General features: G+C 40.8%; 18 protein-coding genes across 24 annotated transcripts; 11 read left to right on the top strand and 7 right to left on the bottom strand.

Moving 5' to 3' along the window:
* Positions 1-47,347: 47,347 nt before the first annotated feature.
* rgs18 (regulator of G protein signaling 18) lies at positions 47,348-52,667 on the top strand. The gene is made up of 5 exons (XM_073492093.1): positions 47,348-47,675; positions 48,185-48,289; positions 48,490-48,551; positions 49,160-49,326; positions 50,620-52,667. The coding sequence occupies exons 1-5, from the start codon at positions 47,554-47,556 to the stop codon at positions 50,872-50,874; spliced, it is 711 nt and encodes a 236-aa protein (XP_073348194.1). The 5' UTR covers positions 47,348-47,553; the 3' UTR covers positions 50,875-52,667.
* A 6,707-nt stretch (positions 52,668-59,374) lies between these two features.
* Positions 59,375-60,989, top strand: LOC141017194 (regulator of G-protein signaling 21-like). The gene is made up of 4 exons (XM_073491843.1): positions 59,375-59,407; positions 59,622-59,706; positions 59,793-59,959; positions 60,813-60,989. Exons 1-4 carry the CDS (start codon positions 59,375-59,377, stop codon positions 60,987-60,989), a joined length of 462 nt encoding a protein of 153 aa, XP_073347944.1.
* Positions 60,990-67,390: 6,401 nt separating this feature from the next.
* Positions 67,391-69,134, top strand: rgs13a (regulator of G protein signaling 13a). The gene is made up of 5 exons (XM_073492036.1): positions 67,391-67,544; positions 67,672-67,725; positions 67,820-67,881; positions 67,971-68,137; positions 68,226-69,134. Exons 1-5 carry the CDS (start codon positions 67,462-67,464, stop codon positions 68,409-68,411), a joined length of 552 nt encoding a protein of 183 aa, XP_073348137.1. The 5' UTR covers positions 67,391-67,461; the 3' UTR covers positions 68,412-69,134.
* Positions 69,135-81,541: 12,407 nt separating this feature from the next.
* On the top strand, positions 81,542-89,821 carry ro60 (Ro60, Y RNA binding protein). Of its 2 annotated transcripts, none has more exons than XM_073490829.1 (9): positions 81,542-81,628; positions 82,607-83,204; positions 84,432-84,652; positions 84,988-85,134; positions 85,244-85,381; positions 85,467-85,583; positions 85,959-86,075; positions 86,709-86,855; positions 87,755-89,821. In XM_073490829.1, exons 2-9 carry the CDS (start codon positions 82,625-82,627, stop codon positions 87,905-87,907), a joined length of 1,620 nt encoding a protein of 539 aa, XP_073346930.1. In that variant the 5' UTR covers positions 81,542-81,628; positions 82,607-82,624; the 3' UTR covers positions 87,908-89,821. The 2 variants fall into 2 exon arrangements, with proteins under 2 accessions (XP_073346930.1, XP_073346931.1); XM_073490830.1 differs by lacking the exon at positions 81,542-81,628 and adding an exon at positions 81,831-81,899.
* A 333-nt stretch (positions 89,822-90,154) lies between these two features.
* On the top strand, positions 90,155-118,265 carry cdc73 (cell division cycle 73, Paf1/RNA polymerase II complex component, homolog (S. cerevisiae)). The gene is made up of 17 exons (XM_073490831.1): positions 90,155-90,309; positions 91,024-91,129; positions 91,666-91,735; positions 91,970-92,032; positions 92,274-92,326; positions 93,797-93,885; positions 94,290-94,503; positions 96,289-96,387; positions 96,691-96,769; positions 97,027-97,091; positions 109,235-109,292; positions 112,480-112,515; positions 112,669-112,756; positions 115,242-115,403; positions 116,150-116,250; positions 117,175-117,316; positions 117,437-118,265. Exons 1-17 carry the CDS (start codon positions 90,179-90,181, stop codon positions 117,471-117,473), a joined length of 1,593 nt encoding a protein of 530 aa, XP_073346932.1. The 5' UTR covers positions 90,155-90,178; the 3' UTR covers positions 117,474-118,265.
* LOC141016414 (beta-1,3-galactosyltransferase 2-like) lies at positions 102,089-103,351 on the bottom strand. Its single transcript, XM_073490772.1, has one exon. It carries the CDS (start codon positions 103,349-103,351, stop codon positions 102,089-102,091), a length of 1,263 nt encoding a protein of 420 aa, XP_073346873.1.
* A 7,864-nt stretch (positions 118,266-126,129) lies between the features above and the next one.
* LOC141017188 (complement factor H-like) lies at positions 126,130-133,337 on the top strand. 2 transcript variants are annotated; one of them, XM_073491835.1, is made up of 11 exons: positions 126,130-126,243; positions 126,327-126,518; positions 127,451-127,630; positions 127,788-127,979; positions 129,554-129,676; positions 130,477-130,548; positions 130,724-130,780; positions 131,124-131,285; positions 131,379-131,534; positions 132,850-132,866; positions 133,014-133,337. In XM_073491835.1, the coding sequence occupies exons 1-11, from the start codon at positions 126,186-126,188 to the stop codon at positions 133,026-133,028; spliced, it is 1,224 nt and encodes a 407-aa protein (XP_073347936.1). In that variant the 5' UTR covers positions 126,130-126,185; the 3' UTR covers positions 133,029-133,337. The 2 variants fall into 2 exon arrangements, with proteins under 2 accessions (XP_073347936.1, XP_073347935.1); XM_073491834.1 differs by lacking the exon at positions 132,850-132,866.
* Positions 133,338-135,427: 2,090 nt separating this feature from the next.
* Positions 135,428-153,341, top strand: LOC141017186 (complement factor H-like). 3 transcript variants are annotated; one of them, XM_073491832.1, is made up of 12 exons: positions 135,428-135,535; positions 135,631-135,822; positions 136,168-136,347; positions 136,505-136,696; positions 138,053-138,157; positions 150,673-150,864; positions 150,966-151,052; positions 151,185-151,241; positions 151,519-151,680; positions 151,767-151,931; positions 152,542-152,567; positions 153,076-153,341. In XM_073491832.1, the coding sequence occupies exons 1-12, from the start codon at positions 135,478-135,480 to the stop codon at positions 153,106-153,108; spliced, it is 1,449 nt and encodes a 482-aa protein (XP_073347933.1). In that variant the 5' UTR covers positions 135,428-135,477; the 3' UTR covers positions 153,109-153,341. The 3 variants fall into 3 exon arrangements, with proteins under 3 accessions (XP_073347933.1, XP_073347932.1, XP_073347934.1); XM_073491831.1 differs by lacking the exon at positions 150,673-150,864 and adding an exon at positions 143,203-143,394; XM_073491833.1 differs by lacking the exons at positions 150,673-150,864; positions 150,966-151,052; positions 151,185-151,241; ... (2 more) ...; positions 152,542-152,567; positions 153,076-153,341 and adding exons at positions 138,398-138,454; positions 138,960-139,121; positions 139,220-139,375; positions 140,861-141,184.
* On the bottom strand, positions 153,075-163,376 carry zbtb41 (zinc finger and BTB domain containing 41). 2 transcript variants are annotated; one of them, XM_073491830.1, is made up of 11 exons: positions 163,322-163,376; positions 161,273-162,517; positions 159,063-159,270; positions 157,730-157,799; positions 157,382-157,529; positions 157,003-157,132; positions 156,795-156,890; positions 156,590-156,696; positions 156,310-156,415; positions 156,080-156,168; positions 153,075-155,581 (listed from the first exon to the last, which is right to left on the bottom strand). In XM_073491830.1, exons 2-11 carry the CDS (start codon positions 162,483-162,485, stop codon positions 154,944-154,946), a joined length of 2,805 nt encoding a protein of 934 aa, XP_073347931.1. In that variant the 5' UTR covers positions 162,486-162,517; positions 163,322-163,376; the 3' UTR covers positions 153,075-154,943. The 2 variants fall into 2 exon arrangements, with proteins under 2 accessions (XP_073347931.1, XP_073347930.1); XM_073491829.1 differs by lacking the exon at positions 163,322-163,376 and adding an exon at positions 163,067-163,284.
* A 2,501-nt stretch (positions 163,377-165,877) lies between these two features.
* On the top strand, positions 165,878-174,787 carry LOC141017240 (protein crumbs homolog 1-like). Its single transcript, XM_073491891.1, has 8 exons — positions 165,878-165,926; positions 166,605-167,570; positions 169,663-170,213; positions 170,348-170,513; positions 171,762-172,680; positions 173,020-173,061; positions 173,176-173,298; positions 174,369-174,787. The coding sequence occupies exons 1-8, from the start codon at positions 165,878-165,880 to the stop codon at positions 174,619-174,621; spliced, it is 3,069 nt and encodes a 1,022-aa protein (XP_073347992.1). The 3' UTR covers positions 174,622-174,787.
* A 1,609-nt stretch (positions 174,788-176,396) lies between these two features.
* On the bottom strand, positions 176,397-182,512 carry LOC141017390 (sentrin-specific protease 5-like). Its single transcript, XM_073492091.1, has 10 exons — positions 182,324-182,512; positions 180,308-181,352; positions 180,118-180,223; positions 179,497-179,644; positions 179,328-179,375; positions 178,807-178,884; positions 178,115-178,252; positions 177,917-178,000; positions 177,178-177,228; positions 176,397-177,067 (listed from the first exon to the last, which is right to left on the bottom strand). The coding sequence occupies exons 2-10, from the start codon at positions 181,035-181,037 to the stop codon at positions 176,951-176,953; spliced, it is 1,500 nt and encodes a 499-aa protein (XP_073348192.1). The 5' UTR covers positions 181,038-181,352; positions 182,324-182,512; the 3' UTR covers positions 176,397-176,950.
* A 2,443-nt stretch (positions 182,513-184,955) lies between these two features.
* On the top strand, positions 184,956-187,567 carry LOC141017319 (alpha-2-HS-glycoprotein-like). The gene is made up of 7 exons (XM_073491987.1): positions 184,956-185,247; positions 185,665-185,775; positions 185,917-185,998; positions 186,099-186,253; positions 186,361-186,456; positions 186,688-186,759; positions 186,869-187,567. Exons 1-7 carry the CDS (start codon positions 185,050-185,052, stop codon positions 187,322-187,324), a joined length of 1,170 nt encoding a protein of 389 aa, XP_073348088.1. The 5' UTR covers positions 184,956-185,049; the 3' UTR covers positions 187,325-187,567.
* A 926-nt stretch (positions 187,568-188,493) lies between these two features.
* On the bottom strand, positions 188,494-194,428 carry LOC141016262 (uncharacterized). The gene is made up of 7 exons (XM_073490523.1): positions 194,086-194,428; positions 193,492-193,674; positions 193,288-193,409; positions 193,045-193,204; positions 192,396-192,511; positions 188,650-192,310; positions 188,494-188,584 (listed from the first exon to the last, which is right to left on the bottom strand). Exons 1-7 carry the CDS (start codon positions 194,357-194,359, stop codon positions 188,535-188,537), a joined length of 4,566 nt encoding a protein of 1,521 aa, XP_073346624.1. The 5' UTR covers positions 194,360-194,428; the 3' UTR covers positions 188,494-188,534.
* A 1,551-nt stretch (positions 194,429-195,979) lies between these two features.
* LOC141016633 (profilin-2-like) lies at positions 195,980-202,003 on the bottom strand. Of its 2 annotated transcripts, none has more exons than XM_073491112.1 (3): positions 201,675-201,997; positions 199,965-200,157; positions 195,980-197,743 (listed from the first exon to the last, which is right to left on the bottom strand). In XM_073491112.1, the coding sequence occupies exons 1-3, from the start codon at positions 201,801-201,803 to the stop codon at positions 197,646-197,648; spliced, it is 420 nt and encodes a 139-aa protein (XP_073347213.1). In that variant the 5' UTR covers positions 201,804-201,997; the 3' UTR covers positions 195,980-197,645. The 2 variants fall into 2 exon arrangements, with proteins under 2 accessions (XP_073347213.1, XP_073347214.1); XM_073491113.1 differs by lacking the exon at positions 195,980-197,743 and adding an exon at positions 197,750-198,067 and having other exon boundaries at positions 201,675-202,003.
* A 5,900-nt stretch (positions 202,004-207,903) lies between these two features.
* LOC141016492 (TSC22 domain family protein 2-like) lies at positions 207,904-236,778 on the top strand. The gene is made up of 3 exons (XM_073490878.1): positions 207,904-210,359; positions 233,415-233,466; positions 234,173-236,778. The coding sequence occupies exons 1-3, from the start codon at positions 208,576-208,578 to the stop codon at positions 234,530-234,532; spliced, it is 2,196 nt and encodes a 731-aa protein (XP_073346979.1). The 5' UTR covers positions 207,904-208,575; the 3' UTR covers positions 234,533-236,778.
* A 1,274-nt stretch (positions 236,779-238,052) lies between these two features.
* On the bottom strand, positions 238,053-243,389 carry LOC141016491 (UAP56-interacting factor-like). The gene is made up of 9 exons (XM_073490876.1): positions 243,235-243,389; positions 242,925-243,068; positions 242,659-242,822; positions 240,810-240,958; positions 240,428-240,500; positions 239,279-239,334; positions 239,027-239,101; positions 238,740-238,866; positions 238,053-238,636 (listed from the first exon to the last, which is right to left on the bottom strand). Exons 1-9 carry the CDS (start codon positions 243,305-243,307, stop codon positions 238,535-238,537), a joined length of 963 nt encoding a protein of 320 aa, XP_073346977.1. The 5' UTR covers positions 243,308-243,389; the 3' UTR covers positions 238,053-238,534.
* Positions 243,390-243,559: 170 nt separating this feature from the next.
* On the top strand, positions 243,560-250,334 carry cpdp (CPD photolyase). The gene is made up of 10 exons (XM_073490875.1): positions 243,560-243,672; positions 243,824-244,170; positions 244,266-244,414; positions 245,261-245,443; positions 246,222-246,380; positions 246,985-247,183; positions 248,921-249,073; positions 249,245-249,366; positions 249,458-249,617; positions 249,718-250,334. Exons 1-10 carry the CDS (start codon positions 243,653-243,655, stop codon positions 249,864-249,866), a joined length of 1,641 nt encoding a protein of 546 aa, XP_073346976.1. The 5' UTR covers positions 243,560-243,652; the 3' UTR covers positions 249,867-250,334.
* Positions 250,335-262,957: 12,623 nt separating this feature from the next.
* Positions 262,958-265,517, bottom strand: LOC141017002 (neuromedin-U receptor 1-like). Its single transcript, XM_073491623.1, has 3 exons — positions 264,830-265,517; positions 263,495-263,728; positions 262,958-263,268 (listed from the first exon to the last, which is right to left on the bottom strand). Exons 1-3 carry the CDS (start codon positions 265,515-265,517, stop codon positions 262,958-262,960), a joined length of 1,233 nt encoding a protein of 410 aa, XP_073347724.1.
* Positions 265,518-286,077: the final 20,560 nt, after the last annotated feature.

Here is a 286,077-nt window from a genome sequence, read left to right as displayed (position 1 = left end):
ACTTTTTTTGCTTTCTTACTGAGAGTTAGATGAGAAGATATCATGTCAGTGTATTAAATATGAAGCCACCACCAGCAGCTAGTAGTGTAGCTTTGCATCAAGACTCCCCCGCAGATCTGGTTCTGTCCAAAGATCCGCCGACCAGCACCGCAACCTATTTTTACACTTTTGTTTCCGTACGGATTAAACCAACGAGATGTAACATGTTAATTAGTTGTGGAGGTGCATGTAGGTGGGTTTTGTTATCTCTGGACAGAACCAGGCTAGCTATTTCCTCCTTCCAGTCTCCCCCCAATCTTTATGCTAAACTCAGCGACGAGTCTCCTGGCAGAATAATTAGCTTACACACATGAGAGTGGTATTGATCTTCTCATTTAACACTTGGCAGGAAAGCAAATAAGCATGTTTTCCAAAATGTCAAACTATTTTTAAAAAAAGTATTAATCTGTTTCAAGGAAAGTTTTGCTATGAAAGCAATGCAGGGGGCGTGAAAAGAGACAATCTTTAATTATTGGACTCATAATAACACATAATTACACCCAAAATCCAATTAAAACTGAGACTGACATCAGAACAAGTCAAGACCCACACCTCAACAGGCTGCTGTTTGTAAGACTCAACTCATGGACACTGAGAAAAAGCTGCGTTCACTCTCATTACATTCCTCTCACTGCGTTGGGGAAACGGTCTTACTAAAAATCTTCAGGCTGCAGAGTCACATTTCACCAATTCACTTAAAATATGGATTGGGAAGTTTTATTACTGTGCATGCAAATAGGTTTCCTGATATATATATTTTTTTGCCCTAACCTGATTTCTCTGAATAACATGATTTCATGTGTGCATGTAAATGAAGTCATTAACTGCGGAGTTCGTCTGCATTTCTAAGACGCCTGTTGTCGATTGTTGTTGTTTTCAAGCGACCGCAGTTTAATTAAAAATTAGCCACACGATAATCAGAAAAATGTTTTTCAGGTCTTTATCATATGTTTTGTCATTGTTGTCAAAAAGGAGACTAGACAAGACGTTTCCGCTCCTTCACTCGCACATGCATGAACACACACACATGAGAGCAAAACATTGGATTTAATGACCATCTGCTACGCCATTTCATGGGGATATAAAAAGTGGCAGGACCCTTCATACATATAAACATGCCCTCATCAGGTATTCCTCCGCTGCAGTGTTATGTGTTAACTTTCCGGACCCTGAGGTAAATTCCACCTTTCTTGTCTCTGTTAGTGGGTTCGCCCATATAATGTTAATTTAGTTACTGCGCTGACATGAACTCCAGCGCTGCGGTGATTTGTCACAGGGTGGAGAGCCAAATCTCAACTTCTCTGATGCAACCCTCCCATATGTCGAGTCGGTCCGCTCACCAAGTTCTCCTTCTTTTGACCCACTTTTCCCAGTAGTTATTTGATGTCTTTTGAATAATGACATTGAAGTGATGGATGCAGCCATCAGTCACACGCTAACATTCAAGTAGGCCACTGCCCACATAAACCCTGCATTCATCAAATGGCCTCGTGTTGCTATTTTATGCCAAACACAGATTGAAAAAATTGGAGTCCGACGGACATCACAACTTGCACATAGTGAGAGGAAATGTGTGTGCATTGGGAGAATTGTGATTGCGCGATCTATCACTTATTGGTGGTCAGGTTTAAGCGAGGTAAAGGACAGCCGCTTTCTGCAAGCCGTGGGTCGTCGAACTGGAGGTGCACCGCTGACTTGATCAGTGCTGAAGGAGCTGTGATGGATGGGGGTGGACAGAAAAACAAGGTCTCGTGCCGTGTCTTCTCAATGACACTCCACTGTGTTACAGCATGTGGTCATGTTGACACGGCGGCAGGTAAAACCACTCACAAAATGACAAACGATGCTGTGAAGTTGAAGGGCAAAACTGTCATTATTCACGGTGTTAATTTAACAGTTTGACACTGATATCCATCAGCTTCTCATGCAGTTACAATCTGTGACACGGATTACAATATTACATTTTACTTTCAGTTACTAAAACAAGGTTAAAGCATCTACAGGGAACCTTCAATTTGTGGTGATTTTTGGGGCCAAAAGATTCGACCTTTGGGTACCTGTGGGCGGCTGTGGCTCAGGGGTAGAGCCAGCGTGTTGTAATCGGAAATCGTTATCGGTGTCCTTGGGCAAGATACTGAACCCCAAAACTGCTCCTGATGTGCTGGTCAGCACCTTGCATGGCAGCCACCGCCATCAGTGTATGTATGTATGAATTACTGTAAGTTGCTTTGGACAAAAGTGTCTGCTAAATGTCCTAAATGTAAATGTAAATGATTAAAAAATCTTGATCTGTGCGTTTGTTCAGGAGGTAAGTGAAAGTTAAATCAGTTAATCACTTTTTTAAACACAGCTGTTTGCTGGATGCACGATGATGGAGTAATACATCTGTTTGTGGCTATGTAAGATTAAAAGGGCATTGTGTAGTTTTGGAGAAGAAATTCAGACTCAGAATTTCAATATTTACACTATTAAAGGTGCAAAATGGCCAACTGTTGAATTCACTCTCCAAAGGGGGAGTGAATAACTGTGCTAACTAGCTAAGGGCAGCTACATTTAGCAGCAGTTAGCGGTTACTCTGGTGAAACGCAGCTCCCTAATTGTTTTGAACAACTAAAGATGTTACTTTAGCACCATGGCAAATAGGAACGCGACAGACCAGACTTTCCTCGTTCCCGGGTTGTCCATTATTGATGTTTTGTCACAAAGTGAAACTTCGAATTATGTATTTAGAAACTAGTCAGTAAAGTATTTAATTTGAAGCTGCCCTGTGTAGTTTTGGAGAATCAGAAGAGAAAGATCTTCATCGACTGATTTTCTTATGCTTAAACAAACTAACTAAATAAACTCTTTTGTTTTCATGACTGAATAAACAAACTGACAACACAGTTTCATACTGTTTTACTTTGTTTATATGTGGCGGACCCTGCCACCTTTCTAGCTTCAAACAGTGTTCTGGGACCTTATTTTCCTCTGAGAACAGCTTGTTTATTCAGTTATGGAAGAAAAAAACATTTCTGAGTTTGTATTATTACCTCATTAATATTGTAAATATTAAAATTCTGATTTTGAATATCTTCTCCAAATCTACACCGTGCCCCTTTAAATATATACAATGTAATAATGATGCGTTGCTTCATTTCCCAGAGCCATAATACAGTTGTGAAAAGCAGCATTTCCCCGTGTTTCAGAACATTAAAGTCAGCGCCAGCTTTGGAGATGTTTTATGTGATAGACAGATGGGCAAAAGACCCTCCAGTGTAAGTTCAGGATTAACAAGCATGTTGGATTTACACCTGCTGAACCTGTTTTCAAGCAATTATGCAAACATAACATGATGGATTGCAGCAGTAAAAACCTCTTGGTCCCTCCTGCTTTCTTCCTGTCTGAGTCGTGTTTGTTAAAAACAGTTAAATCACAGCTACAACAGGCTGTTTGATTTATGATTTATACAGCTGCTCTGCCTGTATGCAGACGAGTTATGGGCCTGTTAAAAGTGTTGTCTGTCTAAGCTTAAGGATGAAGGCTGAACCTTAATGCCTTTGTTCATCGACTCCTTGCCGCTGACAGACCCCTTAACACCTGACACGTTATGGGTGATCTGGTTACGTGACTCAACTGAATTCATACTGTGAGCAGAAGTGCACCCATGTTTTTATGTTTGCTGATGTTTTAAGTTCTCTTTTGTTCTCATTTTTGTTTTATATTTGTACGTTCTGTAATCTGCTCTGTACACCTTACTTTTGAAAAAGTGCTTCTTCTGATAAAACACACAGGATTTTAAAGAAACAGTGCACCATTTTGGGAAGTGCACTTATTCATTCTCTTGCCTGGAGTTAGATGAGAACGTTGCACTGTCATGTTTGTAAACTGAGTATTATCCTACAACCAGCATTGCATTAAAACTGGGAACAGGAGTTAAACAGCAAGCCTGGCTCTGTCCAGAAGTAAAAAAAAACAATCCACCTACCAGCACCAGGAGTCTTGTTACGACTGTGACGTTGCCAAGGAAACAAGCAAAGACTCCTCAAAGTTAGTGCACCTGAGGAAGAAATAGTCCTGCACACACTAACACCCCCCTCATACAACCACAACACATCTGTTTTTCATACTCTGCCTTTCATATGTAATAAACAAACAAGGCATAATGTGTTAATTAGTGTGTTTACAGCAGTGGGTTCTTACTTTCATTACTTCTATTACTTTAGGACAGAGCCAGCCAAGTTGTTTCCACTGGCTGCATACATGGGAATCTGCAGCCTGTATAGATGACCTAACTCTCTATGTGAGGGCCAAAACTAAAACTTAATGGATGACAATGGATAACAAACAGGCACCTATTTCATTGTTTTGTTAAGATGCAAAATGTGGAAGCAAATTAGAAAAAAAATATGTTTTTCATTTTCTGAGTCTAATCTAAATTAAGATAATCCTACATGCCATGAAAATCTTTCTAAATTCCTTCCTTTTTTTTTTTACTTGCCTGTCAGGGCTTCTGTATCACTGCAGTTAATTTCCCTTAATTGACTGACTTTTGCACAAATTGTCACTCACTGTGCTCAGATTCTGAAAAATAATAAAAATGCAGGGATCCTACATATTTGAAGAACATTTTTACCTCGTAACAAAATAAAACAGCATAAACAGCTATTTGTATTATGTATATATTTTAGTGTTTTTTTTACTGGCTAGAAACATCTGGCAGGCCAAACTTAGGCTGGCTTTGGCCCGCGTCATGGTAAAAATATGAATTTAAATAATAAGTGAAAACACTTGTGCTAATCAAAGATGCTTAATAAGGTGTTATTGAGAACATTCAGCCACTAAATGTGGCATTCCTTCTCCCCACCTTCACTGCCTTCACGTCACAACATCGCTGTTGATCGAGTCATCTGTGCCCTCAAGTGGCGTTATACTCTTAAATCACAATGTTGTTAGAAGCTGGATCGAACTGTCAGAATTCTTACACAGAGATAAAATGATAATAATAATAATAATAATAATAATAATAATAATGATACGATTTAATTCATGAAAAAACTAAATTTTAAATTGATTTATTCATAATCATAATACAGTTTTTAAGGAAAAGAGATACTTTTATTCTGCACCTTTCTACAAGCTCTGTTCCTGTTCCTTATGTTTTTTTTATTTGCCTCTCAGGGCAGATCCCTTAATTGACTGACTTTAGCACAGATTCAAATCAAACTTTAAGGGCCCTTATTTGGGCAGCCTTGGCCTAAATCATTGTAAAAAAAAAAAAAAAGAAGTAAATTTAAATAATATTATAATATGCACTGAAAACACTTATGAATGCAAAGCAATGCATTGTCAAGTTTTCAGTTGGGTCACTGCTCCCAACTACCAGTGTTGGTCATGGTGGCTGACCTTATCTTGCATTATCCAGAAGCATTGTTTCTATATACATTTTTTTATTTTTTTTTATTTTTTGGCCTTTATATTGATAGAACAGCTCAGGATACGACAGGAAGCAGGATGAGAGAGAGGGGGAGTGACATGCAGCGGGAGCCCCAGGCTGGGACTCGAACCCTAGGCCGCAGCAGTGAGGACAAAGCCTCTGTACATGGGATGCCTGTTCTACCAACTGAGCTAAACGGCGCCCCTTCTATATACATTTAATGCAACAGTACTTTTGACGACACCGTTGTTGTCACCGTCACGAAATATTCTTGAGAAATGTTCCTGTATATTGTTCCCTGGCCTGAAACAGAGAAATGAAACATCCACCCTCGGCTGGCTTTAGCTACAAATGTACTGTAACAATATGGGAGTGATATCAATCATCTCGTGCAACTCTCTGCAAAAAAGTGAATAGGGGTCATTCATTTTACACAAAATGTCAAAAGATTCCTCTAAATTGTGTAGATTCACCCTTTCTGTATGGTTGTCTCTAATTTGAAAATTGCAGTGACACTTAAATGTGCAATATGTAAGAATTGTGCTCAAAAACATTTGAAAAATTACGAAATTCTGAAGAGAATTTGAAGAAACAACAGTTTTTTATTTTTAACAGTTACACATTACGACGCATGTATTGTGTTATAGAGATAACTACTCAGGTGGGAATGCTAGCAGTGTAAACACTGACACCAAGTGCACCAAACCCCCAATCTGAACCACTAGCTGCACAGCTAACTGAGCTAACCTACTAATGGTAGCTACAGTTAGCAGCAGTTCATTCTGGTGAAATGCTGCCCCCTATTTGTTTTGAGTATGAATTTAACATTTAACATATATTGCATCTTTAATACATTTACTTTTTACTTTAATTTTTTTGACATATATTGATTATTAAACATAACAAATCAGACACATTCTCTATGATTTAATTAATTCAATAATTGTATTTGAAGTTTATTAAACAGTTAAAAACCATTTAAGATTCTGTCAGCAGGTGTACAATAACAAAACTGTCATCAGTTACTCAAAATTCACAACATTTGGCATTTCAAATAAAGAGGAAACGTTTTAGTTGTTGTTTTCAGTCGGTAATGGTTTGCTTAGTTGTCTGTAGAAAGGGTGCTCGGTTTCCTCATGTTTCGCTTCTGTTTGTCACTTTGATACAAACCTGTCATCACAGAACAATTTGGGCAAATAGGAAAATCTGATTATGATCAGAACACATGATCCAATTCTCTGTTGTAGCTCAATTTGTAGTTTTGGCAGATAAAACAGACGTTCCTTCAAAATCAGAAATATGTCATTTCTTAGATAATTTGAAAAGATTTATTACCAAGTGATTTATTTTTCCTCCAATACAGCTAAGACAAGTGAAAACAATGCACTGACAGATTTTGACTGATTCCTGGGACAGATGATACGGTCACGGTTGGTTAAAGACAGAACGGTGTCATCCAGGCAAGCATTTTTAATGAGAGACAAACCAGGAATGTTTGAGAGTGACTGAATACCGCCTGTCTGCTGATGTGTAGCATAAAGGTTCTTGTAACATCTGTGTTAGTCTGTGCATGTGTGTGTGTGTGTGTGGAGGTGATGGTGATGATGTGGCCTGGAGTCTTAATTTACAATTAAACCTGCGGAGGCCATTTCAATTTTAGAACCCCTGTGCCTGCAGATGGCCAAAAAATAATCCAAATATGAAATAAAATAAATATCAGTGGGTTATTTTGTCATTTTCACCCGCTGGTTTTCTCTGTTCCAGGGAAAATGTGGCATCTACGGGAGACACAGTTGCTGACGATTTGACAAGTGTGACATTTACAAATAAATCTCTGGGGGCTGTGAGAAAGCACAGACACATTTTCCTTCCTGACAAACTTTGATGAAAGCCAAGAAGACACAATTGATCTCCTCCCGCTGCGTGCATGTCTTGGCATTGGTGTCGGCATCTGTTTTTTGTGTCATCTTCCGTCTTGTCACTTTGTGTGTCGTGTAATGCTCACCTTCAGGCTCGTGGACTGATCTGAGTCCATGTAAACCCTTAACATGCAGTTTGCCAAAGCAGCTGAGAACAAGGTCCTGATTGATTGTGCTCTTTCCAGACCGCGTTCCCCCAGATGGACCCGTCTCTGTTAGAACAGGAGCTTTCTCGTCATTTTTTCTATTTATTGTAATCACAGGGATTCGATGCAGCACTGCTTTCAATAGGCGTGTTTTTGTACATGTAATACATGCTCAAAATCATATATTTTTTAAATCTATTTTAAAGGTGCGCTGCGTAGTTTTGGGGAAGAAATTGTAATCAGAAGAGGAAGATCTTCATTGACTGATTTTTTTTATGCCTTAACAAACTAAATAAACAAACTCTCTTTGTTTTCATGACTGAATAAACTGAGTAAACAAACTGACCTTAAAGGACTTCATACTGTTTTATTTTGTTTTATTTTGTTTATATGTGGCAGACCCTGCCACCTTTCTATCTACACACAGTGTTCTGGGGACCTTATTTTCCTCTGAGGGCTTGTTTATTCAGTTCTGGAAAAAATAAGTAATTCTGAGTTTGTATTATTACCTCATTAATATTTTAAATATTAAAAGTCTGACTTTAAAATTTCTTCTCCAAATCTACATCGTGCCCCTTTAATATAAATGTGTGCACACATCACAGTGTGCTATTACCACCGAGAGCAGTTATTTCCTACGAAAGAAAATTAGTGACTTCCTTGCAAAATGAATGCAATAAACCCAGTGGGTTATCAATAATAGAAGGATGAAACAACATTCACACTGAGTATCATTGGGAAGCCAATCTCATGAAAAAATGAAACAATTTCAGTGGCAAAGGAGCTCAGGAGCCCTGTAGGACTTGTTTCCTGAGGATATACAGACTGTCCTTTAAAAACACACACGCTGCTGTGCCTTCCATGCTTTTATCCTGTAATTTCTCCAGAATACTTTTCTTTTCACATGTGGAATCATGTCTTTTCTTGGCTGAGTTCACCGTTAAAATGTCAACATTGGAGAACTTAAAATAGCTGGGAAATTATCAGCAATGCATCGCATTCATCAATTCAAGGGCTGAAAATGTGAAAGAAGTGAAGGGGTCGGAATACTTTCTGAGTGCACTGTATATTAGGAAATGCAAAGGGGCAATTTAATCCTCGACCCCCTGTGGGCACAGTTCACAGAGAGCGTTTGAGGCCTCGCTGACGTGCTGTGATTATGCACCATGAAGTCAAACAGCCCTCAAGCCAGTCTAACCTGCAGCAGCACTCACGGTGATCAGGAAATGTAAAAAATGTCATTTAACATGCAGAACAGAAGCAGAACATTTCATGAATCCCAAACATGGATTCATTACAGATTTGTACTTTATTTAGACGGACCTCCTCCCCAACAATCTGTCACTGAAGACAGCAACTGTACCACCATCTTCCTCGCAGCGGGGACTGCGGAGAAGGATGCAGTCATGTGACCATGTCCCCTTGCCCACTGCCATCTGGAGACACTGTCAAATACAGACTGACTTCAGTGATTAGAGTTTGATCTGTGGCCAAACAGCCATATTATAATTTTTTTCTATTCTACCGCATGGGTTGGCCATGATGTTCGTCCGGATGTTCAGAGTTCATGTAGAGGAGCAACCTTGACCCGATCTGCCAGGTCCACAGTCCGCATGAGCTCAACACTGTCACCTTTCCTGACTTGCTGTCAACACACAGTACAAAATAAGGCAGAACAGGAAACAGTGAAATATTCCAGGTGGCCTTGTATTTGTTAAATTATTGTGCTTTTGTTAGTTATTTCGACCTTAATGCCAAAAGCGTGCTGACGTAAGCTACAGCTAATCATCGCTTACTCACTAAAGTCTCCAGAGAGTGGTGTAATTATGAGACACAAATACAAACCAGGCAAAAGCAAAGTAAATGCAGCCGAAAACAGGGGTTGGACACATAGCCCATTTACACTTAGTCACTTCATACATTTTGGCACATTCAGGAAAAAGGGTACAAGCATCCAAGAAGCACTCCAGAAGGATCGGGAGGTGTTGTCTGTCATTATGGCCAGATGTGAGAGGTGTAAAGGCATCCATCTCTTCAAGTCACATTAACAATCATTACTCCACGCAAGTGCAACTACGTCACAAAGCAGCTCCTGGAAATAATCACTGACAGGCTCTGTCCATTGTGATACAGGCACTTGGTTACAGCTTGTTTGTTTTCCCCTGATTGCAGACAACAGAGACACATACTATGTGGATATGTGTAAACAGAAGTTTATGAAATCACATCTGGATCGTATCCAGATACAGTATGAGACACAATATGTAAGATTTGGTCACCAGTCAAATTCATATTCCAAACAAATAGGGGGCAGCATGTCACCAGAGTAACAACTAGAGCTGCTGTTAACTGTAGCTACCATTAGCTATTCATCTAAGCTAGCTGTGCAGCCAGTCATCCTATTATTAACTACAGGGGAGGGTTTTTTTTTTTTTTTACTATTTCAATCACATCTAGCTGGTTAGCATGCTAACTGTAGTAGATACACAATACATAGATGTCTTTAACATCAAAAGAGTCATTTCATCACATTCTGTTGATCAGTTTAGTTTTGTTTTAACTTTTAATGGTTTAAACTGCAATTCTTAATTCTTAGTTCTTAACATATTGCACCTTAGAAATGACAAGTGTAAATGTGGCCTCAGATATTTTGGGTTACATAATAGCTTACAGCCTGCGAACACAGTCTAAATTTTTCGAACAGGGTACAAATAAAATACTAACCTGAGACTAGGCTGTCATTACAGATTGTTTTATATTACTGCACACCTCCACACACCCCCGTCTTACACTATAAGTTGCTTTGTGCTTTGTCTTCATGCCAGTGTGGTTATCGCTTCAAATGAATGGCCACCATCTCAACTGGAATTCCTCATGCATGCTGTAAAAAGACTTAATAAAATGTACATGTCAGTTGTTGAATTGATGCACAGCTTGCCACACTTTTTCTTATTCTGTATGCTGTCCAATGAATTCACACTGGACATGAGCAGCGGCCTCTTGCTTGTTTTACCCTTCTATCCACCTTCGTCCCTTTGATGCTCTTTATACTGCTTGACCTGACTTCCTCCTTTGCTACTATAATAATAACTATGGCCACTAGAGGTCGCCACCTGTGAAGAAACGTCAATATGTGTCGTAATAAGCTGCTTGCACTTTCGACCTTTACGGTGGTTTTTCAGTTAAGTAAGGGCTGTCTTTAACATCAGGAGTGTCAGATGACTTCTAATTGGATCCCAGAACTACATTACTGTTCCCTAGGAATTTGAAGGTGTTGACTTAGCTCAGAATACAGCTAGTCTGGTAACAATGTAACAAAATCCAGTAACCAACATCACAGAACCTCACTGATTATCTCATTTGGTGAATCTGTACAACACACAAAGTGAAAAAAACGACAATTTCTTTCTCGTATCTACTTATTGTATCTCTGCTGGTTGCCTATAAACTCAATGTGAGATAAGCTAACTAGCTGCTGCTTTGCTCCTGCTTCATGTTTCTTTTATATATTTACTTTCTCCAAGGATAATATAGCTGCCTTGTTCTACAGCAGGAGTAATGGACATTACACTGACGATAAAAGTCTCCCTCTTTCCTTGCATTCACGCCACAAAAACGCTGATGTTCAAATCATCTGCCCGCCCAGGTGGTTTCCAGTTTGTTACACTAGCTAATGCTGCTAATGCTAGCTTCCTAACATGAGCTAATGTTAATGTTTCTAACGCTAGCTAGGTAACGTTAGGGCAGTACAGTATGCTGAGTTTCTTACACACAGATAAAAAAAAAATCAAAATTTTCAAAATTATGAATTACGAATCAAAATATTGTTTTAAAGCATTTTCACAGTTTTTTAACAGTCAAATAGCTGTTAGGTAAAGTTTATTTAACTGTTAATTTAGTACTTATTAATGAGGGTTATCGGAAAATTAAACTCAATAAATGTCTGTTGGTTTGAACAATATTTGGCTGCACCACACGTAACGACTGACTCACCAGCGGATCTGGAGATTTAAAATGGTTGGATGTGCAATATGTATTGAATTGGCAACCTTGAATTCATACTCCACTACAACAAATAGGGGCAGCATATCACCAGAGTGTGGGTGTTAACAGCGCTAGCACAGGCACTTTGCACCCCTGGGAGAAAGAGGCTTTCAGCCCCGGGGCTAGCTGGTTAGCATGCTAACGTCAGCCAAATTGGTAAATTTGCAATTTCTCTGCAACACAAGACATCATTGCCATAACATCAGAGCTGTTGTTTCTTTACAATCTGATAGTACATTTTTGAATTCAACTAAAATTCTTACATATTGCACCTTTAAGTAACTTTATTTCAACATGAACACAGGAACGAAACACAGGCAATGAAAGTCTACTCTTGTCTGCAGGCACATAAGGATCTACTATATCTTAAAGTATCCCGGTGTGGCACTGTTGTTGCGTAACATATTCAACATGTGGTGTGCCAGAAGCTCGGATAACCACAGCTACAGTGATGACAAATGAGAAATGATTGTTTACGTTCTCGCAGATTTGATACAGAAAGACGCCAATAAAGTCTAAAGCAGACTGTCGGCATTATATCATTCCAGCTGTGTCTGCACCATTTTAAAACAGCATGCCGCTGAAGTAAACATAATCAACGCAGCTCCAGTCTGCAGGAGTTAACAAGGATAAGAATTACAGCTCAGGTGTTCTGCCTATGAGAGCGCAGTTGGAGATAATGAGGATATAGAAGCAGTGTGGATAACAGAGAGGAAACCAACACGTACTGTAGGTATCATTAATCTTCCAGCAGGGAAATGAAAACATATACAACAAAGCAGAAAGTGGCATCTACTCATCTGAGTCTCTTAGAACTATTGACAGAACAAACATCTATAAATAGAGAAAGGTTAAGGTTTAGGAGCACTTAGTTCAGTCTCTCTCTCTGTCTCTCTCTCTGCCTTCAGACCTGCATTCAGCCCCGAGGCTCAGATGTTTGAGTCTGAATCAGGGCAAATTATGATAAGCCTTGGGCTAATTTTGTACATGCAGATTTTTCCTCTTTCATTGTGGTTTTATACTGTGGGTTTTATAGAACGAGAGAAATTGTGTTCTGTAGATAGGAGGATTTAAATTCCTCTCAATAGTTTTTCATTTTTACTATCAGGCAGGACTTAATTTTAGGTGGCCATCTGCACGGCACTAATTAGTCCTCCATTTATCTTGTTGAAGGAAGACACCAATTAAGTCATCTTGGGTCAAAATGATATTTCTGTGCAATCCTATGCTTGTGAATATGTCATTTAGGTCCTTCAAGTAAACAGCGGAAAAGCTGTTTACCCAAACAACAACATTGTTGAGAACATCTATCTACAGAAAAGCCTTCTGTACTTGATTTCCCAAGGCATGGTTCCCCCTGTTCTAGGGCTGCATCAAGCCATTTGATTATAGCTTATCTATCCTGCACAACATAGCAAAAATCAAATTGGATTGGGTTGGCTTTTATTGTTTGCTCACAGTCCACCTGCTACACAAACAAACTACAGTATGATTTGGCACAGACACATGATCCCTTTCCCAGTTGATTGAGTGAACATCTGAGTCCTTGTATTCGAGCAGCTCCAACTTTAGGAATATTTTAACTAGATAAGCCTTAGTGCTCGCGGAAGTTTTATCTTTGATCTGAAATAATAAAAAAATACTGAGCTTATTCTGCCTCACAGTATTCCTGCTTCCTCTTTGTATTGAGATTTACATCACATACAATAACTGAAAGAGCTCAACACATTGCAACTTAGGAGGACACATCCAAATAGAAGAAACACAAGCAAATAAAAGAAACACCTTCACCACTTTGACGACACAAACACAGCAGCGAGTGCACTGTGAATGAGCAAATACTCTGTAAATGCAGGAACTCTGCAATCTTGTGCACAAAACAACAAGAATTCCAAGTTCAGTCTGGAAATTGATCTTGACAAAGCAATCACAACTCAACGTCCACCTATCAGATGTTTCCAGAGCTTTCAACCATATCACTTGGTCTTCATCAGTGTTTGGAGTTGGTGTAGATGTCATAGGGACCTGCTCAGTGTGATGTTGCCAGATTTGTTTGATGTCGTTCTCAGATCGTTATCCAGCCCAATGATTGCTCAAAATATGCCCAAAATATTATCTATAACAATAAACAATACAAATAAATTAATAAACAATAGCTAATAGTTTAAATATTTGCAAGTGCACTAGAATGCAGACAGGAGGCAACATTACAATGCACCTGTAAAACTATTTTCCATTTCTGCTTTAAAAGTACGACCAAAAAAAGAAAAAGGAACAGCTCAGATTACAAAAATCAGGCTCCGACTGACCATCGGGAGCACCGGGACAATTCTCAGCGGTCTGGCAATATGAAACCTGGAGTGTAAACCCAGAGTTGAAATTGTGAATGAAATGTGCGGTGGTGGACTCAGGATGTTTGAGGGGCAAGGGCAAAATAAACTAAAAGGGTACCAGCTGTATGGGGTGGGGCACCAACGCGCAAAAAGGGCGCTGGAAGGGCACCCTAGAGGGCACCTTATCATGTGTTATTTAACATAGGGGCATCCAAGAGGGTACTTTCACAGCATTTTTTTTCAAATAGAACTGAGTCCAGCAGTGGAAACGTGCAAATCAAAGAGTAAACAACACAGGGCCGTTACAGTTCCCTGATTTCTGTAAATCACAGATATGTTGGAATTTCTTTATGTTGAAGCTTTCCGTTTTTTTAGGTTGAATTTTCAATTTTACATTGTGACAATGTTGTCCTTACGCTCTGGTTAGGGTTAGGAAAAGATCATGTTTTGACTTCAAATACCTGTAAGGTCTCCTTAAAAATATCCAGCGGTGTGACGTTTACAAATGTTGAAACACACTCATGAACTGCAGTCAATAGCTTGGTAGCCTTGTCGTCTAGCCTTATTCTACCCCGATCTCCTCCAGTCAGCACATCTATTCTGAAAGTGTTATGGCTGGTACAGATTTGAGCATATCAGTGGTTTGCAGGACTGTTAACTACCAACATTTTATCCTGGTGACTGGGCTGACAGCATACGGTCTGATGTTAATGGAGCGAGTGCAGAGATTGGCCTAGAATGATGTTAGATTCCCGGCCTGAATTATTATCCCCGTCCAGGCCTGACAGAAATGACAAGTTTAATGTCACTTGGTAAACTGTAACAAGCCTTGACGGTATGCCAAATGACAGTGTAACCCCCCCATATACACAAACATGAAAAGGGAGAGAGAGCGGGACAAAGAGAGGGAAGTAGGCTACACGCAACCCAATACTGTCAAAAAAAAGAGCAAACAAACAAAACACTGAATGTTACTTCGAGTTTAAAGTTTCGTTGTCTTTTAAAGTTCGTTCCATTTATATGGTGCAAAGTACATTATGGCATTCTCACAGTCAAATCAATAATTACAGTCCTGGGATTGGCTGTGATGAAGAGCAATTTAAATGTGAGAAGATGTGAATAGACCTAGGCAGCTTTATTAGGAGACACCTACAAACAGCATGATCTTATTTATATGATATTATAAAGACTATCCCCCCAGTGTTAGCCTTCAGGAGAACAAATACTTTATCGAAATGTGCACAATAAAGATGAGAAATGTGAACAGTCTTTGGTGATTAGATCCTGTTGTGATGTCATTGTACTTGAAGGAGGTAGTGAAGCTGTGCATAAATAACACCCCCTGACGGAGTCCAGACATTGGTGGTGGAAGGGATGAGATACCTGGACACCCAAAGTGACGAGACTGCAGGTGAATGGGGTGGAGGAGGGTCGCAACGATTCGCACTAAAATGACTGTAAGTCTGGGAGAGAAGAGAAAAGATTTACAGTCTGACAACAGTGATGTGATAATGAGAGTGAGAGAAATGTTAATTACGGGTAACATTAATATAGTATTTCTGATTGATCTCACGCTAAGATTCATTAGTGTTGTAACTCAACTTACAGCATTTCTACATATTGTTTTCCTATTTGCAGTGTTTCCTCCACTTGGCGGCAGCAGAACAAGCTGTAAATCAGCAAATAGGCTGTTGCCAGTTTCCTACTTACACATCTAGCAGATACAAAGCAACATAAGCACTCATTTAGAAGCAGGTTTTAGGCCACTTGGAAAATGTCAAACTGGCAACAGACAACTTTTTTGCTTTAACATTCAACATTCACACCATCCACACAGGTTGTTTCCCTATAAGCCTCGTTCTCACTATGCAAGTCATTCTGCCACAGTCTTCTTGGAAATATGCATTGTTTTCCCCGGTCACTATCCCTGGTTAACAGTGGAACAACTGGAATAACTGCGGAAAGTCTACACTGCAAAAGAAAAAGAACCCCGCTGATGGAGGAGAGCATCGGTGTCACATTTTGTTCCCTCGCGGATATGTTACCCCTTACCACCGGGATCTGTGAAGGTTCTTTCTACAAGAACAAATTCTTACAGATTCTTACGTTTGTTTTTTGCTTTGGACCTTAGCCAGGCTGCTGTGCCATGTTTCTAACGCTGTCTTTGCGATAGCAGCACCAACAATAGTACCACAGGAAAACGCTGGGAATTAATTAGGTTAATTAGGTTGTCTTTTTTTCGTTATTTTTTCTAAATGCAATGTTTTGGGTTTCTGTACTTTTAACTCTTTTTTTTAAAGAATATTAACCTCATAAAAAAATAATGAGAGATGTAATGGACAGGGTTTTATCAAACTGCTATTTTCCACCCATAGTTCCTGCAGTCAGGTTGAATAATATAATAATATGTGTATGTCAAAGTGGTCACTCACTGGCTTTTACTTGTTGCTTGTGTTTGCGGTGCATTGAACTCTTTTGGCTGCCGTTCATAATGTTTTCCGATTGATGAATAATTGTGTCTAATTAATATCCTAACACTGCCATCACACTGTCAACCTGGGTGCCACATTACCCCCGGAGACCCCTCTCCAGCTCACCATGCATTATATTTTCCCAAGCCAGCTCCCTTAAACAGATGAGATGTTTGTTCCCGTGAACCCGCCAGGAGCCGACCACCGCTCAGTGCTGCAGCAAGCAGGGAAAATAATGACATGTCATCTGATAATGGCTGCATTGCGGACGAACTAGCCCTTTTAATGGATTTATAATTAATGCTTGTGTGTTGGCCGATGCCACTGATGGCTGCGGAGAGGCAGGATAATGTTCTGGAACTACAAAGTCATTTTAGATCAGTGTGGATCAAGCCGAGGCCACAGAATCGGAGATAAGAGGTACATTTTTATTCCACGAGAGGTGCTGGGCTGGCAGCGGCAGCCCGGAGAGCTTTCTGTCCCTCTTCTCTTTCCCCTTCATCTCTCAGCCCTCTCAGTCTGGGCATTAGAGGCCAATGACTCTCCAGGCTACTCAATACTTACCACTTGACAGACTGAGGGTCATAATTGTTCATGTTTTTGGAGTCGGTGATTCATACCTGGATGACACAGGCACATAATTGGTCTGAGTGGCTGAGTGAACATTTTTCATTCAATAAACCTCCATATCTGGATTTGTTTCAAGCCGAGTCGGATAAAGGTTTGCGGTCTGAGGTTGAATTCTGGGCTTTCCCCCTCAAAAAGGGTCTTTTTTAATGAGCGGAGATGAAAAAGGCGCAGGCAGTGAAAGAGAGGTTTTTTGTGGCCATCTGCCGTCTCGTGGAACAGTATACTGTACAAAGACGGACTCGAGAGGCCGGCTGATTCTTTGATACTGTGAAGAGTTCTTTCAACTGCTGTTGAGCATATTTTAATCAAGGTTAACAAAAACAGTGGTTCCCAAAGCAGGCTCCGCTGCACCCGGTGGTGCCTTGAGGACCACGCGTGCCACAAGAATTATCTAATCATTGTTAGTCATTTAGTGTGCATTTTAAAAGCATTTCACCACATTAAAAACCTGAAACACTGAGGTTAAGTGGTATTTAACAGTAACTTGAAAAGCCTTTTCGGAAAGCCAGTAATCATGTTTTCCATTTTATGCGCATTTGGAAGAATATCATATTAGAAACTTTATGGAAACTGCAAAATTTGAAAATACTTATTCAAATTCGCAAAAAAGTTTGTGCGCTCGCTTGTGGTAGTTTTTGTCTCTTGAGAATCAGATTCAATGTGCAAAATGTTTGATGGAAACAGATCTGCCGAATAAACTCTGACGTAGCGAACATTCATCTGACATGACTGATCAGCTGTTTCCACTGTCTGCCCTCATAATCATTGCATTTCTTCGTCATCTCCAGACAGCAGGCAACATGGCCGATGCTAGCTGACATGCCTAAATCTCCCTAAACTCCACACTCTCTGCCTTTTTTATCCATACAGAAGACCAAAGCAATAAATACCAGAATCACCTCTAGAACCCTAGCGCCCCCTGTTACACAACACACCATAAAAGGGCATGCTAATCATGTAGCAACATAGTCATGCAGCATACCCACTTAACTGGAAGAAGCTCTGTTAAAAGCACATCATAACCTTTTTTATCTAAACAAAACAAAATTCATACACCGAGCAGTGCATGCTCACAAAACTGGGCGCCAGAGATCATAGTATTTCATGCTAACAATACAAACGATATGTCGTATGAAAGCTGAGACTTGGAGTCAAGGCCACAAACAGTTGTATTTAGATGGAATGAATACCCATAGTGAAATGCAAGAAAAGTTAAATATGTTTTATTGGCTGTAACAAGAGAAATATAAAATGGCACATTTGGAGATTCTGCCTCAACATGTCTCTGCTGAAATCTCTCCAGCTTTGCTCTGCTGCATTTTATTAACATCAATCCTGACAGAAGGGATGTTCAGATGTTGTGCTGTGGTTGTCTACAGGTTTTGGGCTGTGACTGCGTCATCCCAAGGAGATTTTCACTCTAAAATTGCAAAAGTTTATTGGGTGGAACTTAAATATTTTATATATGCTGTGGTCCAACTTCATTTTACTCTGATCCAGTGAGATCTACACTGATGCTTACAGCTCTGCAGAAATCTCTATTTACCTTTATTATGACGCCAAGATTTTTCATTTAGACCATGAAGTTGCAGAGATGTACTCATTTTGGGCGAGTAATTTCACAGTTTTTTTTTTTTTCTTTTCTTTTTTTCTTGAATCCAGTAAATGCTGAAAAAGTTTAGGAACCAATGAACTCGAGAGTGCATACTGCTGCAAGTTTAGGATTTTTTAGTAAATATCTGAACCTATAATTGGAAGGTCCAAAATGTCATGTGAATCTAATGTTTACCAGATTCACACTGACTTTTGGCCATTTAAATGTATTATTCTGCCGTAGGTTCATCTGTATGTGAGATTATGTACATGGCTTTTTTCTATGCGTGTAGGCGTTTTGTATAAATGTAAACAGTGTTTTAGGTTGCTGAAAACTGCCCTTTGAAAAACTCCTTTGGGTGGAGATGTTCAGAAACTCCTCTGGACGGGCAGTAACGATGATGCAGACACCCACTTTTATCAGGCATGGAGTGAATGTTGTATTGTTTATATTTAGGAAAACACATCGATCATATAATGATGGAAAAGAAGGCAAAAATGGCTGCTTACATGTTTCCCCGCCTTATCATAGTGTTTTCTGTGTTTTGACAAAAAAGCCAGAATTCTGAAAAAAAATTAAATAACATTTCAGTGGCCCTGAAATACATGTTTTGACAGAAAATTACTTCTGATACTTAAGCACATTTAATTTCAGACTTTTTCTCAAGTGCTCTTACTTTCACTCCAACACTATTCGTATGATTGAGTTTCAAATTTAGCTAAGACATTTTTTAGCACAATATCTTTATTTTTTACTCAAGTATGACTATTATGTACTTTTTTACAATGCTGGTGTTACAATATATAGTAATCAACTATAATTTTGTGTGTGCATGTGTGTTAGACTTCTTCCAGTCACACGCTCTCACTTTTTGTCACGGCACACAGACCCCATCTTCCCACAGCCCCGAATCTCAAACATCTCCATCTTTTCCACATAAACTTTATTTCCAGAGCTTCTGGATGCTGTGCCCTGCTTTGATGCACAACAGCAAGCTCACCCTTTTTATGACTGAAGGAGTGACAGATGTGCAAATGTTTCCCTCTCTCATCTGTCTGAGGCACGTTAGTCTGAAATGAGGAGCTCCAGTGTCGATGCCGGTCAGTGAAACTCTGAGAATACTTAAGACACATTCACAGCCTTTTATCCTGTGTTGTTGAAACAATAATGTCAGCAGAGACCCTCCTCCTCCCCTCGCCTGAACATCTGAGAGAATATGTGGACTTCATCTACATGACTTGCCACATTTCAGCATATGAGATAGAAGGTTGCATCACTTAACTTCCTCAAAACAGCTCAAAGGCTTCATCATTTGACGGGTGAGAGCGCTGCCATGGAGCACAGCAGTGACACGAGCCTGTTATATGAAATAGGATTTTTCGGCAGTGATGGGATGTGTCGTTGATGATCAGCGCTCTGGGTGGAGGGCTGGGAGAGCGTAACTCCTTCACTTGCCCTGCCCACATATGCCCATCCAGTCTGAGGTTTTGAACAGACAACCTCTGAGTCTCGGTGCAGCTCCTCTCACCTTTAGGCAGCCGTCAGTCATCTCCTGCATGTTTTCTATTCACGGAATCGCATTACAGCCCTGATGCATTCACGATGCTCCCCGTGGAGATCCTTTCTAGGACGCATACTCCTTCCAAGATCAAAAAGACTACAGCAACAATTTGGCCCTATAGCAAGCATAGAAAACACTTTTCAACTTTTCCCTTATGACGAACAAAGGACAAAAACAAGCAGGGCGTTATTCCAAATTTAGCCCTTCAAAGATTTTTCACAAGGCGAGTGTGCGTCTCTTTCATCTGCAGTTTTTATATTGGCTGTTATTTGAACATCTTTTATTCAAAGTGGATGACAACGAACACATTACATGTGCAATTGTAGTCTTTTTAGAGGCATAATGATGTGTCTATAACCTTCAAATGAAGGACAATAAGATCTCTGACTAAACATTCAACCCTACTCCTTTTCTATATTCTTTAAAATCCCTGAGCAGCGAGTTTAAACCTCAGGTGGGATCAGACAAAAAGCCCACATGTTTGATGTGCACCAAAATCCACAGGTTCATTTCTTTTTTTAAGTTGGTTAGTTAGGTTAATTTAGATTTAGCTATACTTGTGATTTTATTTTGATTAATTTAATACTAGCTTATTCCCCTTCAGGGGACAGTAGACGGGTTCCTTTTAATAACCTGTCTTTTTGCACAAATGCCATACAGTGCAATCTGATACCTGTAGCTATATCATGACATTAACATGTATGTCTAGGCCTAATTTTGTTGTATTTAGATGGAATGAATACCTATAATGTATTTTCATATAAAGTAAACAATGGATCAAATTATTAATCACCAAAATCTGCAGCTCCCGTCAGTTTTATGGAGGATTTTAGTGTAATCTAGGTTGTCAGATTTACACAAAGGGGACCCAAATGCAGAGATGGAGGCATTTTTAACAGCAGACTTGCAACAAAAACTGAACTTTAATGAAAGCTGATGGTCCAAAATCCAAAATCCAAAATAGAAAATAGTAGCAACAAAAGGCAGGGCAAAATGCAGAAAACAAAACAGGAGAAATCCAAGAGCAAAGGCAAAACAGAGTACAAACCAGAAATAACGAGGAATCGGGAGCCAAAAGCAGGAAACACACAACGAGAAGATGGCACACGGATACGCAGGAACACAAGATGGAAACACAAGGGCAAGGGTGAGGGGGCAACACTGACTTTAATACACAGGGGGTGATTAACTAATGAGACACAGGCGTACACAGAAAAAGGGTGGGAAAACAGTCAAAGGGAGGAAGCGGAAAGAGAAACATGACACATGAGGATATAGAGTACAAAACAAAACAGGAAATAACCAACGAAAAAACTCAAAAACATGTCATTGTATGTACGACCCACAATCCTGCTGTTAGGGTTAACTGTCCCAGCTCTCATCATCTTTAAGGTGGAAAGGTTAGATAACGTCCCTTTAAAGGTGGACGATACGGCAACATTGCGCTCACAGCGTGTTTGCTCAAGTGGCCAATGTAATTGCAGTTTAAACTCATCTATGGGTTTGCTTTGTCTGTTTGTGAGAGAAACTTTCTGATGAATTTAAACTTCATTTGAGAAAAATGCCAGTGAGGAAGTTGACTTTAATGAAAAGTCAGTTTTTAGAAACTTAACCCATTAGAGCTCATTGTAATTCAAAAAAATGTTTTGTGGCAACTCCAGTGATACGTAGTATAATAGACCTATACTGTAATTAATCAAACTATTTTTAGCTGCTGTGCAACACATCATAAATTCTCTCTGTCGTATAATGACAGGCCTTGTATTAGAAAGCTCAATTAATAATTTTCTGATTGATGGAATATTTCTTCGGTCCAATAAATCTCTGCATAAATAGAGCTGCAATTACAGATTTGACCTTTAAGGAACATCAAAACATTATTGGATGTCCTATTTTCACTTAAGAGTTTGACAATAATCCCACTTTCATCCTTTTTTATGCATAAGTTTTTGAGGTTTATCTCTAATTACTCTAAAGTTGCACCCATAACATTACATACACTGTATATGCACAACACCCACCCATCTGTTTCTGTTATTTTCTTTATTTCAGCCCTTTTGTAATGTCTTCCTATCAAAACATCGCACAGTTTTCACATGAATAAAATAAAAATTACTTTAGAGATGCTCAGAGCACAAACACATCTCTCAGTAGGGAAGCCCACGCACAGTAAGTTTTAATATGGAAACTTTATATCTGCTGTTGTTTCGACTGAGAGGCTGATTCTAAATAAGTTAACTTACAGAGGATCAGTCTCTCCTTGTTGTCTACCTCCGCTTGTCTGTGAGTGGAATCTAAAGCAGCCGTGTGCGACGGAAGACGGGGCGACTCTGGGAAACAGTGGGAAAAGATTTATAACAGTTTGTTGAAAGTTTAACTAGATATCTAGGTTGTTTTAATTTGGATAAGCATGTGGTCAAAAACTGACAAGCTCTAAGTACGGCCTCTCAGTGCAGGGTGAAAAGTTAATTGTTAAATCAGTCTGACCGAGTCTGACGGCCCAGTAAACATTATTGCCTGCATGCAAAATGTGTGTTGTTTATCAGCTGTCAGAGAGTCCCGGCTGTAAAAAACACATCACATTCTGATTTAGGTTTCAAGCTGATCTATCGATCTCCCTCCCTTCTTCTGTCAGTGAGTGATATGGCTGCATTTTTAAGATCTCTGCAAGTGATCTATTCCTCCTTCAGATAGCAAACACCTGAATTACTTATTCATTACTCAAGTGCTTGACTGACACGCAGTTTGAAGCTCTGACTAATTCACTTTGCCAAAAAATCTATTGGGCACAAACTGACATTTTCAGGATGAGTGGTCTCTGCAAGTCTTTTGAATTGAGTAGAATGAATATTTGAGGCTGAATGTTTTTCCTGCCTGTTAATTAGTTCTTATAACAGGAATGTGGGAAAGCAGGGGTGTCCTCTATCACACCCAGAGTTAATCCCCCTGAATATAAGGAGGGAGGTACCTCGTCAGGTCCCTCGTGGGCTCACATGAATACCAAAGATGGACTTTTTTTGAAGTGATGAAGAATGCCTCACCTATCTAATTTCCTGTTTTTTGTGATAGCGGTTTTCTCCATTGAAAGTAAATTACGTCAGTTGATGAGCCCCCACCTTCGGCTCCCTCCACACACACAGACAAAGAAACAAAGAGAAAAGAAAGAAACTGGCCGAGTGATGCACAAGTCATCAATTCATAAGCGCTCAGTGACGCATTTTATGTCCTGTGTTGGCTAGACTCTGAGCTCCACATTTGGTAAACCACCCAGAGTGTTGTTCTTTTACCCTTGACTTAAAACAGAGAAGATTGTGTCCTGAAGACAAATGAGGCTGACTGCTGGCACAGAATGAAAGGTATCGTTTAATCTTGGCTTCGGATACAATCTAAGTGGGTTAATTAGGGCAAAACACCACTCCTTCCACCACAGGGAAGATGTTGATGTTGATACATCTCAACAAGGGCACAATCTGAGAAGCATGGTTTTGGGGGATGATTTGCACAGGCTCGATGCTTTTCAAGTGCGGAATGTCATCTAGAAAAACAGAAAGCAGAGGCAGATCTGTGTTCCACCAGCTGCAGACATGTGGCCTGACAAATTCAACGTCCAGCTTTGCTTTGCATGACACTGAACAGTAGCAGATAGTCAGTATCACCTCTTCAACTTCCTGGACGGAAATATACATTTGTCACAGATTTTACTTTTAGGACTTGGACTCACCAAAGTTATTTGAATTCATCCCAAGGGGGAAATGAATGCGTGTACCAAATTTCATGGCAACCCGTCCATGAGTTAATGAGATGTACCACAACTTTATTTCACCATAAATATTGTAATATTGTAGAAGTCAGCGAGAGAAAATGTTAGATCCAAGTTACAGTTTAATTTCTTTTGTAATTTTTCCTTCACTGTTAAGTAAAATCGTGTCTGTTATTTAATTTTCTTTAGCTACTCGTGGCTTGATGCCTCGCCCAGCATCAATAAGGCTGAAACAGAGGGATCCTGACGGTCAACAGTAAACAGACTCATTGTTCAAGTCTTCAGTTTACAGCTCACGACTCGTATGGCTTAGGTAAATGGGAGAAAACTACAGCACCTAAACAAAGAAACCCCCATGAATACAGTCAGAACATGCATTTATTAAAGTCTGTATGTACGTTACTCATGTTACAGTAACCTTTGTCTTCGTGAACACACTGTGCACACACATAATGCAAATATAGCTGAATGTGTTTTATGTGGGTGTAAAAAGCAAAATCTGCCAGTTGTCCTTTAGCCTCTAATGTGTACTGTATGCTATGAATCACCAGGTAGAGAGTTACAAAGCACAGCACAACAACATACACACTCTGAGATGAACACTTTTAAAGACATATTATAAAAGAGATACTTTTTTAATTCAACATAATAAACACTGAAAACATTTTTTTAACAATTTATTTTAATAGTTCTTTGACATCATATTACGTACATAAATAGTGTTGGTGTAGAAAAATATATAGGCTGCAGAAAAAAGACAACAGACAAGACATATATATATTTTCACATTCACCCGATATCCAGTAAAATGTTAACAGTGTGTTCACTTTATTAAGTACAATATATCAGAAGAACATCTTTCTAAATAAATGTCCCCCCGGAGTCATGAAGTTATGTTTTCCATACAGTTCAGATACTTTAGTCTCTGGGTCCATTTGCCCAGGGTTTATCAGAAATTAACAAGCAAAAACTCCCTGGCAACACCTGAGGGTTCGACTCAATAAAAAAATCATTTTAATCCTATAAGGTTCTTATGCAATGCAGATGTTGTTCACTACGCCGTTAAATACAACGAACCTACGATACGACTTACCCCTCGATCCCCCCGGGCACGTCTCTGTTACCTGGTGTGTGTGACGCTGTTTTGTTTTGTCCTCCATGAAACTTCACATCCCATTGGGAGCCTTTCAGAAGTGGAGCGTCATGCCTGCCTGATGTTGATGTTGTGGAAAAACCTTTTAATATTAATAAAATAACAAAATACGGAGAGAAGTCTTCATGTCCGTGATTCCTTATTTAAAAAACAAAGAATGTGCACCACAGTCTGCAGAGTACCAGAGAACATAACAAAATGCAGTATTATTCATACACTTAGTTTTTTGGCTCATCCTTCCTTCTTAAGTATTTTCCACCAATGGGGTCTTTTCTCCCGCTTTAGACACCTGTCAGTTTACCTCATATGATTCATAACTGACCAATAAAGATATGAGGACTGTGTTTGAATCCCTGTGGGACACACGTGTACCGGTAAGACTATCCTCGGTAATTAAAAGCTATCAATTTTCTGCTCTCAGGACCAAAAGTAATACTGACAAACACAGAGCGCAAACCTATAGGAGAAAACCAACTGGCTTCAGGAGGCACACTGGAGAGCAAGGTATGCAGGTTAGGGACCTCATCTTGGTAATCTTGTATAGACAGTCTATATTTACTCTTATCTGCTTTTAACACAGGCAGAATAAGAGTACTGCTAATAGGATAAGGCTCAGGCACCAAGACACCTGCCTCCAAGAGACCCTCTATTTTTTTATTTTCATTTATTTATTTTTTCCCCCTCCTCTGCTTCTGGTTTTAAATGGGACTGTGGTCACCAAGGGGGTCTACAGCCAGGTTTAAGTTTAAATCCTACTGGTGGCAACATTCAAACTGCATTCTGGGGCTCGTGGAAGCCAGACAACCTGCAGTGTGCCCCGCCCTTCTGCTGATATCATGATCGTAAGTTATGATCTGTGCTAACCCATACACTTTTATTTTCGGTGGGGACGTAATCAAGAGTTTTGCCTTCCAATACCATTGGACCTAAATGTTTGGTAACTTGCAACATGAAGGTGTGTAGGTGTGTGTGTGTATGTGTGTGTATGTATGTGTATGTGTGGAACTATAATCTTGCTATCTCAATGGTTGTATGCTATTCATCATAGGTCTTATTATAAGATGACAAAATTTGCTTTAAGCTCCCAGAGAGCTGACAACAACATTCTCACTTAAAAACACAACTCCCTTCTATGCTGGCCTTCTATTCCCCTTACTCTTTAATTATGAATCGGCCGATTCTGATGCTTTGGTTAATTTAAGAGGAATTAAAGTATAAAGGGACAACTTAAATGTGAATTGGGGCTCTTTCTCTCTCTTTTTTTATCCTTCAGTCTGGACAGAAGAGGGTTCTCAACAGAGCTGACATTCACCCTAACAACCTCACTTTATTTGTTTTGCAGGAAGTGTTAACGGAGACTATCTCTAATGCTTAGTGTCGCCCTGATGCAGAGCCAACAGGGCCCCCGGGTTGGCCAACACCCGAAAAACCAGGAAACAGACAGACGCCCTCCCGCAGGTTCCTTCAACTATAGCCCTTGCCATCTCAGATGTTGCGGTATCTGCAATTTCCCTTTCATAATATTGAAACCACCCGTTCAGATCAACATCTGTCAGCTTACAGCTGTCCGTAACACTGGTACCTCACTTTATTTATTTATTTTTCATACACAAGCACCAGTCTAATATCAGCTCTTTTCCTCTCTCCCCACACACACCCCACTCTCACAAATGCAGGACAAGAGACTTCTGTTCTCCTCTTTGATAGTTCTTTAAGTCAGAGAGCTTATTTTAGGGGTCTTACCAGTGTCTACTAGATCGTAGCAGCTCAAAACACATGGGGACAGATAATAAGCAAGGCGCGTACCTTTTTTTTAGGTGGCCACCTTTTTTGTCCTCACCAGAGAGAGCCTCCCCATCTGCAAACACTGGGCCCGGGCAAAACGCCATCCTTTGTTGCTCTTTCTGATCTTGTTTGTGACGCCAATTCATGTCATGGAATAACTTTTTAATAATAATAAATTAAAAATTACAGAGAGAAGTCTTCTTGTCCTTGATTCTTTATTTAACAAACAAAGAATGTGCACCACAGTCTATAGAGTATCAAACCAGAGAACATAACAAAAGCAGTATTATTCATAGTATTCATAATATTTTTACAGTTATTATTTATACACTTTTTTTTGACACTTTTCTTTTGGCTTATCCTTCCTTCTTAAGTGTTTTCCACCAATGGGGTCTTTTCTCCTGCTTTAGCCACCTGTTAATTTACTACCCTATCACTGACATTTGGCATAAACAAGGCATTTTTATCAATACTTCAGTTCAATGACTCCGTGTATGTGCTTAACAAGAAGTGGACACATAAAATATCTGCCAGGGTCACTCTGCCCTGTTACACGAGGACAGACTGACTGTTGTAAGGCCTTGCTCAATGTCTGAAGCCGTGTGAGGACATTTAATGAGAGTGCTGTGTGCATAAAATTAAATATGTGTATGTGGTTTTATCAGTACATAACAACATAACAAAAATAATAGAAATATGCATGTAATATAATGTGACCTGCGATCGATATGGCTAAAAAAATATAGATTATACACAACATTGACTTGCTCAGATTGTATTCATTTCATCGTTTCTCCTTGATATTTGGGCCTCTGCTGTGGTTGAGTAGACTATGTAGTAAGATTGGTTTGTTCAAGTCGGGACAGGGTGTTTTATTTTGAAAATTGACCGGATCCACTTGCCGGTCTGCTGTCTGCTCTGTGTGGATTAAGGCCGTCGTGCAGCCGTTGGGAGCTCAAGCATTCAGGACTTTAAGCAGTGACGGTTGAGGGGACAGCTACGGCGTTCGAGATAAAAAACAAAAAATCTCCACACTGCACTTGCACAATTGTATCTCGACGCTTCCTGACATTTTAGCCCAACAGTCTACTACAGGAGAATGCTTGGTTTGCCGCACCCAGGAGTTTTATCAGAAAGTGTTTGAAGGTAGTTATAGATGTAGCTGTTGCATGAAATGTTGCTCTGGGAACAGGTTGCCACTTCCATGGCAACCTGTTGGAATGTTTGGCGGACGCCGTAGTTGTCCTCCCTCAGCCAGAAAGCTAACATTATGCTTGTAAGAATTTGATGGAATAAAAAGACTGGCTAGCCCGTCAGCCGTGTCATTGTCGCCAAATCAATATCAAGATGTTCACGCACAAACAATAGACCATGTGTATTGAAGACACAATCCCAAAAACCGAAAGCTCTCATCTCGTTTTAACCTGAGACTCACACAGCCCTAGCAGCACCTGCGCTGCAGGTGTAGCCAGTTACAGATACATTCTGCTGCATGATGTGTCATTTTCAACACAACCAATGCGTAGGCTGCCCTTTGACTTGTATTCTGTGTCTTTTATTTTGAAAATTTTAAATAAATCTGGAAATAAGTGAAGAAAAAACTTTTGGACACTAAAGCCATGCTAGTAACCTTTAGAGGAACAGCGGCTGCTGCAGCCACAAAAAGGCCATTTCTGTATGCGAAATGCTAATATGTGAATGATGTATACATAGTTTAAAGGAAGCACAAGTTGAGGAGAGTCTGTGAACTGACTTACTAATGTTAGTTACATAGCAGTATCTCTGAGTCTGGCTAACATTAGCTAATGTTAGCTACTGGTCATACCAAAAGGCTGGAAAAGAAATATCACTGAGCTTATGGTTTTGTATTGCATTTCATTGCCCATGAACAGTGTTGGGCAAGTTACTTTCAAAATGCATTACATATTACTAGTTACCTTTCATTTTAAGTAATACATTACGTTACAAAATTACTGTCTGCATAGAGTAATATATTACTTATTACACTAATTTTAGTTACTTTCAACAAAATGCCCCAAATAACCTTTATAGAACAATTTTATAGCCGAGATCTTTAAACGGCCTTTACATGGCCTTGGACACGGGGATGAGCAGGCAGACAAAGGATCAAAGTCTGATATATTATGAGATAGGAATAATTATTTTTAATTATAGGCTTAGTCATTTGAAACACAATAGACCTTTACCTTCTATAATGTAGCCTATAATGACATGACAAGACAAAAATCTCTTTTTCCATGCCTTTTGATTATAGTCTACAGAACAAGGACTGCATGGGCATATGTGATTCAAGAGTGCAAATTAAAGTGTAGTCGGAAGATTAGGCTTCATAATCAGGCTCATTTCAGTCACACAGAGACTGAACAAAGAACTTATAGGCTCGGCTATATTAAACACGCATAGCCTATATTAATATGGTCACGCGCGGTGTGGATGGGTTCTTAATAAAACAACAATAAACGCTTCACTGACCAGTCACAAGACTAGCACGTACAGTCCGGTTACCTAACCCACCAATGGCAGTGTGAGCCACTGAACGATCATGGAAATTAATGGCACCACGAAATTATTTCAATTTGATAATCAATCAGTGAATTACACCTGATTAAGCTACGTTTCCTCTCTTTCTGTGTGTATTCTTATGTTTTGTATCTCAGCCCTTCTGATTAGTAATTGTGTGGTCCCCTGCTGAAGGCCGACAGCCATGCTGGCACAGCAGCTCAATGAAAAGTGCTTCACTTAAGGCCACTTTATTTTCAATACGAGTTGTCAACAAACATGATAGTCTTATTCATGCACTTTCCAAACTCATGTTCTCAGCTGGTCCTATTCATCCACCTCCTCCGATTTATACTGTAAGCCTCACTCTCTCACTCTCCTCAAGGATACTGTAGCTGCTGTAGCAACCTATAAACTGACCAATGCCAACCAGACTCAGCTCTGCTGCAGCCATGAAATATGTTTCTTTTTTAAATATGTAAACTAAGATTTTTTTCTCCTGTTCTCCGGTTTCCGAGCACCCATGTGTACATTTAAAACTGAGCGTTTGGGGAAACCTCAATTGGCGAATGCCCATTGTTGCTTTCTGTAAGGAGCAACTCTTCATTGTCGGTAAACAAGGTAAATATGTGTCAATGACCTCAGTAAATTAATAATTAGCTACAACTGTTTAAGTTTTTAAGTCACTAGTGCCAATTGGAAAAAAGTTCACTGCAATGCTCAGAATGTTTTTCTCCTGTATTTGACGTATCATGTTGACTTTATCACCACCTACTGGCCTGGCATGCAAGTTTCAGCATTTGCAATCGTTTTTGTGTTCTCGTGAGTACGGAGATATTTTGTACAAGTGTGAAGGTGAAAATATCTGCTTTGAAAAATATCCATATTAGTGTGTACAAGGCCTTAGAGATGGTGGGTAGAATTGTACACATACAAGAAGATGGTTTTCCTTTCATGGCAAAAATAAACAGATTTGTCATTATCTGAACTTTGTTTAACCTCACTTTAATTTTGCATTCAGCACTTGGTCTATTTTTAGATTTTTGCCAGACTGCAAGAAGACGTAATTTGCATGAACCATCAAAACAAAACAGAGCAGATCTTCTCTGTATCTAACATGGCTTACTGTAAACGACAGGGATGCAAACTCTGTCTTGTCATGTTTATGAAAATGTCTGATTAAAATAATTAGTATCAGGCCGGTGACCATTTGATGCAAATTTGATTCGTAATGTATTAATATTGGACAAGGCTCCTGAAATGTATGCATGGTAGCCATGGTAATTTACCCAGTTTGTGATGAAATATCACCAGTTATTACAAGTGATGACATTTTTTCAGTATGCACACACTGACATGCACACACAGGGTCAGCATGATATGATGAGTAGTTGAATCCATTAATATGAACCCAGCCCACTGGCATTTTATTTTCTTTTACATAATATTGTTTACAGTAAAGTATTGTGTGCAGGTCGATGTGTGATGGTGTAACGGTGAGAATCTCACTGTAAACAAGCCACATTTTGCTCCATGTTTATTCAGGTCTATAAAACTGCCTTGTCCACATTCATGGTAATCAGCCAGGATCGGCCTGCACTTTGATGGCTGGTGATTCTAATGATGTTCTAAGCCATCACAGGTCACTAACAGAGCGCATTAAGTTGTTTCTTTATTCATTAGAAACACTTTAATGAGACCCAAATGACTTGTATTAACAAGAGCACAAAGTATTCAGAATAACTAATAAAATCCCTGGCAATGCTGAAAGCTGCAGTGTAAACATTACGGGGCACTCAAAAACATAATTATGTTCGCTGTTATTAGCTAGTGCATGGAGCATGGAGATTCCTGAAACAATCTGAGGTGTCTACAGGTTAACAAAATCAATATAAACACTATAAGGACTCACGTAGCTTTGTTCAAACCATATGTCAAAGAAAAGCCACCCCAAAATGTAAGTTTCATTTAATTCTTAACATTTCAGTTTTGATTTGTTACTTTGAATTAGATCAGGGGAGGTGGAACGTATTAATGGTATTATGTTTTTATGAACCCTTTTGCTACAGTGAGCAACTGACCATTCACTAAGCACCACCCCTCTTAATTAGTATTGCTACATCTGCAGTTTACATGAATAAAGTCAGCACATTTTCATTTTTCATTTTTTCCATTCAGTTTTGAATGAATGAGTCCTTCATTTCAGGCGGCAGACAAAAGCGCCTTCTCGTTGCAGATTTTATTGTCTATAGCGATCTGCTGTAATTAAGTTAAGCAGATGTAAACAGATATCAGCATCTCTCGGCAAGAGGAAAGATTTTCGTGAAGCGTTCTGGTTCCCAATTGTAGTAAATAATTAGCTTCAACTGTTTATGTTTTTAAAGCAACACTAGGTAGTTTTTCAACCTTAAAATAATGTTTCTAAACTCAGTTAAGTGGTAGAAAAAACGGTTAATAGGATGAATGGTTACGTCTCTGCAGCCTGAGGGGGGTCACGCCGGCAGAAACCACACTGTGTAACTTCCCAGAGCGGGTAGGAACCTATCTGACGTAAAGGCGTCTAGTGTGACCTGCTTTACGGCATACGTCACACGTTTATTCATCGGTGGATTTAGCCAGCAGCTAAAAAGTTGAAGATTCCTTAGTTCATGCAGATAATCAACGTAATTGTTGAACAGTGTTGTCGGGAGGTAACGTTAGGCTATTGTTGTTATCGGTAACGTTAGCATGCTACTTACTGTTGTCGTACCGAGTTGGTTGTAGTTATTACACCAAACACAACGTCAACTTGCGATTGTATTTAGTAACGCCCAAAAACATAGTTATATTTTCAGACGTTACTAAACACATTCACGCCCAAGCGTCGTGTTTTGGAAGTAACTTAGTCGGTGCAATCACTATAACCAACTCGGTATGAGAATAATTCTAGCATGCTAATGTGCTGTGTAGCCTATATGCTAACAAACTACCAACTGTTGTCTCTGAATCTAGCTTGTTGTTGGCATTCGATTGAGGTTTTTTCAGATGATTTCATGATTCGCCGGCTCCATCAACAAATTCACGTGTATTCATTTTCCCCAGGGATGCTCATACAGCGACAGTATTTACGACACTGGTAACAGATAATTGCGCTTCTCAACCAGCTGGGGGTAGTAATGAGTCAAAACTACCTGGTGTTGCTTTAAGTCATTAGCGCCAATTGGAAAAAAGTTCACTGCAGTTTTCAGAATGTTTTTCTCTTGTATTTGATGTACCATGTAGACTTTATTGCCACCTACTGGCCCAGCATGCAAGTTTCAGCATTTGTAATTGTTTTTGAGTGTGTACGGAGATATTTTGTAAAACGAAGATCGTTTGGACAAGATTTCTTTTTAAAGGGAAGGGGAAAATATCTGCTTTATCCATATTAGTGTGTACAAGGCCTGAGAGATGGTGGGTAGAATTGTACACACACAAGAAGATGGTTTTCCTTTCATGGCAAAAATAAACAGATTTGTCATTATCTGAACTTCGTTTAACCTCACTTTAATTTTGCATTCAGCACTTGGTCTATTTTTAGATTTTTGCCAGACTGCAAGAAGACGTAATTTGCATGAACCATCAAAACAAAACAGAGCAGATCTTCTCTGTATCTAACATGGCTTACTGTAAACGACAGGGATGCAAACTCTGTCTTGTCATGTTTATGAAAATGTCTGATTAAAATAATTAGTATCAGGTCGGTGACCATTTGATGCAAATTTGATTTGTAATGTATCAATATTGTACAAGGCTGCTGAAATCTACGCATGGTAGCCATGGTAATTTTGTTATTACGAGTAATGACATTTTTTCAGTATGCACACACTGACATGCACACACAGGGTCAGCATGATATGATGAGGAGTTGAATCCATTAATATGAACCCAGCCCACTGGCTAGTTATTTTCTTTTACATTATATTGTTTAATCACAGTAAAGTATTGTGTGCAGGTTGATGTGTGCTGTTGTAACGCTTGTAGTGGCGTAATATTGAACACTTTTGAGCAGGCTTTGGTTGCATGCTGGTAAACAGTCCATGTCAAGAGCAAACTAGGCAGATTGCCACGGGCGAAATTACAATCTTGGAACTCATTGACTTTCACCTGTTAGAAATAGATCCACGTTCATCTGCAGATATATTAAGAGTCATCACTCAACTCCAACGTCATTCTTGTGTCTCAATCATTGGCTGCTGCCCTCAGAGGCTAAATTGTCTTCAGACGATAGCTGATGTGCCCGAGATTGAGCTAGATTGATCTTAAACTTCGTTAGTTGGTTGAAAAGTCTGTTTCCAGCTGACTTTCTGATGTTTCTCACTGCCTCATTTTAAAATGACCACCCTATAGCAGGGGTCTTAAATACAAACCTGATGGCCACAATATGGAGGGGTTTTTTTCAGCTGATAGAGATAACTGATATACCTGCTTCTTATTGCCATTACCAATGAAATAACTGATAATTTCACATTTTTCAATTTTAATAAGTAGTTCATAACTTGTGGTTTGTGCACACCTGATACTAAGAAAGGCTAATATGTAAAGATGATTAAATCTTTCATAGCTCTAATAAGATTTGCGTTAGAACTTGATTGCAAATTGCAATCGCCTTCTTCTGAAACCGTTTTGGAAACATCCTCACTTATGACTTCATGGTCGACTCCCCAGTCTACACTGCATGGCTCTACCCAGGTACAGCAGTTTGATGTCAAGAGCACGAAGCATGCTGTCCTGTCCTTCTTCTTCTTTTCTGTGTTTGTTGATAGATATAAGGAGACTGTAATAGTGATTGCTGATGATTTACATTTCGTGCATCTCTACTATGAACATCATCTTGTGCTAAAAAAAGGCTAAACCTAAATGCCCCGGGCAAAAAGACAGCAACCTCCCGAGCTGATGGAGGACATTGTAATATAATAATAATAATATAAATCAGAATTGTTCTTGTATTGCAGTGAAGCGCTAGTTAGTCTCATATTTTAAGAACGATAAGGCCATGTTTGGCTTGCTTTGCACACACACTTTGTATTTCTACACTGTATGTTTTCAATTTTTAATAACTAGAGAAAAGCTTTGTAGAATGAAGACTAACCACTGTGTTTGACTAATGTTACGCTACTTCAGCTAATGTTGCTGGAATGTAAATTTTCTTCCAAATTCAATATAAATCAGGACAGACCAGCTAATGTTAGCCTAAATTCTAAGAGCATCCCAGCAGCTTTCACACAGGGGGAAATGCTCCACAGTGGACATGCTAGATGTTAGTCAGAGTCGGAGCGTGGGGCAAGAGCCACCGCTCAGCTGATGTGGACCTGTTTACAGATGGGAGGAGAGCTCAGAGATTACTTTTTTAACTCTTTAGACAGCTGATTTATCTTCACTCCTGTTGATCAACCTGACTGCAGCAGTGATCCACAGAGGCGACATACACTGTAATGTTGAGTGGAGCTGGTGGGGAAATGTACTTCACTTCATGAACGTAACGTAACAGAGAGGAGAGTGGGAAACAGGAGGGAGAGCCAGAGTCTCTGGTTAGTGTTGATTTCACTGACAGCTGTCCCGAATGAAACAACACAGACACACACACCCTCAGTGTGTGCCGTTGCTCGCTAACACTAGCTCATGGCTACATTTACATTTACATTTAGGGCATTTAGCAGACGCTTTTGTCCAAAGCGACTTACAAAGTATATTTGTCACAAGAAAGAAACCACAACATATCACCGTCGATAAAGTAGAAAAGAAAAAATAGAAACAATCTTCAAGCCCTCATCTGAGCAAAGTAGCTGCTAGCATTCAGTAAAGTAAACTGGCTGTTTGGGGCAGATAAACGTGCATGAGTGACGCAAATAAACACAAATGTTCCTGCCGTCAAACTCACTTCACTGTTTATGTATACACCATTAAACAACCACCACTGCTGATGAAAATGCATCGGATGTGACTCAGGCACAAATGTTCACAGACGAGGTAATCTTTTAAAGTATAATTCATGTTACCTTTGGTCTAGTTTGCTGAGTTTACTGTCCCGGAAGTAGCGCCATTCGAACACATGAAAAGCACTGTTACCACGAGTAAACTTTAAGTAATCTCTCTGGGTTTGAACACTGTTGGAAACATTATTTGGGATAATGTAAGTACATAATAAAATATATAAGACATTTTAAAGGTGCACTATATAGTTTGGGGGAAAGAAACAATGAAAAAATGAAACAAACTAAATAAACAAACTGTCTTTGTTTTTTTATGACAAAATAAACTGAATAAACAAACTGACGACACAATTTCATACTGTTTGACTTTGTTTATATGTGGCGGACCCTGCCACCTTTCTAGCTTCAAACAGTGTTCTGGGGACCTTATTTACCTCTGAAAACAGCTTGTTTATTCAGTTCCGGAAATAATAGATATTTCTGAGTTTGTCATTTAAATTCTGAGGTAAAATTTCCTTCTGCAAAATTACGCAGTAATGCAGAATTTCCTCATATATAATCTTTAATTATTAAAAAAAAAAATAGAACAGTAAAAGATTAGATCTAACATAACATTTGCAGACTGTATTCCTGGCTACAGCATCGAGACTCTGGATAAAATGTCTATTCCTTAAGGTTTCATCGATGTGCTTCACCTCTGACTGAGACGTTCCTCGTGTCAGGACAAAACACCCTGCTCAGAACCAAAAGCAGCGTCGTCCACAGTTGTCCCCTGTAGGAGTCTCCAGTTTGACCGATGGATAGTTTTATCTGTGACCTGGTTTCTTGGCATATTAATCATGCTCCCATCCTCGCACGCTCCCAGGCAGAGGGATTTCACAGATAACAGTCTGTTTATAGTACATTGATAATTGGCGCAATGTGTTTCACAGACCATCAGACAAATAATTCATTCTAATTAGACTTGCCTCATACAAAGTGAGAGCAAAGGAACTGAACTCTTAGAGATTGTGGGGCTATTGGAGACGGGATGAGAGACAGAGAGAGGGGGAGGGAGGGAGGGAGGGAGGGAGGATGGGAGGGCAACCTCAGTGATGAGTCATGAAACATTCAAACCGAGAGGAAGGAGAGAAAGCAGGTGGCACGGTGGCAGTATTTCATGATTTACCATAAATAGTCTAAATGAAAATATGAGAATATAGCCTCTGTAATTAGAGATACAATGGCATCAATGTGGCTCAGTCTCTCCTACATGGTGTATAAAGACTGGGAGGGCTTTCTGCAGAGCGATATTGTTCAATTAGGACTTGTATTGATTTACTACGGACACAACAGCGCGATGGGAATTTTATTTAGATCAGAACACAGACACTCTGCAGAGCTGTTACCATCTTAAAGGTGCACTGTGTAGTTTTGGGGGAAGACATTTTAATCAGAAGAGAAAGATCTTCATTGACTGTTTTTTTTTTATGCCTAAACAAACAAAATAAACAAACTGACCTTAAAGGACAACACAGTTTCATACTGTTTTGTTTTGTTTATGTGGCGGACCCTGCCACCTCTCTAGCTTCAAACAGTGTTCTGGGACCTTATTTTCCTCTGACAACAGCTTGTTTATTCACTTATGGAAAACATAAATATCTCTGAGTTTGTATTATTACCTCATTGGTATTGTAGAGTCTGAATCTCTTCTCCAGAACTACACAGTGCCCCTTTAAAAACAAGCAAACTGTTCAAATCACTGACAGGAAAAACATTCATGTAAAATATTGATGGGATTTTTTATTTTTATTCATTAGTTTATATTTAAGAGTTCCAGAGGTGACTTTTGAGTGAGGGCGTCGCATTGAGCAGGGTTACTGACCTTAACACTGGAGGACTCGGCGAGAAACTCTCGTACCAAAATGTCCTTGAGGTTGACACTGAATCCCCACCAGCTTCAGGACTACTGGCCTGTAGCTGACTCCGGCCTCTAACCTCTCTGTAGAGGGGAGTAAATGAATCTTTAAAAATCTCCCTGCATTCAGGCATGATACACTATCTGCTGCTCCCCTGGCTGCGCGGGTGAGATAGCAGCACCGGTCAAACAGATTCAGTGGGAGGCAGGAGCACCCAGAATTATGCAGCGTGTGAGGGATTAGTATTCATAAAAAAAAAAAAAAAAAGGCAAAAGTTTTTCTATTCGGAGAGGTTAAATTGACACACATTAGTATTCATACCTAAAATAATAATGAAGGAAAATACAGCCAAATAATCATGAAGTCCATTTCGAGCTCTAATCCGTTCACTTTACCGTTAAAGTGATTCTTTTGGAAGGATGGCAGCAGATGAGTATGTTAATTTTACATTTAAAAAAAAACAAATATCACACTGATATAGAATAGGACAGCAGAGGATTTTGCAAACTGCTGGTCCTGCAGAACGGCTCCTCACATTCGAACTCAATCTGTGTCACAGCATGAGTCTGTTTCTCTCATAGTCCGGCAGTCAAACGTGTATTACATTTCTTACTTTGGAGCCGCGCCGGGGTCCAATGTGAAATATCAAGTGTGTGTCTGCAAAGTTTTAACAGTCCAGCGGCGTCCAGGCGTTCTCACACATCTGTCACGGCTGAAGCAGAGCGACTTCCTCCACGTCCAACCTGGGGAGCATGGCCATTCGTCGCTTTCCTCTCCGGCCCTAATCAGCGACGCAAATGCTTTCAGCTAATTGATTAAAATGTATTTTACAGCGATGTCATTAGCATCCTTATCATTTTTGGCAGCTGCAGCAGCTTTGTGTCTCCCTACATAAATGCTTGGTGTCATAATAGCAACGTACTCCTGACTCTGAACTATAATTAAAGACAATACATGCTGTTTACGTGCATTGACAGAAAATATCTACCGTGAGGTCATCCTGTTTTCTCATCTATCAATAGAAAAAGCTTGATCTGATTACAAAGACAGGCTTGCAGATGCAGCCTCTCCTCAGGAGTAAATGTTTATTGATCAAGAAAGACTTGGGCATGTAAATTCTGATTTGTATGTGTGTGTTGTCTGGGGCAGAGTGGCTCCAGAGTAGAATCCATCACTATTGGCATGTGGACCTGATTACTGGAGAGACTCTGAAAGTCTCATAGACCTATGATAAAGAACTCTGTCCAGGCCCCTTTACAACCACATCACTCAGGGTGTCCGCACAAAGGAACAGTGCATTGCATTGCATTGCAAAGAAAAAAGAAAAAACACTCGGCGCGGGCCTCATCTTGGCACAATCGCCTTAACTCGGCTCTATCCCAGCAGATATTCCCCTGTCTGGACCACAGGAACACATTTAAACTCCTCAGAAAGCAATGCGACGGAATATTTTAAGGAAGAAAAATAAACTTGATATGGATAAGAACCTACATTCAAAATCGCATTAAAACATAACTGTCTTGAAAAATGTGGAACTGTAAGCGAGAAACAGATGTAATATTCATGGGGAGGCAGAGTGCTGGAATCTGACTTGCATTTGATTCTCATTTGAAATGGAAGTAAGATTCAGTAGCAGAGCCAATTTGTTCATGAGAGTAGGCGGGGTGGTCCATTTTGATTTGAAACACCATACTGGCAAAAGAGGAAAAATAAAACGTGAAAAAAATGATCTTTCCAGCAGCGGGTATGGTAATCAGGATGGAGTTAGCATTTTGCTACTGCAGGCAGAAAAGACTGGCTCACGGAGGAAGAATAGACAGAGCATCTAACTGTTAACAGACACAGAAATACATCATCCTGCTCGGAGACTCCATCCAATCTTTCAAAAAAAATATGTTCATGTTGCACGGCTGCAATACATATCCATGAAAAATGGATTACTCAGAAGAACGTCCAACTTGGTTTTACAAGTGTTTTGATGATGTTCATGTTTTGGCTGAATCATGATTCCTCAGCGTGTCATGAGGTGGCGGCATTGAGCCTATTCAGCCTGTCAAAGCATCTAATACAAGGCTGAGACTGCATGTAAACAAATACCTGCTGGGTTCATTGGTGTTGGTGTTTGTTTATTAGAAATAGATAGCCACTGATCATATTGCCACATATTAGTGTTCAAATTAGAGGAGCAGGAGCAAACACCTCTTAAGTGCCTTTTTGGATGCCCCTTTGGTCCTCTAGGGTGCCCCTCCAGTCAAATGGTTAATAGACCCCTGTGTGTTTTATTATATAGGCAGAGTAGTTATAATCAGATAATAAGATTTTTTAATCTTAACCAGGGTTTGTATCTGTTTCACTATAAATATACTGAGACTTTCTGCGCACTGCATCTGGTGCCCTTTTTATTTTTTTCGCCCCTGCCCCTGTGATTGCTTGTTTCTTCTGACCAATTCTCCAAAACCTTCTTTTCAAATTCACATAATACATGTTTCCCAAACTTTTTGGCTGGTGACTTATTAAAATAAAGCAGTATATACTTGCGATCCCTTGTTGCAGGTGTAAGTTACTAATTTTGACCTCTGAACTACTCATATTGTCTCGTTTTAATACATTTTCGAGCTCCAAAGACATAAATTATTCAACATTTCCCGAGAAAGGTGGATATTGAAATGAGAATTTAAATTATCTTAAACCTCTTCTTCTTCAACTCAACTGTCTGTAAATTAATCTCGAACAAATTATCATTAACTCACAGGCAATTTACTGTAAGTGGATATCTTTCCGGCACTACCATGAAATAAGCTGATGCCGTAATTCCCACCTTGTCGCTTCAAACAAATTCTTAAAAATATTATACTATTATTATTGAGAAATACCACAGAGCAAGTTCTTTAGTCTGATGTTGTCGTCGCTTCAGCACAACAGAGTCAACACATCCTGAATATGTGTCGATGAGTCATTTCCCATATCACAGTCATTTCGCATTAAAGTAGAGCAAACATTTTCATGTGCTTTCCTGTGCATTCCCCATTCACTTCATGCTGTGAGCTGACAATTTGCACTGAAATGCAAACGCGCCTTTCATCTGCGGAGGGAGCACCTGTGTGACTCACCGACGGGGAAATGATGTCACCCCTTTTGCAGCCATGTTGCTGTGTACAGTCTCGGCTGTCTGCTTCTCAAACACATCAGCTAAAAGAGGAGCTCATTTCCTGGAAGCTCACTACCTTCTTGTAAAGTCTAATGAGGGAGATCCCACGGCTAGATCGCAGAGCTGTGAACCATACAAACCTGTGAGAACCATTTGAACGCAGTGTCATCAACAGATTTAATCTTTCGTGCTGTATTAATTTTAAATTAGAAATGATCAAAACACTACTAATGCTATCACATAATGTGAGCACAAAGGTGTCTTTTTATTTATTACTTTGAAAACAAAATCATTTTTTGGAGGCATCCAGCTTGTGAGATTGGAATTAAAGATCCTGGGCATGGAGAAAAATACCATTATCTTAAATAATATTTATCTCATGTGGATCCTCGTCTTTGTATCTGCTTTCTCTCTGGATGTTCTTGCTGCTCTGCATCACGTCCCTTCTCAGCACTTTTGTGTCCCCACTATAAAAACACATTGATTTGTATAAGCAGTACACTGGCTGAGCCCATTATGGAGCTGTGATGGAGTAAACATTCAACATCCAGCTGGGTTGCTTGACTTGCCACCCATCATTACACAGACTAAGACTAGACAGAGTCAGCAGATAGTCCGCTCCTGGAGATATATGATTATTGACATTGATATTAAGCAGAAAAATAACATTTACAAGAGGTTATATCCTCAGTGGTTTTCCATCTACAGTTACTGTAAACGGCTGAGTAAACAATACTGTCTTCAGCCTTTACATAAGGTGCCATCTTCTTTTGTCACAGTTCTTGTCTTAAACTTTATTTATAGGCTTTTCAGTACTTATACACACACAGATATTAAAGGTGCAGTATGTAAGAATTGGCCATATGTCAAACTCATACTTTCATATAAGAAATATTGGGCAGCTTATCACCAGACTCACCAGATTCAGCAGATCACTTAACAGCTGCTAACTGTAGCTGCTCTTAGGTAGTTAGCTAGTAAAGTTGGCTGTTTGGACTGGGAGCTTGGGGACCAGGGGAGCGTTAATGTTAACACCACAGGCACAGGAGCTTTGGACCAGGACAAGGCTAGCTGGTTAGCATGCTAACTTCAGTAGATACCTCTGCAACACAATACACAGACATCATAATGTCAAAACTGCTGTTTATTTACATTCAAATTCAACTAATTTGTCAACATTTCTTACTAAAACTCTGATCATTTTGTTGGTCAGCAAATTAGCTAATTTATTAGATATGTCTGATAAAATGTTTTAATCCAGGCTGTTTAAAGCAACATTATGTCACTTTTTTACTTTAAAATACAGCTCCAAAGTAATGTTAATGGTACAGTATCTTGTTATATGGTGAATGGTGTCTCTGTCTCATCAACATACAACTTTTCAACACATAACATTGTTGAGATGTAATGGGGATTTTTTCGTAGTTAGCGCCTACATTACGTCTGACAAACTGTTACAGACCTGGGATTTGTATTACGACAGTGGTGTTGCACTCAGAAACTGTAGGGGGCACCAAATAACAAAAAATGCCAATTTCTACATTATGTTGCTTTAAGCAGAGGGAATTTTCGAGAATCAAACTGAGAACCTGCTTCTAAGATGAAAAGGTGCATTATTCTCTTCCTGCACTTCTTGTATATATATTTCTTCTTTAATAATGAAAACTAATTTAAAACAAGCAAGGAGAAAATTAAAAAGAAAATGCGTTTTTAGGTCAGACATAGGGAATGTAAAAGTCCTGCCCCTTGGCACTTCACAAAATCTGGCCCCTCTAAAAAAAGCTAGCTAAAAAATAGCTTGAAGGCTGTGCTGACATCAACGTGCTCACTGGGAAGTCCCAAAATAGTAAACATACATGAGAAGGATTCCAGGATATGACCACAAAATGTAAAAGTCCCCATTTTTTGTAAGTGTATGAAATTATATAATTGAAGTTACTTCACATTACAACATCTCCATAATGCTCTCCACACGTGGGTTGCTAATGGAGCCGCCGTAAGCTTCAAATAAGGCCCATGTGAATGAATCTCACTTATGTGTCCACGTAATTGGGTTCATGTTGAGGCCAGATGGGGCCCATTTATACCCAATGGGTTACAAATAGTATTTAGCTTTTTGTTTTGCGCTCACTTCACAAGTTATCCAACAGCCGGGTAGGAGTCATTAGCCCACGACACAGTCAGCACAACTGCAAGCCCGAAGCTGAAAGGCACCACAACTGGGTATTGGACTTGAGCTGCTTCGGTGGTGAGCAAATGTTCTTTTGCAAAACACAGACAACCACCATGATGTCTGTAAGCTGGTAGAGTGGAGAAGAAATCAATATTGAACTACATCTCAGGTGGCAGTGGTGGAGAATTGCAAAACAAAGTTGATTTACAATGCACATTTCCACATCAGTTGACTGCACGCCAACTCATGTTCAGCCCACATGGCAACCAAGAGAAAAATCTCACTAATCGTATTTCTATAAGAGCCCCTCATTAGTGACGCATATGGGCAGACGCACATGGCGAATTGCAGAGTGTGGAGTCAATATCCAGATTTGAATGAGTTCCATATGTGTTGCCAAAATGGGATTCAAATGTCAGCCTTCATCAACACGTGTGGCTCGAATGGACACGTTGATGACGTGTAATTCTTTGACAGGACATCAGTGTCACTCTGGATCTCATCACAGCTCAGTCAGTCAGCAGAAGGAGAGTGGATTATTACGTGAATGAAGGATTTGTACAGTGCTGATATTATGGTGCAGGCTCTGGCCTCGTCACTCCCTGAAAGGAAACAGCCGCAAGGATTGGGGAGTGATTATAATAACTTATCCTTTACGGGAAACAGGTGGACGCAGGCAATGAGTGTAGCAGTCATCTCGAGTTGACGGCTTGTACCAGCTTACAGGCTTTGCTTCGTTTGTAGGTGGAAGTGGAAGTTTGATCTGTTATGATTAGAGTTAGGAAACTAAAAGCCTTGATTTCAGTTCTAGGATGGCCCAGGAAACAAACTCTCTCCTCCATCATGAAAGTCAGATGTGATGCGCGCCCATCTTTGAACTGCTCACACATACCGATTGTCTGACGCTGATCTGAGGCTTTTTGTCGGTGATGTCTAAAATAAAACTCTCTGCAAGTGGAAGATCAGGGCCAAAGTTATGTAGTGTGACCTTAGCTGAAGCAGACACTGTTTCCTGCATCGGCATTCAGCACTGACACTGGCTGTAAACAAAAGTCCTCTACAGGAACATAATTCTTGGGATTTATCCAAATACCTAAACCAGGAGTGCCCAGACTTTCTCCCTTCGAGTGCCAAAACTGAAACTTTACGCCAGGGTCTGGGCCGAATGCAAACACTTATTGTATAGCATTTTTAATATGCAAAATGGTACTAGGATCCCAACAGACTCCCCACTCTGCCCACCGTTATCAGACTGTGAAAATGAAAAATTAAGGAGATTTATTTCTTACAAAAATAAAACAGCATAAACAGTTATATCATATTTATTTAAAGGTGCAATATGTGAGAATTTGCCACCTGTCGAATTCATAATAAGAACTAATAGGGGGCAGCATTTCACCAGAGTTAGCGCTTAATGCTGCTAACAGTAGCTACCATCAGCTAATTAGCTCTGGTAGCAATGGAGCTAGTGGTCCAGAGTGTGAGCATGGAGCACCAGGGAAGTGAAGGAACTTACACTTCTAGCAAGGGAGGTTTGGACCACGACAGGCCAGGGCTAGCTGGTTAGCATGCTAACTTGAGTAGAAACCTTTTCAACATGATACTTTACATTCTGTTGATAATTTTAGTTTCTTACATATTGCACCTTTAAATATATATTAACAAACTCAGCCTGTTCGGTCCAATCACTGCACTTCCGCACATCTGAAATCAAGCTTGTGAATTTCAACTGGTGAATTTCCAAGCTGACATACATTGCCTCGGATAAAACTTTTAAAAAAAGAAAAAGATTTATGAGTGAATCAGTGGATGACACAATTTTGATATCAAAAATGTGAAAGAAGCTTATAATAATTCTTAGCTTTATGTCATTAAATAGCATATCTAATGTGGCAGATGATGAAACAAAATATAAGAAGTTCTTCAGTCGTCCGTAGTGGTTTGACGCGCCGTACCCTCTCGGGAAAGATCAAGGCCTTATCGATGCCTGGCTTCTCTGCTGAGACCTACATTTCTTTCTCTTCATCACATTTGAGCGTGATAAAGTGTCCCATTTTCAGATGAAAGAAATCCCACTGGGGCATATTTTCATTCGGATGCAGGAACACAAGTGGAGTACTGCAAATTATGTACGTTTTCAAAAAAAAATTCAAACCTTAACTTTGTTTCAATGTTTGTTGTAGGTTTCTTTGTGGGTTTTCAGTGTGTGTATGCGTGTGGTATATCTCACTGTTTCTATTAAGTCTGTAGTATTTTTTCATTGCAATGTTTTCAGTGACAAAATGTGCAGACGTGCGGGGCAGACTAGACCTACAGGAACAGATGTTTTCAGACAGGAAGTAACAACAACCCTCCTTCCCCCTTCACCCGTGTCAGCACTTTGCAGTTTCAAGCCCATCACTTCCCCTTTCACCAAGCGACATGCAAAGCACACTCATAAAGATATATTTGTACAGATGTACAACTCTGTTTGGTGACGCCATGACACAGGAACAAAATGAGGACGGTCGAGCGACGCTGGCTGCACATATGACATTAACGACATCAACCAGAGATCATGTGATTTCATTGAAGTCTGACTGTTCTGTGCAGATGATATTCATGGCTTAGTTCAGTGGCACTTTAAATTGCTTTTGCACAAGCCTCTTCTGTGTCTTTGCATTGCGAACTAACCACGAGACCTCGTGCTGGTGAAATAGATTCATAATTAAAACTGTAAATGGGAATATTATATCAAAATGGCCACATAACACAATCCTAATCGTTGGTTTCCAGCTGGCAGGAGGACCTTCTTGGCTCTGTGTGTGTATTGATTTTGTTGTTCGCCTCATCTGGTGTGTTGACAAGAGGCAAATACATACAGAGAAGCTAAATGACTGCTATTTAATTTGGTTTCAGTGATTCAGCAGTTTACCTGAGGGGAGAGGATACTGCAGCTTCAGTTCATCGGCCCACTGGGCTGAAGTTGCATGCGAGCATCTGCAGTATAGAACTTGTCTCTTTTAATCAATGGGTGTTTTTCCTAACGTGAAGAGAGAGAAAGGCCTCAGTTCAGCCCGAAATTACACAACTGTATGAAAAGTAATGACAGTTTTCACCTTGCTGTATTTGTTTGGCTTTGACCGCCACGTCGATAGCTTTAGCTAGCTGCTAGTTAGCAACCCCAGAAACTTATTTTGTTCCCTAATTTTCCTCTTCTCCTATCCTCTTGTGTATATAGTTTATGAATTGGACTCAAACTTTGAGACATGCGCCAACATTTTCACTCACATTGAAATATTTTCGAGCCTTGAGGATACGGCTACACCTGGGCCCATTCGCGTCTCTTTGCATCCACTCATGTCGTTCAAGCCAATCGGCAGAATAAATGTTAAAATGTTTCTTTATGTTGCAAATTTACATTTCTAAAGGTTCCATTTTTCTCTTCCTGTTTTCTAACAATGCTGTGCTTATAGTCTAGGTTTAGGCACAAAAACCACTTGGTTAGGGTTAGGAGAACATCACGGTTTGGCTTAAAGTACATGTTTTGGTTGCCAAAAACGCATTTGGGAATGTCCTGAGGTTCTTCCTCCTTTTCAACACCTGGTGCCCACATCTACCACAATGCAACTTAGGCACTGCCTGACATCACTGGGGACAATTTATCAGAATACATAAGCTTCCTCTGGAACCACGAAAGGCTTTATACTTTCTATATGTTTTCACATACACAACAGTAGTACTCCCCAAGACCTATAAACACACTTTAATGTGTAAAATTGGTGTCTTTAAATTACTGACTGTCTTCCAATCCATTTTGCGGTGTCACAATATCACGCTCGTACTTTACGTACACATCTTAAATAGATAAAACTCTGTTCATCATTCAAGGTCAAACATCTGATTGACATAAAAATAAGCAAAACACAACATTTGTTTTTTTGTCATCAGAACTAAAGAAGTCTAGGGTCTCTACTGGTATCCCTAAAGACAGTCCCAGTCTCTCTCTAACAGAGACATCACATTTGTCTCCATCTGCCCCAGAATGCACCTGTTCCCTGTTGCTTTCCAACATGTCACAGTGAGTTTGTCTTTCTCCATTAAGGCTCTGATGTTCTGGAAAGAGCGAAGCCCAGTCTCTGCACGGACACATTTTTATTATTCATTACATTTCATTCTTTCCATCTCTCCAGTGTCTGGCCTCGCTGGTGGTGCAAGTGGAATCACAGAATAAAATCTCACTTATAATGCCCTCACACTGGAAGAAGCCATTTACTGTATGAGCCTGCTTGATATGATTCACAGTGTCGACCATTCAATCGCAACGCAGCGATGCGACACCCCAGAATTTACCTAAACTCAAAATTCAACTGCCAGAACAACTGTGACAGAGCGCTGTAATTAAAGGGGCGCTGTTTTCATTTTTAATATCTACAATATTAATGAGGTAATAATACAAACTCGGAAATATGTTGTTGTTTTTCCATAGCTGAGTAAACAAGCTGTTCTCAGAGGAAAGTAAGGTCCCAGAACCCTGTTTGAAGCTAGAAAGGTGGCAGAGTCCGCCACATAGTCCGCCTGAGGGTCCGCCTGTGTTGTCCTTTAAGGTCAGTTTGTTTATTTGTTTATTTAGTTTGTTTAGGCATAAAAAATCAGTCAGTGAAGATCTTTCTCTTCTGATTAAATTATCCACAAAACTACATAGTGCACCTTTAAGACAAGATATTACCACAAGCACACCAAAACAAACCATAAAAAAACAATCAGTGAATGAGCAGCTTTCTTTTTCAAATTTCTAAGTAAACACTTGGCAGGATGTTGAACCCAGGGGGGTTTCTGTATCACAAATGGAGGTGCTGTTAGCAGTAAGTGGTTGCACGGTTACAGGAAGTAGAACAAAAGGTATGGGAAATGAAAAGCGAAAAGCGGGTTTATAAAAGGCGAGGCGGTTCATCGAGTGATGGGTTAAAAAACTTCTCAGACTCTGCTATTTACGGCCTGCCGCCTCGCACGCCTGATAGAGACAGAACAGCATGGAGACGCTTCTCTTTCTATTTCCTCAATTCAACTACATGGCCCCGAAGGAGGAAGCATATTTCAAAATGCTCGGTCCACAAGACTTGCAGGCACCAAAGATGAAGGACGACAGTAGCAGGTTGGTGTGAAAACCTCAGTTATATTCGTCTTCTTTTTTTTAGGAATGAGTAATTTCATATTGAGATTTAGTAAATGTTGCAGCTAATGTCAGAAATCAGAGTAGTGCAACTTTTATCACGAGGAAAGAGATGAAGCAACATATGTGTAGAAAGGTTTTTATTTGACTGAAGGGCAGCGTGGCACCATTATAATAGAGATGTGATGTTTCAATGCATTACCTTATCTGAGCGTAATTCAAGGCCACCGCAGCTGACTGTGAGGCTGTTCGACTTTTAAAAACCCAGCTGTCCTCCATGATGAGTCTCTGTTGCCTTTTTGTTAGAACACGTCTGCATATGTGACTTCTACCACAAAAGCGTTGTGTAATTTATAGTGTTTCATGTAAGCCACTTAAGAAATGTGTCTGCGAGGAGTAACGGTGACAAGTTGCTGATTTGGGGAACAGTTTCACAGTTGCGCTCACAGACAGTTTGTGGAACTTGATGTACTTTCTCCTCTGTTTTGCAGGCAGAAAGACAAGGAGAGGAAGAGCCGACTAAGCCTTTTTCTCACCAAGTCAGGCTCTCATGAAAACGTCAGTCCCCATAAAAAGACAAATACGACACCCAGCAAGTGAGGCAAAATCCATTAATTTCATACAGAGGCAATGCTGTTTTTGACAAGCATTATTCATTATTAACCTCAGTTTCCAGCACCCTCCATGACTCATTGCGCACTTGTAGAAACAGACGTCTCATGAGAATCCAAAACCTTTTTTTTTTTGCAGCATCATTAGGGAAGCCCTGACCGCATCTCTGATTTTTTTTCTGCAGCATCTCACCGGAGGCAGCTTTGCAATGGAGTGACTCCTTTGAAGAACTGTTGAAGAGCTCGGGTCAGTTCAAAGCCCCCAAAATGTCTGGAGCATGTGTCAAATCGCCATCCAAAACGGTTCCTTCTGCTGTCAAACAATTTTGCTCCATTTCAATTGTAAACCGTTAAGGAGTGCTACAGGCAATAAATAGTTAATGAGGAGAGCAGTGAGAGTTTCACTACATCTTTTAATGTTTGTTAGCACAGATAGTAATACAGAAACTGTGCAACTTCCTCATAGTCGCGGAAGTTGCACTTTAGTTCCACAGTGAAACACTGTAAACCACTGTGTGTGCTCAGTTGGGAATGGTTAATATAGTCAGTGCCCTATAGTAAGATAATAATATTGTAAATAGTAAGTATATTAAGTATATATGTTGTAAGTATATTTAAGCTATGAAAGGTTTATATATATAATTTAATTGTTTGTACAGTGGGGTCATTTTAATGACTTTGGGACGAGGATTTAATGGAAAGTCTATGTGCCTCCTCTGCACACCCTGCTACAATCAAATGCGAGCTCTATTTACCCAACAGGCTCAGAATATACACATTTTCAGCTGTCCCTCTCTTTATTGTGTCACTCTAGTCACTAAAAGTGTGTCTCTGTCTCTGTTTCCTCACAATCAGATGGGGTGGAAACCTTCTCTCAGTTCCTCAGGACAGAGTTCAGTGAGGAAAACATCGAGTTCTGGTTGGCCTGTGAGGAATACAAGACCATCGATTCTGACACGAAGCTGCTGTCCAAAGCCAAATATATTTATACAGTTTTTATTGAATCGGACGCCCCTAAAGAGGTATGGCATGGCATGTTTATTTATCATTAACTGCATGGATGTAATGTTGTTACTGTAGCATAAAGGCTGGTTTAGCATTTTCTTTGGCTTATTTGGGAGGTTTCAAATATTTATGTCATCATAATAAAAATATCAGTGGACAGAGTCTCAAGCACTACATAGTCATGAGCCTGCAGCAGGTTGACCTTTGTAAGCAACGGTTACAAGCAGCAGCTCACTGAGGTCAGGCATCTAGTGCATGCACTGCTGCAAAGCAGGTCGGGTTATTTCTGTGGGAGACAGCAGCGGTTTCAAAGGTTTCCATTCCCTTAGCGAGGATGATGCGACCACCATCTGATATGCTTTCAGGCCCTGCAGCAGATCTGACCGTTAGAGAGTTTGCCGTCTGGTTTGAGGTTTTTGACACTCTGCAGAACTGGAGAGAGCAGCACCCACACACTTTCAGTATTAGATGAGTGTATGTGTACAAATGAAAGATTTTGGAGCAGGCATCAGTGAGCTGAAGACGTACCAAGTGATTTCCAGGGAGGTCAGAATGTAAACGAGTGTCACTTTAATATGAACAGTGCACACATACTGTGAATATTCTGAGAGCTTTGGTCGCGGTCATGATTTTTCTTTCTTTTTTTTTTCTTTCTTATCTTTTGTGATGTAGCACAAAGCAAGCGAGAGTCGCAACAGTAACAACACTGTGTGGAAAGACAGACATTAAGTGCTCACAATGAAAACAACAAAACGAGACAAATAAACAAACAAATGGTATTTTGGGACATTGTATGTTGGGGGTGTTAAAGAGCAAAAAAAGGGACATGGACATGATTGGAATGGGCAAAAGGGGAAAAGGAGGGAGGGAAAAAAATCAAATGATAATAAAAAATCCCTCTCCACACTCCCCAAAAGAGAAAATATCTTGTTACAATGTGAAATGTTTGTAAAAATGACATTTTCTTGTAATAACATGATACATTTGTATTTCATAATAATGTTAAAACTCCTTGGTATAACAACAAACCTTGGATAATATTCATGATCATGATAATATGTTTCTTTCTCTGGCATTGCAGAAAAACACTTCTGTATCCTATGACTATAATTGCCGTAATTAGTATGTTGAGACAAAAAACTCAAAACTGAATCCGACAACCGAGTCCATTAATTATTGTGTTGTTATAAACATTCAGATCAAGACACAAAGTGTGCCTCATTATACATGGCATTCCTTTAGTCTAGCTTTACTGTATTTACTTAATACTATATGAGTTATTCATTATGTCCTAATTTCCTTTCATTCAGGTCAACATTGACTACAGCACCAAGATGGCCATCCAGAAGACCATAGCACAGCCCACAAAGAGCTGTTTTGAAGCAGCCCAGATGAAAGTCTACAGCCTGATGAAAAAGGACTCCTACACCAGGTTCCTCCAGTCTGACATTTATCTGCGTCTCACCAGGAGGAAAGGCCCGGGGGCCACCATGTTTCGCAGAAGGTCACGCTCCTGTGTGTTCAACGACAGAGGCGAGGCCACAAATGAACCTTCGGCCTGGTAACACGTGGTAACATTGCAGGCGTAGCGGCTCAATCTGTGAAACAGATTAATATATAGGAGATAATCCCTGATTTGCAGCACAGTTGTTGGAACACACCGTGTGTTGCGGAGGCTTATTATCCACAGGTTTGCTTCTGCAGAGTGTTATTTTCTTATAACCACAAGGGTTACAGTGGATTATCTCACCTACATATAGCAGCTGGCCGGTGATTAAAGTAAAAATTTAAAAGAACGGTTCAACATTTTGGGAATTATGCTTTGTCACTACCTGATCCAAGCAGCACATGCTCTAGCATGTCCGCTATCTTGGACATCAAGGTATGGCAACACCACGAGGATAAATAAGATGTAGGAACTCTGCATTAAAAAAGACAAAACCTTTATTTAATATTTTGTTGAGTTGTGTACTAACATTATACCAGTTTCTTCCTCCTTGGTTGCCAGTCTCTTGTTCAGCTAGACTGACGGGAAATCGGCGAACGCAGCTAAACATTAATAAAACTTTAAAACTTTACCTCGTCTGTGAACATTTGGACCTGAGACACACTGTTTATCTGCCTTAACAGCTAGATTACTTTACTGTACACTAGCCGCAAGCTAACGTTAGCAAGCAACACTGAGGGTGTGTGTGTCAGTGTGTTTAAGTTCAGGTCAACCCTCAGTCAATTCAGCACTCACCAGAGACTCCAGTTCTCCCCATCTCCTCTGTTAATAATTAACAAATCACCTGCTGGTTACGGGCGGTTCATGTGGCAGACTATTTCCTGGTTGCCTGACAGTGTCACGTGACAACAATGGTTGATTGAAGTCCAGCCTGCAATTTCCCCTTTTTTCCAGTCTTAATGCTAAGCAAAGCTAGCTGGCTGCTGGTGGTGGTTTTATATCTACCATACAAACATGAGAGTGGCATCATTCTTCTTACCTCAAAGGCAAATCAGCGTATTTCCCAAGATGTTGAAATATTCCTTTAAGAAACATACTACACAGCGGGATAACAGCTGACACCATTAGCCTTTAAGCAGTAGGAATATTTAAAAAGGTTACGAGGCTACTATGTCAGAGGCATGTGGTTATTTGAAAATAATGCACACTTTTCCGGCCAAACAGAATTGAGTATTCTCTGCGCCCACCAGATTATTCTGCAGCCCTTGTCTTCTCTCTCTCAGAGGCACTGCGCTGCCTGCGGTTTGATGGTTTTTATACTTTCCCAAATCTCAAAACTTGAGTGACAACAGGATGGTCGGGGACAGACTCTCAGCCGAAGTGCCTCCACGCTGCTGACAGTATTCAGCCAGCCGTACAGGCTTCCACACTGAGGCCTCTCTCCTGACTGCAGACACATTACGCTTCAACTGCTTTGTCTTCCGATCCAGCAATAGCACCTTATACAACATAAATACTGTTGATATGGCGAACAAGCTAATTTGACCGTATCTCATTAAAATGGATTCATGATTTCATCCCTCCTATTGTCCAACCCCCTCAAGACTAATGTGCATCCACGGTGTCTGCAGAGCACCGAAACTTTTTAATGAGGGATATATATCTCTCATTTCTGTTATTGATTAATTCTATCCTGTTTTCCACACACAGACAATGCATATATCTTATATGAATACTAATATTATCTAATATTATATTAATTATGATTGCTGTTTTTCAGTTTGCTACCATCTCACATAATTTATGTATTACTATGATCATTACTGTTGCCTTGCTGTTGTAAAATATACAGTGTGTACTTTAATATGTGGAGTAACTCAAATAAACACTTTCTTACAAAAGCAGTTATAATGAGGCTTTTTGTGTCATTAATTAGTTTGAATGACCTCATCTAAATGTGACAAATGGAGCCGTTATGTTTGCATATTACACTAGTGGGGGAAATTGTGATGGTGTGTAGCTCCCTCGTCCAAATCACTGAAAAATTAATAGACCTTATCAAATCCCACCAACCCCAGCACAGAATTATTCATGTTACTGTATATGTATTCACAAGCTATACTTCTTACAAAGACAAATACAAATACATATTAATTTGGAAGTGTCAGCGATCCCGCTGAGTTCACCCCCAAACTCTTGTGTATATATGCAGAAAAAAATAATACCAGTACATATATGTGCACAGCATAAAGCTGGATACACAAATGTGCCCACAGAGCCAGTTTAGCTCATTAACACAGATGTCAGGGCTTCTAGTAGCCTTCAGAGGGATCAAGTCCGTCTCAGCCCAAGTTACTGCCATTTCAGAAAAACCTGCGTGGAATATCTCACAGTTCACATTAATTATGCATCCATCTAGACGGCAGCGGCATGCGTGTGCTGCAGTTTCCTGCTGTCTTCTCACACAAATCGTCTGGGAAGGGAGGGAAAATGTAATGATGTGTTAACAAAGGTAGGAGCTCAGCTGGCCTGCCAAATTCATCACAGCTTAAGATTAGTTGGCCGCTAAGAATTCGCTGGCAGATTTCTTCTTTCTTTCCCATTGGTATTTAAATTTGTGACTCAGTCGGCGCTAAAAGCCTCTGAAATCATCCACAAGTTAAAGATGTATTGTAGGAGCTCCAAGGGGGAAACAAAAGAGTAGGAAAGCAGTTTGCCTGGAGATATGAGGCTTGTAATACAAGATGAATACCAGTCTAAGAGGAGTTTAAAACAAAAAGATTTATCGTAAGGTGTCTAACAGTAGAGTTTTAAGCAGATTTCCTCAAACAAATGGGACTCTTTTTAAAAGATTCCTCAATCCAAGTCAAAGTCTGTCAGTAGTTTTGCACCGATGGGCTCTGTTACAAACTTTTACACCACACGTTCCCATTTTAAGAACCAGTTGTCCCGTCTCAGAAGCTTTTATCTTACGCTACGTGAGGAAAATTTAGAAGTAGTTTCGCTGACTCCCAGGCTCAGATATTGAATTTTGAAATTTTCCCCTTACAAATATTTTTGCACCTGATGTTGTTGGCCTGCAATATTGACAGACCTAAATAAATTTCAGTGCAACTTCAAACCAAAGGCTGCGTTCAGTCTGAAAGCCTCAAGGTGAGACTTTGTACACAACAGTCTTTATGTGGGGGAAAAAGAGGTTGAATTCCTGACGGGCGACCTCCCTCAATACACCGATGAATAGGCACCAGGTTGCCGGAGGGAGTTCTGTAAGGGGCTCTATTTAATAATTTGCAGCAATTTACATGCATCGATCCCTTTTTTTATTGGCCATATGTGAGCAGATTGTAACATGAACATGAACTTTCATTTCTCTCAGATGTCGATACAAGCCTGTGGATGATTTGTTTAAGATGCTATAGGTAAGAATTTTAGTTGAAAAAAGTAAAAACAGATTAACTAAAATTATCAACAGAATGTGAATGATTAACAATTTTGACATGATGATGTCTATGTGTCGCAGGGGAATTTGCTGAAGTTAGCAGGTTAGCCAGCTAGCCCTGGTCCTTCCTGGTCCATAGCTGCCATGCTAGAGTTTTGAAAACTAACACGCCCCTGGAACCGAGTTCCATTCTGAACCGCTAGCTGCACGGCTAAGTAAGCTAACTAGCTAAAGGCAGCTACAGTTTGCAGCAGTTAGCAGTTACTCTGGTGATATGCTGCCCCTTATTTATTTGGCAAATTCTTAAATATTGCACCTTTAAGTTGCTTAATGCTGCCGGACGGTGGATTCTTTGTGAGGGAGTCCGAGGTTGTTCAGATTTTCCATGACAGTCCAAAGCTTAAGACTTTATGCACGTTCTCGAGTGCCTCGTGTCAGTGCCTTTCTCCGTTCCGCTAACAGAGAGCTAACAGTAAATAATGTTAGTTTAGAAATGGAGTCTGCTAAGCTCCACAGAGCCCCTTATTCAATACAATACAATCTCTGCAGGCTGAAGGCTAAAAAAAAAAAAAAAGAAAAAAGAAAAACATTTTTTTAACTATTTCCCTCCAAGAAAGTTTGTGAATAGATTATACAAAATTCTGAAGACTTCTGAAACTCAGAAACTGGTTCTTATTGTCAAGGTCAAGTCAATGCCTGGACTAGAGTTTTTCTATCCTTGTTTATTTGGTTTGATTTATTATTTAATGGTCATCAGATATTGGACAAAATTTACAGCTGAAAGGGTGAAAAGTAAGTAAACAAAGAAATGAAGGTCACTGCACAATCCCTGCTGCTCGCTGTTTCCATGATACAACTCGAGAGAAAGAGATTAAACACTTTCTAATTAAATCACAGGTGTGCTTGCTGAATCACTTGAAATCTAATTTAAATAGGTTTTCAGGTTACATCTGCGACCTGCACCAGCTCTCACCCTGCTGTCCGGGTTCTTTGCAGCTTCAGTAGAAGGGTCAATATAAAACAAGCCGGACCAACAGTGAAAAAAAATACACAAATTCAATGCTGTCAGTTACAGAGAGAGCTGGACACATGATACAATTGTAAAGTATATACAGGAGGCCTTAAGAGGACGAGAGTGCCACCCTCTGTATGGTGGGAAAAACTGCAACTTGGTATGAAAAACACGGTTGAAACGCATGCTGTATCACAAGTGAGACGCAGTAGATTGTGAGTATGAAAACAAGTCAGTGCTCGTGGCTCAAGGTTGTTCAGAGTCCCTTTTGTCCTTGGATGCTAACACTGACCGTCTAGAATAACTTGAATCACAACAGCACGAAACATCTTGGATACTCAAAGGCAACAATCCTGAGCATTCGGTTTGTCCTCATCTCTCTCCTGCTGGTGCCTTTTTTGAAAAACAAATTCTTAGTGCGTCTGCACACATGCAAATAGGAGCAGCCTGGGTGTTTTCCATCACCTGCTGTGATTTGCATTCTTGGTTTGTTTTGGCCCATCATGTCTCCACCTGTGGTCAGGAAGGTCAGGACAGGTTTAAATGCATTGGACATACTTATGTTTATATGTATTTATTAAGATTCACTGTATGACGTGACCTGTATACACTAAACCCAATGGGCTTATGATCACAAGAATGAGTAATGCTTGTCTCAAATCATCTCAATCAAACATCTTTTGATGGAAGTTGAAAATTACAGTCCTATGAAATTGTGTCCAGGCATTCACGGCCCCCAGAGGTTGAACCACAGCCACTTACACCCAAGAGGTTTGCATTGATCCTATTCAACGAAATTTCCCGACAACTAGTTGATGGAATGCTGTGAAAGTTCACCCAAATATAAAAATTCAGCCATCATCCTCATGCTGATGGAAAGTCAGGTGAAGTTTTAATAGTCTACAAAACATTTCTGAAGTTTCACAGCAAAACAGTGTTGGAGCATTCTCCTAAACAACTGAAGTAGATGGGGACTGAAAGAAAACATAAAATGGCTCCATACAGCTTGTCTGACCTACAGTAATCAAAGTCTCCAGAAGCCTCAAGATCCTATAATGACTTGAAAAGACATTATTTACCTCTTGTAAGCCAGAATCTTCACTGTAGCTGCTAAACTAAAGGCGTTAGTAGCGGTATTATGATTTTAAAATAAGGAATGATGTACTAGTGTGAAACAATGCACATGTGCACACATGACAACACTTCTTACACAACATCACACTGTACTTAGTACTTTATTTATATATGTTTGTTATTGAGGTAATCCAAAAGTAACACAAGGTATTCAAGTGACATTACTTTATAATTGTGATACTTGGATTATGTTACTGACTACACTTTAAAGGCCAGTATTGGATATAAAGTTTACTCACTGATCATTTTAGTTTTTGCTTTTACTGTAACTACTGATTTAAAATGTGTTTATGCACCGTACAGACATAAATTCTATTTATGTGCACATGTTTTATTTATAGTATTAGCCTATTTTGTTATGCATACATTACATTTAGTTTAAAAAAAGAAAAGGGTTAGAGGCTGCCTGGTGAGACAGACGCCTGTAGCAAGAGGAGCAGGGCAGTCGATCCAGTGTGGGAGCCGAGCTGTCCCTTGACGGCGCTGAAAACAGAGGGCGGCAGGATCAAAGTGAAGACCAAGGAAGCAGACGATTATTTTTGAGTTGTCAACATCACTAATGCTAAAGATTATGAATAGAATGTGAATATAAGTGTATATGCAGTGTGAGTATAATTATTATAATATTTTTTGAGAATCCTGCTGTCTCTGGTCTGTTATCAAAGATTTAATTATGAACTTAAGGTAATACTCAGTACCTGATTATTAGGTAATGTGAGACTAGGCAGTAACTACTCAGTCATGAGTGTCATTTTATATGAAGGTACACAAAAAGAAAAACGTAACCAATGATTAAGTAATGAGTAATTAATGAGTTGTTATTAGGTAACTACTCAGTATGATGGCTTCACCTTACTTGATGCTACACAAAAAGTAAGTAATGATTAAGTAATTAGTAACTAATGAGTCTATATTGGGAACTACGCACTATGATGTTTTATCTTACTTGAAGCTACACAAATAGTAGATGCGCAATCCGTAAAGTGCCCAAGCATGTTTAACCCCCAAAGTCCAGTTTGTTTGACTGTGAGCACTCCGGACCGTGCTCAAGCACAGAACACTTTCTTGGCCCTGGCACAGTTGGAAGAAGCGTGCTTCGGCATGGTATGGTTGCTCATGCACGAGCACAAGCACGGGTGCGCAACGTGGACATTATTACACCACCTTGCATAATCAAGAAATCCAGGAATGTGAGAGGGCCTATGACCAAAACGACACAGAATAAGCCACAAAAACGTCAGTGAAGTAATGTTCTCTGTGTTGTTCTCCATTGCGCTTCGACCGCGCTACAATGTGATGAGGTATGTACAAGGAGTAACAGTGCTCAGGTCCAGTTGCAGCCGGAGCAACGTGAGTGCAGGCCAGCAGGGGAGGAGGGGCAACCGTGGTTCGGCATGGTACGGAGCAACTGGGCCAAGTGTGACTGCACTCTAAGTAATGATTAAGTAATTAGTAGCTAATGAGGTATATTGGGTAACTACTCAGTATGATGTTCCACTTTACTTGAAGCTACACAAAAAGTTACTAATGATTAACCAGTTAGTAGCTAATGAGGTATATTGGGGAACTACTCAGTATAATGTTTTACTTTACTTGAAGGTACACTAAAAGAGTAACTAATGATAATGATTATGAATGAAAAAGTCGCCACTAGTTCAGCAGCTGGTTGACAGTCAAACAAGACCAGCTAATGAAGAAAGTGGTCAGCATGTCAATTCACAGTTTTATTTATGAACTCCTCATTACTTAATGATTCATCAATGCAGTATCTCCCCGTCTGTTCTTCAGTAACTTATCATTATCTACTATATAGTCACACATCACAGTTATTCATTCACAATTACTCATTAAGGATTCATTAACTATTAAGTCCTGATTCATTCATTCATTGCACCTTATTGTCAAGTGTTACCCACTTGTAAATAGCGTTTACTGTATGCCGGCATCCAAGACAATTCCAACTGAAACAGCTCAGACTTTTCCGAAAGGTCCATTTCATCCCACTAATTATACAGTGTCTAAACATCAAACAAACATGGGCACCTCATTTCATCAAAACATTTGCTGGATGTGGTGTCATATAGTAAGTGTACAGTATTTGTTAACCCTCAGCTTACTTCATGGTCACACAGCCTATTGAGTTGGCTGGTATAATGAAAAGAGTACAGCCTCACAGAGCAGCAGAGCATCAGGTTGTCATTTTATAAGATGTTTACTTTACCAGAGGTTGAAAGATCCAAATCACAACCTTTTTGTTTCAAGAGCCAGTGATCACCTACATCATTTGAACATGTTGTATGAGGCATATTAATAAATCAGTGCTTGTTTATTCTTTTTGTCATCTTGATGTATGAAGAACACTGCAGGTATGCAAATGGTAGGATGACAAACCCTTTTTTACTTCATAGTGAATTTGTTTAAGGCTATTTGTTTATGGTCAGGATCTCTCCCGGAGCTTCCTGACCATCGCTCAATGGTCAAATCTTATACTGAATTTGACCACTACCACAATAGCCATGATGTCACCACAATATAATAATAATACATGATTACAACCATAAAGAAACTACACTGTAGTTCTTACTTAGTGGTGAAAAAGTGAGGCCTTCAACGGTCTCAAATTTATTGGCGAAGGTAATCTTAATTAGTTTATTTAATCCTGAACTATCTCCCATATTGTCACACTCATGTTAATGATAATCACTGCTTTGGAGGGAGGTGCGGTCAGCTTAAATCACAGCCCAGTTCGTTTCTCCTCAAGGTGCGACAGACATGGAAGGATGCCCCGTCTCTCCCAACGACAACACTTTGCATACAGATTTCCATATATTCCATTCATGTTGGGTGGGGGTCATTTAGATTTGTTCAGTCACTTGACTTTATTTCCAAACAATCGCAACCCCCTCTTCAGTCTGGCAGGATCTTATCTCTGTCTCCCTTCGTAGAGGACGAGGAGATGGCGATAAAGTGAGTCACTGAATATTTGTTTATTGGGCCTTTACCATTTTCAGCAGGCAACATCTTACAGCAGCCATGTGGAAAATACCAAGGAGGTTTTCACTGACTGTAAGTCTCACCATGCGTTGTGCCTTTGTTTCTGAAGGGGATTGTAGTGATGGGAGGTTGCTTTCAAGTGCTCAATGCGTTAAATTGAATGTTTACAAGTCATCTTAAAACATATTGCATACTATGAATGGTTGATAATTTGGCAGTGAGTGCGGTTTGCAGGTGGAGTTCACAGATAACTGGGCTAGTGATAGATCTTGATGCTCTTTTCAAGGGTAGATTGTGTTGCTTCCCCAAGGATCCACTGGAGGATGTTGAGACCTGGAGCGAGTCTGTGGACAAGGTCCTCAGTTGTAAAGGTGAGAGTCTCTTCTGATCCTACATACACTAGTTGACTGTATATATATTGTGCACTAACCCACTTACTGTCCTCTGTGATTTCCAGCCGGACAGATAGCTTTCCGGGAGTTCCTGAAGTCCGAGTACAGTGAGGAGAACATACTGTTTTGGCTTGCCTGTGAGGAGTACAAAAAAATCAAGACGGTCCCAGAGATGATCTCCTCTGCCAACAGGATCTACTCAGAGTTTGTCCAAACAGAAGCGCCCAAACAGGTAAAAAAACCAAACAAAAAAAAACCCGATTACACCATATAATAGATATCATTCATAAATTGTTCATTTTTTTCACTCTTAACAAACAACAAAGTGTTTTATAAACAATTTATCAAGCAACTGTAAAGGTTTATAAAGTTCCAATCAATATTTATAGATGAAGATGAACCATTTACAAAGTAATATAAACAATAGATGTGACTTAACAATTAACAATTGCTTAATAAAAGGTTTATTTATTAGTATTTCATTCATGTTAACAATGAAATAACTATCAACTAAAGTTAATTTAACTATGAATATACCATTTATTAGTTTTGGAAGAAGTTCAAACTCAGAATTTTCAATATTTAAAATATTGATGAGATAATAATACAAACTCAGAAATATCATTTTTTCCATAAGTGAATGAACAAGCTGTTCTCAGAGGAAAATAAGGTCCCAGAACACTGTTTGAAGCTAGAAAGGTGGCAGGGTCCGCCACATATAAACATAGTAAAACATAATGAAACTGTGTTGTCCTTTAAGGTCAGTTTGTTTATTCAGTTTATTCAGTCATGTAAGTGAACACAGTTTGTTTTGGCTTTCTCCTCTGATTGAAATTTCTTCCCCAAAACTACATAGTGCATCTCTAATGATGGTTATTATAAAGATTACAGCACTTTTATTGTAATCTGAATATAGAGGGCCTATAGAGATGAGGTGGCTGCTGTATAACTGTGTAGTTTTGCATTCTATAGTGGTAAAACTCCTGAACTTTATGTTAAGCGCAATTCCTCCCCAGAAAATTACAGTGAATTATGATGAAAAGAGCTGCCGTAAAACGCCCCTGGGCAATATTGTTTGATTCCAGATCAACATAGATTGTGGTACCAGAGAAAACATAACAAAGAACATCTCCCAGCCGACCCTGACTTCATTTGATACAGCACAGAAGCTCATCTACAGTCTGATGGCCAGGGATTGCTACCCGCGCTTCCTAAAATCTGACATCTATCAGGGTCTCCTGAGGAGAACTGATTCAAGGTGACTGTTTTAAAACTGGCAGCCTCTCACGAAAATCTTCTCTCCCGACTCTGATCTACTGTAGCGCTCTTTGATTTCAGTGTGGATAACGGGTTTCATACCATACAATTCAGATTCTTAAGTGTAGCAGAAATAGCTTTTTCTCAACCTGTGTGATCCAGTAGACGGGCTTGTATTATACTTCATCTCTTTAATTATGTTAAGATAAAAAAAAGAGGTCTTTAAAGAGATTGTGCACATAATTCATTTATGATTATCTATTCTCCCTTCTCAATCCCATGAAGTTAATAATAAAAAGGATTTATTCTATTGTAAAGTATTATCAACACTTTATCTAATTGATTATGCAAATATACATCCTAAGTCTCTGAGAAATTCAACTTTCACATGCAAATAAAAATGTGACTGTATTGTTAAAACATCTGTCTCAGTTTTGTGTTCTATCAACTGTTTCTTCATCCATTTATGTTGTAGTTTTTTGACAAAAACTAAAGACTGTGGGTTGAATTGCATTTGGGTGTGGTCCTTTTGAATGCAATGCAAATCAGCTTTTTTGCTGTCAGACTGTAACATGGCGAGTGGTCAAAAGATACACCAGATGGCAACAGAGGCCTTCAAGGGACACCATTCAGTAAACAAGAAGACACGACTAACCCAGCAAGAAGAAATGCCTCACACTTCCTCTGACTTTCGTGTGGTGTATTTCTCCAACGTCTCAGCTGCAGTTGGAAGAAGTTGGCGCGTTAAATACAATGTGGAGAGGAAGTGACTTAATCAACTCCGTCTGAAATGCCAGACTCAGGGTGGTGGTGTACTTTCGGTGGCAACTCTGATGGTTGCATGTTGCCAAGTTGATTGAACATGACAACTGAGGGGATTCAAACCCCAACTTTGAATCTTGTGTAATGGAAAAATCTCTAACAATGCACATTGTGTAGGTATTTTGCTTGTCATTTCTGGTAAGAACATGGTGAATTTTACTATCTTATATAATCGTCTATGTAAAAAGTATGCAAATACAGAAGGGCACAGGGTTCCTATGCAACCAGCTTCTAGGTCAGATGATAGCATGTAGGATTTAAATTAATCATGAAAGCTATGTTGTTCTCCTTTTGCACGTACAACCTGAACATGATTGTTGTCTGATGTGTTTTTTTTGGGAGTTTGGAAAATGGAAGTAGGCATAGTTTAGTTTCTTCATGTCACTGCTGGGCGTCAGATGAACATTTTGTTCTGTGTGTGTTGGTGGCATTGAATGCACGTGGGGATTTATTTTGAGGAGCGCTGTATAACACTCGGCGCTGTGCAGACAGCTCACCACAACTTCCTCTAGTTTAGACTCTGGTAACTCAGGTCACAGTCACCTCTTAGTGGGAGAAGGACTAAGTTCGTAAGGTACTGTAAAAACATAAATAAATAAATAAATAAATAAAAACTATGATTAACCACATGTTGAACCTGCACTCGCTGTTATTGCACGTTGCCGCATTGCAACGTGTATTCAATCTTAAGTGCAGTCGGTATTGCTTACAAGAAACGAGGGCGGCATTAGAAACGAAAGGAATTGAAAGAAAAAGTTATAATCCTCAGAGTGTCAACAGTTGATGGAGGAAATCCACAGACGGGTGTTTCCACCGATAAAGAAAATGTTGAGATAACAGTATATGTCACCACAGCAAGGTATCAGCAGCTGCCTTCTCACACCAAACGTTTCCTGTCAAGAAAACAAACATCAGCAGAGGCAGTGTGACAAAACAGTACAAACCTCTGCTTCAAAACCAACTCATTGAGTTGACTGTAATACTATGTGTGACTACATTTGTCAGGCCTGCAGCTTGTTAACCAAACAATATCCGGTATATAATTACAGTAATGAAAATCATTTTTACTGGAAACTTGCTTGAGATATTACAGGCATTCATCACTGTGAATGCTATGTGCAGTGGTGGACTTAACCCAACCATATTACTTGCTAGCATATTAGCCTGTCAGACTGTTAGCATAAGTGACTTGTAAGACCACTTGTCCAACCTTGGCCTGTTAACATGTAAGCCTGTTGTTAGCCTGTAAGCATTTTGTTAGCCTTTTAGCATGTCAGCATGTGTTGTTGTAAAACTACTATATTTCATTGCTAAATTACTGCATGGTGCTGAACCCTAATTACAGTATTTCCATGTAATGTACCATTTCAATCAGTTGATGGTCGCTTCAGAATTCCGCTTAAATTCAAATTCACAGCAGCTTAATGTAATATTCCAAATAATTACCCGTCATGCACTACAAAAGCATAATTACAGTAGTTTACTGTGATAATTTACTATGAAAACCTGCTGTTTGTTAACAGTGTATTATTTTCATACCAGAAGTTTTACTTGTAATTATATACTTGCAATAACAAAAGCAAAACAGTGCAATGCAATGGCTGCAAGGTCAATCAAATGAATAAGGATCAAGTCTGGAAACCCCCATTCTCTCAAAATTGTGTTTTTTGTCACTTCTATTTTATGTTTGAGCTTCACTGTGTAGAATGTCTGTGTAAAGTTTAACACTAGGAGGCTGTGTTCAAATTAATTTGCTAAAGGGGAGAAGTTTATCTGCATGCAACTGAAACTGGGTTTCACAGATGTCTCAGGATTCATCTCCACAGGTGAGTTTTTAGCTCTAAGGATGGCAGTGTCAGTCTGTCTTTGGACACTATTTTAGTTCAGACTGAAATCTTGATTTCGCTGCCATTTCATGATCATTCACTTAAAGTGCTAGTCTCATTCCAGAGTCGGGGATACTGATAGTTAAGGCTTCATCGCCTTTGCCCCTCAGTATGGAGCCAGACAGTAAAACCTTCAAATTGGTCAGAAGATTTGCAGGTAACTGGTGAAGAAATGCAAGAGTTGGAATAATTTTAATGCACCTTAAAAACCTTAACAACTGTCTGGCAAGGGAGAATTACAGTAAATGAATCCACATGAGAGAAGGGAGGAAAGCATATGTGAAAGTTTCCTGATAATTTGCAGGGATGAACACTCTTGTTTGAATTTCAACTTTTCACGAGCTGAAAGAAGGTTTACCAACTCCAGATATGGACATGACTGAGTAACAAATTTAAGGTTGTTGACAGAAATATGGCACTTCAAGCATTCTGCATCACACAAGAGGACCAAGGAATTTATAAGAGAGGGAAGGGACATCAGATTTAGCATTGGTGCGCACATTTGGAAGCAAACACTCATTTTCCTATTCCCTGCTGTGTGTTCTTTCAGAGTCTTCCAGAACTGGCACCAAACTCTGGCACCGCTACTAAATTCAATGATGTAATGTCCCTTCCTTATAGGTCCTTGAAGACATCCAAGAACTTGCACAAGCTTTTGAATATTCGGTAAAGAAATTGGTGTCCATTTCTAACTGCCACACCGTTTTTCTGAAACTACCACCTGAGGGTGCCAGTGTCGGAAATGTTCGAAATTCCCCTCATAGCGTAAACTGGCAATAGAGGCTATTTTTTTTAATTTTTTTTGCTTTCACGTATCATTATGAAGTAAAAGTTGATTGTGCAATGTAATAGCTATAGAAGTGAGACACCATCAATGTTTAGATTGGTTCCTCTAACCCTCTCTTTCTCCATGCAATTATGTCCGCTGGGCACAAAATCTCCCAGGAGAATGAGGGTGACCCAGTCAGGCTGGCAGCCTGGCACCATTTCCATCTGCTTTCGCGTCTCCATTATAGACTGAATGAATGAATACACTCATGTTGTGTCCTGTGCTGTTGGTAGGTGCTACTCTGAGGAAACAGAAACAATATGATTTGTGACAGCCGCCAACAACGATACCAATTAGAAAAACAAGGGGGAGGAGGTTGTCTGTTTCCACTTCCACAATTAATCATACATATATGCATCGCCCATATTTAAGGGTAAATGGCATCGTGAAGCAAGCGTAAGATGTGATCAGGTCCACATACAATGTAGCAACACAAAGAATTCTGAAGGATTCCCTGGAGCAGCTTTGGGATGGATATTTTTTGTACCAACAAGATTGTGAAAGCAGATAAGTAAGGACAGCTCGGCTACTGTGTGCTGTAAAACCTGACTGAATGTTTTTGTCATTATAAACTGAATGTGACCTGCAGCATTTCCTTCGAAAAAGTTCTGATCAACGTCATATTGCTTACACCATTAGCACTTACAGTAACTATAGAGCAGAGAGGGAAAGTAGAGGAAACACACCGATGAACCTAATGAAGCAAAAGTCGGATATTGTTCTCTTTCAAAAACTCAAGAGGAATGTCCAGATGACAAAACTTTGGTTTTGTCACAACTTCCTGTTGACGTTGAAACAGGAAGTGACTAAAACAGTCAAATAAAACAATCTTATTATCTCTCTAAGGGCAGTGACTGTGAGGACAAGGGGGATCTTCAGTGACACAGCTGAGGAAGAACTGACAGTGTTAGCGGTTTTACTCAGTTATGTTGAATTGATTAGTTGTACATCCTTTAATCTCTGTTAAAAGATTTCTTGATAACAACAAAAAGATTTCTTGATATCACATCTGTGCTTTAAGCCACAGATTTTTGGGGGGGATTTTTTTTTTTTTTTTTTTTTTTAAGATGGTATCATACTTTCTGTGTCCACAAGCTTCAATGCTGTCTACAATGGAAAAACTTAGCTGGCATAATTTTACACCTAGTAACCACAGTGTCCCTGCTTTGGCTCTGGTGGGAGACTTTAGTTTCATGTCATCCCCCTCTCTGTTTCCCCGTGTATTTCCTGTCGCGACACCACTGTCAACGATCAAATAACGGCAAGAAGCTACTAAAATGGAAAGAAAGACATTATTAAAGTTATGTAACAAGTCATTAGCAGAAAGAGGAGCTTTAAACTGACCCAGAGCAATCTGAACTTGTGTTGTGGTCGTGTTGTCTGAGGCTATGTTTCTGTCGGAAGCAAAACAAGACACAAGAGAGGCCAGAAATACAAGCGTCTGAGAAGTGCATGCTCGTTGTCCTCATATGACAACACCAAGTCAAGAGTGTGTCACCACAGAGTGGGTGAGATCACAGACAAGTCAAAGGAAACAATTATGTTTAGAAACCCAGATGCCATTACTGTAGCAATAAATTGAAAAATTAAAAATAAAATTAAAAATACTGTACAGCAACAATTTGTCATTTCTACACGGGCTCAGGTTCGCACCTACATCAGTAGAAAACAAAAATATATGTTTTATTCATAAATAAAGAAATATCTTGTATCATGCTTAACATTTAACACAAATAGTTAATATATCTAGTGAACTAAAGTGAACCAAGTGACTCAGTCAAAAAGAACAGTTCAACATTTTGATGTTGCATTTGAATGCGTTCTCTCACTTGGCTAATGCTTAACTATCAGGACACTAACAAATAGTGAGGTTAGCTAGGAAGTGGTTGAATGCTATATTAGTTGTTCTCTAATGGAAGTAATTAATAATTACTATTAACTAAAAAAGCTCGACTTCCCGGGTATGAAAATATCTGGTTCTTCCCACAAGAGCCCTCCACCAACTGAGCCGGCTAACTTCCTGTTCAGCACCCAGCTAACTTTAATCTTGCAGCTCTTCTAGACTCCCAAAATATTATTGGACCGAATGGCTCAGATTATACAGTGAAACAAGTCATTTTGCAGAGGTTTGTGATGCTAAAAAAACACAATGTAAGCTCACGGGAAAAAGTCTTTTTGGGGGTGCAGTGCATCAAGTGACGATGTAATGACAGGGTTTGGCCACTACGATAACTGGCTTCAAAGCCTGGCACTTGGTTTATAGCAGGCCAAGTAAGGCTGTAACCCCCTGAATGTTGAATTGAGTGAGGATGCATTTTGTTGCTTAGCCTAAAGTAACACAGTCTCATTTCAAAGAAAACATGATATCATGAGAGGAACAGATGCTATTGTCAGGATACTACTGCTTCCTTACTGCAAGCGCTTATGAAAAGTCTTTAAAAACTACAGAATACTATCTGATACAAGTGCTCCGTAAAGCTTAACAGGGTATTTTTACCTGTTTAAATTGAATTGCACTGAGTGAATGATGAAACAGCCTCAACATTTAGTTAATAACATGTTTACAAAGGCATAAAAACTGTGGCAGTGGTTCTCAGACAGACTGGAACATGGACTAAATCATTTGCCTATCTGCTGTAGAATGTTCCACTGGCCCATTTGCATCCCTACACTTTGAACCAAACAATTAACGATGCACCTCTCAGCACAGTACACAAAGACAGCTATGGTGGCAGTGCGCGCGTGTTTTGCGTCAAACCCAACTTCCTCTTTTTCTGTGGTTAGTTGAGAATGATGTTGTGACGCTGCTCACCAACCTCGTTCACGGCTTCTGCTGTACATATATAGGCTGACGCTGAGCGGGTTCATCAGACAGACACAGTGGCAGATCTCCCAAGAGCAACACAACACGGAGTCACACATTTACACAGCATTGTTGCCATGCCAAGTCTGGTCACATCACCGCCGAGAGAGCTACAGCAACTCAACATGGACACTGACAACAAGAAGAGGGGGAAAGAAAGGTGAATATTTTATTATGACGGATGTGCTGGATCCACTTTTTTGTGTTATGCTGATCAACCTTTTAGTATAAGACGAACATGTCGGTGAAATAAGCCTCATTGGGTTGTGTTTTGTTTGGTTGACCAGGGAAGGAAACCTGAAGTGTCAGCTTAGGTCGTCTCAAGCCCCTAACACCGACGGGTAAGTGAAGAAAACCTCTCTGCCGGAAACCAAACTGCTCAACTGTTGACATGCTCATTGCATATGTGAGTGACACCGCACGCCTCTTTTGCAGACTTTGTTTCGAGGAGATGTCCCAGTGGTCCCAATCGCTGGAGAGGCTTCTAACATCCAAATGTAAGTTAATTATTCCCACAGTCGAGTTTCATAGTCGGTATTCATACTCGACGTTGGCTAACTGCTGTTGATTTCTCCTATCTGTTCAGACGGCATGAAGATCTTCCAGGCCTTCTTGAAGTCAGAGTTCAGCGACGAAAACATTGAGTTTTGGCTGGTGTGTGAGGACTATAAGAAGATCAAGTCTTCTTTCAGGATGTCAGCCAGGGCCAAAAAAATCTTCAAACGCTACATTCAAGCAGAGGCTGCAAGAGAGGTATGTGCAGAGGTCTCTTAATGCAGACAGATACTGCCATGAGTTTAGCATTTCTGTCCGTGCTCATTTTTCTCTCCTCTGCTTCCAGATCAACATCGATCACAAGACCAGAGACTTGATCAGGCGCAACATTAAGACGCCCACCACGGTGTGCTTCGATGATGCCCAGAGGATCGTCTACAGCCTGATGGAGAAGGACTCTTACCCACGTTTCCTCAGGTCCGACATCTATCAGGCTCTACTTGATTCCACGTCAGAATCAGTGAAGATGTAAAGAAACTAGATGCCAGAGACTTCATGTTTGTAGACGTTGGACTGGGAAGCTGAGCCCAATGCTGTACTACCTGAGAGAAGCTGTGTTGCCTGTTTGCTCATCCTGGGACCACAGGTGGCAATTCCTTAATGCTACAAGTAACCAAAAACATTTCCTGGAGTTGGAGAAGATGTGCTTTACGGTTGGCCATGGCCACATTGGACTGTGTACTAGAGAAGAAGGCAGCTCAGTTGTAAAAAAGCTGAAGAGGGTTTGCTAAAAACCAGCTGGTATATTGTAAAAGGATACGGGTCAAGGCCAAGAATGGCTACAGTAGTACATGAGTCAATGCTGTAATAGCTGCTAAAGCAAAAGACTTTCCAGGGATGCTACGTTTGTGCTGTGAAAATGCTGGGGACTTTCTGTTAGAGACAGCAGGAAGTGTATGTGGTGCAAACAACAGCTTCCACTCAGCACGGGCTGATCGCTATATCTGCGCGCTGGGTTATTGTTATCTCACTAAAGCAGTAGAAAAGTAGATGCTCTCCAGCTGTGGATTTTCATGCGCAGCATTTTGCATTTAAAAGTTACTGACACAGTGGAATAACTGATGTGTTACAACTATCATAATCTGTTATAAGCTATACTGTACGTTGAAATGCATCCTACAGCTGAAAATGCAAGTGAAAATGTATATTTAGATGGATCTGTACATATTTAATAAAATATTATATTTGCATGATATCTCTATCTCTAAACTAATTATTTTAACTGTAAAGTAAGATGTGTTGTTAGATAGACGGAAAGTCAGAAGCGAAGTCAGGTTCCTATCAGTCATTCAATACACATCAACTTGAGAATCCTGACTTAGTCACCAATTCATTCATTCATTCATTTGTTCATTCCTCATTCATTCACATATTTACTCACAGTTACAGTGTTTACTGGCTTGTGGTTATGGTGAGTTTAGAAGTGTCTACAGCAGCACAGTTCAGCATGAATACGTAGTCATGCTCTTGAAATAATGAACAGTGTACAGTGACTCACATTTCTGAAGCTATGTGTCCTTGTTATGTTTATACATTCCAAATTTTACTTAAGGGGGCACTGAGTAGTTTTGGAGAAGAAATTCAAACTCAGACGTTTAATATTTACAATATTCAACATAAGGTCCCAGAACCCTGTTTGAAGCTAGAAAGGTGGCAGGGTCCGCCACATATAAACAAAGTAAAACAGTATGAAATTGTGTTGTCCTTTAAGGTCAATTTTTTTTTTTTTATTTAGATTAACAAATTCAGTCAATGAAGATTTTTCTCTTCAGTTTACAATTTCTTCCCCAAAACTACATAGTGCACCTTTAAAGAAATAATTTCTTCTCAAATAATTTGGGGAAAAATGCTTCTTAGTTTTCTTGCTGAGAATTAGATGAGAACATTATCGCTCTCCTATCTGTACATTGAGTATGAAGTCAGTTTAGTTTAGCATAAATGCTGGAAACAGCTAGCCTATTTGTGTCCAGAGGTGACAAAATCCATTTACCAGCACTTCTAAAGCTGACAAATTAACACGTTATATATCATTTGCTGAAAGCATACACAAATAGGATATGTTTGAACAGAGACAGGCTGGCTGCTTCCCTTTGTTTCCAGTGTATGTGCTAAACTGAGCTAAGCTAACCAGTCGCTGGTCATACCATATGTGGTATATCAAAGTGGGGTACAAATTGTCTCATCTAACTCTCAGAAAGAGTGAAATGAATGCGTGTATTTCATTGAAGCAACAGTATGAGGTGTTAACATAGAGTGACACATTCAGTCCATTCATGTTCCATTCAGTCATGTTGAAAGATTCAAGATATCTTGTACATCGTTTTAAGCACATTTCAATTCAGCCCTGCATATTTGATGTCTTTGGCAACTTTGTGGTTACCACTAGAATTTAAAATAAGAAGGAGAAACCAGTCCGTGGGTTTAAACTGTGTCTGGCTGCCCAGCATGAGGTTTTAATGGAGATCAGCGAGGTTTTTAAGGGTTAACAACTGGCACCGCAGTGAGACCTACACTAATAACACTCCCACCTACGCAGCATCTGTTCTTACATCAGCCTTCATGTGTCATCGGCCTTTCATGCTTTTGAATGTGTTTCGAGCCCTTCCCACCATTCATTCAGCCCTCGGTTTTTACAATCTTTCAATTATCAGTGTAGCAATCAGACATCACCCTCAAAAACTGTTCTCAACCAGGCAAAGGGGTTTAAAACTGAAAGTACATGCATATCACAGAAAAACCCCAAAGAGGAAGTTTTTCTGTGGGAACCCATCAGGTATCAGTCTGTTAAAGGTTACAGAAATTGGGGAGAAGTGTTAAGATCCAACAGCTCAACCACATCCTCTTTTAATCTCACTCCTGTGTCCTTGTGTTTGCACAAGCACACACAGACACACACAGGCAGATTCACTTACATATGTCAAAATGCCTCTGAAAGTCTTCTGTACTTTTGGACAATAATAGAAAATAAATTGTCAGTATAAAGGAACCACAGTAAGTTCAGCTTCTTATTTCTCACACAGGTCGTTAGATGTTTCTTTACTCAGATGCTGCTGAGGTGTTAAAACTGACGTTTGTGGCAACTGCCTGTCTGGTCATCATTTCCTTATTTGCACATCTCTGTTTATTAGTTACACAATGATCCAGCGACTGATTAGTCATATGACTATGAGACACTGTAAGACCAACACAAATTGAGGTCACATCTGAGAGACAGGATGTTCAAGTTGTCACGCAATCCATGACACATATACGATCCATTGATGTAAAAGACAGCTAGCCACTGCATAAACCTCTCAGTCATTCAGACATTCACACACTGAAATTCACCTCTGAAAGCCATAGGTTTAGCCATGATGTGTGTCACAAGACAGAAGTCATCCTTTTGGAACTACATGGTTCTGCATACAGGAGGTCACTGGATTACTGTGTGATGCTGCTCGACCAGTTTAACAAAGGAGGCTTTGTTTCAGGTCTATTTCAGTGGCTGTTAAAAAAAAATTTCCAATGTGGAATTTTTTGCCAGATAAAAATCTATTTCAGTCAAACATGAGGTTTAAAAAAAAAATCTGTCAGTGATATAACCAATTACATCACAATGAGATCATCAACGGATTGATTGTTAGCATTTAGACAAATTACAGCACTTACCAAACACAACAACAGTTGGGTAGTGTTGTAAAAAGTACCCAAAGTCATACTTATATAAAAGTGAAGATATGGTGCTAAGATATGACTTTGGTAAAAGTGAAAGTCAACCAGCTGAATGTCAAAAATATTGAAGTATCTCATATTAAATGTATATATATAACAAACTGGCAACCTCTTGAGGGGTCAGATGAATTCTCTTTGAGTATCTCAAAACTGTACTTATAGTACTTGAGTAAAAGTACTAAGTTAGATTCCATCCCTGACATACTGTAGGGTTTGAATCAGCAAAGCTCACAGTAGAGGTTGTGCCATTGTGAACTGTACTTCACTGCAGTGCTTCCAGCTAAATGCTAACACCAGCATGCTAATATGCTCACAATGGCTGTGCTAAATGATGTTTATTATGTCTACTATACTCACCATCTTAATTTAGCATGTTAGCATGCATTAGGAACATTTGCCAATTAACAATAAACACAAAGTACCACTGAGGCTGATGGGAGTGCCATTAGTTTTGCAGATATTTGATGTTAAACCAAGTATTGATGGTGGCACTAAATGAGAAAAGGTCAGGAAATCCTGAAAGTTATTACAATTCATCCTGACAGCGACAAGAATATCAGCACAAAACAATACAGGGGGAATGAATGTCTGTTACAATTTTCAGAACAACCCATACATAAGCTGTCAAGATATTTACAGTTTTTCTTGATTGCTTTGACCTGCTTAAAGAAACTGGGATCCACTCGGTTTCCATCATCACTGTCTCAGCAGAGCACAAGACACCTCTTGCAAATGTGTTAACCCTTTCTCATTGGATTGACACATTTTCCCCACCCTTTTGCAGAACAGTTAACACAGATGTCATTCAAGCAGTCCAAACTCCATTGTTTTAGCTATGGTAACCAAACAGAAACCATCTGTTCCTAACTATTAGAAACTACCTACATAAGTATGAAATCACTGAAGCACCTGTTTGACACTCCTTCCCACAAATCTTCAATTAGCAATCAGTCTGCAGGCCTTAAAAGGTGCAGAGTCTGTGTTGTTCTTTGCCAACATGGATGGAAGAGGTCTAAGGCAGATGAGAGTGAGTATCAATAGTGGCTATTTCTTATACTTTACTGTAATAGATTTTATTTTTATTTTCTTAATTTCTTATACTCTAATAGATTTTATTTTGGTTCACATGTATTTTGTGTAATATTTACAGTATTTCAGTTTTCAGCCACAGTTTGAAAAAAAGAATCAATGGAATCAATAAAATTTGCATCAAAGCATTTCTGATTCTGGATCCAATTCTTTGCAAGAAGGCAAATTTGACAACAAATGGCACTGGCATGAAAGCTATGACAGTAATAGGCTACAATGACAAGCAATGGTGCACTGATTCGCACTGAGTGCTGTCTTTTGTATTTTGTTGTCCACTGTGTAATGGTTGATTGGAAGAGCTCATACACTTGTTTGCAAGTTGTGTTGTTTGAAGGCAAAATTTGCTTTTGTTGCATATTTTAAATGTTTTGGCGCGGTTAGAGCCTTTTGCAAACAAAATTTGTCATTTTGACCATGAGTGCCACTGTTTTGGCCTGTGTGTTAACTGTTTTGAAAATGTGGAGTTTGAGTTGACTGCTGAATCAAAGCAATCAAGAAAAACTGTAAAAGCCAAAATTGTCAATGTGCAGTAAATCACTAAAGATGATCACTAAAGTTAGTTGGAAATTGGGTCTGGACCGAAGTGGTGGACCAACCGTCATTGCCATCCGTCGAGTCATGCTGCAAACATGGCCAAAAACCAAGAGTGCACTGTCCATATTTTAATTTGCAGTTTAAGCTGAAAGCAGGACTGACTATATACCACATGCCAGCATTCAAATGTCAAACCTCATCTGTGAATACAAGGTTAGTAACAGGTATTTTTCTCACTGCCTCTACCCACATGGCAAAATTTAGTATCAGGGTTAGGGTTAGGGCTTAAATCTATCAAATCTATTCTAGCCCACCCGACCTGCAGGTATTCAGACTGTGAGTGGAAGCTAGAGCACACAGGGGAAAACCCCGTTGACATGTAAGCAATCATTTAAACATGTTAAACCCAATGATGCAACCACCTTTTAACCACTTAGCCACTACACTGGCCTGATGTGAAATGCAGACGGAAAGTTATACAACTTTTTTCAACCTTGGTTTTGGTTGCCAGAGCTGTAAAAACTGATCTAAAGTATACCCGAATGACTACAGCCATGTAAATCTAGGCTCTATATTTAGATCCACAGTATAATAGGGGTTGTATAACTTCTTAACACAGTTTTATATGCTGCAAGATTTGACTGAATAATTTGTGCGAGTCACCTAGACGCTAAAAGCTTGAAATGATGATGACAATGATCAAAGATGACGATGACCCACTCTGATGAGTTTTAGTCATACATCAGAAAGTAACAGGTGCGTTGCATATTCTTGTTCTCTGTGACCTGAATTAGTGTGATCACACTGGCTTTTTATGTAGGTAATGGTGTGACGCTCATGCAAAAGCAGACCTAGATATTCTGTTTTGCTTCCCTGCTTGTGTTTACACTACTTCCTCAGCAGTGACCTTAATAATGAATCATGTGACCTACAAAGTCGTATCAACTCATATAATAGCAATGCTTTTAATTCATGCTGAATAGATTAATTCACGTTTTAGAGTAAGGTGAAGTTTATGAAGGGTTCTGTTGTGTGAGGCAGAAAAGAGGAGAGGAGTGCACTGCAGTAATGTAACTGAATGGGGATGAACTGCATGCATAACATTCTGTAATGGTCTCATTCTTGATTTGCTGATTTTGCACAAATCGTAATTATGAGATGAGCTGGCATCTCTTCAAGATATAATATATAGTGTCTATGCTTTCAAACAATGTTTATGGATTTTCATCAGTAATGGTGGTTGTTTGACAAAAGACCACAGCTCCCATGATCCCACACTTTTGTGTTGTTTTGTTTGAGAGCCCCCTGGCAGCAGAAATTACATACAATGCATATTTATTTATTTATTTGCATAACCAAGTATGTTTTGTGCCTATACCTAACCAAACCTTGACCGTAATGTAGCATAGCATAGCATAGCATAACCTAACGTAACCTAACGCAACACAACGCAATGTTTTGATTGGGCTTCCATAGGACTCAAAAATCACATTTCTGCTTCACAAAATGTTTTGTGCCCTGGCATGCCACCACCATCGCCTCTGCCTCCTGTCATGAAAGTCAGCTCATATACATTGATATTTGAACTTGACACATATTGTAAAAATGTTGTTATGGTACACGTAATTTATGAACTTGTCTGTGGATTGCAGAAATCTCAAACCTAAAGAAATTTCAATATGGCAACCGGGCTGAATTTGTTCTAATGGCCACTGCTGTTAATCTAAAGGATTAAAGTTACTAACGACTATTACAGCTAAAGGAGGGTCTACTGTGTGCATGGTTTTATTGTTAATGCTGCAGGATCAGTTATACTGCTTAAGATAAAGGCATACTCAAAGAGCATGGGGTTAATTGTGTCAACTTGCACTTTTTCTAGCATTCAAGCTTCAGGTTATAAAAACTTTACAGCTGACTTTTGGATGGCTGTGAAGCCACTCTCACTGCTACTTCCTTTTCCACAGAGTGAAACCTTTTCCTATAAGTCACACGCAAATTCTTCAAGTTCAAGTTTCAGTGGTAAGTTCAAGTTCAGTCTCGTCCAGACCGGTTTTGTTTGGTTTGTGTGATAACATCTCACTCACAATGGTGTTGTGTTCAACAGCTCACATACCAGTCATTGCAAAGCCCACGTTCATATGCTGATTGTGTTTTATTTTTAACTCTCAGAGTCTATTAAAAGAACAGTCGTACCGCAAGTACATTTTGATCATACTAAAGATGTCCCAGAAAAAAGACAGATGAGCCTTAATATGTTCTGATAAAGAGCAGAAAAAGGACAATACAATAATTCCTTTCAGATTCTAACACTGAGCTGTGACTATCGTTACCTAACAGTTCAAATTGCAGTTTTTCAGTTTTCTTCACTTGTGACCAAAACATTTTCAGCCCTGTTAGTCGTGTGGCTGTACGGATGGAAATCTTGTCTTTGGTTGGTTGCTACCATTCAATTTTGTATAGACATTTATTGTTCTGAGACAATGTAGCTAATGACAGTGTTGGTCCCCTTACCTTTCAAACAATATATCACATGCCCTGACGCATACATGCGGTGTCCTTTTTATTTTATTTTTTTGAGTCCACCACTGACCACATCTGATGTTACCTCAAAACAGCACTGCGCCAAAATTAGTTGCTGGCTGTAGACTTTTAGCATTGCCAAAGGAATCAAAAAAAGATTTGTGTGTCCTCCTTCTCCATACCCATCTCCTCCACCTTTGCATCCTTCAACACATGTAGTACTTAACACATCAGATAAATACATTTAAGAAGCTCAATCTAACAAGAAGCCATTTATAAGCCATATGTGAGCAGATTGTAGCAGATAGCAGATAGCCACAGTAGCTAACAGTAGTTTAGAAATGGAGTCCGCTAAAGTAAACGACCAGCTTCCAGCACAACACAGAAGTTCCACAGAGCACCTTTGAATAAGGAGGAAAGAAGAGAAACAGGTTGATTTAGCTCCTTCTAATCTGCATATTTGCACCCATCATATCTTTTCTCCCTAAACTAGGCTATTTATAACTGGGAAATCTTAATTATAAGATCTCAATATGCAGAATATTCTCAGTTTATAATGTCTGTTTTTCTGGTCTTATTCCATCTGAACTCTAAATTAACTGAATTTCTAGTTGTACGAGTGTCCGTCTTCATTTTGTGACCTTGTGGTGCTGATGGTCTCGGCCAATGTTTGCTTATCTGCTAAAGTGCTGCTACTCTTTAAATTCTAAAGAGGCACTTATCTGAGCGGGGAGAAAGTAACCGAAGTGATTTATTTGAGAGTAATTGCTCTTGCCCCAAAGAGAGTGTGCACTGAAATATAATATCCATAATTAAGCCTATTCAGACCTCTGTTAATGCTATCAACAGCTCAAATCTCTGTTTGTTTTACTTTATGCAAACAAATGTAAGCAATATTTTACTTGCAATTATACTGTATGTTTAAACACACTGTACCTGTCTTTAAATGGTCAAACTTTACAGATTGGGCCTTTGAACCTTACCAAATACCAATTATACTAGAGTTACTTCAGCTGATATTGAATTGTCCCTTCTAGAAAACAGCTTTCACCATATCAGCTTCCAACGTCCAAGTGACAATAATATCACCTTCAAAATGACAGTTTCAAATACACAAATTTGTATATTTTAAAGGGGCACTATGTAGTTTTGGAGAAGAGATTCAAGCTCAGAGTTTTAAAATTGTACATTATTAATGAAGTAGTTACACACTCAGAAATATTTATTTTTTCCATAACTGAATAAACAAACTGTTCTCAGAGGAAAATAAGGTCCCAGAACACTGTTTGAATCTAGAAAGGTGGCAGGGTCCGCCACATATAAACAAAGTACAACAGTATGACACTGTGTTGTCCTTTAAGGTCAGTTTGTTTATTCAGTTTATTCAGTCATGAAAACAAAGAGTAAAGATCAGTCACTAAAGATCTTTCTCTTCTGATTCAAATTTCTACATAGTGTGCCTTTAAACACACTTACTGGTTAAATATGATTTTATACATAGGCATGTGGCATTTTTGTTTTTTCTAAAATACTGTTAATTTCTTGTGTCATCATGAAATAAACAGCATTTTCAGAAAAAAAACAACAAAGAACTAACAGTGGTAGTGGAGGAGTGTAGTGGAGTGAAGACACACAGACGGAACAGCAACCAAAAAGCCAAACTGCCAAAAGAAACTTGTGACTTGTTGACCTGTGACTAAGAATAGCACAGACTTGAATGGTGAGTTGAATAACGAAGAGGCTGGATGACGTTCAAAAGCTAACGTAATGCACTTAACTGAGGAGAATGTGATGGGTGTTGTGATAAATTAAGGAAGAGCACAAGGTTTGACGCACTTTGAGCATTCATGTGGCTTCTTCTCATTATGTAACAATCAGTCTGTATGTCAACAGAGGTTAAAGATAGCAAGACACAAGGGAGGGAACAAAAGTGCTGAGACCCTCAAGCTCAGGGAGAAACGTGGTGTCTTGACATCACAGACGGATTCCACTCCGGCTTTGACCCTCATTGGTAAAAGGAGGCAGTCAGGATCCAGTGGTGAGGCCGCGAGGTTGGAAACCTGGCGGGAAATCTATGATAGAATTTTCAGGGGCTTCAGAGCGTCGTGCTTACAGAGAGATATTGTGGAATTATATATAATTCACAAAGGAGGTAGTGTAACTCAAGATCAACAATGAATGGGCTCTCGAATACATCTTTGGGCCTCCAGGACACAAAGAGAATGTAAGTACAGTATGTCTCGTTCACAATGCAATGTTTAACACAACTGGGACGGTCAGACTTTCTTAATATATCTACTGTTAACTTCTCTTGTAGACATAACGCATGGAAGTCCCGAATACATAAGTTTATCCAGAGTCCATTACCATGGAAGAAAATCAGCAGGTGTTCTTTTTATTTAATCATGCTGCGTATTAATATTGTGCTGTCTAATGTTTTATTTAAAACATTAACAAATCTTCCTTTTCCTTCGTCCGCAGACAGGAAACAAATGAAGCAAGCCTACTGGGAGAATCTCTGGAGGCACTCCTTTCCCAGAAACGTAATTTCCCTCCTGCTTCAAGCAATGCAAAACTAATATCATGGTTGGTGCCTGTTGTCTTTATAATGAAGTTATGTTTGCTTGTGTGAAAGGTGGACGATTAGCATTTCGAGAATTTCTGAAATCAGAGTTCTGCGAGGAAAATCTGGACTTCTGGCTTGCCTGTGAACACTTCAAATCCTTTGACCGTCAAGAGGAGCTGACACGGAAAGCAGCAAGTATTTATGAGGAGTTCATCGAGGCTGACTCTCCTAAACAGGTAAAAAGAAACTCTGTTGTGCAGCAAAATGTGCTCAAACCCAAATATAAGGTTAGCATGAGGAAATCATAGTTTGCACATCAGTATTCTGTATGTGTTTATTGCAGAAGTGACAATGAGTGCATTTGTTTTTTGTTTGTTTTTTGGAGAAAAAGGTTTCAATTAGTTACTGACTTGAATCATTTAAGGGGCACTATGTAGTTTTGGAGAAGGAATTCAAACTCTTTTTTTAATATGTACAATAATAATAAGGTAATAAGACAAACTCAGAAATATTTATTTTTTCCATAACTGAATAAACAAGCTGTTCTCAGAGGAAAATAAGGTCCCCAGAACACTGTTTGAAGCTAGAAAGGTGGCAGGGTCTGCCACATATAAACAAAGTACAACAGTGTGAAATTGTGTTGTCCTTTAAGGTCAGTTTGTTTATTCAGTCATAAAAACAAAGAGAGTTTGTTTATTTGGTTTTAGGCATAGTCAGTGAAGATCTTTCTCTTCCGATTACAATGCATTCTCCAAAACTGCATATTGCACCTTTAAAACAGCAGCCAGCGTTTTAAATAGTAATGTTCTGATTGTGGCAATGATGCATGTGGCGGCACATACTGTGTCTACAATAAATGTCTAAACTGGAACAGTGGTGTTCAGTTATTTTACCTGTGTATTGCTTAACATGTCTCTGCAGGTTAACATAGATTTCTACACAAGAGAGATCATCAGCCAGAGTCTCCAGCAACCGAGTCCATCATGTTTTGTTGTTGCACAGAGGAAAATCTACAGCCTGATGGAGAACGGCTCCTTCCCACGCTTCATTCAGTCAGAGCAATACAAAGTCCTTTTTGATGCAACTTCTAAGCCGAGAGGCCCTGGGAAGCACAGAAAGGCCTTGAAGATAAAGAGCACTGGAGATCTAATACAGCATGATTCAAAACCAATCATTCTGCAGAGTGAGCTCTGTCTTTGCACGAGGACTGACATTGTGCATGTGGATGCTGCAAAGTGTTGCACAGACTGAGACGCTGATGTTGACAGACACGGTGGAGGCACTTCCCCTTTCTTCAAAATGTCAACAACATAATGTCTGACAAGACTTAAAGTTGTCCCAGTTTAATGGACATAACATACTGTAGGAGGTGCCATCTGGCGCACAGTGAACACTGGATATCAACGAAAGTAAAACTTGAACTTTTGGCTCAGACAGCCAGTCTATCAAATGAAATGTAAATGACTGCAGGATTGTTGAACTTGAACAATATTTATAAAAATGTAAATGATTGTGACATGTATTTATCATATGAAGTATGATTTGTGGTAAATTCATACAAATAGTTTGAACTGTTGCAAGAACTCGTTAACCAAACAGCAAAACTATTTATGTCACCATGTGTGTTATAAAAATGCATCCTGTGTACAGTTGATATGCTACTGGCACCTAGTGGTGACTGAGAAGACCTACAACCACAATTACATTTTGAGCTACTGGATCGGTCGCAATAGGTGATAAAGAGTTGTGTGCAATAATGAGAAAAATACCTTTTGTGACAATAATAATGATATTTATTATAACCTGTATCATTTTATTTGTGAAGGCTTGGTGATTATTTTTGAAAACCCTGATCGCTCTCTGCTTGTTATCGCACCCACCAGAAAAACACAAACAATAACCAGCAGGAATGTTGAATACGGAGTCTGTTGTAGATCATTTAGCCTCTCCAGCTCCCTCAAATAAACAAGTCAGTTCGTCATTTTAAAGAGGGGGTCCTCCTGGGTCGCAGTCTGTTTGGAATCCCATGGCTGAAATCAGCTCCAGCTTCTAAAAGGGGCACCATATTGTTTTGGAGAAGAAAGTTAAACTCAGATTTTTAATATTTACAATATTAATGAGGAAATAATACAAACTGAGAAATATAGATTTTTTCCAAAACTGAGTAAACAAGCTGCTCTCAGAGGAAAATAAGGTCCCCAGAACACTGTTTGAAGCTAGGAAGGTGGCAGGGTCCGCCACATATAGACAAAGCACTTTTGAATGAAGGACTTTTAGCCAGCTTGTTTCACTTTGGTATTTTTATACTGTGAGAGTATTACCTTTAATAGTGTAATGATGTTTTTACTGTGCACAGAAATCAGCCTTATGATCGAATTAAGCTGTCAGATGTAAAAACAATGTTTTATGACTTTGTATCCCAGGTGTAAAGCCAAATTAAGATAACCTGTGGCCATCAGTGGAGCTGATGCAGCGGACTGTGAGCCATAGTTTCCCCAGTAGATACACCTCCACTGTGGCTGTCGAAGTTGCAGTGTCTCTGTGCCAGGGCAGCCCGCCTGTCCGCTCTAACAAATGAGCGCAGAGTTTCTTTGAGTCTAGGGTCAGGGTGTACATTTTGGGTGCTAGGCAGTTTCAGGTGAACTCATGAAAGCCACTGGTGTTCAGATTCAGATTCAGACAACAAACGCTGCCAAGTCATCATCAGTGTGTGTATATTAAGTCTGTTTCTTTCTGCCGCAGTCAGAGGAGTTACTTTTATAAGCATGCAGATATGCAAATCACACTGTCCTGGCTCCTCAGGTGATCAGACCCATCCTCTGGCCAGAACAGTGTCAGAAGGTTGAAACTGAAAAACAGTGACACTGAAAAATACTGACACCCTTAAAACCCTGTCACTGAAAAAACAGACATGAAGGGGGAAAACAATCAAAAGATTGTAATTGGAAAAACACGTCAAAGTCCCCCAAAATATCAAAATAAAATGAAATGATTTTTAATGTCTGTGTTTTATTTTTCAGTGTAATTTGTTTCAGTGCCAATACAACTTTTTTAAATACAAATGTTTCAGTGTGGATGTCTCCTCTGTTCGTTCAGCTTTCGTTTTCAGTGCCACAGTTCACTGTCACTGTTCTGGCTCCATGGGCACTCCATATCCCAGCACCCATTGCGGCCCCGCCCCTCGTTATCTCACTGACGGTCAGAGGGGAGGCCTCTTTCCATCTAGCTAGCTGACATCAAAAACTTGACCACTGTGCACATATATTGTGGTAAGTTCATGTAGCCTTATATGTCATGACATTATTGACCGAAATGACTCGCAAACACTGTATGTTTGCAGGTAAGCCAATTCAGTTTAGTCCAGGTTAGCGGAGCTAGGGATGTAGCCAGCTGCCCATCCCAGGCGAGCTGCATCAAGCCGCCTAGTTAACTTAGCTGTCCGGTGTCCGGCGAGGAAAAAAGCTCAGATTTGCGACTTTATAGTTAGTGTTCAGATGAGAGCAGAGGGCGAACACTTTAATAGAGCTGTAGCTGAGACACGTAAGTAGTAGGTTGGGTATTTTTTGTTAAATGACTAACCAGGTTCATATTTACCATCAATATGTTAAACTCGACTAAGCCAGTTGGCTAACGTTAACTAACTTCGCCTTGTCCAGACTGCCCTCCTTTGCTAGCTTAACTAAGTTACCGGTAGCAAACCTGAACTGGTAACGTTAGCTCACTAAAGCATAGCTAGCTAGTTAGCAGTTAGGGTTTTCTACTATCCCTGTGTGTAGCTCAGTGGGGCTCGTATCTGTCTCAGGTGTATCATCATGTCCTGTAATCGGCTTTAAGTTATTTCTGTCGGCGCACTGATGCATTGAGTTAAATAGTAATGTTGCCAGCGAAGTCAACGTTATGTTGTGTCTATGGAGGCTCTCTGTTTGGATATTAGTCTCGACAGCACTTCAGTGGAGCTCAAACGCATGGCATTTTGTTAGGGCTTTGCCAAGTTGCATAATGAGCCATCTCCCATGCTGCCCGGTCCTATCCCACACCAGCATCCTGAATATCCTGAATGGGAAATTAACTCCACCATAATCGCTTTAAATCTCTGCTGTGGTTGGTACATTTATCCACTTGTTGTTTTGATTGGTGTGAGTTTGATCTGATGTGTGGCAAAGTTGTTAAGGTACATTTCAAATATCAACCAATGGCTGTGAATATTAATGTTACTAAAAATTCCCTTGTACCACTTTCTGTTTCAGGCCTTCTCCAGTGTTACAATGGAGCCATCGGGAAGTACTACCATATCTTCATCGAGCAACCACACCCTGAACTCAACAGGTGATGGTTGGGAAGTCAGCGACAAGGCCAGGCTGTGTCGCTTCCTCTGCTATGGCTCAGAGGGAGATATCTACACCGCCAGAGAGGAGGGTCAAGTCAGCATGGAGAGCGCTGGAGCTCTGCTGTCCCTGCTGCAGGAGGGTCGAGGTGCTGAGGTGGTGGAGGAGATAAAAAGGTTCACTCAGGATGGGCGAGCTGTCAGACTCGGCCCGTCCTTTTTCACCTTGGCTTTGTGCTCCCAGCACTCCGAGCTGAAGACCAGGCAGGCGGCGTTCAAAGCCCTGAAGGAAGTATGTCGGGACCCTGCCCACCTGTTTTCTGTCATCCAGAACAAGAAGGAATTGAAAGAGGGGATGAAGTGTGGGATTTGGGGACGTGCCCTGAGGAAAGCGGTGTCTGACTGGTACAATGAGCAAGATGCCATGAGTCTGGCTGCGGCTGTGACCAAATGTAAACAGAGAGAGGGATGGTCGCACCAGGATCTGCTCAGACTCTCTCACACAAAACCAGCTAATGAAGGTGAGTGTACACAAACCAACATTATACGCAACTGTTTATAGGAGATGGTGCAAAATATCATCCATGCCTTGCAGTAAATAACAAGGTATTAACAGAAATCTGTGTTATGGTTTTATCACTAATTATCTGTAGAGTTTTTTCGTAGAAATATGCCTTGTTATGACTACTAAATTACTGTCATATTTTCAGAAACCTTTTCCCTTGTTATATCATTTACAGTAGCTATGCAGTGTTTGTGGATTCTGGATCAACAGGAATAAACAAGTTAGGCTGAATAACAATGTAGATCTGAGAGATCTGACATGTTGATTGCGCAATGTAATGGCTCTAGAATATATGGCCATAGGTTGGTTCCCTATGAACCTCACTATGCAGTTCTGTCAGCCACGGGGCTTGAAATCTCCCAGGGAAAATGAAGGCTGACTGGCGATCTACTCAGGCTGGCAGCCATCTCCATTATAGACTAAACAAATAAATACACTCACGTTTTGTCCTGTATTGTTGGTAAATTAATGTCTTTAAAAAGAAAAAAAGGAAATAACAAAAGCATGACTCTACCAGCTTCTTATTTATGGCATTGGCACTGAATTGTAAGATCAATCTGTTTATATCTGAGCTGACCATCTACAGTTGTAACCTGTCGTGTTATAAAAATATAACTGCACCTTGCAGTGACGCAGCCTGCAACGACTTTGATTGGTCAGCTTGGTAGCTTTGCATTTCTGGCTTTTCCTCTGGTGCTTAGCGGCAGTGCTAAACAGGACATCATAACATGCAATTTCCCCAGTAAACACACCGACCTCATCTGACTGGCCGGCTGTTGCATTGCTTCTGGAGTGTCTCTCGGTCAGAGAGAGTTGATGGGCTGGATGTCCAAAGGGTGAGCTGCCCCTCCACAAGCAAGCCTGGTGGCAAAACGCTGCCTTGCTGAAACCAAATCCTGTGTCCAACTCAGTGTTTATGGAAGGGCAGCCCTCCATGAGGGCATTCAACCTGTCCACTCTGCCTAGGCTACAGACACAGCTGCGAGCCAAAGAGGTCAGTGTGTTTACCGAGTTACATGTCAGCACACATATACTAATGCTTACAATGCTGTAGGCTCTGCGTAGAGCATACGTGCAACCATTGATCAGCCTTAAGATGTACATTTCAATCCTGAGTTGTGACTTAGATGAAAAGAAAGACCTCTTAACTACGACTATAATGGTCATATCTTTGTGTTTTCAGCAATTGCCTTGATCAGCAAATATGTAACAAAAGGATGGAAAAAAGTCCAGGTTGCATATGCGGACAAAGAGAATTCAGAAGAGGTCGTCAAAGTGCTTTCGTATCTTGAAGTTGTGGAGAAGGTCAAGCACAGTTGTGATGAAACAGAGGTCATCAATTTAATAGAGGAACACAAACTGGAGAGGGAACAGCTGCTGACAGACCACCTGAAGTCCAAACAGGTGAGTGTTTTGTGTGTTTTCAAGTCATCCATATTGTCATGGAGATTAAACTGCAGGACTATTTTCAGACATGTCGTCATATAAATGAATGATACATCAGCAGTGAATGGTAATTAGCAGATTTTCCCACAGATTAAGGTCTTTATTTGTTGGAGCTAGCTACACTTTCATTTCCCAGCAGACAATAGAAGAAAAAAATATTAGTATCATTAGAATATGGGTGGCGGCACATCGTTGGATGGACTGTGAAAGATGTGCATCTATAGTACTTTGCCCCATTTGTCCTGAATCTGATGATCTGAGGATATGTGTGTGTGTTTTGTTTTTTTTCATAGGTATGGAGAGCTTTGTTGAAGGAAATGCCTCTCCACTCATTGCTGAGGTTTTTGGGTAAGATGACATCAAACAAAATTCTTGAACCAGGGAGTTCGGACATACAAGCAGTATGTGACAGAATCCAGAATGAGGCGGCACTAAAAAAGGTAGGAGATGCTTATTAATCTACAGTTCTGTGGGGATGTTTTTTTTTAATTTTTAAATAAGCTTAAGTCAGTATTTTAAAGTATTTAATGTCTGTCTTGAAACCACCAGGCAAAGATCCACCCTTACAGCATACTCTTGTTTTCTGAAAACTACAAAAGAGGCCAAGGCTATCAAGGTAAAACAAAATGGGAACCAGACAGCAGCATCCTCAAAGCATTGGACTCTGCCTTTTACAAGAGTTTTATGGTAGGTTCACAGCTTCTAACATACCATCAAAGAAGACTGCAACCAGTAGCATTCGCTAACACTTAACCTCTCATTTTGTCCCCAGAATGTGGAGCCTGTGGGTAAACGCATCATAGTGGCAGTAGACGTGAGCACATCACTGAGCAGCATTGTCCCAGGGTCGTCGGTCAGCACTGCTGTCGCTGCTGCAGCTATAACTATGGTAAGATAATTCTAGAGCTGGATGGCTTCACAGACAGCGTGTGGGTAATTGTTGCTCCAGTTGGAACAGCTGCGTCTGTAAGCAGGGCTCGGGCCGCCCCATCTTTGGAGGAAGTCTGGATCAAGGAATTGGTCTGTTTGTACATACTGTGGATTCCTGCAAAATTCCTTCCGCGTTGCGATTATCTTAGTCCAAAGAGCCTCCAGGCATTAGCTGAGTGACGTGTCATCACAATGATGATTTTGAGTGTTTAAATTCTTGTTGCATGTGTATTTGTTTTATTTATGGAGCATTGTACATGTGTGTACAGGAGTGAGATGAATTTTAATGAATAGTGATGTCATGCTTTGCTTTCTACCTTTGTGACTGGCACAGATTTTTGCAAGGACAGAGGCGGACACACATGTGCTGGCCTACTCTGAAGGAGCCTTGGTTCCATGCTCTGTCACTGCCGACATGACTCTTGCACAGGCAACAGTTGAACTGGTTAAGGTAAGGCATGTTACAACAGCAAAGAATAAAGCAGAAGATTGCAGAACTCTGACAGGAACAATTCAAAAACACAGTCGATGTAAAATGTCAATTTTAAAGTGAAAATGCCAACAAAAGAATCTGCCAACACTTAACATTACTGCCATGTATGTATGTTGTATTAATACAATTAAAATTCAAAGAGGACTAGTTCGAGAAAATTCCCTTAAGCAAAGGTCTTGAACATTGTAATGTCAAACTTGTGTTAAGATTCAGTGCCATGTACAGTATACCAAAGTAGCCTACACCTGTATGTAGTCAACAACAACAACTGTCGAGTTAAATAAAGGACAATTCAGTAGTATTGTGCATGTGTGTATCTCACTATCTCAAGTTGCAATGCCTATTTCTCATCTCATCTTATCTCGATTGGCTGAGCAACACATGTAGTAAACCAATGCTGACTCAGGGTTTCGCGACTACTAATTTTTACTGGTTGCCAAGTTTTTGGTTGCCGAGGTCCTTGAGCATACAATCATGAATGCATAATAAGAATTTTTCTTTTTTTTAATTCTGTCAGTACACTTCACTGAACATATCTTGCTCTTGAACTCAGTTTCTGCTCTTTTTTTTAACCACACTGTCTGTTTCCAGATCCCGGGTGGGAGCACAGACTGCACCCTTCCCATCACATGGGCCATGGAGAATGGGAAAGCAGTAGATATGTTCATCATTCTGACCAACAACCCATTGTGGGCATTCACTGCCAGCCCAGTGGAGTCTCTAAGGAAGCACAGACAAGTACATTCATTCATTCATTCATTCTTGTCTGCCCCACTGTGATAAAGACTGTTTCACATACAAACACTCAGTAGAATTAATTTCGCCATTTGAGGTTCCTTTTCACATTTACATTAAAGCTGATACCTGTGCTCTCAATTTCCAGAATGGTATGGCATTCACGTTTGGGGCTGCACAATTACCCTAACCCTAACAAATGTCACATCATCATGATTTCATCTAATAATGTGATATTATTGTTGTTATGTTTGATGGACATGATAGGACACAATTTTCAGTTGTCTGCAATAACAAGACAGTTACTGGATACATGCACGGTGCGAGGTCCTACCAAATGTAACTGGCAAAGACTCACAATACAGTCAGCAGGACCCTTTAAAAATGTTTCTTCATCAAGTCAAGGAAAGTGTAACGATTTGACCCAGTTTGGCTTTTCCTGAGGAACAGACATATTAAGCATGAATTTTAAATAAATGTGGGCATACCACGGTTTGTGAAGGTGCTTGAAATCCTTGAAAACACTTGAGTTCTTTTGGTTTTTTTGGATAAAGTTCCTGACAATACTTTAAATTGAAACTGCATTGCTTTCATAATTAATCAGCCAGGTTATATACAGCAGGATGCTAATTATATTAATTGAAAAGCGACACGTTTTGAAGCAGGAAACTTTAATTTGTCCTTCTTCTGTAGAATGCTATCACAAAATATGATTTTGGTTTATAGCACAATAACATCAGATTTAATGTGAAGTGAAATGATCATTTTGAGTGTGTGTGTGGAAAATCCACCCTGGAAATGTTTTAAAAGTGCTTGAATTTGACTATGGATTGGTGTAGGAACCCTGGTAAATGCTTTTTGCTCAAACAATTAACCCAAATAACATTTTTTTTTCCCAACAGAAAATGGTTGCCAATTCCAAGTTGGTAATGTGTGGGCTGACTTCCACCGGACATGCCATCGCAGACACAGAGGACAGGGGTTTACTGAGCATCTGTGGCTTTGACCTTGGAGCTTTGAGCGTCATTCGTAACCTCGCCCAGGATCTGATCTGATCATGTATTAGGACTGTCTCTGAATTAAGTGGTTAGAGTACAAAAGGAAGGCACAATGTGGACCAACGTGGCTCACTTAGCATGTAGAGTGTCCTAAAACAGCACTAATCCAAAAGACGACAATTCAATTGACAAAGTGTCCAGCTGGCTGGGCAACACTCTAAAGATGTTATGTGCATATATTTTTTTCTGAAATGTGAAGAGGAAGTGATGAGACCCGATATGTCTTTGCATATCATGCTGTCAAGAGGGCAAACAGTGCATAGTATGATGAGCTGTTTAGTGCTTCGATGGTACCTGGTGAGACACTAACCCATTTAACAATAAATTCAGCTAATTTATAGCAAGATGATGGCAGATTATAAGAGGAACAGTATAAAAGTCAGAGTGTTAGAGGCTTAGTTTAACTGTAGGTTTATTTTATGGGGATTTACTATAGTTTCTAGTGTGCTTCTATGATATGATTTTTAGCCGGTTTGATGTGATGGTAGAGGCATTTTAAAGGGGCACTTTGTAGTTTTGGAGAAGAAATTCAAACTCAGAATTCTAATAATTACAATTTAAATGAGGTAATAATACAAACTCAGAAGTATTTATTTTTACCATAACTGAATAAAGCTGCTGTCAGAGGAAAATAAGGTCCCCAGAACACAGCTTGAAGCTGGAAAGGTGGCAGGGTCTGCCAAATATAAACAAAGTATGAAATTGTGTTGTCCTTTTAAGGTCAGTTTGTTTATTCAGTCATGAAAACAAAGAGAGTTTATTTATTTAGTTTGTTACGGCGTAAAAAATCAGTCAATGAAGATCATTCTCTTCTGATTAAAATGTATTTCCAAAACTACATAGTGCACCTTTTTAAATATGAAAGCCGGGCCCTCTGTTTTATGTAGCATTATTATAAAATATTACAGTGTATACTCTAAGAGAGAAGAATTGAGACAAAGCACTAAAAGTTAAAAGACTACAATGTATTCTGTTGACTTTTCTTTGAGTTTTTTGATCAGTAAATGTTTTTTAATAGTAATATTAATGTCTAGAATTCCATTCAAACTCTTATCTTTAGCTTACTTACAATTTTAGTTTTTGTATTAACACTTGTTTTCCCCTAAGCCAGTTTTGTTTTTAAAACTGCGCTGTCTGTTCTGCTGTTGTTGAGTTTTGTCAACCAGAAAATACCCTTGGTGCTCTTAAATGTGATGATACATTTTTGGGGGAATATTTGGAATTGACCAATAATGCCAAGGTTTGGGACTCTAAGTCGGTTTACTGTAAGTTGGAGGATGGACTTGTTCTCATATTTTTAGTCCGAATTCTATGCATTACAATTTTGGATTTGAGTATGTCCAGGAAGGAAATATCATAACCAGTTAATAACTGTTAACTAGCCAGACTGAATCTGCTAGCACACGATTCTGTGTTTTTGATGTTAGAACGTTCGGTATGCAAAAACTAACTGATAGTTGCCACCTTCCTGGAACAAAATTAATTGAATGTACTTTTATAAAACCTGTAACAGGAGAGATTTAAACTACAATGCTTTATGTTTCACAGAATAAACACACTGCTTACAGAGTTTTAGCATTAGGGACCAATTAATTTGGCAAAATGGAAATGCTGTTAAAGCCAACAGCAGTTGCTGTAATTACAGCATTCAATGAAATTGTTACTGATCATTCATTCTGATGTAATTCACTCCTTACAAAGAAATACTTGTATAAAGTGATCGTTGATGCGTTTGTAGTTGAAAGTCTGGAACGAGAGATAGCTGTTATGAGGTATGGTAGTTCACAGGTGTTTTACCACCATGACTAACTTCTTTTCTGATCATATTGTCTTTTCCAGTTTGCTTAACATGCAAATACTTGACTGTAGTTGCGATGAAGACTCCTAATAAACACCTTGCTGCTCTTCAAATATTGTTGTGATTTTGGCTTTCTACACTATTATGACTGACTTTCTTGTGAATATATGATAGTGACTGTGCCTCAAGTGTCCATGCAGTGGAAGTGTCCTTGAGCAAGGTACTGGGACCTTTCCAGTACTGTGTGTGTGTGCGCCAATTGGACAAACAAACCAGTCAAAATGAATATTAACGTTTAGCAACGGCGCATATTTAATTCAACCTGGGCCAAATTGAGAAAATGTGTCTTTTACTTGAGTTGGGGTGGAAATGGTCAAAAATAAAGTTTGAGTCAGATCAGGCATCCTGCGAGGCCGCCTCATGTTGATAACTGGGGGCCTCGCAAACACACTACATCAAGACAAGTGAAGATGGCGGATGTGTTGAGTGTTCTCCGTCAGTATAACATCCAGAAAAAAGAAATCGTCGCTAAAGGAGATGAAGTTATATTTGGAGAGTTCTCCTGGCCGAAAAATGTCAAGACCAACTACATAATCTGGGGGTATGTCAGCGGTAAAATGTCTGTAAATCGCTTCAGTAGTAGGCCCGTACCTAAAGCTCAGCGGTGCCTTGTGCTGCTGGTAACGGAGGAAGGCTCGCTATAGCTGCTAAGATGCTAACCTAACTCCTCTCCCGGTTGTTTTACCCTAAACTTTAAGCACTCTGAATTTACTTAAACGTGATACTTGAGTTTTGTGCTCTAGTCCATGAAGCCTATTTGCTAGTTTTAGGCTTTCTCTTTTTTTAAAACTTAAAAGGTATCTATGGTCGGTGTAGCTACAGCTAAACTTGCAGTAGTAATTCGCTGCTAACTCATCAGCGACGTTAGCTAGCGTTGAGTTGTGTTCCCATGGAGTCCAGTGGAAATACTAGTCACTTCAGTTTCTACTGTCATGACTTAAAGCAGCTTTGTTTACAATGCAACAAGCAAACTTTGCTCATGTAAAGCAGAAAATAAAGTTGTACAAGGATTAGCAGATTAGCACACCGGGTAACTGTTGATAGTTCCGTGTTTATGTCATGTCAGAACTTGTGTTTCGTAATAATCAAGTAACTGTACTATATGAGTTGCATATTATACACTTATGTAACTCGGATTCACTTAAATATTCCGCCTGCAGCGGTCTGTGCAGGATAAATCGTATGTTATGGTTGTCAGATAATCTTGTTTTGGAGTGATGGTTATGTTTTTCTATGTTTGTGTTTCTTCCTTCAGTACTGGTAAAGAGGGCCAGCCCAAAGAGTACTATACTTTGGACTCTATCTTGTTCTTGCTCAACAATGTGCATCTCCCGCATCCATCGTATGTGCGAAGAGCTGCAGTAAGTGTCCTGGAATAACTATCAAGCTGCCTAATCCTGACAGTGCCTGTATTTCATTAAAGGTGCACTATGTAGTTTTGGAGAAGAAATATAATCTCAGAATTTTAATGTTTACAGTAGTGATGAGTTAATAACACAAAGGCGGATATATACATTTTTTCCATAAGTGAATAAACCAGCTGTTCTCAGAGATGAATAAAGTCCCCAGACCACTGTTTGAAGCTAGAAAGGTGGCAGGGTCCGCCAAATATAAACAAAGTACAACAGTGTGAAATTGTGTTGTCCTTAAGGTCAGTTTGTTTATTCAGTCATGTAAACAAAGAGCCTTTGTTTTTTTAGTATGTTTAGGCATAACAAATCAGTCAAAGAAGATCTTTCTCTTCCGATTAAAGTGTCTTCCTTAAAACTATATAGTGCACCTTTTTAATTAGTAAAATATTACTTGAGGAGAGTCCCCCTGTTTCAGCCTCTCTTTTTGTCTTGCATGCAAAATTACATCAATCATTTTGGGTAACATGATTTTATGTTGTGTATAGACAGAGAACATCCCTGTTGTCAGACGACCTGATCGAAAGGGCTTGCTGTCATATCTCAATGGCGAAAGTTGTAAGTAGCACTTGGGAAACCTGTGTTGATTGTCTATTGTGTGCAGAATGTCAGGGATTTGTTTGTGTGTCCTCCCTCAATGAATTTAAAAACTGTCCTGATGTCACATAGGCTTTGACTGACATTATACTGTATTGACAGGTTTCATTGATGGAACCATACGAGGAGTAGAGTAGATTTAGTTGTTCTCATTGGTTACTTATAAATGCAGTTTCTTATTTTGTCTTTTCACAGCTACATCAACAAGTATCGACAGAAGTGCACCTATAGAAATAGGTTTGCAAAGGCCAACGCAAGGTAAGTTCACACTATATTTGTTAAATGACGTTTGAATAACTAGTTCTACCTGCGGTAAGAATGTATTGCCTTGTGAGCATGGATCAATCGTTTTTATTGAAAACTCTGGTTACAAGCTAAATTTGTAAATTGCCGCAGTCTACTACTTCTATTGAAGTGGTATTATCTCAGTCAGGAAAGTTGGTTAAAAAAACAAATGGACTTGTGTGCAGTGAATAACACCACTGTTCTGCTTCTGTAGTCAAACGAGCAGCTGATGAGGTATCTTCTGAAGCCAAAAAACCAAGGATTGAGGTAAACTCACACAAAATATCCTGCCAGCAGTTCTTTGGTATAAACACTATACTCGCATGTTGGTCAGTGCCGTTATATCATTTACTTCCTTTTCTACATTCCCCAAGCAGGAACAGCTCTACTATAGTGAACTAATACATATGTGTACAGGCAGCTTGTCCTTATAGCTGTTCATCCACATTCAAATTGAATTAGACCAGAATATTCACAGCAATGCAAAAGATCAGGAGAATTTTATTTAAGATGGCTGTTAAATTTTGATTAAATACAATTTTAAAGGTGCACTATGTAGTTTCAGGGGGGAAAACATACCCAGAAAGTGCATATTTACAATATTAATGAGGTGATAATACAAACTCAGAAATAGTTATTTGGTATTTCCATATAACCAAGCTGTCCTCAAGGGGAATAAGGTACCCAAAACATTAGTTGAAGCTAGAGGAGTAGCTACTTAAAAGGATCCTGCAAATATAAACAGTAAAACAAACAATATGAAATTGACAGTTTGTTAATTCAGTTTATTCAGTCATCAAAATCAATTAGTGAAGATTTTTCTCTTCTCTTAATATATCTTCCCCTTAACTACATAGTGTGCCTTTAATTTAATAAACACGGCTTCAAGAGTTAAACATCCTTTCAATTTGGTTCTACTTCAGAATCACAAAGGCTCCACAGAAATTGCTAAGTGAAACATTTGATTGTCTATTTGAAATTGGTGTGTATATATTAAGCCAGAATTAGGGACATTACAATTAATTGTAATGATTTTTGCATTACAGTTTTCATTTTCACTGAAAAAACTATGGTGATGTGACATTTTTTGCAGTCTGTATGGAACAAAACATGTTCTCTTACATCTGGAGATCAAGATTTGTAGGCCAGGACATCTCTGCACCACTACAGTACTTCATTAATATGCTGTTTTGTCACACATTTTACCTTTATCAACCTCCGACATGGAAAAGTGTAATGGAATGGTCATCCAAGAGCCGCGTAGCCCGAATTAGCCTAAACAACCGTTTGCAGCAAGTGTCCATGTTTGTCCAAGCAGATGCACTTGGACGCTTTTAGATTGGAAGTCAGGAATACCAACTCGGAAATCTAGACCTCAGACTTGCAAATGATTGCAGCATAAATTTAGTGATGAATTAATCCAGTTTGATACAGTTAAAAAAACAAAAAAAACAACAACTTTTAACTGACCGACTCACTCTTGCAACGTTAAATGAACAGTTAAATAGTTCAATGTGGGGTTCCTTATTTGCAACGTATTACATTTTCCCTGTAAAGTTCAAAGAAAAAAATATAAGAAATCATAATTGATTGTTTACATCTCAAGAGTGAGAGTGTAGATGACAGTACTAAACTTTTAGGAGTGCACTGACCTGGTAAATCAAATCATAGGTACAAATACTAGATCCTGTTTTATTCTGTAGTTTGCTAATAGTTTGTACATGTCTTCATTTTAAGGATGAGGAGCGTGTGCGTCTGGATAAGGAGCGTCTGGCTGCCCGTCTGGAGGGCCACAAAGAGGGCATCGTGCAGACTGACCAGATCAGGTATATTGGACTTGGCTGCTGCAACAATTAGTCGATTAATCGATTAATCGATTAAAAGAAAATTAATTGCCATCTGTTTTGTTATTTCAATCATTTTTCACATTCACAAATGTAAAGCAATTGATACATTGTAAATGTAAGGATTTCCTGCTTCTGTTGGTCTTGATGATGAATGAAGAGTGTGTGGGTTTCGGACTGTCAGTTGGACAAAAGAAACAACAACACAATTAATTGTTTAATTTAGTAAAAAAAAAAAAAAACATTAATTGATAAAGAAAGTAATGGTTAACTGCAGCCCTTTACAGAAGCATCAGTATTAATCAATATTAATCTGACACTCATGGACCAGCTCTTCAAAGCAGTGAGCTGTTAAAATGATCAAATGTTGCATCCTCCCTCTTCAGATCGCTGTCTGAGGCCATGTCAGTGGAGAAGATTGCAGCCATCAAAGCCAAGATTATGGCCAAGAAACGTTCCACCATCAAAACAGATCTGGATGACGACATAACCCTGAAGCAGAGAAGCTTCGTGGATGCTGAGGTGGATGTTACCAGAGATATTGTCAGCAGAGAGAGGGTCTGGAGGACCAGGACAACCATTCTCCAGAGCACTGGAAAGGTCAGAGTCCGCTTGAAACCCAAGTTATCCAATCCCAGTGATGTGTCTTTTCAAACAATGTGCTTTGTCTTCACAGCAATCAATTGTGTTTTCCAAAATGTTGGACTGTTCCTTCTAGGGGTCTTATGGTAGACAGAAGTCACGATTTGTTTCATACCACAGTACAGGGGTACTGATTTTGAAGGATGCAGGGGGAGTCTTCCAGCTCCAGCGTTGTGGTTTTTTTGCTAGCTATAATAGGACTGACTTTTGTTTTATTACCAGACAGAACTCGCGCGTGTGAATTTTGTTCAGCATTACTTGCATCAATCTAAATATTGCGTAGTTTGAGCGCAGTGTTGTGCGCCAGGCCGCAAACCAGCCTTATCATACACACCTGTGTCAGATCAGCATATGAATGCCAGGATTTTCTTGTATTGTCATATGCACATTGGCTCAATATGGATTTTGATTTCAAGTCAAGTGGGGATTTTCCAGTGGATCTATTGGCCTGCCGAGTCAAACCTTGCTGTGCTGACTTGCTTTTCCATCACCAGTTTTACCGTGCTGAGTTGAGACGAGCCGCCCCTCAGACGGACCTTTTCCAGAGCTGCGCCAAAGCGTGCTCGCCTGGTCTCCAAGCGGGCAGCATGACGTTCGCAATTGGGGCCAATCCCTGAAGACTCCCCTTCTTCCTTTTTAAACAAGCCTTTGTTGTGATACTCGACTCATGTCTGTGCCGGAGAACTGAGAGAAAGGGTTTTTTAAAAGTGTGTGTTCAGCTCACAGTAATTTGTAGCTTCTAACTGGATCTCTGTCGTCTCTCTCCTCTGTTCTTGTTTGTACTATCAGACATCTGATGTATTTGACTGTTTCATCGTGTTCAGTTTTCAGCTGTTTTGGCAGCGGCTGTTAGACAAGTTGGGAATGAGACCCAAAAATCAACTCCTCTTACAAGAAGGATGTTTAACTTCTTTACTGTACATACCTGAGTTGGACAACAGCTGTCCTATTTTAACAAATCTGCTGAAGTCTCAGGGACAAAACCGTGGGTGTGGGGAAAACTTCCACCTGGCTCAACTGTAGAAATACCCACAGTGTGTAATGAGGTGAAAATCCTAACCACTAGATGGCAGCAATAGTGTGGTTTCCATTCACTGGTATACATTCTCAAAATAAGAGTTTTTACTGGGGTATCTGAAGGACTTTAACATGCTCTAGTCAATGCCGTTATAGTGTTGATCGGCTGTATGCTTAGATAAATACTTTGGCAGAATTTAAATCACTTCCAAAATCTGATTTCCATACAAAAGTAGTTACAGTTTTGGCCTTTTCTCACAACCAAAAAGTGTTACCTGACAACTGAGCAAGGGGCCACTTTTATTTTCATTCTCACAAACATTCCAGCTTTGTTGTCTTCTGTCCCCCTGCTGTGGTGCATTTGGTTGTCATGAGGCAAACTCATGACAACTCGGTACACAACAGTTTTCAGGCACAGGATGCTGTAAAGGTCACTGGTGTTGCAGGAAGATGCTGTAGTTGGAGACAGATCCCATACAAATAAGGCTGTTGGTAAAGACAAACACTACAGCATCATATCATGCTAAAACTTTTTCAGCGTATTCAGCACACCATCCAGCACATCTTTTGATGTGATTTTAAACAATTCTAATTAGGGACAGTTTTGTATGATTTATTTTTGTATGTGTAGACCATTAGCTGAGAGCCTGAAACCTTAATGTGTTTTACTTATCGTCATTTAACGCATGAACTCATTATATAGTTATCTGTGTTGATCCACTGCAGAACTTCTCCAAGAACATCTTTGCCATCCTTCAGTCAGTGAAAGCAAGAGAAGAGGGGCGAGCACCAGAGCAAAGACCAGCACAGAACACTACTCAGGCGGTAAGAATGACATTCTTTGTGCGTTACTAGCTTATTCAAATTTTCAAGGAAGTTTACATTTGGCCAGACAAGTCAAAATAAAAAGTGTGTCTGTTTGTGTGTGTATAGTTGCTACTTTTTCTTTCACATTACTTTGCTCCAATAAATAAAGTCTAGGATTAATTGGTAGAAGTATGTAGAAAGGGTCAGCAGTTATTTAACTCATTCAAGCCGCAGCAAGTATAGAAATTAATTCTCGGGCTGACTGCACTGTGCTCTGACAAGTGTGTAAAGTAAGCAACTGTTTGTTTCATTTGGTTCCAGGACCCGTCCCTAAGGAACAAGCAACCTGTCCCAACTGCTTACAACAGATACGATCAGGAGCGATTCAAAGGAAAAGAGGGTGAGTTTTACCTGTGATTCTGAAGCTAATTTTGATCTTTGATCTAACAATTAGAAAGGGGAGTGTGTGTTTGTGTGTGTCTGTGTGTGGTATTGTACATCTGCAACTTTTTCCTTAAGTGAGGATAATAAGAAATTAAAGGTGCCAACTTTTATGAATAACATTTTGTCATTATCTTTTATTGCATTTATGCTTTTGAGAAATAACCAGTTTTTTTCTGCCAGTGATCTGCAACATACTGTCTGTTGTTTTCTTAGAAACGGAGGGTTTCAAGATCGATACCATGGGCACCTACCACGGCATGACCCTCAAGTCTGTGACGGTAAGATCAAAGCTCTCCTGTTTGCTGATAGTGTTGAAAGATGACAGGAGCTACACTGCAGGTCGATTTTAGCCTGAGCACATCTGGAAAGACCCATTTATAATTCATATAATTCATGGTATCTGCAGCAGCTAACCAAACCCTCACTGTGACGTATTTTTATGATGTCATATGTGGTTTTGAGGCAGTAAAAACAAAAGTGTGTAACATATGATGTTGGTGATTACTGCCATGTAATGGCTCACAGCATCAGTCAGTTCTCATTCACTTCATCTCTGTTTCTCAGGTAGTTTAATTAGGTCAGTAAAGTAATAATCTCAAAGATGTTCATGTAAATAAATGTGTTAAATCACTATCTATCGCCAAATGAGGTAACACAATGATGATTGAGCCTATGGCCCACTGATGAAAGCCCTTGCATTTGCGGCTATACCAAAGTGTAGATGTACACTGGGTGTCGGTGGCGACTTTCCCGGAAAACATCACAAGCGGCGCACAGTTAGTGATACGTTCATCCAGCAGTGGTTGGTCGTCCAGAGAGAGTAGGTGGAACACTTCATAATGACTGGATTAGCCTAATGTTAGACAATGAATAAGTATGTGCTAGGGTTGGGCCGATGAACGACGCCATCGTCCATTGCCAATGGCTGACAGCGATGGACTACTAATCCCTGACCATCGTAGCATCATGATTTAAAAAGGCTCCCCACCAGAGAGGACAATCAAGTGGTGTGTCCCCTCAGTGTTGCTGTAGGGCAAGAGTTGTTGTTGTTGTTTGTGATATGTGGGGAGAGGAAATGAAAAGAAGTATGTTGCTTCTCAGTGCACTAACATTATGTCTCCATGTCCCGTTTATTATTTTCTTATTAAACCAGCTCAGTTAGGCGAACCCAAGACAATTTGTGGCAGCAGTGTTTCTTTTCCCGCGGGCCGCTGTTTTCTCTCAGTTGTGACGTTCTCATACACACTTTTCTTAGCTTAGCTTCCTTGGCTAGTCGGCCAGCGTTGTTTTATGCATATGAGGCTGAACAAAGCTAAGTTACGGGCATGTGGTGCAGAGACAAGGACATTTTAAAACCTGGCACAGAGATGTTTGTTGGTGGTAACAGGAGGAGAGGAGTTTCCTCTGCAGGGTGAGTCAGTTGGAGATTCATGTCGGAGCAACAATGGGAAACAGTGGCGGCTACAGTGGTGAGCTAATACGCAACTGCTGCCTTAGGACAACACTGAGGGGAAACACTGCCTCAAATTCATAAACAACTATGTCATCGTCCATCATGATGTTTCACTGTAGACATCGTCATATGCCAAATCGGCAGATATCGCCCAACCCTATGTACATAACATTACTTTAATAGCAACAATTTTTTATTCAGTAAATAATAAGGGTTATAATTGCTGTCTCAGAAGACATCATTCCCTTTTTGCTTTCATGTGGTGTTGTTATGGAGCCGTGGCAAAGCTGCCAACTGCCAGCTGCCAACTGACTGACGTCAGAAGTGGAAGCAGAGAGGTCCAAAAATACACCTGCAATTGCTGCTTCCAGAAATCTTCGAGATTTCCACTTTAAAATGAATTACAGTTTTCAAATGTCAGAAATAAAATACATAATTTATTCCAGTTTAGTTTAACATCTCACAGAGAATCAGCAGAAACCACCAAAAGGAAATCATTAAGAAATTTAAGAGGTGCATCATCTAAAATCATGTCGCATCATATTACTTAGCTGTTTGCCAGTTGGTCTCTAAAACAGCTGGAAAGGGAATTAACATAAGACAGTACAGTACTAAGGTAATAAGGGGAACATTTGCGCTTCATTAAGTCTTAAGATGATTTTTTTTTTTCTCAAATGTTATTTCCAGAAAGACTTTTGGGACTTTTGATGTGCCAAAGTGGCTGGACCCATATTTGTTGTCAGTCTGCAACAATCACTAGTAGATGACTTCATGTGGAAACAAGCTTCTTTTGAAATGACTTTATTGACTATTTGATACATGTGTGGAAATGTTTTATTGGCACTGTACCCTGTCCACTTTGCATACACAGTATAAAACAAATACAGTAGATCTTAATATTATTACAAAAATGTAGCTTTTGCACCACAGTGAAACGCAGCTTATTTTTTTGTAAATATAACTGTATACTTCAACTCTCCAGTGGTTTGACTCAGACATACCAACATTTTGGATCTCTTTTGTACAAAATTGGCAATCATTTCAGAGCACTTAATCAGTTTTTACACAATGGTTCCAGCATTCAGAACATATGCTCTTCTACACACAAACCTCTTTATTATTCTTCCACTGTTTTTTTTGCAACTTAACCCTTTCCTAATTTATCATCATAGAAACATCATTCAAACATGAAAATATTCAGCTCAATTAGGAATGGTGTGCTATTGCTTTTCTCAATCATACTGTTTATGCTCTCTGAAATATTTAACGTTTTCTGAGAAATTTCCCTCATTTTAAAATCATTGAAGGAATGTTCAGAAATCAAACACTTTTACACTTTTCCCAAGCTTCAAACTATCAGCTAGAAACACCATTTAAACTTTATAGATGCTCCACATCTTTCATGCATTGAGGTTCTTATTCAACTTTCAAATCACATTTAAACTTTTCAAAATATTCTTATTTGAAAGAATAAAATTGAAACTTTGTTACAAAAGAAGTCAATCAGAAAACCCTTCAGACCCACTCATCTTCAACCTCTTTCCTCTTTGTTATACATTCATGTGGAAACACCACTCAAACTTTAAAACGTTCACAACAGTATTGGGGACTTTCTTGCCTTAAGTCATGTCATTCATACTGGCAAATTAATCATAACAACAGCTTCTGTGGCAGGTTCCACTGAAGTACGTCTCTTCAGATCACATTTTGCCTTGATCACACACACTCACACACAGACTCCCAGGGTAAAAACAATACCAGCCATGCAGTCTCGACTGGTAATAATGTTCCATCCTCTCATACATTATGAGATTTACACAACTGTTCAGTCCAGTTTTTCATATTGACTCCTTTCCACTTGTCCAACCATTAATACTCCTTCAGCTGATTCTTCTTACAAATTAAAGCCAGCAACGCAGATTAGCTCCCAGCCATTTTTCAGGTATGTAAACAAGATTACTGAACAATATTTCTAACAACTTTAGTAAAAATGGATGTAGAATAGTACAAGGGGAATTTGTTTGTCTTAGGGGGAGGCTGGCTAGATGGAGCACATATTTGCACAGTGGAACTGGCTGGTTTGTGTCCTGGCCCTTTTCTAAATCTATACAATTTAAAAGCCACAACCAAGATGAGTAACTAGTTGAAATTTCTATATTAGCACGATATTATAACATTAAACGAAAAAGCAAAATGTTAATTTAATAGTATAATGTTATTATAATATTAATATATTAATTATATAATGTTAGTTTATTCATTTTAATTTCAGTAAATAGTAAACCATACTACTTGCAGTTCAGTTTGACAATACAGCAGTTTAAGAAATGCACAACTAATATTTAACATTTTTCTAGGTTTTCATTTTTTTTTCTTTTTTAAGGAAAGTGGTCTACGATGACGGTTGGTCTCTAATTTTTTAGGCAAAGTACTAACTTGTCAATAATCATGACCATTCATAAAAACGAGTTCAATATTCAGAAAGTTTTAAATGTCCTAACCCATCCAGGCTGTGATTGGTAAGTTTATGAAGAGTGACATTGACAAAAACATTTACTTTATGAAAAGTTGAACATGTTTCAGCAAAAGGCACCCAATATGGCTAAATAACCAGCTAGCCAAACCCAAATAAATACCGAGTTAAACTTGTTATTCAGTATGGAAACGGATGTATTACTAACATGAACTTTGAAGAAGTCCAGGGTTTTTTTGTTGGAGGAAAATATTAGGTTCTGTTAATTTTGCCCATGATTCCTTCACCACCACTGTGACTTTTTGGTTAGCCCCATTAACCCTCAAATCACAGCACTTTGTGCACTTTCTGGGAATTGGGCGTATAATAAAGGAAGTATAGGGGCCCCACACCACATTTCTTACAAGATGTGTGCAGTGAATTAAATAAGATTCATGACAGTCAATCCAAGAAAAGTAAAAACAAAAAATAATGAAAAAAATAAAAAAAAAGTAACACAGCCAGTGTGTTAAAGCAAAATTGTAATGACATCCAAATATAAACACAGCCAGTGTTTTAAAGCATAATTGTAATAGTCCAAAGTCCAAATATAAACACTACATTATTAAACACTCTGCAACAGCATATTTTATTCCCTGGTATGCTAAGCCCTTTTTTTTTTAGCGCTAAGATTTGGGTATGCTATAGAAAATTTGGCACTAAAATATTTGTGGTCCATGTATCGCACATGTTAACTGTTTGATTTTAACACTAGAATGGCAGCAGGGGAAGTTGAAAAAGCAACTTTTAAAAAAAAAACCATTTTTTTAAGCATTATAGCTCCTATTCCTATTTGGGCAATGCAGTTTAGCTCCCACCTTACAATAATGTTTTGTATTCTTCTTCCTTTTCCAACTTTTCCAACTATTCATACTCTTTTCAACTTTTATCCATTCATTCTCACTTTTGCTAGAAACTCCATGCAAAACGTATAATGCTCCACATTATTCTTACACGATTTCATTCCGCTGTTTTCCAACTCTTCATACTCCTTAAGTTGCTTCTGCATACACATAAAGCCAGCTATTCAGTTTGACTTCAGCTTTTCAACAAACTTTAAAATATTCCACATCTTTCACATATTATTGATATTATTCAACTTTTTAAAGCCAGTAATGCAAATTAGTTTTAGCTTTTTAACAGCCAGCATTCACACCACAATTTCTTCAGAAATTGCCTTTTCTAGTTTCTTTTGGGTTCCCATTTGGATAAAGTGTGTATTAATCCCTTGCTGTCAACTTAAGAAGACAGTGTGCTGGGATATAAACCATTTGTATTTAACAAGGCGAGTTTAACCGTAACGAGTTCAGTTATCGAGCTGGCTTCTCTTTGTTCATTCTGGCTGACTGTGTCCTGCCTGCTCTCACCCTCAGTGTGTTGATGCAGGCATTGCGTTTGTTGCTCTGCAGGTGATGCCAGTATTTAAGTATTTCATTCGGATGAAAACCATGTGATGTTATCAGATGGCTGTACTTGCAGCTGGAATAAGAAACCCGCCAGTGGTTGAACAGGAACGCATTGGATGGAGGAGTGGGCTCAATCCGGAGCTTGGCCAGGCATATGCCTACATACACATCCTCCAGATGGAGGTGGCGGATACTTAGCGATGCTCGATAGATTTTTCTCGCCAAGTCTCCAGAGAAGACATAACCAGTCCCTGAGCAGAAGGTGGGATACTTTTCACTCGGGTACAGCTCAGGGGGCATGTACCACTTGCTGTTTTTATTTCGGTTTGGTGCAAAGCCTCTCATGTTATTTCCTGTGAAGTAGTTCTTCTTAGACTTAATTTCAGGCCTAAGCAGCTTGTAAATGAGGTACTCTGTGTTGACGAACATGTCACTGTCTGTCTTCATGACATAGCTGGCTTGTGGGCAGTGAATCGCCACCCAGTTCATTCCCATCAATGTCTTAATGGTCAGGTTTTTGTATGAATCCATAAAGTCCTGCTGAATGATATCGTGATATCTCCGGCTCTCTGCTTCTAGCATCCTCTGCTGTAAAATGCCCAGCTCGCCCTCATTTTTTCCCAGCAGAAACAGCCGGATGAATCCCAGAGCTGGTGCAACGCTCTCGTTCCCCCATGTCTGCCGTATTGCATTCCTTGCCTCCACCTGCCGAGCCTCTGTGGCTATCAGCAACACCAGAAATGGAACAGGGCTGCTCTCTGCACATTTGTCAGGCTCGTTGATGATATAAGTGAAAGGCCCTTGGGTTAGAGTGCTGGTAAGTTCTCCCTCTATGCTCGCTGCCAAAGTATCCTCTGAACTTTGGTCTACCGGGGAAAGGGAGACTCCTTCCTTCTCGGGGGAGCTGATGTTGGCATCAGCCTTAAAGGTTGGTTGAGGAATAATGACAAACCTCCATGCTGAGTGTTGGCCGCTTATGTTCCACTTAGCTTTGGTGGTATGAAGTTCACCACCTCCATATACCACAGGATGGCCTCTCCACCGTGGTATATCTGTGAACCTAGGCTGCCACACCTGGTGAACAAGAAAGACAAGTACACCCAACAGTGAGAGGAGATAGAAAAGTTTAGCTGTGTGTGTACAGCAATGACGTCGTCTCCACTGCATATTTACAGCAGGACTTGTACACCCAGACAGCTGTCACACTTTTAAGGGCAGACCTCAGCAGCTTCTGACAAGGCTTTGTGAAGTGTGTGATGAGCTGCCTAAAAGACTTGTGAAAAACCCCAGTGTTGAGATCTCATTCTTGTATATCCAGATCGCTTTGGTTGTGTTCTGACAAGCCAGCTGTGAGGTGTGGGTCCACTCTAATGATTGCCTAGGAGACAGAGAAGAGGATATATTGAAGTGATAAGACACATACAGCATGTTATATGCTCTTTCATTTGATTGTTTTGGTTTTACAGCCAGCAACTTTATTACTATAGTTCACTTTCGCAGCTCTCACCAGGAAGCTGTTACCAGTAAAATCACCATTGCATGCTGCAAACCAAGCTAGCTGGCGAGCACTAGTGGAGCATGTAGCAGCCAGATATTGTCCTCGGGAGTTGGTGGAGATCGCAAACGGAGCTAAAAGAAAAGTGAGCATGGGACTTCCATCTATCAGGTGGCCACAAACATGACTCCAAATGAATAATAATGTTGGTCCATAACTACTGGATATGTAAATGAGCAGCTGACTCTGCATCCCATAGCAGTATTCACCCTTGACCCTGTGTTTTCATATGAACTTTAATTCATTTATTGAAATGGTTTGATAAAGTATACATTTTATACTTATGGATGACGCTTGAATACTGACATGAATCCAATTTACTTCCTGCTTTGAGTCAGTAGTAGTGTTTGCATAGCACTTATGTGGAACAATTTAAACTCCATAAAGGTTGATGAAAGTTCTCAGTCATCCAGGTCATGGTTGGATGAGAGGTGAAATGTCTTCAAGAAACTGAAACATGTCCAGTTGCCTACAATACGGCACTTAGAATATACTCCATACACTGTTTACATTAGTAGAAGTTATTTTCGCATCTTTGTGGTTACTGGTTGTTAACCTAACTTCGTTTAAGGCTGCATAACGTTGCTTTTTTGGTTAAAGGAACCATCTTATGTTGCTTTCAGTAAAGGGATGAACAGAATATGTTCTGCTTTCTGGCTCTTGAACAGTATCCAGAAGAGGAATGCTTACTGAAAGAACAGCCTATGCTTGCAGGCTGCTAGCACCCTGAAGTGGAGTGTGTTCTCTCAGTTTTTTACTGAATTACACACTACCCTCTTAAAGGACCCCAACAAGACAAAGAGCGGTTTGTGAGAGCTCACAGAAGCACTGAAAAGACTGTTGTTGGCTCTTTTACATGCATCAACAGAAACGAAAACTACCGTTACCCTTAAATAGGCACACCCTTCACATCCTGTGGTTGTCATATAAACTGCTGATTGATTTTAATGCATGAATTATTTCTTTAGTGAAGCAATGTGCTGATTTGTGTTGCTTGCATTATAAGCCTTCGCAACATAAACTCACCTGTTTAAATGTAGGTAATCATCTCGCTCTGGAATCCATCCCTCCTAAATATGATGAATTACAATCGTCACACACTGATGCTCCGACTGCGCTGTTAGCCAGATCACAATACAGCTTATGCCTGACGACTCAGGTTCTCCTTTATTTCCTCTACAGTATTCGACCAATCATTTTCTTCTTTTATCCCAACCCACGTGTGGGTGTTGACGGGGGAAATTTAGTCCTCTTCCAGGCACTGATAGCCCTCTACCACATGCATACACAAGTGTGTGTATGAGTGCGTGCATGGGCAGAACATGTGTCAGATCTCCAGCATTGCAGTCTCTCCATCTGCCTTGGCGCATTGTCCCCAGAGGCTTGATGCTAACGGTGCTGCGTTGCTGCTGCCTTTTGCCAAAGGCAGTCAGGAGTCGGTAGTTGTCAGTTAGCTGCAGCCCAGGGTCCTTTCATTGTCCTCGCTTGTCGTATTGTGTATATCACAGCAGCGGGGGATGGATGGGGATCATCTCTGGATGATGCATAAGCCTTGAATCTCTATGTTTGCCAACGTTTTTTTTCCATTTCCGTGCTGATTCTTATTTCCTCTTTCATTCACATGCTCTCATGTTAACTTCCCTCCCTGCATGTGCCATCTATGTCTGGGGGGGGGGGTTGTTTCCACTCACCTCTTCTCGCCCTCCTAAATCAGCAGCTCCTTGTGCTCCGCTCTGTGCTGTCGTTTTGATATCTGTGAGAGGGCTAGAAGCAGCAGGGGAGGAGGGAGATGAACAGGAGGTAGCGCTGTGAGTTGTGTGTCAGCTCCAGGCTTGGTGGCATTACGCTCTCCCACCACGTCACGCCGTCTCTGCTGCTGTTGCTGCCTGCTCTGTTCAAGGGGAGGGGGGCTGGGCTGCTGACCTATTTGTATTCACGCCCACTCTCCAGAAAGAGGAATAAAGCATTATCTCGTTTTGGCATGCTGTGAAGTAAGAGGAGAGGGGAGGGAACCCTTCATGTCGGCTTTTTCACAAATCTTAAAGATTTGCAGAATGCCAAATTGAACTGATGGTCAGGTTACATCTTCTTTATCAGTGCAGTGATGGACAGTGCAACCCAAAAACCCTGTTTGGTCACAGTCTTTAAATGCGTCTCCTGCCAGTCTCTTGTACTGGGTGATGATGAGAACACAGATAATTAAAACAATGTTTCCGCTGTGCTCATTCAGCTGTGGTGGTCTATAACACCCACATTTTTCAGGCATTCTCATTTGAATTTTGCCACGTTAAGACTAGGTGTGATATTTTATTTCATGGTGCAGGAAAGATCAGAACACAAAATGATACAATACTCTGTATATATGCTTAAGTTTAATCTCTTTATAAGCTGTTGGTTGGACAAATTAAACATTTAAAATTTAAAGAATTGAAAGGTTCAGCACATTCTGGTTGCTGGATGTTTTTCTTGGTTTTCTCCCGGTCATTTAAATAATTGCCTCTTTCTACTGCAGAGCCCGCTCAGTTTTATGCAAGGGCCACTTTTCTAGTGGTGAAATACTTCCATTTATTTTACCAGTTTCACAGTTTGTACAATACATTGATGTTATGAGTCCATGATGTTGGACCATAAAAGCAAGCACAGCTGTCTAGGACAAACTACTATACATGTTTAGTATCATATGTTATTACTGCAAATAATGTTTCAGTTCAGTTAGCAAGGCTGCCTTGTAGTACAGAAGTACTGGATTTACAGGATTTTGCATCGATGTAGTGGCTATCATCCGCCTGGAAAGTCCCTGGTGCTTCCATTTATCTTGCATTCCCTTGAATACTGTTTTGTAAATCTGTAATGTGGAGTAGAGCATCTCTTGGATCTTTCCGTGCAGAGCGTACTGTCAAAGGGAGAGAATGTACAAGTGTCCAAGCTGCAGCTGAGCTGCAGACAAGCAGTTTATCTGTAATTGACAGTGATCCTGCAGTGCTGCTGACAGACCCTGCCCTGCAGCGAGTGGGATGGCAGGAGAGAAAATGAATTTGGTAATCATGGCGAGACCTTGGGACCCACTAATAGTTAAGACTGGCTGATTTCTAATGCATTTATATTATGGTAAATGTGCAGTGCGACGGTGTGCAAATGGAATTCTCTAAACCTCAGCTCTGGCACAGAGCTCTTTATTTCTCAGTGCTCAGTAGTTTGACATCAGAATTGCTTGGATTGGCAGGGATGAACTGTCCTGGCATCAGTGGACAGCACGGGGAAGTCAAAATTAATCTTTTGAAATATTCACATGCTGTTCATTATTTTTACTGTGGATTCGTGGCTTGAATAATGTATTTCAAAGACCTCTTTTGCATGATAACATGAGGCTTCACACAGATCTCTTACCCCTTTATTCCATCGGGCACATCTTTGTTACTTGGAGTGTGCAACGCTGATTTGTTCTGTTCTGTTCTGCTCTGCTCTGCTCTGCTCTGCATGCAACTTTCCATCCCACTGAGAGCGTTTCAGAAGAAGGGCATCATGCCTGCCTGATGTTGTTGAATTGCTCAGATTGTGTTTATTTCGTTATTTTTCCTTGATTTTTGTGCCTCCAGTGTGGTTGAGTAGGCTCCATAGCTAAATTGTTTCATTGTGTGTTTATTGTTAATATTTCCTACTTTGTGGTGCTGTAGACCACGAGTCGGCACAGGGTGTTTTCTATTTTGAAAATCGACTGGATGCACTATGGCAATAAGGTGTGCGACTTCCTGTCTGGCTCGATCGAATAGACTGCGCATTTTCTCTGCAGAGCAGAACAGAGAGCCGCAGCGTCCCAGGTCTTCTGGAACGTGCCGTCGCACAGCTGGTGGAAACCCGAGCTGTATCGCGGCTGAGATGGGCCCGGTGGAAGCTGGTGGTTACATGTGTAACAGTTGGTAGCTAAGCTTTTTAGCTTTTATAGCAGAAGTGTGACCCAACCTAAATAGTTTTGCTTTTTTAACACTTTAAGAGATCTTCACCATAAAAGTTATCTTCCCCATACCCCTATGAGATAGTGAAACATGACATAATCTTGTCTATTACAAGACATACTGAATTTTGCATAAATACCCAAAGACAAACTGACAGGGTATAGACCATACTGTCCTGTAGTGTACATGTGATGGGCCAGAAATTCAAGCACTACATTACATACATTAAACTATAAATTAAAGAACTATATACACTTTGAAAATGACAACTGGAACTGTAAAGTTCTGTTTTGACTTTCACCACTGGTGCTTGTGGTCTTTTCAAGAGAAGTGGTGATAGAAAGAGAGGGAGGGAGTAAAATGGGCGAGTGCTGAAACCACTAGTCGAATAGTAGATTAATCAATTGACAGAAAATGTATCACCACGAAAATCGCTAGTTAGTTAAAAAGTTATTGTTAAAGCAAAATGCCAAACATTAGTTCTAACTTCATAAATTAGAGGACTTGCTGCTTTGCTCTGTTTTTGTATTCTTGTAAACAGTGTATCTTTCGGGTCTTAGACTGGACTGCATGAGCAAGTTTTAGGCTTCACACTGCTCAGGTATGATATTTTCATAGTTTTCACACTTGTAATTTCATAGACTATTGAGAGGAAAAATGGACAGTTTCACATAAATCATATATTGTATGTTTAGTTCAAGGCTATAAAGCTTGCATTGTGTGTTAAATTAATAATGGAGATAGGTCATGTCTTTAGCTAACGCTAATTTTGTTTCTACACATCACATGATCTTCATTCTGTGGCAAAGTTACAATAGTACGACTTTAAATTTCATTTGCATAAACAGAGCAGTAACTGGTTCTTTTTTTCTTTTTTTTGTGGCAAGCCAATTAAATATTTTGTAATATTTGCTTTGGGTTCAGCCAGACGGTCGGCCTTTATATAAATCTATCAATAATAGTTCTACTATTATTCATTTAAGACATAACTGTGTTGAGTTTGTTGTCACTTGTGAATTCAGGGATGGTATGGACTGTCAGGTAACAGCACTCTGACAGTATTGGCACTGATCGGCCTCAGCCATAGGCCAGCCAGGTCTGCATGTTTCTGTAGCTCCTCTGTCAGCTTGAGCTCCAGCCTGCGGGAATGTCACTGGATGATGGATTACTGCAAGTCTGTGACCCCTAGTGTAGCCCCCATCTCTCCAACCACCACGTGCACGCACTTGCGCACACACTTACGTCTCTACAGGGAATCAATAGTGACCTGGAGGGAGTGGAGAATGAGCCACTATCAGCAAAGGACCATGTTCTCCCAGGAGAATTCTATTAATGTAGAAACAGGGTCACAGCTTTTAAATTGAACTTATCCCATTTTCCCATAACTCAGCTTTTTTTAATGTACATGTTCCTCTCAGACTGGCTGTTTCATTACTTTCAGTAATTTGTAGCGCTCAAAGTCTAAGTGAGTGTCGTTGAGCGGTCAGAATAATTCAGTTAAGCCTTTGGATTTTCATGCACGTTGGTTCTTGTGTGTTCCAGGAAGGGGCATCTGCTCGGAAGGCCCAGACCCCGGCGCTGCAGCCTGTCCCTCGTCCAGGTTAGTGTCCACGCACATTCATGCATATGTCTGCCTACAAAGGTGCAATATGTAAGAATTGGCCACCTGTGAAATTCCTCCTCAAAACAAATAGTGGGCAGCATATCACCGGAATAACCGCTAAATGCTGCTAACAGCAGCTGCCTTAGCTAGTTGGCTCAGTTAGCTGTGCAGCTAGTGGTTTGAACTGGGAGCTTGAGGACCAGGGTAGTATTGGTGTTTACACCGGTAGCTCAGGAGCTTTGGGCCAAGTGGGGCCAGCGCAAGCTAGTTAGCATGCTAACTTCAGTAGATATTTCTGCAACACAGTAGGCCTACACAAAATGTCAAAACTGGTACTTATTTACATTCTGTTGCTAATTTTAATTGATTTTTGAACAACTCAAAATTCTTACATATTGCCCCTTTTACTGAGTGCTTGCTTTGGATTGTGCCTTTTCAAATTCCTTAAAAAAGAGACATCTGTAAAATGACTGACAAGACACCTCGAACTGCATACATGGCCAATTATGACTATTACTATTATTGTGAAATTTTTATGTATGGAGGTTTAACAAAACTTGACGAGCAAATTTTCTGTTTTTTTAATATGATTGAATCCCATTTTTTTGGACTTAATGTGAATGACAGTTGAACAAGAGTAGCAGTAGTTGTGCCAGACTTTCATCACTAAGCATATTCAGAAATACAGAAGTACAGGTTGTACCATACAGCTACTGACTGCTTTGACTAAAGCTACCTGGCAGGTGGGACAGACTGGATAAAAAGTACAATTGGTACACTGTTCAGTCGACTCCGGTGGGTTCACCTTTCGTAACTAGAGATCATACCTCGTTAGCAAACACAAACAGAGCGCAGATCCGTCTGCACTCTTTTCTATTTTAACCTGTGCCTTTGCAGAAGAGTCTATAAAATTCACAACATCAGTGGTTCTCAAACCTTCCCTTCAAGGGCCCCTGAACTGACACAAGTTAGACCACGGAGCCCGGGTTGATAAGAGTTTGTCCCAGGGTCCCCCATCTGTGCGAAACCCATGATATATAGTCATACATTCATCATAATCTTACTTATGGGTGGACTTTTTCGTGGAAATGAATATTCCCCCACTTTGAGAACCACTGCACTACAGGACAGTCAGAGCAAATTGTGTAAGTATTTACTGGGGCTGTGCAAGTATCGGAATATTATTGAAATCCCAACATGATCATGTGAAATTGCAAGAAGCTTTGTAAAAACAGAATTTATCATGCATCTCTGCAGCACTACAATTTCTTTTCTTTTTTTCCAGCAATAATGAACACTGTGACGCAAAAATGTTCATTCCCACTAATTGTGAACCACATCACAGTCGCAATATCTGTCTAAATAATCGCAATATGATCTTTTGTTTTTTTTAACCAACATTCCTACATAGTGCATCCCTACTATTCATGTTGCAGTCTACTGGAATTTTGCCACTTTGACTAAAAGAAAGCATTTTGAGTAATAATTTGACTCTGCACTGCACTGCATGGAAACAGACTGAGTAACTAACTGACACAAAGACAGGTGTCTTTTAATGTGCCAACTGTCATGTATCATCTTATCTATGAGGCAAAAAATGTTAAATGTAAAATCTCTGTTCTCCCCAGAAATTGTTTTCAGTTTTAATAACTAAACTAGAAAAACTCTGTCACAGCAGCTCCCTTCCTGTCATTATCCTCTGTAACCTCGACCGCCGCTAGTGATTTTCATCAAGTGTCACCAAGTCACGTCTATCCTGGCTGTGGGCGGTTTCCCTCCCCACACCGCCTGTCAGTAAATGTTGGACAGCTGTCTGCACGTGTCAGTCATTTAGCTCTCCCACCCACAGCTTTAAAGGATTATCTTATCTCTTTAACAGGGACAGTGAGAGGAGAAAACACTGCATTATCCAACCAACAAATCAGTCACACTCCACAGAGACTAGCAGCTGCTACATTTGACCTTTTGTAGCTCGAGGGGGATTCCTCTGTTCACTTTATTATTATTATTAGCTACTATCTGTAAACATGTCCATGTGGAATGAGACAAGGTGTGGTAGTCTTCATTAAAGGTACATGACAATGATATTCGTTGACTGTGATCAGGTTTTATACTCTTTAAAATGCTTTTCTTTTTAACTTTTGCTCAGCCACAGAACAGTTACACTTCACTCGGCCTTGAGCAAAACATTTCAGTCACATTTTCTGTAATATTGGCTTTTGCCACACATGACCATCCCATAGAAAATATGCACATGATCTCCGGAGGAAGTTGCCTCTGTGAAAGGGACTTTTGTTTGGTGAGAAGAATCATATGTCTGTTTCCCTTCTTAGCAAATATGGACCCACGATGCTCCTGCAGCTTTCAAGTGAGAGCATGTCAAAGCAGCGTCAGTCAAATTTGCCCACGATATAGATTAGATCAGAGGAACTCAGCTTGATATATGTAGGCCTAAAGAAAGGAATGCACACTCCTTGCAGCCTAGAGATCGTTCATGTCTTTGAATATTTGAGGTTTTGAAGTGAGCCATCTGCAGTGAATAATTTCTCAGGAATCGTTCAGCTAAAGCATTTAATGTTGTACTAGTTAGTGTGATTTAGTAGTTAGTGCAGAATATTTATTGGTCACATACAATCAAACTCAGTGCCAAAGAAGTGGAGTTTGTTCTCATTTAACCCGTCCGCGAGCAGTGTCATAAAAAGTACCCAAAAGTCACACTGAGGTAAAACTATCCAGCAAAGACCTTGGAAAATAATTCTTGCTGGCAGTTCCTAGAGGTAAACACCAGACTCTTCTCTCCGCCTCATGTATCCACCGTCTTCTTCCTGAAACAACTCACCTCTCACGAGATCAATAGTGTAATCTGCCAAGTAACTAGTAACTAAAGTTCTCAAGTAAATGTAGTGTAGTGAAAGTATACAGTAGCAGAAAATGGAAGTACTCAAGTAAAGTACAACTACCTCAAAATTGTATTTAAGTACAATACCTGAATGTACTTGGTTACATTCCATCACTGTCCCTGAGGAACAGCGTGCAGTCATTGTACAGCGGCGTGGATAGACTCCAGTTCTATGCCAGTGTCTTGTATCATTATATTATCCGCTCTCTGTGAAATGTAATGCTGCCTGTATATGTTGTATTTATACACACATTTTCACATTTTTCTCGTCTTTTTTTCCTCTAGTTTCTCAAGCCAGACCCCCACCTAATCAAAAGAAAGGTACGTCACTTTCACTTAGTCAAATGCTAAGTTTTTAGTATTCATGAAAAAAATACAGTGTGCCGTTTAGTACGTCATATCATCACCATTCTGTCATTTGACTTCCTTTACACTACCTGTTTTTAAGAGCCTTTCCTTTGACTTTGTCGACAGGGTCCCGGACACCCATTGTCATCATTCCCGCTGCCACCACCTCACTCATCACAATGCTCAATGCGAAGGAGCTTCTGCAGGATCTAAAGTAAGTGGACAACTGGCCTCCGCACTTGGCTTAAAAAGGTTTTTTTATTATGTACCAGTTACCTTTGACAAGCAAACTCTAATCAGTTCACGTTGAGACAGATGAATAACCCAGGCACATAATGCCTCCAACAATGGTTGTCACCGGCGCAGAGGCATCATAGTAGCATTATGTTTTCAGGTTGTCCGTCTGTTCTTCCATCTGATTCTTGTGAACACGATATCTCAAGAACTCAAGAGGGAATTTCTTCAAATTTGGTACAAATGTTCACTATGACTCAAGCATGAGCTGACTAGAATTTGGTGGTCAGAGGTCAAGGTCGCTGTGACCTCACAAAACACATTTTTAGCTTTAGCTCAAGAATTTCTACAATAATTAGGAAAAAATCCAACATACCAGTGTCCAATAGGATAAAATAATGAAGTTATGACACTTGATATCCAAAAGGTCAGATGTTGAATGCACTGTGACATCATAATATTCTGCAAAAAATGTTCTAGCCGTTATTCAACGCCACAGCTCAGGGACGGCAATTTGACTGGTGCACACAGACATAAAACAGCAACGCGGCAATTGTACTTCATCATAACTGAAATATTCATATGCTCGTTGTTACAAAATTCCACATCAAGTGTAACGGGATAAAAGGATGATAGTTCACTGTGACATCATAATGTTCTGCAAAAAACAGTTTTCGTGACCATCTTTCAGATTTGTTTGTCACTTATTGTAGCTGCCCACCTTTCAAACTGTGGTGGTTGAAGACGTGTGTGTAGCGTCCACGTTTTACAAGTTATAGCAGCATCCATACTTGAAGAACAAGCTAAGTGGTTTTGCTGCTCTTGAGCTTCAGGTGATTGTTGGTGCATCATGTGATGAAGCTCTCTCAGTCCTCTGTACTTCTCTGAAATTGTCTCTAAGTGATGACAGCATGTTTCTCATTGGAAATGATTCAGTGGAATCGTATCGTTTATATGGTGATAACTTCCATATCAACAAGATCTATACCTAATACCTTTTTTATTAAATTCCTTCAAAGTCTTCCCGGCATATATTATATTAGTCAGGACAGACATGGACGTAAGCTGTAACAACCCCAGGGCAGTAATTCTACATATCTTTGTGATTATCTGTTCATCGTTACACTTCCATGAACCTTATCTTGGTTCCAGCTCAAACTATAACTTTTCCTCAGCAAAACATGTTGAAAATGTGTATTCATTACAACACACTCAAGCAGCAATCAGCCTTGATACAATCTGGGTGTATCAAGGCACACTGTGCCTTGATACACCCAGTGGCACAGTTTCCCTTTCCTCTGTGATTACAGCAATTAAGTAATGTGCTAACAGGATGGTGACAGTTGGACAGTTCATGATTATATAACAACCGCATGAGAAGATGCTGGTGATCACACAGCAGCCCAGATGGAAATGATGAATGCGCTTTTATCATTTTTTTAATTGTCAACTGTGATGTAGCAAGAGATGATGAAGGATGAACGTCCAGTTTTGAATGTGACAGCGAAATAATCAGGGCTGGAAAACATCTACTTGTTAATTAAACCCATTATCTATACTTGAAATGAATTGTGCAAATAAATATAGCAGCTATGACGAGATTGAAGCCTAGAGCAGAGGAGAGGAAATGTTCTGTAGTAATGTTTGCTTGTGTGGCAACGAATCCATTATAAGTAGAAAAATCACATTTCTTTTCTCTTTGGAATGTGGAGGTAATACATAATGTCAGCTCAAGGTAACATATCACTCATGTTAAATGGACAAGAGACCAGTGGACATGAATACGTCTGTGCATATGATACGCTTGACCTGTTTCCAAATAGGATCAGCATCTGTGGAAACTGTTGATTTTTAACCATCACAATGCAACAACTCCATCTGTGTTTACTGTATGCCTGCATGAAACAATCTCGTCTTCAGTATTAGAAACGTGGTTTCATATGTTAATCCTCTATAACGTTACATAAATACAGTAAGTGATTTGAATAAGCAACCAGCAAAATTTGCGGAGGAAAAAAATATTATTTTTTAAGGGTTTAACATTCAAAAATGTGCTAAACCGCACAAGAACAAATCTCTCATGCATGGGCGCAGGAAGCCTTTAAAATGTGGCTGGGACAAGTATAACGAAGGTTTGGGGTTTAATGGAGTAGATGTTATTTTATGTAGTTATTAACAATTGTGCTCTTGTATTTCTGGTTTTGGAAAGGGCACAGAGGAATTCAGCATCTAAACTCATTATAGACCTATTATCTGTCTTTGTACACCTCCATGTACACTTCATCATGTTGAAAAATCCAAAGCCTGACAAAACTCTTTGCCTACATTCTAAGATATGTTTTGACAATCGCTCTTCAGGCGAGGGGTTTATAGATTGACTAACTGAAAGTCATGTTTGAACTCAAGTAAGAACATGTGTAACAGTGACCAAATGAAGCAACAGTATAAACTTTGTACCATACCAGGTTTGTCACGTCAGAAGAGAAGAAGAAGCAGGGACTCCAGCGCGACAATGAGGTTCTGCTTCAGAGGCGCAAAGATCAGATCCAACCTGGTGGCACAACACTGAGCGTCACTGTGCCGTACCGCATCATTGATCAGCCGCTCAAACTGGCTCCGCAGGACTGGTGAGCGTTTATTTAATGTCTGTTTAATGGCTTATTGACATTCTTCCCCCAAACAGAACAGGTATGTGGAAAAACCAGCACGGCTCTGAGGATTGCATAGCATGAGAATATCTCTAATTTAGTAGCTTCTTCTACTGTGAGCCTTTCTGATGAAATACTCTGCTCATTTCTGTAAAATATAATCACATACATTCTAGTTTTGTCTTGTGAAACAGTATGCAAAGCATTTGACCTTCGACTGAATCCTTTTCAGCTTAAAATTCAGTCTGTTTGCAGATGCACAGTTACATTTGTACAGCCTGTTTGCATTAGTCACTGCATTAAACGACCACTTGTAAGTCCACTCCTCAGAGGGCTCAGCTGTTGACACCAGCGTCTGTGACTGAGTCATTAGTATTTTAGGAATATGACTCAGGGTTGCACATGCAGCCTGTGTTACATGCACAGCTTTTGTTCTTGAGGATATTTACCACTTTGTGTCATATTCTAAGTACTTCACAAATCTGGCCTCTGTGTTGAGGTTTCTTCTCAGTTTCTTTTCTTTTTTTCCCCCTCTCAGTTGTATTTTCATTATGTTTTCAGCCCCAGTATAGGAGCAGGATTTTACATCCTGGTGGAGTGCCCGTCAACCCTCAATACACTAACCCTACAGTATAAAGTGCACCAATCTACATGCTAACATCAACACAGCTGCTTGACAAACACGTCTCAAAAACAACAAGAACAACCAATCTTTCTGCCTGCAGGGATCGAGTGGTGGCTGTGTTTGTGCAGGGTCCTGCCTGGCAGTTCAAAGGCTGGCCGTGGCTGCTGCCTGATGGATCTCCTGTCGACATTTTCGCCAAAAGTGAGTGATACAGACTGTGAAATTCTTTAGATATTGGTCCCGGAACAGATCAAACGACTGCCTGAAAAGTGATAAGAAAAATAATGTTATATATGCGCGCATGTTCACAAAACAACTAGATGACTTTCAAAACCACTATGCATTGTTGTAGACTACCACAGCAATAACAAAAAAATTGTTTAGCCAGCAACATGATCAATCAGCTCATCCACTTGCTCTGTAAATTTGCGGGTTTTGTAACTACATTTGTTACTCCCCCCGCAAGACCTGATCTGAGGAAGGGTTAGGGCTGGATGTGGGCGAGAGTTGACCATCATTTTCATGGTCTATAAAAATGCAGCACAGTGATGATACAGCCATTTCCTAAACGTAGCCTATATAAGGTGGATTGATGCACATGCAACCTGCGTTGAACTAGTTCATATGAGTCAGCTGTCATTCTGTTTGTCTGTCATATGCCAAGTACAGTAGTTGTCAGATGTATTTTATGATCAAACTGCACATAAGTGTCACTGTACACAGCAGTGATAGCAGTCACCTTAAACCTCTCCAGGGGTCTGTCGGAGCCTGATGTCTAGTACCTGATTCAGTGGGACTCTTGGAAACTTCCTCTAAAACACTTGAATGATTTTTGCGATACAGTTTAAATCACAGGGAATGTAATAATTTGTATTATTACTTTTTATTATTAATCATCAGTGCTTTGCATGATGATTTATGTGGTGCTCTTAAATGTTGTGCTCGTGCTCCTAAATCTCCAGAGAGAAGCACCAGTGCTACTAGTGGAAGAAGTTAGTCTGGAGCCGTGAGAGCAAACAGCTAATTGAGTAATCAGTTTATGTGTGAATTTTAATTAAAGGTGCCACAGCAGTGATGGCGCCTTGTTTCCTTCCACCCTCAACTCTGTGCATGTTTCCCCTCCAGTCCGAGCCTTTCATCTGAAGTATGATGAGGCAAAGACAGACCCCAACGTGCAGAAGTGGGACGTGACCGTCCTGGAGCTGAGCCGCCACAGGCGCCATCTGGACCGGCCCGTCTTCCTGCGCTTTTGGGAAACCCTCGACAGGTCAGTCTTTATTCTTGTGCAGGTCCATGTACACCCATCTGTTTTTGTGTACTGCAGTTGTACAGAATTATGTTTCAATTTGCATAAAACTCACCTTTCCTTCCTTTCCTTGTTTAACAGATACATGGTGAAACACAAATCTCACCTCAGGTTCTGAGCCCAGATCACAGCGTCCATCTCCAACCATCCAACTCTCCCTGGTCCACCTCTTGCAGAGGTGGCCCCTCTAATCCAAGCTGCCATCCCATCTTCCATCATTATCCCCATGTTAACACAAGAAGGAGGACAAATTATCCAGTGGACTTCCTCCAACTTCCTCTGTGGATATGTTGCTCTGGACACCGGAGAGGAGATTTTAGGGGATTTTTGTGTTTTTGTTGTATTTGTTTTCTAATGTTTTCATGTAGTTCAACAAGATACCAAAATATGTTTTATATAAAAAGGCAACATACTGTGGAGACAAACACATAATGGGGTCGGAGGGAGGGAAGTTTGCATTTTTGTTGTCAGTGAATTCAACTCAGCAATGTTTAGACTGAGAGAAATGTGAACGTGACTCTCAGTACAAACCAAACAGCCACTTCATTTGAGAAAAGAGACTTCCTTTACAATTCTCTTTTTTTATTTTGGGTGTTTGTGGTCTGAATGTACATATATGATAAAAAAAAATTGTCAGAGCCAAAGCTCTTGGAGCAGAGAGGAGGACGCAGGTAAGTGATTTGTTAATACTTCAGAAGACGACTCTGTTCTGGTTCAGTTAAATGATCTCAGTCAGTTCCTAGTTCAGTTTTTGAAAGAACAGCACATATTTGGTCATGCAATGACCTTGTTAAAGTCTTTTTTTCTTCTTCTTCTTCTTTGTTGGTCTTGTGCTAGAGGAGAGAAGTAATGGAAAGTATTGCTTTATGTCATTACATGAAAATAGACAATAAAGCCTCAAAGAAACAAATATCTGTCTACTGCCTGTTGTACATGGTTGAAGTTCACTTTATCGTTTTCTCAGTTTCATATAGGTTTTATTTGATCTTTAAGGTCCAGTGTAAAGGATTTTGAAATATTGTATTGGCAGAAATGGCATAAAATATTCATAATTATGTTTTCAGCTACCTGAAACTATTAATCAATAGCTTAGAATGAGCCTTGATTATCTATACAGGGAATGTGTCATCTTCCACAGAGTCCACCATGTTTCCACTGTAGCCCAGAGCAGACAAACCAAACACTGGCTTTAGAGAGAGTCTTTTGTGTTTTTAACAGCCACCATAGTGAGTGAGTGTGTGAGTTGAGGGGTATTTAGTTGGTTGCCCCAGGTAGATAAACATGATAAAGTGCCCTCTAGGGTGCCCTTCCAGTGGACAAAACGTGGGGAAGTAACCTCTCTTCACTATGAATATATCACAACTTCCTGCGCTGGTGCCCCCTCGCATCCATGTGGTGCCCTTTTTTATTTTTTTTGCCCCTGCCCCTCAAACACCACTGTCCACCACTTGGCAAATGAATTGTGTGCCATAGAAATGGGTTCCTCCAGAGCCAGTGTAATGATGACTGGCTATTAACCAGACAGACGAGATAACTCAGATTTAGACGTGTATCTCCCTACTGAGATGCCCTGAAAATACTTGGGATTAAAGGAAAAGTTCACCCAAAAATGAAAATTCAGCCATCATCTACTCACCTCCATGCTGATGGAAAGTCAGGTGGAGTTTTGTAGTCTTCAAAACATTTCTGGAGTTTCACATGAAACAGCTTTGTGTTTTGATGTTTTTGCATGAGGTTTCTACACCGACTTAAAGTAAAGTAATGGTATTCTGGAAATTATGAGGTTTAGTATAATTACATTGAATAATTTAGGTGATCTATATCTACACATACCCATCATAGGTCAAAATGTTGCTAAACTTGGCTGAATTGTCAAAGCCAGACTAAACAAAGCCGCTTAAGAGCCAGTTCTTAATGCTGAGCTGAGCCAAATACTCTGGCTCCCTGCAAAGAACCAGGATTCACATCACTAATCCCAAAATAAGGCCTTAAAAAAGGGTGTTTTGCCGCGAAGCTCCAGAAATGTTTAGTGGACTACAGAACGTTACACAACACTGAGGTGAATAGATAATGACTGAATTTACTTTTGGGTGAACGTTTCCTTTTAATCTACCTCTGTGCAAGGATGAAGGTTAACAAATAAATTACCAAACTGAAGAAGAAATAACAAAACATAATAGTGGCCTTTTCAGTCTCGTGTCCCACCAGTTCTTTGACAGGAAGCCTTTGTTGCAGGCTGTGGGCTCATCAGCCAGGCAGGAAGGCACCTCATCCCCACGGCCCTCCGCTCCTCAGGCTCCACACTGAGGCACGAGGATTCACTGCAGCACATCCCAGAGGGAGCGAGCATCGACTGGCTCACCACCTCGCCGTCCTCCCCATCGTCTGCTGCTTGACGCTGCCAGGCAGGAAGCCACGTCAGCCGGCGTTCCCAGACTCTGCTCTTTTTTAGAACAATTACGTCACGCAGCCAGAGGCATCAACACAACTGAAAGACTGTGTGACCGTCTTTATAGCTTGTGTGTGTGTGTGTGTGTGTGTGTGTGTGTGTGTGTGTGTGTGTGTGTGTGTGTGTGTGTGTGTGTGTGTGTGTGTGTGTGTGTGTGTGTGTGTGTGTGTGTGTGTGTGTGTGTGTGTGTGTGGAGAGAGTGCATATCTGGCTCTCATGAGGGTAAATATTCATCTCATGAACTTCACTTCTGCTTTTCAAAGATTAGCGAAGAAAAAGAAGCACTCAAAGCCTTAAAACATTCTTATGTTCTCAGTTAACTTTGGCTGACAGCTTTTTGCTGCAAGGTCAGGATGAACTTTTGATACATTAACTTCCGCTGTTAAGGAAGATGTGTTCCTTCCACAGCCTTTGACAGCAAGTATAGGCTGGTGGCAAGGCATTTGTAGCAAACCGTAACTGGGTTAGGGACACAGACGAAGTGTCGAAACCCCTGTGTTTATTCTCCAGCTGTATCGTCACATGAAGTCTGCAGGGGATGTTTCCTAAATGAAGAGTAATGAGCACTTTATCTCCACTGCTCAGTCCACACAGTGGGGGACTAAGTGGCTACCTCCAACCTCAAACCTACTTCAGCTCACTTGTGCTCAGTTCACTGGAGATGGATTGATGGATGGACATTGGGTTTAAGGTGTGTGAAGAAAATGTAGGGCAAAGGAGGATGAAGTGTGAAGACGGATGATGAACAAGAAAAAAAAAAAAAAACCCAGGAGGAAATTGGAAAGAGAGCGTCTTCATCAATCAGAGAAGGCAGGGAGAGATCAATACAAAGCTCTGGAGACTGAGGGTCTCACACACACACAGAGGACAAACTGCATCCAGACCCCACGTCCTCTTTTACAGCATCCGATCCTGCATCACTTTCTGGAGCTGCTGCCCTTGGAAGAGATGCAGTAGTTCTCTTTGTGGTTGGTTTCGGCTGGTTTTTCGTGATGGAGATCACGATTACACATGACTTGACTGACTTGAACTCTCAAAGGTCAGTGTTGTATCCTGAGGTACAGGGGCCCAGAGAGGGAAAAACACAACAACATCTGAAGAAACGCATTACAAAATCGAAAGCACAACATAGCAGCATTTAAACACACAAACAAATCAAAGAACACAACAACAAAATAGTAGACGCAGTAAGAACGAAGGATTTATCAACAGAATGTGGATGAATAACAGTACTGACATGATGTTTACACGTTCTGTTGCAGAGATATTTACTGATGTTAGGTAGTAGTTACTGATGCTAACCAGCTAGCCCTGGCCTGTCCCGGTCCAAAGTTCCTGTGCTAGAGGTGTAAACACCAACAATCCCCTGGGGCCCGTTTCAGAAAGCAGGGTTAGTGAAAACCCTGACTTAGTCAACCCTGAGATGAGGGAAACTCTGGTTTTTTGGTTTCACAAAGCCAGTTCAGCGTAATTCTGAGTCAGTTACCCGGGCAACATACTCGAAACAAACCTGCTTGCTGGCAGGTTTGCTTCAACTAACCCTGAGTTTCCCCTGCTCTTAAGTTGAAGCCTGCAGACTGAAGGCAGTGGCAGACATGGCGTGTCCGTTTCTCGAGGAGCCAGTTGATGTCGAAGCGCAAATACTCCACAGAAATCTCCGTCGGGAGAGGATTATCAGACCCCGATTGGATGTTTTATCATTATCAGCGGTCTGATGATCCAGACAATAATCCTAACCCCCGTGCTGATGCACGAGATGGAAGAGCTGTTAGAGACATGATATGCTTCAACCATTTCTAACTGACCCATCACCTCCCCAGTGTCAAAGAAAGACAATATGCCTCTTATTTTATGAGGTCTTCTTTATTTCCTGGAAGTACAAATGTTGTACAGTTAATCTCAAAATCATCCACCTGTGGGGACATCACCCACCCTTAACTGATGATCCAGCAGTTGTATTTCCATTTGTGTCTTTTTGATCTGCAGCCTTATGTGATCCATTTCCAGATTGGACTTATTGATTTGTGTCTGCAAGTACACCTTGTACAGTTGTTTCACAGGGAGCTATAGGAACACAAATGACGTTGAATTTCACAGTGCCATGTCTACTTAGTGTCATAGTAAGTTGTGGGTCAATGCTGAACAACATCTTACTGAGGAAACCTGTGCTGTGGAGGTTGATGGAGCATTGCTCTGTTAGAGAGAAAGAAGCTGCAAGTTGCATTGTGGAACAACACTATCATTAACTGAAACCAAAGTTATTTTAAAGAGGTGTGAACCACAACAGGCCTTTCTGCAACTTCCCCCTCTGTGGCGGCAGATAGGGTGTCTTCATCATCCTCCTGTAATAAAAAGAAATGATTGTGTTATATTCTACCCATCATGACAACTCTGTGGAATATTAAGAGTACTTACAACATCATGGAGGTCTCTTATAGCAGAAGGCTCCACGAGACAGATTACACCATCGGTAACTGGTAGAAGAAGATTAGTCAGTTGATGATTACCCAGAAAAGTGCCCCACCTAATGTACATTTCTTTTTCTTTTTTTTTACAATAGTGTGCAGGTCCCATCACAATTTTTCAGACTCTGAGTCACCTTGAAATAGATTGATATCTGAGAGCAACAGCAGCCAATAACAGAACTGTAGCTTACTGCTACAAGAAAAATCAGTGTGCCAAGTTGTGTCTATGATGAATGGATGGCCATTACTGAGCTAACAGTAGAAAAAGGATGAATGTAAATATGCCATTCATTTGAATAACTTACCTCTTATGTAGGCCCCTGTGTCCTGGGGCGTGGCTGGCTCTGATGAGCTCCCCCCAGAGATGCCCTCAGCAATAGGTCGCCCACTGTTCTGACTGAGGGCATCTCTTCAGCCTATATTAGTGGTAGTGGTGGACCGCCACCTGTTTTGCGGGCCTCAGCCTTTTTTCTGTTGGCTATACTGGAGGTCAAATTTGAACATATCCAGAAAACACAAATTTGGAGACATGCATGTACAACAGGCATTTAGGTGTGGCTTTCATATAGACAATATTAAATACTGGCAATGATGGGATGGCTGAAGATTTGGCTTTTTCTTTGTTTAGGGGATTTCCCTAATTACTTAAATATCGCTATCACATGTTGAATGTAGCCACTGAATGCTGTTTAATGAGGGCAGGCTATAACAACACCACAAGTGCTTGTAATTAAATTATACCTTACCTGTTTGGACTATATTTTTATATTTCATCTTTAGTTGCTGCCCATTGCAGTCCGTTTTGTGCCTGTTGGGTTGCACCTGTGCACATATAGAATATAAATGCACGAGCTTCACTCAGGGTAACCTTGACTCAGAGTTGATTGAACTAATTGTTAACACCTGTTCTGAAACCGAAAACTCTGAGTTTGACAGCTCAGAGTTGGTCAACCTAGAGTTCAGGTTTTGACTCAGAGTTTGTTAAACTTGCTTCCTGAAACAGGCCCCTGGTCCCTACGCTCTGAGTCCAAACTGCTAGCTGGATGGCTAACTGAGCTAACTAGCTAACGGCAGCCACAGTTAGGGGTAAGTCTAGTGATATATTGCCCTCTATTTGTTCAGAGTATGAATTTGACAGGTGGTCAATTCTCACATATTTTTTCGTGAAACGTTGTGCTTAATTCCAAAAACAGCTGTGAAACATGTCTAAATTGCTTCACTACAAGGCTCCACTGTACTATGCTGTATGTATGTGGCCCCTAAGCAACCCTGCTGGAGTTGTTTTTGTAGCGGTTACTTAAAGTGTCACAAACAAGCAGATCAGAGTGTGAAATTGTGTGCTTTCGTTTCCTCTTGTTTTGAAATGCTGTGGTGTGGTTTGGTATTGTGAAAGGGTATGATATCAGCAGCCACAGATGTGCGCGAGGAGGGGAAGAACTTTTACTTTTCTTTTTACGCCGGCATGAGAGAAACTTTGCCCAAAGAAAAGGGGTTATCAAAAGGAAGGTGTGTGTGTGTGTGTGTGTGTGTGTGTGTGTGTGTGTGTGTGTGTGTGTGTGTGTGTGTGTGTGTGTGTGTGTGTGTGAGCTTTCCATCTAAAAGGATTTTTTAGTGAAAACCCTTCAAAACATCCATGCTAAACATACCAAGCACCAAAGATAAGTCTTTCTCTTTATTAATCAGCAAGGATGCAACATTTCCCAGAATGCAAATTAATTCAAGTCAATGTATCACTATTACTGTCAACGAAAAGAAGCAGTCAATTAGCACGAGGCAGGAACACAACCTCTACAACAGGGCAGCCCTACAACTGGGACCGCCATAAGGTTCAAATCAGCCCACCGGATGTTTCTGGAGGAAAATGAATACATATTTAAAGGTGCCATTAGTAAGAATTTTTGTTTAGTATCATGTTGAAGAGGTTTCTACTGAAGTTAGATGCTAACCAGCTAGCCCTGGCCTGTCCTTTCCTGGTCCAAAGCTCCCGTGCTAGCGGTGTAGACTCCGACACTACCCCAGTGCTCGGAGCTCACAGTCCGGACCACTAGCTCCATTGCTACCTGAGCTAACTAGCTAGTAGCAGCTACTGTGGGCAGCATTTAGCGCTAACTCTGGTGAAATGCTCATTATTCTAATTATAAGTTTAAATTCTTACATATTTCACCTTTGAATATTTCTGATAAAAATGTCTGTTTATCCTGTTTTATTTTAAATATTTAAATCTGTTTCCCACATGACTTAAATGCAAAATGCATTTGTGGATCAGCGTCTCACAATGAGGGAGGCCATTGCTCTACAATGTTTATGTCACAGGTGAACATTCAACGAGACGACGTCAAGTTTTCTTAAGTTTAAAAATTATCTTTTAAATTGACAAACATCATATCTGAATATGGCATCAAAAAATGGTTTTGACTCTCTCAGTTCACTTCTATACATCATTTTCCTGAAATTCCCCCCGAGGGAAACTGGAATGGGCATGACTTCGGCTCTCTATAGCAATGATGCTGCTGAAGGACTGACTAACCTTTTTAAAAATATGACTCAAGATAAAGTCTCCAAAAGTGTATGATTCAGCTATTTCCCATGGTCTAGTGTTAAAAAAAAAGGACAATAATCACAAAAAATCCAAATATTGAACTGCAATATATTTTATGTGACTGTGCAGGAGGAAGTGTAGGTCTATTGGACAGTAAAGAGGCAGCAGTACACCCGAAGCATTTGGCATACCCAACAACGGTTAAGACAAAATCTATTATATTTTCTGTTCTCTGATGATGAAGCTGCTTTATGATGTGACTTCTTGAAAGAAGTTGTTAAACTGATCAAATAAAATGTTGGGAAAGATTCACACCGCATGTCCATGTCGGTCATTAACATACAGTATGTTGCTCTGACAGCAACGGCTGGGTGAAGTGATGCAGAGCACATGAGCATCCAGCAGATGGCAATCCAAGACTGACACGCAATCTCAAAAACAACCTGCACGGTCACGTCAGAATCAATGATATTAATCTAGGTCATTTTAATACATAATATGGAGGATGGCTCCTGGTCTGTTTTTGTTTAAAAATTAAATATACATATTTTTTTTGTTTTGTTTTTTAACAACATTCCCTGTCCGTCACTGCAGTCTGACCTCTGGCCTGACTGTGTTTGGTATTTCATAATGATGACCTCTGATCACAGCAGTCCGGGAAATGATTTTGAAATCTGGACTCCAAACAAATAAATCATTGATGTTTGTTTGTTCTGTCAACAAACTTGTTAAAAAGAAAAACACTCTTTCCTGGCATGCTACATACATAACACTTAAAAAAATTGAAGATTAAAGTAAAGCCTTAATGGATAAGTTCATCCAAAAATGAAAAGTCAGTCATAGGGGAAATTACTTGTTTTATAATGTGAAAAAAAACAACTGAAAGAAAACATAAAATGGCTCCGTACAGCTTGTCCAGCATAATCCAAGTCTCAGAAAGCACCAATATTCCAAATTGATCCAGACTGTGAAACTTCCCACGACTGTAAGGTAAGGAGGGAATGACTAATTTAGATTTTTGGGTGAATCCTTTAAGGCACCAAATGTACAGGATGGTCTTCTATCAGAAGAGCAACTGTCATGATGCTGACCTGGTACTAAGCTACATATTTTATATGGCTTGTAAAATAATACCACAATATGGAGATAATATCATAATTACAAAGACACTAAATCATTATGACGACGTGTGTGTGTAATACATACACTTGCTGCATTTAATCAGTGGGTTGGCTTCCGAGCAACAACGTGATGTCAGTCACAGTTATAGATTACTCTGTATTTCTTCACTTTTTGGGGAAATGCCCTCATCAATCATTTACTGGTTCTGATCTGAACTGGGCTCTTCGCTCTGCTATCAATTTAATTCCTGACAAGATGTGCGTGACGTATCTCGGATTTCTTCTTCTGCTTTGGTTTCCAGGAGTGCTACATGGTAAGAACATTACATTCTATCACCTATCATTTCAGTGTTTTAGGGAAACATTGCAGTACACTGCTCTCTTATCACTGTTTCAGCACAAAGTGCAGCAGGGCTTTGTGGTGCTCCCAACCTGCCTCAAGGTTATTTTGTCCCTGAGCAAGACCGGTATGCTCATGAAACCAACCTCACTTATGCCTGTGAAAACGGATATAAACCCGCAGTGGAGGGTTGGTGGTCAACAAGCAAATGTCAAAATGGCACATGGTCTCCTAAACCACAATGCATAGGTAAGAGATCTGCAGTATAATATTTCCACTGGATTTTTGAATGCTGAAGTCCTACAGAAGTGTTTTCCCAGTTTAAAATGTGTGTTACCTTTCATGTTTTATGGGTTAATACCACTTAAAAACCTTTAACCTTTAAGTTTCAATACTACAAAAGTATAATGTCATCTATCCGTCAGTGTATGATGATGATGTAGAGTTGAAAAAACAAGGTAATGTTGTTACATTTCTTATTGAAACTAACAGTATCTATGTTTACATCTGAGAACTTAATCATCTGTCTGTAACAAGCATCCAAGTAACCCCAGAGTCTAAGATTCCACTTTCAACATACATACGTAACATATTAAAGGGACACTATGTAGTTTTGGAGAAGAAATTCAAACTCAGATTTTAATATTTAACAAATTAATGAGGTAATAATACAAACTCAGAATTTTTCTTTTTTTCTACAACTGAGTAAACAAGCTGTTCTCAGGGGCAAATGAGGTCACAGAACACTGTTTGAAGCTAGAAAGGTGGCAGGGTCCGCCACGTATAAACAAAATAAAACAGTATGAAATTATGTTGTCCTTTTAGGTCAGTTTGTTTATTCAGTCATGAAAACAAAGAGAGTTTATTCATTTTGCTTAAAAAAAAAAAACAGTCAATGAAGACCTTTCTCTTCTGATTAAAATTTCTATCCCAAAACTACATAGTGCTCCTTAAGTAATGTCTTTCATGAAATGGGCCTCCCAGTAACTCGAGTATTGTCATATTTACATATGTTCTAAGAGGCCAGCTAGTCATTGGCAGCTTTGCCCACATTCGGCTGGTTAGCCGTTAGCTTAGGACAGGACTTCCCAGAATGCTCAGTCACTGGGGCTAAACCTGCTAACATTAGCTGTCAGTGGTCATAAATGTCTTTGTGTGATTGTTTATTTTGTCCCCCTCAGTGGAAGAAGCCTGTATTCCACCAGAGATACCCAATGCAAAGTACACAGAAAGCCCCACTGGTTGGTATGAAGACGGACTGAAAATTAGGATAACATGTGACGAAGCATACGAACTCAAAAACAGGGATGCCACGGCTTTATGTACAAATGGATCATGGTCCTCTGTGCCAGTCTGTGAGAGTAAGTCTGTCAGATGTTCTGCACCAATAGGCTGTAAAACTATCAGTGACTACAACGTCACTCATAGGTTTGAATTCTCACCAGCTACACTAACCGAGCCAACCAAGCAGCCATCTGAGCACCAACCTATTGATGACAAATGTGCTGATTTTTACAGGAAGTGTCGATGCATGTGGTGAGCCCCCTCAAGTCCCACATGCCGTCATTGTTGATCACAGATACCAGGAGCTGTTTGCTGCAGATACAGAGCTGCAGTATGAATGTGAAGATGGATATACTGCAGAGGGAGCAGGCAACGACAAAACCATCGTATGCATAGCTGGAGCCTGGACGAAAGGCCCAACGTGCAGTAAGTGGACAATGTGCTGAGATATGCAGTGATAAAAATACTTATTTATTGAATGTAAAACAGAAAAATGACCAGTTGCTAATCCTCGCTGAGCAGCGATTGTCCAACAATGGATAAAGAAACTGTAACTGAGTATGACGGGCCTGTCAAACTTTGTAACTTGAACTAGAAATGGCTCAGCCGGCTGGGATGCAGACTCCTGGGACATGTGCTGTAGTTTAGCCTCAGTGGTTTAGCATCATATCCATAGATGGTATAATTTAGCCATCAAGTGCCTATTTCAGACCCTTTCACAGGCTTTGTTGCTTGTGACAGAGCTATGTAAGTGGGAACCCTGCTTCTGTTAACTTCTGTGTGAGATCGAACACCCGCTGTATCAAACATTACAGTACTATGACATTTGGGTGGTAAATCTGCCACAGTTGTGCTGAGAGAGACTGATGGCATCAGTACTGTAGAGCTTGTAAATAAAGTATAAAGTACTTGTTCCCTGTAGTCAGTGTTGTACAAAGAACCCAAAGATCATACTTGAGTAAAAGTCAAGATATAGTGTTAAAATATTACTTCCCCCACACAAATAGTACTCGAGTAAAAGTACTCATATTCAGTGTATCAAAAAGTTATTTTCTGGCAATAAATTCACTTAAGTATCAAAAAGTAAAAGTAAAACAATACATACAAATTAATCCAATTCGTCCGAGTTGTCTGGTTCAACATATTATCCGATATTCAGAATTTTTCTGGCTGTCGAAATATTTTTTTTCATTGTTAATGCGATTGCAGATAAAAATACATTGATTTAAAAGTGCGCTACTTTGGCTCTGACTACTAGTAACTAGTAACTAAAGTTTTTAAATACATGTAGTGGAGTAAAAAGTACGATTTTTGCCTTCAAATTGTAGAAGAATTGAAGTATAAAGTAGCAGACAATGTGAATACTCCAGTAAAGTACAAGTACCTAGGAGCAGCACATCACCAGAGTAGCTAACTGTTGCTAACTGTATTCTGTTTATGACTGTTAGCTTGTTAGCTCAGTTAGCAGTGCAGCTAGCTGGACAGTCTGTGCGTTTACATTGCTAGCATTGGACCTTTGGACCGCTGGGAGAAAGAGGTTTTCAGGCCCGGGGTTAGCTGGTTAGCATGCTAACTTCAGTAGAAATGCTTTACAACATAGTACAGACATCTGTGACACGACGTCAACACTGTTATTTCTTCACATTCTGTTGATAATTGTAGTAGATAATTGTCTTACATATTGCACCTTTAAATATCTCTGTGAAGCAGGGGAGCCCAAACTTTTTCCTTTAGAGGGCCAAAACTAAAACTTAATGGTGTAACAGGCCAAAAGCAAACACACCTATTGTTTTGTTCTGTTACATGCTAAATGGTCCTCGGATCACAAGTTCCCTTCATTGACTGGCGAGTGCAACTCTGCCTGCTGCGCTTATGAAAAATGAAAACATTAAGGATCCTTCTACTGAAGCATTTCTACCTCCCAATTATTTTTTATTTTATTTTATTTTCTTTAGAAATATCTGGTGAGTTAAATGAAACCTTATTTTGTTACCACTTAGGCAGTGCAGCCGCACCAGGTACTGGACAGGGTGGATCCACAGAGGGAGCAACAGGTGGGGAGCACACTCCATCTCCTGGCAGTGGGACACAACCTGCAGGTGGAGGTTTGGGTGTGGATGACTGTGCGTCTATCTCTCCAGTCTATTATGTCTGTAGTATATGTACTACATTTGTCAAGTATTTACTTGCTGACGAGGACGATACACACAGATTGACACAACTACATAGGAATGCGTCGCAAACGTTAACTAGTCATTGAAGAGCCGATGTCAGGCAGCTGAGTCAAGGTGGGTCAGACACTGTCACCACAAAAGGCCTTGAACAAAGAGAGTACACAAGGTTGGAAGAAGGGAAATGTGACAGGATAGAAGAAAGGAAGACAGAATATGAGATGTGACATTTATGAAACGAAGACAGCAAAAGTCATTGTTATTCATTCATTGATTCACATTAATTCAGATATTATTATTATTTGAGTTATTTTCTGTTTGATTTAATTGAATCAGTTTACTTTAGGAACATACCTGTACTTGTCACAGTCTACTTTCTGTGTGCTTTGTTATAATTAAAGGGGCAATATGCAAGAATTTTTATACACCTGTCAAATTCACACTCAGAACAAACAGGGGGCAGCATAACACCACGGCTCAGTTAGCCGTGTAGCCAGCGGTTTGGACTGGGAGCTCAGTGGCCCGGGGAGTGATGGTGTTTACACCACCAGCACAGGAGCTTTGGACTAGGACGGGCCGGAGCTGGCTGGTTAGTTTGCTAACGTCAGTAGAGAGTAGTGGTGCTAGAGTGGGCGTGGATGAGGGGCCTAATTTGGAAAATGCTGTCCCCCTGTCCATGGTTCCTAATAGCAGGCCTGATGCATGTGTAAGTCTAGTTTGACTGAGTCTTGAGTTCGCTCTCATCCTATCAGGCACAGGAACCACACCAAGTACTGGACATGGAGGAGGTACATCTGGCAGCAGTCTACAGCCTGCAGGTGGAGGTAGGCTAGTGAAAAGATAACGCTTCACTGTAGAATAAGAAGAAGAATCGTTAGCAAAAAAATGTTCAGAAAGAAATAAACTATACATAGTTACTGTAGTAGAAGTAAAGTAGTTTAGTTACTATGTGTCTTATGTTCTCTGTACTTATACCTTCATCTGCTCTGTGTCTCACAGGATCTTCTACCACCTCTGACTCGAACGGGAGAGACAGCAGACCTTCATTCATAGAAAGTAAATCCTTCAGATGCATTGCTCCTTTCACATCACATGTGTCAGACTTGTTTTATTGCTGAATTGAAGCTAAATTTGTACCAAGTGGTAATTCAAATGGCATCTGTATCACTTCAGTACTGCCAGTTCAGTTGTGGCAGTGCCTGTTGGTGGGAAGCCAGTGAGGGATTACACTACACTAGTAACTGCTACTGGTTGGTTGGCGTGCCTTCATGACAGAGGGTGGGATGTGTCAGGGATAGTGAGTATTTTCTGTGTTACTGGCAGGTGAAGAGAAGCAGCTGGTGACATCATGTGGTGTCGAGGACCACAGTGCTGTGAATAACCTCCTTTTTTATTTCAGTCTTCCACTGTGGACCATACCCAACTATTGCAAATGGTGCTGTTGTGGAAGCTGAAAGAAACTATTTGAAATACGGATGTGCTGACTATCACACACTAGTTGGTTCAGACACCGTGGTGTGTTACAGTGATGGCACTTGGTCACAACTACCTGTCTGCGAAGGTATAAACAAATCAATACCACTATTTTTTTCCAAAAGTCTGTCAGAGTTAGTAACTAAATATTTCTACAAATGTTTATGTTTACTTTGTGCAGAGGAATCCTGTGTCCTGAATCCTGCTCGATATCGTGATTTAAAACTATCTAGACTTCAACGATTAAGAGAAGGAGAGGGGCGGCGTTTTTCATGTGTTTGGGATTATTACATCAGTGATGTTTGGTGTATTAATGGAGTGATAACTCATACCCAGTGTAAGTATAAGTAAACTCTTTATATTTTAATTTGACATGTTGCTTTCAGTTTGAGTATTGTTATAGTCAGCAAACATACATGAATATAAACTCTTTAAGATCTAAATCACTGTTTAAAAAGAATAATGAAGGTTTAACACAACACAAAGATAAATCCGTACACAGTGAGAACTGATTTCTATTCAAAGGATAAGACTGTCATCATTCTTAACTTATATTGTCAATAAATCCCATTAAAAGAACAAAAGTCACCATGTGTTGATCCGACGAATAAGTATTCTCCCGTGTAGCTGAAGCCTGATATGTCTTATTCCTCTGTGTCATAGAGCTCCACTGTCGTCCAAAACCTATTAAAAACACATCAGTGAGTCAGTGCTGCCCTGACTGACAGGTTCCTTCATTAGGATGAACATGGGCACTGTAGTTTACTTTGAGTCAATCCCACATACTCCATTCTGGTCATGTAAATACTCACTAACACATCTGATCACTGTAACTTAGCTTCAGCAACAAAGACCTATACAGGTGTGTCTGTCCTCTTTGTCTCCTGTTTGGATGAACTCAAACAGACTGATCTTTATCACATTGTAGTCTCTTTTTTCTCTCTCGTCTGATCGTCACAAACTTTTCCTCCATCTGTCTGATCGATCCAATGGTTTTGGAGGCTGCTCAATCCATAGCTGCCTCCACATACCTCAGCAACATATTGTCCATTACTCCACATCCAACAGCAGCTGCGTCCAGATAGAGGCCGAAGTCTGATTACTGCTCGTAGGAAAAACAGTAAGAGAGAAACTAAAGAGATCCAGTTAGAGGCAACAAGTACTGAGAGCTGAACACACAGACTCTAAAAACGTCTTTCTCTCAGGTTTCTTATACAGACATGAGTTGAGTATCGATTTGCAACACACACTAGTTTGAGGGGGAGATGGGTGCTTGTTACAGGAAGGCTCAGTTGCGAGACATCACCGCAGCCCGCTTGGAGTCGGGACGGGTGCAGTTCGGCCCTACTCCAGAGCAGGTCCATCACAGGCGCTGCTCGGCTCAACTCGCCACAGTAAAACTGGTGATGGAAAAGCTAATGGGCGCGGCTCGGTTTGACTCAGCTCGACCAAAAGTGCTGGTGGAAATACTCCATTTGAGGAGAGCTACCTGTATATACCAGCTATTTGTGGTCAGGGGGAGGTGTGGCCGACACACACATTCATTTTAGTCTGAGATGCTCTAGTGCGACATCTAGTGTCAGTGAATGTTGTATATTGAACCTTTAATCTACCCACTGAAATATTCACTGCTTTTATTGGATTTTTTTCAGGTTGTAATTCATACTATGTAAGTGTTATTCTTTCATTTACCTTCTTAAGAAATACACTGTTAAATTTTTTTGTGCATTAAATGTTGGTCAACACTTTATTTTTTCAGTTTCATATTAATTTATTAACTGTCAACATTGTTACTTATTGTCTGTGTTGTAACCAGGGACGTTGCCCGTAAAGTGCAGCAGAGGAGTTACTGCTGGACCGACAACAAAGACAAAGTTCTGAAAGACCTCCATCAGAAAACAACTACACCAACCAACATTTGTCACATTTGTTTTGGATTTTATTGTTATTGTTGTTTCTTTTGAAAGAAATTGCTGGAAAATACAAACACACAGTGTTGAGACTGATTGTTCTTTGACCGTCAGCTTGAATGTTTATGATTAGAATGAAATGACTCTGAATACTTTTAATACATGAATACAGTTGATTTGGTCCACTACTGACGAGAGAGTCTGAATAAAATGTTTGTCAGAAATCTTAACAGAGACCTTTGTGTTATTTTGTCTACAAACTGTTTGGAGCAGTCCTTCCACTGATTATGATGGCAGTACGATTCATGATGGTTCATTAACAGGATCACAGCTGTACTGAGTCAGTTTAATCCTTTCAATCAAAAGGAAAACACAGCTATGGATTGTTAAACATGATTTCACAGTCCTTCCACTCAACATGAATGTATCAATCAGTAAAAGGTAAAAGCAGCATCAACACAAAGTGTGCAGACACGTGGATGTGCTACAGGTCGGCCTGAGGCTGTAGAACCAACCTTTATGTTGGACCACAGTTTATGAAGGTTCACTGACAGAGTCACGACGGCACTGATTCAATTTAATCACGACCAATCAAGATGGATTAACAAGAAAAGTAGTCTGCAGTCATCCTGACGCTCTGACAGCAGTACTTTGAGCTACATGCTAACATCAGGATGCTATCATTCTCACAATGACAATGATAAAATGCTGACAATAAGCAAGTACAGTGTTTACCGTCCTCCCATTAGCTTAGAGTGTCAGCATGCTAACATGGGCTCATTAGCACAGACTAAGGCAATGAGGATGTCATGATGTTTGCAGGAGTTTTTAATAGTTATAAACTGAATTATAGGACAAATGAAATCAGGGCACATCCAACACATAGTTTCAGTCTGGATCAGAGCGGTGGGCTGACTGACCGATCAACATGGCCATCACTGCAGCCGTGCTGCAAGCATGTACTGTAGTGCAAACGTGCCAACTGTGGATCATTGTGAACACAGAAAATGTGGTGACTACTGGACTTGAACCAAAGGGAGACACAATTCCTCTTTTGCAACATATTTTATTCCATTGCTTAAGATCCACTTCAAACATGTGAACATACTGAATTGTGAAGAGTTATTAAAATGACATCAGGTCCTTCCTCCTCATTAACAATCTGTGAGGACTGAAATCCATCATCTATGAAGCAGCAGGTATAGACCTCTCATAAGATGAGGGAGACTGATGAGAACAAGACTGAGTTTTCATTTTCTCAAGATTATATATGTTTTGTGAAGATAACAGGAGAATTATCTATAAGAATGAACTTGTCAGGATATTCACAGGATTCAGATTCACACACCAGGAGCAGGAGGTAGCTCACTCATGCTGTACAGGAGAATTGGGTCAATGTGCAGGTTTAGTGTATCTAACATGTCATTTACCTTCAATGACTTCACCAGAGCTAAGTATTTGCTCTGAGCAGCTTCGCTCTTAAGATGTGGCCAGCTGTCATTTCAGAGATGATCAGATTCAAACATGCTTGTTACTTCAACCTGTTTGACAACTTTGATTTACAAGTTTCTAAATTAGAATATCTGCTCTTGTAAGTGGATGGTAATGGAGTCTAATTCTGACATAACGGTAGAGTATCCGTGTAGATCTTGGTGTACTGAAGGTGTGTAGTGTGCTCAGAAGCAATCAAAGGCTCAAATATGTGTTCAAGATATGATGCCAATCCAGAGGGGGACCAGGCTGGATAAATAACTGAATATGGGCGGGTACGACTGACCTCTGATCACACCAGTCCGGGAAATCATTTTGAAATTTAGACTCTCGATAAGCAAATAGATTTTTTTGGATAGCAAATGATCCATTGGTGGTTCTTCTCTCCAGACAAATGAATCATTGTCTCAGGTCTTTACAACACATAAAGTCATGTGGAATAAACACAAAGTGTCACCTGAGGTCAGGAAGCCATGCTGACCACAAAACTGAACACAATCTTTGTTTGTTAGGAACCTCATTTAAACAAAACACATCTCAATCTGGAACTGCTTTTTTTTCATCATCTGAATCTGAACAAAAATAATTTGTAATCTAAATGAATTCTAATAAAGATGCTCGTGTAACGTGGAGGGCTCTCTGTACACTTAGAGGAAAAAGGCTTTAACTGAGAATGTGTGTTTCTGTTTGTCTGTAGATATGTTCTTGTGCATGTCGCCTGTGTGCTCGTCTGTCTTTAGGCTCCACATCCACAGCACGATGACTGAGTGTTTACTCCACAAACTTTTGGGGGCAGGTCCTCAACAATTATTAACTGGCTGCGATCTGGACTAAGCTCACAGGTCTCCTTTGTCGTGGGATGATTCAACTCCTGACAACATGTGCATCAGATATCTTGGGCTTGTTCTTCTGATCTGGTGTCCTGGAGAGCTACATGGTAAGAATATCAAGTACTTTCACCAACAATCATCTGAATTGCTTTAAAACAAATACAGTCACTGTAGAGTGATCTTGCTGATGATTGTATTTCAGCACAAAGTGCAACACAGTCCTGCAGTGCTCCCACACTGGATGGTGGTAAGTTCTCCCCAAAGCGTGAGACTTATGCTAATGGGGTGTACGTGACCTACTCCTGCGATCTTGGACGTAAACCAGCAGTGGAGGGTTGGTGGGCAAGAAGCACATGTCAGAATGGGACATGGTCTCCACAACCACAATGTATCTGTGAGTCTATAATTAACTCTTTCTTTTTCTCTTTTTGACCGTGGCTGCACCGTCGCTCTGTGAATGACAGTGACAGTCGATCCATTACTTTGGTCCAGACTGAACTATTCCACATATCAGCTGGACTGTCATGAAACTGATGCACTTTAATGATCCTCTGATTTTTAATAGTTACTTTATGTTTTAATCCCATATCCACAGTCAAGGCAGTGGAGCCTTCCCTTTAACAGGAAGTCTTTTAAGATATATATATATACTGACATTTTAGAAATACAAATCACCAAAAAGAGTTTAAGACCATCACCATAGTGAAACTGTGATGTTGTGTCTTTCTGTCCCCCTCAGTGGAAGAAGCCTGTATTCCACCAGAGATACCCAATGCAAAGTACACAGAAAGCCCCACTGGTTGGTATGAAGACGGACAGAAAATTAGGATAACATGTGACGAAGCATATGAACTCAAAAACAGGGATGCCACGGCTTTATGTACAAATGGATCATGGTCCTCTGTGCCAGTCTGTGAGAGTAAGTCTGTCAGATGTTCTGCACCAATAAGCTGTAAAACTATCAGTGACTACAACGTCACTCATAGGTTTGAATTCTCACCAGCTACACTAACCGAGCCAACCAAGCAGCCATCTGAGCACCAACCTATTGATGACAAATGTGCTGATTTTTACAGGAAGTGTCGATGCATGTGGTGAGCCCCCTCAAGTACTGCATGCCATCATCGTTGATCAGAGAAACCAGGAGCTGTTTGCTGCAGATACAGAGCTGCAGTATGAATGTGAAGATGGATATACTGCAGAGGGAGCAGGCAACGACAAAACCATCGTCTGCATAGCTGGAGCCTGGACTGAAGGCCCAACGTGCAGTAAGTGGACAATGTGCAGAAATCCAGAGTTTGTAGACATACATCTCCCACTCTGATCACCCAGGAGGTAGAGTTACCCTGAGGTCATGCTCAGGGTCTAAGGCTTCTGCATGTGCAGAGGTCCCTCTTCCTCTCCTTACACCGTATCTCGTTAGTAGTTGAATGGAGGAAAGGTTGTATTGAGCAGCTGGGGAGATGAGGTGCTGTATCCCTGTTCCTTCAGTATCTAACCTTCACTAAATCTCATACGAGAGACGCTCTGGCTCCATGATTGACCAAACTCCATATTCTCCCGTCAACAACAGCGTGCCTTAGGTAAGCACTTTTCCACAGAGTATTCTGTAGTGGGTTAAATAGTCACAGATGGGCAGAAGTGGCGTGGCATTACCAGTGTTACTACATGAACTGTTGAGCTATGTGCTCCTCAATCGAGCATCACTCATTTAACAAAATACAGTCACTACATGTCAAAAAAGGAAATATTCTTGCGCCTACAGTCGTGGTCAAAAGTTTACATACACTTGTAAAGAACACGTATATCATGGCAGTCTTCACCTCCAATGATTTCTACAGCTCTCATTTTTCTGTGATGAATGAGTGGAACACAAACTACTCTGTCACAAAAACTTCCATGAAGTTTGGTTCAATGATTAATTTATTATAGTTCTTCTGAAAATGAGACCAAACCTGCTGGATCAAACATCCAAACAGCAACTCGAACAATCAATTTAGGTGATTATAGAAAGTTGTGTCATTCAAATTTTCTGTAGAAATCATTTGGAACTCAAGCCTGCCATGATATACATGTTGTTTACAAGTGTATGTAAACTTTTGACCACGACTGTATTTTTCTTATTAAACAGACAGTGATTGCTGGTGATTCTTTGCTGCGTCTTCTCCTGCTTCTCCTCTCTCCTGTCCCCGCCTGCTGTGTCTCCTTTGTCCCCGGACTTAGAATCTTGGTCAGAGCCGTTGTAAATCACCTCCGTACCATATCACCTGTCATCAAACTGGCATCTGTCGGTCTCAGCAGCTGTATCTGGTGCTGATCCAGTCATGTTCACAGGGAGGCTGCTGAGCACGGTTCTCTTGCCCGCGATGTAAACACCAACACTTCCCTGCTGCCCCGAGCCAGTCAGTTAATAGGGCCACTAGCTGCACGGCTAAGTGAGCTAACAAGCTAACATAAATGTATTAAATATAGAAAATTATGAATAAATGTCTGTGTCAGGTTTAAGTCTGTTTAAAACATCGACTTGGTTCTTTGCTGGTAGATATGAGAATTGGTTGAATATCCATTGTTTCAAATATCTGTCTAAAGTGTACTGTCTGTAAACATAATGTTTTTCCACTAAGGCAAAGCACCCACACCAAGTACTGGTCCTGGTGGATCCACAGAGGGTGGAGCAGGTGGGGAACACACTGCATCGGCTGGCAGTGGGACACAACCTGCAGGTGGAGGTAGGTCACTGCCCTTTATGTCATTGTAGAGAAAAATAATACTTCAAAGTAGAATTCACAATCATTGATTGAAGCTTTAATTTAATTAACAATTTCCAGTGTTTATATTTTGAAATAGGATGACAGGAACCTGTTTAGAAGTTCCTCTGAATCAGAAAGAAATGGATGCCAAAGAACGAACAAAATGATGTGTCCTCTGTTCTCTATATATACGACCTTTAACTGCTCTGTGTCTCACAGGATCTTCTACCAGCTCTGACTCGAATGGGAGAGACAGCAGACCTTCATTCACTGACAGTAAACCCTTTAGATTCATCTCTCCTTTCACATCACGTGTGTCAGACTTGGTTTATGTATTTAATGGCGTAACTTTTCAAACATGTTATCACTCGCTGACCGATTAATATAATTTCAAAAAGCTAAATTAATACCTGCGAGTAATTCAAATGAAGTCTGTACCCCTTCAGTACAGCCGTACTGAGTCGTTGTGGGGACAGCTTGGGTCAAATCCTTCATCCATTACTGCAGAGACCTGGTTTCTAGTTCTCAGCAGCGGTACTTCTGACTTGGAAGTTCAGTCCAATAACTATAACTGGCAGTTTTTGTTGGTGGGAAGCCAGTGAGGGATTACACTACACTAGTAACTGCTACTGATTGGTTGGTGTGCCTTCATGACAGAGGGTGGGATGTGTCAGGGATAGTGTGTATTTTCTGTTTTACTGGCAGGTGAAGAGAAGCAGCTGGTGACATCATGTGGTGTCGAGGACCACAGTGCTGTGAATAACCTCCTTTTTTATTTCAGTCTTCCGCTGTGGACCATACCCAACTATTGCAAATGGTGCTGTTGTGAAAGCTGAACGAATGTATTTGAAATACGGATGTGCTGACTATCACACACTAGTTGGTTCAGACACCGTGGTGTGTTACAGTGATGGCACTTGGTCACAACTACCTGTCTGCAAAGGTAAAAAACTATTAAATACCACTATTTTTTCTTCCAAAAGTCTGTCAGAGTCAGTAACTAAATATTTCTACATATGTTTTTATGTTTACTTTGTGCAGAGGAATCCTGTGTCCTGAATCCTGCTCGATATCGTGATTTTAAACTATCTGGATTTCAACGTTTAGGAGAAAGAGAAGCGCGGCATATTCCATGTATTTGGGATCATTACTACAGTCGTGTTCAGTGTATTAATGGAGCGATAACTCATTCCCAGTGTAAGTATAAGTAATCTCTTTATATTTTAATTTGACACGTTGCTTTCAGTTTGAGTATTGTTATAGTCAGCAAACATACATGAATATAAACTCTTTAAGATCTAAATCACTGTTTAAAAAGAATAATGAAGGTTTAACAGAACACAAAGATAAATCCGTACACAGTGAGAACTGATTTCTATTCAAAGGATAAGACTATCATCATTCTTAACTTATATTGTCAATAAATCCCATTAAAAGAACAAAAGTCACCATGTGTTGATCCGACTAATAAGTATTCTCCCGTGTAGCTGAAGCCTGATAAGTCTTATTCCTCTGTGTCATAGAGCTCCACTGTCGTCCAAAACCTATTAAAAACACATCAGTGAGTCAGTGCTGCCCTGGCTGACAGGTTCCTTCATTAGGATGAACATGGGCACTGTAGTTTACTTTGAGTCAATCCCACATACTCCATTCTGGTCATGTAAATACTCACTAACACATCTGATGAAGTCACTGTAACTTAGCTTCAGCAACAAAGACCTATACAGGTGTGTCTGTCCTCTCTGTCTCCTGTTTGGATGAACTCAAACAGACTGATCTTTATCACATTGTAGTCTCTTTTTTCTCTCTCGTCTGATCGTCACAAACTTTTCCTCCATCTGTCTGATCGATCCAATGGTTTTGGAGACTGCTCAATCCATAGCTGCCTCCACATACCTCAGCAACATATTGTCCATTACTCCACATCCAACAGCAGCTGCGTCCAGATAGAGGCCAAAGTCTGATTACTGCTCGTAGGAAAAAACAGTGAGAGAGAAACTAAAGAGATTCAGTTAGAGGCAACAAGTACTGAGAGCTGAACACACTGACTCTAAAAACGTCTTTCTCTCAGGTCTCCTGCTCAGACATGAGTTGAGTATCAATTTTCAACACACACTAGTTTGAGGGGGAGATGGGTGCTTGTTACAGGAAGGCTCAGTTGCAAGACGTCACCGCAGCCCGCTTGGAGTCGGGGCGGGTGCAGTTCAGCCCTACTCCGGAGCAGGTCCATCACAGGCGCTGCTCGGCTCAACTCGCCACAGTAAAACTGGTGATGGAAAAGCTAATGGGCGCGGCTCGGTTTGACTCAGCTCGACCAAAAGTGCTGGTGGAAATACTCCATTTGAGGAGAGCTACCTGTATATACCAGCTATTTGTGGTCAGGGGGAGGTGTGGCCGACACACACATTCGTTTTAGTCTGAGATGCTCTAGTGCGACATCTAGTGTCAGTGAATGTCGTATATTGAACCTTTAATCTACCCACTGAAATATTCACTGCTTTTATTGGATTCTTTTCAGGTTGTAATCTATACACTGTAAGTGTTATTCTTTTATTTACCTTCTTAAGAAATACACTGTTAAATTGTTTTGTGCATTTAATGTTGGTCAACACTTTATTTTTTCAGTTTCATATTCATTTATTAACTGTCAACATTGTTACTTATTGTCTGTATTGTAACCAGGGACATTGCGTGTAAAGTGCAGCAGAGGAGTTACTGCTGGACCGACAACAAAGACAAAGTTCTGAAAGACGTCCATCAGAAAACAACTACACCAACCAACATTTGTCACATTTGTTTTGGATTTTATTGTTATTGTTATTTCTTTTGAAAGAAATTGCTGGAAAATACAAACACACAGTGTTGAGACTGATTGTTCTTTGACCGTCAGCTTGAATGTTTATGATTAGAATGAAATGATTATGAATACTTTGAATACATGAATACAGTTGATTTGGTCCACTACTGACGAGAGAGTCTGAATAAAATGTTTGTCAGAAATCTTGACACAGACCTTTGTGTTATTTTGTCTACAAACTGTTTGGAGCAGTCCTTCCACTGATTATGATGGCAGTACGATTCATGATGGTTCATTAACAGGATCACAGCTGTACTGAGTCAGTTTAGTCCTTTCAATCAAAAGGAAAACACAACTATGGATTGTTAAACATGATTTCACAGTCCTTCCACTCAACATGAATGTATCAATCAGTAAAAGGTAAAAGCAGCATCAACACAAAGTGTGCAGACACGTGGACGTGCTACAGGTCGGCCTGAGGCTGTATAACCAATAAAATTCTGACATAACGGTAGAGTATCCGTGTAGATCTGGGTGTACTGAAGGTGTGTAGTGTGCTCAGAAGCAATCAAAGGCTCAAACGGTACGGTACGTCTGACCTCTGATCACACCAGTCCGGGAAATCATTTTGAAATTTAGACTCTCGACAAACAAATAGATTTTTTTGTAGAAAGAGTTGGATAGCAAATGATCCATTGGTGGTTCTTCTCTCCAGACAAATGAATCATTGTCTCAGGTCTTTGCAACACATAAAGTCATGTGGAGTAAACACAAAGTGTCACCAGAGGTCAGGAAGCCATGCTGAACACAAAACTGAACACAATCTTTGTTTGTTAGGAACCTCATTTAAACAAAACACATCTCAATCTGGAACTGCTTTTTTTTCATCATCTGAATCTGAACAAAAATAATTTGTAATCTAAATGAATTCTAATAAAGATGCTCGTGTAACGTGGAGGGCTCTCTGTACACTTAGAGGAAAAAGGCTTTAACTGAGAGTGTGTTTCTGTTTGTCTGTAGATATGTTCTTGTGCATGTCGCCTGTGTGCTCGTCTGTCTTTAGGCTCCACATCCACAGCACGATGACTGAGTGTTTACTCCACAAACTTTTGGGGGCAGGTCCTCAACAATTATTAACTGGCTGCGATCTGGACTAAGCTCACAGGTCTCCTTTGTCGTGGGATGATTCAACTCCTGACAACATGTGCATCAGATATCTTGGGCTTGTTCTTCTGATCTGGTGTCCTGGAGAGCTACATGGTAAGAATATCAAGTACTTTCACCAACAATCATCTGAATTGCTTTAAAACAAATACAGTCACTGTAGAGTGATCTTGCTGATGATTGTATTTCAGCACAGAGTGCAACACAGTCCTGCAGTGCTCCCACACTGGATGGTGGTAAGTTCTCCCCAAAGCGTGAGACTTATGCTAATGGGGTGTACGTGACCTACTCCTGCGATCTTGGACGTAAACCAGCAGTGGAGGGTTGGTGGGCAAGAAGCACATGTCAGAATGGGACATGGTCTCCACAACCACAATGTATCTGTGAGTCTATAATTAACTCTTTCTTTTTCTCTTTTTGACCGTGGCTGCACCGTCGCTCTGTGAATGACAGTGACAGTCGATCCATTACTTTGGTCCAGACTGAACTATTCCACATATCAGCTGGACTGTCATGAAACTGATGCACTTTAGTGATACTCTGACTTTTAATAGTTACTTTATGTTTTAATCCCATATCCACAGTCAAGGCAGTGGAGCATTCCCCTTAACAGGAAGTCTTTTAAGATATATATATACTGACATTTTAGAAATACAAATCACCAAAAAGCGTTTAAGACCATCACCATAGCGAAACTGTGATGTTGTGTCTTTCTGTCCCCCTCAGTGGAAGAAGCCTGTATTCCACCAGAGATACCCAATGCAAAGTACACAGAAAGCCCCACTGGTTGGTATGAAGACGGACAGAAAATTAGGATAAAATGTGACGAAGCATATGAACTCAAAAACAGGGATGCCACGGCTTTATGTACAAATGGATTATGGTCCTCTGTGCCAGTCTGTGAGAGTAAGTCTGTCAGATGTTCTGCACCAGTAAGCTGTAAAACTATCAGTGACTACAACGTCACTCATAGGTTTGAATTCTCACCAGCTACACTAACCGAGCCAACCAAGCAGCCATCTGAGCACCAACCTATTGATGAAAAATGTGCTGATTTTTACAGGAAGTAGCCTTGCATGTGGTGAGCCACCTAAAGTACTGCATGCCATCATCGTTGATCAGAGATACCAGGAGCTGTTTGCTGCAGATACAGAGCTGCAGTATGAATGTGTAGATGGATATACTGCAGAGGGAGCAGGCAACAACAAGACCATCGTGTGCATAGCTGGAGCCTGGACTGAAGGCCCAACGTGCAGTAAGTGGACAATGTGACAGTGATGAAAATACTTAGGAATTTGTATGGTATGGTAAAAGTGAAATGGGAGGGGGAAAAGGGAAATAAAGTAAAAAGAAAAAAAGAAAGATACATAAACACATGGATAAATGAGCTCTGTACATTCAATGATAACTCACCAAAACACATTGTCTGTATCCTTGAGGTCTAACAAACATGTTGACTTTCCTCTCTCATAAAACAGTTACAAAGCCAACTTTCTTTAAAAGTTTTTTCAGGAATTGTTTACATCAATGTTTAATTACATCGATTTTCTTTATTGCCTTTGTTGTAATGTCATTTATTTTTTTCAAAGATTCCCACCCAGCCCCCCCATGGTGCCCCCATGTTAGAGACAGTGCTCTCTTGGATGCCCTTTCAATGGACAAAATGTGATAAAGTGCCCTCTCCACTATAAATATATCACGTCTTTCTGTGCCCTGCATTGCTGTTTCTTGGTGCATGACTGCCTTCTCTGGAATAATGTAAAACCATTGGCAGGAATGTGTGTGTATGATGGGAAAAATGTTCAGATATTCTGGAAGTAATGCATGAAAACAACCTCCCAGTGCAATACTAACTGGTGCGTTCACTGTGTCTTACAGGATCTTCTAGCAGCTCCGGATCGAATACGACAGACACTGAACGTCGCCTTACTACAAGTGAATAAGTAGATTCATTTCACCTTTTACATCACATATAGCAGATCACATCTCTGCCAACTCAGGACCTTTTTAGCAGAAGAGAAATAATCTCTATTTCATTCACAGCTGAATCTACAGCCACAGCTCTTACTGGTAACATTATTGAGGGATTTGGTGACAGATTGGGTAAATCAGTCAGTAAAAGGCAGAGGGAACCAAAATGTTGGGTGTAATTTTTAATTGCTCTACTCTGCACTGACGGCTTGAAATCATTTGTTTCTAGAAACCTCTTTTTTTTCTTTTTCAGTCGACAAATGTGGAACCCCCTCCCAAGATTCAAGATGCTGAGGTTGTGCGAACCCTCAGGACGTCTGTGAAGTACCAGTGCAACAGTTATTACAAACGACTCGGTCCAGAGTCTGTGAGGTGTTACAGCGATGGCACATGGTCAGAACTACCCACCTGTGAAGGTATAAACAAGTCAGTTTTAAAGGTCCGTTAAAGAAGTTTGGCTGGAGAAAAACAGGGTTAACAAACTTGTTGTTTCTTTTTTGCAGCTTCCTTCTGTGTTGTCAACACTCTTGAATATCCTGACTTAAAACCTGCTGGAGATAAATATATAGAAGATGGTGAAGATGTCAGACTGGAATGTGTGGATAAATGGCCGTTTGTTCATTTTTCTGACGGCCAGTGCAATAACAGAATTATTCATCTTTCCAGGTGTAAGTATCACTTTACATTATGAAGTTCTGTTAATTCTGTTAGTTCTGATCATGTTTGATTTTTGCCATTAATTGATAATTTAAATTTGAAAGACAATCTTTCAGTTAGAGAGTCGCAGTTTTGTCACAAAACTAAAGAAATATAAGGCTGTGAAAATAAGTAATCAGAAAGACGAGGTATCCAACAGTCGCATAATTGATGTCACCTTGTAAAACGCTCACCAAAACCCGTAACTGAAACCTTGTAGAGTCGGTCCAGTATATCAGCTAGCTCACAGACGTGAAGAACTCTCCTTCCACATAACTGTAGCTGTCAATATGGCCAGATGTATTGTGACGGCCATGTTGGTGTTGGTATTGAACGACACTACATCTCCTGTTCTGCTGCCAAGCTACAAAGAAAATTTGATTCACACAACTTTCTATAATCCCCAAAGTTGGTTGTTCAAGTTGCTGTATGTATATTTTTTGTGAGCCAGCAGATTTGGTCACATTTTCAGAAGATCCATAATAAATTCAGATTTGAAGCAAACTTCATGAAAGTATTTTGAAATCATTGGAACTGAAGACTGCCATGATAGACAGGCTCTTTAAAAGTGTATGTAAACTTGTGACCACTCTATGTCTCTGTATGCTTGTTTTCAGGTTGTAATAAAGCTCAACTATTTTTGGTGAGTATTACTCCTGAACTAGAAAGAAGTACACATGCTGATGATGTCTTTCATCCTGAAATGTCTAAAAAAAAAAAGAGGCCCGAGTCCTTCACAAAGAAGTCCAGCATCATTACAGGTGCAAAAAGAAAGAATTGGCATCCTGCTGAATTTATACTCACAACAAATAGGGGGCAGTATATCACCAGATCGAGCAACTGCTGCTAACTGTATCTACCATAAGCTAGTTAGCTCAGTTAGCTGTGCAGCTAGCAGTCAGGGACAGTTCTCATTTTCAACATATCCACTCAAATGTGGTAAATTGCTACAAATTGTTACATAGAGCCCCTTTAAGTTTATAATTCTGCATTTATAGTTCACCATATTTGTATCTTACTCTAATTGTTTATGGCTTGTAAACCCTCTGTCTTGTAACTAGAAAACATGCAACAGCTTTCTCACCAAGGGGAATTAACGGCTGCCTTTGGATTTTGGCTCCGACTGAAACAACTGCCAACCTGGAAGCTTTTGAGAGACAACAACGTTCTGATTATGCTGTCACACACACAAACCATTTCTGGCTTTCATACTGATCTGTGAATGGCTACATAATGTAGGAGTAAATTGGTCTGTATGCTCAAAACTGCAAAAATAACTCAACAGTTAAATATGGTGGACTGGAATGAATAAAGTCTTTAACTGGAATTATCTTTCTAGTCTATTTGTCATGATTCAGTGTCTTGTTCTTGTTGTCTTTTATTTTGATATATTATGCCCACTGTCTTGATTCAGTGTCCGCTCGTTTCCTCACCTCTTCCTCTTCCCTCCTCACTCCACCTGTTCCTGATCGCCTCGTTAGTGTCTGTGTGTATATAGTCTCCTGGTTTGTATAGATTTCTGGTGTTTTGTATTTTCAGCTTTCATTTTATTAAAGCTTGCTTTTTCGTTCCCGCGATCCTGCCCTCCTGTGTGTTGTCTGCGTTTGGGTCCTCTTCTCCTGTGACAAAGTGCAACACTATTGTGTCTGCAGAAGTTCTGTTTTATAAATTGTCCCCCAAAACCATCCATCCATTATCTTTACATGCCTCCTGTTCACCTACTGGTCACATATGCCTGAAGGCTGGTCCTGGAGAGGCCACCAGTCTGTCACAGGGCTAATGACTCACAAATGTATAACTCAGTGTTTTCAAATCTGATTTTATTCTTCATTTCTGGAAGTGACCATGTTTGAAGTGCAAGTGTCCAACAATTAATTCTGCCATCAGTCACTAAGCTCCACCAGCAAAAGCAGATCCAGGAGGCAACAGGTACTTTACCACGTGATGTCTTTACTGTGCCACGTTTTTACCTAGTTTAACCACTCCTTCATTACTAAACAACAGATTAGGTTCCAATTAAAGTGTTTTTAAGTGTGATTTAACATCTGCAAGGTTCTTGCACATTTAGTGGACCATGTGCAGAGATATGCAGTGATAAAAATAGATTCCTTTTAACTACTAAATACAGACAGTATAAAGTACTTGTAGTCAGTGATGTAAAAAGAACCCAAAAATCATACTTGAGTAAAAGTAAAGATTTAGTGTTAAAATATTACTTCCCCCACACAAATATACATACACACTATACACACTATCCCTGACACATCCCACCCTCTCTCATGAACGCACGCCAACCAATCAGTGGCAGTTACTAGTGTAGTGATAAAAGCAGGACCCCTGCTGGCTTCCCACCAACAGGCACTGCCACAACCACTCAGTAAGGCTGTACTGAAGTGATACAGATGTCATTTGAATTACCAGTTGGTACAAATTTAGCTTCAATTCAGCAATAAAACAAGTCTGACACACGTGATGTGAAAGGAGCAATGCATCTGAAGGATTTACTTTCTATGAATGAAGGTCTGCTGTCTCTCCCGTTTGAGTCAGAGCCCAGAGGTGGTAGAAGATCCTGTAAGACACAGAGCAGATGAAGGTATAAATACAGAGAACATAAGACACATAGTAACTGGCTGACAGGTTCCTTCATTAGGATGAACATGGGCACTGTAGTTTACTTTGAGTACAAGTCAAGTCACTGTACAAGTCACTGAACATCCCCCGGAGTTCAGTTAAATCCGTCATTAAGAAATGGAAGGAATATGGCACATGTGTAAATCTGCCTACAGCAGGCTGTCCACACAAACTGAGTGACAGCGCAAGACGGAGACTAGTGAGGAGGGCCACCAAGACACCTATGAGTACTCTGAAGGAGCTAAAGCTTCAGCAGCTGAGATGGGAGAGACTCTGCATACTGCAACTGTTGCCTGGTTCTTCACCAGTCAAAGCTTTATGGGAGTGTGGCAAAGAGAAAGCCACTGTTGAAGAAAGCTCATTAAATCTCCACTAGAGTTCACCCAAAGGCATGTGGGAGACTCCAAAGTCAACTGGAAGAAGATTCTTTGGTCTGATGAGACCAAAATGGAGCTTTTTGGCCATCAGACTAGATGCTATGTTTAGCGGACACCAAACACTGACATCACTTCAAACACACCATCCCCACCTTGAAGCAGGGTGGTGGTAGCATCATGCTGTGGGGATGCTTCTCAGCAGCAGGCCCTGGAAGGCTTGTAAATGTATAGGGCAAAATGAATGCAGCAAAATATAGGGAAATCCTGGAGGACAACCTGATTCAGTCTGCAAGAGAACTACGACCTAAAACGTACTAAAAGCCAAATTATGCGATCATGATTCCATTTATAAATACAATAAAAGGGCATTCAAGGAGGGGAATACTTTTTAATATTATTTTATTATCCTTGTATATGGGATTATTACTACAGTGTTGTTCAGTGTACTAATGGAGAAATAACTTATACCCAGTATAAGTAAACTCTTTACATTTTCATTTACCATGCTGCTTTCAGTTTGAGCCTTTTTATTGTCAGATAACATATATGAATATAAACTCTTCAGGGACTGATTCACTGTAAGTTAGATAGTTTGAAGAAGAAGAACAAAGGGTAAAAATCACAAAGATTTTTTTAACTTAAATGATAACTTTGTGCTGATGTATTCACCTGTAGTACCATGCATGAAAGGGCTGATTAAAAGTAACCTCACAGAGTTTCACCTCTGTTTCTAACCGTGCTTATTTCATCATGCTGACCTCTGATCACAGCAGTCCGGGAAGTTAACTGGAAATCTGGCCTCTTAAACAATCCAATAGATTTTTTGTTGAAACCATCGTGTGAAAAATCAAATGAATCATTTTGGGCTTTGGGCAAATGTGAAATGAGAGGCAGTGTATTATAGAATATCATTTACCCTCCTCATAGATATGTGCAGGGTGTATACTGCAGCGTGTCGTAGTGGGGAAATATGTTAACGTTGAAGTAAAACTCAGAAAGCAAACGTCTGTACAAAACATTGATCTGTTCACTCTGTTTACATTTGTAAGGGCCCTCTTTTGAGCAAGATAAAATGAGACATGTGATCTGACAAGAGTACACGAAGCCTGTTTACACATTTTTATGTTGGCTTCCCAACAACAGCACTGATGACAGTAAATCAGCGCAATGTTTACTGTTCCCTAACTTCTTAGCTCTTTGGGGAAATGCCCACAACAATCATTAACCGGTCCGGCTTTGAACTGGGCTCTTCGCTCTGCTTTTTTGTGTCGATTTAATTGTTGACAAAATGAGCCTGAGACATCTCGGATTTGTTCTCCTGCTTTGGTTTCAAGGAGGGCTGCACGGTAAGATCATTAAACTCCTTTACTTGGAGATATGGAAATGTATTTTTATGTTTAATATGTACTTTTGCTTATCGTTGTATTTCAGCACAAAGTGCAGAAAAGCCGTGTGATGCTCCCCGTCTGACCAGTGGTTATTTTGTCCCTGAACAAGACACGTATAATCATGAAACCAATCTCACTTATGCCTGTGAAAACGGATATAAACCAGCAGCGGAGGGCTGGTGGGCAACAAGCACCTGTCAAAATGGCACATGGTCTCCTAAACCACAATGTATAGGTAAGTGTACATACACTTGTCTGAAGGTACTTTGACACGTTTGAATTCAAGATGGTCGTGAAATTTGACTGAGCAGTTCTAAAGGATTATAATCATTAGTTGAACTTTAGAATAAACAGTTGCTCAATTAATGGTTCATTGTTTTGGTTGTTAACAGTGAAATACTATTACTAACATTTAGTTAACTATAGCTGTACCATTTTCTTAATGATGGTTATAATGAAGTGTTACCATTTTTGTTGCTGCTGATGACGTCCATTTTCTCCGTACATACAAGATAAACTAAAATTGGAAATTAGCTTCTTTTTTTAAAAAAATAAAAAGAAAAGAAAAGTACAGTAGCACATACAAAACAAATGTAAATGAAAATAAAGCTATATACAAGACACCACACAAGGAGAGTACGAATAGATATATGTACAAGTAATCACTTTAAGTACATTTATCATACATTTAATATCAGATACTAAGACTTTTACTTAAGTACAATTCATATGGGTGACCTCCACTTTTACCGTGAAATTATTTTAACACAATATCTTTACTTTTAATAGTATGACTTTTGGGTTCCTTTTTGCAACATTATAATGACATTTATTCTGTTTTATTATACAGATTTTAATCTGGGGTTCCAAACCAGGGACCCCACAAGTGGCTACAAGATGAATCTCAGGGCTCACCAGTGGAAAATAATAATAATTGAAAAAAAACAATAAGTTATTGTTAATTATGTGAATTGTTTTCTTTATTGTGAAACTTATAGTTTAATGTCTTTAGGCCTCACATGAAACTGAGAGTGAGAGGGAAATTTCACTATTGAATTAAACTATACAACTTGACCTGTAGAACACAGGGTCACAAGTGCTTCCCATCTAAAGCGCCAATATCAAGTTTTGCCTCTTCTTTTCCTCAGACCAAACGGCGTGCATTCCACCAACTATCCCCAATGCAAATTACACTGAAAACCAAAATGGTTGGTACGAGGAGGGAGACAAAATTAGGATAACGTGTGAAGAAAGTTATGAGCACAAAGAGCGGCACGCCACAGCCACATGTAGTGATGGAACATGGAGCTCTGTGCCGGTCTGTGAGAGTAAGTCCGTCAGAAGTGTCCTTCCCGTAAACTGTGAAAAATAACATCAGTGTCTGATATTAAACCAGTTACTACAGCAATCAAGTAGTCATCCATCTAGACACATTTTCTTGTTCCTCATGGTTTATTTTCTGATTTACAGGAAGTAGCCTTGCATGTGGTGAGCCCCCTCAAGTCCCACATGCCGTCATCGTTGATCACAGATACCAGGAGCTGTTTGCTGCAGATACAGAGCTGCAGTATGAATGTGAAGATGGATATACTGCAGAGGGAGCAGGCAACGACAAGACCATCGCGTGCATAGCTGGAGCCTGGACTAAAAGCCCAACGTGCAGTAAGTGGACAATGTGACAGTGATGAAAATACTTTCTGCTGCACTTGGTCCAAAAAAGTCAACTAGCCGATGGTCGGTCAACATGTTGTTGTTTGTTTTAGGCAGAGTAACTGCTGGTTCTTCAGGGATGGGACCAGGTGGAGGAGACACTACATCTGCTGGCAGTGGGACACCACCTGCAGGTAGAGGTAGGTTTTGATTTGTCTCATCTTCAAATTTGAGAAGAGCATGATGGGAAAAATGTTCAGATGTTCTGGAAGAAATGCATGAAAACAACCTCCCAGTGCAATACTAACTGGTGCGTTCACTGTGTCTTACAGGATCTTCTAGCAGCTCCGGATCGAATACGACAGACACTGAACGTCGCCTTACTACAAGTGAATAAGTAGATTCATTTCACCTTTTACATCACATATAGCAGATCACATCTCTGCCAACTCAGGACCTTTTTAGTAGAAGAGAAATAATCTCTATTTCATTCACAGCCACAGCTCTTACTGGTAACATTATTGAGGGATTTGGTGACAGATTAGGTCCATCAGCCAGTAAAAGGCAGAGGGAATCAAAATGTTGGGTGTAATTTTTAATTGCTATACTCTGCACTGACGGCTTGAAATCATTTGTTTCCGGAAACCTCTATTTTTTCTGTTTCAGTCGGAATATGTGGAACCCCTCCCAAGATTCAAGATGCTGAGGTTGTGCGAACCCTCAGGAGGTCTGTGAAGTACCAGTGCAACAGGTATTACAAACGACTCGGTCCAGAGTCTGTGAGGTGTTACAGTGATGGCACATGGTCAGAACTACCCACCTGTGAAGGTATAAACAAGTCAATTTTAAAGGTCCGTTAAAGAAGTTGGCTGGAGAAAAACCAGGTTAACAAACTTGTTGTTTCTTTTGTGCAGCTTCCTTCTGTGTTGTCAACACTCTTGAATATCCTGACTTAAAACCTGCTGGAGTTAAATATATAGCAGATGGTGAAGATGTCAGACTGGAATGTGTGGATAAATGGTTGTTTGATAATTATTCTGACGGCCATTGCAATAACAGAATAATTCATCTTTCCAGGTGTAAGTATCACTTTACATTATGAAGTTCTGTTGATTATGTTAGTTCTGATCATGTTTGAATTTTGCCATTAATTGATCATTTAAATTTGAAAGACAATCTTTCAGTTTGAGAGAGTCGCAGTTTTGTCACAAAACTAAAGAAATATAAGGCTGTGAAACTAAGTAATCAGAAAGACGAGGTATCCAACAGTCGCATAATTGATGTCACCTTGTAAAACGCTCACCAAAACCCGTAACTGAAACCTTGTAGAGTCGGTCCAGTATATCAGCTAGCTCACAGACGTGAATAACTCTCCTTCCACATAACTGTAGCTGTCAATATGGCCAGATGTATTGTGACGGCCATGTTGGTGTTGGTACTGAACGACACTACATCTCCTGTTCCGCTGCCAAGCTACAAAGAAAACTTTCTATAATCCCCAAAATTGATTGTTCAAGTTGCTGTATGTATATATTTTTTCGAGCCAACAGATAAATAATTTCAGATTTGAAGCAAACTTCATGAAAGCATTTTGAAATCATTGGAACTGAAGACTGCCATGATAGACAGGTTCTTTAAAAGTGTATGTAAACTTGTGACCACTCTATGTCTCTGTATGCTTGTTTTCAGGTTGTACTAAAGCTCAACTATTTTTGGTGAGTATTACTCCTGAATATACCTTTAGAAAGAAGTACACATGCTGATGATGTCTTTCATCCTGAAATGTCTAAAAAAAAAAAAGAGGCCCGAGTCCTTCACAAAGAAGTCCAGCATCATTACAGGTGCAAAAAGAAAGAATTGGCATCCTGTTGAATTTATACTCACAAAAAATAGGGGGCAGTATATCACCAGATCGAGCAACTGCTGCTAACTGTATCTACCATTAGCTAGTTAGTTACAATACATAGTCACCAGAACTGTTATTTATTCACATTCTGTTGCTAATTTTATTTCATTTTTGAATGTTTTCAACAAAAATTCTTACATAGTTCACCTTTAAAGAGAGAGACAGGGAAGTTCTCATTTTCAACATCATCCACTCACATGTGGTAAATTGCTACAAATTGTTACATAGAGCCCCTTTAAGTTTATAATTCTGCATTTATAGTTCACCATATTTGTATCTTACTCTAATTGTTTATGGCTTGTAAACCCTCTGTCTAGAAATGCAACGGCTTTCTCACCAAGGCAAATTAATGGCTGCCTTTGGATTTTGGCCCCAACTGAAACAACTGCCAACCTGGAAGCTTTTGAGAGACAACAACATTCTGATTATGCTGTCACACACACAAACCATTTCTGGCTTTCATACTGATCTGTGAATGGCTACATAACGTAGGAGTAAATTGTTTGTCTGTATGCTCAAAACTGCACAAATAACTCAACAGTTAAATATGGTGGGCTGGAATGAATAAAGTCTTTAACTGGAATTATCTTTCTAGTCTATTGTGTCTGCAGAAGGTCTGTTTTGTAAATTGTCCCCCAAAATAATCCATCCATTATCTTTACATGCCTCCTGTTCACCTACTGGTCCTGGAGAGGCCACCAGTCTGTCACAGGGATAATAACTCACAAATGTATAACTCCAGGAGGCAACAGGTACTTTACCACGTGATGTCTTTACTGTGCCACGTTTTTACCTAGTTTAACCACTCCTTCATTACTAAACAACAGATTATGTTCCAATTAAAGTGTTTTTAAGTGTGATTTATAATTTACTTTGTATGTCAAGGCCACAGTTTAACTTCACTTTTTATTATCAATTAACATATAGATACTTGTTTATTTACAATTTGCATACGGACTGTTAATAAGTTATGAGGACCAAAATCCAGACCCTAGATCCAGCAAATGATTGCCGTTTTTACCGATTAAATGACTTTAATTAAAGATTTTACCCATTTACGGTGGCCATATTCTGTTAGCGTCACGCTCAGTGTAGGAAACCTGAATGCTGGGATAATAAAATGCTGCTGCCTTCCAGGTTGCAAGTTGCATAACTGCAGGTAATCTGACGAGTTGCTGTCATTTTATGAAAAGAAAGCTCTGAAGCAATGATACAAGGAAACACCAAGCAGCTGTCTGTGTAACACACAGTATACTGTGTAAAGTCAACCAACAACTGCTTGTGGAAAAAAAGAATAGTTTTTGTAACATTTCAAATTTTTTCATCTAATTTTTATTAGTACAAAATGTCCCCACACACATCTTTTTCAGCTCTTGTAGAGTTAAGGACATGTTTGTCAGGGCTTTGCTTTAGTTACAACAGGTTTTGGGGCTGTCTACACTGGGAACGATCACTATAACAATAACTTTAAAGATACAAATTTGAATATCAACACTGATGAACAGCAACATTCTGTACACTGGCACCAAGCATGCGCTGCACGCTCCAGCTGTGTCGACAGCTTAGGACAATGGATATAGGTGTGACCCGTTAATGCTGCATGTTGTACAGAGGAACAGAACCAGAAGGATATTGTTTCACAAAACTCGAGAGGAGTTGGGAGAATCCAACACTGTTACAAGAGTTGTCGAGTTTTGAATAAGTCATGAACTATCACGGCGATCATCAAAGAGAACATCAGTAAAGGGAAAATGAATCTCAGAGACTCCATCAGCACCAAAGACAGTTTGGCAGAATGTCTCAGGTCATTTTCAGAGTAATATTTAGTTGAAAATTATTGTTTTTTCATTATATAAATAACCAAGATGTAGAATAGATCATCTAAAAAGTGTTTCCTTATGCTATTATTTCGCTTACATAAAAGAGGTCAGCTCAATTATAATATACCAATATTATAATCACTCCTGCAACATTATTTTGTAGAAAATTTGTCTTTGTCTGTGTTTCTATCATTCATCAAAACGATATCTGTCACCACTGTCACTGTCTTTATAGTGGTCTCCTCCATCCACTTGAGTTAGAATGAGCCAGAAGTGCAGTTGTTTAAGTTTCTGTCTTAAGTTCAGCTTCTGTATTTCTTATTAAAAGACTGTTCCAGTTAGGGCCAGTTTCTGGCTGAGGGGCATCAGTGCGTGTGATCAGGATTAGAAATGTTCTGCACGGAGGAGGCTGAATCCAATCCCAGCAGCGTGCCCAGGTAGGACTGCTCTCGGGGGTCCAGCATCTGATCGGGCCTCACAGGGTGGACAATGTTAGCAGGCTGGGGCGTGAGGGTGTACTTCTCTAAGAAAGCTAGGTCTGTAGCAGCCTGGTAGCCAGAGTTCTGCTGCTGCTGCCCTTCAGCCTGCATGCTCACAACACTGTGAGTTTGGGAGGAGAGAGATGAGGCCCTGTGAGCGTTCAAGTCGCCCTGAGCTCCTCCTGCCATCTGGACAGGAACTAAAGTGACGGGCACGCAGACATGTGTAGGAGCAGGGGTGCTCTGGAGGGCTGACTTGGGTTCAGCGCGGTACGCCTTAGAGGGTTCCTCAAAAGGGATGGTAACTACTTTGACATCACTGAGTGTGCTGAGGGGCTGCTCGGTAAACCGGGTGCTGTGCACATGGTCAACATGGTACTTGAGCTTGTCTTTTCTTTTAAAGGTGGCGCTGCAGTGTGGGCAGTTAAAAGGACGAGCGTCTGAGTGGATCACCATGTGCTTTGTCAACGTCTTCTTGATCCGAAACGTCTGGTTGCACTCTGTACATCTGTGGGGCTTCTCACCTGTCACACGAACACAAGAGAATATCAGCTTGAGAGTGTCAAAAACGTATGCTTAGTATGGGCTCACTGTCCCAGAATGATTGTCCAGTCATACTCTTCACAGGCCAAAACAAGAGCTATACTTGGTATCTTAAGCATGAAGGGTGGTGTCTTTCGTTATCATCTTTCCAAAGCCCAAAACTCAAGAGTAAAAGTATAAGGAACTGATTAAATTGTGTGTTTAACTGTTCTTGAGTTAGCTGCAAACGTTAGTATGCCTTCTCAGGACTGGAACATCTGCTGCAAGGGAGCCAAGACCATTTAAGAGTTCTGATGAGCTGCTCGGCACGACACATAGCTCTGACCACCATGTTTAACTATGTATCTGTTGTAACTGTTGTTGTTAGAGCAATGTGACTGTGATTCGGTCTACTGAGAAAACCCCCTAAAGCATCTAACTGCTACATTTCTGTTCTCATACATGTGTTCAAGGATCCATTGAATACTTTATTTTCTTACCTGAGTGGGTCCTGAAGTGCATTTCTAGACTGGACTTTCCTTTAAATTCTTTCTTGCAAACCTCACACTGATGCACAGCAGTTTTATACCTGCGAACAAGTTCCTCATTAGACACAAAAACAAGAATTTTCTCCAAACTTTGAAGAGACAGCTGAAGGAAATGTTGGCTTTTTTACACCATTACCAACAATAAGAGAATAAGCATGACTTAGATATGTACGATAACATACTTCTGCCAAACTTTCTCTCCCAAATGAATGCTTTTGTAGTGGACCGTCAGATGATCGTGGCGCCTGAAGCACTTGCCGCATTCTTCACATTGGTGTGCTTTCTCACCTGGAATAAACATGTGTTAAGTTAAAGTAACTACTGACTGGAGACAGGATTTCCCCACTATACTGTGCTGGAACAAGACACTTAAGCAACAATGAAATGTGTGTGAAGCAGACAGAGCAGACATTTTCACAGAAAGACACATGCGATCCTGCTGCTGTATGTCTCATACTGTACCAGAGTGTATTTTCTGATGTTTGGTCAGGTGATCGTGGCGTATAAACGTTTTCCCACATTGGTCACACTCGTAGCGCTTGTCATCGTGGTGAACTCTGAGGTGGAGCCTGTCCAAGAAACAGTTTGCTCATTAAAGGCAACTCTATTGATGACACCGCGCCGATAACCAACACCAGAAACATTCTTTAAATCTCAGCGGTCCCACCTGTAGGAGCTGCCATGACGGAAACTTTGGCCACAGATACTACAGAGGTGCGGTTTCTCCCCACTGTGGATCCTCAAGTGTTCTCTCAACGTTGTCCTATAAGCAGAAAAACACTCTTAGTAACGCAGCACAGAGTCGGACACGTCAAAATGGGACTGGTGGAAATAAAAGGAAAATGTGGGGAAAGTTCAGGGACAGACAGACTCACCTTTCTCTGACAGATTTCCCACAAAAGGAGCAGGTCCACTTTCTTTTGCCTCCGTGTGTACACTCGATGTGCCTCTTTCTGTTGCCTGTGTCATTAAACTGTCGGCCACAAATCTCACAGGGAAAAGGACCTGAAAAAGAGAAAGAACACAAACTCCTTCATCTAATCCTGACTACTGTACAGTACACAGTACACTGTACACTCTACAGTGATGTCCTTATAAGGTTCGAATGACAGCTTAGCCATTCAATATAGGTTTGAAAGATACTAAAATCTTCTGATTTGTCCATACTTCAATATTAAATTGTTAGAGAACAATCAATCAATTACTCCTAACACCAACAGCTTGAGAGTTTGTTTTTAACTGTACAGTTCTCACCTAAGTGGTACTTTTCTTGGTGCTTCAGCCTGGCGAACCTGGACTTGAAGTATTCGTCACAGAAGGAGCATTTAAAAGGCCGGTCTTGGGTGTGCAGGATCATGTGCTCCTGCAGGTGAGGCCTGCGGCTGAAGGTCTTCAGACAAATCTGGTTCAGACAATCCAATGGTTATAAACTGTTAATCTCAATACATTTCCTTCACACACAGTCGGTATTTATTATGTGTGAAATGCACATATTCATCATCTCATCTCCACGTGAACACCTATTTGATCAACACCTATTTTTATCATCAGGTATTTCTGGAAAAATCTGAACAACATATTGTTACTGAAAGTAATTCTTACTGCACATTTCCAGCCTTCACTCTTCCTCTTCCTCTTGGTAAGAAACTCTTGAATATGGTCTGGGTGAAACCTGACAGTGAACATGACATCATCATATAATATGACTGTAGCAACCACAGCTGTTTCCATCATGGAGATCTAGTGGAGGGTTAGCGATACAAAATCAACTTAGAAATCATAATACAGTTCAAATTAACACATACTTTGTTTTCAAGATGTCACCAGACTAGAAAGCGTAACACAAATGACCCCTTTTTAATGACATTGTTATCATTTTTCACCTCCATACAGCCATTAATAACACATTTATATTAAAAGGTGCAGTATGTAAGAATGGTCTAACTGTTGAATTCATATATAAAAGATACAAGGGTAGAATATCACTGGAGCCACTGCTAACTGTAACTACCATTAGCTAGTTAGCTCAGTTAGCTGTGCAGCTAGCAGTCCTGACTGGGAGCTGAGAGCACCAGGGAAGTGTTGGTGTTTACATGGCTAGTGCAGGAGCTTCTGACCAGGACAGGCTTGCTGGTTAGCATGCTAGCTTCAGTCGATAACTTTGCAACACCTCACCCAGATGTCACACTGTCAGATTGGTATTCACATTCTGTTTATAATTTAAGTTAATTTCTTAATGTTTTATACCAAAATTCTTACAAATTGCACCTTAAAAGACGGAATGGGCGCCAGTGTCAGCCTCTTTCGTCAGGAATGAAACATCATCAACTACTGGACAGATGCCATGAAGCTTGGTAAACTAAACACTTTCATATTCTCTTCGGGATGACTGCATTAACTTTGATGACTCATTTACTTTTTTGATTTTAGCGCTCGTATCAAAGGATCGAAGTTTTAATATTTTTGGTTTATGGTTAAATACCTGAAAACTACCGATTTCCGCCTGCTTCAGCTGCACTATATATTTAGTGCCAAATAGCAAATGTTATCACGCATCTACAAATACTCTTGTTAACAACGTCTCTGTGAGCATGTCATCACCATTGAGCTCGGAGCATGGCTGTGTCTGAGTACTGCCTCACAGAGCTGCTGCTTTGACTTGAAGTAAGTGAGTTTTGAGGGAAAACATCTATTGAATACACCTGGATACTGATAAGGAATCAAAAACAGCCAACTATGCATTATAAATGTCCCTTTCTCCTCTTCAAAAACAATAAATGCAAAGTTAGGCCGGATCATCACTACAGTACATTGTTTGGTTGCCCTCTGGTGGCTTCTTGAGCCCTATGCAACTGCAGTGTTACTGAAGAAACAGGCCTGAAGATAATGTGGGTGCACTGGTGAGGCTGGATGTTGTGGTGCTGCAGTGTCTCACCTCCTGACATGCTTGGCCAGGGTTTTCTTGCTTGCATGGAGTTTGCAACAGAAGGGGCATTTGTGCTCCTTCTTTTGGAAGGGGGCGTCGCTGGCGTGCTTCTTCTTGTGAACCGTCAAATTAGACTTGGTGGAGTAGCGCTGGAGACAGATGTCACACTGGAACGGTTTCTCTCCCGTGTGCACTCTGGTGTGACTCTCATACTTCCCTAGAAAAGACAGGAAAAGGTGAAACTGTTAATATATCATACCAGTGACACAGTAGGTAGAAAACTAATAAACAACTATTCCAATAATTAACCGTCAAATATCAAGTATAAATGGCAACATCAGCTTTTCAAATGTGAGGTTTTGCCTTCCTTTTACCTTCCCGATACAGATGCCAATTAGGGATGAACAATGTTTTTTCCAGCTGATACCAATAACCGATGATTACCTGCTTCTAACTGCCAATACCGGTAAGATAACCAATATTTTTACATTTTTTAATTTTAAAAAAGTTCCTTTAATGTTGTTTTTTCCAAAACTTAAAAGGTATTCCACAGCTCTAACAAGATTTTTGTGTTAAAACTTGTAGACCTGTTCCCTCCTCTCTGAATCCCTGTGGCACATGTAGCATTGTATTCCTCTGAACCTGTAAAGCACATCCACACCAGCGACCACATGTTTTGCTCTCTGGTCTTACTTCTTCTTTAGGTCTTTTTCTTCTTTCTGTTTTTTGGCGAATTGCAAACCAACTTTAAAAGTGCAAACCACCACCCACTGTATTGGAGTGTGTAAATACTGCACTTAAAAGGTTAAAAGGTGCAATAACTAAGAATTGTCCACTTGTCAAACTCATACACAAACAAAAAAAGAGTAAGCACTAACTGCTGCTAAAAATAGCTGCCTTGGCTAGTTAGCTCAGTTAGCTCAGTTAGCCGTGCAGCTAGCGGTTCGGACTGGGAGCTCGAGGACCAGGGGAGTGATAGTGTTTTCACTGCTAGCACAGGAGCTTTGGACCGTCAGCTGGTTAGCATGCTAACTTCAGTGAATATCTATGAAAGCAGTCTCTATTTTTGATTTTTTTTTTCTGTACTTGAGTTTTATTTCTGACAACTTCTGACTTTTACTCCCTATATTTGAACACAAAACACCTGTACAGTTTACTCCTTACATTTTCAAAACAGGCTTGTTACTTTAGTTTTAATGCATTTGAGGGGAATTACCAAATATTTGTATTTTGTGTCATTGCACGCCTCCCAAAATCACAAAATCACAAGACTAACTTCAACCTATCAGTGTAAAAAGACGTAACAAGACAGGAAACAGACAGAGAGGGAGACTGGAATGGGAAGAAAAGGTGTGTTAGTTTCTCATATCTGCAACCCTCTGGCTGGATTTTCTTATTTTCTCAGCTTGCGGCTGTGCTCGGGACGCTTTACCAACCCAAAATGTCGGTATTTGACGTCCTGGGAATGACACTCAAGAATCAGCTATCTTTCTGGTGCGTTTAACAGCTCAGACAAATCCTACTGATTCTACCTTTAAGTTTAATAGTCTTTGAATTATATTAATGACATGAGGTTCAGTTAGCTTTGCACGGAAATGGCCTTCAGAAGGAAACTTTTTACATTTATACTTTAAATACAATTCAGAGCCTCTACTTTCTTACTTTAACTTGAGTAAAGAAGTTCAATCAGAACTTCTACTTTCACCAGAGTCACTTTTTACACAAGTATCTGTATTTCTACTTGAGTAAAGAATGTGTGTACTTTTGCCACCTCTGGTAAATTGTGTGCCATCAGATCAGTGCACGGATCCATCATGTACAGGCCAATACGATTCCAGCATTTTAGGCAGTATGAGAGGCACAACAACCCTAATTTTAAAGTGAATATCTCTGGATTATGGTCATATAAAGAAAGCCAATTGAAGAAGTTATCTTGGGCTTTAGAAAATTGTGCTGGGCATCATCAGTATATAATAATTGTGAAAAATAATCAACAGATGAATCGATAATAAAAATCGTTAGTTGCAGACCTACCCGCAACCATGTAAGACAGAAAATATCATTTTAGAAAAAGTAAGTAAAACTAAATATTCAGTGGGGATGACTCTTGTGTTTAACATCTCAGTCTATGTTAGGCTTTGTAATATAGACACATGACCACCGCTCTCCAGTAGCTGACATCAACAGAAATACTGTAGATCTTACTCCACTGTTCCCACCTGCACGGTCAAAGGTCTTGTCACATTTGGGACACTTGAGCGTCTTCTTGCTGGCGGTTTGGATGATGACTGGAGCCAGACCCTCAGGGTACACTGGACTCTGGGTGGAGCTTCCTGCGGCTGGCACGTGCACCTCCACCTCGCAGACAGGCTGGTGCTCTGCCCCTCCTACATCTGAACCCTGCTGACCTCTCTGGGCAGCCACGTCCTCGTTCACATCTCCCTCGTCTTCCTCCTCCTCCTCCTCCACTGTCCCTTCCCCCTGAGCAGGTTTAGACGTCTGGTTCACGTCCAGTTTGGGCACTCGGTTTTCCACGACCACCTTTCCTGCTTCTTCCACTCTTTCTTTATCTTGTGCTCTTGGTGAAACAGCCCTTTGTTTTTCCTCAGGAGTGTTGGCAGTGTACTCCGCATTGTCTCTCTGATACTTGGTGGGTGCTCTCCTCCTGCGAGCTGATCTCCGTGTGGTAGCAGGCTTCTGACTTGCTGTCTTCTCTTTCTCAGCTGAGGTGTCCTGCTGTACATCAGGGTGAGTCTCAGGAAACTGGATCTGCAGGGAGCTGTCAGCACTAAACTGGCTACTATGCATGGTGCACAGGACATCAGATGGGCTCTGGATGTCTGTGTCACCTGCTGGTGAGTCACTGGAGGTCATTTCCACCTCAGGAGACCCTCTTATCTCATCCTGTACCTGGATCACATGTACTGGGTTGTTGTCCCCCTCTTCACACAGCAGCTTTAGTATATCCATCATGTCCAGAAATCGGGCCGCTTCAGTTAGAGCCGGGAGGTCCATCTCTGCCACAAAGCACTCAGAGGTGTACAAAAAGCCGAGCAGGAGCTGGAAAACAGCGTCCTCCACATGGTCCAGAGTCACGCGTGCTGTAGCTGGGTTCTTGGACAGCTCAGCGTGGAAGTAGCTGCTCCCATGGGCCAACACCACCTTGTGGGCACTGAAGAGCTTCCCTCCCACAGACACAGACACATCACAGAACCTCTGCCGGGTCCGGTCCTCATTCAAGAACTTGAGGAGGTTGTGACTGTGCTGCGACATAGCCAGGTGCCTGACTTGTGAGGATGATTCTGGGACAGCCTCTGAGTTTGGTGGGGCACTGGAGCCCAGGACAGTGCCCAGCCCTATGCCACAGTCATCGCTGGCACTGGCCTGCCTGCTGCGTTTGGGACGCAGAGGATTACAAGGCTTTTTCTTCATTGGTGTGTCTGTTGGGCTACCATGAATCCGTCCTGAAAACCAGAGGAACAGAAACAGTGCTGAGATTTAAGCTGCATCAGTGCGAACTCTCCCAAGTAAGAGGTTTAGACCCAAATTTGATAGGACTGTGATATTTAAGCTGTTTGACAAATGGCTTGGCATGTAAATATACCTGACTTTATCAACACAGCAATGGTAATAACAGCTTGAGGCTGTCATGAAGGAGACATTGTGGTAAAAAGTTACCATACATGTAAAAAACTGTGCATGAAAAGATGAGCAATAGCGGCTTGTTGCTAACATTTCATGTATATTTCAGAAGCAGAAAGAAGCCATACACTGCAGTCAATAGACAACACAGGCCTGACGGGTGTGTGTATTTAAGCTAGTCGCCGTCTTGCTGTAAATATCAACGCCAAGAAGGTTGTATTTGTAAATCCGCTCTCCACCTCAAGGACCCCTAACATTATCAGTCTAACGGGCGGGCCCCCTCCGAGGAGAGTGTTGACAAACGACCCTTATCGCTACCCCGGAAATTAACCTTTGTATCGAGACGTTTTTAAAATATATATATATCTTACCTTAGAGGTACGAGCCGTGTTTACGGAGCGCCATACGCTCCAGCTGACATAAGCAATGTGTAAAATAAACGGAGGAATAATAATTTCCTGAATATCCTTAACGCCACACCTATGCATCCTACCAGAAATGTCGGACACCGTAACAAACCGTTCGCTCATTGGCTGCTTCAGCTTTTGTCCTGTGAAGCTGCTGTTTGGAGGCGTCAACACAAATAAACATGAACGAAACAGTGACACAAACACTAACCACGATACCTGTGATGGTGAATTTGTGTGGACCGCACGAAAAGACGAACGCGAAGTGAACCAGGAGGACGTGTTGTCGAGAATACTTTGCGAGGGGGTTCAAGACACGAGGGTATCATGGGTAATGTAGTCTGAAAGCCAATGGCAGCCTTACATTTACTGCTAGCAACAATTTAAACGTCTTTTACAGCAGCAACTAGACACAGTGACTTAAGTATCGTACTGTATAATGTGACACCCGATTTAAGTTACTCTCATTGTACTTACACACAGAACAATTTAAAGGCAAGACAGAAATAGACATACAGTACGTCTACAAACAAAGCTCAACAAAACTAGGTGAAAACTATACATAACCTATTAATACAAGTAGGTGGAAAATAGGTGCATAAATAAATATAGATAGAACTGTCCAACAACATACAATAACTACATAGGCCTACAAGTCAAGCTTTCTGTGGATTGTAAACCAATAGTGCAAAGGAATAAATATTGAATTAATATTGCTGGAGCACACGCTGACGCGAGGGGGGTGTGAGGGCCCTTTACACAGGCAAATCACCAAAATTGAGAAGGAAATTCAAAATGGCTGACTTCGTGTTGGATTTAGGCAATGGCTCCCAGAGCCTTTTTTCTACTTTTTCTATGTCTGGGTGTGATATATGTGCCTGCCAATTTCAGTGCATGTAGGCCAAATGGGCCTTAGGGGCGCGGTCAAGCCTCGACGCCCCCACACAAGACCCCTATCAGGCGTACATTTTCACCACGTCTGATGCGTGTGCCAAGTTCATGTCTATACACAGCATATACCAAATGCAGGATTTATAGATGGATGATACATCGGCCTATGTGTTAAAGCACAGTGTGTATTTTAAGCCGTGAATATATAATTTGAAGGTATATTTTAAAGGAGACATTTTATGCTCATTTTCAGGTTCACTACTTTATTTTGGGTTACAACTAAAATAGGTTTACATTCATTGATGTTCAAAAAACACATCAGTTTTGTCATACTGTCCAGTGCAGCAGCACCATATTCGCCCTCTGTCTGAAATGCTGTTTTAGCCCCTGTCTCTTTAAGCCCCCCTCCTGAATATCAAGTCTGCTCTGATTGGTGAGCTCACACACGCCTGAGCCAGCACCGCTCACCGTCTCTCCGGTCAGCTCTGTCACGTTTTCAGCTTCCACTTAGCTTCACCTCTACCATGAATATACGCATAAATTATGCAAATATGTGACGTAGTGTGATGTCCACAAGTCGAGGAATTAAAGGCAGGACTACTGAGGAGGTGTTTCAGGTGCTTCAGGTGCAGTGTTTTCTGTGGGAGAGAGGAGCTCTCGTTGGCGCAGAATTTGGCAAAGACTTTCAGGACCTTTCACATGCACAAGAACCTATTTTTATTTTATTGAACCTTTTTTTATTGACTCTGTATGGCTGATTTAACTGTTCATCAGAGTGAGGACCTATGGGAAGAAGATGTTGTGTCTACTTTTTTTTTTTTTGTTATACAGAGCTCTGTAGTGCCCACCAGAGGGGAGAAGTGGGAACAGATTGTGTCCAGGGTGTGATCAGTCTGCAGTCATGTTTGCTGTGTTTGTACATAAGTCAGTTTAAGTTACAAATTATTTTGCGAATGAATGTTTTAAAAACCTATAACTACCATATGAAACACATTGTGTTTTACACGTATTTCTAAAAGAAAATATATGCTCTAATATAATGATAAACTTTATGTAATAGTTGTTTTTATTTCATTTATTGGATCATGGCCCAAACTTTTGGGATACAACATACTGTGGGTGCCTGAGCCGAAGCAACTGTAAAACAAGTAACACTAAAAAGAACAGTAAGGCCATTAGTATTACTAATGAACAGGTCGAATGCTCTCAGGGCTCTTCAGGGAAAGGTCTTGTGATGACGTCAGCGACGTTTTAATGAGAGAGATACTTCCCAGATTAGAACTACTGGCCTACGTTTACTTCTTTCAGAGACTTGGCTTCGGCCCAGCTGACTGCTGCAGCCAAACGGTCCTCAACAGAGCACATGCTCTTTAGTAGGCAACATGTGTGTGTGCATGTGCACACATGCATTTTATGTTTGTGTTAATGTTTCAGGGTGTTTGTGTAAAGTTGAATTTTGTGAATATTTCCCTCTACAGATTTTGTAATGAAAGAAACAGAATTTCAATTTGTGCGTCTGCTCAGCTGAGGTTCACCATCCTTTCCCAATCTCTCACATTCCCTTGTTTCCATCAGGTGGACCTCGAATGTCACTTATATAACTGTACATCAGAGTTCTGTCGAGAAAAAATGTTTGGAGTTGCTCAAATTAGCCTCCTGGATGAACTCCTCCCATCGCCAACACATTTAATGTGTAAGACATTGTAAGTGCATTAGCTTAATCCCTCCTATCTGGCTTGCAGCGCGCCAAGCATTTCAGTGGACACATGCATGCAGAGAGGGGCAGAGCTGGAGATGGAGCTGCACACACGAGTATTCCCCACCTGTCTGTGAGGATGAAGATATTGACAAACATCTTGTAATTTGGAGGACTTGTTGAGGACAATGTTGAGATTCATCGTGCATGTGTGGATGTTATGGATGCTTTATGCAGGTAATGTATACAATATGTATACTGCAATCACAGATGATTAATACTTAAAAATATTGTATCTTGTAAAAAAAGAAACATTGTATCTCTTAGACAATATAACTACTGATGTGTTGTTTCAATGATGCAATCATTAGCATGTTTATCTGACTGTCATCTTTACTGTTGATTGCCATGACTTTGAATTCATTATTATTAGTTTTTAAAGTGCCTCTCATCCTTACTCTGTTGGTTCATTTACTCCCACACACATATCTGTGAATGTTTGCTGACCCTCACTGACACGTGGGCTTAAAGGGGCACTGTGTAGTTTTGGAGAAGAAATTCAAACTCAGAATTTTAATATTTACCATATTAATGAGGTAATGATACTCAGAAATATTTTTTTTCCCATAACTGAATAAACAAGCTGTTCTCAGAGGGAAATAAGGTCCCCAGAACAATGTTTGAAGCTAGACAGGTGGCAGGGTCCGCCACATATAAACAAAAAAAAAGAGAATGAAATTGTGTTGTCCTTGTTTATTCAGTCATGAAAACAAAGAGTTTGTTTATTTAGTTTGTTTAGACATAAACATGATTAAATTTCTTCCCCATAACTACACAGTGCACTCTCTAAAGTGTGCATGCAGTTCAATGTTTGACTGTTTAAATAAGTACTTTGGTTTGTGTTTGTCTCTCCAGGTGCTTTCTCCGCTGAAGACATCGATGCATGTGAACAGCAGCCATGCCAAAATGGTGGCGTATGTGAGAGCCACAATGGAGGTTTCAGATGCCTTTGCTCCCAGAAGAGCCAAAATGGGCGCCTGTATGGGGGAGAGACCTGCACAACTGCACTTTCAGGCTGTGAAGACAACCAATGCGAGAATGGAGGAATATGCTCTCCCTTACTTATCAATGATCAGCACACTTATAAATGCATCTGCCTTGATGGCTTCTCAGGGCCTAAATGCCACTCTCCCACTGTCTTCTCATTTGAGTCCCCAGGCTACATGTACATAGAGACTCAGCTTCTTGAACCAGAGGCTCCTGTTAATGTGACCCTCAGCTTCAGATCAGCGCGACCGGTCGGCACCCTCTTGCAGCGCAGAGTGGACGACCTGCTCCTCAGCATTGAGCTGATGGATGGGCATCTCTGCCTCCGCAGTCTGAGAGGTCAAGGCTCCAGCACGCTGGTTCAGGAGCTGCCAGAGTACTTGTCCAACAACCAGTGGCACACGGTGGAAGCGTCGCTGGGCGGCGTGGTCAGCCTCATCAGGCTGCTCTGCACCGAAGGAAGCTGCATCAGAGACTCCAGCGATGAAGTCCAGCTGCTGGAGCGAGCCTCTGCTCTCCCCAAGCCGGGAACAGTTCGTCAAAGCCTCTTCATAGGAGCAGTGGGGGGGGACTGGAGTTTGGGCAGAGCAGTGGACGAAGGGGACCGCCCACATGCTTTTCTGGGCTGCTTCAGAGATGTGTTCGTGGACTCACATCTGGTGCTGCCTGATGTAGAAGAGTCAGACGCCCAGGCAAACATCACTGCCGGGTGCAGCGACAAAGACATGTGCGATGACAGTCCGTGTCAGAACCGAGGGCGCTGTGTGAGCCAGGGCTGGAGGAGCTACATGTGTGAGTGCCACAGGCCTCATGAGGGAAGCAACTGTGCAGAGGGTAGGATGTATACACACTCTGTAAACAACACCACCGCATGCTGATTCATATTAATGAAATGAGATTATGTGTTTTAATTAATCCAACCACTACACCCTTTCTTCCTTTTTCCTCTCAGAAAAGCACAGCTGCCAAGAACCACAACCCCTTAAAGGTCCAGTGTGTGGGATTGACGAGGGGTGTTCAGTTGGCTGCATTCTGCAACCCCACCACTGGATGCCACTAAATCCTGCACACTGGACCTTTAACACTAAAGAAACCGCCATGTCTCCTAAATCAAACAACAGAATATGTTGTTGTTAACAATTTCTCTCCAGAAGATCTAATGCGGCCATCGTTTGTCACGGTTGAAAAAATAAAACTGTTTCCTGATCTGACGCCATGATGATTAAAGTTCACCCAAAATTAAAAATCAGTCATTATCTTCTCGCCTACATTCAGATGGAAAGTCGGGCGGAGTTTCGTAGTCCACAAGACCTTTTCGGAGCTTCAAAGCAAAACAGTGTTGCAGTATTCTCCTAAACAACTGAAGTAGATTGGGACCTGATTTAAAACCTTTAAAACAACTGCAAAAATAATAAATAAAATGGCTCCATAAAGCTTGTCTGGCGTGATCCAAGTCTTCATGAGCACCGTCGTCCCAAATTGATTTGAAAAGACGTTTTTATTTAGACCATTTTCAAACTTAAAATCTTCACTGTAGCTGCCTACTTAAGAGAGTTAGCGCGCACCTCGTCTGAATTGGGTGCACAAGCTCAGCTGCACATCAAGGGTGTAAATATATGAAGCCATTTAATTTATTTATATATTATATTGGTTGTTTTTCATGTTTTAAAACAAATACTTCAGTTGTTTAAGAGAATTCTACGACACTGTTTTGCTATGAAGCTCCAGAAATGTTTGTTTTTTAACTACAAAAAAAATCACCTGGCTTTCCATCTGATTGGAGGGTGAGTAGATAATGACTGAATTTTCACTCTAAAAGTGTAGGTTTCATTTAAATGAAGATTCAATTTGCATTAAAAATGAATGCCTCACTGAACATAAACATACCTAGAAATGTTGTGGCCGTTAAATGCTATATATGTATGGAATATTTATTTTCATTAATTGCAGCATTTTAACCCTTCTAGACAGAATTATATGCTGTATAACAGGTACAGGTCAAGCCAAGTTCAAAGTCAATGTCGTGTCACTGCAGAAATCTCAGTGTTTCTAAAGAGAGCCTCCCTACAGGATGATAAAGTTAGTCAGTAGACTTTAAAGGAGCTTAGTCCTGGTAGAATTAGCTCAGACTTATAAGTAGGAGGCATTCAGCAACACCTGGGTTGAGGATTTAAAAAACGTGGGTTTCAGTAGCTCGCCTGGAACGCCTTCACTTTGACAGATCAGGGTGTCTGGACTCACGCCATGCAGAGCTATTTTCGTTGGTTGGTATCCTCAGCAGCGTCATTCATTTCAAGGAACAGAAAGCACGCTGGAAATAGTGCATAATGAATAGCTTATGGTCCTTAGCATAATAATTCTAACGTTTTAAGCACCTGAAGGAACAGTTTGACATTTTTGGAATACGTTTATCTGCTTTCTGGCAAAAAGATAGATGAGAAGATCAATATTTGGCTGCAAGGTGAGAGTGGAATCACATCTAACTTTAAAATAATAACACTGAAATACTATGTCTGCTTTTCATCAGGTTCTGTTTAAAGGGGTACTATGCAGTTTTGTTTGAAGTAATTCAAAAATTTGCGATATTAATGAGGTAATAATACAAACTCAAAATAATTTTGCTCTAATGGAATAAACAAGCTGTTCTCAGAGGAAAATAAGGTCCCTGAAAACAGTTTGAAGCTAGAAAGGTGGCAGGGTCCGCCACATATAAACAAAGTAAAACAGTATGAAATTGTGTTGTCCTTTAAGGTCAGTTTGTTTATTCAGTTTATTCAGTCATGAAAACAAAGAGAGTTTGTTTATTTAGTTTGTTTAGGCATTACACATCAGTCAGTGAAGATCTTTCTCGTCTGTTTAAAAATTCTTCCCGAAAACTGCATCATGCACCTTTAAGTCATGGCTTTTTCTCTTTCCTCCCATGCAGAGTATATCACTGCGAGATTTGGGAGCAATGACTTGGAGAGTTTTGCTGTCTTCTCATTGGATGATGACCCAGGTGATACTGCGAGTATATCCATGTTCATTCGCACCAGACAGTCCAGCGGGCTGCTCCTCATCATGGCCAACAGCACCAGCCAGTATCTGCGCCTGTTGCTGGAAGAGGGCCGGGTCAAAGTTCAGGTCAACAACTTTGAGACCCTCCGTGGCCGGGCTGTGGTTAATGACGGCCATTTCCATCTGGTGACTGTGAAGCTGGATGCAACGGAAGCTGTCTTGTTCCAGTCAGCTCAGAACCAGGGCTCTATGCACATCAGGCCCATCCAGGCCCACCCTGGGGATCTGGTTTTCGTTGGGGGGCTGCCAGACTCAAGGGCCTCTGCCTCGTTCGGCGGCTACTTCAAGGGATGTGTCCAGGATCTGAGGATTAACAGCAAGCGGCTGCAGTTCTATCCCATCGCAGCTCCAGTGGAATCATACAGCCTGGAGCAACTTGTCAACATTGCAGAGGGATGCAGCAGTGACAACGCCTGTGCTGTGAGTTATATCAGTGCTGTCGTGTTCATTATACCGCCTTTAATTTCATTCCTCGTCATTTACAGCGACTGAGGACAATGTGGAGCTGACAGGAGGCTGAATTTGATTTATCTTGGCTGTTTTCTCTTCTCTAGGTCAACCCCTGTCTCAACGGGGGAGTGTGTTACTCCATGTGGGATGATTTCATCTGCAACTGCCCCCCCAACACTGCAGGGAGGCGCTGTGAGGAGGTGAAATGGTGCGAGCTGTCTCCCTGCCCCCCAACTGCTGTTTGTCAACCCCGCTCACAGGGCTTTGAGTGTGAGTGTCCTGAGATGAGGAGCTGTTGTACATGACCGTGGGGTAAAAAAGAGTCTCAGAGACTCTCTAAGAACGGCCAAGGACAGAGGATCTATGCTATTAATGGTGTATTTTGTTTGCAGCCACACTGCTATTACCAGTTTACAGGTAAAAAAACATTGCCACAAAAAAGGATTCACAGTTAATGTGCAAGTCTTTTATACTAGCCCATTTCTGCTCCTGCTGTGTATCCACTGAAGGGACTGTCTGCAGTGCACTCACCGGTGCAGGCACTGATTAATTACAGTGTGGCTGATTACAGAAGGGAACACAGTTGAGGCAGGGATCCGACACAGGATTCCTCTAAGACGTGGTAATCCCCGCTCAGATTAAGTCTACCGCCACATGCCTGTGGAACTTTATGATGACAAGTCTTCCTGGAGGTGTCACATGTTCACAAAAAGAAAAGGGGGGGAGCCCATGATCCAGAGTGTAGCTGCCAATCGAAGCCTTTCTTCATGTGTTTTTCATACCGTCAAGCAGGGGCGGACACAGGATGTTTGAGGGGCAGGGGTAAAGAAAATAAAAAGGGCACCACAGCGCACAGAAAGACGTGATATATTGGTAGTGAAGCGGGGGCACTTCATCACATTTTCTTCACCGGAGGGGCAAATTAGAGGGCACTTTATCATGTTTTATCTACCAAAGGGGTATCCAAGAGGAAACTTGTGCCAAGTTTTTTCAAAAATGGGGGCACCAGGGGGGGCCTGAGTCCACCAGTGCCTGTATTAAGTATTGTGGCTTAGTTGGTATAAGCCTGCCATTTGGCACCTATTGCAGGCACCATTTTCCTTCCTTCAGCTATCTGCGCGTTAATGTTTTCAAATTCCCTGTTGCTACGTGTAACCAAGCCCCCAGGAAGAGCGGCAGGCTTTGAAGCCAACCATCATAGTGGCCAAACCGTGTAATTATATTTTCAAGTGATGCACTGGGGCTGAAAAAATACTTTTTTCATTAGCTTGCATTGAGAAAGAAGTAAAACGGTGGATTACCATTTTTTTGTGTGTCATAACCCCTGCGAAATGATAATTATCATAATTTGAGCCATTTGGTCCAATAAAATTTGGGAAGATAAAAGAGCTCAAGTTAGCCCGGCGATTAATCAGAAGTTAGAGTTTGAATTTCTTCACTTTCAATTCATTCGATTAATGGGAACACTACAGTAAATAGTAACATTTCATTGTTATCATGTCCATTTCTCTTCTCCAGGTTTGTCAAACGTGACATTTCGGGTTGAAAGCAGCATTTTGCTCTACCGCAGCAATGGGAAGATTAAGCGCAGCCTCAGCAGCGTCTCCTTCAGCTTCCGCTCAAGACAGGCGGCCGCCACCTTTCTTCATGCACAAAAGGACTCAGACTACCTCACTGTCTCTCTCATGGACTCTCATTTGGTCATGGAGCTCCAGGCTGGGGCTAGCAAGGATTCCCACAAGGTGACACTTGAAAGCCAGGGTCCAGTCAGTGACGGAGAGTGGCATACTGTGGAGCTCAGCATGGAGAACCAGGCACTCCCGACCTCCAGGTGGATCATGGCTGTGGATGGAGGCAAGGAGGAGCTAAGTGTGTCCAAAACAGCTGCGGGGGACCTGGATTTTCTCAGGGAGGGAGCAGACATCTTCCTGGGGGGACTGAGCCTAGACGCTGGAGGGAGGCTGTCTGGCTGTTTGGGGCCGGTGGAAATCGGAGGCCTTCCTCTTCCTTTCCATCACAACACAGAGCTAAACCTCCCCAGACCTCAGGAGGAGCAGTTTGTGAGGATAAACAGCGATGCCACCCCACAATACGGCTGCTACGGAACAAGTGTGTGTGAACCCGACCCTTGTAAGAACGAGGGTGTGTGTGAGGACCTGTTTGACCTGCATCACTGCACTTGTCCCTCCGAGTGGACTGGGCCCCTTTGTCAAGAGCCAACAAACGCCTGCATCTCCAGCCCCTGCATCTACGGAAACTGCATCAACCTGCCGGGGGGATTCAGATGTGTGTGTGAGCTGGGGTACAGTGGTGAACAGTGCGAGGTGGAAGCTGACATGTGTGAAAGCAGCAATTGCAGCAACGGCGCCACGTGCCTCAAAGGTTTCAAGAGCTACGCGTGCCTCTGCCCTCAGAACCTGACAGGCCAATACTGCGAGTGAGTTCTTCCACAATATTTCTGTAATAACGAACTTACGGTAGCATACACCCAGGGACGATAGGTAATGTTAGGCTGGAGAAGTCCCCATCTACCCCAGTTGTTTAGGAGAATGCTTAAAGTTTTTTTTTTTACATCAGTATGAGGGTGAACAGATAATGACTGAATTTTCATTTTTGTGTGAACGTTTCCTTTAATACCAGTCCATTATCTGCCAATACACATAAGTAGTCAGTCTACTTTCATTGTGTTGCATTGTAAGCTGTTCAGTCAGTTGAGTTGTGTAATAATGAATAATAACCTCTGAGTTTAACTGATTTACAAACTGGTCTCTTGCAGTGAAAAAATTCCTGACATCCCCTGGTACATTGAGATCAACCCGTAAGTGCTTTTACACAAACAATGAAAAATAAACACATTTTGAACTTAATAATAAATCTACCGGTGCCAAACAGGAGGACATTGACATTTCCTTTGTTCTTCTTGTCTTTTTAGACTTCCTCAGCTGCCTGTATCTACATGCATGGGTACGAGATGGAACTACAGCTGCTTTAATGGAGGGGACTGCTCTGAAGCAGACAACACCTGTTTCTGTCTGCCTGGCTTCACAGGACAGTGGTAGGACATGCATAATGACATCTAATCCTCTTTGCCCGTAGGGTGTGACCCCAAGTGTTTCTCAACCCTGGGGGGCAGCACCTATTGGGGTCACTCAATAACCAGACGGGGTGATTCGGATTTTATTTTACATGAAATTAATTGGAGTTATTTGTTGGCATAGTTGTCATTAAACATAGCTCAAACGGTTACATGAAATGTAAAGGGTGATGCCTGAATTCACAAAAAAAGTATGAAACTTGTAGTTTTAGTGTCTTTCAGCTTTTTGTTTTTGTTTTACAGCCTGTGACTGGACTGTTTTAGTTCAGTCTCATCAGTTTTTGTTTTAAGGTGCAGCAGTGAGCTGTTTTGTGCACTGTCTGTCCAGCAGCAAACTGCAAACAGACAAAGTTAGCAACTAGCTGGTGAACAAAGTGAAGCTTTTAACAGCTAAAAAGCGGAGGAAGTTAAGACCTAAAGCAGAGCTATAAAAAGAGTAACTACTTGGATTAAATTGATCAGGTGGCTAGAAGCACAACTCCAAATGAACGCTTACGTTTCTTGGTGTCTGGTACATGTGCTAACTAGAGTGTTGCTACTAGAGTGCCAGTTCTTCTTTGGTCTATGATCTGCACCACATTGTACTCACTCATAGACACCAGCCACTTAAATCTGCTTTTCTTTCCATCAAGATCCATGCATTATTCCCTGAGAAACTAACAAAAAGGTTGAAAAAACACCCTATCTTGCAATGTTGAAGAAAGTGAGAAAAAATTCCTGGATCCACACAGAAAGTGAATGGGGTCTATTCAGGGCTGAGAACCATCCGCCATCTGAGTTTAGTGGAAATCTGTTCAGTAGTTTTTCTATAATCCTGCTCACAAACCAACCAACAAACAAACAGACACAGCTGAAAACATAAACTTGGCAATGTGTGCCAATAAATCAACTTAAAAGGTGATACTTTGTCTCTGTAGCTTGCTTACCACCGAAGTGCATCCTTGAGGCAGATAAAATCTGTTCCACACTAATGTTTTACATGCTGTTTCCTTGTTTTTGTTTTTTAATTCTGTCCTTCTTTTTCCTTCCAGGTGTGAGAAGGATGTGGATGAATGTGCCTCGAACCCGTGTATGAACGGAGGCTTCTGTGTCAACTACGTGAACAGTTTTGAGTGTGTGTGTGATATGAATTACTCAGGTGTACACTGCCAAATGGACGTCAGCGACTTCTACTTGTACCTCTTCTTGGGCTTGTGGCAGAACCTCTTCCAGCTGGTGTCCTACCTTGTGATACGCCTCGACGATGAGCCAGAAATCGAGTGGGGATTCCACGTCAACGATTAGGTCTTTCCATGTCCGTTATGATCCCTTGACTTAACAGGGTCGAGGTGGAGGGTCACACCGGATTACATTTGAATAAATGTAGCATTTAATTTAGTGCTCAAAACTGATGTAATATTTCATCATTAAAGGTGCAATATGTTGCAACATCCCAAAATTAACAAAAACATTCAACAGAAAGGTAAAGAAATTAGTTTTGAAATTATGTAAAAGACGTCTGTTATGTTGCAGATATATGTATTGAAGTTAGCATGCTAACCAGCTAGCCCCTAGCCACTTTGTAGGGTGATAGACTGATATTAAACAACACAAACACTCTCCGAGCTCCCTGTCCGGGCAGAGTCTGCCAATACGACCACTGGCTGATTGGCTAACTGAGCTAACTAGCTGAGGGCAGCTACAGTTAGCAGCAGTTTGTGGCTACAGTGGTGATATGCTGCCCCCTGTTTGTTTGGAGTATGAGTTCAACAGGTGGCAAATTCTTACATAATGCACCTTTAACCTGCACATGAGCCAGTCTGTAGCTGCGTCCCAATTCAGGGGCTACATCCTTCACGGAACCTTCGAAAGCCGCGTCAACCGTTGTTAAATAGGACGGTCTAGCCTTCGGAGTATTTCCTGGCTGTGTCGCCAGATGTTCCCGCCCTTACCCTTACGTCACGATTTCTGCCGCCCAGGCCCGCGAAAGTGAAAATACGAGTAGAGAGTTTGACTGAAAAAAGTTGGAGGTTTTAAGGTCCCTTTAAGTTTAACATATCCCGCATTGGATGTTCGAATGAGTAAAAACCGAGTATAAACCCAATTCCTACATTTAAATGTCCGATCTGCGCCACTTGATGTCGCCATTTTCTTTCTTTCTTTCTTCGTTTCCGGGACTGAGCAGCGGTGCGCAAAGAATCTTGGGATATGGGAGGCCGCAAAGGATAGTAGTGGTGCGTCCTCCAAAAAGAGGGAAAAGAAGGCCGCATGTGTGGGGTGCATTTGAAGGAGCCTTCGAATTGGGACACAGCCTGTGATGTGTTAATCTAAAGGAGGAAGCACGGCATGTTATTGATTTTTCATCACCTCTGGTGGGCAGATTTAAATACATCTAATACATCTACCATGATGGTCTCATTGGTGAAGGGAAGCTCTTTTGTGGCCTCTTGTGATTGAGGTTGATAAAACAGGTGTTTATCAACTTTAAATGTGCTGTCTAGCACAGTATTATCTAGATCATCCATGCAGAAACAAAGTGAACAGTTTTCTTAGCAACCAAGAGGCTGATTTTTTATAGGAATCAGAAAGTTGTGCCCCTTTTATTGTTTTCTTTTTTAGTCACATTTTCATTTTTCTGATCTCAGCTCTACAAAGGAGTACGTTGCAATAAATGTACAATACGTGTGGCACTGTATTTCATTACATTTAGTGTACTGACACATCTTTAATAGAAGTTTGTCTGTTGTGAACATATTTGTTTGGTAATATTAAACCATATGTATTGCAGTATACTTATACATCTGGTTCTCATACTGAAAACCATACATTAGTTTGTCGTGTGCCTTAAATTTACACTTGCTTTCAAATCAATGTTCCTTTTATAACTGTTCAGGGACACACTTTCATACAGTTATAATCTCCTGGACATTGATGAAATACATATCTGTATGTATACATCTATAGAAAGGAAGTTGTGTATTTACGAGTGTGTGTGTACCTTATATAACTTGACGAAGGCTATTCTGCATGCAGTGCATACAGTACCTGATCTGTACAATGAAAACAGAAAATAAACTTGGTGAAATGTTTGGAAACTGTCTGCTTTTATTTAAAACTGTATATACACATATTTGTATACACAACAAACAAAAAAATAATAATTTGGACAATGATTCCAGTTCACAGAACTTAATTTTCTTCACAAACAAAATACACACAGCTTCTATTTAATCATCAACAAACAGGTAAACTATGATGCAAACAAATGTCCAAGGATGCAAAATTAGACTTCTATAATGTGCAAATAAGGTGTGCAGAAATGTTAACAGAAAATAACATCTGAAGACAGACATGGACCGTGACAGATCCGGTTTCGACAGGCAGTCTGTTAAGTAAGGCTCTGTTGGTGCACCGTGTATGTGTAAACACGAGTCAATTTAATAACATGCCTGATTAAATATTCATCATATAAATACAGTAATCATACAAGGGTTGTGACTCAGGTCACTTCTAGCACTCATGGTGCTGTAAGGCTGTTGTAGAGCTGCTAATGAAGCTCCACACAGACAAGTGTGGACTGCTCATTTCCTACACTAATCAGAAGCACTACATACATACAACTGTAAGACACTGGTCAGCCCTGATCATGGAGCTTACAGTCACAGAGCTCTTTGTAGATCCTCTTGCGTATCTTTGGTATGTCCTTCTGTGAAAACTGCAGAGGTTTGCCCAGGGCGAGGCATCTCGAATACTGTGAAGGAGAACGAAACAGAGTCATTATGTAGTGGGTGAACAGCTCAAACATTCAGACATGATTAATGGTTGAAGTCATGTATATGTGGCTTGATAACATGTTGGTACCTCCAAGACAAAAACTCCGCAGTCGTTCTCATTGGTCTGCTGTGGGATTTTCTGTGAAGGACAGCAGGGGGAGACAAGACACCATGTGAGTCAGTGTGTTGGGTGAAACTCCAGCAGGTGAGGCTTTTAGCCCTCATGTGGCCTCATACACATCTGGGCCCTCTTCACAGAAACTTCCTCAGCCTGAAATCCTACCTCATCTCAGTTTAGGATAACATTGTGGATTTTTGGTATTACAGAAACATGTTTCCTAACTGCATTTAGGAAAAAGTCCCATCTTTTCTTAGGATAAGAATAAGGCTTTAACAAAACATCCCAACTGAAGAATTTCCTAAGTTAGGATGGAGATCCAGGATAGACCCTGTCCTAAATTCAAGACTGAACACTGATGTTAGCCTGTTGGAGAAGTTAACGCTGATACTATTCGGTTGTAGAAGTCTTGTAACATGTAACAAACACTGATTGGTTCTACAGGCATGACAAGACAAGTACTGATTGAGGAGTAAAGTTCACAGGTTTAGTAGGATTTCTTAAGTTATGATTTGAGGGCTGCGATAGACTGAGACACAGTTGTGAGTTTATTTTTGTGATAGAAAGACACGTTTTTTCCTATCTTTAAAAATTGTGATAGGACAAGCAGTTAGGACATTATTTTTCTGTAACGAGTGGCGTAAAAGAACAAAACAGGGACTGTTTTTTGTAGTCTGTCATTACAGGCTGTTACATCAACTGTGCATACCTCATCAAATGACACCGTCCAGCCACTTTCAAAAGCTGTTTGCTTCTTCTCCTTTGCTTCCGTCATCAAGTATTTCAGGATGTTCTATGATAAGCAAACAGAAGAAAAACACAGTTTAAAGAAGTGACAATTAGTACAGTAAAAGTAACTAAAGACGTGTATTACAGTGACAAAAAAATACATGAAATCTGCTGTTACCCTTGCAACCTTTTGGAGTCCATTCCCTTGAGAGTCGTAAATGCAGATCTTCTTTTTAACATTGTCAGCTGTGACCAGACACCAGTGAACCTCCAGGTGGATGGGCACCAATAGCAAATTCTTAGAAAACAAATCCACCTGTGCAAGAAACACGGGGTAAGAGCTACACACTCTGCTTTCTCTTTACTTCTCAGGTTAGTCTCGTCTCGTGATAATTTAATTATGTGTGTTTAAAGGGGCATAATGAAGTTTTGGAGAAGAAATTCAAATAAGTATTCAATATTTACAATATTAATGAGGTGATAATAAGAACTCAGAAATATTTATTCTTTCTATAAGTGAATAAACAAGCTGTTCTCAGAGGAAAATAAGGTCCCAGAACACTGTTTGAAGATAGAAAGGTGGCAGGGTCCGCCACATATAAACAAAGTAAAACTGTATGAAATTGTGTTGTCCTTTAAGGTCAGTTTGTTGATTCAGTCATGAAAACAAAGAGTTTGTTTATTTAGTTTGTTAAACTTAACAAAAAGTCAGTCAATGAAGATCTTTCTCTTCCAATTAAAATGTCTTCCCCTAAAACTACATAGTGCACCTTTAAAAGTGTATTTATCTTTTTCCCAATCTGTGCATGAGAACAGCAATATATAATATAAACAAATAAATGATCACAGCACCCCCATCTTGGACCTCACCTGCTTTGTCCATCTCTTAACACCATCATATCCTTTAGTCATGAGCTGCCTGTGGAAGAAGCTGTTGAGAAAATGGACCTAAAAGTGGAGAATTAAAAAATTACAAAACTAGTTATAAAGCTAAAATAGAGTTCAAGAAACAGTGACACAATCTAGATTACAGGCAAATAGTCGTGGACATATTCTGATATAATCTGTTAACTAGTGAGCTTTAGAGCTCTTTTAGATGAACTGGTAGGTGGATATTGTTACCTTTGGACATAGCCAGACTAGCTGTTTCCCCTGTTTCCACTCTTTATGCTGAGCTAACTGCCTGTAGCTACATATTTAGCATTCAGACATCAATCTCATCAAACTTGTGTCAAGAAAGCGAATATGCGAATCTCCCAAAATGTCAATGAAAAAGTCAAACTATACCTTTAATTACTTGCAATATCTTAATAATATTTCACCCATCTAGTGTTCCAGATATAACAAGATAAGAAAAAGGAGTTTGTTATCTACACAGCACTTAAATTTACCTTGTGATGGGCAGATTCCATTATCAATTCTCCATACATGTTCATGACCTTAAGCAGAAACAAGACATAGATACACTTAGCATAAACATTCAGGCTTTTGCATATTCGCATATTCGTCACAGAAATCTTTCAACTCAGAAACTGAGTTCTCGCCATGTTGGATAATAACCTGGTCGTTGAGCCAGTTCTGATCTGCCAGTGTGGAGAGGTCATCCAGTGTCAGTGTGTGCTTCTTGTAGACCACCCGGAAAGAGGGAACAGGTTTCTGAATGATCGCAGCTCGGTGTTTGGTAACTTCTGGGAAGATGATGTTTTTCCTGCACGGGAAGAAAAGAAATATACATGAAGATCATAACAGATAACATTCTGAATGCTCCACCAACAAACACACAACCTTTAAAGATTACTGCTGCTCAGTCAAGAGGTTTTAATCATCAAGTGATTCAAGATTCATTTAGATTTGGCTGCAACTAACAATTATTTTCATAATTAATCGATGAGTCTAAAAAAAATGTCAAACACTTGTGATAAATGCTCTGAAGAGACGGCTTCAAATTCTTTCTTCTGTCCAACTAACAGTCCAAAATCCAAAGACTTTTCATTTACAATCACAAAAGACAAAGAGAAGCAGAAATCCTCAAATTTAAGAAGCTGGAACCAGCAAATGTTTGACATTTTCTCTTAAAAATTGACTGAAACAATCAGCTGGCGACTCATTTTCTTTCAATCAACTCATCGATTCTTTGACTAGTCATTGCAGCTCTTATTTGGATTTCTGACAAAGATGTACCTGTCGATGAAATCGGCGTTAAACCTCCTCTTCAGGTGTCTCAACACGTCTCTCTTTTGTAGCGGGATGAAACTGCCGTAACTTCTGTAAAAGTCATCAAGGAATTCTAGAGAAACATGCAAACAGTGTCACCTCAAACAGCTGTGAAATATAAACCAAAGAAATGATAAAATGTGAAAGAAAGATCTACCGTGGATGTCTTTCGTCAGTACTTTAAGGCTGACATCACTTTGAGAGGACGCCGACTTTTTACTGGTGATTCTGTCAACAGCAGCTCTGTGTGCAGACTGGTCGTGACCTGGAGGGACAGCAGTCAACTGTCCCGATGGGGCGTCGACCTCCAGCCTTTCCACTAGTGTCCTTGGTTTTATAAAATGTGTCGTTAACCCACGTGCATCACTGTCTCTACTCAACGGAGGTTTGACCATGTGTTTTAAAGAGGCGTTTATTTCACCAAGCTGCGTTAAAGTTTCTGTTTTTTGAGACGGCACCGTCGCAGTTGGCACGGAGACATTACCCGCAGAAACAGTTGTGTCCGCGACCTGGTTCTGCGAGGGCCTGGAAGCAAAGAACGTGTCTGACAGACTGACAGATTCACACTGCTTCAGCGGGCAGTTCTGCCTTGTAAGCGTATCCTCTGAGCTTCCGGTATCACATCCAGGCGATGACACAACTTTGCTTTTATTTTTCTGTGACTTCACGCTGAGGAACGAGCCAGAGTTTATCCCGCATGCTCGTTTCTTTGCTCTCAATATCCAAAAACGGCATTTCTCTCTCCGCTTCCTCCACATCCAAAGCTGTAATTTACAATACAAGCGTCTCTTGGCTCGTCGGGAGAGATGAGAAACCCCTTTGACTGAAGACATGAATCCCTTTTTCCTCTTCAAGTATTTGCGCCGGTGGTTTTGTGCTCGGTGCATCGTGGAGCTTGATCGAGGTGAGCGATGAAAGGTCACATGAGAGCATGGAGTTGTGGGAATAAGTCAGAAATCTCATACGCAGCAGTGCCTAATCTGGATTTTATCAGTCTTCTTTCTGACAGGGAGATTCACATTTTCCAGGCCGTGGTCCACCGTCTGTAAATACTGGTTCAGATTGAACTCACCGTTGATACATCAGGTCGGCTACTCCCAGCTGAGCCAGTGTAGACTTCTCATAGATTACTTAGCTGTCCTCGTGTTTGCTTCCGCTTCTGGTGGCTTCCTCAGTAGAGTAAGGCACAGTCCACACATTTGCTGTAATCAAGAATAGATTTGTTATTATGCTCGTACATATTTTCATCACAATGAAAAGCGAGTCTTACAGTGGCAATTACAGATATAAATATAGAGACAACAGAAGGTATTATGCAGTGTGACAAGATGAGTAAAACCTGAATTAAACAAAGATAAAAGCATCAAAATCAGGAGTTAAAAGTGAGTTAAAATGAGGCACCGATTCTGCACACCTGATCTCTTCAGGCAGGGCTTGTTTATAAGAATTTGAGTTAAACACATTCAAAAATAATATTATCAACAGAATGTGAAATAAAATAATTAATATTGTATATTATTATTATTATTATCATTATTATTATTATTATTAATAGAGTAATATTGTGTTGCAGAGATATCTACTGAAGCTGGCACGCTAACCAGCTAGCCATGTAAACACCCACACTCCCCCAGTGCTGAGTTCACAGTCCTGACCACTAGCTGCATGGCTAACTGAGCTAACTAGCTACCAGCAGCTCCAGTTAGCAGCAGTTTGTGTTTACTCAGACACTTAGTTGTTTTGAGGATGAATTCGACATATGTCCAATTCTTACATATTGCACCTATAAATAACATTTTTGCCTACATGAGTCTTACATAACTAAATATTTAAATGCAGGATTTTTACCTGGAAGTAAGTATTTTTATATTGTTGTTTTGCTACTTTAAGGATGACTTAGTAACAAGTACATTCCCAGGTGTGAGCATCATTTTAAGATAATATTCATTGTATTTTCATAACAGTTTCAAACCTTACTATGTTTGAGCATGCCCCACGCAGCTAAGTATACAAGCATTAATATTTGATTTCTCTCTGGCTTTGAAACCACACACGACTCACAGTCTGGCAGGATTTCTTCTTGACACGTGTTTCCATGCACAGACCCTTTGCTAAAGTAGCTAACATAAATTACTGCCACAACAACTGGAAGTAGCCATAACTCCTGTCTTACCGTCTCTGCCCCGCTGCCGCACTGAACCTCCGGAGTGAGATGAGCTCTGTGACGAAGGTCTAACAGTGCCCATGTCTCCTCTTCTGAAAAATTAACGCACTTTTTATTTAAGACGCGATGTTTCGCTGTCTGACCCCTCAACCTGCGGCATCATGTATACAATCCACTCCACATTGGGAGTCGCGTGTGAAATGCGTCACTCTCACCGCGGTCGCGCCGTCGAGCCTGGCCGCTGCCACGGATTTTGATGCGCGTCTATTCTGGCTGTTACGGTACCGGTGCTCGGAGCGGCCAAAAAGGACGAACGATTCGCATTATGACATCATATTAAAATAAACCATTAAAGGGCGTTTTTGTTGAGTCTAAGGTCGCAAAATAAGTCCAGATTACATAAAACCGTTTCAGTAATAGAACATTAAAGGGAAAGTCAGCTCAAGTTACGTTATGCATTTAAAATTTCCATATTTTTCAACTTTGACAAACATTTTTTCTGATAGGTGTAGCGTTGGGTGATACATACTTTAATATTACAATATCTTTGGGCTTTATTACGGTGGCCAGGAGGTGCAAACCAAGATTACAAAATGTGAAACACTTTTACAAAGCTTGAGACAAATTTACATTTTAGAAAACATTTTTACATATCATAAAACAAAATTACATTACCATAACACATTTACAAGTCTCGAAACAAATTTACATTTCAGAAAACAAATTAACAAGACACGAAACACTTTTACAAGCGGCGAAACACTTTTACAAGTCCCGAAACAAATTTACAAATATCAACCATCAACCGGAAAGGGAATGTGCCAACTCCGGGGTTGAACCGGAAGTGATAACAGGGAACAGCCAATACGAGTTTTCGTTGATAGAGTTCATGGACAGCCAAAAATTGAAATCTCCTCAAATCAAAACTCAAATATCTGACTTTATTAGTAATTTTCTCCAAAACTTTCTTGTAAAATAACTCAAACTTTCACGTGGATAGAGTCAAGGTCGTCCTGAACAGGATTCTATTGAACATATCATTATTTATTAAAGGTGCAATACTGTATGTTGGAATTGGCCACCTGTCAAATTCATTCTCAAAACAAAAACAGGGCAGCACCGGACTGGGAGCTCAGAGCACCAAGGGAGTATTGGTATTTACACCAGCAGCAGCACGGGATCTTTAGATGGGCTGGGGCTAGCTGGTTAGCGTGCTAAGAAGTCTCTACAACACAATATGTAGGCGTCATAATGTCAAAACTGTTATTTCTTCACATTATGTTAACAATTTTGGTACATTTTTGAATGTTTTCAACTTAAATTCTCACATATTGCACCTTCAAAGACCACATTGTCACCCTTGCACCGAACAATCCGATTTTACAGAAAAAAATATGTAGAGTTGGGACTACATTTTTTTTTTCTCTTTTTTATGTTATGTTATAAATTCAGATCGACAATCACATTATTTAGTTCCAGTAAAAAAGAAAATCTCCTCATTTGGTTTCATTATTTAGCAATGTCACACCAGAAAAAAATATGTTTTACTTTGTTGTTCAACAAAAATCCATACTCTGCAAATATTCAATTAGCTGTTTCTTTTTCTACTCTCTTTGCACATGCATTACATGTAAGCAAAACTATTAAGCATATGCTCAGTTTTAAGTTTGACTATGCAGCACTGAAAACTAAATGTGGAAGCAAACAGCTGTCATTTCATGGTCTTTTGTGTTGAACTGGCCCGATTGAGCCGTGGTGGAAAAGTGTTATATTTATGATATAGCCTTTCATCATCGTTAGTTTTGAAAATGTCTGCAGAAACACAAAGCAATCATAACCAGGATGTGTGAGATCAGTGTTAAATGTCCATTTCAGGCGTCTCGATACTTTACCTTTATGCAGTGAGATGAAGGAAAGATCAAGGAACTTTAGAAAAATTGGAAGTGTCATCTCAAATGTGAAAAACCAGAAACAAAAAGATGAAGACACAAAAGAAGTAAAAGCCGGTATAACATGGGTGTCGTTTGTCAGCACTTTATTGCAGACATCTGTTTGAGGACGAGTAATTATCTCATCAGTGTCTCTGTTTGCATCCGGTCCTGACCTGGAACAACACTAGTGTATTCTGCAGATGGTTCAATAGAGGGCAAATGCTATGTGGGCGAAAGCAAAGACTGTCGCTGTCCCTAAACTGTGTACCCCCTGTTGGCAAATGTCCTCTTTGCTGAAGTGTCATTGAGCAAGTCACTGATTCCCTGCTGGCAGCGTGGCCCTGCAGCTGTAGCTGCACACTCACTCTGACCTCTGTGGGGAGAGACAGCTGCTTACACAATATGTTTGAACATGAAGCTCTTGACACATTTTCATATGATATTTAATTCCAGACACATCCTTGCCAGACGTGGGCAGAACAGCTATGGAATAAAACTCTCAGATAGTGGAGACGTTCCTAGTTGTCTCACCATAAAACGCAGTGAAACATCACTGAATAAAACTAGACGCCGCTCATCCTGAGCCAGACTTTGTCAGCTTACATTTGTTTTGGCAGCAATCCTAAAACAGAGTACGACCCACGTGTGACGCAGGAGTCAGGAGGGATGATTGTGGTGTTTGACTTGGCTCTGTTTTCCTGTTTGAAGTACGAGATATATACACCCCAGGCTGCACGAGCTCTGCCTCTCCACCTTACCCTTATCTGCTCCGTTGCTCTGAAATCTCTTGCATCTCTCGCAGAAATGAATCTCCTGGGCATCGCTGTGGTTCTGGTAGGACTGGTGGGGGTATGGGCTCAGCACAATGTGCTACGACCCATGTGTGACTCTCCTGAGGCAGAGGAGGCTGCTCTGGTGGCTCAGGATTACCTCAACAGCCATCACACCCATGGCTACAAGTACGCACTGAACAGGATCGAGGACATCAAGATCTATACTACGGTAGGTTAGCAGGTGTAGTGTTTGGGTAGTACAGATAGTTATCTCTTTCTTCTCCTGTTTTTCAACTTTGAGGTAGGATCGTTGGATGCAGGACATAACAAATACAACAGGATCACAGAATTTGAAAGATAAAATGATACATTTTGATATGATGATTATGATAACTTTGGGTTTCCAATGTGTCAGCAGCCAAACAGCTGGCGTATGGTGCCTCTGTGAGCAAACATTTGCACAGACAAAAATCAACACTTCAACTATGCTCTATTTTTCAGCGTTCAAACTACATATGCATGTTCATCCAGACAAATGTGACAATGTGGCGATCAATCAACACACTGCAGAATCCTGTCAAGTATTTGTCTGATGCAGAAGATTTGACAAAAATATTAAATAACGTTTCATTTGACCTGTCCACAGGCTGACGGAGGCAGCACATACCTCCTGGAAGTTGACCTGCTGGAGACAAACTGTCATGTGTTGGACCCAACACCTGTTGCCAACTGCACAGTCAGATCCAAAGTATTGACGGTGAGTTTGCAGACCATTAGTACACAGAACTACACAGTGCCCCTTTAAAGGAAATCAACCAAATTTAAGATGATGATCATTTTATAAAATAAAACAATGACAACAGATTGACTGCTGTGCTATTTCTTTGTCTCCAACCAGGCAGTAGAAGGAGACTGTGATGTGGTGCTGAAGAAGGCTGGCGGAGCTCTGACTGTCACAGCATTCAAGTGTAAAACAGAGGGTAAAAGGAACACAGACACCCACATACATTCACAACATGCCATACGAGTGCAACCCAACAGAAAAAAACCCTGTATGTGTCTTTCTTTGATGGCATATAGAGTCAACCGAGGACCTGTGTCTGGGCTGTCCCACCCTCCTTCCCCTAAATGACACCACAGCTCTGGACTTTGTCCATGCATCTCTGGCAACCTTCAACAACATGACTGTGAACGAAACGTACACAATTCTGGAGGTTGGAAGGATGTCAACACAGGTGGGCCTGAGAATAATCTGCTCACTTTAATCTCTCTTTTTTTTTTTTTTAAAGCACCCGCACATTTTTATTTGGATATGACAATACTTCTCAATACCTTGTTTCAGTTTGTATCTGGTGGGCCGATCTATATCGCAGAATATGTTGTAGTTGAGGCTAACTGCACTGATGACACCTGTGTACCCCTGGGCGACGCCATGGCTGTAAGTACACCAAGCATCAGCTCAGCTTTTCACAAGAAAAATACTTTTTCTGTAATCAAACACAGGAGTAGTTCTTCTCTAAACATTTCTGAGTTTGTGTTATTACCTCAATAATATTGTAAATATTAGATTTCTAATTTGAATTTCTTCTCCAAAGCTACATTACACCCCTTTAAAACAGTTCAAAATAAACAAAACTGAGGAAAAGAGCTTGATTCTTTTCTCTACCAGGCACGTGGTATTTGTTCTGCCAGAGGTGTGAATGCTGCTCACACAGTGGACTGCAAGATGTTTTCCACTCTGGTAAAAAACTGTATTAACTACACCAAATCAATTTGATGGCCAAAAATAAGTCATAAACACATTTTAAGATGATTTTTCCTAAGTGTCTGTTGATACATACACTTTTCAGATGCCTATCGTAGATGCCAACAGCACTGCAGCTGCAGCTCCCGCACCGCCACTGGTGGCCCACGTACATACAGGCAGCCTTTCACGCAAGCATGGTCTGAGACACCACAAACTCACTGCCATGCATGATCCTCACCTAAGCGGCCTTCTGTCTGCAGAATCACTAGAGTCTGCTGAAGTCGTACCTGCAGTCCCTGCAGTTGTTGTTGATGCTGCTGCAGCTGCTGTGGATGCTGCTGCAGCTGCTGTGGATCCAGCTGTACCAGCTGCTGATCCAGCCGCAGATCCTGCCCCAGCTGCTGTTGATGCGGCCTCAGATGCCTCAGATGCCTCATCCAGTGCCGAAGTCCCTGTTGTCCTGATGAAGAGAGAGGCTCCTGCTGCAGACGCTCCTTTAGTGGTTGACACCCCTATGGTTCTTGTGCCATTGTGCCCAGGAAGGGTCAGATTCTTCTAAGTGTTCAGGTCGCACAGACTCCCTATACTTTCTTCCTTCAGCTACACTGGTGCTAGAGTAAAATGTGACTTTAATTGATAAATGAACATGTCCTCCGATAGGTTGATGTAACACCAATACACTGCCTACAAACAAGGAACAATCCATTATTTAAAATCACCAAATCACAGAAGCATTTAAAAAGACTCTGTAAAATGAAGATAAGTTGTATTTGATACTGCTGAATAAACATCTCAACTCAAAGCTTTTCTGTGTTCTTACTTTTTGGCATCCTTATAATGTATTGAAACACCTACTTCAGTACATTTAACAGCAGCAGTCAATGAAGGATAAAAGTTGCCCAAGGCCTTTGATGGGTTTAATGAGGATTCACTGATAACCTCTGTACAAGTCACTGAATGTACACATGGTAAGCAAGATGCATTCAAATCATTCATGCCAAATCTTTGGTCGATTGCAAAATAAAGCGGTTTGCTGATGGTGTTGACTCATGCCAATGACTTTCCTGCGAACCCATTGACATTTCCACTAATACGAAAACAAAGAATGTTACTCAGATTTTGTTCCTGTAAAACTCCATGTCATGGCAGTTTATCAATTTTATTAAAATAATATTTAGAGCCTTTTAAAATAGTCAGGTAGTTCAGATTATGAATGATTGTATTTAAACAAACTATGGCAGTAACTCATCTAGATGAGTAATACTCAAAGTGTCCAAAAGACGAAATAAACTTTTTTTTTTTTAAATAAATAACTAGACACTTGACAAACTCATACTATGATTATGTGGAACTCTGGGAATGTTGAACTTTGAAAAGAATATATTTTAGAACACAAACATTCTAGTAAGTGCATTTACATGAATGGGTCAATGATCAGGAAGTACCAGTTCATGGTAAAGTCAAATAAGCAAGACACTCAAGTTCATCAAGGGCATTGCACCTTTTGATTCTAAACAGCAGATGTAATGCCAACAAGTACTGAGTCAACTGTCAACTTTGAAACTGAAAAAAAAAAAAAAAAGTGTCCTTGACCATCCATCCACAAAGATAGGGACTTCTCATTCTGCTCATACACCCACTTAGTAAATTTGCTTCCTCGCCCACTCTAAAAACGCAACCCTGAGACAAAGAGATAGTGTATTTTAAAAAAAGAAATCAAACACAAGCTCAGGTAATCTATTGCAATTTTTATTCACAATGAAGAAAACTCATGTCTGCTTCAGATTTCCACCCTCTCCCTGAATGGGTTGGTTCAGTCCTGCAAGAGACACAGGTTAGTCCAGAAGTAAGAAGTTTCTAAAAATCATGAAATTGACAACATACCATTTCCTTGGTTGTCAGCTGCAGAGCTCCATTGTTGAAATAGATGTCCAGGAACATAAGGTGGAATCCTTTGGTTGGGGCCTGAAGGTGGCATGGGTTTCACAAAGAATTTTAATGAATCTGTTTTAGGCTTTGCATGTGCTGCACTGAAGAAAGGGTCCTGAGGCACAGGCAGAAAATGAGGGCCAGCTGAAGAGGTAAGCAATCGCAAAGTTTCTGATTCATCACCAGGCCTGGGCATGTGGTTGACATTACCAGGTAATGGACTGGAATTACCCTTCCCCAGCCATTTGGGGAGTTGGGGTTTTTCCTGTGGAGGCCTAAAGTTTTGAGGATATTGATGTTTGCTACCCTGATTGTTTGCAACATTTGGTGCCAGGAAGTATGTGTCACGACCCAGATATCCAAAAGGTGGTGGCAACTCATTGAAACCGTTAGGCTCCCTACCTGGTGGGCCATGCTGTAGCAGCAGATAATTCTTTGGTCCGGTTTCCGCTTTCCTAGTCTGTTCATGTTTGTTAGAGTCACTGGGTTTCTCATTAGATGGCTGTTGTTCCTTGGCTGTAGGTTTATTTTGCCACATTGCTGTATGTTGCTGTAGATTCTGGCCGATAAAAGACATGACATTAGGTCCAAAGGGATTATTCATGTCCCCAGCTGATAGCTCATCGTTTTGCCACTTTGGTGGCTGTGGGTTATGTGGATTTACTGGTTCATTACCTGGAGTTTTAGAGGGCACATTGTAGTGAGCGGGTGGTTGTCTTTGAGGTAAATTTTGTAGCTCATTTTGTGATCGATACGGGAAAGGAGGGTATAAATTAGGTACAAAATATGGGTACATTTGTTGTTCAGGATTTGAAGGCTTGCTGGGATTACTTCCAGGTACTGCAGCAGGGTTGCCATCTGGTGGCTGGGGATATGGTTGCTTTTCATTTCCAGATGGAAGAGACTGAGGTGCAGAGGTGGAAGCTGTGATAGCTTCATTTGGCTTTTGAGAAAGGGGAGGAGAACTAAAGCCATTGCCATACCCAGAATAAGCCACTGAAGGCAGGAATGGGAGTCCTGTGTAGACTGCAGGTGCATCTTTACTGCCAGGTCCAGCAGGAACAATATGATGGAGATGTTGATGAAAAGCAATTTGTGGACAGCAATTAGAAAATCCAGGAGGGCAAAACTGAGGGCAGAAAACAGGCGGCATGTATGAAGAGCCTTGTGGGACTTCTGGGGGTGTTTCACTACTAGCTGGAGTGGTGACCTGTTGTGGTTCCTGCTTTGAGGTGGCAGGGGGCAATGTTGCAGGCTGGGGCCACTGTGGGAAGTAGTATGGGTTAAAGGGGTGAGGCAGCTGGCCCTGTGGAGGTTTGACAGCTGGAGGGTGTTCACTTTGGACTTGCTCGTCTGTGGGAGCTTTATCACCATTTGATCCAGCACCAGGCAATGGTTGGGGGTAAGGTTTATACACTTGTCCCTGAGACGTTTCAGTTGCTGCAGGCTTTGGAACATCAGTTGGCTTCTCAGCTGGTAAATGTCCAGGCTCCAACTGAGGGTAGGAAGACTGGTATACCTGGGCCTGAGGGGCCTCCGGTTGTGGTGGCTTGGGAGCAGCTGTGGGCTTTGTAGCCGATACAGTGTCAGGCCCTGGCTGGGGGTAGAAAGGGTTTGGATAGAAAGGGTTGGGGTAAAAAGGCTGGTATACCTGGCCCTGAGGGGCTTCAGGTTGTGGTGGCTTGGGAGCAGTTGTGGGCTTAGTTTCTGTTCCAGTTTCTGGGCAATTTTCAGGCTTCGGCTTGGGGTAGAAAGACTGGTATACCTGGCCCTGAGGGGCTTCAGGTTGTGGTGGCTTTGGAGCCGCTGTTGGCTTTGTAGTCGGTACAGTTTCAGGCCCTGGCCGGGGGTAGAAAGGGTTTGGATAGAAAGGGTTGGGGTAAAAAGGCTGGTATACCTGGCCCTGAGGGGCTTCAGGTTGTGGTGGCTTGGGAGCAGTTGTGGGCTTAGTTTCTGTTCCAGTTTCTGGGCCATTTTCAGGCTTCAGTTGAGGGTAGAAAGACTGGTATACCTGGCCCTGAGGGGCTTCAGGTTGTGGTGGCTTGGGAGCAGCTGTGGGCTTTGTAGCCGGTACAGTTTCAGGCCCTGGCCGGGGGTAGAAAGGGTTGGGGTAAAAAGGCTGGTATACCTGGCGCTGAGGGGCTTCAGGTTGTGGTGGCTTGGGAGCTGCTGTTGGCTTTGTAGCCGGTACAGTTTCAGGCCCTGGCTGGGGGTAGAAAGGGTTTGGATAGAAAGGGTTTGGGTAAAAAGGCTGGTATACCTGGCGCTGAGGGGCTTCAGGTTGTGGTGGCTTGGGAACTGCTGTTGGCTTTGTAGCCGGTACAGTTTCAGGCCCTGGCTGGGGGTAGAAAGGGTTTGGATAGAAAGGGTTGGGGTAAAAAGGCTGGTATACCCGGCGCTGAGGGGCTTCAGGGTGTGGTGGCTTGGGAGCAGTTGTGGGCTTAGTTTCTGTTCCAGTTTCTGGGCCATTTTCAGGTTTCCGCTGAGGGTAGAAAGACTGGTATACCTGGCCCTGAGGGGTTTCAGGTTGTGGTGGCTTGGGAGCTGCTGTTGGCTTTGTAGCCGGTACAGTGTCAGGCCCTGGCTGGGGGTAGAAAGGGTTTGGATAGAAAGGGTTGGGGTAAAAAGGCTGGTATACCTGGCCCTGAGGGGCTTCAGGTTGTGGTGGCTTGGGAGCAGTTGTGGGCTTAGTTTCTGTTCCAGTTTCTGGGCCATTTTCAGGCTTCGGCTGAGGGTAGAAAGACTGGTATACCTGGCCCTGAGGGGCTTCAGGTTGTGGTGGCTTGGGTGCAGTTGTGGGCTTTGTAGCCGGTACAGTTTCAGGCCCTGGCTGGGGGTAGAAAGGGTTTGGATAGAAAGGGTTGGGGTAAAAAGGCTGGTATACCTGGCCCTGAGGGGCTTCAGGTTGTGGTGGCTTGGGAGCAGTTGTGGGCTTAGTTTCTGTTCCAGTTTCTGGGCCATTTTCAGGCTTCGGCTGAGGGTAGAAAGACTGGTATACCTGGCCCTGAGGGGCTTCAGGTTGTGGTGGCTTGGGTGCAGTTGTGGGCTTTGTAGCCGGTACAGTTTCAGGCCCTGGCTGGGGGTAGAAAGGGTTTGGATAGAAAGGGTTGGGGTAAAAAGGCTGGTAAACCTGGCCCTGAGGGGCTTCAGGTTGTGGTGGCTTGCGAGCAGTTGTGGGCTTTGTAGCCGGTTCATTTTCCGGTTTTGGCTTAGGGTAGAAAGGCTGGTATACTTGGCCCTGAGGGGCCTCCGGTTGTTGTGGCCTGGGAGCAGCTGGTTCATTACCAGGTTTGGGCTGAGGGTAGAAAGGGTTGGGGTAAAAAGGATGGTACAAAGGGGGCGACAAATTCTCAGGGGCTTCAGGTTTAGATAACTCAGGTTGCAATGGGTTTGCCGGGTAAGGGTGAGAAGGAAAGTAAGGCGACTGAGGTTGACCGATATCTATTGGTACCTGATTCTCTTTAGGTACCCCAGGGTTCTGAGGAAGACCTGGCACCTGGGGAACAGCAGGATATTTCTGAGTAGTTTTTGCACCTTCAGGTTGAGCAGAGGACAGTGATGGACAGGAAATTTTAGTTTGTCTGTCTCCAGCAAGTTCCAGGGTGTACATTCCATCCTGGAATAGAAGGTGTCAATGGGTTACACCACGTTTTAAAAAGGGAACATTTATTTTCATAGAGATGAAGCCATTTGTACAATACCTTTTTCTCAAGGCAAGGTGCATAGTGAACAGAGACAATCACACCTTCAGGATGTACAACCACACTGAATCCACATCTGGCTGAGGCTTTCATCAGTGGCTCCCAGTTACCATTCACTGTTGGTAAAAAGAAAAAAAGATATTGTCAGGCACACGTTCTAAAAAGTCAGACAAATTATTTTCAGGATCCCCTCTTTGAAGTTGGGAAAGCAATTCTGGAGAAAGCTAGTTAATTGTTCAGTCTCAGGGCATCAAATGCCAACAACCTGGGAATGAGACTCAAGCAACTAAACAAAAGCACTGGATTAGATGACCTGGGAATAACAAACTAGCCATCTTTTGGCAATTTTGGTGAGTCTTTTGAAGCAATCTAAAAGCTGTTTTTGATAACTCCATGTACAACTTTGCTAAAATGGGGAACAAACCAATGCCCACAGTGTGCAGTGCTTTCAAGACTTTACATCACTTGATGCGCGCACACACACTACACGAGTGAAGAACCAATTGATGTAGCCCATGTGACTTGTTACACCCTTGTTTGACAGGTAATCACTACAGGGCAGTGCAACATACATGTTATACATTTGTCCATATTATATAAATTTTAAAGACATTAAATAATAATGACAAAATTGAAAAAAACAACTTACAATTTACTTTAATGGCAGAGCCACTCCATTCAGTTTTCACAACCATGCCCTCAGCGTGGCAGGTTACCATTGGAGGACTAGATGAAGACTGCTTACTCAAAGGGCATGACATCTTCACTGGTAACCCCAGCCAACGCAGTGGGAGAACGTAGCTGTCCTCCTGAAACCAGCAAGAAAAATGTTTCAAGTATGCAAGTGCAGACAGTTGAAGTGTCCAGTGCTTTCACAATAAAAGTATCCCACCTCAAGAGCAACAAAGCAGCCATCATAAGGTGCAACCAAGACCAAATCTCTCCGTGTTGACCTTAAGGTGTAACCACAGCTTGAAGGCAACTTGGACAGAGGCAGAGGAGACAAGTGACTTCCTGAGAAATTAAATTCAACAAGAGGAATTTAAAACACATAAGAGCTGTAAATAACTGACTCCATAGAAAAGTGAAAATGTACCTCTGTCAACAAAGAACAGAGATCCTGGGGTAGAAGCAGCATCTTGGACTTGAAGCTTCATGGAGTCTCCAGTACATTCAACCTTGGGTTCCATTTTGAGAAGTCGTTTCAGTGCATCATCCTCTGGCTTTGACTCTGAAGAGCCATCAACCAGTCCTTTGGGTTGTTTGAGCTGCCCCCAATCTTTTTGAGAAGAAAAAAAAAAAAGAAATTATAAATAAGTTGACATTATGATGCCTATGTATTGTGATGCAGTAATATCTACTGAAGTTACCAGCTAGCTCTGGTCCATCCTGGTCTAAAACTCCAGGGCCTTGAGTTCCTAGTTTGAACCGCAAGCTAAATGGCTAACTGAGCTAACTAGCTAAGACAGCTACTGTTAACAGCAGTTACTCAGTTGATATGTAGCCTTATATTTGTTCTCTGTAGGAATATAACAGGTGCACTTTATTTTTATATTGCACTTTTTAATGTCCAAACAATGGTGCATACAGATTCAGTAACAAGCCTAGAGGCCAAACTGAGCTTAAAACAACAACGATTAAAAACACATTTAGAGTGCAGTTTTCAGATACAAATTTCAACTTTACATACCCATGTCTGCTTGGTAGTCTCTATCAACATCCAATGAGTCATTTGTGGCCTTGGTTCCTTTGAGTTTAGCACCTTGCAGAAAGTTTTGCCCAATTAAGAGTCTTCCATGGCGCAGTTCACTTCCTTTAGCCTGACCGTGGCTATGCGTTGAGTTTCTTCTTAATTCATCCAATGCCTTAAGCTTTATCAGTCTTGTGCAATGGCAAGAAGCAACCAATAGAAGTCCTAAACATAATGATAAAATCTTACTGCCCCCACTCGCTCTATACTCCATTGGAACAAAGAGAAGCACTGCACATGTAGCTAGCCTCAGCAGTGTGCCACGAATGCCAAACTCTTCTGTTCTGAGCAGGGAGTATTAAATGCTGAGTGGTGAGGTTTGGTCTAAAGTGGGAATTATCAAACACCTGAACACAGCAGCTATTGCCAATCATGCAATTAAGGGTGTCAATTTGTGGGCTTGAATGCCTCATACTAGGCTGACATGTAGGCTAGGCAGTGGCACTTGAATTATGTTGAATTATGTTATTTAATTTATTATAAGGCTCTTCTTGTTCAACAGTCTTTCCAAGTTTCTTTAGCTTAATTAGCATTGACATGTGCCATACTGTGAACAACCTCAATGGGTAATATGTGGGTTTAAAGCCTTAATAAGCAGCAACCAGCTAACATTGTTCAAATGATAGGTAACTTTAACTTAATCTTAACTTCAAAGTAGAGTGGGCATCCTAGTAGATCCCAATCGTATAAGTGCGACTTTAGGAAAATGATGCACATAACACCTACTACACTGTGCAGCCTTTAGAAAGATGAATTCTTGAGTTTGAGTGTTTCAGTTAGTGAAAACATCGCGTGGATTTAGAGACAAGCAGATACAGAATTTTGATAATCATTCAAGACAGAATAACCTTAAAAGTGCACTATGTAGTTTTGGGGAAGATATTTTAATCAGAAGAGTAAAAACTTAATTGATTGATTTTCATGCCTAAACAAGTTAAATAAAACTCTTTGTTTTCACGACTGAATAAACAAACTGACCTTATAGGGCAACACAATACTTTCTGGCTTTAAACAGTGTTCTGAGGACCTTATTTTCCTCTGAGAACAGCTCGTTTATTCAGCTATAGAGAGAAAAAATATTTCTGAGTTTGTATTATTACCTTGGCTTGTCAGTATTGTAAATATTAAAATTCTAAGTGTGGATTTTTTCTCTACAAAACTACAAAGTGCCCCTTTAATGTTTCATACAGAAGAAAAGTGGAAAACTGGGGTCCCCTTTTTACAGAGTTAAATGGGGTAAAACTGACCACTAGTGAAAGTAGTTCAGTCCTTTGGACTCTTTTCTTTCCATGAACGTAAATAGCTAAGTTTCATTATTAGATATATTATCATATTTGAAAGCAAAATGTTTATTTCTGCTTATTCAGAGCTTTCACCTCTGCTTTAAAACTGTAAAAAGTCCAACAAATTATTGAATTGTCTGAAACTAGCAGGGTAGAGTTAGAGACCAAAGAGTCCCTTTAAAGTAATGAATTTGTCATCATTGACAACCCTTTGAAAATGTGGTTAATTTTCCTCCAGCTTTCTAGAAACAATCAATTTGATAGGCTCGTTATTTATGGTATTCAGTCAACGCTAGAAGCACAAGGAGAGAGAGCCTGAGTTCTTCCCCTGACACTAGAAAATGGTGGCATCTAGTAGATCAAGAATGAACAATCTTTGTGTGGTGCTTTTCTGTTTGAGTATGCATGTGCATTAGAACATCCACGCTGAAGTCAGCATATATAAAATAAGTTTCAAAAGGATACCTGAATTAAAACCAAAACCCTTGAGTCAGTCAACAGGCATGTTTTTTTTACTCATAAGGCAACAGACAGGAGATACTGGCTTTACCTCTGGTTGGAATAACTTTTATTTGATCTGTCTGTAAACAAGATGTCTCATCAATTCATGGCATTTGAAAAAGCAGATTTTGTGGCAGAATGAATTTCCAACTCAAAGAAAAAAAAGAGACAAAATATCGCAAACTTATTTTTCTGTTATTTAATTCTGTACATATTCCACAAAGTCTGGAGATTACTGATGCCAAAATATCCCTTAGGAAAGTGCCATTAAAAGTTACTTCTTGCCGGGGCAGCAGTTAAAAATCCAACTCGTAGTAGCAACAGATCAGATCGATTTTATGGCACAGAATACACAGTTATTCTCAGAAAATTTTCACAAGACAACTTACAAATGTTCTTATTCCAACCAACACCATTTTCAATATGTTTAGTGTACACAGCATTTTTTTCTTTTAAATATACTTCTAAGTACCGTACTATGACAATTTGTGAATACACCTTTGATGACTAAAGCACAAGGCAAATAATTCCAAGGTGTTGGAGCCCAACAGCCTGGTTGTACAGTCAAAATGCATTCATACTGTAGTAAAATGTCATTGCCGTTTCATTGGTTAATGGATATGGAGTTAGCAACAAATCAGTTAGTGATGAAAAGTTTAAGTAGTGTTGAAGTCTAAGGAAGCAGTTAAATGTTTTACAGTCATTTGAAGTTGTCTCAATGATTTACAGTCAACAGGTGATGCCAACAATCATCAATCAGAATAAGCTGAAGTAATTCTGATAATCCTCTTATATTGACAGTTGGTCCAACGGGGAGGGGGGACATAACCTCACGTAACATGAGTGTAGTGATTTACAGAAAAATTTACAAATAGCAGACTAACAAATGACTGAGCTGTCAGAGGTGGAATGTCCACTGAGACTCCTGGATGTGGTGAAGTGTCATGACGATATCTTGAGACCTCAGCGATGCTGACCGGCCGCACACTACACTCAAACAACAGCCCAACACCACATCATTAACTTTTAAGACCACATTCAGGTACAACAGCAAAAGCATGTGATGGGAGTAAAAGATGTCGATGCTTGAGGGTGGCAAATTGATACACACATACAGCAGGACTTTGTCATTTCTTTAATGGAGGCTTGAAGACTTGGAGACGGGAGGCCGATGAGAAGATGGTTTTGGCTGGAATATTACGCTGGGACAGAGAGCGGATCTGTATGCTAAAGAGTGTATGCATGCAACTTTTAAATGCCCATGCTGATGAAAAAAATAAAACAAAGTCTGGCATCTTTAATAATGCTCACAAAGCATAATAACTATGCAAACTGTCACCACCATTACATGTGTACTTCCCCTTGGAACACTAGCCAGTTGCTAAGTAAATGTTGTACAAGGCGAGTCCAAATTTGTGTCACACTTTTATTACACTTTGCAATCAATTTTTTTTGCACACTTTTGGTTAATAAACATTTCAATGAACATGCCATGAGAAGTACAATGTTAAAGTGGGGAAGGTTTAAAAAAAAAAAAAAGAAGGAAAAAACAAAAAGTAGTGTTGGTGGGGGGGGGTCTGAGCAAACAAAAGGCTGTGTATAAAAGTAGACTGGGGAGGAAGTAACATTGTATTCCATCTAATCCTGGAAGTAGTGTCAACACAATGCGGTGAGTGGGAGTGGGCTGCTAAGTTGATGGATGGGTGGAGAGGTTGCTTAATATCCAGACCTCCTCAGGTAATCAGCCATTGCATGTGCTTTCTTGTTAAGATTTCCACCATGGGTCCCCTCCTTTCCCATGATAAAAACCAATGCTGGAGCACACAAGGAAAAAAAGAGAAATGAACAAAATTGAAGAGTCTTCCCCCCCTCTCCCCTGCAGGATGAAGGGGGGAACAAAGGTGACACAGTATCTTACCACTCTTCATTGCTATTAAAAGTTTCCGAGACATTTGACTGCTTGCAGGAGAAATCTTAACAGCAATATTTCTTTTCTCTTCTTTTTGTCCCTCAAATTTTATCTACGTGAGCTTGAAAACATTAAAACCCTGAATCCCTCAAGTATTTTGCCATTGAGTAAGCCTTCTTATTCAATCCGCCTCCATGGACCCCTTCTTTGCCCATTACAAGAACCAAAACTGGAAGAGAAGAGATAGAAAAAAGGGAAAGTTAAGAAAAGTAATTAAAAAAGGTAAAGGAAAGGCATTCCAAGTAAGAAGTAATGTCACCAGAAGTGTGTAGTCCAGGGATATTCAACCGTGTGTTATACAGGGCCAACAACCTGCAGGGTTTCTTTGTTAACCATAGACTGCAACAGGTGATTTAAATTAAATTGTCACAATGTGACATCATTATGTTTTACTATCTCACAATGTGACACTGATGACCACCAAATGATGAACATTAAGTCTTCAGAAATTCCAATTTATTACTCACTAGTGTTTCTTTTATAGGGAATTGCCAATGACTGAACAAGCAAGCAATTTGTGGGCCACACACAGCCTTCTTCATCATCCTTAACACATGGTTGAATATCACCACTGAAGCCACTTTATTTTATAATACAGCAATTATAATCTGCAGGAAGATCAGTGCACTTGATTGGTCAGGACAGCTCCTGCTGACCTCTGCTTTTAACAGCAAACCAGATGGAAAACACTAATGAGCTAGTGGAAATTGCAAAGAATACAGTCGCTGTTCAAGGTACAAAACAGGCTCAGTCTGCTAAATCAAGACAACTGTTTAGATACATGCTGGGGACTAATTAAGGTGTACCCCATCTTTCATACAGGTACTATATGCAGCATTTCACTGCACCTGTCAGTGCAAATTTAATATGAAACACTTAATTTGTGCTGTTTTCACTACACTTTAAGTGCGACATGCAAAGCAAGAGGATGACAGGTGGAAGTTTCTCAACAGAAAAAGGGAGCAGTGTTGGAAAATGAAAGGAAAACAAGAGTTTGGTTTTGATTGGAATCAGTGTTTCCCACATAAAAATTTAGCAGCTCACTCAAGTATTTTTTTTCCTTACAGTCTGAAAATTAGACTTACAATGGTATTTTGTTGCCAATTATCAAAAAGTCTTAGATTTCAGACAGCAGACAAATCTTAACCTGTGAGAAACACTGGAGCAATATCAAACATTGAGGACCACAAAGGCAAACAGGCTGGAGTAGGCAAACTCTTGTTTTATATGAAGTTTACAAGTAAAGTCAGACTATTTAAACTGTGTAATATTTTAACCTCACAAGTCTGCATCTAAAAAAAAATGCCTAACAGCATTTAACTGATTAAAAATGTATTAACTGATCAGTGATGGGTACAAAAAACAAAACTTGCTTGTAATGAAACAATAACACAAAATACTGGTATGAGAAATGAATTTAATTAAAAAAAACAAGTCATTTGTCATTTAAAAAAATACAAAAACAGTCTATACAAACTGATGTTACATTTTAGCCATTTAATAGCCTACATATGTCGGTTGGATTAGGTTGGGCTAGTTGTTGAATAGCGACAGACGGGAGCTCCGCAATTAAAATAGAGTCATTATTTTGTGTTATCAATCTAGTTTATCAGTCAAGTAACTTGGTGTTCAATGATTATCCCGTAATTGAGTACTAAAGGTGACCGAATATCAATTTTTAAAAAATTGCTTAAAATTTACATTCCTCCTTCTGAGCACTTCTAAAAAACAGCAAACTGTGGCAGTTAAAGCTGAATTTACTGAAGATTTATTGATTAGTCAAACAGAATATGATTCAGAGATACGGCTGCAAACATTTATCATTATCAATTAATTTGCCAACTTTTTCTCAATCATCTCGTCTATACGATGAAATTAGTCATGCATGACAAACAAAAGCATCAAATAATCACATTTAAGCATATTTTTGGCCAGGACAGATGTTAGAAATGTAATTAAAACAAGCCCCTGATATTAGTCTGCATTCCATAAGTCCAAAAAACTCATGTGTGGTAGCTCTTCTAACAGAGAACATTATGGTATATCAACCCATGATGACAGCTTACCTTTTCCAGCTTTCCCCACAGAGATATTGTATGTAGGTTCCCCTCCTTGGCTCTTTGTCCTGATGTCCATTGTCCAGTCCCCCTCATCATGGAGGCTGTCTCTGAGGACCGAACACTTCTTTGAGCCCAGAGTGAGACCGCTGGTGTAGAAGGTCTCCCTGTCCTTACCAATAAGGACATCAATTTCTTGAGACTGAAAAACACAAAACACCAGGATTGTGGCAGTGTAAGTCACATTAAATGAATATGCTTCTAGTTACATCACTAGCATAAAAAAGGCACAATACTTACTTAGCAGATTCAGATTACTCAGTGTTTATAAGCCAATTGTGACATGTTACCAATCAGATATTGATGGGCGGAACACTAGGTTAGAGGATGCTGCATCAGAGTCAAAGTAGCACACTTTTAGATTAGTTTATTTTATCGGCAACAAGTTTAACTTAAGTTTAACTTTTGAGCCATAAAGAAACAGTGTGCCTCAACTTTTTTGGGGAAATCAATTTCCTTTCTTGTGGACACTTGACTACCCATGATGCATCAGGAGGAACTGCCTTGTGTTACATTACCGTCGGATCCAAGGTGCTTCCGCATTTACTTTATAAGGATCAATTAAGATCGTCAAGTTTTCAACTAGAGCTGAAGATATTAATCATTTGGCAGAAAATTTACTATTCAAATCAAATAGCCCTGGTCATTCATAGAGCAATAGTTCCAGCTTCTCTTTGCCATACACGACAGTAAACTGAATATGTATATCCAGGCATACAAGCAATTTTAATAAACAACATTAAGCTATGTTATACTGCCAATATATCACTCTTTTTAAGTAATTCATTGACAGATTAATTGATCGTTTAAAAGGTAGGTTACTTGCGGCTCTATTAAAAAAAACATGAATAAAATTGAATATAAAACCAACTAAGAATTTCAGCCTGGTATTAAAAAGGTAGGGGCTTTGTGAATACAAGTTGTAAACCTGCAATTTTGGTCGTATTAACTAAGCACAATTTCACATCCCATTCCTGCAGTAAATAGCGGAAGTATAGTGACGTCTATGTAGCGGAGTGGCTCTAGTGCTATCCCTCTCGTTGATTTAAAAAAAAAAAAAAAAAAAACACATTGTCATTCATTCACATTAAAAAAGATTAAAATATGAACATGCAGCTGGACCGTTCGCCTTCTTAATTAGCAAGCTTCATATATGGCTGACCCAGCGTCCGCCACACTTAGCCCTTTTAACCACAGGTAGCCGGTAAAGCAGCAGCTTAACGTTAGCTAATCAAAGCGGCCGTGCACACAAAAGCATGCACGTTTTCTTAAGTCAGACACCCGTCCGCTAGCTGGGTTTAAATTAGCTTTAGCTTAATTTAGCACCGTCTTCAATTTTCGATAAGCGCTCGTTCGCGGTGTACAGGTGCTTCGTGTCTTTGTGGTGCCTGAACGCCACAAATGAGTCGAGTCGTATCTGATCCACACGAGGTCTAATCCCGCAACGTTTCCTGAGCAGGAAATAGCCGAGAAAGGCCACCGATAAACATGCTAGCCCGCTGAGCTAGCACGGTACCGTTAGCTTGCTAGTCATTTAGACCCTGCGAGGTTAACGGTTTCGGCGCTATTCAGTCTTGCGAGCTGTGCGTGGGTGAAACACAACAACAATGTGAAACGGAAACACACCCTCACCCTAATTACCTTCTTTCGACTTCTTACCGTGATATTGTTGAAAGTACCACCGGCATGTGCTGCCCAAACATATTTGGCGTCCGTATACCCAACAATGGCGCTATCCTGACAGCTGCCATCGGCCATCAGGTTCTCCACGTAGCTTTGCCAAGACATGTTCAAGAAATTGATGCTATATAAAAATGCCTACAGCTTTGGAAGTACGGTTGCCAAACAAGAGACGGCCAAATCGGGAGAAACCCTGCAGACGAATCTCGAGTCTCCAATCTAACCCACACTTCGACGTTCACCAACGTCAAGGCTGGGGCAGCAAAGAAAGCCACGGCAGTGAGGCAGCGGCTGGGTGTAGTCCGTATCAGATCACTCCGCACAATGAGCTCCCCGGCGCTTTTATGGCAGCAGGCGGCGGAATAAAGAGGGACTTATCAGCTCAGCCAAGAGTCAACTGTCTGAGGGAATGCTGGGGTACACAGACAGGCAAATGGGGGTTTACTGATTGAATCGTGTGGTTATTCATTCTTTCATTCACTGCATGTATTTTCAGGTTTAGGGACAACGACAAAGACTGTCAGGCATGTCAGTTTGTGTAGCGAGGGATAGCATGCAGGAAGCGACATGCCATGTGGATGAGGAGGATGAGGAGGATGATGGGTTCCAGAATTATCCTCTCACTTTCAAAAAAATCACCACCCAAATGTACCTGTAGGAATCTGGTTGGAAGTTACTCGCCGCCTAATAAGCCATTTCTCCTCCTAAATCTGAATGACTATCTGAGAGATACTAAATGTCACAAAAAAAATGTACATGCAGTCCTGGAGACCGGCTCAAACAACACACTTAAAGATCAGCTCACCCAAAAATGAAAATTCAGTCATTATCCAGGCTACTCATCCTCATGCTGATGGGAAGTCAGATGAAGTTTTGAAATCCTCAAAACATTTCTGGAGCTTCGCAGCAAAACAGCAGCATTCTACTAAACAACTGAAGTAGATGGGGACTTGTTTTAAAACGGGGGGAAAACAAAAGAAAAAACCTATACAGTGTTAACCAAGTCTGTGGAACACTGAAGATCCCAAACTGATTTGAAAATACGATATTTACATCTTCAAATCTATTTCAATTTGGGATCTCTGGGCTCCTGGAGACTTAGCACAGACAACTGTATGGAGACATTTTATTTATTTATCTATTCAGTTGTAAATTATCTTTAAATATTGTCTCATTAGCATAACACTTGACTTTTCCTACTTTCTAAGTATGTATGAGAATTTCTTACAAATGTGATGTGAAGTGATGCTTCAGAACACAGCCACAGAAAGTTCTGCATCAGTTCTGTTTGAGGTTTGAGTTTGAAACAAAATTAATTGGCCTATATACTGTGTTTGTTCTGTTATTATTATAAAACATGAAAAAAAAATCATCTCATTTGTTGTGATAACAATGCCTTGTGCTCATCCATCTTTCTCAAATGAGCAGTCCCAGTTTGTTGCAAAGGGGTACCACTTAATGTATACACCAGTTTGCATTCTGAACCGACAGATCCACAGAGGATGCCATATCCACTGCCCTCCCCTAAGTCTTCACACACAGTACATTGTGAATAAGAAAAGCTTCAACAGAATGCTGTGCCGCCATCGGCCGCAGTGCAAACAACGATGAGAGTTCATACCAGGAAGAAATCAACGATCTTGCAGAGTGGTGCGCAGAGAACAATCTGCTGCTCAACGCCAGCAAAACCAAGGAGTTGATTGTTGATTTTAGAAAAGAGGAGGCAAAGACACTGAACTCATCCTTAACACATATTTTTGTGTGTGTCGCACAAAGGAACTATAAATTGCATTGCATTGCACAACCATGTGTTATAAAATGACAATTGAATTAACCTTAAACCTTGAATACTTTATAGATACTGGGTTTTAACAAGGCCAGAAGAAAAGAAAAAAATACTTGACTAGGGGGAAAAGTTGATTTTGCAATCAGTACCATTATTTTTACAGAAAACATTCAGCACTGTGTGGCCCTAAACCACAAGGAGGTAAAGTCAATATCAACAAAACATGGGGGTAAAAAATAGATCATATTTTGTCTCATTCCATATTCCACTGCGACAGTGGAGTGTTGGAGAAAATTAGTGTGCTGCTCAAGTGCAATCACTAAGCCCCTCTTCATCTTGTCAAAACCAGAGATCAAACCAGTGATTTCCATGTCCTCACCCACATGCAAGAGTATAGAATGCCTCCGATTACTTCAAAAGAGAAATGGTTGCATCATGACTTCTATTCAGATCAGATTAAGTCACAAAAACAAATGGTCATTTCACTGTAATCCCTGACCAAAGAGAGTCTGCCATTAGTGAAGATCTGTCATTGTGTGGCACACAAAGTGCCGCTGTTATTCTCTTCTTCTCTGAGTGACTATGACTTTGCTGGGTAAATAATAATAATGCAACCAGGACACAACACATAAGATAAAGGCAAATTCAAATCAAAACATTTTGTTGGTAGAGCTGATGAGAGGTTAAGATTATGGATTGACTTTTACCACATGATTTTCTTCCCACACCAACACAAATTATCAAACTGATTGGCACCGATACTATCTGTTTGTGTGAAATGGTTAAATAATACCAGAAGCAGCCCTAACAGATGTGTGTGTGTGACTAAGGATATGTTAAAATAAATACATTGAGAATCAATCAAATTTAGGACCTGTCACTAGAGAAAACATTTACTCTTTTTTAAGATCTGGCACAGTGTGTGCAACTCAAGATGGTATTTCCAATAAGGATACATTCTGACACATTTATTGTGTCGTTGGGTCGATCATTTTGTGGATGTCTCTTTTGTTCATGTCTGTTTTGGAGAGCAAAAATAATCAACAATAGAATAATACACTGTTTGACCTTGTATTTGCTATTAGTATGCTGACATATAATCAGGCTTGAGGAGTAACAGAATACATGTAATGGGATTACGTAATTAGGATACAAAAGAAAAAACACACTGGCAGCCCTGTCCTCCTGTTGCCCCCATGTTCGAAAAAAAAAAATGCAGCGGAAGTGCCCTCGCGGATGCCCCTGTGGTAGACAAAACATGATAAAGTGATGTTTAGGCAGTGTTGTATCAAGTACCCATAAGTCATACCTGAGTAAAGTGAATATATTGTGTAAAAATATTACTTTGGTTAAAGTATATTCAGTAGAAGTCTTAAAGTATCTGATATTAAATGTACCTAAGTATCAAAATTACAAGTAAAAGTAAATTAGACATATATTTAAATGTATGCATACACTGTATACTATAGGTTGGTCGATTATTGGCATTATTCGATATGGATATTTAGCATTTTTCAGATTATTGGAATCAGTGGGTTTGGTTGTCAATAAAATATGTTTAAACATGCACCCCTTTGGCTCTGATGCAGCATGTAATCTGAAAAGTAATTAGTAACTTAAGTTATTAGAATAATGTAGTGAGGAAAGAGTACAATATTTGCCTCCAAAATGTAGTGTAGTGGAAGTGTAAAGAAGAAGAAAAAGGAAAATACTCATGTAAAGTAATACCTTTTCATCACTGCCTGTTGGGTCCCCTTACAGTGAACAAAACGTAATAAAATGCCCTCTATCCTTCCCTTTTAGTGCCCTTTTTGCGTGCTGGTGCCCTTTTAATTATTTTTTTAAAATCATGACTTGATATTGTGATACTTGGATTACGTTGCTACATTTTCAACAGGTATATTAGTAACTGTATCGGAATACATTTTAAGAGTAACCCTCCCAACCCTGCATATAATTGGCATAAAACAATAGCATTAAGGGCTGCAAGCTGGTGGAGGTGATGGAGAGTCCAAGGTTCATCCAGAATAACCAAAAAAGGATAAACAATCATGATACTGTTCCAAATGGAAAATTCACTCCTTGGCCACCAGGGGCAGTGTTCCATATGGTTTGTAGATGCTCATGACTGGTCCACAGTATAGTCTCTGGTGCAGAGCTATGAAACCTCTCTTAAAGCAGATATTTAACCCTTTAATGATTTTTAGATATATTTTGTGAAAGCCTTGTTTATTTAAACCTATTTTGATAAAATTGTAAAGCTGGAACTGGCATTCTGGATGATTTATGCACATCTAATCACATTGCTAAAGTTTGTAACATTGAAAGCAGGCCTAAGAAAGAATTATTAAAACTTTTGACTATTAGATAACAAAATAAAAAAACATCCCATATGGAGTTTACCTCATGTTTTCACCTAATGCTGCAGATGTAATGCAGTGCTATGCCTTGATGCACTACAAATTGGTAAATCAAGCTCTTGTCAATCCCCTCAGAACATACTGTTTAATATAACATGCTTAATGTTATTGGTGTCGGCATATATGTTGTCTGATATGTCCTGATATTAAAACTTTTTTTTACAGAAAATGCAGAAAAAGATGCCTGTTGTGATTTAAAATAATTAAATTCCCAGTGAGGTTTACTGTTTGAGTCCTCTGGTGTCACTTAAGACAATGACATTACACTGTTAAATGTCCTGCCTCTATTTTGTATGAACTGTATCTTTTGATAACTACATTTGGGGGATCATTGCAAAAAAATTGTTTTGTGTATAGATATGATGTTTGCAAGCATAATGGCTGATACCACGACTCCCCAATATCAGTATCAGCATTGGCATCTGCCTCTATATGCTATACATAGCTACATAAATGTTGCAAAAGTAACAGTTGTAGGCATACTGAACAATGTCCATGGCTTTAAAAATGCACATCAAAATGTTTTATACATATTATGTTTAATTTATTTGTTACGCTCTGTTTTTATGACTCTACAAAAGTGCCGGTAGAGTGCACACAAGGATGTTTGTAACAAAGCCTCACCTCATCTCACACTAAACAAGAACTATCAGATTCTGTGACATTCTTTCTGAGGCTATTGTTCAACACTCAGGAAATGTTCCTTTAGGAATACTCTGATAGTCTGGGCTGGCACATACTGTAGGAACACTGCAGCATGTGCAAATACCAAGAGAGAGAGGAGGGAGAGAGAGAGAGAGATGGTGCCTTCGAGTGCCCTCCAATAACATCGGAGCTTTACGTTGAAAAGGTATGACATGTTATTACAGTAGATTGGTCAGAGAAACAAGAGAATAGCCAAATGAAATGTGTTCTGTAGTGTTTATAATCAAAGCAGCACTTGGCTTCTTTGAGCTGTAGTGAAGTGGAAATGTGCAGCAGACTTATCATTGATGTTTATGAAAAAAAAATGCATGAGACAATGTAGAACAACAAGGGGAAAATTCTCAATGAATTATTCACACAGGCTGCACATACTTGATGATGTGTTCCACGACTAGGTCCATCACTTGTTTCCATGACTATCATCGTATTTAATTGTAAATGAAAACAGATTTGATATGCTTTATCCTGATTTTATGGGACTGTATTGAAGTGCATCCCTGAATTAAAGAACCTGGCAAACCTTCATCATGTCAGTTTTGTGCTGCTGTGGTGCATATTCCTAAATAAATATCTTTAATCAAATCCCCACAAACCAAAACTGAAGGAACAGGGAGTTGACAGGCCCAGCAGCTAGGGCTTTAACAAGCCATTATATCCATTACATTTAAATCCATTGACTATGTTCAGTATTAATCCTTTCGTTGTTTCGTCTATAAGATGTCAGATATGTAAAAATTAGCCATCTGTCGAATTAACGCTCAAACCAAATAGGACGCAGCATGTCTCCGTAACAGCCGCTAATTGCTGTGAACTGTAGCTGCCGTTAGCTAGTTAGCTCAGTTAGCTGTGCAGCTAGCAGTCCAGATGTTGATCTTGGACAACCAAGGGAGTGTATACTTACAGCTAGGGACTAGAACTGGTCAGGGCTAGCTGGTTAGCATGCTAACTTGCGTAAATATGTCTTCAACATAATACATAGACGTTATAAAGTCAAGACTGTTACTACTTCACATTCTCTAGATAATTTTAGTTAAAAAAAAATCTTTAATTTGCTTATTTTGTCTGGGATGAGGGAAACTTGTATACTAAAGGTGGCAGAGGTGAAGTAGTCCTGATAGCCACTGTCTGAGAAAATGTTGACTTTCTCAATTTCATTGCGATTACCCGTTCGCGCATCATAGTTGTCATTTTTCCGACGATACTTGAAGGGAGCACGAGGGAGAGATTCTCAAACGCCTCGTACGTAAACATCCTTGCGCCAGACACCTACCCACGATGCAGCGCGGTTGCACACAACATAGCCATCTTGTCAAGAGTGACTGAGTGAGGGAGGTAACTGTGGGCGCTGTGTGGATCCTCGTTTATTTTAAAACGTCAAATTTTACAGCGTTTTCCTCCCTCGGACGCAAAGTGACCGTCGCCAACGAATGACTTTGAGCTGGTGAAGCGAGCGGCCACGAAAGACTGCTTTCGGGAAGATGTCTCACATACTTGTTCCGACGTAGGGGGAGTGTGCAGCAGCCAGTTGGCTTGACTTGCTAGCTAGCTCAGAGAGTGGAGGGCTGCGGGCCCTCCTCAGCGTAAAGTAGCTCCTGTAGCTGGGCAACACACTCTGCGACAACGGCCGTTTGACAACTGCACAACCGGGACGTTAGCAGGCCGGTCCGGACCGGCCGGAAGCTCTGGATCAAGCTTGGTAAAGGCTGCTGGTATCAGAGTCTGAAGCCGCATTGCTGGACAAGGCGAGACGAAGTGTGGCGTTGCGTTATGAGCTCATGAAACGCAACAGGAGACCGAGAGAGGAAGAGGGATGGCGTAGATTCATCTCGACTACAGAAAGCTAGGCTAAGTAAAATACATCCAACTGTGCTGTTTAGTATGATCTGAGCTTTTAGAAGCTGTAACCAGCTCCTCCCTCTCTGACGGAGGATAAACATAGCCATACGGGACTTGGAATCAGGCTGTCAATATGTCGAAAATGCCGGCCAAGAAGAAGAGCTGTTTTCAGATCACCAGTGTGACTCAGGCCCAGGTGGCGGCTATCGGTGCCACCGACGACACGGAGAGTCTGGACGACCCAGACGAGTCACGGACTGAAGATGTGTCGTCGGAAATCTACGACATGTCACGGGCTGAGTACGAGCCTGCGTGTGACAGGAGTTCATCTGAAGAAGCCTTGAATAATGTTGGAGAACCGGAGGCGACCAGTGTTATGGCACCGTCACACATACCTCAACAGCTGTCAAGCAATCCCATCGGGGAGTTTCGAAAGATTGGAGTGTCCAGCTCAACTCAAGGTGGGATTGGCGCTCCAGCAGGTTTACCCCTAAACACCCAGCCTGGGGCAATGCAGCAACAGCCTGGTCCAGCAGCCAGTGCTGGACCTGCCGGTGTGTCAGTGAACACATCCCAGCCTGCTGCAGTGACCAGCTCCGCTCCTCCTCCTGCCACCTCCACGGTGAGTTGCACTTCACGTTTTAGGGTCATTAAACTCGATCATGGTACTGGAGAACCCTTTCGAAGAGGCAGGTGGACGTGCACAGAGTTTTATGAGAAAGACTCTGAGAGCTCCGCTGTTAGTAGGACTGTAGATAGCATAAGGCATGCCAGTGCAACACTGGACCCTGCTGCAGACCGAGACAGCGGGATTGGGCTTACAGGAGGATCTGTGGTCGCCCCGTCAACACATTCAGGTCAGGGCTTGGGCTCTGTGGCGGATGCTTCTCTCTTATCATCCCGTATGCAGTCAGTGGAGGCTGTATCACAGCAGCAGCAACAAATCCACCATCAAAACTACAGCGCCCGGCAGCAGGGTGTTAGTGGGTCGATCGCACAGAGTGCTTTCTCCAGCAGCAAGCAGACAGCTGTCCCAGCTCAGCCGACAGTGGGGGGTCTCCCACCTTCTGCTCCCCAGAGCACGCTGCCTGTTGGACAAAACGGCCTTCCTCAATCTGGCATCCACATACAGAAGTCCCCCATCATGCCTCCTTCAGCTCAGCCCATCACATATCCTCAGCAGCAGCAGCTTCCGCTGGGCCACCACCTGACCAGCCAGTCGGAGTACTATCAGCAGCCCACTTCCATTCAGTCGGGGCTCGCCGCTGGCCAGTCACTCCCAGTGTCAAGCCTCTCTGCTGGGCCACAGCCCGTGGGTCAGGGTGCCGCTTCGGTCTTGCCGCCAGCCTCTGGAGGGGCTCCTTTGCCAAGTCAGCTTGGAGACATTGCAGGAGCAGGAGGGGGATCTGTACCTACCGGACAGCCAGCCTCTAGCAGCCTCTTGCAGCAGCAGGCTGGAGGGATGGGAGGGGTCGGAGGCTCCATACTTACTGGTGGACCCACTTTGCAGCAGCAGACTGTGAGTCAGTATGCATCTGCTGGCCTCCACGCTGCATCCTCCGGTGTACAAAATGTGCCTGCCATCGCAGTGAGCTCCAGTGTGCCCTCCACTGTGCCCGCTGCTGTGCCCAGTGCCTCCAGTGCAGCCATGCCAAATGTGACAACTTCCAGTTTGCCTCCAGGTCAGGTACCCCACAGCAAGACTCCGGTGGCTTTGGCGGCTCAAGGCCTCCAAGCAACTGGATTTGGACACATGGAAGGTGGAGGAAAGTCAGAGGGCCTCATCAACGCACAGTCTCCTGGTGTCTCTGGGAAGGAAGCGGTGAAGCCCCTCATGCCTGAGGGCCTGCCGCTCGCCGCACCGACCGTCAACAGCCTGTTTGGGATCCACATACCAGTCGACGGGGATGTGGACAGGTAACCGTTTTTTAAATCTTAATGTTGAGCTACATCACCATGCCAGTGCAACATTATCCACACCATTTGAACACATAGACAGCTGGGGAGAAGCTGGCCATTTGCTGTGATCAAATGAAGATTGAAAGCCAAAGGGAGGCAGTGCTCATTTTAGTGTTGGTCATTCAGTTTGTCAGCTGAAAACAGGATTTTCCCCTCCATGTCAGGGAGGGGAATGCAGAGGAGGAAAGAAGTGGCACACAGGAAGGAAATTTAATGTTTGTTGTTTCTCATTAGGGCCTACAGAAGTAAGAGGAGTGTAGCACACATGAAGAGAACACCCATGGCTTTAAACTTGTTAAACACACACATGACTCCTGTAACACTGTGAGGGTGTGCGTTTGAGTAATGTGTGTAGAAGCATTTTGTTGCAGCTTTCCTCCCACTTAACCCTCTCACCCTCCAGGACGGTGTCTGAGGTGATGGCCTTGGATGCAGACTAAAGATGTGTTGTGGTTGCAACTGTGCATAGTTAGCTCAGCTTTCTATTAGCCCCAGGCTCCTCCTCGCCACTTGGTAAACGTGCTCAATGTCTGACCTTTTTAATAAGTTAGTTCCTGCTCCGGAAAAGACTTTTTAATACAAACACAGTGAAGAGTGTTTGATTTTTGTGTTGCCACATTTATGATATCATGGTTTCCACTCTCAGCCCCATCAGGCTCCCCTCAGGAATGTGTTTACACAGGATTTTAGAGCATTGGCTGAAATAACTGTTTTAGCTTTTGTACTGCTGATATTATGTTGCAGAATGTGCGTTTAGGTAGCACACTGTGCAAAACTAAAAAAAAAACTAAAAACGCCATACAAGCTGTGAATTTAAAAGGAGCATTCGTTTTTCTCAGATTTTATTAGTGGATTTATAGATGAAGGACACTGGAGATAGTGATTTCCTCAGAAAGTGTACACCGTTCAAGTTAAGAGCTTTAACTTTGTTTCATTTTGTCTGTAAAGTGGTAAAATGTGACTACATGTGGCTCATAAGATGCAGCGTTATCATTCTTTGGGCCATGGCATTTGTTTCCTCTCCAACAGTAATCTTTCTCCTTTCCTGAGTTTAAGCGCTTTGTTTCACATGTAGTAGATTGCACACATGAGCGGAAGTGATACAGTGCCTGAATCTCTCAGTGGTTTCCATTTACAGTGCTGCAGATATAACAGAATGTAGACCAGACAGGGTATGCAGACTGCTGCAAACTGGCACTACTTTTTTCCTCACGTGTGGGTGGACAGCCTCTTAAACAGGGAAGCAAACTTTTCTCTGCCATTAAACAACCAAGCCTCAATTGTCAAGTGGCTTTACACACACCCAGCATGATGTGTCAGTGATTTGAGGCCCAAGGGGTGATGACTGTAAAAAGCATGGCCAGTGTCAAAGGAAACCCTGACATGTATGACCAGGGGTTTTCAAAGAGTCTGACATTTGTTGTCTGTCGCTATTTGATTAAGTAAGTTATGCTGTGGGCTCCAACTAGAGCTCCCTTTATTTAAGCCTGTATTTGTTAACATTTAGACTAATTGGCACCATTAAAAGTATGCTGAATTAGCCATTAGCAGTTCCTGTTTGACAATTATCACTGGATTACTTTGACACTGAAGAAAACTTTTAAACAAGTTCTGGATTCATCTTTTTTCTCTGATTTGTAAGCAGATTTGTGGACTTTATTCTGTGTTCAGATTCGACTGAGTTATAGCTTCAAGGAGGAGTACGATTTTTGACTCAAATTGTGGCAATCAAGGTACTCGTATTGCCTCCATGAGCTGTATCTATGCCACTGGTCTAGCTCCAACTGTTGTTCGGTTTGATCAGCAGGTCAAATCAACAGGCCTGTCCTTGTTACCTCTCACAGTATCTCTGCCTCACTTCTCTGCCTCAGGCCCACCTTTCAACTCTGCCACGCCCCCCTCACCATGTGAAAACCTCTTGTGTTGACTAAGGATGAGTTATTTTGTTCCTTAAAAAGGGCCAAGTTGTTACTTGGGCAGTATTTTATTAAAAACTATTCAAGCAATTCATTCAGACCTTTTAAACATTTTTAAAGGGGCACTATGTAGTTTTAGAGAAGAAATTCAAAACTATTTTTCCCATAACTGAATAAACAAGCTGTTCTCAGAGGAAAATAAGGTCCCCAGAACACTGTTTGAAGCTAGAAAGGTGGCAGGGTCCGCCACATATAAACAAAGTAAAACAGTATGATATTGTGTTGTCCTTTTAAGGTCAGTTTGTTTATTCAAACAGGAAAACGAAACGAGTTTGTTTGTTTAGGCATTAAAAAATCAGTCAATGATCTTTTTCTTCTGATTAAAATTTCTGCGGTGTGTGAAAATGACTTTTTTTGTCAGCAACGAGACAAACTTTGTTCCAGTAAAATCTGAATGCTGCTGAAGAAAAATGAAGCTGACTGATCCTACATCAGAGCACGGATGATGACACCACTCTGGCTGCTCCTATTCTCTCTGACCTATCAGTGGTCTGCAGTGTTTTCACTCCACTTGTTTGTTTCGGCTCAGCTCTCTCGGAACCTCGACCGAGGCGGTACTAAAATAAGTACCAGGTACTATCCACAAATTTTCACAATGGGGAAACCAAACAAGAGCGAGTGGAGCAGAGCTGTACCACACAGTGGAAACCCAGCATGTGTATTGCATGTGAGAGGGCCCAGCTCCCAGGCTGATAAGAACAGGGGTCTCTTACGACAGCCAAGTCCTATCAGACATTGAGCAGTAGTCTTTCCACTGTGCCCCTATTCTGCCGATAAGAGACCTAACAGTGGGGTGTGTCAACCAACTGTGCTCGTTGTCACGTCATGGTGCTTGTCTTTTGCAACACAACGTGGGCTAAATTACTGTATATTCTGTTGGACGTGGTTAAACACACACCCTCATGTGTTGGAGGCATGCACACTCCCCCTGTAAGTGCTGTGGGCATGTTGAGCGAGTCACTCCGAGCCCTAGCTGACTGCTGCTGCTTCATAGTTTTCGGCACTGGTGCAGCATCAGTGCGGTTGGTGCCGTGTACCTACCAGCCCGCTGATTGATTGACAGGCAGAGCACGACAGTTGTTCCGGCACAGACGAAGTGCTGAATGACATTCCTTTGCAGCAGCAACTGTAGTACGCTCAGGAAGCTGCAGAGCAAAACTTGTTGTGCCTCACACTTCAGCAGGCATTTTAGCTATGCTCGATACACCCCCACCACTCCTTCCCTCCCTCCTCCGGCTTTTTTCGTCTCTTGCTTAATTTCTACATTTCCATCGCTCTGTTTATTTTGTCTCCACGCACCAAACGACAAAAACACTTCCATTTTCTTTTCAAACAGACTACTTCAGGAGCTAATATCTATAATCTGTACAACACAGAAAGATATGCACATGCACCCCACACACGCGCACAGTTTTGATTGCACGTTTACGGAAGCTTGTAGACCTCTCCACAGCTTGCACAACCTGGAAAAACCTCTCTTGGCCATTTGGAAATGTTTGTCCCCGTCATCCTCCACCCTGTAGTTTTCCCTGCAAGTAATTAAAGCGAATCAGTGGAGATACGGACGAGAGTTTGAAGATGTTGTTCTCATACTTAGAATATGATTCGCTCGGCTTAATGTTTCCCAGATGGCTGCAACAACTGAAGGCGTAAAATAACATTGATTGTCATAATGTCTTTGTTGCGCTCGCAGAGGAGTTGCTACTATTCCGCGAGACTGTTTGCATAAATGTATTTCATCTGCATGCTGTGTGTAACTGAACTCATGCTGGGGAGGTATGGTTTATTGTCCTGCCATAATGGGAGCTTATGTAAAATCAGACTCCTTAGGAGGTGGAAGAGGGGAGGGGGAGTCCTGGCCTGCGATAAAGTGGAGCCGTTTCTGCCACTGTGAATCGAGAGCCTGTGTCTGTGTGGGTGGATGAGGGGTGTGTCTTTAAAAGGGGATGGGTTGACTCAGTGTGCACAAAAGTATCCATGCTGGGGGTGGGGGCCACTTACTGAGGAACTGAGCCATTACTTTTGGAGAAAATTCAGCATAGACATTAACGCAGCTTATTTATTTGTAGTCATGGTGGATGTGTGGGTGTATGTGTGAGATGGTGACACAGAGCACAGGGTCTTTCCCTCTGCTCCGTGACCTCTGGTTTACTCCTGTATCCTGTTTTCAGTCAAAGTCCCTCACGCTGCTCTCCACCTTCTGTTCATTTAATATTCCTTAGCTCTCTCCCTGCTTCCGCACTGGGGCTCTCTGGTCATATCATATAACATTTGGTGGGCACATTTTATCCAGAGAGCCTCACAGAGGACGAAGTACACACTTTTATTTTGTTGGACATCTTTGGCCTCAATTGCAGGCCTAGGGATTAGCTTTTTTCAACAGCGTCCCAGAACCGTCCTGAAAAACAATTTTAGCTGTTCTGAAGTGAATGTAAATCGTCCCCAAAAACTAAATGTTGTTTATCTACTTTATTATCATCTATAGTTGTTAGTTAAAAGCATCAGCGTTCCAATGATTATATCTCCAAACTGTACTCATCTGAAGTACTTACATTTCCTGTACACTTGGTGTGTTGTCACATTAACCTGCTGTTCACTGTTTATTGCTTGATGTTTCTCTGAGCAGACACTCTCAGCCCTGTTGTTTGTGAAGCTCTGTTAGCTGTAGCTCTGTTAGCTTTAAGCTATTGGATCCGTTAGCTGTTAGCTATGTTGGCTCTATATGCTCTGTTACCTGTAAGCTTTAAGTCCTTTTAGCTGTTAGCGCTATTAGCTCTGTTAGTTGTCAGCTTTTAGCTTTGTTAGCTGTTAGCTCTATTAGCTGTAAGCTGTTAGCTCCGTTAGCTGTTGGCTCCGTTGGCTCTATTAGCCCCTTTAGCTGTAAGCTATTAGCTCTGTTAGCTTTTAGTTCTGTTGGCTCTATTAGCTCTGTTACCTGTGAGCTTTAAGTCCTGTTAGCTGTTAGCTCCATTAGATCTATTAGTTGTAAGCTATTAGCTCCACTAACTGATACCTCTGATTGCTCTAGTGGCCCAGTTAGCTGTAAGCTTTTAGCTCTATTAACTCTGTTAGCTGTTAGCTCTGTAAGCTCTATGAGCTCCATTAGCTGCAAGTTATAAGCTCTGTTAGCTCTATTAGCTCAATTAGCTGTTAGCTCTGTTATCCAAACACCTCAAAACTTTGCTGACCACTGGCTGCTATCTGCAAACAGCTAACTAGCTCTCCTCCTGCTGATCTCTGAAGTCCTGAAGGCATCCTGGGGAAGACCTCTGTTTGCCCCTAACATTTTCTATTGTCCCCAGGATGATGGGACACTGCTCGGTAGTAATGCTGTAATACTGAACTTTTTAAGCTGTGCAGCACCACATCTGGTATCTGTAAGGGAGCAATACAGTAAGTGTGCACTCAGTTACAAGTGCACATAGCTAATACTAATACGGTGCGAGAAAACAGCTCTACAATAAATCCTACCTTCATTAATTATGTAATGTTGGTTTTTGATGAAACTGTGTTATACTGAAAATTGCTTTGAATACTTTTCAACATAAAACAGTGAAATTCAACAGCACCACACCTACAGCCATTAAAATGACCATCAAGTAGATTAAACGCATCTCTCAGAAGGCTTTTGTTGCGTATACTTAATAAAGTGGTAACTGAGTGTATTTGACAATAGTGTAATAACTAATGTTCTGCCCCCGCCATGTACACTTTAACCTCTAGCTGTGTATGGTGTGTGTATCTCTGTGCATTTCTGTGTGTACACTAGTCAAGTATTTCATCTTTTGTGTCCACTGCCTCCTCTCAGCCTTATTATTCACAAATATGTATTGTTCTGGCTTGACTGACACCACTGGTCTGTATGTCTGTAGGCTTTGCATTAGTCATCACCTCCACCTCAGGTATGGAGGCCCTCCATTGTTCTGACAAGCAGAAGAATGTCCCCAGCTTAGTCCAGGTTTTGATGGCTTGTTTAACTGGGGATGTGCTGTACCGTGCTGTAGATAAGCTTCACTGAGAATATGCTCTTTATCTTGTTTTTTGAAAGTGGTACTTCAGTGACTTGAAGCATTACCAAGACTGACTTTAAGCTTTCTTGTACTTTTCTTGTATTCTCTTGTGCAGGCTTTTTATCAGCTGGGCAGAAAATAATCATTATTTTCATCATATATACTTTATTTCTAATATTTCTAAAATCACAAAATGCCAGGAAAGGCTGACCTTTTTTCCTTCTTTCTGTGTCCTCTAAAAGAGTTGCCCACTGATTTAGCGTTGCACTCCTACTACTAATATTGTCGGACTCATGGTGGACAGTTCGAAAAACAGGATGAAAATCGATGCTGTGGGTGTGTTAAGTTGGTAGTGTTCAATGTAGCCTCGAGCTGCTAGCCTCAAGCAGACATGAGGAACGGGCTACAGAGCTCCTGTAGACAATAAATTTCATTTTCAAACTAAATTGTCCTCAAGTGAGACTGTGTCAAGTGACAACACTTGAGGTGATTTATCAGACTTCTCACTGCTCCCTCTGAAGACACAAAAGCTTTTATACAACTTTTCTCACATTTACAGTAAAACTCCCTCCACCTGTACGGACATTGACGTGTCACATCGAGTTCCACTTTAACACATCGTGGCATTGATACAACTTCAAGTTTCAGTGTAGTTTCTCTTACTTGTTGTCCTGCTCACTCAGTTCCTCTCATAATCTCTGAACTTTAACATTTTGGGAAGTTGGCTGCATAATTGTTGTTCACTTTTCAAAAAGTAAAAAAAAAAATAGATATTTTGATAGTAAGAACAGTGCAGCATTCTGCACATAAGAAAGCAGCATGTGTTTGACCATTTTCCACCCCAGTAGTTCTTGGAAATACCTTGGAAGAACCCTGGAAGAAGGGACTTTTTGGGCACTACCGCCCAGCAAAAAGTTGAACTAGGTTCAACAAATCAAATGGATAAAGTTCCTTTTGTTAACTTGTGCTAGTGGAGGTGTCGGTATCCAAGCTGCCATTCTCCTCTAGTGGCCATTCTGTGATCGTACAGTGACTCGGTCCTCCCAGTACTCCATCTCCCTCGCCTACAACACAAAACCCGCTGAAAGAAACTCCCATAGGGCAGCTGAAATCTAAATAGTTTTGACCTACTTCTGCTCTGTGGCAGATGGATGGATGGTGCAGAGAACCTGAAGCCTCATGAGCACCAGCAGTGAGAGCTTTCAACACCTCTGTTTAACCTCTGCCTGTGCACCCCCCAGTCTCCCAATTACTCTGTCTTTCTACCACAGCTGCCAACGTGCCTCAACACACCAAGGCCACATTATTACCCCTTTCACACTGAACAAAAAACCCACTAACATCTGGCCTTTGTCTTTAACGTGAACGTGTACAATCTGCATTGATTCCTGCATCCAATGCCTCTGCAGTAGTCAAGAATGTTTATCGGCTACAGCGCTGATCGCCTGTGATGGATACACAACACCCTGGTGGACACGTTAGTTTTCATTCCTTTTCAGGTTCAATGATATGACATTTGTTGAAGTCAAGGACACTTGAACAGAGTTTGAAAGAGAGACTGAAGTAAAAGATATTTAAAAAGGAACCCCTCGTTAGTTACTTCTGCCTGATCGGTACTCAACAGAGATGAGAAAGAAGTGAGATGTGTCACTCCTGAGCAACTTCCGTTATCAGCTCCTGGACAAATGATGTGTCTAATTGAAAATGTTATTGATTAAGACTTTAAGAAATAAAAAAAAAAGCTTCTGGATGTAGTCTGATGAGTTATATTATCTGCTGCTTTTTTCTGCTTCCTGTTTTTTGGCACGTTTGTGATGCCAAACGTGACGCACAAGAAAAAAAAAACAGAACTCTCAAACGTCTATTTTTAGTGGGTTTATCCGTGTTTCAAAATCCTGCCTATGCTCGCTAGTTTTAGCGTTAAAGTACTATATGGAAATGACTTTGTTGAATACACCGTGTTTCAATCAACATATTTTTATGCACGGTTTGAAGTATCGCATTACAAAAGGTGAATGGAAACTGCCGTATTTGACAAAAACTGAAATGAGTTAATGCACTTAATAGGAGATGGAAATACCTTTTTCATTGTGAGTTCTGACATGGCAAACATTCAACTCATATGACTGGTCAGCTGTTGAAGAAGAAGAACTTTCTGCTATCTGTCTTCCAACTAATTTCTTCTGGGTGTTTAAGGCAGATGGTTTTGTTTCCTCTTCTCCTTTCTCTTTCTTGTTCTCTGAAGTTTATTGGCGGTTGGTTTTGTTTCTAGTTTGCGCCTTCTATTATTTCTACTCCGATGCAGCCATGAATAGTGTTCTACCACCTTATGACGAAACTTCACCAGGTCATTCGCTCCTTATTTTTGCGACATTTTAAAAATTGCAGAAGGTAAGAATTGGCCACCTGGTGAATTCAAACTCTAAACAGATATAGAGCAGCACATTACAAGAGTAAGCGCTAGCTGCTGCCAACTAGCTGTCATTAGCTAGTTAGCACAATTAGCTCAATTAGCTGTGCAGCTAGTATTGAGAAATTGAGAAATCTGTCTCGATCTGGGAACTGTTGGTGTTTACACCGCAAGCACAGGAACTTTGAGCCAGGACAGGCTTGGGCTAGCTGGTTAGCGCAATGTCCGAACTGTTATTTCTTCACATTCTGTTGCAAATTTTAGTTAATTTTTGAATAATTTCCACAAAGATTCTTACATATTGCACCTTTTTAAACTCGCTTTGAAACATACAAGACAAGACATCATGCCTCTCTAACACATGGACATAAAACTCTTTTCTAACACTTTTTTTTGTCTGCGTACTTTCCTCTCGCTCTTTGCTCTCTCCTGTTTTCTTTTCTTGTACTTTTTACTCGCACTTCCTTCCTCATCACTTAAGGCTACTGTGGGTCTTCTCGTGCTCAGTGAGTTAGCAAGGTTATTAAGAGGTTCAACACCATGAAAGTGAACCTTTGACATGGCTGCTGTGTTGCAAGCTCACACTTAAGAGAAAACCCTGTGTCATGCTCCAGTTACATGTGTGACATCAACCAGCAAGAATGCACCAAAAGGTCACTTCTGTGTGCCGCCAGGTCGTACGTTTACTTTGAGGCAGTATCTAGCAAAACCTGAGCTTGTACAACTTTTTGTGTTAGGTTAGCTTGTGTGCTTTTAGAGATAGGTTTAAAGAGGAAAGCGAAAAGGGGATTTTGCTGCTGTGCATACATATCTGGTGGGTCTTTCTGTCCTCAAACACCAGACTCTGAGTTTCTGAGGAGGACGGCACGTTCACCACTGCCGAACACATCGACTGGTTGCTTTACAAAGAGGGGCTTTCATAAATGGATATTGACATGTTACATTTTAGAGTTACAAAGAGAGCCATTGAGAGGCGAGTGTTTGCTACTTGAAAACAGGGAGTGAAGACTCCTCCATTTCTTACCTCATTCATGAAGAGGTTGCCGGACTCCCAAGTCATCTGACCTGGATGATTTCAGCCAGGAGCTGGCTGGTACATAGCTGCGATAAATAGATGTTTGTCTACGGTGGTGTGTGCGCGCCTGCCATGCGTGTGCCTGGGTTTTGTTTCTTTTCTTGCACCATAGCCCGCAAAATAAAATCAAGCAGAGTCAAAGGAGGAGGCCTGTGAGAGTGTTTAGTCATGAGGTAATGTGACAAAGGGAGTTTGTGCCAGTGATTTCTAGGAAAAGAGCCTTGGCTGCTATAATATTCACACACATGCTGTAAATCAAGTCCTCATTCCCCTGTGCTCTGTGTGCACCAGTGTGTGTGTGTGTGTGTGTGCGCGCATGTGTGTAGCCCTGCCTGCGCTGGCTTGCTCGTGTGTGTGTGTGTGTGTGTGTGTGTGTGTGTATATGCTCATGTCAGTGTGCATTGGATGTGGGAGAGAAGCAGTTAGTTTTGAAAGGCACGAGCCTGGAGTAGATTAAGTGTGTGTGTGTGTGTGTGTGTGAGAGTGAGTAGGGGTCAGTGTGGGGATTTCCTTTGCTTTTCCCGAATATACATCCCTTGGCATGGAACACAGTGTACTTGTAGCTCACCAGGAACATAGGAGGTAATGCTAAAATCCTCAACAGATCCAACATTTACCCTGTGTATAAAAGCAGCAACACAGTTAACAACTAAGAAGAAGTCTGATTTCTTTGTTGTAAACCAGAAGTTACGGCTGAGCTTTTTTTCTGACTGTGTGTGCAGAAAACAACCTAAGCATGAGTGATGGCCAACATATACTATAGATGCATGGCCTGAGGGCGGCCCTTGAAGTTTATGGAGTTGTCCCGAACTTTGAACATACCATTTCTGTGTTGAGGTCAAGACTCCCTTTCCCCCAGCCCCTTGGCTTTACTGTGTTTGAATGTCCCATATGTTTTATAGAAGGAGCCTTTTCTCCAGCCGAGTTAACTGCACGATGTGAGCAAAGGAGTTTGCGGGGGGGTGAAGTTGCGTAAGCAAACATTTCTAGGAATCGAACTTTAGTCTGCTTTCACTGTTTCAACTCGTCCTCCTCTCTCTCTCTCTCTCTCTTTTTCCCCGAATGTGGTTGACGCAGGAACCCCTCCAAGGCTTTCTACCGGGCCTTCCAGTCTGGCAGCAGATTAAGGGACTCAAAGGCCCACATTGATAGGTACAGTACTATACTGGATCAGACTGGACGGGCCTGCAGGAGTGTTAAAACGTGTGTGCAGTGTTCAGTAGCAGTGCGCTTTGCTTTTCTTCCATGTGCATGGATTGAGTTTGGAAACAAAGCCTGGCAGCAAGTGCAGGATTGGCCAATAGACTTCTCAACAACATCTCTCTCTCGCTCTGTAATTTTCTCTCAGCGTCCGTGTCCGCTGCTTTCTTTGACACCGTCTGTAACAGTGTATATTGTACGTGTCACTTAAAAATTCAGGTTTGTTTACTGCCGGGGTGTTATTTTCACAAGTTTGGCCACCGTCTCTATTGTCTTGTGCAGCAGCTGAGATCTTTGGGTGCAGAGACAAACAATAGAACGGTATGCAATTGGGAAAGCAACACGACTGCTCAGACAGATTATAAACAAGTTAAACCTAACTACAGCTGCAACTATTGACTTTATGTTATTGAAATCTCTCAATAATTGATTGATCTTTTCATCAAGGGCTGCAACTAACAATTATTTTTTATCTTCAATAATTTTGTCGATGAATCAATTAGTTGTTTGGATAATATTGAATGTTGATCAGTGTTTCCCAAAATCCCTGTTGTGTTTTGTCCACAACCCAAAGATATTCAGTTTACTGTCATAGAGGTGGTAAAGAAAACATTCTCATTTAGGAAGATGTACTCAGAGAATTTAGATTTGTATTGTCTAAAAAATGCCACAAATGCCAAACTAGGTTTAGAAATCTCTGTTGGAGAGTTTGTCCACCAACGAGCACTGATGAGTTGAGTTTGCATTTGTAAGTTTGTATCTTGGTCACAAGAATAGTCAAGAAAGCAAATTTAAGAGTCGGTATTAAGATTGATTGTTTATGTTCAGAAAATCACGCTCAGCGGGCATATTGTTAATATTTTACGGCTATATTGCGATAAACAATATGTATCTTGATATTTTGAAATCTCCTCAAAGGCAAACACAAAGGACTCAAGCATAGTTTTGTTTTTTAAACGCGTGTGTTTTAAAAAATGACAATAAATCTACCTATGCAATTAGGTTTATTGTATACTATACAATAAATTTACCTTGTAACCTTGTAATGTTGATATATTGCCCAGCCCTATACATACCCAAAATACCCCTCTGAATTGCCCATTGTGTTGTCAAACTTCAGGCTCTTTAAATACAGACGGAGCAGGAAGTAGCTCTACAGTCTAATAGACATTTTGAACAGGCAGTTTTTGTAAGATATTATCATTCACATTAATTTTCACTTTCCAGTAGGTAATCTGGTAAAACAGTTTCTTTACACCTGTCTGATTGCTCATGTTGCTTCACTCCATTACAGTCTCAATGTCCCAACATCTCAGACGGTAATTTGTTCAAGTGTTTTCATGCTTTATAGAAAATGGCCAAAACTACAAAAACAATACTAAAATAACCTTCTCAGAACTCAAAGCTATTGGCTTTCAGGTGTCTCTGATTAGTGTGTGCATGCTACCTGTAACACAGGATTTAAATAACAAGCTGAATATTCTCCCCCCGTGTCGCTGTTCCTGTCCAATGACTTTAATTCACAGTCTCATTATAAATTCATCACTGAGCTTTTAAATTGATGAATGATACCGTGGCTCATACAGACACTCCACACGTTCAGAGACTGTTATCCTGTCACGGTGGCATGAGAGAGCGCCTTCAACATTTTTATGATGCCTTTTACCAAAATGAAAAGGGGAAGCATATGAAACCATATATGAGTGACAGGAAATGAAACTGTTTTTAGAGAAATATACAGCTGACACACCATCACAAGCCACCGAGGGACTGCACACACGCACACACAAACACAATAATTGCAAACGAATAAATCACTATTATTATTTCATGATATAAACTGAGAAATGGGTAATGTCAGTGCCTAAAAACTCTATCTGCTTTACTTCAGTTCCCTCTCAATGTTTTGCTTGCTCCATTAGCCCAACTGAAGGTGATATCCACTCTCAACAGAAGGGAGCAACATAATAAGATGGCACAAATGACACTCTTACGGGCCCCATGCCTCACTTCTTTTTTTGAGCGGTGCTGTTGTGGATACACTGCTCCACTGCTGTTGTTTTAGATAACCAGGCTTTGTTTGAGAGGCTGTGTTTGGTAGATCATGGCGATGGCCTTTAGTCATTATTATTTTATTCATGTTTATTTGGGATCATGTCCAAGGCAACAAAATGAAGTCATAGAGGAGGTTGCGACACTGGCATTATCTTTCCTACATATCCTTAGGAACATAGTTGTCATTAGAGCTGCAACAATTATGGAATTGTGATGCAGATGTGGCAGATTCTGTATCGACGCAGTGACAGAACATAGTCAGGAGTTGCAGCCCACACAAAATCAAAGCTTATTAATGTGTTGGAAGTTATAAAGTTATGTCGTAACGTTGCCCTTTACATGTTGGGAGATGTAGCGTAGGGAGACAGAGATCAACAGAGAGTGATTCAACCACCAGCACACAGGAGCTTTGGACCGGGACAGCCAGGGGTAGCTGGATAGCATGATAAACTTCAGTAGATATCTCTGACATCATGATTTCAAAACGGCTATTTATTCAGATTCTGTTGATAATTTCAGTTACTTTAGTCAAGTTTTGAATGTTTTCAACTAAAACTCTTACATATTGCCCCTTTTAACTTGCTTGAAAAGCATGGACTTCATGAGTCGCACGTTGTGTGTAAAATCTGCCTCACAACAATTACGAACCACGTTAGCCATTTTCACCCGAGGCTAACCTCTACAGCCATAAAGAACACAGCGAGAAGGCGTTGTCATCTTTGGAGTTCAATTCTGAGAGAGGTGTGTGCTGCAGTCATGTTTATGATGTTTGCTACATTCAGGAAGTCAGCTGCTATTTGAAAACCTTATTTTTATAGATTACAACACACTTGTAATGCACTTTAGACGTTTTTGTTTTTTTTTATGTTTATTTTCTGAGGTGGGTCACGCAGATACTGAAAACATGCAGCTTTTTATATTGTAGACTATTGTAATCTGATTATAAATGACTTTCTAAATAAAAAGGGAAATTAGATTTATTTTAACGTTTGTTTTAATTGATAAAAAAGTAGCCATGTGCAGTAATATAGAATGTTGAGGATGCCAAACGCTGAGATGAATCAAGACGCATCAAGAATCTTTGTGAAGTTGACTCATTCGATAGGTGAATCATAATCGGAGGATTCAGACTTTTATTAGTCAATCAAAAGAAAAGTAATGCCAACTATTTTGATCATTGACAAATCTTCTCAGTCATTTGTCAAGAACAAATGTCAAATATTTGCAGTTTGCAGCTTCTTAAATATGAGGATCTTAAATAAAGTCTAATAATGAGTTTTTTTTATAGACTGAACAATTAATCATGACAATACTCATCAGTTGTCGCTTTAAATGTGATAGTTAATCAGATAGTTATCAGATAGATAGTTATGTAAGTCCGTGTATGGAAATTACATCAGACCACATGGCCAGCTATATATTGGCACTTCTCTTTCAATGTCATGAAAATGATGTCTAGAAAAGTACATATGTGGAGAATACCCACATGTAATACACAGGTTTGTGACTGGTATCTCACTCTGTCACTAATGTAATGTGTATTTCAAGCCTCACCAGCTACACAGTAGAACTATGTCAGATCCACTGCAGAAGACTGCCCTGTCAACATAAAAGTCCCCCATATGGGCATCCTTGTGGCTCACTTGGCAGACGCTCCTGGCAGAGGAGCTTTTGTAGTAGGTCATCCTCTTCTCTGAATTTTTTCTTTTCCTACTCATCAATCTTGACTTAGCATTTTTTCACAACAGTATTTTCAAACTTTTAGAAAAGTGTACATACATATGCTGATATATTGAGGGATCCAAGGACAGAACTTATTAAAACCTCACAGAGGTGTTTTTACTTTTATTATCCTTACTCATCTTCCAGTCTACAAGCATCTTTTTCTCAGAGTCCAAATATACAAATAGATACCATAATCAGTAATAAGTCTGAGAATGGCAGGTTTGTCAGCTTATCACTTTGATCCAAACTGATATATCTAAACTCTAAAATATTCAAAACTATTTGATGGATTTGGTACAGACATTTGTGGCAACCAGAGGAAGAATCTTACTAATTTCGATTAACCCCTGACTTTTCCTCTAGTTTCACCATGAGGTTGAAATTTTAGATTTTTAGTCCTTGACAGTTATTCAGTGGATGGATGAAACTTTAAAGGAGACATATCATGCTCATTTTCAGGTTCATCATTTTATTTTGTTACTACTACAATAGCATGGACGCATTGTCTGCGAGTATGTTAGGCTGTCTTGTGTATGACTTTTAGAATATTGTATCCACAATTGAGATATAGGTGAATATTAATTTCCTGTGATTAGTGTAACAAGAAACATTGTACTGTGAGGATGAATTGTATTTATTACAGAGTCTGAAATCAGAAGAAGCCTCCATCCAGTTTTTGTGTACTTCTTTTTTGCTGTACTTTGCCTATTATCTTTTCCATCCACAGTCTCAAAGGGTTGCTTCATTATAGAGTTGTTTGTCTTGTTTGCCTGAGTGTGAAACTGTAAACGTCAAAAATAAAGCCCCTATAAGACCTCACTCAGTAATTGGCCTGCTATGCCAAATGTTTTGATGCTTTCGTAGTTGCTACTTCCTCATTTCTTCTCTGCTGGGGTACTGATGATGCCCCATTACAGGCACAGCTGTGTTATGCAATGGTACATAAACAGTTGAAGTTGTCTGGTCTTGGATCTGATATGAGTGTGACTTTGATGAGAGAACGTGTTGGTACGTCAAAATGCGGGACTGTCATGCACGAATCAGCCCTTATAAAGTAATGTTAGCTAGCTAGCTAGTTAGCTACCAAAACATTATCAAACTAGTAGTGATTGTTTTATGTTTGCTATAGAGAAAAGAACTATAACGTGTTGAAATGACGAATGATGAAATGAGTATTCATAACCCCATGTTTTAAGAGTGCCTCTGAAACAGGCTACAGAGCTACAGACTTCGCCTGACCCCTCTATTCTAACAACGAGTGGGACACCCTACCCCTAGATGTGATCGTGCATATCCGAGAGGTAGGGCTAAGTGGAAGGGGCAAGGGGTGTATTGGGATTGGTCCAAAGACATGGTCTGTGCAGTTTTGTTGTTGATTTGACTGTCAGCAGGCCCCTATACGTAAAATTAATTATAAAATTAAAATCTAGATGTAGATTAGAAAGACTTTGGTTTGCACTTTAAAATCAGATGTGTCACAAGTTTCTAGGTAAGATTGACTTGTGCACCTGTTGTCCTTGGGCATTCGATCAGGCCTCGCCTCTGAAGCGCTCAACTTGCCTTATCATGTCTCAGGCTGAGATAAATAGACGTGGCTTTGTTTTTACTGTGCTGCTGAAGGAAACTTACCGCTCTTAAACCTGCCAGCATTTCTGCCAGAGGCAAGGAATGACAACTATTCGATGTTCAGATGAGTTGTTCACCCTCACTGCCCCACTTGCCCACGCTTCGTGTGAGTGTAAACTTTTCTGCCTCTAATGGACCTTTTATTGACGTTCTTGTTTTACAGCTAACCCTGTATAGGAAACGCCATCCTCTACCTAGAGCTTATAAACGTCAGTCACTCATGTTGATGTAGAAGGGGAAGTTTACAGAGGCGTTGGTTGCATAATCAGTGGCAGAGTGAGTTCAAACCCTCATTAGCATTCTGTTTTATACGATACGATATACTTTTATCTCAGACCAGCCCTCAGCCCTGCAGGGCTTGACCTTACTTACATCAGTAGTTACAGTATATACTCCATACAGTTTGCTTTGTAAAGCAGGGAGAACAGGAGGAGGGGGCTTCACCATGCATTCGGCTTGTTTTGTGTTGAAGTCAGGCGCTCAAACAAGTTCTTGGCTTTGACGTTAGACCCAGAGGCTTAAACAAGATCATGTGTGTCAGGAGCGGTGCTTTAACCAGGCTCCTGAGCACTACTCAATCATGTTGTGGTTTCCAGAAATCTCCCCCCAGTGCCAGTTTTTCTTGGAAGTTCTACCTGGGGCACCAGATGGTGTCCTAATATGGTTTTGATTCGTTGTTCCTGCTTCCTACAATGTAACTCGTACATTTGCAGCTGAAAGGAAAGAGTAGCTGCCCAAACCGTCATGACTCAACAGAATCATCTTTACCAACTTTGACTCCAGGAAGCAGAACTAGACCCAATCCCAATGTCCACACTCAGATTCACGGACTTTGAGGCGCGTTCCCGTTAAGTCTACTAGGGTTTAGGGCTGTCCCATTGCCAAATCCTTAAGTGCATGAAGGCCCTCTCGCGGACATTTTGAGCGTTTTATGGCCACTTTCCGTAAGTCCGCATTTCTGCAAGCTTTGCCTGAGGGAATTACCCACAGTTCATATTGTTGTAACACTAAACACAGGGTTACCATTGGTTACCAGGAGACACCTGAAAACATTTTGTAAAAAACAATGATAATATGGATGCTGCCCTTATCATTATAATATGCAATGTTTTTTTCACAAACAGATATGTTTTAAATCATAGGGGTGTAACGGTACACACAAATCACAGTTCGGTATGTACTTCGGTATTGAAGTCACAGTTCGGTTCTCGGTTAAAGCTGGGGTTGGTAATTCTGTTCAGAAGCATTTATTATCATATTTGTAGAAAAAATCTCTTAACATCCAGACAGCAATCAACATATAGAATGCTTTGGAGAAAAAAATGAAAAAAATTCATCGTCTGTGCCTGCGACAGGGCTGTAATAACTTCATCCAATCAATTTTCGTGGACCGAAGATATTGTTTGGACAGCCTTTCTGTCCATCAATCTGCCCTTACCTGCCCACCCTGCTCTGACTCCGCCTGTCACTCATTGCGCGTGACCAGCGTCTACGCAACGCACTGCTTGAGCTATGGTGGAGTGAGCTCATTGTTTACGGACAAGAATGGCAGCGAAAGTACAGCCACACTTTTCATTACCAGCTGTACCTACAGCAGCGTGCACTGCCAAACAGAGCAAGAAAAGAAAGACCGAATTCGAGAAGACAAAACAATACAAACAAAAAGAAGTTGGACAGAGCAAGAAGTGAAACGAGAGTCAACACTGGAGTGGCTTTTCAACGATCGCGACAACTGATCAAGTCGAAGGCCTGAAAACGGACGACGTGGTGGCTGTCTCTCTGCTGGACAGGTAATGAGCTGGTTTGTTTTGGTGGGGGGAAATGTATTAATACTCTGCATTATGTAGTCAACGTAGCTAATGTGGATAACATGGATCAGACCACTGTTATTCATGTAATATGTATCTTTGATGGATACATTTCATATATACATGTGTACTTCTTTCATATCAAGTCGGTTTGCTTTATGTGCATGAATGTGCTTCTTAGCATTGATACAATACAAAAAAGGAATGGCATCATTTCATTAGCTGCACCAGGAAAATGTCTGAAGTACTCGTCCTAGCAGTCACATGTTAGCCTACTGCTTGAGACTATTGCTAATATGCAATAGTCTCAAGCAGTAGGTAGTATGAGACATTTTTTAAGAAATTTCAATTCATGATCTGACTGTCAGCTGACCACAGTAGAAGGTGGGAAACGCTAACTGTAATTGCTGCACACAATGCACCTACCAACCCCTTCAAATAATCACTTGGCACCCATCATATACGCTTCCCATCACCCACCTAACCCCAGACCTCCACTTTAACTTTTTTTACATAGACTTTTCAGTCACAAGAGTTGAGGTGTTGGACAGGTAAAGTAATATGAAAAATACTCCAAGGTGTACAACAAAAAGTCCAGAGAGTAGAGTAAAATTTTGCTTACCCCCCCAAAAAGTAGAAGTGGTAAATATGACATGACATCTGATGTAACAGAGGCTACTTCTGGTTGATGTCAGGAATATTTGTCACTGCATAAAATGCATCCAAAGTTGTGTTATAATGAATTGAAAGTAATTTCAAGGTCGTTGAAAAGCTGTATTTACTGTCAGATATGTAATTTTGCTATTCTTTCTACAGGAATCACTGCCAAAACAGTAGAGGATTGAGGCAGCACCGACATCAGCAGCCTAACCTGTTGGCCAAAACCGATCTGTGTTTATAATCAGTCAAGAAACCTCTGGACGTCCTTCCTGTATATAGTTGTTTATGCTAATTGTGCTGTATATTGTCTAAACGATAAAAGGTATACTATTTTTGTTGTTATTTATTTACAGGTGTTCCAAAAAAAATAAATAAACAAGAGTCTTACCTAATTTTTTTTCTTTTTATCATAGTACATAATATCTTTGGGTTTCTGACTTTCGGTGAGAGAAAACTTGAAGGCATAAATTTGCGTGGCAGGAAATCATAATGGGCATTTTCTCACTTCTCACATGAGGTTTGGACCCAAACATCCCATCCCAGGATGATTCTTAATGTCCAACTGCTCAGCCAAATATTTGGCTTACACTAAGTTTTTATTATAAGTAATCATTTTTATGCATACTCTTTGATGGATCTTGGCACAGTTTCAACCAAATTTACAATAAAGGAATATATACAAAGTGGGGCTGCAACTAAGTTATTTTCATCATTGATTATTTCCACCAATAATTTAGTCGATAAATGTCAAAAAATTGTGGAAAATGTTCATCACAGCTTCCCAGAAAATTGCTTCTTTTGTCCAACCAACAGTCCAGAACCTTAAGATTCTTGATTTACTGTCATAAATGGCAAACAAAAGCAGCAAATCCTCACATTTAAGGAGCTGGAACCAGCAAATGTTTGCTATTTTGCTTGAAAAATGACTAAGGCAATTAATCAATTATCCATGCCATGAGGGGGGTATACTTGGTCTGCAGTGGTGTTTGGGTGGGTGGTGCATGTCAAGTGTCCGGTGCTCTCGCAATATAATATTGAACAAGTTTGCTAAACAAGTCATTGGTTTGCCTTCTCCATGGGGAAGCGTCTTTTGTTGGACTGATGTAACCCTTTCATGTGGTTGCCCCTGCAATATTACTTATTTCATTCACAACACAGCTGCAACGGCATTTTCCCTGAAATGTTACTCTGTCCTGAGGTGGAAAATTGGTGGTACAGATTTTCCTGAACACGGATCACTGCTCCCATTCACACATGACCCCATGCAGGAAATGTACAAGAACATGGCTGCGTGGGGCTGCATGTGTGAAAGGAGCGTTAGAAACCCATGTGGATGTCAAAAAAGGAGTTGATGCCATCTTCACATACCTGTGCCTGTAGAGAAATTTTACTTCCCTCTATTCATGTTGAAGTAAAAAGAAAGGGTTTATTAGTGTGAATTGACCTCTTAAAAACCAATTTCAACAAGTTCAGCAGGCTTATAATGGGCCCTAACTAGTATACAACATGTGTATGAAATGCTGTGTTGTAGTGCTGTCAAGTATGTTTTTGTCTGTACTGTCTGAAATCTCTGGTGAAGCAACAAGGGTGTAACCCAGAGAGTCCATTGAGGGTCTGTACTTTATAGAGTGAGAGATTCCTCTGGGCACAGGCCTATTGAAAACTCCTGTTAGGGAGGAAAACTGTAGGAGGGTCTGTGTGACGCCTCGTCTAAATTAAACACACATTTGGTAGAGGGTGAAGCTGAGGTTGACGCAGTTTTTTCTTCTTTTTTGTGTAACATTTGGTTATGTAAGCACTCTTGGGGGGGGGTCACATAACGAGGTCTAAGAGGGGGAGAACGAGACACTAATGAGTGATTACTGACAGCTGAAATCTGCATTCTTTTCTAATTTATTTCTCGAAGTCATGGGTGTGTGCCTATCTGAACACACGGACTGACACCATGTGTATCTTTGTCAACACATGTCTGCCTTGTTCATTGTGAGATGTACGTATGTAAGACACCGCCATGTCTGACAGAGATCAAAGGTATTAGTGTATGTGAGTGACAGTGTTGTATAGCAGCAGAGGTATGGGGAACATTCCCTCCCCGGTCCTGCCCGCTGATAACAATCTACTGAGTGCTTCCTCTGGCCCTGCGCACACAAAAATTAGATGGTGTTGAGGAACAGAACATCATGTCCTCGGGGGTAGGCTATAGGCAGCCTTATCTGATGTCCTGGCCTCCTGAGCGCACCGTGTGAAACATTTTAAAGTTGGGAAAGTTAGCTTGGCAGTGCCCTCTTGTGTAGAAACCAATTAATGGTGACACTTTCTCAAAATGATCTCAAACAAATCTTTGGCATTTTAGCATTGCAATTTTTTGTTACTTGCCAAAAGGATACATCTGCTATAATTTTGGGCAATAATTTTGAAGCCAACAACTAAATTACATGGACTTCCTATACATCTTATACTGACACTCATGGTTCCCAGAGGATGAACTCTCATTGGCTTTCTTTACACTTTAAAATAGCATCATAAAAAAAGACGATTACGTATCTAAGCTGGTACGTGATGCGGGGCTTTTCTACCTGTTTCGGAGCGTTACTTTAAAAAAGGAATTTCGATAGTTACTAATTACCTGTTAAAGAATGTAGTCAGTAACGTGATCCAAGTATCACAATATGAAAGTAATGTAACTTGATTACTTTTGGACTACCTCAATAACAAATTATTGCATTGTATGTGCATGTTTACAGACTAGTAGATCATTCTTTATTTTTACATTGTAATCCTGGTAGTAATCCCCCCTTTTCACTAAATGTATCTGTAATCTCATTACATCTTTTATATACGATAATTTTACTGGAATACAGTCACCTTTTTTTGTATCCTAAGTAAGTAATCTGGTTACATTTATTGCATTACTCCACAAATGATCATAAACGGCATTGTCATTGGTTCTAGTTGGTCAAAATTTTCCAGTACTTTGGTTTATTAACAAACACCCGCAAAACCAAACACTTTGTCAGCCTCACAGCAGTTTGGATCCCTTAATGGGAAAAAAATGAAGCGACTAGTCGACAAACAAACTGTAAATAAAAATATCTCTCACTTTGTAGTAACGTTAAATTAAATTAAATTAAAAAAATTAGTTTATTGGCCCGTTTGTGACTGGATTCACATTAAACTACGCGAACTGACGTTAACTCTATCTTGGCACTCCTGGGCCTCCGTACAGTGCTCCTCCAGGCTGCAGTCACTATGGAGCGGGCGGAGCAGAGATGTCACAGGAGTTTCTCCGCCTCCTGTCAGCTCCTCTCACTTCTCCGCCCGTCGGTTTATGTTTCATCTTTCTAAATACGGTCACAGTCACCCAGCTGAACCGGCTCCGGTTCACTCCGGCGGACTTTGTCTCTCTCCGCCGATGTGGCTCCAGCAGCGGTCAGCGCCATGCCGTGCACGTTCTCCTACAAACCACCGTGCTGCTCCGGGGACCTGACCCGACACGCGCCCCGCGAGCCGCTGCTCTCCGTTCACGTTCGCTGCAGGTAACGAGGGGGGGGATCTGCGTGACTGTCCGCACAGGACCGCGTGCCTCTCGGGGACCGCGCACGCAGACATTGTTCTAACTCCTAAAGCGAAGTACTTTTTAAAAACCATAATCTTCTTTTCGGCTGCATCAGTGACGGTTATTGATCTGAAGTCTAATGTTAATGAACTTTTAGAGTCATCAGAGTTATTAGACTCAGTGGAAGAACATTTCTGTGATAGAAGATCTTTATTGGTGTGTGTCAGACAGTTATACTCAAACGTTATCCTTAAATTAGTTTTTAAAGGCTTATAAAATGAATGTGTGAACTTCAGTTGCCCATTAAAGAATGTGCTGATAACCCTGCAGACACAGCAGCAGGCACTCTGACATGTTTGAAGTGTGCTGGAAATGCAACAAATTCTGAATGGATTGAGATCACACCAACAGAATGGGGTCATCGAAGCCACACATTCACACTCCGTGTTCGTCTTTCTACCTGCTGGGGTTGTCGGGGGTCATCGGAGACCCTCCCACACCTCCACGCTAAATTGATGCATTATTCTCACTAACTGCGGGCCTGCAGCCTAGCTTTCATCTTTCTGCACCACACTCTGACCTGACCTAGATTGGAGCTGTAATGTATGTAGTATGACCAAGGAGTGGTGACAGGTTATTTTACATTGCTTGCCCTAGTTTCCTGTGGTGGGCCTCATGGCAGGTGGTTTGGTTAATTGAGCACCAGCGTCTTGTCTGTTTCGTATCATTCATTAATTATGTGTTTCCAGTTACGATTCTCCTTCTCTTGTGTGTTTTGCAGTATTTTCTGCTTTAACTATCTGTCAGGGACAAGAAAGCAGAGAAAGGGTGCTGAGAGTAGAAGAGAGACTCTCCTCTTGAAACTGTTAAAACCCACGAGATAAATCCTAACATATCTTTTCTTTCTCACAGGGCCTCCGGAACCAACGTTGCTGCCATTGATAATAAAATTGAACAGGCAATGGTGAGTAATCCTTTTATCGTTGATCATACACTGCTGAGTAAAGTTTTGTCATTTAATTTAAACGTGCACGATGTAGTTTGGGGAAGAAAAGAATCTTCATTGACTTCACTGATTTTTTTTTTTTTTTTTTTTTCACAAACTTGTGACTGAATAAACTGAATAAACAAACTGACCTTAAAGGACAACACAATTTCATACTGTTTTACTTTGTTTATATGTGGCGGACCCTGCCACCTTTCTAGCTTCAAACAGTCTTCTGGCTTGTTTTCTTCTGAGAGCAGCTTGTAGATTCAGTTATGGATAAAATAAATATTTCTGAGTTTGTATTATTACCTCATTAATATTGTAAATGTTAAAAATCTGAATTTTAATTTCTTCTACAAAACTACATAGTGCCCATTTAAAATAGTGCAACATCTATACACTGTTTTATGGTGCTGAATTCAAGACCTTTTGGTTCTTCTGTATAGCTCTCGTGCCTGTTTTGACTTGTTTGCCTGCTTTTAAGAACTATAGGGTCTTTATATTTCTGTTAGGCATTAACACGTGCTGAACACACAGCTAGAATGACTACATGAACAAACAGACCCTGTAGCTTAACTCTTATGTCCTTGTCTGAACATGAAAAAATCAGCTTCTTTGTGACTCTGCCGCCTCCGGTCAACTCCCATATGTTGTCTCACGTCACGCTCCTCCTCTCCCACAGGACCTAGTGAAAAGCCATCTGATGTATGCCGTGCGCGAAGAGGTGGAGGTCTTAAAGGAGCAGATCAAGGAGCTGTACGAGAGGAACTCTGTGCTGGAGAAGGAGAACGCTGTGTTGAAATCCCTGGCCAACAGCGAGCAGCTGTCTCAGCTGTCCGCCCAGTCGACCGCCGGTTCAGGCGCCACGCCTCCACAGCAAGGACTCAGCCAGCCCCAGCAACAGGCCCAGCCTCCGCCTCAGCCTCAGCCGCAGTCACACCCCCAGCTCCAGCACCACCCCAAACCCCAGCAGCTCCAGACACAGCCTCAGCTCGATCCCGGCCAACAGCAACAACAGCAACCCAACGTCACCTCCGCTTGAAGTGCATCTGCCCTGCTTCGCATGGGGCGGGAAAAAAAGAAGAGCATCTTCTCTACAACTTATTACAATTAGTGTATGTGAAATTAAAAAGAAGAAAAAAAAAACTTTGTCTTCTTAGCCACCAGCTTGACCACGAAGTACAGTGCTTGTGTGTGTGCGCGTGCGTGTGTGTGCGCAAGTGTGACTGTGAAATGTAAGTGTGTGTGCATCTGTACTGTGGGCCTTTCCAGTGTTAATGCAATCATCAAGAGAGAGAAAGAGAGTCAGACAGAGAGCGTGTGTGTAGAGGCAGAGTGTCAGGGAAGGTCAGGGTGTTTTTCTGTTCTTTTTTCCATCTTGGCTGTGTTCCCGGATCGGTTGACTGCGGGGTCCAACATGTGGTGGACAGGGTGTCTTCAGACCGGCCTGCGACCTGACCTGAAGCCTGCTCAAAGCGTGGGTGAGGAGAGGGAGGGGTCCGCCTCACATAAGGGACAAAACAAACGAGACTGATTGTCAAAAAGAGAGTGATTATTTTTTTAAATGAGAGATAACCGAGTGGGTACAGGGGTATTTTTAGCCTTGCTGTTTCATGTTGTAAAGTAAGAAGTGGGAGAGAGTCTGTTTTGTTTTTTTTTTGTTTTTTTTGTTCTTCCCGGAGCGCCACACCGCTGCCGTTACTTTTACATCAAGTCCAACCTTTGCATCGGTCTTTTGAGTTCTACTGTTAAGTGTTTTTATTTATTACGGGGCTGCTATTTTCATAAATGAACAATTTCATGAAACCTGTTTAACAATAGCCCGGTGACTCGTTTCCTCTTTTATTTTACAGTGTTTCACAACAGATTGGCTGTACTTCCCAGAGGCAATGCCTTACATTTACTTGTTAAAGGATAAATTCCCCTAAAAATGACAATTCAGTCTTTATCTACTCATGTTGATGGAACGTCGGGTGAAGTTTCGTAGTCCACGAAACATTTCTGGAGCTCCTGGAGTTGCAGCATTGAAGTAGATGGTGGCTTGTTTTTTAAACGTAATAAAACTACAGAAAAAAGTGAATAAAATGTCTCCATACAGTTCCACCAGCGTAATCCATGTCTACGGAAGCCCCACAATCCCAAATTGATCTTAGAAGACATCATTCACCCTTCTGAAAGTGGAAATCTTCACTGTAGCTGCTTTGCTAAAATGTTAGCATGCGCCCCAGCTGAAGTGGGTACACCAGCTCATCCACACATAAAGGGTGTAAATAAGGTCATTTCAAATCGATTTGGTATCTCAGGACCTCGATGACTTTGATTACACCAGCTAAGCTGTATGGAGACATTTTTTTATTATTTCTTTCAGTTGTTTTTTCATGTCTAAAACTAGTCCCCATCTACTTCAGCTGTTATCTGAATGCTGCATCTCTGTTTTGCTGTGAAGCTCCAGAAATGTTTTGTGGACTGCGAAACTTCACCCGACTCTCCATCGACATGGGAATGAGTAGATAACGACTGAATTTTCATTTTAGGTGAACTTTTCCTTTAAAGATGCAGGCAAAAACAAAGAAATTCTGACAAACGTTTAACACTAACTCAAAATTTACTCTGCAATTGCCAATTCGTAGCTCCAGTCTGAATGTACATTATTGTATAGTATAAAGTATTAAGAGCCTTGATGGGTGATTGTTCACCTGCTGACATCAAATCTTAAACGTGAGCCTGCAGAAGGTGTTGGATGAAGATTCAGTTCGGTTGTAGTCCTCTCTAAAAGTGAATTAGTGTTGCCATACCCGCCTCCTTCATGTTTTTTTTTTTTCCCCGATGTTTTTCCTGAGGGGGCCAGGGGGGAAAAGCTGTGAAATCATTCAACCTACTTTGTAACCAAAGATGCAAAAGCTGTGTAAATTGATTATTTTTAAATGCACACTCATGTATTTTCTTTCTTTTTTTTTTTTTTTTTTTGTTACTTCCTCCTTCACAAAATATTTTGTTGCTGTTCAGCATGTTCTGCATGATCTGTAATCTTCAAACCACTTTCTTACCTCATTTTTATTCAGCACTCGTATTGTAAGATAGTCTGTGAACAGTGTAAATGCGGGGAAAACAATGCAGAGCAGAGAGTGGGCAGAGAGAAAAATAACCTAGTGTTACTGACACTAGTCACAGAAAAATGAAGTGAGCCATGTTTTGTTCATTTAAATGGTGTTTGAATTTCATATGCCAATAGTTTTGTTACATTGCAAATTTTAATGTATTTAAATAAAAGCAATATTCAGATTCCAAGTTATGTCTGTTTCTTTTCTTACAAAGGTCTAGAAAATAGTTTAACAGGGCTCTTTAACAATTTGTAGTGATTTACATGTATTAATAAGTTTGTTATTGACCATGTGTGAGCAGATGACGTGAAAAATGAGAATGTTCCCGTCTCTCTTAGTTGCCTATACAAGCCTGTGGTTGATTTTAAGTGTTTAAGGGGCAGTATGTAGGAATTTAGTTATAAATGTTCAAAAATGAACTAAAATTATCAACAGAATGTGAAGAAATAGCAGTTTTGACATTATGCCGTCTGTTGTGTTGCTCTTGCAGCAAAATTAGCATGCTAACCAGCTAGCCCCAGCCTTGCTCTAAAGCTCCTGTGCAAGCGGTGTAAACACCAATACAGTCTGGACTACTTGCTTCATGGCTAACTGAGCTAACTAGCTAATGGCAGCTACAGTTAGCAGTTACTCTGTTGATATGCTGCTCCCTACTTGCTTTGAGTATGAATTCAACAGGTGGCCAATTCATGCGTGTATGTAGGAATTTTAGTTGAAAACATAAAAAAAACCAACTAAAATTAGCAACGGTGTGTGATGAAATAACAGTTCAATTCATGTTGCAAGGATATATACTGAAATCAGCTAGCCCTGGCCCATCCTGGTCCAAAGCTCCTGTGGAAGTGGAACCACCAACACTTCCCGAGTGCTAACTGAGCTTACTAGCTACAGTTAGCAGCAGTTGGTTATTCTGGGGCTATACTGGTCAACAGGATGCCATTTGTTACATATTGCACCTTTAATGCTGATGGACTGTGGATCTCTTAAAGATGCGGGTTGGATTTTCTGCGAATCCAAAAGATGTGACTTTATGCACATTCTTGAGTGCCTCTCTGCTGGAATCAGAATTTTGACACTTTTTAGAAATAATAAAAATATTTAAACAAATTATCTGATTATCAAAATAGTTGTTGATTGATTTAATAGCTGGCAACTCATTTTCTGGTTGAAACATTCGAGAGCTCTTACTGTTCACTGGAAAACTACCTGAAATATATGCCAACTTCTGGAAGCTCAAACTGCTCTGATAGAGCATTGAATTTTAATGACTCCTCTTTGTACCGTTTATGAACCAACACCAGGATACAATTTTAAAGATGCTGAAGATGAGTGAGTGAACTCTGGATACATAAAAAAGGTGAAAGAAGGTGGCTGGTTTCTGTTTCACAGCCAGATGGCACTGTTTGACAACAGAAGAAGATTTTCAGAGCTGCTGTGCTACAAACTGACTTGAAGCTGTACCAGATTTTTAAGAGAAATGTATTTATTTGAAGAAACTTTACAAAACAATTCTCAAAAATGTCAAAAAAGGGTATTGAGAACATACGGGCCACCCTAGTAAATACACAGCGTTCTTCTCTGAAAAGAAATACCTCCAAGCAGTCTCCATAATAGTGTAAACCATTCCAAGTCCAAAGAAGACAAAAGGCTCTTCCCTTCCCAGTATAGGACATCCACAATACAAACAGTGGAGTACAATGATATGGACAATGAATGGGAACTCATTTTAAAACAAACTCTTCCATTGACACTCGTTCACACGGGCTCTCAGTTGAGCTCTTGTGCTTGTTGCACTCGCGCGTCCCATGCCTGCCCTCCTTCCCATTGGTAAAGTGAGTCAGCGGGTCAGCACATCCCATCCGTCAGGAAGGTGGGGTTCACTGTGTGGGTCTGAGCAGGATACAGGGGCTTCTAAGCTGCACTAGCCAGCGTCCTCTTGCCGGCTAACCCACGGTCACAAACCGGCTGCCTTTTGTGCTTTGTGCTGTGGCAGTGCGTCGATCCTTTAGGATGCGGAATCGCTCGTTCAAGGTCATCGATGTTTGCTGAGGAGAGAAAAAGTACACCAGTAGCATGTGAGCACACTTTTGAGACAGTATGGGGATACAAAGAGATAGCCATACAGAAATCTAAGTAACATGCTCTCACCGGTTTCCCAACGCTGTTGATGTCAAACTGAAGAGGGACTCCTTTTGGGATTTTCTTCTCCACTGTTTCCACCTTGACAGGAGCCGAGGTGACAGCCGGGGGATGAAGGGTCCAGGCAGAGGGAGGCCTACGAAGAAGACACACAGTAAGTCAGTGATTGAGGTGTGGACACCATCATGTATATTTTCAAATTCCAAAAAATGAATTTGAAAATGTGCTTATCAAGATGATATCCTAAATAAAAACAACAATGTGTAAAGAATGTCTGCAGGGTTTGTGATATTTACTCAGGCTGAGTCAGGGCTGTGGGGTTGTCAATTGAAACAGTCAAGATTCCACTGCTGGTTGTTGATGTGCGCCACCTGGTGGATAAACAGAAGAGTTGTACTTCAAATGCACCAGACACTGACCCTAAAATGACGAACTGTCTTCTTTTCCCTCCAAATGATTCATCCCCTCAGTGTGAGTCCCTCGGCTTCACACATGCACATACAGCAGCGTAATACAGGCAGTTAAAGCATTTTATTAAGAATACTCACTGTCGAGTTCTGACCGGAGGAGTGCGAGGGTTTGGCTTTTGCACCTGGGCCTGCACCTGTGATATGGGGCAATGAACATGAAGAATAAACACTGGTGTATTGACATTCTGATTTAGTTTAATGACAGTTTTAAGTCTTTAAAAGGAACAGTGCACCCCAAAATCGAAAAATACACAATTTTCCTTCCTGAAGTCTCATTTATCCATCTACATTGTTTTGGTGTGAGTCGCAGAATTTTGAGATTTCGGCTTAAGAGATGTCTGACTTCCCTGGAATACAACTAGATTGCATTGTGTTGTGGTGCTTCAAGTGTCAAAAAATACATTTGAAAAATTCAACAACAATGTCTCTTTCTAGACACGGTTACTCAAGATAATCCACAGACCTCACTGTGAGCCGTTTTATGTTGGAATCATTTTATTTTCCGTGTTAGCTCAGCTCAGTCGAGATTGATACGGTTAGCACTCGGTCTCATATACGTGAAATCAACATTCGCCTCCCATTCACTTCCATTCTATGCAAGCAAAAGGGCAAAAAGAAAAATATTTGCATGTGGCGTCTGCATCTTGGTTTCGTATGGACTTAGGTGAACTTTGACCACAGAAGTCACGGCCAAAGCCAGCAGCAAAGACCTCAAAATGACAACAAACCAACAAACTGAGGTGAAAATCAGGTGATTTGCTTTCATGTGTGTGACAAGGGCCTTAATGTTTACATCCTGCATCCATTAGCAGAAGCATGTTTCTTCTGCGGGGTGATACAGTTGCCGGGTGGAGTTCGGTAAAGAGAATAGTTTCCATATGAAACTGTTCAAAACAAGGACTTGAGAAACCGACTCATGATTTCTGGAAAGAGAAATTGCTGCTGTGTTTTTAAAATGTATTTTTTTGGCGCTTTGAGCACCGCAGGCCGATAACATCTAGTTCAATTACATTCAAGAGTAGGCAGACATCTCTACAGGCAATATCTCCAAAACTCAAAACTGTCTAGATAGATAGATAAAAAGCACTCTAGATAAGAAGAAACACATGTATGTTTGATTTGGGGTGAACTGTCCTTTAAAACGACTAGATAAAACAGGTTATACTGTACATACTGTATGTTAGTAGAAAACCTACAACACATTCAGGCTAATCTAAAATCGTGTACCTTGATTCCTCTGCGAAAAAGAAACGTGGCCTGACGTGCCTCCCTCTGAGTCTGCTGGACAGGTGGCAGTGGTCTGCATGAGTGCAACACAAAAACAGTATTGAAACACAGCTGTGTATTCAATGTAGGCCTATTACAGTGTGCTGTGTGCGATGTTGTATACAATGCCGTTTTAACCACATAAAGTAGAACCTTTAGATCTTTCTACATTACACCTCTTAAAACTTAGTCGTGTGTGTAATTAAATAGTTGAAAAAACAGGCAGACACTGAGTTCTTACACCACTCCCGCTATTCTCCTCGTTTTCAGAGAGGACTATACATTAACACAAGAGCGCCGTGGGGCCGTACACAAGCTGTTATTTATAAAAAGGTGTTCTCACCTCCTTTGCAGCTGAAAAGGTCTCCTGACCGATGTTACATTCTGGCCTCTCTGCGGATCGGGCTGCCTGTACGGCCTCCTCTGTACCTCTGGCTTCCTGTACTGGGCTTCAGGGCGTTGAATAAAGGGCTTTTTTTTCTGTCTCGTTTTCTGAAAAAGGAAGTGCAGTGGAGAACAGATACAGTGTGACCAAATGCAAAACAGACAGTGGAAGCAAACCTTAGTTATTCATTTATTTTACTTTACTGCCTTTGTGTGCCTTTATTGATAGGACAGCTGAAGACATGACAAGAAACAGAAAGAGAGAGGAGGGATGACTTGCAAAGGCACCCCATGTGCAAAGGCAGAGTTAAAAATCTGAAATCTTTTTTCTCTTTTGCCATTTTCCATGTTTCAAAACCAGCATCAATACTTGATTTCACAAAACACACCCATTTAAATATCCATCTGTATAAAGGGCATTTTTATATGCACCGAAAACAAAGCCACAATTCAAATTTGCATTTATAAATGGAGCTCAGCCGCTTCATCTTCGACTCTTTGAATCCTCGAACAGGATGACATTACAGAATATTAAGTGATGATGTTTGATAGGAAAAGAGAAGAACAACTAAGGCTGCTGTGGTTGTCTGTGGTAGTTCAAAGTTCCAATCACATCCACTGATGTTCTCATCGAGCCCTACTGGCTTTGAATAAATCACATTTCTAGGCCGGGAAACAAAATGGAAACATTTCTAGGGTCGTATGGAGCAGACAACATCGGGGGCAGCTAACGAAGTGAGTAAGCGGTTCCTGGATGCCAGACGGCGGCCGCTGGTATCTGTTGCCAGGCAACGGGATGTGAAGAAATCTCTGCCTCTGGGTATGATGAAGGACAGGTCACTAAAGCTGGTAGAGTATAGAACAGCTTACTGAAGAGTACTCAAGCTCTGTCTTTTTTGAGTCTCTTTGTCAGCAAGTGCAGACAGGGTCCTGCAGAAGTTGATCAGGTTTCATTGTACTCTCAATATTAATTGGTTAATCTTTGATAAGGGTGGGCAACATATTGATATTCTATTGCTATCATGATATGAGACCATATATCGTCTTAGATTTGGGATATCGTTATGTCGTGATATGACATAAGTGTTGTCTTTTACTGGTTTAAAAGGCTGCATTACAGTAAAGTAATTTTCTGAACTTACCAGACTGTTCTAGTTGGTCTAATACTTGCTTTTACTCTGGCTAGTTAGTCATTATACTCACATCACTGATGATTATTTCTCAAAAATCTCATTGTGTTCATTTATTGTGCAAGTACCAATAGTCATCCCTACAGTATTGCTGTAATGTCAATATTATAGAGGTATGATGATTCTTGATTTTGTTCTTGCATGCTAGCATTTATGAAGTTCTCTTGGGGAGACTTCAAAACACTGAGATATATATCATATATCTCAATATAACCTAAATATATTGTGATATTCATGTGAGGCCATACAACCCAGATCTAATGCTGCATTCACATGCTCCTTGGATGGTCCCATTTCCTGAGTTGGAGAGTCGCTCTTGACTGCGGTGTGTTCATGTGCGTCACGTCAGAATGTGGGAGCAACACCAATGCCAAAAGGAAGTTGTTTCCAGTATTTGAGTTACAAGGAAGAGCAAAGGAAATGATACGATACATGACTTAGGTAGGTTTCTAACCAGCAACCCAATGTTTACTTCAGTCTGCCATGTTTCAGCGTCATATGACGTCAATTCCTGTAGCAAAGTTTTGTCAAACTTTCCGAGATGCGTTTCCAACAGTGCACATCTATGTTTGAGAGCCCAGACACACATGCTTGATCTGGACGGCACTCCTTCATTACCTGGTTGGTTGCTGCTCTGTTAAATGTGCCGACTCGCTTCAGCAGGGCAGCTGGCCTCCGGGCCGCCAGCCCTGTGATGACCCCTTGACCCCGTCGTCGGACCGGTGGTGGAGGAACTCTTCTGTTTCTTAATTTAGGTGCTCCACCCCGGGGTACGATACCTCCTGGTAAAGAGAACATTAGCCCTATTACACACGTATATAGCTGAAATAAAAAATAAGGTTACTAAACGAGGAAACAACAGGGGAGAAGATGTTAGCACTCACCTCTCTGGACCGCTCCGGCAGTCCTTGGCGTAACTCCCTTTGCTTGGGCTAAACGGCCTTTCTTCTTCTTGACTGGTCGGCGGTTCACACTGGCCTGTCTCCTTTTTAACTGTTGCTCTTTTTTGTTCAACCGAATGATGTCGTCTGTGAAATGTCCAGGAGGAGAAATGATAAACAAGGGAGTCTGAACGCTCATATGACACCCATTTAGCTAGCTAGCTAGCTACTGACAACCTCCCAGTAGTGAGTAGGTAACATTAGCTTAGTATCCTATTTTAGTAACGTTTGTGTTAGCCGTCGAGGAGCTTACCTAATGACATGTCGACTTTATCGGGAGCCGCTGGTTTCTTCCCCCGGCCTCCTGTAAAAGTATCTCTGTTCATACTTTAGCACAACGACAGACTTTCCGCAGTGCACAGAGGAAAACAATAATAGCTCACAGCCGTGGCAGCAGCAGTCAGTCCCTTTTTAAGGCTAGCCACTACGCTACGGGCACGGGCCGACCCTCCTCCGAGCGTAAACGGCGCCGCGCATGCGCTGTGAAGACATTCCAGCTGCATTGTGGGTAATGCAGTTAAATGAGATGAAAACAGTGTTACGAAAGCTACACAGCAGCGTGCTCATGTAAGTGGTTGCATAAAGGGAAACACGGCACAGGATAACCGGGCTCCCACCAGACCAGCTGCTTCTCCTGTCCTCCAGACTCCCTCAAGACTTTGACTCCTTGTATGTTTTTCTGCTTTTGGAGGTAAGTTGCATCTTCACAGCTTCTTAAGCGTCGTCGGCATTTGTTCCTATAAATGAGTGTGTGGTTACTTCATGCACTTTGTCTACATAATGGTATCTCGTAATGTTTGGTTTCTGTTATGTTTTTGAGTTTTTCGCTCTTTTCATTGCAGCTCATTCATTTCCTTTGCACCAAGGCCATTGCTGAGGCTTGTTGCACAAAGTAGTCAGAGGTCAGCCTCAGTGTTCACCAGTCAAACCATAATGTCTGACAAAAAACGCAAGACAAAATCTGCTGCCGCCGGGCCCAGAGCCAAGCAGCAGAAAGTGGCTCCCATGAAGGAGGAGAAGAGGGAGCGGGCTCCGGGCTGGCTGCAGGACCTCCTGCAGCAGCAGAGGACCGACCAGAAGGAGATGAAACTGAACAAAAAACGTCTTCGTGTTATATCTGACACTGAGAAGATGAAGCAGGGCTCAGAGGGGGTCTTGTACTGGATGTCAAGAGACCACAGAGTACAAGGTAAATCACTTAAAGCAGCAAGCAGCAGTGCAATAAGAAGCTTGTTTTATTGTCTTCCTACAACATGTGTCTGTGTGTCTCCTCTGTGTTTTCAGATAATTGGGCTCTGATCCACGCCCAGCGGCTTGCTGTGAAGGAGAAGCTTCCTCTGCACGTCTGTGCCTGCCTGAATGTCCCCAAGTCAGAGCTGTCCACTCTGAGACATTACAGCTTTATGCTGAAAGGTCTGGAGGATGTTGCTGAGGTGCTGATTTCATGATTTCCTCTGACTGCAGCCATATATTCCAGTAGTGCAGTATTCATTTGATTGATGGAAAAGACATGTATCACAACATTAAAGTCCATTAGTAAATCAGCCAGCTCAATGTAATATCACTTAACTGTTTATTTCTTCTTTTTTAAATTAAAAATAATTAAATAGAGTGAACAACTCTTGTGGTAACTTCTAGAGTCCAAACCTGGTGACTTGAGATGGACGTTTGTCATTTTGTAATTGTCTGTAGTTATAATGTATCGATCATTAAAGGTGCACTATGTAGTTTTGGGGAAGAAATTCAAACTCAGAATTTTAATATTTACACTATTAATGTTATATATGGTAATAAATATTTTTTCATTTACTGAACAAACAAGCTGTTCTCAGAGGAAAATAAGGTCCCAGAACACTGTTTGAAGCTAGAAAGGTGGCAGGGTCCGCCACATATAATCAAAGTAATGCAGTATGAAATTGTGTTGTCATTTTAAGGTCAGTTTGTTTATTCAGTCATGTAAACATAGAGAGTTTCTTTATTTAGCTTGTTCAGTTTTAAAGACTACATTCTTGAAGACTACTCTTTGGATAAAGGACACATGTAGACACAGCGCACCTACATCAGAGATGTTTTATGGCCTGACATGGCCACGACAATAAAGTGGGCTGCGGTGACGTCTCGTGACTGTAACAAGCACCCGTCTCCCCCTCAAATCGATACACAACTCATGTCTGTGCAGGAGACCTGAGTGAAATTCCGATTCATACCAAGTAGGGCCAGGCTGGCAGACGTAAAGGCAAAATGTGTTCGACCTTTTTTGTTCTGCTCCTCCCAAACAGGACTGCAAAAGCTTGGACATCCAGTTCCACTTGCTGCGTGGTGCAGCAGGGGAGGTCCTCCCCGGCTTTGTGTCAGACCGCGGCCTGGGGGCTGTGGTGACGGACTTCTCCCCCCTCAGAGAGCCCCTACAGTGGTTGGAAGAAATCAAAAAGAAACTTCCAAAGGACATCCCCCTCATACAGGTAAAAACTCACTGATCTCACTTTTCCACCAAAATTAGCAGGCAGGTCAACCTGCTAAAAAGTGCCTATCGGCCCCATTCCCACTTCCCGCAGGCAAGGCAGCACGTCTGTGATTTTTATCTGAAGCATTACGTTGTACGCCAGAAACAGTTGTAACAGAAGAGAAAACAACAACAGACCCATTGTGAAAGAAGCGTCTGTAAAACGATGGATAAATTATTTTGAACATCACAACCCCCGCAAAATGAGTCGTTTCACTGTCAGAATTTAAACCATTCGGTTCAATAAGATATGGAAAGTCTAAACAAGCCACACGATTAACTTATTTTATCCCCCTTCAAGTTAGCCGGGTCACCCGGGTCTTATGTTTTAGATCAAAGCTGAGCCGAGGTGATAAAAACCATCTACTGCAGAGTCCATTGACCTGGGTGCAAATGCAGAGTTTACACATTATCATTGCACACAAAAGCCTGATCTTAGAGGGTTTATGTGGGATTTTTGACCAGTGGATGAGGGGTATAACAGATGGGGAGAGAGTGTTGATAGGATGCTCTGCATTCTGGTTGTTTGCAGTTACGTACTATTGTTTAATTTGTCTCCTGATTATGGCCTCGCTTTATTTGTTGTCCTCATTACGTTGGTGCACCCAAGAGAACAAATATGAAAAACAATGTAATCGACCTCCCTCTCATTTTATGTGTGTTGCCTTTTATACGTGTTGGCTGGATTTCTTTGTTCTCCTGTTTATGAGTTAAACACCTCATTTTCCTCTTGACAGGTTGATGCCCACAATGTTGTTCCCTGCTGGGTGGCCTCGCCTAAACTCGAGTACGCCGCCAGGACCATCAGAGGAAAAATCACCAAGATTTTGCCGGACTTCCTCACTGATTTTCCTCTGGTAGAGAAACACCCCCACACAGCTACAAGAACCGCCAAAGTAAGTGCTGCAGTGACAGCGAAGGGCACAGAAAGATTGTTGTGAATAAAAGTAAGCACGCTATTGTCAGAAGAAGAAAGAAGTCATGCATTTGTTTTTATGTCACATTCAAGGACCTTTGGATGGGCGAGGGGAGAAAAAACAGTCATAATTTGTCTTCTCCTAAAAATATTCATTGCTTTGGAAGTGTTTTCTAAGATCAATACAAGGGAAAGATGGCTGTCAGTGAGCTCGTTCATGGGTTCAGTTTGGGAGTCACGCTGCCGCAATAAAGCACTTACTGTCAACCTTCAGCTATTCCATCTCTGCACATTATTTATTGATGAGTTAATATAAACTGTAGACTTTTTTTTGACTGTCCAGAAGGTTAAATTTCCCTCCCAGCACTAGATATAAAAGCTGCAGCAGTGTGTACTTTCACTGCAGTGCTGCGATTGATATGCCATTCACTGATAGCGTAGGCTAGGTGAAGAGGCTCAGAACTTTCTTTGCCTCTCTTTGAAGTTTGCCGTTCTCTATGAAGCCTGACTGTATGTTTTAGCTCATCACTGTCAGCTGTGACCTTTGTTGAATCTCTGTCTTTTCTCCCACCTTCATCTTACAGCCAGTAGACTGGGAACAAACCCTGGCCTCCCTGGAGGTTGACAGAACAGTTGGAGAGACGGAGTGGGCTAAGCCGGGAACCAAAGCGGGGATGGACATGTTGGAGACCTTCATCGATTTACGCCTTAAAATATTTGACACCCAACGCAACGACCCAAACGCTCCCGCCCTCAGCCAGCTCTCGCCCTGGCTCCGCTTCGGTCAGTAGTGCCATGAATGAAGATAGTTGATGCCTGAGTAAAATCTTTTATAACATATTTCTCACATTTCCTCCATACTTGTGTGTGCGGATAATCTTCCTAAAAGTTCCTTTTAAATTTATTTTTTTCATATTCACTTGTCTCTCTGGGTTTCCTTAGATGCCAAGTCCCCCCCCCCAAAAAAAATAGAACGGCATAAGTAGTGATTCATTATATAATTTTCTTTTGATTCATTTAATAGTGAGGCTGGTGTACCAACTCTGGTCCACAGGCCCCACTTTGGACAGCCCTGATCTCTGAACCACTCACGCCAAAAGTGTTTTTAATATTTGTAATGAAACAATCCCATCATCATATTTGTTTATTCCCTCCTGGTGTCAAAACTAGTCAACATTAAATAAAGGTAATATATGCAGCTGGCAAAATAAAGAAAGTGACAGTATATATTGATTGCTGTTGGCATAAAGGAATCCTGTAAACTGTAAATGATATCAATTTAGATGTGACAATCAAGGCTTCGAGAGTCTGGACATTTTAATTACTCAATTTTTAAATAACCAGAAATAAACCCTGTAAATAAGCAGCAAATAATTAATATCCCAAATAAATAAGTTAAATACAGTATACAGCAATCACCTTCAATACATTTGATTTAACCATATGATTCTAAGATTTTAACTATACAATAAATCAGCTCTCCAGGATAAATCCAAATACATGATACTTTAACTGCATTCAACCATAAAATAATATTTTAATTACATTTATTTACATTACATGATCCCAACCATCTACAGCTCCCAATCAAATCACCCAAGTGCTCACCATCATTAAGTGGACACCAGCAGTGCAACAAACAAGGCCATGAAAATACAAAGAGGTCACCGGCTGCGTCTCCCCCGAAAGCCCAGCTCTGCACAAACAAGTCTTGATGTTCTGGTCCAAATCTCCAGATCTCAGTCACCTCTCATGCTGCGTGCTCCCACTGCTGCTCTGTAGTGATTGTGAGTGTGTGTGACTCCAAACCCAGTTAATTAACCAACCACCCTCACCTGGTGCACTCAGACTGCTGCATTCATGCTGGGAGAGGCACTCAACCTGGTGTATCCAGGCTGGAGGGGCGTGGCCCACAGTTCAGCTCAACAATACTCAAATACAGTCTGTGATGTGTTTGTGGAGAGCGCTCCAGAGGGACGGGGCAGCTATGGAGAAAGCTCTGTCACCTGTTAAAAAGTAGTACGAACCTGTTTTAAACTCCAAAAATACTAAATGTGCTCATTTCACAACAGCTTGATGTTCATACTCAGATCTGTACTCACAATGGAAACATAATAGATACAGTACACCATTATAAGTACTCAGAAATGTTGTTAGATGACTGATGGTCCTGTTTGCTCATACTGCCGACGCTGCCATTAAACCACTGGATGCCATTTATTCAGAACTGCTTCAACGCTCACCACTGAGTTTTTTGAAAAGGTTGGCTGGTCATCACTGTCATCCAGAGAGCATCAGCATCCCCTTGTTGCTATTTAAGTTGCTGAGATATTCACCATCCTCAGTTGAGTTCAAAGAGAGCAGCCATGACACCAGATCACAGAATAGGTTAGCTTTGAAAGTTCTTCATGCCAACTCTGAGCTGGCAAAGACGCCCTTTTATCATCGCCGCCTCATTCTGTCCGTCTTCGTCTGCCTCTTGTCTTATCCTTTTCAAGCATCTATTCTTCCTCCCATCAGGCCACCTGTCAGCACAGCGGGTGGCGCTGCAGGTTCAGCACAGTGGGAAGAAGGCAGGTGTGACCGTCTCCTCCTACATCGAGGAGCTGGTGGTGCGCAGGGAGCTGACTGACAACTTCTGCTTCTACAACAAGAAATATGACAGCGTGGAGGGTCAGTTGACATCGTGTCTTATTGGTGAAATCATTCAGAAGAGTCATGTGCTCACAGTCTGAATTAATTTGTGTTAATTGATGATGTTTGAAATGGTTCCGCTCCTGAAGCGTTTGTTTTTTGATTGCTTCTTTAAAATGCTGTTGTTTGATATGTGTTTGTGGCGCTCAGGTGCGTACGAGTGGGCTCAGAAGACCTTGAAAGATCACGCCAAAGACAAGAGGCCGTACATCTACACCCGGGAGCAGCTGGAGAAAGCAAAGACACACGACAAACTGTGGAACGCTGCTCAGGTACACCATTTAGTCTGAAACACAACAGATCTCACCGTGTCCTTCTTATTCGTGTTCAGCTTTGTTTCTTACTGCTGTTTGTCTCCATCAGTACCAGATGGTCACTGAGGGGAAGATGCACGGTTTCCTGAGGATGTACTGGGCTAAAAAGATTCTGGAGTGGACCTCTTCACCCGAGGAGGCGCTCTCAATTGCTCTGTACCTAAACGATCGCTACGAGCTGGATGGCCAGGACCCTAACGGCTTCGTCGGTGAGGGCACTATAGATTAAATTGTCATTTGTGCACCCTGATATACTGAACACATTTTCTCACTTATTCATGCCCTCCCCACCGTGTTCCCTTCCTGTAGGTTGCATGTGGTCCATTTGTGGCGTCCACGACCAGGGCTGGGCAGAGAGACCCGTTTTCGGAAAGATCCGCTACATGAACTACAAAGGCTGCCTTCGGAAGTTTGACGTCGCCCAGTTCGAGAAAACGTACTCTCCTAAAAACCTTTGAAGATGAGATTGTGTTTGAAGAATGGCGATAAAATGCCTGACAGCCCACACGTGCTATACCCCTACTACCTCAGGGAGCATTTGTGCAGTGGATTTTCTTCTTTTTCTTTGTTCTTCACTGCTTCTTCTGTCCAAGACATTAATTATATTATTGTTTGGACTGCAGACGTGTTGTCTGTGCTTATCAAGGGTAGCTTACTGCACACTGTGCTACTGCAGAAAAAGCTTAATACTTTGTTTTATGCCACTCTGATATTATTTTTTTTACTTTTTAAAATTGTATTTTTTACAAAAGATGCCTTGTTTGAGGTTGTGCTTCAACAGCTGATTCCACAACACATTCTGTTCTTTTAGACGAACTCGGAGGCTGTCTTCTTTCTGTCCACTTCTGTTCATGTTTTTTTTTTTTTTTATTCTTTTACAATTGTCCAACTGTAAGACATGAAATAAAGCGTTATGTTGCCTTTAACAGACCTGTTGGATTATCTTTACTCAGAAGCACACATCCACCCGCAATTACTTCAATGTCATTGCATTTAAATTTTTGTGAGATTTAAAGGGGGCACTATGTAGTTTTTGGAGAAGAGATTCAAACTCAGACTTACAATACAATATTAATGAGGTAATCATACACACTCAAATATTATTTTTTTCCATAACTGAATAAACAAGCTGTTCTCAGAGGAAAATAAGGTCCCAGAACACTGTTTGAACCTAGAAAGGTGTCAGGGTCTGCCACGTATAAACAAAATTAAACAGTATGAAACTGTGTTGTCCTTTAATGTCAGTTTGTTTATTCAGTTTACTCAGTCATGACAACAAAGAGAGATTGTTTATTTAGTTTGTTTAGGCATAAAAAAAAAATCAGTCAGTGAAGATCTTTCTCTTCTGATCAAAATTTCTTCCCCAAAACTTCAAACATAGCCACACTTTGTAGTTCTGTATCTAAAAGCTTCCCTCTTTCAAAATAATCTACATAGACGTGCCGTGTTTGCTCTTAAATCCAACATGGGAAACCTAAAATATAAACATGTATTGCATCACATGCTTGTATTTGTGGGGACTGGGTTACATCACAGTGGTTTTATTGAGCCTTGATGTAATTAAGTGCAGAAACACAACCCTTCTACCCAACCTAATTAACTGCACTCATAGTCATGGGTAAAAACGATCCCTTCAGGCAACAATGCATTTTACAATACCTCCTCTATGCTACGGGCTCTTTAATTGTGTTAGTTCATTTCAGGGGAAAGAAAGATTCTGCTTTCTTGTGCAAATTAGCTGAAACCAGCTGGTGTGGTTGTAGGGAATATGATTATTAAAGTGTGATATGTTGGAGGTCTACTGTAATTTAACTGTTTAAAGTCACCAGCTCTGAAAATGAGTCTCTATCATACTGGCTATTTGAATTCAAATGCCGGTTCAGTTTTTGATAAGACAGGTGGATAAAAAGCAGCAGCACTTTGAGTAATTTGAAGGGCCATTTGAGTTTGATTTATTCTCCCTGAGAAAATAAGATTGTGTTGCATAAAATCACAAAAGCTGTGTTTAGAATAAAAACCATGATTCAGCAGTACATCAGTTATATCCTGAGTAATCGTGTCTACTATATGAGAAAAATTCAACAGATCTTAACATGAAGTGATTTGGTAGTGAAATGCCGTCTGACTCAGTGCTGTTGTTAACATGAATGCATCTTATTCCATGTACTCCCCCAACCAGTCTAACAATAAATCCAGGCTTAAATTAAAGAACCATGTTGGTATACAAGCTGACAGGGACCATATTAAGGTGTTCTTTTGTAGCAAGACACATCAGTAATGAATAATTATAGGCCCATATCAAACCTCCCAATTTTAAGTAATATCATCGAAAAAGCTGTTTTTTCAACAGCTGAACAATTACTTAATAATAAATGGCTGTTTTGATGTCTTCCAATCAGGATTTCGACCACATCACAGCACTGAGACTGCTCTTATCAAGGTCCTCAATGACATTCATTTAAACACAGACAGTGGCAAAATTCTCAGTGGATCTCAGTGCTGCGTTTGACACGGTCGACCACAACATACTACTGGACTGACTGGGAAACTGGGTAGGACTCTCTGGTACAGCACTGAATTGGTTTAAATCCTATCTAAATGATAGAGACTACTTTGTGTCTATTGGTAATTACACATCTGAGCAGATGAAAATGACAAGTGGAGTACCCCAGGGCTCCATTCTGGGGCCTCTACTATTCAACATTTACATGCTTCCTCTAGCTCAGATAATGGAAAACAACCATTACCATAGTTATGCAGATGACACACACATTTACATAAGCATATCACCAGGGGACTATAATCCCATACAAATGCTGAGTAGATGTGTTGAACAAATCAATGATTGGATGTGTCAGAGTTTTCTTCAGTTAAACAAAGATAAGACTGAAATAATTGTTTTGGGAGCCAAGGAAGAACGACTAACAGTCTCTGCTCAGCTTCAATCTGAAATGTTGAAAACTACAAACCAAGCCAGAAACCTCGGTGTAATCATGGACTCAGACCTGAATTTCAGCAGCCACAGTAAGACAATTAAAAAGTCAGCCTACTATCACCTTAAGAATATATCCAGGACAAAAGGACTTATGTCTCGGCAGGATTTGGAAAAACTTATCCAAGCATTTATCTTCAGCAGACTCGACTACTGTAACGGTGTCTTTACAGGACTCTCTAAAAACTCCATCAGACAGCTGCAGCTGATTCAGAACGCTGCTGCTCGAGTTCTAACAAGAACCAAAAAAGTAGATCACATCACTCCAGTTCTTAGATCTTTACACTGGCTTCCTGTCTGTCAAAGAATAGATTTCAGAATCCTGCTGTTGGTTTATAAGACACTGAATGGTTTCGGGCCAAAATACATTTCTGATCTGCTGCTATGTTATGAAACTTCCAGACCTCTGAGGTCGTCAGGTACAGGTCTGTTTTCAGTCCCCAGAGTCAAAACTAAACACGGTGAAGCAGCATTCACTTATTATTCCACATATCTGGAACAAACTCCCTGAAAACTGCACGTCCGCTCCGACTCTCACCTCTTTTAAATCAAGGCTGAAGACCTTTCTGTTTGCCGCTGCTTTTCACTGAAGCAATTTCAAGGCTTTGAACTGCACTGTGACTTGAATTTTCTAGTCTTGTCTCTTTTAAACTTCTTCTGTTTTAGCCTACTTTCCTATTTTTTAACTTGTTTTAATGTTTTGTTTCTTGATGTCTTCCTACTTGTTTTTAATGTATTTTAAATGCAATTTTTAATTTCTTTTGATGTCATTTTTATGCTCCTGTAAAGCACTTTGAGTTGCCTTGTGTCTGAATTGTGCTATACAAATAAACTTGCCTTGCCTTGCCAACAGTAAACAGATGTGAAACAGATGTGTTTTAAATAATTGTTTTATCCAGTGGAATACCGATGCTTCACTTTATCACAGAGCATTACATCAACACTGACTCAAAGAGGAGTTGCTGGTCATTTTCAAACTGTTTTGTTGGTTCTGCTGCACTATTAATCACCGCAGAGTGTCTGAAAACTACTTGAAGTCACATGCTTTGTAAGAACACAGTCCTAGTTCACAGCTCTCTTTACAATGAATACAATTTGCAGCTCACTCTTTTTGGGTTTCACAAAGTTACAAGAATGAATCATGATTACACACCTAAAATTAGCTCAGCTGTAATTTTACCAATCACATGGCTCGTGCAGCCTGGAGCTGCTCCTCTATTCCAAGCTGGCTTTAAAGGTGCAGTATGTAAGAAATGGCCACCTTTCAATTCTATACTCAAACGAATAGGGGGAAGCATATCATCACAGAAAGCGCTAACTGCTGCTATCTGTAGCCGCCCTTAGCTGGTTAGCTCAGTTAGCCATGCAGCTAGCAGCTCGAACTGGGAACTCAGGGACCGGGGGAGTGTTGGTGTTCACACCGCCAGCACAGGAGCTTCGGACTGGGAAGGGCTGGGGCTAGGTGGTTAGCATGCTAACTTCAGTAGATATCTCTGGAACACAATACATAGACATCATAAGCCAAAACTGTTACTTATTCACATTATGTTGATCATTTTTGTTTCATTTTTGAATGTTTTCAACAAAAATCTTTACACACAGCACATCTTTACTGCTTCTGAATGTTGTTTCGTGCTCCCATTATCCCTTCAGTAGTCCCGTTGCTGCCTCAGGCGAATTGCCTTGCTAAAAGCTACAGTGCCAAGTCATTTAAGTGAGTTACATGGCCTTTTTTTTTTGCATATGAATCTGTAACGCCTGAAATACATGTTGCCATTACTAGACTTATTTTATTATTCTTAACCTTAAAGCCTTCAAACACTCCCAGTTGAATACATTTAAATTTAGAAACATTTTGAAGTATTGTTATCTAAAGCTACTCTGATAAATCTGTGACATTCAAATTAGTCAAAAATCAAAATCACCAAATAGATGCTGGATGAACTGTCAACATACAGATGACAAACACAGTTTGATTAGAGACAGTCGTAAGTTCTTTCATCTAAAAATGGGAAGCAAAGTAAGACAAATATGTACAGTACCACATGCTGGTATTTGCAGGGATGCGGTTACATCACAGTTGCATGTGTGGTTTTATTGAGCGCCGATATAATTAAGCACAGAAACAAACAAAAAAAAACACTTCTACCCAACCTAATTAACTGCACCCTCAGCAGGGGATTAAAACAGTCCCTTCAGATAACAATGCACGTTACCAAATGGACCCTCCTCTGTGCTACGGGCCCTTTTGTTGTAAAAAGAGATATATGTCTCCCAAGATTGTAAAAAAGTGCTTTCTTTTGCTAATTGGCTGAAAGCAGTTGGTGTGTTTACAGGGAATAAGAATATTCCAGTGTAATGTATTAATAAACGTGTGGACCTCATGGTGGCGCAAGAGGAAAAGTCAGTGGATCAACAAATAAAGTCTTTATTCTCATATCATTCTCTGGGGACCACGAATGTCTGTAAAAAAAAAAAAAAAATCTTGGCAATTGAAATTCTTGTTGAAATATGAAATTAATATAAATAAAAACCCAAAAAGACAATATGATAGACCACATGAACTTTAACTTTTGTCCTGCTCTCCTGGGGTGCTCCTCCCTCTTGACTTTGCAGGCGTTTGAGTCATTTCAGCACGAGAGCATCAGATGTAAGGCAAAATGCAATCACAGCAGAACTGCTGCATCCTGGGATTTACCTGACTTTTGTGAAATAGCCTGCAAATAAATTGAGTGCAGAGCTAATCTCACCCACTAAGATTGGTATAACAAGGAGAAAATGAAAACAGTGAACCGGTGCCAGAGTTTAATCAATGTGCTGCTGATATCCGCTTTCCCTTTTATCTACCAGTATTTACAGTCTCTGAATTACTTTTTGCTTTCACTGACACTGGCTCCAGTGTTGTAAGTACAACTTCCTCCGAGTACGTGAGCCTATTGCTTCAGGTACCAGCTAAATAATGTTGTGGCTTCACCTTGACACTCCAGTATTTGTCGGTACAAGCAATTTACAGGAGGGAGGGAGAGGAAATGCCTGCAAATTGTGTTTCTTCTATTCACTCACTGGCCAGGTGAAGGCCAGGGTTTCTTTAGAAGAAAATTCATTCATCACAGGCCGCAACTCGCCCTATAATCTGTGGTCATGCATTTGTATTCAGAAGTTCTTCCTTAATCATTTTCCATCCATTCATTCTGTACAACCGTATATCCTGTTCAGGACCACAGGACAAGGCTGTGATGGCCTGCACTACGCGCTGGGCCAATCTGTGATACACCCTTTGTTGAACATGTGAACATCACAGAATTAACAGTTATTGTAAGTTTATTCCCAGTGAGGCAACAAGGATAAACACTGCATAATGCAATATACTCACCCAAATAAATCCTCACCATTGTCAGTTATTTAAAAAGCTTGGATGATTAAATACCCGGAAGGCATCTGCGTACATGTGTCTTCATTTGTAATGTCTTATTATTCAAGCTGCTGAGCTGTTTAATCTCCTTTGTTCAGTTCAGATCTAAAACTAAAACGAAATACTTTTGCATTTGCCGAGGTTATGGTCACGTTGATGTTGGTGAAATATATTACATTTATATATAGTATTTTACTATCTTATCGTCAAACTATGACTTTCTTGAACTACAAAATTATCTTTTAAGTTGACAAACAACATATGTGTAACTCATGTTGACCACTGATAGAAACATCTGGCGGGCCAATCGTATCTTATGGTGGGCTTACTTTGCTCCGTGGGCCCCACTTTGGGCAGCCCTGGACCACAGTGGAAGACAACAGTCTGAAACAATAGACCACATTCACATAGCGCCCATTTTCCTCTGATGTCACGCTATGCGTGGGGCGCTCGATTGCTGGGATAATGTTATGCTGCTGTGTTCTACGTTACAAGTCATATAAATGTAGATAATCTGAAAAAACTGTTAACATGTTAGCACTTTCTGATTGATCTGCAACTGAAAAGACAATGGATAGTGCAAATCTGAGGGTCATTTAAATTCCTGCTTCCTGATAAAGAAACAAACTTTAAATTAGACGGATATGAATTCGGGTACATAAACCGAAAAAATAAGAGTGGAGGAGGAGTGGCTATGCATGTAGACAAAAACCTGAATCATAAAGTGATAGAATGTACGACAACTGTGGTGGACAACTTATTAGAAAGTATAACAATTGAAATCTGTAGAGAGAAAAACAAAAATATAATAACTAGTTGTGTGTATACAGGGCACCAGGGTCTAGTATTGAATCTTTCAGGGACTGGATGGAGGAATTGTTTTCAAAAATAAGTTCTTTTCATTTGTGGGGATTTCAATATTGATCTGTTGAATCCAAATAAACAAAACATGACTGAATAATTCATCAACACAATGTACAATATGATCCTATTTCCAATAATGACCAGACCCAGCAGAGTAACATCCCACTGTGCCACTTTAATAGATAACATATTCACTAATGACATAGAAAACAATACAATGAGCCGACTATTGATCAACGATATCAGTGACCACCTACCAGAGTTTTTACAGTCTATGACATTAAACACAACAAAGATCACCCGGACAAGAAACCAGAATACAGACGAGTGAGGAAGTAATGATGAACGCGCTACAACACGATTTACTGGCACGAAATTGGGAATCATTATACAAAGAAAAGGATATTGACAGCGCACATGAAACATTCTTAAGATTATTCAGATCATTATATGATTCAAATTGTCCCATAAAACAATACTGCAGAAAACAAAAATACAGAGATCATCCATGGATCACCAGGGGATTACAAAACGCCTGCAAGAAGAAAAATACACGATACAAAGATTTCATAAGACAGAGAACTAAAAGGGGAGAAAATAAAGACACAAGAAATATAAGAATAATATTAATAACTAATATTATAAGGAGATGTGGGAAGGACTACTACAGTAAAATAACAGCTGATGATAAAAATAATGTTAAAGGAATATGGAATATATTAAATAGTATCATTAAAAATGGTTCTTAACAAATAAGTTATCCTCAGTATTTTATTGACAATGATAATGGTAATCATATAAAATCATAATATGGATGTGGTAAATAGCTTTAATACATTTTCTGTGAGTGTTGAGCAGTGGATGAGAAAGAAATTATGGATATTGTTAATAAATGTAAAAACAAGACGTCCACTGACTTTAATGGAATAGACATGACAGTAGTGAAAAGGGTTATTGAGGATTTCAAAACCACTGACAAACATTTGCAACCTGTCATTCCAAACAAATGTCAAAAGTCATACCGCTGTACAACACTGGGAACAGACACCACTTCACAAATTACACACCTGTTTCTTTATTTCCACAATCCTCCAAAATTCTGGAAAAAGTTTTTAATGACAGACTGGACAAATGTATTGATAAACACAAATGACTTAGTGACTCAGACCGAACAATTCAACATCATTGGCATTAATTGAATCAATTGAGGAAATCACAAACTCCATAGACCATAAAAAACATGCTGTTCTGGACCTCAAAAAAGGATTTGACACAATCAATCATGAAATACTGATTAATAAAGTGGAACGATGTGGCACCAGGGGCATAGTGTTGAATCGGGTAAGAAGTTATCTAAGTGGCAGCCAACAGTTTGTGAAGTTGGGAGAGTTTTCTTCATCGTGTTTGGACATTGCTTGTGGCGTCCCTCAACTGTTTGTTACAAATGTTTTTTTGTTCGGGTGAGAATCTACAACAGTTATTAGAGGTGATCGCTACAGAAATGGAAAAATTAAAAAAGTGGTTTGATAGAAATTAATTATCATATACTATATGCAAATACTCATCAGCTGGAAAGCTCACATTAATCATGTACAATCCAAACTGTCACAAAGCATTTCAGTACTGAGTAAAGCCAAGCATGTTCTGGATCACAAATCTCTCCATATTCTCTCCTGTTCACTGCTTTTACCGTATTTAAGTTATTGTGTGGAGGTTTGGGGCAACACATATAAACGTTCACTGCAATCGCTCTCTATACTACAGATAAGAGCGATAAGGTTAGTAAGGTTGGATATTGGGATCACACTAACTCATTCTTAAAGTCAAAAACATTAAAATTCACTGATCTTGTAGAATTTCAAACAGCACAAATACTACGGCGAAAAACAATATACTACCGGGAATTATTCAAAAACTATTCTTTGATGGGGGGGGGGGGGGGGGGGGGAGTTGCTCATTTATTTATTTTGTTTTTTATTTACTTATTTATTTATTTTTGTTTGCAGAAAGCAAAGTGGGTATGTATGTATGTATGTATATATGTCTATATATGTATATATGTGTGTGTGTGTGTGTGTGCGCGCGCGCGTGTGTGCTTGTGTGTGTAAATATGTATGGTGAGGGATAAGTGCTGGAGAATACATACTTAAATCATTCATCAACATATATAATTAATTATGGGAATAGTACATGTTTATAGAAGACAAAATAAATCAATATATAAGCTATAATACATAAGATAATGGTTGATAAATTATATTATATTTTGCAGGACATATTTGGTTATAAATTATATATATTTGTATGTTTGTATATTATTATTTATTTATTTATGTATTCGTAAGTAATGATTAAATAAGGAAGCCTATGCTGAATTATTAGCTAAAGATTAATGGAGAGCGGGTGGGATTAGATAAGTTTACACTTCTTCCCCCTCCCTTTCGAACATGTCATTAGAATTGCCTGTTTGAAAAAAAAAATGATAATGATTTCAATCAATCAATCGAAGTATAAACAACATATTTGATAACCCATTAGCTAACGTTAGCATTCAACCACTTCCTAGCAAATATTCATGTTTGATTACATCCACTGTGTTTTACTTCCAGGTTTAAATGAGCAGCTGGGAGGAGGTTGAATGCTAACGCTAGCTGTTGTCTAACAGAAGCTAATGGGTTATCAAATATGTTGTTTTAGCTTAAAATATGGCCCACTGTCCCTCCTGGTTTTAACTGTCCATTGTCTTTTAAGTAGCTGATCAATCACATAGCAGTGAAATGATAACGATCTGTCACAGCAATACCGTAACGTCAGAGGAAAATGGCGGCCGTGTGAATATGGTTTGTGGCTAAAAACATGAATTATTTATCTCATATCATTTGATGGTATGCATCCATCCAAACTCATACCCATAAACCTCATAGTTTACTCTGCCTCACCCCAATGCTGGATGCTGGGTTATGGTGAACACAGCCTGTGCTGCTGGTATTGACTTATAAAACATGGTGTGGCTGTACAGGGCTGCTCATAGAGCCACAGCTCAACCCCCGAGCACCTTAGGTCAAGGAGGTATCACTCTCACGACTTCTGTTTTGTTTTTTTCCACAGCTGCGGTTAGAATGACCTTCGAGCTCCAGTCAGACCATCAGTGACAGTCCCCATCCTCACATTTCTCATTATGAAACACCTCACATCATCCTCCCTGCAGCAGATCTCATCTCCTCCTCCATATCCTTCTAGTCTCTGATATTACCTTCTGTCCTCGCACTTATCTCAAATGATAATTTTGTTTTTTTATTCGCGGTGGTCTTTAAGATTTCCGTTGCTTTGAGCAGATTCTAAATTGAAAATCTACTTACATTGTGTCAAAACATGTCAGGATGAGCATATGAAAGACTTCATATGAACCTGAAAACAAGCGATATGATGCCAAAAACTTTGCAATTCAGCCCTCCTTCAACTCCTACTGAGCATCATATTGACTTTTTATTGTTTCCAATTCTGGGATTTTGTTTGTTTTCAACATTGTGAAATTTCCAGATCTCTGCTCATTTCTGAGTGAAAGCCAAAATGAAACGCATCATGTTTCTCATTGGGCTTGATTTGTGCTTTAATTTCACAGTACCCGCATTGTGCTCAAGTAACTCTTTAAAGTTGTGAGTAAAATGATACAGTCTGCTTCATGTTGTTATATCATAGCGCCACGGTTGGTAATAATAGCCACGCTCTTGAATGAATACCATTTATCGGCGGATACTGCAAAGCGGCCTTTTAAATGAGTATCTGTCAAGGCGCTGGGTAAACAGTGTGCTCTGTTATGGTGATGGAAGTTGTGGGTAGATTGCAGTTCATTAGTGTTGGTGTGTTTGTCAGTATCCATCAGTTATCTTTTGTCCTCTTCCGGCGTCATGTCATTCATTATTCCATTTTTTACCCATATTATTGACCCTGTGACGTCATCCCACCCCTCATAATCCTCGTCATCTCCATTTGTACAGATTTTCTCCTGGGCTGTGTCACCTAATGTTTAGATGAGACAGTCTAGTGGAAAGCTTCTTATGGACCTTGGCAGACTTCGTCATTCATAAATAACTTGAATTGTTCCGGGTGGCACTTTAACCAATGTGTTTACACAGAGGACATTTCTATCCTGCTGCTCGTTCTTCGATTTTAGTCAAGAACATGAAAACAAGTGCATTACTCACTGCAGTCATAAAGAAGCATCTCTGCTGGCACATCTTACCGGCTGCACTGATCATATTTCAAGGTTACACTCAGGAACACATACATTGTTTCATAAATAGTAGAGAACACTGCATTGATAAAACACTTGATACATATTCACATGTCCTATATACAGGCACTGTCGTCAATACAATCGCAAACTGGTTAAGGAGCAATTTGTGAGATATGGCCAGAATTTTAGTTTAAAACAACAACAAAAAAAATGATGTACTTTATCAACAGAATGTGAAGAAACAAAAGTGTCAAAGACGTCTTTGTATTGTGCTGCGGAGATGACAACATATTTGATAATCAAATATGTTGTTTTACCTTAAAATATGACCCAATTTCCCTCTGGATTTTTACCATCATCACCATTTGTCAGATTTTCAACGTTTATAGGACGTGTAACCTGGAACACATCAGTGCCGTTAGACTTTTCCAGCCTGAGCTTGATGTCCGAGGAAAATGGCCACCATGTGAACATGGTCTATGAACAAAGTAAACGCACAAAATGTCATGAAATCAAATACTTATTGAATAACTCATCGCAGAACACACTTCAAAATCACATTCAAACTCAACATAAGGTAAATGAAACTCACCAACACAGTCTCGGTTTGTCTTCCCCACGACCATCTCTGGTTTGGTCTAAAACAAATCCTCAATTCACAGAGTAAGATGTGAAAATATTGCAGCTCTTTTGTCACCCCAGAAGTCACAGTCTTGATCAGAGCTGCTGTAAATCACCTCTGTACTGTATCCCCTGTTGTCAAACTGTCTTGGGGGCTGTGTTCAGTCCCAGGCTGTGTGTCCAGAGGTGTAAAATGGACAGACGGACTCGGATCCAAATTCCAGGGCAATTGGCTCCACGGCTAACTGAGCCATGAGCTATTTAGCTAACATTAGCTAGCTACAGCCAAGGATAGCTAGCAAAGAGCAGCAGTTGTGCAGATATGCTGCCCCCTGTGTTTTTAGAGCTACCTATGGATTCTGCCCATATTCTACAAATTTTACCTTTTAATCAATTGATTCAACACGTCACAACAACATCACAATGTTTTACAAACGTTAGTTATTTCACATTTATCAAAGAAAAGTGTTGAAATGTGGCTCTCGCAGATGAAATAATCATGTATTTCTAGAGACTAATCAACAGCTTTGTCAATGACTATAAATACAGAACCATCATATAGACTCCCGTTTCACTCGACTGACTTTCATTTCCCCCTCTGATTCGTTCCTGCACAAATGTTCTTGCCTTTAAACAGGAGCCTTTGTGTATTCATTCTTTCCTGTGAAGGCGTGTTAATGCTGGAGCCGCACAGTAGCAAATAGGCAAGCATGAAAATGTTGTGCTTGGCATTAAACCGTGCATGTACAGTATATACAATAAATACATTCACCTAGCAAACAAATAGATACTTCAGGGAGAACTGATGGGCTACATTCCCCGTGCATAAAAATGCTGTCGGGCCATCTATATGATAATTTCATTGCTCATCCAAACATTTGATGTCGCTCCATCTCATCTTCTTGCTTCATTCAGTTGGGATTTGAGTTACTGTGGATATTTTTTGCATGACTTCCAGTGTGCAGTGTGCAAGTATGCTCTTAAGGCTTGTCACACAGCCTTTGGTCACATGGTTCTATCCATGCGCGGTGACGGTTATCTTTGTTTGACCTCTATCACTTCAAGGGTAGTATCCTTCCGTTTGGGGCTAAGACCTTGCCATTTGAAGGTCTTTGAGCTACTCATATGTACAGATGGGTAACAAATTAAAGGAAAAGATTCTAGATAGTCTCTGAGCGATCAACATCATTCTTCCAAAAGCTAGCGATGGTGTCTAAAATCTGCCATAGGTGTTCAGCTGTGATGAGATCTTGCAACGGTGTAGGCCATACGATGTGGTTCGCTCATCAAACTACTCAGTGACCCCTCGTTCCCTGTAATAGTTGCATTTCTCCACCAACTTACTCAGTGTTTCTTTCAATTTGTCATCCTTCTGTATTTAGTGTTCTCGGACTTCCTTTGGGTCAGACAGGCTCACAAGAATCTAAGTCAATCTAGTACTGCTGGCCGTTTTCTCGTTCAAAGTGCTGCGCTGGGTCATCTGTAGGCTGGAACGTGGCGACCAGCTGTTAGAAAAACAGGTAACGTGACTGAACATTTCTCTGAACCTGGTGGACATGAGGTTGTAAAGGATGGGGTTGATGGCAGAGCTCAGGTAGAAGCAGACTCCGGAGAAGATGTGGACGTGCCCGAAGACCTTTTGGTGCAGCTCGGACGAGGTGTCTATGTAGCTCCACACCAAGCGGTCCACGTGGAAAGGAGCCCAGCAAAGGCCGAACACAACCACCAGCACGCCTGGACGGGCCAGATGGACAGGATAGATTGAGAACAGGTAAAGGAAACACAGACATAAACCAGTGATATTCTTAGAGATGTTGACATTCTAACGACTCTCTAATCACCATCACTGACACACTATAACAACTGCACAGGGGAACAATGGGTCTAAACATTCATTCACACACATGGACACAGTCACATTAAATTTTCAGCTCCTTCGCAGCTTGAAGACGTGACCTACACAGCATTTTGGTGACTTGCAGGTTACGTTTGCTCAGCTTCTGCTTGTGGGTCCTGGTTAGACTTTCCGATCCAAAGCTACACCTGGTGTTCACTTCGGTCATCAGCTTCTCCCTGTGCAGCCGCAAGCCAATGAGCAGGTAGAGGATGCTGATTATCAGCATGGGGAGCAGGAAGAAGACCACTGTGGAAATCAGGATGATCAGGTTGTACATCCAGGTGGGCTTGACCACTGCTGATGATACAGAGTTAACAAAGAGGGGTTAGTGTACCATGGGTATTATAGCTTCATATACCATTGTGAAACTTAGGGTTCAAGACTAACGAGGTACTGTCGCCCCAGGGAGGATAGAAAATGTGTTTGGGATCAATGGAACTTCCCAGAGACGCCTACAAAAAGGATTTTTGCATGCGTGTATAACTATTGCTTAACAAATGACAAACTGAACCGAGCGCTGGCTAACCGAGCCCCTCTTCTTATGCTATTGCTATACTAATCATCACTGAAAGACAAACAAGAAATTAGTGTTGGCATTAGCAGTAGGGGAGCTAGTTAGCTGTTAGCAGTGGGCAGCAGGGTCCTGCGGTGTCTTCGGCTAACGGAGCTTACAGCCAACAGAGCTAACAGCTGCTAAACCGCAGTTTATTATGACAACAAGTTTACAGTAAATACATGTACACTGGTACTTTAGCTGGGTGCAGTTTGGAGGTGATTTTTGAATGCTTTGAATGAATGAATGAATCATTTTGATTTTGGAACGTTTTACACACACTTCAAGCTGAAAGTTAATCTGGAGGCCTACAAAACCTCTTCACCCTTTTAACCTACGCTAAAAGCATTGATCTAGAGATGTGTCTGGACTATGGTTGCTTGGTTTTTTGGTCTATTGGACTGATAACCATGACATTTGTTACAGATGTTCATGGTGCCCAGAGGATGAGTCCTGATCAGTAAGTTTACATTTTAACTTACCTATTGAAATATCTATTTGATGTTCATATATAAAATTTGTTAGACATTCATGGTTCCTAAATAGTTTATCTTAATAACTTTATGTGATCTCCTGACTTTTTCTCTCGCACCACCATGAGGATGAATTTGAAGTTTTCAGTTAAATATCTCCACAACTATTCTATAGAGTGACGTTTTGTACAGATTTAAACTCTCCTGTACTTTGTGGTGGTGCAATTGTTAAATGTTACAATGCTAACATGCTAAACTAAGGTGGTACATATAGTAGACATTATATCTGCTTAACATCAGCATGTTAGCATCGTTATTGTGAGCATGTAAGCATGCTGTCAGAAAATAAAAATAATAAAATTCTGTACGTACAGCACATTGCAGATCTGGGAAACTGACGTCCAAACCATGGGGGTTGCACCAAAATCCCATGCAGACTGGTGTTTGGCACAGCACACAGCATGGACAGCACCCACAGCATGAAGACAACCCTCTTGACGTGGGAACGTGTGGTCATGTGTTTGACTTTGAGAGGGTGCACCACCGCTACGTAGCGCTCAACGCTGAGTGCAGTGACGTTGAGGATCGAAGCAAAGCACACCGTCTCAAACAGGAAGGTTTTAAAGTAGCAGCCTCCCTCCCCGAGCAGGAAGGGATAGTTCTCCCACATGTCGTAGAGCTCTAACGGCATGCCCAGCAGCAGCACCAGCAGGTCAGACATCGCCAGGCTCAGCAGATAGTAGTTGGTGGGCGTCTGCATCACCCTGTAGCGCAAAATAACTGCACAGGTCAGGGAATTGCCCAGAACGCCCACCAAGAAGATGGTGAGGTAGATGACACAGACAGGAAGGAACACGGGGGACCTCCGAGGCCCCAGGTGCTTGGCCAGGTAATCGTCCTCGCTCAAGCACATGTCATCCAGATCTTGTGCGGTGGCATTAGCCAACACCCAGGAGATATTCATCCCACACACCACAGCAACCTCGGGGCAGCCTACGTCAGTGAAAACTGTGGCATCAGTGTTGGAAAGAGCCGCGCGAGAGCAGTTCAGCTCCGGCATGTTGCTGATTGGCAAGAGGGTTACTCAGTTTCTAAACATAAAGAGTAGAATGAAGAGGAGAAAAAAGGAATTTAAATGCACACCTCACCAATTTTACAAATGATGTTTACTCATTACAAGAAGTACTAATCAGCTGGTGACAACACTTCTGTGATGTTCTGTTAATGTGGACAGGGCTGTCTAAAGTTAGGAAAAAAACTAATAGAGTTGTGCAGGGATGATGGGTTTTTTTTGTAGGCTAACCCGGAGCCTATTGGGTTTTTTAATTGGATTTTGGATGGTTGCAAAAAAATAAGCTCTGTGACAAACACAAGTTTATGTTGCTCACAGGTTTTGTTCAGCAAGATAATCCTCACAGATGAACACCACTTTTGTGATTTTTGAAGAATGAATGAAATCTGGCAGAAGGCAGAAAAAGCTAATGTTAGGCTACATGACTTAAACGTCCCCACCTCTAAGCGTCATACTACACTATAGTATACACACTTTACTATAAATTGATCAGTCAATGAGGTGTAAAGATAGAGATAGAATAGTTTGCAACTGACGTCCACCTGTTAAGACGGACTAGTGAGTAGATGGGTCTCTGTGTTCGGCCTGATGACGTCCCCAACCACCACTGTAGTCCCATTTAGCCACTTGTTAGCAACTGCCTATTTTATGAAACGTAAATGTTTTTTAATCCAAATGTGGGGTATTTACTGACACATTTTATGTTGTAGAATAAAATATGAAAATATCCTCAGCTTGTGTTAATCACAGATCTTATTTATTTAATGCATCTGACCGAAAACCCATTCAAAAAACCCTGGACCTGGAAGTGCAAAAATGCTCATTCCTGCTGCACTGTATAATCAATTTAAACTTAAATATTGTAACAGAAAGCCTAAGCTACAAACTGTAGACACTGAATCACTGGAAGACACCTTTAAGTTATGAAGGCACAGATACATTATCCTGTCATCTTGTTTCTCACTGAACAAGCTGCTTTTTTGTCTCGAGAAAAGGAAGTTAAAATAATTAGATTAAAAATCAGACTCGGGGGGCCTTTCCAGAAAACAAAAGGTAATAAAGTGCCCTCTATGGTGCCCTTTCTGCACACTGGTGCCTCAGCACTTACAGCTGGTGCCCTTTTTATTTATGCAGCCCCGGCCCCTCAAACATCCTGAGTCTGCCACTGGCTGCCGGCATATCTGTACCCTTCAAAAAACCTACCAAAGGCGATATCCTTTTGACCAGTTCACATAGTTGAGTCCATTTTATTTATGTAGCATAATATCACTAATCACAATTTTCCTCGAGGGGCTTTACGACACACTAGACCCTCAGTCTGGAGAAGAAGAGGAAAAACTTCCTCCAAAACGCTTTAACAGGGAAAAAATGGAAGAAACCTCAGGGAGCTCAAGCAGCCTAACTAGTTTGTGGATTAAATGTATATATGCATTATAACCAGAGCCATGTTCTCCTAACTTCAGACATGAAAAATAAGCTTTCTACAATTTACTTAAACAGTTTGCTACACTGTGTCGTCCTCCCATAGAAACTAGTTTAATAGTAACAATGCTGTCACAATGCTGTCTTATAGGGAATGTATGCTCTGACTTCCAGAGAGGTTTTTGTTTAGATTCACACGCTGGATTTGTTTATCCATTCAACAAGCAACAGAGTTATTAAGATTACTTTATGTCAGGGGGAAAAAAAACCACACACACGCACCTGCAGTCTGTGGGCTCCTGGAAGTCATTATCCTCTTCTTATTTACAAGATGAAACAGATTTGAAGAAAAGCGGGACGATGTGAGAGCATCATCTTTCTCTGCATCCAGGACTTTTCCGACACAATATCTTGACTGCTTTGGTGCCTCAGTGCGTCACAGCTGCCTTGACTTCCCGTATTTGAGCGCTGGAGTTCACCCCACCTCTCTCTCTCTCTCCCTCTCTCTCTCTCTCTCTCTCTTGCTCTCTCGCACCAGAGCATCTTGTATGCAGCCTCGACCATTAGCCTCCCCACCTCAACTACTTTTCATATTTTTTCTCTCTCACTTTCTTTCGAACACACACACTTCTATTATCTATACATGTGAACGTACAGAGACTCTATGCCGTGCACATATTGCATCAATGTGAAAATGAAGGTTGAGATTGCTTTGACCCTGCGGCCCATGGGCTGAGTTTGCTTTGTGCGTGTAATGAAAAAAAATATTCCCATTTATTGCAAGTCAAGAACAAAACAGACACACAAATTGATAAATTAACAATGTGTTTAAAATACAACACAAAGAGGTCTCACTGAGGACATGAAACTGTGAGCTACTGGTTAGCCATGCATTTTTTGCATTTCTTTGTTTCTTAAATTCTTGTTTACACCTTTTTGTAATGGATGCAGTGTGGTGTGATTCATGTTCCTCAGAGGATGAAGCCTTCTGACTTTGGTGAGTCCCTGGCTTTTCCTCTACTATAACCAGCAGGTTGATAGTTCTGGTTTTTAATTACATGACCATGACCGACAGCACAGAGTCACTAGCACTGCTGTTGACTCTTAGTCTTAATCGAGGTCAGGACATACCCTTTATTTATAATATATTTCAGTAGATACAATCACACTGACAACCTCAAGCAACAGCGTTAACAATGTTAAAACAGACAACTTTTTTGCTCATCATTTCAAACTAAATACCGTCTGCAAAGCGTAATGATTGTAGAAAAAAAACACCATTCACATACAGATTGGTTCCCTATAAGCCTTGCTTCTACCATACTATTTGGCCTGCCACCAGGCTGAGGTTTTCCCAGAATGAAGGCTCAATGGTTTACCCCGGTTGCTATCCCAAGGTAATGGTGGACCAATGAGAATAACTGTGGAAACTCTACACTGCAAAACAAAACAAAAAAACCCCACTGATCAGGAGTGAATGGACGGGCATTCACTCAATGGAGAGTGACGGTGTTTTGTCAAAGTCTGTTCCCCTGGTGAAAAACAGACAGGATTGTACAACGCTGTACGTATCGTACACGGTGGTGCAGTGGGTGGCACTTCGTGAAACACATGACTGTAAAAAGGATCTTACTACATGGGTTCGGGAATGCCTTGTAAAACCGTTGTCAGTCAGGACAATTAGCAGGTAGACTGTTAAACTACATTGTTATTTTACAAAGTAATCCACCTGGAATGCATGCTTGTGATGTGGAATAAAATATTTTTCTTCTGACCCCATGCTAGCACACTTGCTAATGGAACGGCTCCATTCAAAAGAAAAAGGGCTGTGTTGCTGGGCAACTGTCTGATTACAACCTTACTGAACTAACAGCTATTAGCAAGTGGGTGTATGTGCAGCATGTAGTGACCAGGAATCCAATATTTCTAAAATCTAATTAGACACATCCTAATCTAAGATGCACTTTATGATCAGCCCATTACATCTTATTTCATCACATCTGCAGTCACTCGCCAGAGAGGGGAAATCAGGTTAAAGATATCTGTGAACGGATGCTTTGATTTCAAGTGATTCATGCTCTTTTGTACCTTCCCGCATTAAACAGACAGCGTGAGTCATCAGGTGTGTCTTTGTGCTTGAACATTAGGAAGTAAAATATTTGAATTCTTAAGGCTCAGATGAGTGTTTTCCCTTCTGCAAACCAAGAGTCTAATTAATAAAAAGACATGATTGAGATTCATTCATGTGTACAGGGGGGAGCAGAGGAAATATTTGACTTGCTGAGGATTGCCTGGCTAATAGAGCAGCCCAATGAGACACATCCCACGCAGTGCGTTTACAGACAAGCAGGGATGAGAATTCTGTATGCAATAAATCATCGACAGAGCTTCTGTCAGAGGGCAGAAAATCCACAGTTTTGGCCGGCTGCACACGCCTGTATGACTGTCTCGTACCCCCACCACACCACTTCCCTTTCTCCCTCTGCAGTGGCGTCTAATTGGATTTAATCCCAGTGCAGGGGCTCCAATACTTCCCCGACAGGAAACTGACAACTCCTCGTTGGTGCATCCACTTAGACAAGCATTGATTGGGCTTCTGTGTCAGACCGCCTGTGATGACACCCCCCCTCAACATCATGCCGAGTCAACACCGCCGTTTTAAAATTTGGTGAGAGTGTATGTGTCCACTGATGTGTGTGATTACTGCAGTTTCGAGAGTGTGATGATTATTTTTTCCTGTGATCTGTACACAGAAGTGGTAACGGGTCAGCTCACCCATTTCATGATCCAAGACAGTGAATAGTCTCATATCACAATAAACGATATTGTATATATTGCCCAGCCCTGCTATTGAACTTTGTATACAAAATTTAATTCACCTCCATTTTATCAATCATTGTATAAAATAAAAACTACAGTATCTGCATGTATTGATATCACTAGAGTGGCGTGTCCCTATCTCGGGGCAACCCATCACGCCAAAGTGCACATAGACTCACCGAGTGACAAGTACACGTTCTCATTCTGCGGTTAAGTCAGCAACAATAAATATGCAATGTCCAGGTCACACTTTCAAAATAAGCTTGCTGAGAAACACATCAGTTGATGGTAGGGTTAGGGTTAGGTCACGTTACATGCATGAACGTGACTATGTAGCGGGCTCAAACAAAAAAATTACAGGACAGACCAAACTTATTTTAAATAACATTCCAGTTTAATTCAGCTCATTCATTGATAATATTAACTGTATGTTTTTAAATAAGCTTATTTAATTTTCAAAATAGCATATGTGGGATTCCTCCACATACCACTCAATGGAGTTGCTTACCAGGTACCCCTACTACAGTCTGAGAATAAGTGGCTCGAGTGAATCAGTGTCTCTGTTACACACTTTGGAGTCATTCAAATGCAAGATATTGTCAGACATCCAATTTTTATTTCAGCGAGGTGTGACATTAAGTCTCGCGCTGCTGGGCTTGACATGCAAAGACAGCTTGTACATGACCCTGAGCCTGTCTGGTCCCATGTGGTATTAGACTGTAATCCATTACATGGAGGACAAAAGGCCAGGTGGTGAGGACTTACAAATCAACTCCAAAACACACCACAAACCAAACCCTGTTTTGACATTTCTGACTGTCCAGCATCATGCAGTAATCTGAAAACGCTGTTAAATGTCAAATTTTATGAGCGGAACAGGAGGTAAGAAGGTAAAAAAAACAAATGTGGCCAAACAATGAACGTTTACTTCAGTGGAAACCTTTCTTCAGAATGAAGAGGAGGAATATTTACGGCCTACTAAAAACAGTTTAAATTGTTTTTAAAGGGGCTCTGTGGAACTTCTGTGTTGTGCTGGAAGCCAGTCGGTAGTTTACGTTAATCCAACCCGAGTCCTTCACAAAGAAATCCACAGTCCGGCAGTTTTAAACAACTTAAACGAAGGTCTCATTCCCAATCTGCTCACATATTGCCAATAGAAAAGTGATTCATACATGTAAACGGCTACAAATTGTTACATAGAGCCCCTTTAAGACAGTTTTAAACCTGACACAGGATGTCATGTCTGTAACATAAAAAAACATACCTCTCGCTGCATAGAAGCCTTTTTTATTTGGTGAAAGAAAAACAAAGTTAAAGAACCTGAAGCCTGTGGGGTACAGCAGCAGCATGACGGGGAAACAAAAGTGTCTGAAATAACGATGAAGGCGAAATGCTCCTGTTCCTTTTGAAAAATATAATCTTGGTGGTGGCTGACGGCAGCACATAGTCTGACATTTCCTCCACGCCAGCACCCCTTTGTTTGCAGCATTGTATAAGAATGGCTTTCAGGGCGACTAATGTGAGCAGGACTTATTTTAATTATACACAGCTGTTCTGTATACCTGCACCTATGACTGCATGAATCATGTCTCCAAGGTAAAAGCCAGTCTGGAGTCAGTTTAGGCTACTGTATGTTTCACTGTTATATTTTAATAGGTATACCTGACTTGGAGATTTAATGGTTTAATTTGTAGAATATGGCCAGAATTTTAAAGTAGCTCCAACAAAATAAATATATTGGGCAGCATATCACCCGAATAACCAACAACTGCCGCTCTTTGCTGGCTGTCCTTGGCTGTAGCTTGCTACGTTCACTAATTAGCTCATGACTGAGTTAGCTGCGGAGTCGAGCCGGCTAACTTCCAGTCAAGTGCCCGGCTAACTTGAATGGTGATAAGCCGATTAAATCGTGCGACTGTTCTAGACTTGTTAATGTTATTGGACCAAATGGCTCAAATTATGGTAGTCAAACGAGTCATTTTGCGGGGGTTGTGATGCTCAAAGAACCATCGTGTTACTGAGTTTTTGGGCCCCAGTGCAGCACGGGACGTAATTACACCATTTGGCCACTACGAAAGTTGGCTTTAAAGCCTGACGACCACAGGCGACTGGACCTAGCTCAACTGGATTTGGCGGCCTGGCGAGAAAGTGAACATAGCTGGACACCAAACTGGGACTTAACACATCCTCCAACTGACTGAGGTCAGTTTTACAACAAATACAGTACAGAGGTGATTTACAGCTGCTCTGACAAGACTATGACTATGACTGTGACTTGGCTAATACGGGGGCTATCGGACTATCGCCTCATGTTGGCACAAAGTGGTATTACGAGACAGGATGGGCCAGGGCTATCTGGTTAGCATGCTAACTTCATTTGACGTCTCTGCAATACAATACATAGATGTCTTTGCCATAACATTATTACTGTTGTTTCTTCACGCTCAGTTGATTTCTGATTGTTTTTGAACTAACATTGTGGTCATAGCTTACAAAATGCTCCTTTAATGATCGAACTGTGGAGTCTTACAACTGTCAACTGTGTCCAGAGTGAGCTGTGCAGGTCATGTGCATACTTTCCACTGTCCTTCTTGTACATAGCCATGAGATGTACTGTAATTACAGTCCCTTAAAACCTATGCAGCTCCACCTCTATTCTCCAACGACCAAGCATTCGAGCTGTAAACCAACCCCCTGCCAATCAAATAATCTATAGTATTTACATGGTTTATGAGTGCAGCTGAATTTCATTATAGAAGCAAGTAAATGTGTGCTGTTTCCTAGGTAGATAATTGCTTTCTATTAAACCCTTTTTTCAAAAAAATATATAAACGCTTTTATTGTAACCTTAAAACCTTAGAAACACAAATCACAGGGTTCTTAAAAAAACAATAAAAGAGTCTTTGTTTGAATTTCGAACCAACAGCTTCTAATGTGAGATCTTTATTTAGTAAATGATCACATAGCAGCGGGGTACTTAGACACTGGCACTTTTACAGCAGTGAATGCAGCTGCTTCTAAACAAATCTGACATTTAAGAGCACTCTCAACATTTCTAATCACATCTTTAACATACATCTGCAAGTTGGTGTCTGCGAGCGACTGTCTACTTTTTAATGAGTCAATTTATGCAAAGGGCCAGTGGAGATGTTCTTTGTGTTTCTACGGCCCCCCTGTGAGTCTGTCCAGTCAGAGCAGCACGCCTCCATCACAGTGTCCATTATGGACAGAGTCACAGTTGGTGAAGCTGCTGGAGTGCATCCTACGTCACACTGTGACGAGTGGCTCTTCAGAGGCACAGCTGCAGGATGGACGGTGGAGAAATCATACAGAGATAGTAAAACTGATTTTTACTGTGTTTTCAGGACTGCTTGTACAGACTGTCACATCGATTTTAGATTGTGTGAATTTATCAATTAACATGAATTACACATTTCACAAGCGTGTGGGTGGCTAATGTCGCTAAAAGTTACGTGTGTTGTCTATCGACAGTATACGTCTGTAGTTATCGTGGTGCTTTTTAAATCTGAAATCTAGTTCAAATACTTCACTTTCACAGATTGTGTTATTCATATTGTTAATAGTTAACTGTTTATACTAGGTGCTTGGAAGCTGCTTTCAAAAATGAAAGTGAAAGTGAGCAGTAAAGATGGATAATCGCTTGAAATCAAAAATCAGAGAGAAGGGTGAACGGTTCTACTATTGTGTGTATATGCAGAGATTTTTATGAAGCCAGCTAGGCTAGCTGACAGGTTAACCCCACAAGTTAAAACAACTATAAAGAAATTTTAAAAACACTATATACAAAACAAATGGTAAGCTCTTAACAATATATTCAAAGCGAACTGAAAAAGTGAGGTATTTTATATAAGTTTTATAACACTTTTCTCTGCTGTCTATGACAAATACTTAATTATTCATGCCTTATTGTAAATTCGGCACGTTACGTCATGTTACTTCTTTGCTTGTGTAAAAAACATTGTCCATTAGTCCCAATGATGTCGGTGTTTATTTGCATATAGAGATCCGATAACAAGTGGTCACACAAGGTGCGTATCGAAATGCATGTTAATGCCAGGTGTGAACCGACGGACTTAAACGTGATCTCGTGGGGAAGTAGACGTAAACAAAATGGAGATTAGTGTAGTGCAACAACTTGCTGTGGTAACGTGTTGCAGTGAGAGAAAAACAAACAAACAAGAAGGTTAAACGAGTCTGGATGAGTGGGGAGACACGGTCAACACAGGTTTTATATTCTTCAGTGAAATCTGGAGGTAAAATTTTAAGTTTCTGTCAACAGTAGCATGCAAGCTAATGTTAGCCTCAAGGGTAGAATGTATCTAAAATGTATGTAAAATCTAAAATGTAGATTTTATGGTCCAGCTCGTAAAATACAGATATCATTCAGATTTTAACTTTAACTTTCTTTACTTTCTTTAATTAATTAATTATCCTTTAATTAGCCTCTCCTTTAGTTCTTTGCTATAAGGTGTTTTTCCTTCAGATCCCTGTGAATGACTATGCAGCTGGATTTACACTGCTTGAGGCAGCAGGAAGGGATTTTTTTAAATCATCAATAGCCAACAACATGCAACGGACATTTTTCATTGCACTTAAATAACTTCCGCCTGTAGCTCAGTGATTTATTATTGCACTTCCATAAAATTGAGGGACCCACAGGAGACAGATGGAATAAAAGAACGGTCAAAACCAAAACACCAGAGGGTGACGTACAAAGGATGGATCAAGCTTGCCAAATGATATTTGACAACTATATTGCTCATGAAATATTTGTGAACAAAATGATTCAAGAATTCATTTGAAACTTTGTGAAATTACACAAAAGCAGCAACACACACATTTAAACCAGACCGGTCACAAAATTAAAAATGAGATGACAAGAAAGCCATCCATTTTCTCTCTTGTTATTCTTCTTCACTCTGGCTGTCAATCAGGGCCTCTGATGTGTCACACTCATCGACTGTATAACATAGTGGACAGAGCCACCGTGACGTCAGTGGGAGGTACCGGCTGTCACCGTCTTGGCAGTGTCTGACTCAACCCTAACTCCTGGCTGATCAAAAATGGGCAAAGAGGTGGTGGAGCATGGGTGGAGCTGAAGCGGGTCTAGTTAGTTAAACAAGGCCGCTTGTCTGGATGCTACCAGGCTGGCTGAGGCTAACGAGGCTATCTGTGTTTACACATAAAGATCAGCACATTTCGCCTCACCTAACTCTATGCAAACTGGCAAAACGGCAGGTGAGAGTCAAGATAAATCCACTTTTTAGTCCCAATAGTTCGAAAAACAAACTCTGCTCTCCTTGACCCCTGTGTATTTTCCTCTGGAAGCACAAGGCTCTGCCCACTGCCAAGCATACGGAGCGCCATATTGTTTGTGAATATTCTCGAGAACAGTGACTGGAATAAGCTCAGGTGAACTTCAGTCCTGCCTGTTAAATTAGTGAGAAGTTTAAAATGACAGAAACTCTCTCTTTGTTAAATAACCCAAAATGTTCAAACTATTGCAGAAACAGTTGTTCTCTTGAAGGACTCCATTAGTCTTAGTGAGGAGGTGATTGGAAAATAAGGTTTTCGGGGTCTTAAGTCTCAGGCTCATGCTGAGATGACCGTCAGGGTATTGTACGAGTTCTTTATTCAAACATCGTAGGGCTCCTCCAGAGCCACAGAGACATGAAACAACTGTTTTCACAGGCTGAGTAATGCTGGAAACACTCAACTCGGCCATTTTAGCATGTGTTACTCCAAAATAGAACAAAGTGCCAGCAGTGAGTCACTTAATTGCCGGCAAAATACCACAAATATCATTATAAACATACACAAATATGCCTATAAAACCTCATCCCCAGCAGTTTGTGCTACCAAACAAAATAGTTCTAGTAATGAAGAGGACCTGTGGGATCTCTCATGAGCCAGTTCTGTTTTAAAATTCATTAAATCCCATTTTACTTAATACACCCATGATACTGGTGTCGTGTGTAAACCTCATAATAGTGATGAAAATCATCCTGGATCCTAGATTTAATGGGCTGAATATGTGGTCACTAACATAAACAGGTCTGTTTTTGGTGAGAATTTGATTTTCTACTTCATCTTCTCTTGAAGGACCACTTACTTCAGTTTACATGACAGACTGAATGACCCTCTTACTTGTGTAAACCTCTCAAAACATAATTTGAAACCATATCACAAACACTATTTATCATAATCACGCTGACAACAACATGAGTTTAAGATTCCAACTCGACGGCGAGAGACTATAAACTCTCAGCTGAGACATGTATGCGAGCGGTGAGTTTGCTATGTTTCACAAGCTCTCTTAGCTCTTTACAGCTAATAAATGAACAAAATGAACCCACAAATTGCAGAGAAAGGAAATACTTCAACTCCTATTTTCCTTATTAAACAGAACTTATAACCAAACACCTTCTGATTTCAAGTTGCTCTCTTGTACCGAACTGAGCTGAGCTTAATCTCCTTGTAAAAAGGAAGGCCAATTCTTACGTACTGCACCTTTAACTCATCGTCAAACACACTTTTAAGACTCGACAGAAACAAAATAATACTCACAGAACAGGCTCAATTTGTCTTTCCACTGATCCAGCAAACACCACCTCTGGTTTGGTCAAAATACATCTTTAATTCACCGTGTTAAATGTGAAGAGTCCGGCTGCTTTTCCGACATCTTGGACAGCTAGGTACGGCAACACCGCTAGGACAAACCACATGCAGAACGGCAGTAAAACCAGATATTTGTCAAGTTAGTTTATGATTATAATTAAATTTGCTAATCATTTGTTTTGGACAGCGCTGTGTGGTTGCCTGTTGTAGAATAGCATATTTGTAGATGTTCATATTGCTGTAATTGTTCAAATCTTATCATTTCCACGTTAATGAAGCTCCTTTGAATTGAACTGATAAAATGCTATGCACTGCTGTCTGTAATAATCATTACCAAATGTAATCATAAGCGAGTTTAACACATTTCCAATTTACTGTAGTTATGTGTGTGTTTTGTCCTAGTGGTGTTGCCGTACCTAACTGTCCAAGATGGCGGACAAGCTTGCGTATGCACCAAGCCCCCAGGCGGAGTGCTCGGCTTTGAAGCCAGTTTTCGTAGTGGCCAAACGGTGAAATAACATCGTCATGTGATGCACTGGGGCCCAAAAAGACTTTTTCCCATAAGCTTACATTGTGAAAGAAGCGTCTGTAAAACGGTGGATACATTATTTTGAGCATCCCAACCCGTTTCACTGTCATAATTTGAGTTAGTTAGTTACTTGGTATGCACTACTCAAACTCAGGCAGTTGCTGTAGCGTACAAGAGTGCAGTAGGCATCAGTTGGCGGTTACTCTGGTGATATGCTGCCCCCTATTTGTTTGGAGCGACCTTTGACAGGTGGCCAATCTCTACACGTTGCACCTTTAAATGATATATTTGTGTCATGCTGGTCTGACACTGCACAACACTGCTGGAGTTACTGTCTACAAATTCATGACACGGTTGGTTTTCATTAAGCAGAATGATTGTATCTGTATTCAATTCAGAAAATGCTGCCTGACGGTGCAACAGGAAGATATCAGGATGAGCTAAAATAACCTCAGAGTCATAGCGGCGTCATAGCATCAGCATGGCATCCTGGTGGTGCAGTTCAGCTATCGGTCCCCCTCGACAGCTCAAAACTGTGTAATCCATGATTATGTTTATCCCCTGTTTTGCAGAGGTTGGTAGACTTCCTGTCATGACTGACTTTCTGGAGAGGACAGCAGTGACACTCTGCTGTACTTGTGCTTCTCCAACCTTTTTTTAAGATGCAACCCCAGTTTAACAGAAGAGCACGTAGCAGTGATATTGGCTCACTTCAAACACCGTGAGAATTTGTTATCAAGGACATTCTTCAGAAAGGGCGGTCAGTGATCACTCACACATGAGAGCTGACAGCTTAGCTCGCTGGCCCGGTTCTGCTTTTACAGATGTTCCCAGCTGTGTTAAAACGGCATCACGACAGCGTGGAGTGCACAGCAACATGCAGGCAGCGCAGCACATAATCCTCATGTGGGAAAGAAATGAAGACTCTCCACTGAGCATGAATATACACAGAGAGGAACCAATTCAAGTCAACATTCTCACGGTCATCATGTGGGCATGAAGGCCTTTAAATAGACCTAAGTCAACGCAAGACGATGTGACAGGTGCTACACACCTGCTGCATGCCATGACTCAGGGTGCCCTGCCACAATGAATTTATTAGTTCACTCAGCCTAACCTGAGACTTTTCAGGGAAAATCAACATAGATTAAATTCTAAGAATTCTTACATAACCTTCTTTATGGTTTAGGCCACTATATTGTTTTATTTACCTTAGCTGCTCTGCCTCACAGCAAAGATCCAGTTTGTAGCTTCAAAACCAGCCCCTGACTCTACATCTAGCACCACAGTTCTGGGTTCATTGCACTATGCACTCCTGCCATCACAGCAACATGACAGCTTTGTTTACAAGCCGACCTCTCGTGGGACCCTGAGGGCCCTCTTCTCCGCCTCTGGCTTACTTCATACAAAAAAGAAACAAAATCCCACATTTTAACTCGGTCACCCATCTGGTCTTTTCACTGTTAGCTGAGCATTGGTAGCGGTCACAAGCTGGTCAGATGTAGTCTGGAAACTGTTCTTGACTCCACAGTCAGACTGAAACCGTCTGATTCCATACAGCTAATGGCACACAGAGTGTACGATATACTAATTTCCACAGCTTGCTGTTTTGGCTGCCAGTATACAAGAAATTAGTAGGAGTAGGAGTACTTTTTATTTTTCTCCTGACAGGAAGTGATACAATCTATGCGCAGGTCTATCTATTTTACCAAACAAAACAAAGCAAATTCAAAATAATTCCAAAAGTACTGCACATCCAGTCATTATCCCAGTAAGACATAGGAAAACACTTAGGATACTATGATTTTTTGCTGTGTGTGCTGTGATTTAAATGTAGAAAGACATTTATCTGCATCTTTATTCCTGTTTACAATCATTTACTAATAATGTGTTAAGAAGTTACATTTAAATGTAGGCTACTATTGGGTGCACCTAAATTATGTGTGGGTGCACCTAAATGAAAAAGTTAGGCGCACCAGTGCAACAAGTGTAAAAAGTTAGTCCTAATTTTTGGAATCAGATGAGACGGTCTTCACCAGTCTTATTTGTTTAGGGCATATATAAAGTTACCACTAGGAGTTAGCTGACTGTTAGCATAAAGATTGAAAACAGTGAGCCAAGCTCTGCCCAGAAGCAACACAATCCAACTATCAGTGCCTTGAGCACTGATTAAAGGAGCAATATGTAAGAATTTTAGTTTGACTTTATGACGTCTATGTATTGTGTTGCAGAGATATCTACTCAAGTTAGCGTGCTAACCAGCTAGCCTCAGTGCTCGAGGTGTAAACACCAACACTCCTCTGGTGCTCTGAGCTCCCATTCTGGACCACTACATGCACTGCTAACTGAGCTAACTAGATAAGCTACGGTTATCCGCAGTTAGCGATTAATCTGGTGATATGCTGCCCTCTATTTTTTTTGTGTGTGTGTGTGAATTCAACCGATGGCAAATTCTTACTTAATGCAGAAGTGAGTGACAGTCTTTAAGCTAAGCTAAGCTAACAGTCTCCTGGCTGCAGCTTCGTACATTCCATACAGATGAGAGAGGTGTCAAACTTCTCATCTAACTCAGAAAGAAAGCAAGAAACGGTCCAAAATATGCACTAAACAAATATCAGAATCATCAATACATGTGTAATGACTATAGATCCATCTTTATGTCATTAAAAAAACAACATAAAACTCGTAGCTGTAACATTGTTTGGAACTATGAATGATGTTTGAATGCACAGCTGTGCATATTGTATGATGCTGATAAATGACATTTTAGAGCTTGAAAACAAATAATCAAACTGCGGCTGTAATGACATTTGATTTTCTGATCGTTTGCAGCTGTGAGTAGCTCCTCTAGTTGCTCCTTTCTATAATGTGCATTGCATTGTGGGACAACAGTGTACACTAACAGCAAACTGAAAACTCAGGTGGATTTAGTATGCAAACTCACTTCTCCCAGTACAATTATTTGTCGTGTCATTGCCATTTACTCAGTGTGAATGGCCTTTATTCTTAAAACCTGCTCAGAATAAGTATGTGGTGTTGTGTTAGCTGCACTTCACCTTTCCGACACTAGGAGGTGCTCACGTTCCATGATGGAGTGATCCTCCACTGAAGGCATAAGGCAAATACCTGCAGAAACATACAGCAGGTTGCATCATGATGTAATATTCCCCCTGTCCTCGTGCCACAAAAAATTACTGTTTCCCCACCCAAAATCTCAAGTTTGTATAACAACCATGCTCCGTGTCACCACCCGTCACAAGGGTGCAGAGGAGAGGAGGCCTCGGAGGGGGCAGACAGTCACAAGCGCTCATCATCATCACCACTACCTTTAGAACTGGCTGTGGAGTCATCTCTGCTACATTGCTACATGCAGGTTGCTGCAGCCTGCAATGCTCCCGGAGGTTTGGTCCAGCTAATCCGCTCAAACATGAAATAAAACTTTCTCAAGGCGTCTTGACTCACACACACACACACACTCACTCGGGGCACACGGCATCACGCTGACCTCATTATGAAAAGGTTTCACAGAGCCTTCGACCCACATATTGACTCCTCTGCTTTTTCCTCAACTGAGGCCGGTGAGGTCATGCTCGGTGGGTACCCGGGGGAAAGTAACGTCTGTTTGATGCACAGCTCCTACAGTTGGCGGAGGCAGTAAGAAGTCTCAGTGTGAGCAGGCGAACACCAAACTAATACAAGCTCATGGAAGGCAGCATGGTATAATCTGTCGGGTTGGTGTTCCTTAAAGGCAACATGTGAGCAAGCGGATGTCCTTTCACTCATCCAACAGATGCAGAGCAACATTATAATCTCATCATGTTTGTGTCGCAGTGAAGAACAGTGACGTTCTTTGTCTAGTTGTTAACTTTGTCTGTTTGCTGATTCATGCTGAGCAGGTAGTGTACGGTGGGTTTATCAGAGCTTGTTAAACAGCTGCCTGCTGGCCACTGAACGGGACTGCACATGAGCTGGAAAAACAGAACCAGGAGTTAAAGAGGCTAAAAAGCTCAGTAGAGCTGCAGAGTCAGTGGGAAATCTCAGTGGGTTCAGAACGACCAGAGACACCTCTTATTTGCCTGACGTCAGACTGGCTTGTCACCTCGTTACACTCCCTCTTCCATCTTCATGTCTGACCAGTCACAAGAGACCAACCTATCCGCCTTGGCACGATTGGCTAATTGTTCGTCCCTCCGCAGAGCTCACTGGATCACCTGCTTTGTAAGACCGCTGCGTCATGTCACGATGGCTGACGAATCAGTCAAATTGATGGAGTTGATGGTTCTGGTCTGGTCTGGACCCATGCAAACCTCACATTATACAGAGGCAATTGATTTATTGATCAGAAAATATTAAAGAGGCTCTACGTAACAATTTACCTGTGTTAATAACTTTGTCATCGGCCATATGTGAACAGATTGTGACGTGAAACATGTGACCTTCCCCGTCTCCCTCCGTTGTCTATACAAGCCTGTGGACGGTTTGTTTAAAGCTGCTGTAAGTGTTATTTTCTCATTCAAATAACTGTTTAATAGCTCTATATTCCAACAGTAATCAGTGTTACACAGTGTTTGATTGGTAACCATGCCTCTCCTCCCCCTTCTCACGCAGTAAAAGAGAAAATACATGTTCTGGTATCCCTGCCCGCTTTATCCGATCAGGACAGAGAACTCCAAAAAGAGGCGGTCCAGTTCAGAACAGGAGAAGCTACCAATTCCAGCGCTCCCGGTGACGGCTTGTACTACCAAACACATCAAGTGTTTAAAGTTGTTTAATGCTGCTGGACTGTTGGTTTCTTTGTGAAGGGCTTGACAACTGAAAGGATGTGACTTTATGCACGAGTTCCTCATCTCAGTGTGTCTCTCCGTTCCACTAACAGATAGCAACAGTAGCTAACGTAAGTTAAGAAATGGAGTCCGCTAACATAAACTAATGACCGGCTTCCAGCACAACACAGACGTTCCACAGAGCCCCTTTAGCTGCTCCATCCCAACCTGCCTCAGTCTGTAATCACTTCCTTTATTTTTGACACTGAAGCAGCTGTAATCATTATTTCTATAAAAACAACGTACCGAATGTGAATGAGGTCACTGCCAGTGATAAACCTACAGAGAATTATAGCCGGACTCTCTGCTCCTCTCAGCTGTACTGAACTTTACAGTGAGTTTCAGCTCATTATTTGGCTGCGCGGCCCAAACTTTACTGTTTAGGTTCAGTCTGGCCGCTCTCAGGGGTTGCAGCTGGGTTTTTTTTTAGACAAAAAAAAGCTGTACTCTACCTGCTCAGCAGCAGATTAGACAGACACAGTTGGCAAATAGCTCACGAACATGGTGGAGCATTTAGCAGCTGAAGAGTGAAATATGACTGATGAGATATGACAAGTGAATTATTATCATGCTGATGACTAACTGTATGCTAACATAGGAAATCTGACAATGAGCATTTCACTGCTTTGTGATGTGCATTGAAATCCGTCATATTGATACTTTTAGATACACACTTCCTCCATCACTGAGAATAACCACCCTGTGCGCTGTGTTGCCCAACACAAAAATATGGGCATGATTAAGTAAAACTTCAGCAGCGTCATATTTTGGGTTAACTTGGGCTCGACCTGATCATCAGGGGTCTCGCCGGAAAAGGTCAAAGGACGTCTTGTGCTGGTTGAATGAATCCACAGGAGAACAGATGAGCAGCCTCTGCAGCAGTCTGCCCAGCCTGCGTGATGATTTTTGTGCTCGAGTAGACCCTGAATTGGAGGCTGCTGCTGCTGCTGTCTGACTCAAATCATTTTTACAGGTTGTGCTGGGTGAGAGAATACTCTCTTGAAGTGTGGACCTTAGCTGGAATGACTGCCAAAACCAAGCCGGGACACACCAGAGCGCCGGACAGTTTTGACTCCAAATGAGGAGTGTGAGAAGCAAAACCATCTGACACCAATTTACTCAACCTGTGGGGTGAAGTGGAGAAGCTGTTAGATAGTGCAGCAGAAACAGCTTACCTGGACACTTGTCGAGGAAAATCCAAAGTGATGAGGAGGTCAGATGCCTTCAGGTTTTGTAGCTACTGAGCATTACCATGCATTAATAATAGATGTAGAAGAAGCTTTAGATGTCATGTTTCACATCTGCATGTGTGAGAAATGCAGCATGACCAGAACATGAATTACATGATGGGAGTGCTTTGCATTCAGTGAGCGATCAGACACACCTCTAGTGACCACACGCTCGCACAGAGTACGTCACTCCGACCTGCTGTGGCTGCATTTACTAACAAACAGCTCATAGTTAAAGGTGCAGTATGTAGTTTTGTGGAGGACATTTTAATCAGAAGAGAAAGTTTCTGTTTGCTGTTTTGTTTTCATGACTGAATAAAGTGAACAAACAATCTGACACTAAAGGACAACACAGTGTCATACTGTTTTACTTTGTTTATATGTGGCGGACCCTGCCACCTTTCTAGCTTCAAACAGTGTTCTGGGACCTTATTTTCCTCTGAGAACAGCTTGTTTACTCAGTTATGGGAAAAGTAAATATTTCTGAGCCTGTATGATTACCTCATTAATATTATAAATATTAAAATTCTGAGATTGAATTATGTCTCTAAAACTACTCAGTGCCTCTTTAAAACCACGAGCATGTTTACAAGACAGAAGCAGCGGCAGATACAGTGCAGGCGCGCTGTCTTTCACTGTCCGTCCTCTGTTATCTAATTTGTCTCAGTGCTCTTTGTTCGTGTCCCTGCTCCATCTCAGCTGATGAAAAACAATTGTCTGTATTCATTTTCTGCCTCCACTATTCCCTTTTCCTCTCCCCGGCCTTCCTGTGGGAGCCCAGTTGGCTGCGCTCTAGGCTGGTGAGGGATGTGAACGTTGCAAAATTAGCAAACACGCCAAAGCCAGTAATTGTTAAATTGCAGCAAATGGACCCCATGTGAGCCAGGCAAATAAACTCAGAAATCAACACAGCTTACCCAGACCCAGTTTATCTAAATTCCAATAGTATGCTCAGTAATGGAAAAACACTGTAGAAATGCCATTTCAAATAGACCCCGATGTAATCCCCAGCCCACTGGGGTCCATTTAATCAATGCTACAGACATGAGCATAGAGGAGGAACAGTCTGCAAATGGAAGTGGAGTTCTGAGTCAGCTCGCAGGAGATTAAAAAGTAGAGGTGGATGAATAATGGAGGAGGAGAATGGTGGGAAAATTGCCGAATGTGGCGAATCATCAATAACGCCTCCTGTGAATAATTCTGAAGGAAAAAAGACTTCTGCTGAAACTGTCTGTGCCCACTAAAATGGAATTGTTCTTAATTAGTTTTTTGCTGTGTGTTGCCTCACTCTCTGGACAAGCGCTCTTTATTTCACATGTAGGGCTTCCGCTCATTTGTGCCTCAGATTACCTGCAATCCTGAAATCTCCTGCTGAAATCCTCCATTATGCAAGCTCCCATAAAATAACTGACAGCTCTCCACTAATTAGCTGTGAAGTTCGGGAGTCAGAGGAAGTGCAGCCGGTGTTTTTGGTGGAGCTCTACACCCCCAACCTGGAGCTGTGGCTGACACTGACAGCTTCATGAGGAAGACTCGATTCGGGAGCAGTTTCAGACAAACACGGCGAGCTCCCCCAAACCAACACCAATTCATATTTAATCATCAGCGGCGCACAGAACAACACGCTGACAGCAGTTTGTGAAAAGCCCAGCAGTGCTCGTGCCCTTAAGCACCAGCTAACAGCCAGCTCCCTGTCTGAGCGTAATCATGTATCATTACTTCTGCAATCAATGAAGCAAAACGCCACTCCTGCACTATTTCATGTCGTGTTTCGGCGGCGCTCATGACGACTGTGAGCTCTTTATTTTGGCCTTGTTAGCAAACAAGGGGCTCAGACAGATATGACAGATATTCAAATATATGCAGAATGGTGTGAAAACTCTTTGGGCGAAGTCTTTCCCTGATTGTTTTTCCCTCATTATCTGTCAGTGTTGTCCCCCATTAACTTTGGGGACAACTCCCAGAGTTTGTTGACAGATCATTTCCAGTTTCCTCTCATCAGCAGCCCTAAAGAAAACAAATCATCTACACGCTCTTGTTATGAACCGAGTCAATTCTGTCGGCTGTGCTTATATTTCCACTGTGACATATAGCTCAGAGGCTTTCGCTCAGCTCGAATTAAACATTGTATTTAGTGAAATTTGCTTGTTCGGTTCGAGTCAGATGAGAAGATTGATGTTTTGATTGATGGAAAAAGGGGAGAACAGCTAGCCCGGCTCTGTCCAATGGTAATGAAAGCCTACCTCTGACTGTATAGCTCAGTAATTGCTTTGTTAAATCCTTTTTGTTGTAGCCGTACAAAAACCTACTCAAACAGGTGGCTAGCTTTAGGCACTAAAACTACTCGGTTAGGTTTAGGAAAACATTGTAGTTTGGGTTACGTTACGTTACATTATGTTACGTTACGTTACGTTACATTATGTTGTAATGCCTTACGTTGTTTGTAGGCTAAAAGAACTCATTGTTTGCTGTCGGTTTCACACTGGACATGAACCTTTGCAACTGCTCTCCATTCTGCTGCTCCTCACTTCCTCCTTTAGAGCTGTAATAATTACTACAACCACTAGAGGTCGCCACCTAACAGCCTTTTCACAGCAAGCATTTTTTGGACGGACATCGATGTCAGTGGATTTCCAAAATATGTTTGACCAATGAAATCCTTTGTTTCAGCTGATGTCCAGGTTGAAATGGGAGATATGACAAACACCACCTCAGTAGTAAAGGACAGTTTATGGCTCCCAGCAGCTGGGATACAATGAAGATGGTAATGTAGCCGATATTCACTTGCTTACGTTATCCAGTATGTTGGTCACAGAAGGGCTTTTGGGCTCCAGAGGGAACTTACTGGGCCTCATTCATGAAACGTAAATGACCAAATCTGATCATGAAGTGTACGCAAATGGAGCACAGCACCGTGGATAATTCGTACCCGACCCGTTGTGCGTAGTCATCATGCATCATTGTCGCACTGCTGGTAAACAGCTTTAACAAGAGACATACTGTATATATGGGTCTTAATAAGCTGCTTTCACTGTCGACCTACATGGTTGTTCGTTGTGATGAGGACAGGCTAGCTGTCATTAAAT

Source organism: Pagrus major, chromosome 21, assembly GCF_040436345.1.
Source record: "Pagrus major chromosome 21, Pma_NU_1.0".
In the NCBI taxonomy this organism is placed as follows: domain Eukaryota; kingdom Metazoa; phylum Chordata; class Actinopteri; order Spariformes; family Sparidae; genus Pagrus; species Pagrus major.
The sequence above is the reverse complement of the archived record's forward strand: the minus strand, read 5'-3'. Positions and strand labels throughout refer to the sequence as shown.

Bases quoted from the DNA above. Each gene is read 5' to 3' on its own strand.
- LOC141017390 (XM_073492091.1), bottom strand. From the start codon at position 181,037: ATGCACCGAGCACAAAACCACCGGCGCAAATACTTGAAGAGGAAAAAG. The intron at 180,224-180,307 runs GTAGATCTTTCT...ATGTTTCTCTAG, and splicing joins ACTGACGAAAGACATCCACG to AATTCCTTGATGACTTTTAC. The intron at 178,885-179,327 runs GTAAATTTAAGT...CTCCACTTTTAG, and splicing joins TGGAATCTGCCCATCACAAG to GTCCATTTTCTCAACAGCTT.
- LOC141016491 (XM_073490876.1), bottom strand. From the start codon at position 243,307: ATGAACAGAGATACTTTTACAGGAGGCCGGGGGAAGAAACCAGCGGCT. The intron at 242,823-242,924 runs GTGAGTGCTAAC...TCTCTTTACCAG, and splicing joins TGCCGGAGCGGTCCAGAGAG to GAGGTATCGTACCCCGGGGT. The intron at 240,501-240,809 runs GTGAGAACACCT...GCACTCATGCAG, and splicing joins CCTTTTCAGCTGCAAAGGAG to ACCACTGCCACCTGTCCAGC.
- cdc73 (XM_073490831.1), top strand. From the start codon at position 90,179: ATGGCGGATGTGTTGAGTGTTCTCCGTCAGTATAACATCCAGAAAAAA. The intron at 92,033-92,273 runs GTAAGTTCACAC...CTGCTTCTGTAG, and splicing joins TTTGCAAAGGCCAACGCAAG to TCAAACGAGCAGCTGATGAG. The intron at 117,317-117,436 runs GTCAGTCTTTAT...CTTGTTTAACAG, and splicing joins TTTTGGGAAACCCTCGACAG to ATACATGGTGAAACACAAAT.
- rgs13a (XM_073492036.1), top strand. From the start codon at position 67,462: ATGCCAAGTCTGGTCACATCACCGCCGAGAGAGCTACAGCAACTCAAC. The intron at 67,545-67,671 runs GTGAATATTTTA...TTGGTTGACCAG, and splicing joins AAGAAGAGGGGGAAAGAAAG to GGAAGGAAACCTGAAGTGTC. The intron at 68,138-68,225 runs GTATGTGCAGAG...CTCTGCTTCCAG, and splicing joins AAGCAGAGGCTGCAAGAGAG to ATCAACATCGATCACAAGAC.
- LOC141017002 (XM_073491623.1), bottom strand. From the start codon at position 265,517: ATGCCGGAGCTGAACTGCTCTCGCGCGGCTCTTTCCAACACTGATGCC. The intron at 263,729-264,829 runs GTACGTACAGAA...CTGTATCATCAG, and splicing joins TCCCAGATCTGCAATGTGCT to CAGTGGTCAAGCCCACCTGG. The intron at 263,269-263,494 runs GTAGGTCACGTC...TGGCCCGTCCAG, and splicing joins GCAAGTCACCAAAATGCTGT to GCGTGCTGGTGGTTGTGTTC.
- ro60 (XM_073490829.1), top strand. From the start codon at position 82,625: ATGGAGCCATCGGGAAGTACTACCATATCTTCATCGAGCAACCACACC. The intron at 84,653-84,987 runs GTGAGTGTTTTG...TTTTTTTCATAG, and splicing joins ACCACCTGAAGTCCAAACAG to GTATGGAGAGCTTTGTTGAA. The intron at 85,382-85,466 runs GTAGGTTCACAG...TTTTGTCCCCAG, and splicing joins CCTTTTACAAGAGTTTTATG to AATGTGGAGCCTGTGGGTAA.
- LOC141016414 (XM_073490772.1), bottom strand. From the start codon at position 103,351: ATGCAGTGGAGACGACGTCATTGCTGTACACACACAGCTAAACTTTTC.
- LOC141016492 (XM_073490878.1), top strand. From the start codon at position 208,576: ATGTCGAAAATGCCGGCCAAGAAGAAGAGCTGTTTTCAGATCACCAGT. The intron at 210,360-233,414 runs GTAACCGTTTTT...TCTTTCTCACAG, and splicing joins GTCGACGGGGATGTGGACAG to GGCCTCCGGAACCAACGTTG. The intron at 233,467-234,172 runs GTGAGTAATCCT...CCTCTCCCACAG, and splicing joins ATAAAATTGAACAGGCAATG to GACCTAGTGAAAAGCCATCT.
- LOC141017186 (XM_073491832.1), top strand. From the start codon at position 135,478: ATGTGCATCAGATATCTTGGGCTTGTTCTTCTGATCTGGTGTCCTGGA. The intron at 136,348-136,504 runs GTAAGTCTGTCA...TGATTTTTACAG, and splicing joins CTCTGTGCCAGTCTGTGAGA to GAAGTGTCGATGCATGTGGT. The intron at 151,932-152,541 runs GTAAGTATCACT...GCTTGTTTTCAG, and splicing joins AATAATTCATCTTTCCAGGT to GTTGTACTAAAGCTCAACTA.
- LOC141017240 (XM_073491891.1), top strand. From the start codon at position 165,878: ATGTTGAGATTCATCGTGCATGTGTGGATGTTATGGATGCTTTATGCA. The intron at 167,571-169,662 runs GTAGGATGTATA...CCTCCCATGCAG, and splicing joins GGGAAGCAACTGTGCAGAGG to AGTATATCACTGCGAGATTT. The intron at 173,299-174,368 runs GTAGGACATGCA...TTTTCCTTCCAG, and splicing joins CCTGGCTTCACAGGACAGTG to GTGTGAGAAGGATGTGGATG.
- rgs18 (XM_073492093.1), top strand. From the start codon at position 47,554: ATGGAGACGCTTCTCTTTCTATTTCCTCAATTCAACTACATGGCCCCG. The intron at 48,290-48,489 runs GTGAGGCAAAAT...TTTTTTCTGCAG, and splicing joins ACAAATACGACACCCAGCAA to CATCTCACCGGAGGCAGCTT. The intron at 48,552-49,159 runs GTCAGTTCAAAG...CCTCACAATCAG, and splicing joins AGAACTGTTGAAGAGCTCGG to ATGGGGTGGAAACCTTCTCT.
- LOC141017194 (XM_073491843.1), top strand. From the start codon at position 59,375: ATGTGGAAAATACCAAGGAGGTTTTCACTGACT. The intron at 59,408-59,621 runs GTAAGTCTCACC...GCTCTTTTCAAG, and splicing joins CAAGGAGGTTTTCACTGACT to GGTAGATTGTGTTGCTTCCC. The intron at 59,960-60,812 runs GTAAAAAAACCA...GTTTGATTCCAG, and splicing joins AAACAGAAGCGCCCAAACAG to ATCAACATAGATTGTGGTAC.
- zbtb41 (XM_073491830.1), bottom strand. From the start codon at position 162,485: ATGAAGAAAAAGCCTTGTAATCCTCTGCGTCCCAAACGCAGCAGGCAG. The intron at 157,800-159,062 runs GTGAGACACTGC...GTTCACTGTCAG, and splicing joins CTGGCCAAGCATGTCAGGAG to GTTTCACCCAGACCATATTC. The intron at 156,416-156,589 runs GTACAGTATGAG...TGTTTATTCCAG, and splicing joins ACATCAGAAAATACACTCTG to GTGAGAAAGCACACCAATGT.
- LOC141016633 (XM_073491113.1), bottom strand. From the start codon at position 201,803: ATGTCTTGGCAAAGCTACGTGGAGAACCTGATGGCCGATGGCAGCTGT. The intron at 200,158-201,674 runs GTAAGAAGTCGA...TGTGTTTTTCAG, and splicing joins GTACTTTCAACAATATCACG to TCTCAAGAAATTGATGTCCT. The intron at 198,068-199,964 runs GTAAGCTGTCAT...CTTCTCTTCCAG, and splicing joins TGTGGGGAAAGCTGGAAAAG to TTTTGGTTCTTGTAATGGGC.
- LOC141016262 (XM_073490523.1), bottom strand. From the start codon at position 194,359: ATGGAGTATAGAGCGAGTGGGGGCAGTAAGATTTTATCATTATGTTTA. The intron at 193,675-194,085 runs GTATGTAAAGTT...CTTCTCAAAAAG, and splicing joins AGACTACCAAGCAGACATGG to ATTGGGGGCAGCTCAAACAA. The intron at 193,410-193,491 runs GTACATTTTCAC...TTAATTTCTCAG, and splicing joins TCTGTTCTTTGTTGACAGAG to GAAGTCACTTGTCTCCTCTG.
- LOC141017319 (XM_073491987.1), top strand. From the start codon at position 185,050: ATGAATCTCCTGGGCATCGCTGTGGTTCTGGTAGGACTGGTGGGGGTA. The intron at 185,248-185,664 runs GTAGGTTAGCAG...ACCTGTCCACAG, and splicing joins ACATCAAGATCTATACTACG to GCTGACGGAGGCAGCACATA. The intron at 186,254-186,360 runs GTGGGCCTGAGA...ACCTTGTTTCAG, and splicing joins TTGGAAGGATGTCAACACAG to TTTGTATCTGGTGGGCCGAT.
- cpdp (XM_073490875.1), top strand. From the start codon at position 243,653: ATGTTTTTCTGCTTTTGGAG. The intron at 244,415-245,260 runs GTGCTGATTTCA...CCTCCCAAACAG, and splicing joins GTCTGGAGGATGTTGCTGAG to GACTGCAAAAGCTTGGACAT. The intron at 249,074-249,244 runs GTCAGTTGACAT...TGTGGCGCTCAG, and splicing joins GAAATATGACAGCGTGGAGG to GTGCGTACGAGTGGGCTCAG.
- LOC141017188 (XM_073491834.1), top strand. From the start codon at position 126,186: ATGTGCGTGACGTATCTCGGATTTCTTCTTCTGCTTTGGTTTCCAGGA. The intron at 126,244-126,326 runs GTAAGAACATTA...TCACTGTTTCAG, and splicing joins GTTTCCAGGAGTGCTACATG to CACAAAGTGCAGCAGGGCTT. The intron at 131,286-131,378 runs GTATAAACAAAT...TACTTTGTGCAG, and splicing joins ACAACTACCTGTCTGCGAAG to AGGAATCCTGTGTCCTGAAT.